The sequence below is a fragment of the Larus michahellis genome, chromosome 5 (assembly GCF_964199755.1).
Source record: "Larus michahellis chromosome 5, bLarMic1.1, whole genome shotgun sequence".
In the NCBI taxonomy this organism is placed as follows: Eukaryota; Metazoa; Chordata; class Aves; order Charadriiformes; family Laridae; genus Larus; species Larus michahellis.
In genome coordinates this window covers 69633477-69921834 of record NC_133900.1, presented here as the reverse complement: position 1 = coordinate 69921834, position 288358 = coordinate 69633477, and the positions used below count along the sequence as shown (strand labels likewise).

General features: G+C 37.3%; 2 protein-coding genes across 5 annotated transcripts; one reads left to right on the top strand and one right to left on the bottom strand.

The window, feature by feature from the left end:
* Positions 1 to 98839: 98839 nt before the first annotated feature.
* On the bottom strand, positions 98840 to 118526 carry DTHD1 (death domain containing 1). Its single transcript, XM_074587779.1, has 10 exons — positions 118256 to 118526; positions 113679 to 114501; positions 112055 to 112385; positions 111205 to 111384; positions 110138 to 110382; positions 108712 to 108876; positions 107819 to 108108; positions 106278 to 106522; positions 99790 to 99847; positions 98840 to 99196 (listed from the first exon to the last, which is right to left on the bottom strand). Exons 1-10 carry the CDS (start codon positions 118524 to 118526, stop codon positions 98907 to 98909), a joined length of 2898 nt encoding a protein of 965 aa, XP_074443880.1. The 3' UTR covers positions 98840 to 98906.
* A 12986-nt stretch (positions 118527 to 131512) lies between these two features.
* ARAP2 (ArfGAP with RhoGAP domain, ankyrin repeat and PH domain 2) lies at positions 131513 to 270504 on the top strand. Of its 4 annotated transcripts, XM_074587776.1 has the most exons (34): positions 131819 to 131951; positions 133103 to 133185; positions 137677 to 138741; positions 145995 to 146065; positions 147021 to 147100; positions 152024 to 152109; positions 152908 to 153249; positions 156698 to 156767; positions 162316 to 162436; positions 165288 to 165466; positions 192253 to 192368; positions 193514 to 193713; positions 194486 to 194571; positions 195227 to 195409; positions 198049 to 198223; positions 199734 to 199868; positions 204749 to 204893; positions 207120 to 207222; positions 207868 to 208066; positions 210134 to 210197; positions 218591 to 218754; positions 220794 to 221006; positions 223259 to 223364; positions 225237 to 225384; positions 226251 to 226319; positions 236155 to 236229; positions 237133 to 237250; positions 241891 to 242019; positions 246690 to 246829; positions 251599 to 251681; positions 253045 to 253080; positions 253561 to 253624; positions 258945 to 259076; positions 265605 to 270504. In XM_074587776.1, the coding sequence occupies exons 3-34, from the start codon at positions 137834 to 137836 to the stop codon at positions 265956 to 265958; spliced, it is 5094 nt and encodes a 1697-aa protein (XP_074443877.1). In that variant the 5' UTR covers positions 131819 to 131951; positions 133103 to 133185; positions 137677 to 137833; the 3' UTR covers positions 265959 to 270504. The 4 variants fall into 4 exon arrangements, with proteins under 4 accessions (XP_074443878.1, XP_074443876.1, XP_074443879.1 ...); XM_074587777.1 differs by lacking the exons at positions 131819 to 131951; positions 133103 to 133185 and adding an exon at positions 131513 to 131730; XM_074587775.1 differs by lacking the exon at positions 133103 to 133185 and having other exon boundaries at positions 131694 to 131951.
* Positions 270505 to 288358: the final 17854 nt, after the last annotated feature.

Below are 288358 nucleotides of genomic sequence, written 5' to 3'. Positions count from 1 at the left end.
AAAGCAGCTTGTGATTGCCTAGTCTTTTTTGGTATCCTGTGGAAGAATATATTTTCACTCTTGGGTCATTTATTTAGTTCTGTTCATAGCTTGTTAGGTAATACTCTTACCTCACACCTTATAAACCTTTATAAAATTATTTAGAAAATCTTACCTTTTTAACATGGATTTTCCTATCTTCCTCTTGAAGCCTTTGCCATGCCTTATTCCAGAATAGGTAACGTAAGAAGCCTTTCTCATTCACATGAGTCTGTGACTTGTATTCCAGATGTCTGCCTTCTCTACTTTTGCGCTGTTCAAACCATGTCTAAATTTTTTTTAACGTGCTTCTGCTGATCACTTGGTTCTTGCCATCATGATTAGTGTGAACACTTATTTCTCCCTGAATTCAGTTCTCTCTCTCTGACTTAATTTCCCCTCAGAACCCAAAGTCAAAACTTTCCGATTCCATGTGAATTCTGCTAACATAGGAAACAGAATCACAGTTGTCTCCCCACTTTTGCCCATCCTAGAATAACCTTTATGCTGGAAAGTAGGACATTGTCCTTGGGGGGGAAAGGTGAGTTGAATGTTTCATGTGAAGGACTGTTGTTTTTGCAGATTGTACTCAAATTGATAGGCATTTATTCACACTAATATTTGTGGATCCTCTCCCCATGCCACCCGAATGACTATTTTTTTCCTGAAACTTCCTTTTCCCTTTGTCATACTGCAGAAAATGCTGTCCTTTGTTAATCTTTCTTCCCAACAGGCTTGCATAACTTCGCACCTCTGATTTTCTACCTAGGTCTTTTCCTTCATATTACTTTGAGAAAGATGTCCTTCTCATTGATTCATTCTTCGGTCCTGATAACAGTCGTCTCCCTGCATTCTTCTGTCTCCATGTTTCAAAACCTTTTTCTGAGTTAATTCATAGGGCCACTCCCTATTCAGGAATTTTACAACACATCCATGGTTCTCAGAAATAGAGATCAACTCTCGTACTTTTTGATCAACTTGTACTCTTTTCTCCAGCTCTCTTATTCAGGATACATGCTGTTTAGAGACAGAATCTGGTATTGCTTCAATATTTGGAAAGTACACCCTAAACATGTATAACATAGTCTTAAATAGCCATTACATTCTGTCCCATAGAAAGCAGCATTTTATTTATGATATGTAATTCCTTGCATGTCAGTTATTCATGGAAATATTTGTTAGAAAAAAAATATAGTGTCTCACGCAAAGAAAACTAAATTAAAAGGAATAATTAAATTAAAGGAAATAAGCAAAAAAAATAATAGATTAAGCTCAGATTTCAGTTGACCTCAGCTCAGCAACTTCAGGGTGTGAAAGAACGAGTCATCTGAGATTTAGCCAGGACACAGGGCTCATAACTGCTTCCTTGCAGAAAGGTCCTTTGAGCATTTGACCATTTACTTAGGGCTAGGAAGTGATTGACCTGTTTAAGGAATGATGGGTTCAGTCAGGCAAATTACTCCTCTGGGTCTCTTTGTCGTACCACCTTTTATTTGTGTTGTTCATGCCTTTTTAATGTCTTTTGGATGGCATTTGTCTCGTAGTATGGGCATGCTCAGGGCTTTGCCAATACTGTTTCTACCTCAGCTGTGATTTTGTCATAGGAGATATCATGAGCTGTAAGAACTATATGTACCCTTGCAAGTCGCTCATGTTCGCAAGATCCTGAAACCTCTTGACCTATTGTGCTGGTTTGGGGTGGAGCAGAGACAACTCTCTGTTCAGTGAGTCTCTTGCTTATATTGTTGCTGTGGCAGCCAGGGTCAGCTGAGTTGGTTGTTTACCTGGTGGAGGCATCGTACCCGTGGGGAGGATTGGACAGGACAGGTGACCCAAACTGACCAATAGGGTGTTCCATCCGATCTCCATGCTTAGTAAAAATCTGAGGGACCAAAACATCTGGGCTCCTTCTTCAATGGCTTGCCTTCTTCATTGTCTCTCTTCTTCAATGACTGATGCCCAAGGAGAACCCTGTCTGTTTGTCTGCCTTTGAACCCAATCCATGCGTTCCTGAATGTAGATCCAGAATCCAGTTCCCATCTGTTGCTGAGTCCAGTCTGGAGTGGGAAATGAGTCCAATGCTTGCCAGTTTAGTTTTTTCTAAACTCATAAATCTCTATCTGTCTCCTTCCTCTCCTTAGAGCGAGAGGTGGGGGAGAGCATCTGTTGTCTTGTCATTGGCCGATCCAGCCCAAAACATGACACCTATGCAAGCTAGAAAATGATAAGATTTTGAGCGAAATCCAAGAACGGTGTATGCTAACAGTTGTCAATTTAACTGTGGCTAGTAGTAAACTAAGAAACAATCAGGGCATATTAAAAACCTAGAAGTACTGGTTATCAGCATGAAAATAAACTTGTAATGTGTTTTATCCATTATCCAATTACTTTATAAGTCTTGGGATAGATTCTAGGAAATTAGCTTATTGTTGTTTTATTTATCATTTGCTACAAATCTGTCTCCTGTGTTACTGACAAGAGATCTGGTATATGACTCATTTATTTCTGGAAATGTTTCTTCAGTGTACACAGATGGTGTTTATAGATCCAGTGTAAGGGGTGAGCTATTCAAGAACAGGAGATCGGCAATGTCAAAGACTTTGTCATAGCTATTGTTCTCTTTTCTGAACAGAAGAAATATCCTTTCTAGACTGGTTCTGAGGTGTTTGTATTCATGAAGCTCAGAAGACAGAGGCCATTTACTACTCTTTTGTCTGTTCTAACACATAACTCATCCTTTATGTGGAATGCAGAATTCTCTTTTGTCGATACCTCTTGCTTCAGCTGTTGTCATGGCAACAAGTGGCATCTTTACTGAAATTCAACTAAAGTATAATTTGGACATGGAGTGAAGCAATATATTGCTGAAATTTTAACTGGCCCTACCATCCTTTTTGGTCAAGTTTTGTCTTAAAAATAAATATGTTTTGTTCGTACATCTAAGCACCCCATGGAAACTACTAAGGTGTACATTGCTTCTAAAAGCAGCAAAGGTCATTACAGGTGTTAATTAAAGGAGACCCATTATTCCAAATGCACAACAGTTTTTCCAAAGCTTGATATCCGTATTTGACTGCATTCAGCGGATGTGATTCAGTGCATAAGAGTTACCAAGCCTTTTCTGTGTCATGCATTATTCTGCTTTTTAGCCATGGTACAATCAATCTGTTCTTTTGTTTCATATATATATATAATGCTGATATACTTAACGTCCAGGTTACAAGAAAATGATGTAGGGTTTTAAGAGTGAAAATGTGCAATATAACATGCTTTCCTCAGACTCTAGAAATTAAAATGTGTTGTTTAATTCATGATTCTTTGCTGCTTGTGCATTTTTTACTGTGCAGGCTTTTTGACAGAGCTTGTTTACAAGGAGAAATAAATTCCAGATAAACATTTATCATCCTGGAAATCAATCTCAGAGAACACTAATAGTGTGACTGGTGAATTTGGGTTGGTTTTTTTTGATTGTTTGAGAGATTATAGAATGATTTTGCAGTTTCAAGTTTCACTCCATTTGATTTAGAATTGTGAAAATGCAGCTATAGTTTGCGATATACATTGCCTTTATCACTGCAAACATAAATTTCTGAAAATTTAAAGTGAAATGGAAGGAAAAAGTTACATGTTTATGAAGTTTTTGTGGCTTTTGCTAGTGTTCTTTTTCTGATATGTGGGGCCTATAACGTGATCAGGTGGTGAGTTCATGCCATTTTACGGTCTTCTCTACTGCCTTTCTAAATGGAATTATGTGAAAGCTAGGACAGATTAATTCAGAATTTCTGGAAAAAGAGCAGCAACTGCCCACTGTGCACCTTCAATATGGTCCAAGTAAAGTAACTTTTGCTGTTTTAGGACTAAGTTACACAACATAACTTCATGTCATAGGCTGAGTTAACAGCTCAAGAGAATTTTCAGTCTTCTTTCCCTTGGTGTCTCCTCTTCCCCTCTCACTTCCAGGCGCCGATTCCCCTGTTTCTCTTGTGCTGGTGGCATGGTAAATCAGCTAAGCTATTCAATTTCTGTTTTTAACTACCAGGTTAGTTTGGCAGTTTTCTACCATTTTCCTGAAACTGATCTAGAAGCATGTAAGGAGGGTAAAGGGAGAGGAGCAGAACCTCCTCTTTCAGAGGCAGCAGGCTGTTATCTTCGCTAACCTGAAATGTCTGATGTCATCTCTAATAAGCCCAGTTACCTCTTAGCACATAGGAAGTGAAAGAAACATGTTTAGAAGATGCCTTGGAGGAGTGTTTAATTGCTGCTGAGAACAACTTACTGATTTAGAGATTATTCCTGGGTGTAAGATAATAAAAATTAACTACTCCTTAAATACAGACAGCTACTGTCTTCCTGGACCAAATTGTGCAGAACTTCCTGCTGTAGACTATGCAGCTCAGGCCTGTACCTAACAGAGCTAAAACCATTAGTGACATTTAGTTGAACAGCAGCCAAAGAGGGAGATGTCCAGGATGTTATTAAGATGCAGAAGACAGAGTTGGATGTGACCTCGAGCAAGTTTATTAAAAAACTTGCCCAGGAATCAATGATACAGAATGTGCAGAGAAATGGAATAGATGGAGAGAAAACATCCAAGCGAGAGCAGGAAGGGAATAAGGGAACGGGTCGACTCTGCTTTGCCTAGTTAGTATTGCGGTGAAACTATGGCCAAATCACCACAGATTTCAGAGGAAGATTTGCGCAAATGGGATGATATCAAATATCTACTTACTGAAGACAAAGAGTTCCCTTAAGAATGTGGAGGACATTCGGGTCTAATGGACAAGATGATAGAAGTCCCAGTTGCCCAGCTGGAAAAACTGATCAGATATCCTCGAGCTACAGAATGCAGATGTGAGAGTGAAGTTGCTTTCATGTTTTAGGATTTTTCTTCAATAAGGATAATCTTATACTTGGCCATAAAAGGTCTTTGAAACACTGCTTTTTTGTTTATGTTGTACAGTTGCTGGTTACAACAGTAGTGGTTAACATTGAAACAGCAATTATTTCTCAGTTATGACTGGGGATGTTTCGTAGTCTATTTTGAGCAGTTGTAAGCGTTTGGTGAGAATGCAGTAACAATGATATTTTTCTCTAACACTACTGTAATTGCACATTTCCAACCACAGAAGCAATGCTTGAAATGATCATCTCCGGCAGGAAGAAAATACTAATCTTTCATTCTTTTAATTTCTTTTCTATGTTTCCTGTTCTGAAGTTTTCTACTGCAATTAAACTTGAGTTTTCATGTTAAAAGCCAATGTTTTACTCTTGACGTTTGCGACGAGCGAGGAAAACAAGCAGTTGACTCAATATGAGTGATAAAGCAAGCTTCAGCTTTATTGCAGCTTCATCAGACTTTTATACTCTTATACTTAGATATGCCTATTTGTCTTACAACTAATTGGCTGTGCGCTAAAGATTACATTATTCATACTCCTCCTACATGCGGTTTCTTGGGTCCAGGTTTGTTCCTGTTCTCTCACAGTCTACTTTCTCAAAGTTGTTTATCTGACTTAAGGAAGGTCAGCACGGCCTTCAGCATCTTTCTTATCATCGTGACTCGGAATTCTCCATGCAGGCAGGCATAGCTTACTTCTGACAATCCTGCATGGTGCCGTGCCCGTTCTCATATAGCCATTCCTCAACAGACGTTCTTTACAGTAAGCAGCTGAATTTCTTCTTGGAGAAGGTTTGTGACTGGAAAGTATTGAATCATACCAAAAGGCACTCTGTGCAAGTATGACTTGTAGGTTTTGCCCTTTAGCATCATTTATATTTCTATTACTCAAAGCAAGTGGTGACAGGTGGATGGGAAGGGGAAGGAAAGACACATATTCCTCATAGCCCTTAAAATGATGTTGCTAGAAAGAATGTGCATTTTTAAAAAAAATGTTTACTCTTTTTTTTTTTTTTTTTTTTTTTTTTTTTTTTTTTAGAAAAATGAGCTGTTGTCCTGGTAAGCTAGCTATAGTTTCAGAATTTTGCATTTTCTGAACTGATGATGTAGATAGTACATTAGAAACCTGGTTCTCTGCATTCTTGCTACAAGAAGTAGGCATTGGAAGACCTTATCTGTCATATCTCCTGTTCTTTCTGCCCACGCATCTGGGCAGAGAAAGCAGATCTGATATTTTTTCAGCCTGCTTTCACTAACTGGTACATCAGCCCAATGCTATGTCCAGACTGAGAAACCCAACCAAGAAACCTGCTCCACTGACTATGGAATTCTCCCAGAAATCCTAGTGAGCCAGATAACCCTGTCTCCCATCAATCCTCCTCAGCTCAGGAACTACAGAGGTTGTGCTAATGATGTAACATTTGATACCTATGCTTTAGTGGGGTGGGGAAGAGGGAGAAAGAGAGGGAAACCAGTCATGCAGTCATGTTTTCGTGTCTGCTTGTGTCTTCATCAGCAATGGAACAAAGGAGGTGTAGTTTGCTACAGATGTATGTCTTGCAGTCAGACTCAGCAGTCTGTTAGAGTTGATCAAAACTCTGCTTGTGTTTGGGACACTCAGAATGTCTCCCCTGTACAGATGCGATGTGATGTAAGAGAAGGTGATTTCGTGCTGTGCTTATCTCCTCTGAGGCTCGCTCTCTTCCACCGCATTGCTGATAGTAAAATTCCAATAACCATTTGGTCTACTACTGTTTGTCCAGTTTGGTTAAGGTCTCCAATGGGTTTGAGAGTTTGAGGAGACCAACAGACAAACAGATTAATATTCCCACTTGCTTGTGCGTACACATAGGGATGAAATAGAAACCTTGCTTCCTTAGGAAGATGGTGAAAAAATGCAAATATTTCAATTATTTGCGAAATGGCAACCATGGTAACTCTTTAGTTACTACTTTGAACAAAGTTGGTTTTTTTCTTGATTAAAATTATTAGATTTGCTTTTTCAATTAACCTAGAAGCTATGTAGAAAGCAAGGCTATTACCATTGTTTAGCAATGGGACTTCAGCCAAGATATTTTTACAGTGACTGATTAGTAAGCTTGACTGTAATATATCCCTTCATTTCTTTAATTAAATGGAAAGGTAACATCTTCTAATGGAATATGGAATAGTGCTGCCTACCACTAGATGGTCTGATTGTGCCTTGAGCTTACACAAAAGGGTAAAAGGTGAAGAAAAGACGCACTAGCTTTGAGTCCAGCTCTGCTGAAACCTTTCGGTGATTGATCTGGGTCCCAATTCAGCCTTAGTAATGCGAACATAGCACAGCACTGGAAGAACGCAGCTTTGCTGAATCGAGCAATGTCTGAGGAGGTCAGGGGGCAGCCAAAGTTTCCTTGCCTCCACCCATGTAGGCAGATTCTCAGGCTTCTCGTAATGGGACCAGGTGGAGTTAGGACTAGGATGGGTAGCAATCATGAGTAGCTGGTGAGACAGGCAAATTATTCTGATAGGTCTCAGATCTTGCTTTTGTTCTCAGATAGGCTACTCAGGATTGCATTTTTCAAAAACTGACCGAAGCTGACTTTTTGCTTTTAGCCCCATAATTGCCACAGGTGTGGAAGATGAATTTTCAGTGTCTTCTCTGACTGAGGTAAACCTCACATTTTGTCTTTCAGGATAGTAACCTAACCCAGAAAATTGAGCTATCCTGGTTGGACTGAGCCTTTTGCAATAAAAAATTTGGTGTTTCAGGGAACATGACACTGAAGCCTAGCGATCGGCCCAGTTTCTAGTGAGAAAGACAGACCCAGTTTCTGATCCTTGCTCCAACTCACATGAGGGAAACTGATGTCTGCTATGACCATGTGCTGAGTATCGGTAACATTCATGAACAGGGTCTTTCAAGACCACAGCTTCTGCTTAAGAGCCTTCTGCTGAAACTGTGCTTCAAGCAGCTAAACTTTTTAGATATCTAGATGTGATGGGTGACGTTCCAGTATCCCTGATGCAAAAGCCAGCTTTTGTGCAGTTTCTGCACTGACCGCAGCTGACTCTGGCAAGGGAGAAGCTGACGACGTCTGATGAACTGGCACCACCTCCCTTGCTGTAAGTGGCATTGAGCCCTTCTAGAAAGGCCTTTCAAAATAAAGCGGTCTGTTTACTAAAGCAGATCTTAAGGAACTGCAATTTGAGAAATGTTGGATTGTTCTTCATTTTTAATTGCTTTCTAGGTGTTCTTTTGTGAATTATTGTAGTAAAGACTAGATGTCTTCCACTGTAATTTGGAGTGTGATTTCTAATTAACACAACGCATTCCTTAGCAACGAAAACATTGCTAGACACAGTGGAGACCAACACTTACGGCACCATCCAAAAAGACAATGATTCAGAGTCCTCACTGAAGATGACTACTGCAACTGATTTTATTTACGATTGCATAAAATGAAAAGAATTACACGGCTATCAGACATGAATATTATTAAGAAGATGAAAAGAGTAGTCAAATATGTCTAGTGTCTGATCTTTCTTATTCTCTCACCCCCCAAGGATATTTTAGCTTGCCTAACTTTCCTATGGTTTTTATGTTGTCTTATAGGTAGCATGCTATTAAAGACTTCAGAATTCAATACGGTATCCCCTGGGGTTTCATTTGACACGTTCACCCTGTGCTATTTGAAGGCTTGCTATTTGCTGTTTCACATTCTTTGCTCTGCAGTATCTGATACTTCCCGCTGTCTCCAGTAATGGCATATCAGCCTTTCCTCAGTGAGAAGTGAAATTGTAAAATTGTATGTTCTAGAACAATTTGAAACATATTATTGATTTTAACAGTATTCTTAGCTACTGTAATATGATACTCTTAATTTTATATTTTTAAAATTCTGATACGGTTTAAACTTTAGCTTGTTTTTTTTCCAAAGAGAAGAGCTGTGCTAGAACATTTATTTACAGGTCAACCAAACAATGGTATCATGAGGAAAAGAAATATGGAGTTGCTAAACGCAGTATCTTGATCTAGTTTGGCTAGTACACATACAATTTGTGAAATGGATAAAGGTATCCCTTGGGCCATGGGAGAAAGCTCACAAAAATATTTTTTTTATTGGGAAAATGAAATCTCTGATGTAGTACAGTTAATTAAGACACAACATCATCAAATTAATAGCTAGCAGTATGATAAGTAAGTCTGTTGGGCTTTGCTGAGTTTGGGGTTGCGTACCTCAGTGCACCATTAACTGCATACCATGGCTCAGTCTAAATAGCAAAATGTGGAATAAAAGCAGTGATGTATTATGCCCATCTTGGGATTTTCGGCATAAAAGCTGAGGCATGTCCACAAATAAACTGTGTTTTAGAAAAGTAAGGACTTTAGAGAATTTTTTCTAACAGAAAATAAGTATGGAAATAAACTCACAGCCACAGAATGGTAGGGGTTGGAAGGGACCTCTGGAGATCATCTAGTCCAACACCCCTGCCAGAGCAGGGTCACCTAGAGCAGGTTGCACAGGAACGTGTCCAGGTGGGTTTTGAATGTCTCCAGAGAAGGAGATTCCACAGCTTCTTTGTGCAGCCTGTTCCAATGCTCTGCCACCCTCAAAGTAAAGAATTTTTTCCTCATTTTGAGGTGAAATTTCCTGTGTTCCACATTGTGCCCTTTACCCCTTGTCCTGTCACTGGGACCACTGAAAAGAGCCTGGCCCCATCCTTTTGACACCTGCCCTTTAGATATTTATAAGCATTGATGAGATCCCCTCTCAGTCTTGTCTTCTCCAGGTTAAACAGACTTTTTTCAGCCTTTCCTCATAAGAGAGATGCTCCAGTCCTCTGATCGTCTTCGTAGCCCTGACTTTGCAGCCCAACTTGTGCTGCTTGTATTTTGCACTAGCAAATAGTGTTAGGAGATGTCACCTGGGTACGCTATATGGTTTTCCACACAGCTAAATTTTTAGAAATTTAATGTTTTCCTGGCCTTAGCATGGTCTCAGCCAACTAGGTTGTAGGGTTGGATGGATGGGAAGATGGCTAGAAGGAGATGCTGTGTTTTATGTATCCCAACGATATTTCCTCTGCTGTGTTTAATTTACAGGACCAAGGTGAATGACACATGGCTCTAGATGACCTTTGCTGTTATTGATAAGGATGTCTTCTTCCTTTTCCTCATTGTGAAAACAGGTTGTTTATTTTGTAAAACAAAACTTACTAATAGTTTATATTTATACCTTCACCTAAGGGGTGAGGGAGTGGCTGGCTGGTGTAACAAGGGATGTAGCCAGATTTCTTTAAGTTCCAGATGAGTGCGGAAGCCGCAGTAGTATGTAGGTGCGTGCAGAGTAAACAGCCTCAGTAGCATAGGTGGCTTGACCACGGGGCAGCTGTGTCAGTCCTCCATGGTCTAGTCCTCCAGGTACGGCACATATGTTATGTTTCCATACCTGTTTCGACTGACAAAGTACCCTGGTGTTAAGTAAGTTATCCTGTGTCCTCACTTATATATCTTTTTCTCCATCTGTAAAACAAGGGCGACAATTTTGATATTTAGTGATGATACTCACTATCTCAGTGAAGCATCTTGAGATTGATAGATGCTATGGAAGAATGATATTAATAACAAGAGGGAGTTACTGCCACAGCTGTAAATCTGGATGAAAAGTATCACACTGAACAATTTTGACAAAAGTGCATTTTTCTGAAGAAAACTGAACCGTCTTGTGGGACTGTATCAAGTCTAACACTGTTTTTGACAGGAATGTGTCAAAATGAATTGTTTTACCTTTTTATGTCATATCAGTGGTGTCAAAATATTTCATGTCAAATCATTCATTTTTCACTCTTCTTACTGTGACTGCTCATGGGTAAATTGTACCTGTGAGCTCTCTCCTAGACTCTGTCCTTTGGGTTCTCTTACCAGGGTCTCTAACCCGGGTAGATGACCCGATGATAATACTGCTTGTCCTCACAGTTTGATTAGGGGTGAAAAGGGCTTTGTACTCTTTCTTTGTGGTTTGTTAAAAGAAGTAACAATCTGTAGATATCTATCTTTACTGTAGTCAGATCTTTCTATGTGGATCCTCACAAATCTTTCAGTCTTAATATGGAGCTCTTTCATGCGTTTGAAATATTCTTATTGCAAGAGAGTGCAATGTAGTTAATGTTAGAAGACATTTTCTGCAAGAGCTCTGGGCATGTGACTAATTACAGAGGCATAAAATAACATCTTTTAAATTGATGTACTGTTTATTCATCCAAAACTACATAGGATGCATACAGCCTGGGGCTCATCCATTGCAACACTTAGTTGAGATCCGAAGTCTTGGGAAATGCCCTTAGCTCCATACCACAGCATTGCAACAGCTTCTCTCTAACTTGGCACAGAGAGACTTTCCTCCTCCTGAACACTGCGACTCCTTCAGCTGCACATTCTCCTCTATTTTCCTCCAGGCCAAGGTCCTTAACAGTTTAGTCATCTTTCCAACCTTGAGAAATGGGCTGGTGAAAGATATTTCTTACTGATTGGCTCACCAGTTATTTCCTCTGAGGACTTTTAGCATTCTGACTGAAGAGATCCTAATGATGACGTTGCTTTGTTTTCTGCTTGTTACAGCTAGCAGCTCTCTGACTTAACTTTACACAGCCAATTAAAATAATGTCAAACAGGTAAAAAGAGATACATCAAATCCTCGGACATAAAATAAGGAGCAAAAAACAATTCCAAAAAACAATTGCATGCCATATTGATGAGGGTTGTAAGAACATATTTTCACACCTCAAATTTATTAATGAGATCGCATTTAAGCTAGACTAAGTAAAATGAGAGTTTCATATGCAAGGAATAATTTGTGTTAGGTGTTTATTTTTGGTTTTATACTATCTTTGGTTAGTTTTTATTATCTTCCCTCTCCATTTGTGTCCAATGAAGTCCTTCAAGGCTACATCAGAAATAGGAATTGTACAATGGCAAAAGGCAGAGGTACAGAAGACCACCTGCTCTGTTAGGACAGTCGAGAACCACAGCATAATTCTAGTCACTTAGCAGTATCCTCACTCTACTGTTGCGATAGCCTTAACTGGGAATGCAGGAAAATGACGAAAGCACAAGGACGAGTTTTAAAATAATCACTTCTTTCTGTAGTTCATTGATCTGTTGTGTTGGAAGGAGCTATTCCCAAGTATTTTTGGGGAGTTTGAAACGTCAGCTTGCCAGGTGGTATAACTAACTTTAAAAGAAAAATACTTAAAGAAACGGGGAACTGGAAAATGGCATATGATAGAATACCTAGCATCATTGCTTTCTTTGGTAAGGACAGCTAGGCAGAGTTTATGTGGTAGGCAGTACTATGAGTAGTAAAATATATCCTGGAATGACACATGAGGAAATTACTCTGAAACTAGAGAAAGTGGGAACTATCTCAAAAATGATTAAATGAGTAAGGAGATGAATAAAGAATAGATGGTGATAGATAAAAGAAGTGTTGAGATAGGGAAAATGGTTGTATAGTTTTCCTAAAGGTATAGTTTTCCTAAAGGTATAGTTGTTTTGGATAGATAATTTTTAATATTTTAATTAATGGTGTAGATATGAAAACAGGGGAAAGGAGCTTTAAAACCCTCGTGTGTGCTGTTTCCAAAGCATCCTTCTTTATTGGCTTCTGCTCCAGCTCCATTCCTTTCCTGTTTCAAGTAAAATGCCTGTAAAGTCCTTTGTATGTTACAGTAAGAAATAAACTCCCCTGTATTCACAGTTCTGTAAGCCTCTTGGAGATTTCTTGCACAAAATATTTCTTTTTGTCATGTCTTGGACTCTCCATCTTGTCATAAATCGATGAAACCACCTCTCTCCATTATCAATCAACTCTGTGTTTGTTTAGCTAAACTACGTCTTTTCTGTTCCTATCACCCACTGGAGGCCAAATGATGAATCCGGGCTACTAAGGAGCAGTCTTTGTAAAAGTTGTGTAATGTTGTTAAAGCTATGATTTATTTGGTTAAGCAGGTGTTTCATTGCTGGGATTTCTTTGATATTCATGTCTCTTTTCCCTGTGGAAAAGCCTGCGGTAAAGTAGTATGTAGAAACACTTTATAGCTAGGAAGAGTTACAAATCCCTTCTGCTTGACTTCAGATTGTAAGGCAAATAAAACAGCATGATAGTCTTCTGAAAAGACAAGCATATCCTAATTCTTAGATATAGTTGTATTTTCTTGATTTTCTGGGAAGAAAGGGAAATTCTTTCCAGTGTTTTATAACAGAATTTAGTAACTAAAGAAGAATCTGCTGCTGAAATGAATTGTCTGCCTACCATGACTGATTAATTTTTCCCCTATACCTTTCAAATGTAATGCAATTTGGGCCTATGGATAGCCAAACCACGATTTGGTAACCAACACATCTTGCTTTTCCTTCAAACACAATTAGTGAACTGCCCAAATAGGATTCTTACCAGGCTAATACATATTTTTGATGCCATAATTCAGGAAGGAAATATTTTCACATGTTTGTGTTTCTGAATTAGAGTGTAAAAACTAAATAAATAAAAGGAATTTAATTTTTAGTATTAATTGCACTGAAGAATGACAAATTTCCATGAAAATAGTATTAAAAATTTTCATTAAATTTCATTAAGAATCCACACAATTATCTGTGATATATTTTTCCAATAATATGCTAGATACTGCTTCTTCCAGTCTGTACTTATTGTCAGTCAAGAATTTTCAAATTACTACAACCACAATTGACTTGACACCTCTATTTTATTTTGTGATTTCCAATTTCATATATCAGCGTCTTGTTATGACCGGTGGTGCTGAGTCTGTAAGTACTGGTATATGAAGTGGGACCGCAAATTGTCTTATGCTTGGTAGGTAAATGAGTCTTAATCTGCTGATGGTATATGCAAGCTTTTACATTAATTGAAAAGGCATCTTACTGTTGAAGGATATATGATTCAGGTTCAGTGTATTCACTATATAGGTTGATTCTGGAAGATAAAGAAAGCATCCCAGACATCATGTTTGCCAGGAAGGCAAAATGGCCACAGATTTTCCAAGACTGAGATCATCTTTTATCACTGTTAATTCTGTAATGGGCATTCAAACTAGTCTTTCACAATAAAGAAAAATTTTAAAAGGCTGAAAACCTAAGAATAACCTTCATGTTTGATAATTTACATATCCCTCAGAATTAAACTCATTTAAATTTAGATATTGCTGAGAGGAAGCACTCTCAAGTTTTGGGAACTCTGAACCTGGGGGGAAATCAGATTTAGTACAATGACTCATTTTTTTCAGGCATGTGTATATCTGTATTTCAAGCTACATGGAATAGCCTAAAGCTGAAAATTTAGCATTTCCATTTTAACAGTTGCTAGACAAAGGGAACTAAAAATTATGGCTAGATGAAGATTATTAGAAAACGTCAGTGTTTTTTAAGTTTCCTTTAAAAAAGTAAATGTTGGGTGGGAATACCACTGCATAATTTTCTAAATTGCTCCACAGATTGTCTGTTAGTAGGTGTTGCATTGTACAGTACAAACAGTTGTTTCTGTTTAATATTGTGGCAGCATCTGCTGGACCTGAACATGTCTGTGTTTTGTTAGATGCCCTATAAGCATTAAAATTTACCAACTTTCTGTTATTGATTCCCAAAGACTAGACAAAATAACTTACAATTCCATGGTAAAGTTGTAATTACATGAGTTATTCTTTGTGCACTTGATATCATTCATAGACTAGATCATTCTGATTTTATAACTTAATTTTTGTAATAACCATAAGCTAACACTCCCTACTTGAAGACAGCAAGGAGATAGTTTTCTGCTTATGACTGCTCGTGATTTTTTATGAATCAAGACTAGGCTAAATAATGTTCTCTAGGTTATAAAAGCAAAGTAGGAGCTACCGTGTTGGTTGAACTGTAACTTGATTGGTTTCAAAAAGTGGACTGCTTTTCTCCTCTATTCAACAAGGTCTTGGGAGGGAAGTAATCCAGTAAATATATAAAATAATCCAGTAAACCTGTCAGACAGCGTCCTTCAGGCTCCGTCAATAGTGCAGATTTTAAAGAGATTTTAAAGCTGCCATCTTTTCAACACCTGTTGAAAAAACACAAGAGCATATGAAGTTGGGGGTAGGGGGATTTTGCCTATGTACAAGCAGATAATACAAATCAACTTTAATAACTAAATGAGTATATCAGGGTGGTATTCATGTATCACATTACGTATCATGTTACTTCAGGCAAATGAAAAAAGACTGGAACTTCAAGGGCTGCTCTCAAAGGGACAGTCAGTGTCTAAATATGCTTAGGCCCAGAAGGAAGAATGGAACTGTGGCAGCCCGCTTAAATTTAGGCTTTCAAGTTTAAACTTCAGGTGCAGCAGCCAATCTCACAGGGAGCCTTCTTTTTCTCTGCCTGTGTGATATTCACGCGAACACAGCATAATCGGGAGGCACTGCAGTTTTGGTGTCACATCCTGGGTCTTGTTTGAATTCACGCAACGCAATTGCTTGCGTTAGGCTAGAGCTAAAGCACTGGAATAACATTGTTAGGGACCCAGAAACACTTATGTATGTACCGAGCCATTTTACAGACACTTTTAGATTTCAGTCAAGTTGTCTGTGTAGCCATAAGCAATTCCAAAGAAATAAGAGTAAATGGAAACAGGAAAAAATGACGCCTGAAGCCTGTACTATCTTGAGAGAAGCTATAACCTCAATCCAGGTATAGGATCCCGATGCAATATTTTACAGAAATCTGAAAAAGGTGAGATCAGTCACAAGAGCGCTGCAATCCTCATTCTTTGTCTGGATTCTTTCCGAGATGTCCGACAACTGCAATGACACTGCAAATTAGTGATGATTTACTATTCCATTGAAGCCTAAGCTACAGATAAGTCTTTGTTTTACTTATGTATGTTTAAATAAATTAAACATCCAACAAGAAGATGCAGGAGGCAGCTCTAGTGAAATTCTGCTAACTCCATGTAAATACTTCCACAGAAGGCTTATAAATAATGCAAACTGTACTCACTGGAAATCATGAATAGCTCTAAGATCAGTGTGGGTTTTCTGTCATTTTTTTTTTCTGAGACCTGCAAATAAATGATGGATAGAATGAAGAAATAAAAAAAAGAAATATATATCTAAGATTAAAACTATGTAGAGTTTAGATGATTAGGCTCAAAACATCAGAGCTTCCAAGTGCTTATCCCAGGAGCGGGTCCTGAGCTCAGAATGTCTTCTGGTCATATCTTTAGTTTACAGCTCTTGTCAGACACGTACGCAAGGATGGAGCCCAGGAGCAGCCCTGTGCATTTTGTGCTGGCCAGGTGTAGATGGGTCCTGGTCCTTGTGGTCTGTGTGTGTGTTTTAGAGGGAGGCTTTGTAACTCTCTCCAAGGACCAGAGATGAAGGATTTACATCCCTGGGCTTGGAGGCAATTGAGTCCTTCCTGGAAGGCAGCCCTGACTGCTGGATGGTATTGTGGAGTTTAATACAAACATGGTGTTTATGACAGAGAGCATCGCTTTCCTTCTCGTCTGCTCTAAAGGGGGAGACAACATTGCACATGTCCTCCTTAATGTAGAGAGAACTGTGGAGCATTTTTAGCTTGAAAACGGCACAGACCTTTGGTTGATAGAAGAAATATATATATGTGCACGTACCTTTGTGTTGTGTGTTTAATCTATTATGAAAACATACTCAAAAAACAGCCCATAAGTTTTATAATTTCAGAGCAATTAAATTGTTTTGATAATAGCTTTTTTTTAGACGGTGATCGCTATAGTTTTCACATGTGTACAGTGGATTTGATTAACAATTTTGTATATTAATTATAACTGGTATTAGATATGCTCTTGCCCTGTTGTTTCTGTAATAACAGTAGCAGTTAAATTATTATGATGAGGAAAGCAATTCATAAATATTGCAGTAGCAGATGTGACTGAGGAAACGGTTTGCAGTTCCAAGGCTATCACTTTCATTGATTGTAGTGACAGTAGAGTTGCTGGAGGTTATATTTTTTAAATTAGACTTGAATTTAAAAATAGAATACTAGCTCCCTGGTTTGCGTCAGATTCTGTTATTTATCTCTGATATAAAAGAGATCATGATCTGGAAAAGCAGACATTAGTTCATGTGAGACTTAAATCCGTGATTTTTAAGAGCAGTCTACCTAGAAATAGTTCCCATTAATTGACTTTATTGAATTTATAATGCTCCAGATAATATGTCCTGAGGAACAGGGTGAAGCATTTATAGAACCATGACGTAAAACAGTGTGTATAGTGGTTTCTATTTGTGCATCCGAGTTGCTCTGCTCCTCCCGTTGTATCAGCAGGCCACGCCAAAGTGTCGTCCTGCATCGTGAACCGATTTCCAAAGACCCTTTTCCTGAGGCAGAACCCTCTTGCTCTGGTGCTGGGGCATGAAAGCAATAAGCATCTATCTCATTAGCACTTGTCCTGTTACTGTGGGTAACTTCCCAGAACTCAGTAACCTCTGCTCATTAGAAACACTATAAAGCATTTGTTGTTGTAATCCCTTTTGGATTTCATGGGGCCTTTGAAAGTAGTAAGCAAAAAGTGATGATCTGATGTATAATTTTTGTTAATATCAAATCATACCAATTGCCTTTATATTTCTTTTTTTTTAATCTTTCAGTCTGCACAAAAATATTTTTCCAGATACACACTTATCTGCATAAGCGGAATTTCTTTCAAGGTTATAGCTAATTTGATGCAGCTTTATCATGTGATATTTGTAATGTTCATCCCATGTTTCTTTTGTTTTATTTCAATTTCCAGTGGGTAAGGCAACTTAGCAGTAAAATAAATGAGTCACCAAAGTGGTGTACAAAACTGTGAATCCTGCATACTGAGCATGAAAAGTATATACTTCAATTTCATAATAACAACTCCATAATGAATGGAAAAATACATACCAATTTTGGAAGTGACTCTAAGGCATGTTAGAATAGTACTGCGAAAACGTATTCTTAGCAAAATCCTAACTCTTCCACTATTTTCTCTCACCCTCAAGAATGCTTCTCAAAGCTAACTGTAGGCATCTTCAATAATCATAATCATTACAATAAACTACAATAAACATTTTGTGGATGCTAATCTGTTAGGAATGGATGTTGTAATTTCTGTTCACCTGCACGTAGTAGTAGGTATTTTTAATCACTAGTGGCCACTCCTGAAAGTCTAGTTTGTATAGCAAATGTCAGAAACCGTACCTTCCTAACACGTGTGACATAAATGATAAGAAACCTTCTGCAGATCAAAATAAAATTCTGACAGTTCTTACTGAAACTGTTGCCTCATCATACTAAATTCATGCTCATTTTGTGTCCTTTTATTATAACGAATGAGCAATGATCTTTTGCAGCTGAAACAAAATGGGATGGAGTAGCTGATACACCACAGGGCCATGCTGCCATCCGGAGGGATGCCAACAGGCTGGAGAAATGGGCTGACAAGAAACTCATGAATTTCAACAAGGGAAAGTGCAAAGTTCTGCACCTGGGGAAGAACAACCCCAGCTCCCCCTACACACTGGCCGGTGGCAAGCTGGGAAGCAGCTTTGTAGAAAAGGACCTGGGAGTCCTGGTGGACACCAAGTTGAGCATGAGTCAGCAATGTGCCCTTGTGACAAGGCAGGCTAATGGTATCCTGGCCTGCATTAGGAGGAGTGTTGCAAGCAGGTCAAGGGAGGTGATCTTTCCCCTCTACTCAGCACTGGTGAGGCCAAACCTGGAGTACTGCATCCAGTTCTGGGCTCCCCAGTACAAGAGAGTCATGGACATACTGGAGAGAATGCAGCGAAGGGCCATGAAGATGATGAATGGCCTGGTGCATCTCTCATATGAGGAAGGGCTAAGACATCTGGGACTGTTTAGCCTAGAGAAGGCTTGGGGTGAGTCTCATCAATATGTACAAATATCTGAAAGGCGGGTGGAAAGAAGACAGAGCCAGGCTCTATTCAGTGGCATCCAGTGACAGGACCAGAGGCAATGAACACCAACTGTAACCCAGGATGTTCCATCTGAACATCAGGAAACAATTTTTTACTGTGATGGTGACTGACCACTGGCACAGGTTGCCCATAGAGGTTGTGGAGTCTCCATGCTTGGAGATATTCAAGAGCTGTCTGGATGTGGTCCTGATCAACCTGTTCCAAATGGCCCCACTTGGGCAGGGGTTTTGGGCAAGGTGACCTCCAGAGGTCTTTTCCAACCTCAACCATTCTGTGATTCTATGACCTCTGATGTGTTGTGTATGTTGTTGTTTTAACTTTATATCACCTTACATGCTTTGGTAGGCAAGGAGCAAAAACAGCCAGAGACGCTATTGCAGGACTATATGCACAGTAATCTCAAACATCAGAATTAATTTTTTCTAGGTTTGGCACTTTATAGTCGAAAAAAAAATGCTGTTATAGAGGCAAAGTCTCAGAAAGGTAGAGTTTAATACGTACTCTAACTTTATCAGTGGAATTTAGCCTGTCATTTTGTTCTTCTTGCACTTTGAACATTGCGTGTATTTTCACACTGCTTTCCTTCAACAAGCTGTTCCTAGTAGGCACATACTGATGTAATCAAATCTTACAGCGGTAGGTGAGAAGTGTTCTGAATAACAATAAGGCTTTTATACTGAATATGACTTAATTTAGAAAATACTGCTGATGCAAGGTGGCAGATTCATTAAACTGCATAATTGGTCAATGTGCTTATACTTCAGAAAATACTATTTTTTTAAGTTAGATCACTTAATCTTTTATGTACCTTGTTTTGTTTTACAGTGCAGTTTGAAGAACAGCTCCTGGGAACCAAAAATTAAGCCAATGATCCGGAATTAGCTTCAATAGACAGGTGAGACTTCCCAGTTTGGTGCCTTACTGTGTGGGGAAGGTCACGGAGCTTTTGCATGAAAACACAATATTTTTTTCCTTAGGTAAGTTTGCCCTCTTTGTAAGTTGAAAAGCATCACGAGTGCTTAGTTTTTAGTATGTTGACAAGAAAAGACCTTTTGTTTGTACTATGACCATCCAGCTTGCTTGCTAGCATCCCTACTTCATCAGAGCAAATGGGTGCAATAGAAATAGTTCTCTCTTTCTTCCTTCAATAACTAGAAAAGGAGAGAAAAAGGCACAGCTAGGCATTAAAGTACATTTGATCCCTTTCCTATACATTGAATTTACTTTAGTTTATTGGTACTTTTTGATGTTTAAATACCCATATTTTCGAAAAGACTGTAGCCCATTGAGACACAAGAACAACTTTTTCAGTCTTCCTTGTCAGTAAAACCACAGTGCAACCTTGATACATAGGTTGTGGTGATTACACTTCTCGTTTGAAAGTAAAACATAAAGACGACCTCTTTTTATCAGCTTCTTTTAAATTTTTACTTTAGCCATTACTATTAGCTGTTGAAGAAGGAAATAGGCAATAATAAATTGAAAATTTTTGCAGCCTGTGCATCCCTGCTTATTTAGAAGACAGTGGGATAGAATTTGTCTTAAGGAAACAGTCACAAGAACATTGTAGCTTAGCTTGGTGGCATTTGGAGGTTATTCTGTATAAATATACATAAGACTTCAGTCTGGACCCTTTACTTGCACTAAGGAAAAATGTCCTAACTGCTATGATTAGGTAATAGAATGGTGATAGCATCCAGGATCATATCTGGTCCTGCTTCTAGGGAAAATACACTTGGAAAACCTATTAATTGCAAAAGCACCCATTTCTGATAAATAAAAGCAGCTACAGGAGAAGTGAGCGCTATCGTTTCTCCTGGGAAAGGGGCAGAAGAAAACTATGTCACTGCGTGTTGTACATGATATCCCTGGGTGTTGTACCTGCTCCAGCATTAAGTATCTAGTACAGGACGTATGATGACAGGGCTTCTAGGCTGTGCGGCAGCACATGTAAATGAAACTCACCCTGGCAGAACACAAAGGTAAAAGTTGAACTGGATGAAAAAGTGCTTTGATTTGCATTAACAAGACGTTATCAGATTGGTTTTAATTTTTCCTAAATGGTTTTATTTTTTTCTCCTGATAGAAATTCTGAGTTTTTTTGGGACTAATGGAAATGTCACAGTATTAACCCATACATCTCCTTTGGGAAAAATTCTTATTGATGGTTTAGTCATAGACAACTATGACTCAAGAGGGGAACGTGTCAGAATTTCATTGTTCTTCATTCAGCTATACATCTCTTCATGGTTTATAGGAAATTGTCATTACTTACGTTTAGAAGAAAGAGGGAAGAAATTTTAAGATTTTGCTTTAGTTGTTTTTTTTCCTGTAATTTAGTAACAGAAATCTTTAAGCAGATTTTTATTTTATCCTGTATTATCTAACTAAAAAAACATTATGAGACTCAGAGTAGTTGTCTGAAGTATTCTTCTGGTGTTTGAGCTCTCTTGTCCCTTTTTCCCTAATATCATTTCATTATATCTTACATCATTATTGGCTTTCCACACTCCAATATTGATAACAAATTTTGCAGGTTCTCCAAGTTCAATAAGTTATTATTTTTGTAATAAAGGGGCTTCCAGCATTACTAAATTAAAAAAAAAAAATAGCAAAGGCATGTATGTCATATAGTGATATCAAAGGTTAAGGAAATTTTAGGCATTCAACATTTGTTGAAGAAATGAATTTATGAGGATTGTTTAATTCTGAAAATGTGTGTTTTCAATAATTTGTATTTCTAGAACGTGTTGGGACGTTATTGAGCTGCAAGTTTTACTCATGCAAAATACGCTACCATGGGACCAACAAATCAAAACCTGTCATTGACAGATATTACTTTGCAGTGCATCCCAATACAATAGTTACACTAGTTAATTAGTTGCCACTTATCCCAAACCCCTCAAAATTTGATCTGCAGTCATTGTAACAAAGAATATTGAAGTTTAAGATTTGTATGCACAACTTGCTCAAATTCCATTTAGTGTATCACAGAACAAAATCCAGTCTAAAGAAAATGAGGTGTTTTGTGCCCAGGTGTAAAAATGATTTATACACAAACCCTTACAAAGACAAAGAAGAATAAAACCAATAAAATCAAGGGTATTGTTTAATTAGTTTAAATTAATTTAATTAATTTAATTAATTTAAATTAATTAGTAGGCTTCTTTAGGAAATTTTCCAGGCAATGTCTGGAGTTTATTAGTGATTGTATGACTAAGCTTGCCTCATATTTTGAATATCACTCTTTAGTGTCTGAATAATTCTATAGTGTTAAGACTGAACTTAAATAGTTTAAGACATACACCAGTGGAATCATCAGATATGGCCACTAAGGAAAACAACGCAAGTAATCTATTTAGATAAAAATCTCCCCTGCTATTGTTTAGCGCTTTGTGGCTACAAGGCTTTGTGGTATACAGTACCCCTGAAATATTTCCGTATACTACTTTTTAATGAAAAGTAAAGGTGCCACATTGTCACTATAGAAATCATCTTCATTATTCAGCATTTGCAAAGCTCTAATAGGATTGTGAATCAGCTGTTCCAGTCAGTATTTTCAGTCTTCTTTCGTCTCTGTCATTAAATCTGTGCAAGATGGCAGGCACTTTCTTTACCCATACTCTTGGGTTTTGACTAATTCCTCTTTTCTAGTCTTTTAAATTTCTAAGAGGTGCTGCAGTGTAAGTTACAGGTAGCTGAGAGGTCAGATCCATGGGTTCATTAGTTTCAATATCTCTTCTCAAAACTGCAATACCCTAATCTTTCTTACGTTTCATCTGTAGTTATCGGTAAGTTATTTGATAAACAATAATTTATATCTATAATATAGTACATTGCTTTGAAAAGTATAGGGTAGCTGCGCACTTCTTTCTGCTTTTCAGATTCTAAAAGTCATACCACTTTTTACATCTATTTGGCCAGTTGCACATTAGCTTAAACAGTTGCCTTGTTGGAGGTATGTATGTGCTCACCGTCCTTACATCGGAGGCCTGAAACCTTCTGAATAAAGGCAGTGTTGATGGTTCTTTTCATAGTGATACACTATTTTGTACATAAATTCAGGAAAGCTAAAAAAGCAAAGCTTTTAAGTCAAAAGTTTATGTGAATCCTGATTTTTATTTATTTACTTGAAGACATGTAAATTTTGTGAATATGATCTACCCACCCCTTGAAGGCAGATGCCACTTGTCTTTTCAGAGATTTCCCTCACGTAAACATGTCTCTGTGCTATTTTTGTCTATGTTGATATTATGCAGTACAAAAGGGTACATTAATCCTGTTACATGGTAAATTAGGCAATGAGCTACGAACATTTCCATTCCTCAATAAAACAGCAAGTATTTCTGGTTTGCTCTCCTTAAATTGGAAGTTTTCAGAACATGGAGATGAGATGAGGGTGGGATTCCAGAGATTTCGACACTTTATTTGGGTGAACTGTTTGGGTTTATTTTTGATTTCATGTATTTCACTTAGAGAGCTCAGGGCTGTCCATCTTGTCAGCTTTAAAAATAAGGCCCTGTTTCAAAGGCGAGTGGTTGCTTTTGACAAGTGGATGCCAGTTACCAAACTTTCTGCGTCAGAAGAATGATTAGCTGCCTGCTACTTACGTAAGTAGATTGCTCAGACCAAATTAATTAGCCTAGAAAAAAAAAATCTAAAATTCTCCCTACCAATTTCCCATGAAAACATTAATATATACTCTATTCCCCAAAATTACTTACTGTTTTGTGGATAGCAGAATGCAAAATAATTGACCGCAGGTACTCTGATGATTTAGTCCATTGTGCAAATATTTAGAAAGAAAATTGCCAATTAGTTCACGATTGTTTTAAAAAGAGGCCATTAAAATCTAACACACCTCCTCAAATTTGATGAGGTCATTTTTCAGCATACTCAACAAACTGTGAACAGTGGAAAATGTAGACGGAATCCCCTCATTACCTCCTGCCTCTAGAGAGATGTTTTCTTTGAACATGTCTCATGTATCCTGTATTTTGAATTAGATTTAGGAAAGAGACTTACTGAGATAAAAAATGCAGGATTCATATTTTTCTACTTGTGTAGTCTTAGAAAAAAAGCTTTCACTTTTTGAAATTGTTAAAATTAAGCCTTCAAGATAATACTGTGCTAGATAAAACAGAGATTATCGTATCCTCTGAAGCATTATTTTTTAAAAATAGATCCCTATACATAAACATCCCATTATAAACCATGGTTAAAATGGGCCAGCATCTGAACTTATTCTACACTAGCATATCTCCTAACATTATGTATGTATCCTGGCACTTATCAAAATAGTTCTGTGGAGTTAATTTAGCTACAATTACATTTAAAATGTTACCCACATTGAATAAACTGAATTTCACACAAAGTCAAGAAAGTTTAAAAATGCCCATGTCCCATACCGAATCTTAAGGAGAACAGATTTAGTATTCCAATGAGTTTGTTTTAAAAGTGCTTGTTTAAGTTCCTTTGAAAAAGCTTAAGCCAATGAGAATGAGAATTTGGAGTCTTCCAAATTCGCTGCAACACAACTAGACAAACTACACCCCCACTGAGACAGACATTTGTCTTTTTGATATATAAATAATGAGAAAGGTTTCTTTGGAAGAGATATATTGTTCTGAATTAATTTCTTGTGCCATTTATGACATGAATAGCATAAACTCCCGTTGTACAAGATTTCCTGTGTATCTGAATTGAAGCCAAGTGAAGAGTGAAATGAGAGGAATGAGAGAAACATGCTGCTGGAGGATTTCTGAAGCCGAGTTGCACCTTTACATTAGGAAACAAGACATCAACATTGTAGATAAAACGGACTGAACATCTCGGTTTCTCTCCCAAGAACTTACTAACCCACAACTAGATTTCATTCTCTATGAAGTGATCAGAGACTGCCTTTTTTTTTTTTTCTTGTTGCTGTATTGCATCAGAGTGGCCCAGATTTTTTTCTGCAAAATTTGGCCATTTAAATGTAGGCATCTAATCTAGCCGTCTAAATTACCCCAAGAGCTTAGAAAGGTCTCTGAAGGCCTGTACCACACGCTCATGTGAAGGAAGGTAGCTGGGAAGGACACACTGTATAGTAACAAATACTGTAAAAGTGATTTTTGTTAAATCAGGAATAACTTTTCCTGAACAAAGAAGTGCCCTCTATGGTTCAGTTTATCTTGCTCTTCTCCAAGACTGTGCAAAGTGGACACTGCTGGAGTCAGGGCATTGGTACTCCCTCTGGTGTGGGTTTTTTTCTGGTGCCCAGTTAACGTGTCCTTATATGCTTAGAATTAGAATGGTTTATGAATTCACTAGAGCTTCTCCCTGAAAGTGTATCACACTTGCATATATTCACACCCACAAACCAATTTACGCTTGATTGGATGTAGACCCATTGGCTTAACCACATACTGCCATAAGCTTTTTCAAAGGAACTTAAACAAACACTTTTAAAACAAACTCATTTGAATACTAAATCTGTTCTCCTTAAGATTCGGTGTGGGAGATGGGCATTTTTAAACTTTCTTGACTTTGTGTGAAATTCAGTTTATTCAATGTGGGTAACGTTTTAAATGTAATTGTAGCTATCAGGTAAGTTATAGTTACAGTTATAACTATAAAAAAATGTTATAGATAATAGTGAAATAGGTGGTTTTCAAGTGACCAAAAGCTGATGTTTTTGTTGAAACTTGCTTTGCCAAGCTATGCAGTCCTTTATTCAAGGAAATAACTGTTCTTAGTTCAGCAGCTAATGCAACTACCAGCCACAATATGAATATTATGCCTTTGCTACAGGATCGATGTTCATGTTTAAAGTTTTCAATCAGTTACTGCAATAACATTTTTTAAGATGGCAAAAAAATAGAGAAGTATTGCTAAATACTTTCATCTACAAAATTTCCAACACAGCAACAGCAAAAAATATTTATTTCCTTACTGATTTTGATTCCCAACTAAAATAATAATTAAAAAAACATGCAAAAAAACCTTAGAAGAAACAAGTATGAGTTCACTTCAACAAACTGTGACTCCACAAGAAGGACACTGCAATAACGAGATGATAAGTAGGATACATGCTGAAAGTGAAATTATCTGTCTATGCATTCTGTTAATTAGGTCTTCTAATTAGTAATTGCTATAGTACAAGAACTAAAGCACTTCGGCTTGGAGAGAGATGATTGAGAGGAGATATAAGAAAGGATTCTGAAATAAAAGATGTCATGGAGAAGGGTTTACACAGAATATTTATTTATTGCTTCTTAAAATGGAAGAGTTAGTTGTGACCAAGGATAGTGCCAGGCAGAAGATTCTAAATAAACAATAGAAATTATTTTGGTGAAATGTATACTTATACTGTGGAATTCATTTGTAAAACTGTGGTGGCTGAAAGAATAAATGGGAATAGTAGAGGGATTAAGCAACTTAATTAACTAGGGTGGGCCAGGCACAGCCATAGTCTTATTTCTGGAACCTGGAAGGACACAGAGGTGAAAAAATCTTTCCATATTTTTCCTATTTCCTATACTCTTCTTGCAATTATTCGCTACTGGTTTCCTTCAGAAAAAAGACATGGGAGTGCTTGGACCCGTCATGACAGTTGTTGGGCTACCTGGGAAATAAGATACTAGAAGTGTCTGTCCAAACTTAATCAGTTTTCATACAAACATTATAGGACTCGGTTCCTTCAGCTTGGAAGGGAGATGATGGGAGTGAAAGTCATACGTGTGTAATGCCATCCATGATATAGGAGAAATATGTTTTTCACCTGCTACTGTAAAAGCTGGCACAATGAGTAAATCAGACCTTAGTTTTGATCCCCTATGACAGATATTAGATAACAGCTAATCCTAAAAGAAATACAAATGTTAAATCAGGTTTTCAGAAATGTACCAAAACAATCTTGAAACCCCTGCTAGGCATTTGTCTATCTATTTTAGGATGATTGTTATTTTTTTTATGCAAACCCACTCTGGGCATTATGAGAATAGACTGGCATAAAATAGTAATTTTTATTGAGAACATTTCAGTAATAAAATGATGTGGTAGAAAATAAATCTTTAAAGCAACTTTCTGGAAAAAGTAATCTGGATCACATCAAAAAAGCCTTTAGGAAAAAAAAACCACAAAAAATAAAGTAATTGAAGTTTTTTTAAGGAAATAAAGCTTATTTTAAAAAAACAGTTATCTGTGTGTAAAAGTATATGAATTATATAATTTATCAAATATGGTCGCTAGTCATATTAGGATTTAGGTTTAGCATAATGAATGTTTTCTTACGGTGAGAACAGCCAAGCACCGAAATAGGATTGCACAGAAATGTTGTGGAATTTCAGCAACACATGCACTTCAAAATCACACATGACCAATGTTTGGGATGTTGTATTTAGACTTGGTCCTGGTTTGAAAGAATGGGATGGACTGTATGATCTTTCCCATTCCCTTTCAACTCTATTATTAGAAATTTCTATTATTCTATGATTTACTGAGAGTATCTGACGTTTACTCAGCTTCTGTTTTACACAGAGGCAGATCCCCAAAAAGGACTTTGCTAAAGGTTAGATAACAGAACTGAGATCTCTCAATCCCAAGTGGAGAGCCTGAAAATCCTGATTAATAGCTGCCAAGTCCTGCAGACATGTAAACAGCGTGGGGCTCTTGAGGATGGCACAGGAGAGCTTCTGAAGAACCATAAGATCCTCATCCGCATGTGCCGCAAAGTCGTGCAGCTGTGCAGGCATCAGCAGTACAGGCAGAGGAGTAGCTGCAGTGTGATAGAGCGATACAGTGTGAGCAAGCTGTGAGTTAAAGCTGGTCTTAATCACCATCGGCAAAGTAGTTGCAGAATAAGGGATTTTGTGCAGGCAGTTTACCTTGCTTCTCAGACAGCGCGCAGCTATGGCAGGAACATAGATGCTGTGACAACGTTGTCAGACTCAACTGAATATTGTTTTCCTCCACGTAAGACAAATCTAAATCTAAAAATGGAGTAGTTCTCAGTCTCTCGAAGGACTCACACAAGCAAATGTGCTCTGAAAATATCTATTCTACAATCTCTGACCTGGGCTCATGGTGCACTGCAGGCATCTGACTTCAACTCCAGGTGGACAAAGTGCCTCTTGCCTATTCATACACCCTTCAAATATCTGTAAAAGCTAGGAAAAGCAAGCAAACTCAGTAAGTCTATATAGGCATTTCGCTTGTTCTTAAAAATGTGGAAATTGCAAACTATTATCCTTTTACTCCAAATAGGCCTTTAGGTTGCAGGAGACCTGGGTAGAATACTGTTTGCCCCTGAATGGCATCAAAACCATATCTCTGCCTCCCTAGATGACGCTGTAACTTCTGGATCATTCACTACTCTTAAGCAGTACTTATTCTCAAGCCTTCCTTTTGAAGTAGTTCCATTCTTCGGTAGAATGGGGAAGTGAAAAAAAGTCTGACTTTATTGAGTGGTTCGGGGAATTCTGTGTTCCTGTGTGTATTTCAAGGGCAGGGTACATTGATCAGGGAAGAACTGAGGACAGAAACAGGTTTTAAATACCATTTCTCTGCAGAAGTGCCTGGCCCAGTGCTACAAGTGTTGCCCAATACAATAAGCTGATGCTTATTTTTATTCTCAAGCACTAAGTCAGAAAGTTTTCCAATCAGTCAGACTTAAAATATAATACTTCTGCTCAGATTGTTTTTCTGTTCTATGTCTGAATCTTGGCAAGTCGTCACCGAACATACTTGTTGTGTTTCCCCCTCTGAGACTCCTAGCTACATAAACAAAGTAGGGAGCCAATGCGCTTGGCCCAGAGATCTGGAGTCTGCTGTGAAGGCCAGGCATCTAAGAGCTTAGACAAAATGTAGTCAACACTGCCAGTGTCACTAAGTTTTAAGGATACGGCTCACAGTCCACAGATGGTGGGATTGTTTTAAATGCTTTATTTTCACTGTAATACCTTGCTTCTATGTGTAGATTTTGGGTGGGACTTCTCAGCTCCCTACAGGTGAGCATTTACCATGGCTATAGACTGATTCTGGAAATAATTGCACCTCGAAATGGACCTCATCCTACCGTTCCAGTATGTTCCTCAGAGCTAGCTAATGAGATTGCTCTCCTCTGGGAAAAAATATAGAGGAAGTAAACATCAAACAATGCTATGCTTATTTCATATGCATATTATTAAAGCTTCACAAGCTTTCCTTTCTAATTTTCCTCAAACTACCTCTGCTTCCTTGAGAAGTAAGTTAATGTTTCACTGCTTGCCATTCCGATACTGCTACCTGATTATTTCAATGATGTAACTTCTGAGATGGGCAGAAACTATTTGAATTTAACTTGGCACCAGGGAGAAAATTCCTTACAGTCAGATCAAGCAGGTTAGAATAGGCTTTTAACGGAGGCAAAATAATCTCTATACCTTCAGTCACTTAAAACAATACCAGGCAAAACATTCTGGTATTGCACTGACAGTTTGTGTAACAATTTTGCGTAATTTGTTTGTTCTTCCTATTGACCCAGTGGTTTTCTGAGAAACTTTTCTGTAATAGATTTCAGGGCATGACTGTTTTTCAGATTAAAGAGAGTCTTGAATGTCTCTGCTATGTTTCTAATAATAGAAGCATATATTCAGTATGCAACATTTCACAAGCATTTTTTGATAAATTAATTGTGGAAATCTGTCTAACAGATTCTCGCTTTTCTTTTTTTGTTCCAATGACTTTAAGAGAAAGATTTTATCTGTGCATCTGTGGACACAACGTATTTACAGAAAAGGTTGCAGTATACCAGTATAATATAGTTTGTAAAGGTTTGGGTGGGATTTTTTGCAACATTATTCTGTTAAAAAGATTGAGTCTGTCCTTTCAGTGGTAGGGACTGTAACCTGGGTTTGTAGTTGTTATGAGATCCTCACTGATAGAGGCAGGTGGGAGGAGGTGGTAGGCATCAGCCATGGTCCCACAAGCAGAGTCCCGTGCTCTTCACATCCATTAAAAAGCTTCCACATACCAAATGCATAGTGCCTATGAGTTTATTTACACTACAATTTGTTGTGCTATATTCATGCTATCAATGCAAATACAAACCTTCCCCTCAAAGGTCATAGGACTATAGAATAAGTTAGGCTGGAAGGGACCTTTGGAGATCCTCTAGTCTTTGCTCCAAGGCAGGACGAACTACAAAGTTAGTCAGCAGGTGGCTCAGGACCTAATGTTGCACTGATTCTAATGCGACAAAAAGGTGAGACACTTGCCACCTGTGTCTTTTCTAGGGCAGCATTTTCTTCATCTGTTTCTTTCAAGTCAAATTTTAAAAAGCTTTCCTAGCTGCACAAACTTCACATGGTCTTACTGGGATCCCTTTGAAAGTCATCTTTTATATCACTTCTGCAGCCTGGTTTTGGATCCGCACCTTGTGGTAAACAAGCTCCCCACCATTGCAACCTGTCCTCCTATAGGTTACTGCTCATTATTTTTTCCCCTGTCTAACCAGACCATATTCTTCTCCCTGCTCAGCTTTTGTCCGTCCTCTCCAAACGTATTGTATTATTGAATTTGATCCCAACAAGCATGCGTGCTTTCTTCCAGGAAGAGAAACTGTTCTTCTAGAGATTCTCATCTGACCCAGGGCAAAACAAGCAAGACAAAGGACCTCACCTACACCTTTTTAAACAAAGCATGCAGTTTATGATACACTGAAAACAAGGAAATGTAATGGAACCACCACAGCGTTCTTAAGGAATATTTTCAAAGTGACTTAGGGATATTAGTTTTCTAGGGAACCCAGCCACAGAGGAATTGTACCCAAACCGACAGGTTAAGCTAGATTTTGAAACAGAAGGTGAAAGCACATATTTGTTCTTTTCTAAATGTCTGTAGAACTTCTGAGTCCCGGCCCTTCCCAGCACCTGTTTTGGCAGCTACTTCTGACAACAAATAGCATTTAGTTTCTCACACGTAAATTGCCTGTTAGTTACTTTGTGTAATTGACTCTGGTTAATCTCATTTAGGTAAATGTTCTGGAGCATATTAATTACTTAGAACCTTAGCTATAAAATAATCATATTCACCATGAACATGATGTGAATTACTAAGTTTCTTCAGGCTCTAATGAGATTTTTTTAATGTTTTAATAAACATTTTGTACCCTTTTCATAAATGAAAACATGAGGAATACTAGCTATCTCTCTTATACGATCCAGTCTATTTAGACAAAATTACTGTTGGGAGAGGGCCAAATCCTTGCAATTTTTCACATATAAAATTCATAACAATTTCCATTTCCTTAACAAGAGGAAGGCCAGCCAGATGGATTAAAAAATAATTCTATCTAAACCAGAATGCATTTAAAATATTTTAAGCATTTCTTGACTTGCATAAATTCTTTACGTTTTCCGCTCCTAAAAAAATAGCATTTTGTAATCTGAGGTGAATACAGAAAACTGTCTCTGAAATTAGGCATTCTGGGACTTATAAGGTAACTCACTTAGATAAGAAAGCTATATATTCATTTTAATTTTCTTTAAATTGAGTTTTTGAATATTTTCTCCTATTAACTGAAACTTTTCGTGGGGCTTCATATCACCTAGATGAGGGGTTACATTCTTTAAATCTAAACATTTATCCAGCCATATGATGGAGAGAGATTAAATATGCTTTTTTCCTCAAGCAAAGATCATGGCTGATTCTCCCCACCCTCCATTTAAGAACTGTCATTTTCAAGTAGTGAATATCTTAATATTCACCTAGAAGCATAAATTCCCAGGGATTTAGATTTTTTTTTCTGGCACTGATGATCACACTCTGTCATGAACCCGGTAATAAGTCTTCCAGTGACTTCTGATAGATGATTCCAGCCTGATATTTTCCCTGCAAAGGTTTCTTTATGTATATTTTCATGCTAGTTTTTATTTAAAGTCACGGCATGTATGTAAGTTTTACCTTGATTTTTTTTTTCTACCTGATATGTAATCTGACAATAGATTCTATTTCCATGGTTTCACGACTGTTCCTCTAATATTCCATATAACTGATTTTATTTTATTTCTTTTGGTTGCTGCAGTATATGTATAATATACTGTCTTGTGCAAAAATACACATATGTATGTATAAATATATATATATATAAAATATATAAAAGTATAGTGTCATGGATATCTTCTGTGCATCTCCTATGGTGCCCTGGAACCATGTGTGGTGGTGCAAGACATAAAATTGAAAGTGTTAATTAATGTTGGATGAAAACAATGACACGGTGATATTCATGTGTGGGTCATCAAAGAAAACAGTTACTTTTTCTAGTACAACCATGTTAATTGATATTGCCTTTCTTTTAATAGCAAAGTGTTTGGTTGCTGTCTTAATTTCTCAAGGTGCATGGAAAATTATCTCCCCAAATAGGTATATTAAAATGTAAATTCTGTAGTTGATTGATGCTATGATATTGTTTTTGAATGCTTCAAGAGTCATTAGAAGTGATTAATAACTGGTTGGCATTTGCATATGTGAATATGCTTTCACCTGCTCAAGCGATAAGAGAGGGACTGGCTGATCGGAGGACGTACCAGTAGGGACTGTCTGCGGTGCCAGTTTCCAGGGTTGGTTAACTCCCACCCAGGCGATGTACTCGGGTTCAGACCTTCCATGAAGCAATGCAACAGCTCTATCCAGAGTGTATTTGGTGCCTTGCACTATATCAGGAACCTTTCCACCTCAGCAAATCAAGCCTTTTTCCATCGAAAGGGGGAGAGTGCCTTAGGCACCCACCGCCTTCTATAAAAGGGGCACCCTTTGCTCACAACCTCCAATTCTGAGTGTACACAGCGTTTGTGCTGCTATGGCTTTTGGCAATGATTCAGATGAGATCTGTGACCAGGAGGCCTGCTACAGGCCGTTTTCAACTTGTACCTAAACAAAATGTATTGTCACCTGATCTGCCCTGTGGGAAAAGCACGTAGTTTCTGCTGCTTGTTCCTGCTCTCTCCTTGTTGTCATAGACAAATGGGTTACATACTTGTAGGATGGGTTGGACTCAAGTGTATAGGGCAACACCTTCAAGGAATCACACCCCTGAGGTAAGAAAGAGCCATCATCTTATGAAACCTGGCTATGCCAAATGGTGTCAGTAGAAAGCGTGCATGAGGGGGAGGAATAAAATTTGTCATGAGGATATGAAGGAGAGAAGATACTAAGTAAAATAGGTAGACTCAGTTCTTCCCTTCATCTCTTCCCAACATGAATGCCCCAAGAACTAGCGGAGCTTCTAGTCACATACCTCTTCCAGTCTTTTCTTCTTCTGTCATACTATGATGTGATGTCCAGAGCCTGTGACTTCAGGCAGTCAGGGGAGGACGGGAGAATCAGAGGAGAGAAGTCCCTCAGTAAACCACATCCATAATCTATTTGCTATCGACACAAAGCCACAGAAAGCAGCAGTCCTGACAGAAAAATTACTTACAAGATTTCAGTTTGTTTTCCATGTAGAGTAAACCAAGGTAATTTTTAAACCGATGCCATGACACAGGATCTGTGGCTATTTACATGAGTCACCTATGGATGCTTAGGCATGTCTGCTGGAGGGCTGTGCTGTGCTGGGCACCTGAAGTTTTAGTGCTGGAGTAGTCTTCTTTTTGTTTGCTGAACAGCGAAATAGTCCAGCTAGGCTACAGAGAGTGTCCATATTCCTCCTTCCCTTTCCAGTTTCTGAATTGAAAACTGCTAAGCTTAATGGAAACACTATCTACCCCCTTATCTTTGGAGAGATATGCTATCTGCTCTTTAACCATCTGTTCCATTTATGTTTCACAGTTTTTCCATTTTCACTACTTAGTATAAAGGAGTTAAGTGCAGATTTCTAAGATTTGCCTTCAAATTCTCCGTTTTCTCACAGGAATGGCTTTCAGATGTGATTCGCTTGCATTTGTGTAGTTCCACTGTGAAGGAGCAGTCTGTCTGTAAGGTTGTGCTATTCCTTTCTACATGTTTGCTGTTTACCTCCGTAGTCTGATTTGATATTCGTTCCTGCAGTCCTGAAGGCTACTGAGGGGTAACTTAAGCAGAGCTCTATGGGGAACACATGTTTCCTCTGGATGGCCAGGGACAATGAATGACAATGAAAGATTATGCTCTTTTCCAGAGGATTAATCAATCATGATACAAAATGAATTTTTAAATTTTTTTCAATTAGATTCTAAATAGTTGATAATTGAGCAATTTTGTTCTTGATGTGGGAGAGCTCCTTGAAGAGTAGAAAGTCTTTGAAAATTTAATTCTCTCTGGGGTGGTCTAACACACCATGAACCTTACAAGCTTCCAGGCTTAATGGGCTTTCCTTCCAGCTTGCCAGCTCTAATTAAAGGCAAACTCTGTTTCAGTATGTTATTCTATTAGCTTGCATAAAATCACTCACATTTGCATGAGCCTGTCAAACCTCATATTCAAACCTGCCTAGTCTCCTAAATGAAGCAGGAGATTTCTTTTCTTTTTCTTCTGGCCATCATGGTCTTCTGAATTAATTGTTCAAACTCTTTGCTTCCGCAACCGTCAACCTGACAGGTAGTGCATTTCTCATTAACAAGGTATTTTGCTTGGTCTGGTGTCCCACTGCTACTTTTCTTCATGCTTTGACTCCTTCCTAGTCAAAGAAAAAAGTAAGTCAAAGGGTCTGGGAGGTTATTTCTATAGAAATGACTGGCACTACATAATGGCACAGATGCATCCTAGAGAAAGAAAATTGACAGAATATTCAGTTTTATATATTCTCTCATTCACAGAAAAAAAAAATCATTGAATTTACATTATTGTCTTACTTCATTTACAGCTTAATAGGCATTAGTATCTTTAGTTTTGATTATGACATATAATCCATAAAAAAGATACGAGTGATAGGAAGCCAACAAAACTCGTCCTACAGACTCTTTGTAAAGATGTTGCCCTTTACTTTGAAAAATTGGGTAATAACAATGTAAAACAATTGACTATCATTTTCTTGTTATATATATTTGTTTTATTTTCTTCCACAATTAAAACATTAATTAGAAAGAAAAAGAGCAGAATCTGTCATGACCCTAGTTCTTTCCATCCAGAAAATCTACAAATTACTTTACAAATCTTACAGTTTTACTCCAATGATACGTAGCTGTAGTGAAATAGGATGCTTATCATCCTATAGAACAACTCTGTAAACATGTTTGAGGCAGATACTGTAGCACATTGTATCAAATGCAAATTCTGATGTGATTTTTCGGGTAGATATAGTGTAATTATCCACTTTAAGGTTTAGCTAGGGCCATTCAGCCATATGCTTAATTTGTTCCTACTGCTTTGTAATATCTGAGTGCTTCACTGGACATTAATGGATTTAACTTCACAATACCATTGAGATATTGTAGTATGATTAACTTTATTATGCAGAAGTGGAACCGAGACACTGAGAAACATAGGATCCAAATTAAAATCCATTGAGAAAAGAAAATATTTGGTCAGCTTCAGCTGGCCTTGGATCATGCCCAAGCTTATATATGAGACCTGGTAAGACTTTATTGTTGGCAAACAGTCTCTTAAGCAAAAAATTATTCTATTATGAAAGGGTAATGGGATCTTTAATCAGTGCAAGTGATATGAGCTGTAGTTTGAAATGCCAAGAACACTGAAATGTCAGTATTTGTACTAAACGGTCACCAAGAAAAAAAAAATATCATCTGTAGTTCTCTCCTGAAGGAAAAACAATTACACTGGGACAGTTTTTCTTACTATTTTGTAATTGAATAGTAAAGTATTTGAGTTGTGATTACAACAGAATTACTATCCCTGAAGCCTTCAGGTGCATATCTATTAAGAGCACTTTCTTGCTGCAGGCTTTTTCATAAAATGATACCAGCAAAGAAATCCTGTAGTGAATGCATCCATACAGCTGTTGGTACAGCTGGTTTCACTCAGGAACACCATCTCCTCACACCAAGGATCTCTGATAGAAGGTCTGCAGGATTGGTCTAATGTTAGTACACAAAATACTGTATACACAGATCGATGTAAATGTTAAATTGGCAATGTATTATAAAAATACTGGTAGATCTTAGCTATGATTTAGCTGTTAGAGAATTTACTATGGATTTATATATTGAGGGTGACACTAAGAAAATTCTAACATTTTAGTAATCTTTAAGGATCTTTTTAACCTCTTTAATATTTGTAACTGTAGTGAGCTTTAGTATACCCAGCTCCAGCTTCTGTCAGGATTAAAAAGCTCCCCAAAGCTCACTACAATTATATGTATCAGTGAAGACTACAGCAAGATCCGTGCTAGAAAACAAGTTAAAAATTCCCTAATGAGAGAGGTCAAACAAACTGAAACCTCCAGCTCAAGGTCTCGTTATGTGTTATTACTCAAATAAGCTCATCTGTTGGGATGCTCAGTAAATAAAAACATTTTAATAATTTTTACTCTTAAGAAGGGGGGGAAAATGCAGAGAAACCTTGACGTTGACCATATGGTACTTCATGATTCTAATGGATGGATCTGGGCCGTTGTAATGACCCAGCAATACTTCACAGCACTTTGGTATGTCAGCTTTTGCAGAATAACTCTTCCAGACTTGTTCTTTATGCTATTAACTACTTGATTTTTGGAATGAAAGTTGACTCCTGGACCTAAGGTGCTTCCAAGGCAGTTGGATCTAACAAGCAGCTGGTTGCTGTCTGTCTCTGGCCATCACAGCATGCTTTATGGTGCCGTTGTTCCTGTTTGGCCTTGTTCTTTAGATGTAGGATTATTTAGGTGTAGTAACCAAAACATCCTGCAGACAAAGTTCTTGCCCTCCGAGTCACCTCAGTAGTTTATTTATTCCTTTCTCTTAAATTTTCTATTCTCTTCTGAGAGTCATTTGACACATCCTTTGCATCATAATTATAGGAAATTTGAAACAGTAGTTTCCCTTTTATTTTGATTATTTGTGCGTTTGTTAAGCAATCAAAATCATTCTGGGAGTCAGACACAAAAAAGACACAAACGGTTCCTTGGGATAATCAGTGTGAGAGACCTGGAGAAAGAACTGTTGGTGGAGCAAGAACAGACCATTTATGTTCTAATACAAAGCAAATCATATTTTTTCCCACCTATAAACTGACCCTTCTTAGAAAAAGACTTTTCACTTCTGTCTGTTCCAAATGAAGCACGCACTTACACAAGTGTTGGGTTGTGAACACGAATGTTGCCGTATATAAACAGAATTTCAGCTACATCTCATAAGTTATCCTGATATCTCTTCTTATAGTTTTTCAATTCATGTACTCATTTCCTGATTTTTTTGGGCAAAGTCATAGTGCATTTTCTTTTCTTCTTCCCCTATGAAATTAACATTGCGTACGCTGCCAGCACGCTTGAAGAATTCTTGTGTAGCCTTTCCTCACCTGTGCATATCTTACCTGCATAGATTAAAACTCCCTGAAGCAATGCTAAAGAATAGTATCAGTCTGTTGCTCCTTTTCTTGAAGCAGTCTAAATCATCAATAACTTTTTATATTTAATATATAACCATAAATATCAATTATCCATTCCAATTTTGGTAAAAGACTACCAATAATGATCAAGGATTAAATGACTGCTTTATTCTTACAAATACCCAGAAGCTTCAAGCCATCTGAAGTCTAAAATTGTTGTGTACACAAAACGTACATTAATATAAATTCCAGCACTCTGAAGAATGGCATTCTGCCTTTTTTTCCATCACAGAAGAGACCGTCTGAAATGAATGATAAGTGCAGTTAAGATGACCGAGGTCTGAAGTGGCTTGACTTAAGTGTCTCTGGTGAATAAGTTGACCAAGGCTTCTGCCTGCACTGTGATAAGCAGGTGAATACAGAATTATCTCATTTCTGCATGCAGGTGTGCCGAGGCAGTCTGTTAAATGACTACATTACCTAAGCTATTAATACATTGCTAGATAACAGGAATTGAAAAGACATAGGTTCTTACTGATCTCCTGCATAATTTCAGGTTTAAACAAATCACAAAATTGGGGGTGGAGTGTGGTGGGGGGAGAATTCTTCGGCAAAAGCAAAGAAACAGTGACATGAAGGCCAAAATTTAATATGGCCCTTAGTGTGTGGTGAACCAGGAGAATCTGTTAGTCTTGGTTGCGTAGATACCAGCCTGTTTTCAAGTGGAAGTAGCAGTTCAAGTGGCCTCCAGGAATAGGACTGCAGTATTTCCCTTATGAGCCACTAAGAAAGGGCAATGGGTCTACACAAACTAATTACTAACAAACAAAATCAACCCACTGACTTCACACTGGACGTCCCAAACATGAAGGACATAAGTTTAAGAAAGATGTATGTACAATGAGTGTTACTGCTTGTCTGTGAGAACTTTTTATAATACTTTTGCCATCAAACTTGCAAATAATGAACACTGATGGAAAACTTAGATATTTTACGGGGTTGTTTTTAACTGGCCTTGGGTGAAGCATCCGTTCAGCCTCAGCGCTGTGCTGGAGACATGCTATGCCAGGAAAGCTATGGTAGAAAGACCTGTGTCAAGCCCAGCTTTCATCCATTGATGGTGGATTTTGGAGCTGTGTGGATGAGGTTATTGCTCTCTGGATACAGGCACCTTTCCTCTCTGAATCCTGCGGTTCTGCCCTGTGCTGCCAGGACTCAGGATGGAACCTATGTGATACTTGCACTTTTCTTTTATAGGTTTTATCTTTTGGTGAGACTTATTTATTCCTTCCAATCAGTGATTAAGATGAAGTGTGACAAGGGAGGAAAACACTGCGTAGAGAAGAGGTCTTCCAGTCCAAAAAAGGAAGGAAGACTGTCCTTTCTCTCTGCCTTTGCCTAACTTAAGTTTGTCCCTGCTGGGAGCACCTCTAAGTGGATTACCTTAGGCCTTACTGATTGAAAAATAAAACGCAGGATCCAGCCTAAGGGCATTTCTGTCTTTGAATGTGTTTTTTGTTATAGTTCATGGGCAAAACTCCTCTGAATACACAGCTCCCAGGTTGCCCTGTCTTACATTAGTCCCGGAGCTTTTCCTGTTCTGAACATTAATCTCTCCTTACCCATAACTCCAAATGTCCTCTAACATTTATAATGGCAGATGTGCCACTACTTCAGCAGCTTCCATATGTCCTTCCTCTCTCCTGGCAGGGCTCCCTTACGTCCCCCCTGTCTCCTGGCACAGCTCTACTTTCGAGAGTTAGTATTCCTTTCACTTTTCTGTTTGGCATTTCCATTTCTCTCATCATTAATAACTGTCTGTTGTTGAAGTTCTGTGATGTCCTATTAATCATCCAACTAAAGTTACCAGGTACCGTTTTTTTAACTTAGATCAATTTTTTCTCCACTTGCTCTTGCACTGTCACCTGTCACTGTTTGAAAAATACCTGTTAGCTGTAGATTATTTTAACCAAAGATTTTCTGCACTTTCATCAAATTGGAAAGTGTGCAAGTATTAACAAAATATGTTACAAAGTTCTACCAAACTTCAGCTTTGTGACTTGAAGAAAATTACATTGGAAACCAAAGGATGCAGATTTAAAAGCTTTTAGAAATATCCTTCCAGGTGAAAAGTCAAAATATAATGAACGATAATAGTTTAATTTGTTTCTCTATTCTCAGGTTTTGGTCTGAAAGGAGTTCTTTCATTGAATTACAGACAGATCTTTGTCCCTTCAGAAAATACTAGTTGTAGGTTTTCCATATTATCAAAATTTAACAAATCAGTTCCAAAGAGGTGAATGATCTAACTAATTCATCTAAATATCCATAGTCTAATTTATTATTTTTCTAGTCCATAGCTTGGTCCCGAAGTGGAATTTCCTGTGTCTGCCTGAATTTGTTTTTACTTCAACGGTGGAATTTGAGAATCTGCCTCGTTTTCATTAAAATTGTTGAAAGTGTAAATCATTATAAGTAGACAAGTATAAAAAATGCTAAGAATCATGTATTTGTTTTGTGTAATTTTATTTATCTACATCTGTTGGTGCCTTCCAGAGTTGGAGATACACAACTGCTTTTAGTAAAGCATGTTAAAAATGCTTATAATAAAACGTATTTTTATCCCAAAACTGTTGAAGTCAAACCCAAAAGATAATGGTAACCACTTCTTAAATTGTAGGAAAAGTTAAGCTGTAGCCATTTTGAGAATACAAAGGATTACAGTTCTCCTCTGTCCGTTTCTGAATACTAGTACTCAGCTGGTATTCCTGGTAAGAAACAGTAAAATACTTGAGACTTTCTCTCATAAATTTCCATTCTTCAGTTGAACTGGAAGCCAAAACAATGCACAAACATAATACATTTTGTACCCTTTTGAATTCAGCTACAGAAAGAATAATAAAGGGTAATCCTTCCTATCCATTTATTGACTTACTATTAAAAGAATATGTAGACGAATTATGAGCTAAATTGAATTCGGATCATTTTTATGCTGAATGAGACTAAAGCGTTATGCTTTCCCCAGGAGTATAATCCACTCATGTGTGCCTGAATGTCCTTCCCATTTTGCATGAGCTCTTACCACTTGCAGCACCAACAAATTAATAGTCTGCACTGCCTTTTCAAAGAGGAAGTCGAGACGCATGAGTCACTTTACTATTGATTCAGGGATTGGGACTGCCAAATTGCTACCAATAAAGTAATTTCCTAAAATCCTAGCAATGACTGTCTAAAATTAATCACTGTCTTTATGTAGCAAAACATCACTTTTAAAAGACAGAGGAAAATTAATTAGAAATCCAGTGATGTTCAGATGGCAGTAGCAAAGTTCTTTGAAATAGCGCAATATATAATAAGAAGAAATGTTGATAGTGGGGAAAATAAATGTATTGTTTTATATGTTTTTATCTAAAATCACTAGGGAGAAAAGTTTTAAAATGGTGATTCATCTGCAGTATTACAAATCATATTATGGTTCAAGAAAAAACTTAAATTGGATCAATCCCAATCAGAGTGTACTATTTAGTTCAGATAAAATAGTCTCTTCATTGACAAAATCTGTGGTTACCTAAAGAGTTTCTCATTTCTCAGAAATGGTTGTAGATTAATGAGGTGACGTTCAGATCCACTGTGTTGTGTTCACCACTCCCACTCAACCACGGAGGAAGGCCATGTAATTTCTCCTTCCTTTAAATATATCCCCCAAGTATTTTACTGCCAGGGGTAGCACAATAAGCCTGCAGGATCCTGCCACGATGTGACTACAAAATGGCTCTTTCTTTCAGGCCACTATATTAACAAGGTGTTCTTCAGTTATTGATGTTATTTTGTTGCTTTGTTTTCTTGCTTCCCAATCTTACTGTATTTCAATAGAAGCAGAATTTGAAGGCCCCAAAACACCTGCTGGAGACTTGACAGTCCAACAGTTTAACCAGGAAAGAAGCACCAATTATATATATGAGCTTTTTCTGTTAATGTTAACTTTATTATCAACCTGAATAGCATTCTCCTAAAGTTATTAAATGCAAAATCTGAATCCTCAATTTAATCTCTGATCTCAGTAGGACCTACATCATCTGCTATTATGAAAGTTTTGAGATATTTGTGGCAGTCCCTTATCCCAGTGGCACAGCATCAATATATCCTAGATACTTTATCTAGAGAAGATATAGTCACAAAATAATATGCGAATCAACCCTTAGTTTACATTTTAAATCACTCTACAACACCACAGCAAATGTAACTGGGCTTATACATTCCTTCAACACAAATGCTATGCTGCGTCTGGGGCAAGGTACCTTTGCCCTTCCTAAGGCTAAAAATTCCTCAGGGATATTTATTCTGGCAGCTTTCTGTCTCCTCTGGCAGGCCCTTTCCAGAGTCCCTTCAGCCATAGCTCTGTGCTCTCTTGCTCTGAACCATCTCATATGGTCATATGTAGGTTATCATACCCCAGGGGATCCCTCTCCCTCCAGGAACCAAATGCCCTCCACCAGAGAGTTCTAGCATCAGCCCTTGGCTGTTTGTACATAATTCTTTGCGGTCCCCAGCCATGTATGTAACTCCAAGCATTCCCTCTCTTTAATCTTCATCCTCACCCTAGGCTGAGCTGTAGGGAGCCAGGATCCTTTGATTCATCCAGAAACAAAATGCTAGTTATTTAAAAATCCCCAATTTCCTTTGACAGCTCTTCTCTGTTATTTCCTTCGTGGCTCTGGGCTTCCCCTTTCTCTCAGTTGAGGACAAGACACCCTTTGTCTTCTGCACAGAGGAGGGTGCTTCATTTTCCTCTCATAGCCCCTCTCTGGCTATATTACATCCGTAGCTGGAGAATTTTTCTTTCTTTCACCACCTAACTATAAGCTGAGCCATTGCTCAAATTCCCTGTTCCATCCAGGGGCTAAACCAGTAGCAACTCTGTTGCTCCTTAGTTTCTGGGATTCTCCATGGAGTATTTTGCAGTAAACTTGTGTTTACGTATGCCTGTGCGTAGTGCACCAGGTATTTATTTGCTATCAAGATAGTACTAAGAAGCCAAAAAAATGTTGCTATACTTTGGAAAACTGAAAGTCCTTGTAAATTTTCCTATATTTCCCCCTGCCTTTTTTTGTTGTTGTTGTTTAGCCTGTATTGTCAGAGAAATTCCCATTGAGATTTACTCTGCACAAGAGCTCTGTAACGCATTAGTGAAAGCTGTATTAATGCAAGCATTAATGTAAAAAGGGGTATGGAAACCTGTTACGTGTGACAGGTTGCACGCTGTTCCCACTTCTACAACTTATGTTCATATTAAAAGTTACCTTTGCTGTATTGTTCACGACACTAGTAGCACAAAATGACAAAAATGTCATTGAGGCTTGAACAGTTTTGTCAGGTTGGCCCCAAGGTAAAGAGCTGCCCCAACCTTGGGTAGAGAGGCTGGATTTTACTTTTTGTGTCAGCTGCTATTTATGCAGATCGTGTTTAAATGTGCCTCCCGCTTCAGCCCCAAAATCTGCATTTTGCCATTGAGATTGAACCAAGATACTTAGAAAACCTTACAGGAAGGCTGGAAATATGTTTCATTCTCTGAAACAATTTCTTGTAAGGAGTTGAAGTTGGACAGTCTTCATCTTAGGTGAATGCTCTAGACTGTATTCTGAAAAATCTGGCCATTACTTTTTATTTAGCTGGGAAAAAGGGCTTTAAGACCTGCACAGAGATAGGCATAACCAAGACATGCCCAGAAAATGGCAAGATTTAAGACGTATCTCCTCAGCATCAGTAGTGGCTTCCTCAGCGGATGTATTTTAAAGTATACGCATACGGTGCTTAGGGTTATGGAGTGCACTGGAGGAGCCAGAAACCAAACTCACTCCACTAAATTAGGATTCAAAGTCAAGAGCACAAACACTTTAGGTTCCATAAATTCTGGACCACCAAATGATGGTGATCCAGAAATGCTTTTCTCTTTCCATTGTCAGACTGGAAAACTGTAATGATTATGCTTAGAACTCAGAGGTGTTTTAGGTGTTTGAGTCTAGAAGCCTGTCTCTTTGCAGGAAGTCCTATACAAAGTAGTCAATAATTCCATTTTTTTAACAGGCAAAATTATTTTTTTATTTTTTTTAAAGCAAAATTTGACAATTATAAGGAATTGCTTCAGGGTATAACTGTTCTGAACTTACTCGTGCTTTAAAAATCATTAACTGGGCTACTATGAATGTAAAGAATGAGTTTTGAGGATGAAGCATAACTTTTAGAGAAAATTCCAAGAAGTGGAATATATATAATACCTCCTGCAATGGGGCATTATATAGTGCTGAAATACTGTATATTCACTCAAGAAGGCTTCTTCCAGGGAATGTGGAATTTCTTCTGGGCGATGAAATGCCTATACTGACTAAAAGTTAAATGCACAGTTCTTTCTCTAGAAAGGTGCATCTAAAACCAGGTTTATAAAAGCAGTTTAAAATGAGCTCATTCGAGCTATTAAAACAGGTCTGTTATTTAGGCACCAAAAATAAATGGTCAGATTTTTTCAATGCCTTTTCTGTCAACTACAGAAGAATGACAGACCATTACCCTTGCACTTTTTTGAGATGTGAGAGCTGTGGGTTGGTTCCAGGCAGGAAGGAAATTCTATCTGACTTATTAAAATCTTGATAGGAGACTACCATATAAAGGGAGCTGCACTGTTACCATTTAATTAAAATTAAATACCTGGTGCTATTTTCGTAGGATTCATGTTCAGAAAATTTATTGGATTGGCCTAAGAGAGCTTTGTTCATCTAAATGCCTGTGATGTGTGACATGTCTACACATGTAGACACGGGCATGTACAGAAGTATAACTTTGGAGTCCTGGGGGACTTTAATGTAAAAAAAAATAATAAACAGAGTTCTTTTGCTTGGGTATTCTGTTTAGGTCACTGATCACAGAAAAGCTGTATTTTAAACCTGAAGGGTACCAAGTACCTCTGAGGGTATTTTCTTGGAATTCTTTTGTGAAATGACAAAGTGTTAAATACCAAAAACCTGAATTGTCTTCAGTCCTCCAGAGAGGTAACCAGTTAAAAACTGGCTGGATGGCCATGCCCAGAGAGTTGTGATTAATGGGGTGAAATCCTCTTGGCGGCCGGTCACCAGTGGTGTCCCTCAGGGCTCAGTTTTGGGGCCAGTTTTGTTTAATATCTTTATCGATGATCTGGATGAGGGGATTGAGTGCACCCTCAGTAAGTTTGAAGATGACACCAAACTAGGTGGGAGTGTTGATCTGCTTGAGGGTAGGAAGGCTCTACAGAGGGACCTGGACAGGCTGGATCGATGGGCCAAGGCCAACTGTATGAGGTTTAATAAGGCCAAGTGCCGGGTCCTGCATTTCAGTCACAACAACCCCAAGCAACGCTACAGGCTTGGGGAAGAGTGGCTGGAAAGCTGCCCGGCAGAAAAGGACCTGGGGGTGCTGGTGGATGGCCAGCTTAACATGAGCCAGCAGTGTGCCCAGGTGGCCAAGAAGGCCAACAGCATTCTGGCTTGCATCAGGAATGGCGTGGCCAGCAGGAGCAGGGAAGTGATGGTGCCTCTGTACTCGGCACTGGTGAGGCCTCACCTCGAGTACTGTGTTCAGTTCTGGGCCCCTCTGTACAGGAGGGACCTTGAAGTGCTGGAGCATGTCCAGAGGAGAGCTACCAGGCTGGTGAGGGGTCTGGAGACCAGGTCATATGAGGAGAGGCTGAGGGAGCTGGGCACGTTTAGCTTGGAGAAGAGGAGGCTGAGGGGAGACCTCATTGCCCTCTACAACTACCTGGAAGGAGGTTGTAGAGAGGTGGGTGTTGGCCTCTTCTCCCAGGTGAATAATGACAGGACCAGAAGAAATGGTCTGAAGCTGAGGCAGGGGAGGTTTAGATTGGATCTTAGGAAGAATTACTTTCCTGAAAGAGTGGTCAGGCACTGGAACAGCCTGCCCAGGGAGGTGGTTGAGTCACCATCCCTAGAGGTTTTTAATAAACGTCTAGATGTGGCACTTCAGGGCATGCTCTAGTGGCAGAGATTGTAGGTTGTTTGGTTGGACTCGATGATCTTAAGGGTCCTTTCCAACCATGAAGATTCTATGATTCTGTACTGCTTGTTACTCTTCAGTGAGCTATGCGAAAATTATGTAACAGTTTATATGTAGCTGGTTTCATTTAATCAGTGTAGCTGATTTTCATCCTTTTTTTGATTTTGGTTGGAGAAACACACTGAAACACATACACACAAGAAGAGGTTCCCTTAAATTTTAAAATCCTGGTCACTTGTTTCCAGATTTAACTGATATAACTGAATAACACCTGGAAGAAGCAAATAGAATAGGACACGTCTGTGTTTGTACAATAAATTTCACGAATGAATCCCAGCAGAATCCTCATAGGGAACTCAAACCATCATCCCATGGAGTGGGAAGGAGGATTTCTCTCCAGTAGTTAGAGGAACTGGTAACTCTATTAAATCACGATCATTTCCATCAGAATCTTTCTCCACTGGCACAGGCACATGTGCATGTTTACACTCTTCTCATATACATGCATTGAACTCTAAAATCAAGTTGACAGATGCCACAATTACAGGGAATGTGATGAGTTAGAGAATACCACTGATGATTTTTAAGAGTCTTTGTATAGTTATTTCTCTTTGGGGCACACTTTACGATGCCCTAAGGTCTTTTCTAGCCCTGTTTTCTACAATTCTACATTTAAAAGCTATTCAAAATATGTTCTAAAAAAAATATAGAAGATTTGTATGTGCTTATATTGGTAGTATCTGACAGGTAGAAAAATCTGTGGATAATAGTGCTAAATTGTGTCTGAATTGCTCTAGTACTTAACGTAGTAACTATGACTATACACACATAAGTATACACAACAATAATCAATAATGCACAAATATACACAAATTTATACTTAAGCTGTTTGTGGCTGACTGATTTGTATAACTTGATACTGTAAATAAGATTAATGAAAAGGTTGAGGTTTTTTAGCATGTATGTATTTCTAATGGAGTATTTTCATATGTTAGATATTATGGTATGAAATCAGGAGTGCAGAGCACTGTGGTTTTGGCACAGTAGATGATAGACTAGACTGATACCACATACTTTTTATTTTAAACAGTTAGTGACCTAAGCTGTAACTTTAAAGGAAATGTTAAAAGACCAAGAAGAATCAAGGAGACCTGATCTTAGTGCAAACCAGATGTACTTCAGAGAGGTAACTTCATTCATTACATCTGTTTCACACTATCTAAAAAGCAAGTTATAAATCAAATTTGTGAATGAATTAAATTTAAGTACTGTGAAGTGAGGTTCTTATGCTGAACAAAATATGTGTCTCTAACATCTGTCTTATGCTGTACCTAGTGCTGCTGTTGAGATTTTATTTCTCTCTGTTTCAGTATGAAAAAGATCATTTTCTTTTCTAATATCATCTTGTAATTGGTCCGGCTTCATTAAGCCAATGTCAGTGTATTAAGCTAGAAAATATATGTCCAGTTTATCATCACTATAATGACGAAAATAATATTAACAGACTAACAGAAGTCTCTTTTCTCTACTTCTGAACTTCATTTTGTGCTGTTGAAGGTCTTATATCCTGTGACTCTAGGGAATTTTAACCAAACAGGTTTTCTCTTCTAATAATTTCTGAGAAAAATATGAAGAAGTGACTCATATGAAATGTTGATACTCCAGCATCATACTAGCAGATCTTATAACGCAGCATGTTCAAATAAATCTGTAAATTAGTGAATAGATATTTATATAAACAATCTTTTAGCGCAGACAAAAAATGTTATATTTTGTGAAAAGTCTGGCATAGCTTCTGAATGCTAGTGGAGACAATGGATCAGTAACTTGTGGTACCTCATTGCCTTGGGTAATTTTTATTTCATCTCTGACACCAACTGTAAGTGAAACGAGCTTGTTTACATGTGAAGCCATAATGCCAGTTTTTCTGTATTTTACAAAAAGAGAGTAAATTCCCAGTGGGTAATTGCTATTTGAAATCCTTTTGTCATCATTTCGACACATAAAGGAGAACGGAAAATGTACCTGGTCTGATTCCTGAAAATCCTGAAGGAAAGCCTTAGCTAGAATTTGTACATTACAAGGTATACCTTTCAGGCTCTTGACCTCTAGAATTGTTTATTCCCTCTGTTGACTGATGAGGCTTTCAAATGTGGTGAACGAGGTACCTAGGGATGGGCTCTGAGAAGAAAAGAAAACCTGCATGCCAAGTCTCTTATAGCTAGTTGAAACAAAAAGCACAAAAGGTGCTTTTGAAACCCTGCCATTCCCTGCAGGGTTATATCCCCAAATCGCTCCTCAGAGTAGGAATCTGTGACCATTCTTACAAAACAGGTGAACAGGGCTTACTGTTCTGTTTTAAAACGCGGTGGTGCTCTTATATTTTGTGGGTAAAGCACTTGTCAGACGGGAGGTAAAATTAGTTCCTGTTTGCCTTTCTTCCCTCTTGGATGACAGTGCTTCGCATGCAGCTCTGAGGGCGAGACATCTACTTGGTAATGGATGGGTGTTATTCTCCTCGGGCTGTGGGGAACCTAAGACCAACACTTTCTGGATGGCATCTCAATTATTCGGAGGAGATCTTTTGGAAAGTTAGTGACTGCAGCTGGTTTTTACGTTGTTGGGTGCTGAGGGAGAGCAAAACATTAAAGGTCAGGACTTTGAAGGAGAACAAAAAGAAGATGCTTTCTGCATATTTGTATTTCTCCTCTCTGATAACTGTTGAATGCTAACTAAAAGCAGTGTATATTGGGACTTGATCTGTATGCTAAAATACATTTCAGTGGAATTTAACTGTTGAAATTATAACTAGCAAGAATTACCTAACAGTGCTGGAAAACATCAGAAATAAAAGATTTTCTAGAATGTAAAAGCTAGCAGCAGAGACCACGATACTAAATGAAGGAAGTAAAGTTCAACAATTCAAACAGTAGGTGCTTAATTGACTGAACACTGTGAAAAGAATCTGGATTTATATTTGCATGTTAAACCTCAGACTGAACTTGTGTTCAAGCTTTAGGCTGTTGCTTTCTCAGGGCTTATATAGGAGCATATAAGCCCTGAAAACCACCAACCCATCCAAATTCAGATGGGCCCTGAAGATGGGTCCTACGGCAACACAAATGTCCACGAACAGGCTTGTCCAAGGGCTATTTAATCTAGATGCTTTTGTTCTCAGACAGTTACTAGCTATTTTTGCTGTGAATTGTCTCTTATTTCCTACCAAACTTATTTACAGTGTAACAAAGATTTTTCAATCTTCTGGTACTTGTCCATCTCTTCACATACTTTCAAATGTCTATAAAAGCACTAAAAAAGCAGTCTCCTTAAACTTGAAATATCCTTTATATAAAATTGATAGTAAAGTGCTGGCTATGTAGCAAAAGGCAAGGAGAATCACTTTTCTTTTTAACAAACAAGGCTGCTTGAAAAGCTCACAAGTCAGTTTTCTCTCCTTCCTCCATGGAGATGACTCAACCATAACCAATTGTGCTGACCCCTCGTACTCATTAAGAAGTCTATTAACCTGGCATTAAATTGAAGAGCAGAGAGGGAGGCTGGTAGTACATTAAAGGCATTCATCAGGTACTTGTGGATATTGCTACTTCTTCTCCTGGATCTGGAGACTTGACTACATCTGTTTGATTGAATGCTGATAACCAAAGCTAAAACTGTAGTTTAGGAAACAAAATGCTTCGCCACCTTCCCTGATGGGCTAAAGCTTTAAAGTTGTCAGGGGAAGACAAGGAGTGAGGGGAAAGCTCTTCTGAACTTGTTTTGAAAAGAAGACCAAAATATCAACTCATACCTCCAAGCTGGAGCTAATACTTTTGCTGTACCTCCAGACTGGTTCAGAAATAAATGACTCTGTGAAATTGTCTTAAACCAGTTCACTCGACACAGATTTCTCAGTGGGTACAGAGGATCATCTACTATTTATCCTGCGGAAATGACTGCAACATAACATGAAGGCAATATTTCCTAGACTTGGGGTATCTCAGTATTAGATTAATAGTAACACATTCTTTCTGGTAGGATTACTTTGACGGTGTTTTTGAAGGCTTACAACTATTGTTGTAAGGTTTATAATGTTCGAAATTTCCGTATCAGGAAGCCATCTATAGAAATTCATAAAAGAGTAAAAAAAAATTTCATAAAACAGAATTACATAACAAAATTGTAGGAAATTTTTGCTATTTCTTCTGCAGTCACATTTCTGTGGAGATAAAGAATGTACTTGCCAACTCTACTGTCCTTGAAGGCTGACTTCAAAATGGTTGTTTCTTACTGCCTTTTTTTTCCTGTATCTCTACTGACTCAAGAGTTAGAAGGTTTGTTTTCACATGGTATTACTGATGAACTGATGGATGGTATCTTGTCTCTGATACTCTGCCTCTGATACAGAGATTGCAGTGCCTCACAGTTTATCAGAATTCAAATGCTACAATAAATTATTCCTGCAGGGGCCTGGAGAGAACCTCAATTCTGGTGAATAACTTGTGTTTGAAATTAAACATAGACAAGCAAAGACTTCATTGTCATACCTATATCTTCTGTAGTTGACTTCAAAAAAGGGTAATTTATCAGTTGGTAAATAATTTTCTGTGCTTTTTCTTGTGTATTTTGATACCTAAGACACATTTTTCCTAGTTATTGCTTTGAATTCTACAAGTTCTTTCTTTCCAGACCAAAACCTAAGTGTACGAGCAGTTCAAGTACCTCAGGGTTAGTATCTTTTTATTATGATCATGTGTTTGCTTGGGGGAGCCCTGAGCATAGAAGAAATTGATTTTACAGGTTAGAGTCAAGGCTGAACATCACAGTATTTGGTTAAGTGTATGTAAAAAATGTTATTAGAAAGTAGTTTCAAATGCAAGCTCAGGAATTCAATTTTGTTTTCTTTATAACATTAATTCAGATACAAAAGTAGCTGCAATTATGGAAATGGAGTGGATGCCTTCTAGAAAGATTCTTGTTTCTTTGAATGAAAGATCTGAACAGGAAAAATCAGGAACTTCTGCAATGGATTGAAATAACTATGAACTATTTGAATGCCATGGAATGAATAGCTAAAATAGAGTTCCACATACTTAAATACAAAATGCTTGCAAAAAGAAAATTAATGATTTTTTTTCCTGTTTTTGAAAAGAATGTTAAGGGTATATCATAAGGATGATATGACCTTCATATAATCCTTTGTGATCAAATATCAGTTGTGCTGCAATGCAGTAAAATACAAGGGAATAGCTGACTTGCTTTTAGCCAATAAGCTGGTGTAGAGGAAAAATAGCTTCTGTGAATGTGGATGGGAAGGATCCAAGTACTCCTTCAGGTGTGCTGAGCCTCAATTACATTTAGCCCGGATGCCATGCTTACTCCCAGGAGCTCTAATAGTGAGAAAATGATGTTCACTTTCCCAGATTCCTGATGCTTCTCCTTTCTTTTCTTATAGAAGGTTTTCAAGCTGTTCTCCCTCATCACCTAGATTGCTCCTCTCTTCTGGGCACTCTCTGTAGACACACCTGTTCCTCAGTACTCTCAGTGAGGAGGGGATACAACAGTTTTTTCTCTGTTGTGTGGTTTGAGCTCCCATGTTACAGATCCTTTGTTACATGATGTCATACCTTTTCTTTGCCAGGACCCCTTTTTCAATGTACAGGGGAGACGGTGCTCTCTTATGGAGGTGCTTTTCAGCCTTCTGTTTTACTACTTTGTTAGTATGAGTCCCTGTTCCTGACTTACCATCTGCTGCTCAAAGCAGGTTTAAAGGCAGGAAGAAATGGTCCTGGGGAGTGGTAAAGGAGGAAGTCCGTCCTATCATGTTACTAACTATAGATCCTGAAAGATATTTAGAAAACTTGGAAAGGTAAGAAGAGGAAGAAGCATGTCAGGATGAAGAAGCTTATGAGTTGCTCACAGAACCGGAATCTGTCTTTGTCTCTGCTATAAAATTCTTTTCATACGTAGCTATTGACTTTCTGTTTATTATTTGCCATTCTGAATTTTTCAAACAAACAGCTGAGCCAAAGGAAGCTCTCTGAAGATTGCTTAGAGAATGGGACTTATCTATATAGTAATTCCTGAAGTGTCACTTGTTTTTCTCCTTGTACATCACCTTTATTCAGTCTTAAAGCTTGGGTAGACAGTCTAACTTGGGTAGAATTTGAGGAATTTGTGTGCTAGCATGAATTACATTTTTTGGGAGGTTAATGGCAAGGAAACAGGAAAATGCCCAAGGTGTGAATGTCACACAACTGTGCAGTGTATGGTCTCTAGGGCAGATGCTCCCTGAAAAATCATCCTCCTTAACAAATGACTTTTTCTGTTGCTGTGCACAGTGTCATTTGATCTAATCCTTTCTGGATTTGTTTGTGCACCCAACATACAAGAGTGGTCTATTGTGTATGACTAGGTTACAAAAAGAAATGTCATAGCCCGTCTTGCCTTGAGTATTGCTGACTGCTCATGCTACACTCCTATATTTAGTCAGTACTTTATGGCACAATTTAGGAAATGGGCATATTATGCATTTTTAGGTTCGCTTTTAGTGGGGGAAATGAACTTTTAGCATGGGTCTTTTTATCGTGGGTCATTATTTCTAGGTAAACCACCATTAACCTGTGCTCTGAATAGGAATTTTCAACATTATTTGAAATGTTAAAATACCTATTCACTGACTGAAGGATACATTCAGGTATGTGTAATCACCTCACTTTTTCTCAGAGCAAATCTTTCTTCATTTGATACCCTCCTAGCTGAAGTCATGAGGGCATCAAGTTTGGAGTTACAGGTGAATGAAACATTTTTTTATTGTAGCATAGCAGTTGCTGCTCTCATGCATTCTTATTTTCAGGAATCTGCTAACAATTCTCTAGGATAGAATACAGTACATTTAAATATTTACTCTGCAAAGACATGATTTCGAACAGGGCAAAATCTGTCCAGAGGGAATATTTTGACCGGACTTTGTGGATCTTTTCAGGCTATAATAATTTTCTCATTCCTTCCCCCTTCAAAACTTCTTCACTACTTGGAACAGAAGCTAATATTTTGGATCTATATTAAACTAGTCTGAATCAAACTTCTTAAAACAAGCCCAATGTCTCTGGGGGCTGCAAAACTGAGAGCTCTACTTGTGCTTTGCTCCCTTCCTGGAGTATTAAAATATGACTATGTCATGATACAGAGTGGTCTTTTTTCTAATTTTTGGAGGTCTGTATGTGTGTTTGAGGCAGAATATCTATTACATCTTTCTGCCTTTTGTATGTGGAGGAGAAATGTGTTTGCCTTATTAATCTGAGACAGTATGTTTTGCATACCAGAGATTCAATTCTCTAATGTTGCGGTAAAACCACCTACAACTTTTTCCTTGTCTATACAAGTGGGAGTTGTAAGAAGTAGGTTAATTCTCAGCTCAGCCATAGAAATGCCTGTACAATATTAATGAGCCAGTTAACTTACTGAGGTCCGGTTTCCAAATTTTTAATATGGAATATTATTAATTGCCCATCTCAGATTCAATAACAATTTTAAAATGCCATGAGATTTGGAATTGCTTTTTCCAAAAGTAACTAATAAAGCTTTTTGGAGAATTTGTTGTTCGGTTGAGCTAACCTTTCTCACCTTAGTTATGTCTGCATTAGCAATAATTCTGCCTACCAGAGAAGATTTGCAGAGTGGAACACTTGGTACTGAGGGCCTCATATTCAGACAAAAGGGTTTATTTTGGACCACCTTTAGTCTGATCTCATGGACTGAATGGTTGGGACACAGTAAGTAAGCTCCTCAATCATATCTTTTTGTCCAGTTTCACCAGTTTCATTTTATTTCCTCCAAGACCACTCCATAATGTAAATTAAAAACACAGTAAGTGCAGGTGGTTAGTAGATTCAAAAGTACATTGCTCATGCAAACTCAAACACTAATGTAATTGCACCCCTGGACTCTTGTGGGAAAATCAAATTTGAATACAGCAATTTTATTTCTGTGTTCTCACAGAAGTCAGATAATATAAACTCCACCCTATAATAAAAAGGCTTGATTTCGGGGTATTTGGTTTGCTTGGACCAGTCAGACCAGTCATCTGTGATGGCTCCCAACAGTCCCTCTCCCTCAAATTCCCAACCTTGTTCTGGCAACAGATTCCTTCTCCAAATCTTTTTAATGCCAGTTTTGAAAGAATTTTTTCTAAGGATTTCCATTTTTCCAGACACTGCTTTTCCTCTCTCTTCACTCCCTTACTTAGGTCATTATGATATAAGTAAAAATCTTGTGTAGGACAGAAATTGTAGTTCCTTTATAGCTCTGTGTCACAGGTGAAACTGCCACTCCTTTGGAGAAGACTATAATGAATAAGGAATAAAAATCACTGCAGCTGCTTGTTTTGAACACAGGGAAAGCAATAGATTTGTAGGCTCCAAGCTGGTAAAAAACAGAGAAAAGCCTCAGAACTCTCACGATCATAATAAAGGCTGCAAGTGAGGCAGGGAAGAAGACCTGTGATAAGATCCAAAATATGTCATTTGTAGACAATGATTCCCCCTTAACTGTGAGATCATTTTGTGTATACTTTCATGAGGATAGTGAGGTGGGAATATGGTATTTCATAGAAACTTTATGAAAGAGTTCTTGTGACACACACAGACAAAGGAAATGAAAAGTATATTCACATATTTCAGTCTGTCTGTCTTGGAATGCTGACTGGAGTAAAACAACAAGCATTCATCAGCTTGTACTCGGTGTTTCAAAGTAGTCCAAATCTTACATTTGAAACAGTCAAAATGCGTATGTGAAACTATGCAGAAAATTACACTAGTAAATTTACATGTAAACTTCAAATAAAATGTTCTGACTGAGTAACCTCTAAACTTCAAACAATTCTACCTCAGTCTGGGCAGAGTGCCACGTCGGTTTTCATGGGATTCATTCTAGTACCGTAATGCGGAACAAACTAAATCTGTTCATTTTTAAGTAAAAAGCCACCAGATTGTTCATGCAGGTTGATACCTGACTAAAAAAGTAAATTTTTAAAAGTACTATTAATACGTTTTCCAGTAGACCAAATAATAATAATAAAAGGCTTAAAGGCAGATATTTGTACATATATTCTATTAATAGCCCTGAGCCTGGTTTACGAAACACAGTTATAAGCAGTTATTCTGTCACTAATGCAAAAAATTCCCCGAGTTATTGCACGTCAACTCTTCAATTTAGCGTATTGGGTGGTACATCTGTGGATGGCACATATATGGGTGGCTTTCTAACCAGTTCTATAAACCACAGCCTAACATATCAGAAAATGAGCAGTTGATAGTGTGTTTATGAATAACATTAATTCAGTAAAGGTCCTGAAATGCAAAGTTGTTCAGATGTTTGAGCATTCTAGTTCATAGAATCATGGAATTGTGCAGGTTGGAAGGGACCTTTCAGATCATCAAGTCCAACCATTAACCTAACACTGACAAAACCACCACTAAACCGTGTGTCTAAACACCACATCTACCCATCTTTCAACTACCTCCAGGGATGGCGATTTCACCACTTCCCTGGGCAGCCTGGTCCAATGCTTAATAACCCTTTCAGTGAAGAAATTTTTGTCCTAATATCCAATCTAAACCTCCCCTGGTGCAACTTGAGGCCACTTCCTCTTGTCCTATCGCCTGTTACTTGGGAGAAGAGGCCGACCCCCACCTGGCTACACCCTCCTTTCAGAGAGCTGTAGAGAGCGATAAGGTCTCCCCTCAGCCTCCTTTTCTCCAGGCTGAACACCCCCAGCTTCCTCAGCCGCTCCTCATAAGACTTGTGCTCCAGGCCCCTCACCAGCTTCATTGCCCTTCTCTGGACACACTCCAGAATGAAGATGAAGTTGAAGAGGTTAGTTATTGCTTTGCATAAAGTTATATGCATATAGCTAAAAATATAAGGTACTCTTGAAACATTATCTGTTAGTGCCACAGTGATGTCTGGAAACAGCCTAGAATATGGTTCTTTGAGTTCAAACACTGTAATTTACACACTTTTACAAAGAAACTGGATTCCACACCTTGTTTCCCTTCCTGGCTGGGAAAATTTTGGCTACACTTGTATAGAATGGGTAACATGAAAGTCATAATTTAGGTTGAGCTTGAGAAAGCTACAGGTATGAGAAGAAATTCCTGTAACTAAAATTTAAAAGTAGAATATCTTTGCGATATAGATGTCACTGGATGAAATAATGTACTTGCATTTCTTTGCTGATAAGAAGCAGAAAATATTTTAATTCCTGATATCATTGGGGTTACAAGCAAAGTGCAAGTTGTGGTTTGTATTAATTTTTTTAAAATTAATATCGTTGTTGCTGGTTGTGCATTCATATTCATTATCTCAACCAATAGGTTGAGATAGTGTTTCTCTTACGTATTCCATACAAATACTCTTTGTCTTGGGTAGCAGCTGTGTTATTGTGACAGGCTAGAGGGAAGAAAGACAACAGCTCAGGATTGTAAACCAAAGCGTACATTAAGGAGAAAGAGGAAAGCAGAGTGAACGAAGTTAAATTTCCCATTACTCAGCCAAAATGAGATCACTTATATGGGTAGTTAAAATTGCAAGAGTCTAAGATCATGTATTATCGGTAACCTTTACAGTTTAGGTTCATCCATTGCATTGTTATAAATTATTTTGCTCTTATCCTTGTGTATGCAAAACCTTGATTTTGCCTTTCCAGCAAATAGCTTGCTTCTGTGACTCCTAGAAGAAGGAATTACCATTAGATGGTACCTTAAATGATTTTCCGTTATTATCTGACCCTCTGCTATCTTATCACTGGCTTCTATTACTGTTACAGGTTCTGTCAGTTCATGGTTTTTGACTTCAGAGTGTCATCTGGAGATCAAACATTTTGCTAGGGAGCTGTGCCAGTGAAGAGCAATGATCAAAGATTCACAGTAAAGAAAACAAATTGCTCAGTGTCTATGTAGTTAAGCTGACGAAGTGTTGTTATTACAACTCCCTTTTTTTTTTCTGATGTGGATGCATCAGCGCAAAAATTTCAATTTTCCATTGTGAATACACATAGGAGAAGCTGAATTTGTGTAGAGGACCAATCTCTTTTGAGTGTGAGATCCAGGCAACTTAAAACCGCATGACCCTGTGTAATTTATAGGAGTATTTTCATGTCTGGCATCTGCCCCACTTCATCTCGGTCTAAACCTGTCCCTTTGACAGATTTTCGTAGTTATTGTGAAGACCTTTTCATTTTCTGTTCTATTACAGCACGGTGTAATTCATGAGCAGCATTCATACAATTGTCAAATTGTGTTGATCCATCTGTGTATCTCTCTATCTTCAGTCTGTCTTCAATGTGTAGTAGGAAAATAAGCGTATGACCTCTTATACAGAGCAAACATCTCATGAAGTACAGATGCAGTCACATACAGAGTTCAGAAAAAAAGTGGCATAAACAAAAACACCTGCTGATCAAAATCAATTGTTATGAAAATAAAATACTTCATACTAGAAGAGCAGTCACAGGAAGAAAAAAAGGGTATAGAAAGTTTTGATAAACAGCTGGCTATAATGGGAACACGTAGGAGAATAACCTGTAAAGGAGGTGTTGAACCAAGCATGCAAAAGAGAATTTGTTTTATTCAAGCCTGTAGGGTATTTCTATCAAACTGAAATGGCCTATGCCTTTGACAACAGTGTTATTTCAGTCCCAGAAGGAACAAATCTTTTACTGATATCCATTATAAATGAGCGTTTAAGAAGCAAGACTACAAAGCCATTATAATTTTTTCCAGAGTAAAATGAAATAATGACTTCTAGGGGTAGGACTTCTGAGAATTAAAATTTAGGAGTAAAAAGAAACAGAGGTGGACTGGGTTGGCAAGAAAAGTGTGTAGGATGATGTGGGCAAGACAGACCTTGTAATCAACAAACTGGATCCTATCAATGTGAATAAATACCTGATGGGAAGGTGTAAACTCTCACAGGTGCCCGGTGCCAGGACAAGAGACAATGGGCACAGACTGAAATTTATGACCCAAGGAGAAGACGAAAAACAACTCTTGTTTTCTTCCTGTGAGTAATTAAGATTGGCCAAACTGATCTAAGAGTTCACTGACACCAAAACAGCAAGCTCACACTAATCTCCTCCCATCCCACTGTCAGCTGCCTGGACCTACTTCTTTGTGCTGGAGGCACTTTTCAGGCACCCGGATAAACTAGTAGGTAACAGCATCAAGTCAGCTAAGGGGTGGATGAGCACCAGGGCAGCGTGCCTGAAAAAGAGGAGGGAGTACAATGTCCTTTTGGCTAGCAGTAAGCTATTAGGTCGGTTCAGCATCTTACTTTGTATGTAAGCATAGAAAATTGCAGAGCCTTTTGTCTTTATGAGCAATACAGCCTATGTGTAGTTTCTCTAGAGACCCAGTTATACATCAGGAAACGTAAGTTTAATGGAATACATTTGTGATATTTAACAGCTTTATATTGAGTACATTTGAATTGATAAGAAGCAGGCCCAACAAAGAAAAAGAGGAGTAAGAATACAAGATATGTCCATCAGAGGCACTCATCAAAGTTATTTGGTGATCACTGGTTGGATGTGAAACAGGATGATAAATGAATGGCCTTGAAGCACAAATAGAACCTCAATTCAGAAAAAGACGTCAAGGATATCTGCATGGTGGTCCCAGCACCGAAAACAAAGAAGTGGGATTAGGAAGAAATGAAAGTCACTTAGGAACAGGTAGCGTGTATGGCAGAACTGATCATGGGATCTGAAAGCTGAAACATGCCTTGGGAAGAAATACCAGATTCAGAACTTGCAGCATAGCTGAGGGCTCTATCTGTCCTGAAATGCTGAATCCCTGATGCTGACCTCTGGGACACGTCTCCAGTGAAAGGCTCTGCTTGAGTTAAATCATACTGTCTTTTTCGATTTGGAAAACCTATCAGAAAAAAAACAGTGCTTAGCCTGAATACTAGCCTTTGAATGCCACTAAACGCATCTTTTCTATGGTCAGCTGCTAATCTTAGCTGTAGCTGAAGGAAAGGTAAATCTTGAATTGGTCCACTGAAGGTTTCTCCATAGGTTACTCCAGCTCAGGCAGCCCATGGGACCTGTGTCTTCTAGATTAAAATGCTGGTCTTCTATAAGGAGTGAAGTATGAGGGCTGATATAGCCATGTGGTAAACGTTGTGAAAATGTTGCTTCTGGGAGGTGCTAATGCTTTCTACAAGGAAAAAGTACTGAAAAACTTCTAAAAGTAACCCTGGACAAATCCCTAAATGTTACATTTTGCCTTTGACTTCAGTTAGGTTTCAGTCAGGTCCCAGCAAACGCAGCATTAGAATAATTTTCAAATGCCTCACACACCCGAAACACACAGTTACTGGTCTCTATTGGGGGTTTTAAGCAACTCATACATGACATTATATTTAATCACTAATACTGGTACTGCCTCAGTGTTTTCAGTAGAATGATACAGTTTAGTTCCAAGTATGTTATCTCTTCAAACGAGAGATATCGCTGAAACTCTAGCTCTGTGTCAGTACAGCATAAATCTATTGTCTTTAATAAATTTACACTGATACAAGCAGATTGTGGCATGGAATGTATAATGCCTTTCAAAGTTGTCTTGCGCATTTAGGCACCCCCTCCTCCTGCTTTTGGAAGCTTTGCTAGTCTAAAGCTGGACAAATTGTGTTCATGTCCAGTTCCACCTGCAGAGGGTATTAGCACAGAATCTGTTAAATTTGGTATTATAGTTCATAAACAAGCATTGATGTACGCTGAAATAATGGTAAAGTAGGTTTCCAATGCTGATTGCAAGTTTTGATCAACTTCAGAAATTAGTTTCTGTTTTAGTAATTTGAATAGATGAAAGGTGTAAGTTACTTAAGAAATTGATCAGTAGAGAAAGTTTTCCAACCATAACAGTAATTAATCCTTCTTGGTCAAAGGCTATTTGGCTAATCATTAATCTGCCTACTAATAGGTAGACATTCTCTGGCTTACTTTATGTAAAATGAGATTAGATGTTCATAATGGTCCCATCTAATCTTCCGTAAATCAGCGGGTAGAACTGTTCGTTTAATCAGTCTTGTCAGAAATAATTTCAATGTAGTTACAAATAAAATATCTTTTAATCAGAAAGCAACATTTTCCGATGCAATTTTCATTTTTAATTATGTGAATTTCAGTTATTTGTGAAAACAATCTAATACAAGATAATTTACTGTCCCTTTCTCTAAGCCTTTTTCTCTGCGTCTACATGGTGCTCAATGCATTTTTGGTTTTGCTTCAAATGGGTTTGGAGTCTTCTTTTCAATACATATTGAGGACTCCACACAGAAGAAGATGTTCTGAATTCTTTGAACTATTTGCCAACTATTTCAGTCAGGGATCAGAAGCGTCTATGCTGATTGATACCTACGAAACAAACTTTCATTTTCTCTGGAAGACTTTCTCTTGCTTTCTCTTCTCCATGTCATTTTGCTGCTTTATCACACATATTTTCAAGTTCCTCTCTCCCCCCCGCCTGAACTCTCAAGTAGACATTTGTCTAGACTCTCACTAGACATTTTCTTCTTTTCATCCAGAATGTTTCAGTTTATATATCTGAGCAAAAAATGAAAGAATTATAGATCCTATAAATTGACTTCAGACACATTCATTGCTGTCCTACATCACTTACAGAGGGTTGGAAGTGTGGGCATGGTTGACATCCTACTCCAGCCACAGTAAATGATTTCAATTTAAAATAACTAACATTAGTTCCCTACTGCCAAATCCAGCTAAATGATCAGGAAGAAAATGAATTGAAGAAACCATGACAAAAGATAGAGTGATGGAAGAGATAAAAAAAGTATTTTGGAAAATTCTAACTCTTTTGTAGAATCAGAGACAGAAGAGAACATTGGCTTAAACACACAGTGACGAAGCATTTCAAATATACAATAAGAATGCTATCTGTAGAGGATTAAACCAAACACATCTATACTACTAAGTTAAACGTAAAAGACACGTAGTTACTTTAAAACATGAAGTTACTTTAAAAGAGAAATGCAAAGCTGTTTTTAGGAGCTCTAGCTTAGGATATCTTTATGTTTTTTTAATTTACTTTGTTCATTTTACTTTTCATTCCTCCTTTGAAATTTGGAACAGTCCATTTCTCTTCTTTCCCCTGCACCCCCACCCCCCCACCTCCATGTCTAAAACTTTGGGAAACATTGGTATGGAAAAAGAATAGTGGAGGCTCCAGCTAGAAATGGAGAACAAGTTATACTTTTACCCTTTTTCTGTTGTTAAATATTCTGTCCGTGTTGAAATTGCAAATAGCGGACTTGTTTCTCACTTGATGTATGTTGGTGACAGGCCTGTGGTAGTCCATACAACATGGTGCAGCAAAGAAATGGGCCCAAAATATGAGCTTGAACAAAGGAGGAGCTCCAGCTGGTAGCCTAGTTGGTAGGTCACTCCTAACCTCAAGTCCATGATTTGAAATCTGTCTCCGAAGGACTGTTTCTACATCTTATCTAAATATTGCTTACTGTAAAAAGCACTCAATTACCTATCTTGCAGTTATTCATCTTATTCAGTGGAAATAATTGGTCATCAGTTTGTAAATATTTTCTTCTTTTCGAAGAGACCAGACAATTTAAGACCTAAAAGACTAAATATCAAAGTGAAATAACTTCTGTGAGTCTGGGGTTTGGGGTATGAATGCTGAGGGATATAATTCCAGTAATTAGTTGCTATTTGAGACTTGAATGTGAAATGTAGGACATCAAAGTTTATGGATGAATTCAGTGGTCATAAAAAACAGCAGACTGTGAGGAGTCTGAATTTATGCACAGATTTTAATAGATGCTACAGGAAAAATCTTCAGCTATTATAAAACAGCCATGCTTATTTTGGAATAAAACAGACACCAAAGCTACAAGAAAAAGGGTTAATTTGATCTTGCTATCGAGGATCTACAAGCTACTCCGAGTTCAATAATGTGGTTTGAACACCTGTGAACTAGATGATTCAGATGATCAGCTGGCCAAAAAGGGTACCAGATGAATAATCCCTGAGTGTGATTAGTTTATCAGATGGATCAAAGCTGGAAAATATCAACAGTCTCAACAAGATTGGGGGACCAAACCCACGTTCTAAGCTGGACAGGAGCCTTGAAGTAGCATCACCACTGGTGATAGGATGCTTAGCTGGAAATTAAACACTGGTGGAGGAGTCTGTATCTTTCTAAGCTAATGAGAGATTTGAAGACTCTTTATATGAAGTCATAAAGATGCAGAATTCCAGGATTTAAGATGCAAATTGCATTACTTCTTGACCATCTGTGGAAAAAAGATGTTTTTTTCTGTTGCTTCTAGAATGAGGCAGATGGAAATGTTACCTTCAGGAGTGAAGCAGAAGACGAACAGAAATATTTATCATGAAAACTTCACAAGTTTAATTTTGCTGGTAGCAGAATCACAACACAAGCAAGCAAGATAGCAGTCACATTCAAAGATACTATGAGTTACAAATGAACATCTAAGTGTTGCTGTTGACTTCAGTGAATGCAACAGACACACTTCATGGGGTTTGAAATGGAACAAGAGGCATTATACTCTGTGTCCTTCTTATTGCTGCTATTTCATTCACTTACCACTGAATGCCACATTACACAATATAAGGGCATATTTTACATTATGAATACATCGTCAGTGAATTTAATCTCATAATGCTATGAAGAAATGTTTTTTGTATTCAAACATACAAAAGAATTCTGGGATGGTATAAAATAGTTTTGCCTAAATTGTTTTTAAAAGATGAGGTGGGAGGCTGGAAAAATCTATTGCTTGCTCTTTAGGATTAAATAGATATAATTTACCCCATAATATATATTTTGACCTATTTTATATTTTTCAAGATAGGGTTTCCTGCCTGCATATTCATATACTCTATTCTTATAATAGATTTTTATTGTATTTCAAAAGAGCCTTTTCTTATCTTGTGATGCTAAAGGCCTTTTTGCAATACAAATACCTAGATGCCTCTAAAATGCTTTAAGGGATTTACTAACTGTGAAAGCCTTATCTTTCCCTTTAAAGCTCGTGTTTATTTTTTCATGCTGCCTACGTAAGATTAAACACATATAGGTCTGCCTTTGTAGAATTTAATGGAGTAAAACCAGCATTTACATTTTGACATTTTATTTTTAGTGTACACTAAAATTATTTCTACATTTTATAGAATCAACAGATTTGTTATATAAAACTGTTTTGCTTGCTCAAGTTCAGATGTCCCAGTTTGCTCGTAACCAGGAGTCTGTCTCTACGCTGTGAGACACAACAAGCCTGAAAGGAAAGCACCTGCTACGGTCCTAATTTCAGGAAAAATGTTCATCCTATGAGAACCCATTTTAAAATAAGAACTACTGAGAAAAGAAGACTCATGAAAAAACCGTTCTCAGATCTTTCTAATTTAAGCATTTTTCATTCAGCTGATCCTTGTTTGCAGTGTTTACATGACAGTACAAAAACTTCTAGAAGTGCATTATTTCAGCAGTGCCGATAAAGCCACAGACTAGCGTGTAAAACCCTGTGTAAATCATTTGTTGGATGAGCAAGGAGAGACCTTGTGGCTGAATTCATCATTTAGTTGGAAGAGTTTATGTCCTACAGATGAGCATTCGTTATAATTTAGTGGGTAATATTTTATAATCGCAGCACTCTTGTAAAACCTATTTGATGCTTGCTGCAAGAGACAAATTGTGGGAGGGGATGAGGACCTAAGTTTACATTTGAAGGGAAAAAAGGTAATCTGACGCCATAGTAACTAAGTCATCTTGATATAGTATCAAGCATTATGCCTCCTTCTACGTGCTTCCCTGTGTAGGGTCTGAATGTACAGCTTTTTTGCCTGAATGTAAGGGAACCTTATCCTTATAGAGGGGAGCCAAATATGAGTGACTGTTCCGTGTGTTAGAAATGCTGACATGCTTTGACTGTGCTAACACAGGTTCATTGGAGTTGTAACCCCAGTTTCAAGAATTATTTAAGAACAAATGCAGCTAAATTCACAAATGGATTTTAAAGAGGCTATTTTAATTTCTAGGTATTACAATGAAAAAAAGGATTTACTCCATCCTTCATCCCTGAAGCACAACAAACCTTGACTAATTTCTGTGCATGAAGGGAGGAAGAGAAGCAGCGGATGATAACATTGCGTTGCTGTTTAGGCAAAGTAGAAGAGTGAACCACCAGCCTATGCTTGGCTTCTGTCTAATTCCACTGTTTGACAGGAGTACAGATGCAGAGAGCTTTATTGGATGAACACATTTACTTGAGAAGGTAAGAAGCCACTACGGACTCCTTTTAATCTTTGTTGGCAATAGCGTGCATGGAACTTATCCTAAGAAAGGAAAAACGATAGACTTAAATATTACAAGTGCTAAAGAGAGCTGGCAACCAGTTCATCCTTCGAAGTGCAAAAGATTGCCCTAAAGTATAGCTCCCAGTGTCAGAAGCAAATCATGGTTTAAAAATCTCTGAGATAATGAATATGGTGTTCGCTGGGAAATATAAGCAAGTCTTAGCTGACGGTCTTCCAACTGACAATGTGAGTGGATACTTGGGCTTAAAAAGTAATTTATTGTATGTTTTATTGACAGGTTATTTTTACATATCTAGTAAATCAAAACTTAGCTCTGAAGATTTGAGCTATTGTATCTAAACCAAGTGATATATCCCAAGTAATAATAAAACTTCTTGAGGTCCTGAGATATTAAAAGCAGTCTGTCCTAGCTTCTCCTTTGTAATTGCTAAACAGACACACATGCTTATTGTTTGTTCCTAAATATCCAAATCAAATCCTCCAGCCCTTTAACAATTTTCCTCTTTATCTGAATTCCCTCCACAGTTCAGAGTTAGGGAGATGCCCTGTCTCCTTTTTCCCCACACATACGCACTTGATGTAAAGCTACAGAAAACTTCAGTGTTCAAATACAGTCTGTCTTTTCTTCACGCTTGAAAGAATTAAAGAATTGATATGTGTTTTGTGATCCAATATCCTTCCAAGATATTTTAATTTTATTCTGTTTGCTATCGAAAGTTAAAAATGGCAATCTGAGTGATATAGTTCTGTTTATGTTTGCAGTTAATAAACCATACAGAACAAATTAATCCAAAATCTTTCAAGAAATTTTTTTTATACAAATAGCAATTTCCACTGCTACCTTTTGAGGAAGGAGGTTGTTGCTTTTTTTTTTCCTTTCATTTAAAGAAAAAGAATTCCCTGGGCAGTTCTACTCCCAAAGGTAAAACACAATAATGAAAATTTCCTTTGGGAAATTTAATACACAAATATTTTTCATGAGAGTATTCGATTATCTCTTTCTTGCTGACAACTGTCGTTATTGATAGTGTAAATGGGCCTGAATTACAACTAAGGATCTGAACAGTTTCAGCCTGTGAAAAGTTGACAAGCATGCTTGAATTTTAAGGCATATGTCCTATGTTTCTCCAGTGAGCTTCATCAAAGCTAAGACACAACTGGCACTTTTCCAAAATTTAATAAGCTAAGAAAATATGTGATAATTTCATAGGTGCCTGGTACCTTAATGCTGAGTGGCCTCATAGTTCTAGAATTACACATTATGTGTCGTCTTCAAAGGTAACAGGACCTGATTTTGTCAATGTGTGAAAACAAAAATATTCCTTGCTTAACAGTGAAGATTTTTTTTTTTAATACTTTAACAGTTGACACTGTTAATATACTGCATGGAAAATCTAACTATTTCATTTGTGTTTTCTCTATAACGTTTTTTTTCAAAGATCAGATAATGAAGGGGACAGTAAAAAGCTTTTCTCCAATCAATTTAATTTCACCTATCATTTAAATAAGTATACCAGCTATCTAGATTAAGCTCTTTCTGTGCTCAGTGGCCAGAACTCAATGATCCCAAAGAACAATCAACCATCTCCCAGAGGCCAACATAATTGTCACAAAACTTCTTCTGAGCGTGCCTGGATCTTTCCATTGATTTCAGAGTATCCAGGTGATGAATTTAGACTAGATGCTTAATTTTCAGGAGTCTGATTTTGAGAGATGAATTTCATCGTCACCCTAATAAAAGGAATCTCCTACAGTCAGATGACCAAATCGGTACAAAAATCTATTTTAACAATATCACTGAAATTAGCGGAAATAATACAATGAAACAATTTAAAAAATAATTAAAAAAAAAAGGCTTTTGAATGTTGACAGACATGGCATGACCACAACCATTGAATTCAGTCCTTCTGTCTCTCCTCCCATCCCTCTCCCTTCCCTACTGCCGCAGAGAAGATAATTTTTTTTTGCGGAAGGAAAGCCCCATGGGATAGAACAAAATAAATGCAAACATGCACACACGTTTTCAGAGCAAAGGTACTCATTACAATCAGTAACGCATAGGCAACAGAAAGCACACTCTAGAGTTGAGTACATGCAGACACTATCTGGTGTTCTAGTTGCCCATCATATTTCTGTTTTCCTGTCTACATCCATATTAGCCTCATGAGAGCATAGCATTCAAAAATCTGTTTTTATCTATTACTGTCTCAAGGTAGATTGGATTTAATAACTAGCATCAGGCAACCATATTTTCACTCTTTAAATAGGAATTATTTTTCCAGAGGCTCTTCTAATGTGTTTATCGTCATTCTATATGAATTCCTCACAAACAGCAGCAAGTCTATGCTCATTATATCTCTGTGAAATACAAATAAAAATGTTGCTAGCGGGAGCAGATGTTGGCAAAGTCTAATTGGCATCAGTACAGAGACTTCTATGTATTTCAAGGGGACAGTGAACCTGGTAGCCTGGATCAAGTAGGCACTTGCAATTGCATGCTGGAGTCCCATCGACTGTAGTGGGATTTGAGAATATACTTATACATGTATATAAGAACTTTGCTGAATACGGATGAGTATCACAGAGGACTGGAAAAGATGTAAGATGCCTGAATGAGTATCTGTCACAGTCATTCCTCTGCTCTGTCTGTTCGCTCTCCAATACAAAGCTTAAGATTAAATAAATCAACAGCAAGTACTCTGTATGCTGGCAGATCTGTGAATTCATCAGTCTCTACTACGATTACTTGTAGTATGAATTGATATTAATCATCCACAGCGTAATGAAAAAAAAGAAACCGAACATTTCTACCTTGTCAGTCAATGCACGATGTGAAAAAAAAAAAATATTTTCTCTTAATTCAAAGAAGTGTTTCTGAATAGCGAACTTTTATTTACATCTTCCCTTAGTTAACCCATAAACAAACTTAATCATTGGTTTGTAACCGAGTACCACGTTCAGTTGTGCAGACAGGGAGAGGAGGAGCCCTAAGAAGGCATCAATGCAATGCGTTGACCTGTGATTAAAATATATCAGCTACTGGAAATGAAATCGCTGTATGACAGTCTTCACATGGGAGGCCTCATATGAGCCATGGGGGATGCAGAGATGTGGACAATAATGCGTGAGCTGGAGGAAAGGGCAGGGAATCTCCACCCCCAGTGGCCTGCAGTCACAAAATCGAGGTCTGTGGCTTTTGAAATATTCAGACTGCGAATGTGGTAGAGACGTTTGGTCCAAGAACCAGACTGCATCTATTCCAAAATAGCCCTGTGAAACATGTCTAATGCAGATGTGAGGAACTTCAGCACACACTGTTTTAGCCCACCAGTTTGCTCTTTTTGCATTGACTGGTAAGGTATAACATGTTAAAAGTGTATGTTGAAGCCTACAGGAACATGGTGCATATGTGTTGGGGGAAAATGAAAAGGTTGTGTCCTTTTAAAGACAGCGTTTCACACCGTGCAGTCTGAGACTTGCTAGCAGTTTCTCACCAGCAGCACCCCCGTACAAACCATCGTGCTTTAAAAAAAAAGGTCTTCCTGTGCACTGCATTTTTAACTCTTCCATCAAACAGCAGAGAAAGAACAATATCTGGATATGAGCAGTTATTTTTCTTCTAGAAGGCACAGTTTTATCAATTAGAAACAGTTACTTCGTCAGCCAACTTTTGAAACTGGGTACTAATCTGTGAATTAGCTGCCTGTTGTCTGAGGCTATGTGTCACTATGCAAATATGCATATTGCTAAATGACCTTTGTGGTTAAATTTAGATGATCACTTAAGGAAAAACTGTCAGCTTCATTTAATTTCCCCAAAGTCTTTGTCAGTGCATTTAAGGATCTCAGTCACCCTGGAGTGTTACCCAAGGTAAACAAATAATTAAGGAGAGCTTATAATTGAATATTTTGAAGTAGTTCTTTAAAAAAATGCTAAAATGCATTGATGATGTGATTAACAAACATACTTGACCAGTTTCCTCTTTCATGCTCTCTATTGCCTCTTTTTGTTTGAGTGTTGTTCCTTGACTTGTTTTACTTAACAAAATGCACTATTAATGCATAATTATTATTAATGCATAACTATTTTATGCTAGGTGCTGGTTTAATCTGCATTTTTTCCCAGAGACTTGAATCAAATTTGGGGGCAAATTTTTATATAGTGTCAGCTCCTGAGACAAGTGATGGTGGGATTTTTTAAAGCTTAATGTTGTATTGTAATGAGCTGGTTTTTCTTCTATCTATGTGAAAGGACAACCCTTTCTCGTTTAGAAAAGAGGAAGTCATAGTAAATGTTTTTGTAAGTAATCGAACTTCATTTACCAGGTAGAAATGCACTGCAGCAGTGATATTTACCACATCAGTGATTACAAGGCAATTATAAAATCACACCAGCTTATTAAAATTGATGAGAAATGGTATACCTATATAAGATTTGTTAAATGTGTCACCGTAGCTGATAATTTTACAAAGTATGCAGTGAGAAAATTAGCAAGTTATGCTTATAGTAAACCCAGTACCCTTTAAATTCTTCTAAATGTTTCTTATTTGCATTTTTTTCTGAGTGAGAAATCACAGGAAAGAAATTTCAAGTAAACTGTTTTTTTTCCGCTAAAGTTATAGTAATGAGACCGCTTAAGATCAAGGCCTTCCCTGAAAATAGTTCTGCATATTTTACATCCCCCTTAACAGTTTTAGAGCAACAACAACAATAGCTGATATAGTTACACTCATGTTTCATGTTCAGACTAAAATTTCAACTTTTAAAGTATGCATCTATGTAGATAGATTTTCTTAAGAAATTACTTAGGCTCTTCCATGAACTTAAATAAACTAAAATTATTTTTTACTTCCGGTACAATTTATTTAAAGTCTATTGAAGCTCACAGGAATGTTTCTATGGACCTGCACTGGCTTAGGACTTCAGTTAGCAAAGTTGTTGTGGTATTGTGATTGTAACAACTGCTGAATTCAGTAGCCTGTGTTCTGTGTTCCCTGGTCCAGCTTACAGTAAGCCTGACTGCGTGAGTTTGTGAATTTGTATAGGGAGTGTATTGAAAAAAAGGATTACTGCTGAAATTTTAATTAAAAAGACAGCATTCAAAGCTACGTCTAAAAGTATTCTGAGTTACGTTTCTATAAATGCACAGGTGCCCAGCCAAAGAGCAAAACATTAGCAATATTACCTAGCCAATATCCGGTGTGCAATATTTAAATTTTGTTTCATTGTAATTATTCAAAATTTTTACATGACATCTATTACACAAATTTAAATAACTAGCTAATTGAAGGAAATTGTAGTTTGCTCCTGAAATTTCAAAAGCAGAAACAGCATCTAAACTAAACGGATTATTCTTTATGAGGTGTCTGCTCAGATCTAATATGTTGCTAATTCAGTTTTCATACCAAATTAGGTAAATTAACTAGAGAAATTAACATGGAAAGTTCAGGAAAAAGTAGGGAATGGTACTATCCAATAGTTTCCCTTTAAACTTACTGTTCAATTCGTTGTTTATTGAAGAGTTATAAAGGTGACACCGTGTGGTAATAAAGAATATTGCTCAAGTATTCACTAGCCACCAAAAGGGTGTTTTAAATAGCCTTTTCTATTTATACAAATAGAAGACATTATAATTGAATCACATATTTGGCCAGTAATCTTTATCTGTGAAAGATACTCATTGCGCATCGTGATAATACTATTTTAGATTCAAAGTGTCTTAATTTTAAAAAATTAAGCAATCTTCACTTTGACTATTTTTTTTTTTTTTGGTAATAACTTTACACCTTTACAGGACTAAGTGGATTTAAGCACTGCTGCTGAATGTTACGCTTGCTGCTGATTTGGATGTGGATGAACACAGAAAGCACAGAAAACCTGAGAATCGGATTAATTGCATCTTTTCTGTATAGGTGCTGTGTGCACAAATATGCCCCTCAAAAGCAATACAGAGCACAGATCATGTAACTGCATCTGCAACATAGCCAAGGGCTACACAGTCGTATCTGTGTGGCTGCCACATTCCCTTTTTGTCTAAGCACAGGCTAAAAAGATCATTCGGGGGTCATAAATAATGTTGGGAAAAAGGGTAGCCGAACTATTTCATGTTTAAAGCCGCTCTCCCTGCAGCTTGATCATCACAGCTGCACAGGGCTGACCCTGAACTGATGAGGTCTCTAACCCCGATATGAGTGGGCAGGAGTGATCATCCAAGTTTGAATTAAAGTTTTTCTTATTTCTTTCAGTCTTAGCAGCGTACTTAAAATGATACGCTGAGATCATGTTTTCCATTGGATGTGTGAGTTCACTGCCCTGCATAAGTTATAAGGGGTATGAACTAAGCAGCACATTCCAACTGCCTTCCCCTCGTTAGGCTCACAGATTAAAAAACTTGAGGGCAAGCGTGACAGAAAAGTTGACAAAAAAAACTTAACAGATGGGTGATGACTTTCCCTGAGTAGGTGGCCAGATATCAGCCAAAAAGGGAATTATATTAGTGAAAGCAGTAGTTAAATGGGTTCCATCTTAGTGAAATTGTTCACCCAGGAAACAACATGGAAGAATTTGAAATATTGCGTGACATCAAGCAATTTATTAAAGGAGCCACTAAAATGTGACAGAATGACAATCCTGGTTCTTACTTTTAAAGCCTTTAATCCACTGGGAGGAAAGATGAAAAATAAAAGTGATAGTGAGTTAAGAACACTGTAACAACCTACTGAAGAAATGAGACAGAAAGGAATAAAGAAATGTCTTTTAAGATGAATATAATTTTAGGAAAGGATCAATAAGAATTTTACTTAAACCTGGGGGAGTTTTTTTTGCATTCCAGTGCCACATTTGGTTATAATAAGCGATTCTGTAGTTCTACTTGAGAAATATAATCAGGAAATTTTATGTTGCACCGTTGCATAGACAGTAGACTTGGTAATGCTATAGCAGGCGTGGATACTGATGACCGTTCTAGAAAAATTCAATGTTAAATGTCACTTAATCCAACGAGCATAAAACATCACAGGATGATAGGAATACGATTATGAGTTGATACAAAATAATTATAGTGGAACAGTAAATGAAAGAAGTTCTTTAAACCTGTGGCATACAAATTATGGTGGAATGAAGTGAAAAGTTGCGAAGTGGTCAGTTGTACGTATGGTCGCAGTGTTTGTAAAGTCAGATCAGATTACTCTTCTTTCAGTGAGGGATTAGGCAGGTATGAGGGACTGTACAGGTGGTTACCGTGGAGCAGCTGACGTGCTGGATTTCAGTGCATAATTTATAATTATTCATATACCCATTCCCCGAGTTCTCAATTTCAAAAGGCAATCCTTCATTCGTCAAGGGAACTAATTAATAGAATCAACTGGTTAAAGAAGCTGTACAAAACTATAAAAACTGCTAAAACTACAAGGAGTCAGCATCTCAAGCATAAGCGGTGTGGAGAGTGCTGATATAATTGGGGTCTAACCTGATGAATTACCATCTGTGAAGTGCCAAACAAGCTGATAACCTATATGGAACAGAAAAATCATGTGATCGGAGTAAAAATACTAACTCTTAGAGGTCGTATGTAAGGGTAATATGAAAATTGCCAAGATTCAATGAGCATTACATCTTGCCAAGATACTAAAATAAAGTAAAAAAGGCTTTTCTATTTTATATTAAAATAAATATAAGCTGTTCACACCCAGTGCCGGAGTCCTATTCCTGCTACTCAAGGAGTGACAAAGCTGGCAGGTGTTGTGTAGGACAAAACTGAGTAAGTCAAGTCAACTTCATAACAGCTAGGCGTAGTGCAGCATCAACCTCACCGTGAAGCTGTAAAATCTGGGATAGGAAGCAGGGTTCAAGGCTGTTGCCATCTTCTCTTTCTCCAGTGAACAGACTTACTGCCTCAAAGCTACTTTTCAAAGAAAAAAAAGAATCCAGGCACACATTTATAGGAGAAGTCAGTACGTCCACAAAAGGAATAGTCTTCACGCCTGCTACCAACCTTTGCTTATATGAACTCCCTGTCCATTTCAGAAGGACGTCTCTGATCCAATACAATGAAGAAATTGAGTACATGGCATAATTTACAAGAATCCCTAGTGGCCGTGGCCATGGAAGCAGAGGAGCAAGCCGCGTCAAATCTTGACCGCTTTGAAGGCCAGTAAGTAAATAGTGATATAGCGCTGGCATAAGGCAGGTCTTAAGGCACATTTTGTGTCGACTTTAAGCATTTGACCGCCTGATTCAGCGACTGCCTCACATCAAGCCTGGCCACTGTGCCCCTGGCAGGCAGGAAACCGAATAAACTGGTTGTGCTGCGGACAGTAGCAAAAGCTAACACACACACGCACACGCTTGCACACAAATCAAACAAATGTAGACTCCTGAGAACGCAGGCATTTCTTACACTCTTCTGTCACCATCACAAGAGCAGTCACCAGTGTCCGTTCTGAATAATGATCTTAACGTTTCTACTGATAGCTCCAGAATAGAGCAGCAAAATTAGAGGTGGACTTATGACAAATACCACTAATAAAACAGGACTGTCGAGAAGAACTGGAGGAGGCAGAAATAATACCATTGAGGAAACGAGCATAAGAGTTTCAAAGTACAAGGTGGTGCACTAGCAGATCAGTGAGGAGCAGCCTTGCTGTCAAAACCTCCCAACTAAGCACAGCAGCTGGAAGCATCTCAGTGCACTAATTAGTCATGGAGTGACTACTGCTGAGATGCAGCTGCAAAAAAGAAAGCCTAGATATTTCAAAGAGGTGAAGTATTTAGCAGTGCCAGGAAAAATCTGATTAAAGTCAGACAGTTTTAAATAGTCCAGGCCGGGTGAAATTTATGGCAGGGTGCTTATAAAATGGGTGAAGTGCTTTTAATGCAGTTAGAGGATGTCCATGAGAGTCTTTGCAGGTTGGGAAAGGTATGAAAGACTGGAGAAAATCATGCCCTCGTTAAAAACTGAGTGTAGTTGGGTAGAAGAAAGAGGGATGGTGTTTGGATTCTAGCTCTTGTAATATAACAAAATAGCCAAAGTTTATAAGTTTCAAGAATTCAATAGGTAACAGATCTATGTAACTTTTCAGGTACAAATTATGACAATTTAGCTACTTTTTGCATTAGGCTAACAGGTTTCCTGGCCAACTGAATCAGGTATCTTTTGGTTATTTTCTAGTCCAGGTAAATGTGTGGCTTTGGCAATAATTAAATAGTTTGTCAGAGAAACTATATTTTCTCTTCTTGAACAGAAGTAGCCAGATATTCCATTTTAAAGACACTGATAATCTCGAATTAGGCATCAGTGCTCTTTGGGGCTCAGAAAACAAACCCTTTTCACTGTAGTTTCTAAGAGGTTTCTATGGAAAAAGCACACTTTTCTATTTTTCCCTGTGGGATGATTTCTATTTTAGTTTATCAACTGTGAATCACGCCTCCCAGATGATTTCCAGCATCTGTGTACTGTCTGTTCATAGAGCATAGCGGATGCTTGTTTAGACCCTTAGAGGTGTGCTGTTATATGTTGTTCTGCTACAAGATTGGAGTTAGAATGAGTCTTCAAGTATCACATTTGTACTTGCTCCTGGGGAAAATTCTCCATCTATGTATGTGGTCCAGGCAGCTGGTACACATGCAGGTTTGAAGCTCAAGATACCAGTAGATCAGTCTGGGGTTCATCTTCTGTATGATTTCCAGCAGCTTCAAAGGAACATGGTTAGTCACTTGAGAGAAAAGAACATTGGAAAGTTTTGATTAAACGTATTTAACTTCTTTTGTTGCAAGGCACTTTCTGCTTCTTTATGCTTTTGCTCTTGGAGGTTTTGGCTGCTATATAAAGCAGCGTGCACACTGCTGTAAAAGCTCTTCCCCAGGGTGCTTTTCAGAGCATATGTAAACAATTATTTTTCAAATCTGATTTTTAGACAAGAGAATCGTAAAGACCTTAATAAATAAATAAATTTGAAAATTCTTAGCAAATGTGCATGCGTGGGTAGTTTAATTGTAATCCCTGTAAAATGGGGTAGGGAGGAGGAAAGAGTACAGTGAAACTCAAAATCCAGCCATAAATCACTGGTAATATCCAGCTAAACAGAGAAGGAATTTGCCTGGTGCTTGGTAGTACCTTCTCTTTATCCTAATCTTTTAGTTCCTTGTAGTTTCCTTATTGTTGTACTTGAGCATACCCTGTTTGGCATCAGTCTGGCTCAACAGTGAGACCTGCTGCCTTAAGTAACACTGGACTATTTGAGCCTGAGTCAACAAAGCTGTCAACAGCTGAGCTGTCTGTCAAAACAAACAGAAACATGATAAAAATCCACTGATTGCTTCATTTCCTCCTCCCCTGGTTTATTAACTTAATTAAAATAATCACAACAGCCAGAATAAAGCTGTAAGTGTGCTGCATCTTGTTCAAATAGCATTTGCATTAAACAAGCTGTTAGAAGAGGAGGCTGCAAAGTAAAGCCCTGCAAAAATTGGCAAGTTCCAGCATTAAGACCTTAGCACAAGCCAACATTGAAAGTGTGCATTACAATAGTGTTTTAAAATAATGCTTTCTATTTTTGCAACGTACTTGTTCATAGTTCAATTGTCTCTTAACAAGCAGCTATTCTACAGTTCAGCTTATTCATTCTAGGACCCATGATCCCGTGCTTTATTTATCATACATTATTCAATATCTGCCTCTAACACGGCTATTGTTATCTTCCTTTTCTATGAATGACTTCACTAGAAAATGTGCATTTCTTGAATGATCCCATACAATGGAAAAGGAAGAAGGTATTTTACGGCTGTGGATCAAAGATACAAAGGCATTGGTGTCAAACCTACTTGGTGAATGAATATGTAACTTGAGATGTCTAGAATGCAATTTTTTTCAGAGTACATTTTTTTCTGTAAATCTAAAATGGAAATCTCTTTGGTTTCAGGTGGATTTCTGGCTTTTGAGCTATCCTGCAAAATTAACTACGGGTGTTATTCAGGTAACAGAATGAACACAACCTAGAACAGTCTAGTCTAAATACACTGCCTAGTATTATGTGAGAGCCACTCTCAGATGCAAAAAGATTCCAAAACTTACAGTAAAACATTTTAACCAGCGGGTTTATTGTTCTTTTCCAGCAAACTCCCATCTCATAGGGGATCCCTTATACTTAACATTGCAACAAAAAAGATATACTTCACTGCCAGAAAAGCTCCAGTCTATTCCTTCTCCAAAACAACTTTGACAACTTGTCTCACTGTGTTGATGTTCACGATTCCACTCTCGAAGTTTTGATGTGCTATTACTATATCAGCTAAGAACAACTGAGCATCAGTAGACTGTATCTTCCTCACAGATAAGCACCCTCAGCTAAACTGGGTGATTTGGCCCTGGTCTTGGGCTCCCCATGGCTTTAAACATTGAGTCCAGCTGCCAGTTAACGCATGCATTTCCTTTTGTGATTTCATGGAATTTCATACCACATTACCATTTTTGTTGGAACAGAATTTACTTTTTTTGGTCCAAGACGGAACCCCAAACATTTGAGTTCCCTCCTCCAAAGCACAGTGATTCCAGACTTCAAGAAAAAGGTCATCAGAGTTTGTTTTATTCTCTACATTCTTCAAAATTACAGTTATTTTTGCAATTTTTGCAGCCCCTCTCAGGTAACTTGGCCAGACAACATAGAATAACTTCAAATAGTTCTTGTCAGTGGCAGAAATCTAACAAGCAAAATCTTATCTCACACTGATATTTGAAGCTTGGCAACTGAGATGATGAGCTCTTATAATGAAGAGACCTAAGACAATCTTAATGACAAACGGTGGTATCGGTCCCAAATGTAACCATTCAATGTTCCATCTGGTATTCAGATCCCACCTGCTAATGGAAACACTTTCCAAACTAGGACCTTTGTTGACAAGCAAATGACAGCTGATAAATGAACTCAGCCTCCTGTGCGTGGCCCTAAACTTTCAAAATCTTACTGCTGCCATCACTCTCACAACCTCAGGAAAATACTATTGACCAGAAAATAAGATAAAAAGTAAGAGTTAAGAAATTAATGAAAATCGTATACAGGAGACAGGTACAGCTGCATGCTGCAATTCCCACACAATCCTTACTCAGGCAAGTTGCTTAGGGTAAACATTGCAAAATGGTGGTAGAGCTGCCCACCCTTTCCCAAAGCCTAAGACAACATCTGTACCGAGTCATGAGTCACTTTAGGAGATCGGTGTCAGGGCCCTGAGTGATTTTCCCCTGACCTTCCTGGCTGTTTGGCTCAGGGACAACTTAGAAACAGTCCAGCTGAGGGCCTTGAAAGAAAGAGCAGATGCATCCTTGGATCTTGCTCTGAGCAGCATTGCCAGGAAGACCGAAGTGGGGCTCCTCCTCCATTGCCTGGGGCTGCTGAGGCTCTTGTGGTTGATCCACGCCTGAGCTGTGCTGCAGCCACGTTGTGCCTGTGCCCTGTTGATCCAGATCCTGACCCACTGACTCGATGTCCCAGCTGGAGCTTGGCCCTCCTCTGTCACCACAAGCCCCCCTGATGACATCTCCGCCACACTGAGGGTGGTGGGACAGGCCCTGGTTGGCAAGCTCCTGCCCTGCCAGTGCTGCACTGTGTGTGGTTGTGCACCTATGGGGGAAAGTGTAGGGTGAGAGGGGTGTTTGTCATTTTCTTGAAAAGCTTTTAATACTGTGGACGCTCAGAATCTCAGTGATTATGAAACTCTTTGCAGTTCCTACTTTTCTTCACAGTTCTGAAATCACGTTATAGTATCTTGCGCTAAGCAAGCTGTGCTTTCCAAGCATACATGAAAAAAAATGGGGTTTCGCTCCAGTTCCTTTAGGTATTTCTGTTGCATCAATTTCAATAACAATGGATTAACTCACTGCTGCAAAATAATTGGTGGACCTCTCCCGGAGTTGTTGTTATTGCTGAATAGCAGGTGACTTGTTATTATCTCTGAATATTGCTATTATTGCCACTACTGCTGAACCTCTCCCAAAGCTGCAAAAGCTGTACAACCATTTTTATCAGCTCATGGCTCAGCCTTAGCCTGGTGATAGGTTCGCTTCCTAGCGTGTTTCCATGCTCTTGATGAAGTTGTTTCTGTAGTATTCATAGGGCTGGAAAATTACACAATTCCTATGCTAGTACATCCATCTTTCTAATGATGTTGTCTTCCACTCCATATTTTACCTTGTACTTGATTATATTTCCTAATTCACAGATAATAATTCTAATGGTTTAAGAAAAGCCAAAGTGTTTGTAGAAAAGAGCGTATTCGCCTACTTCCCCTTAAAAATAGATCCAGATTGTATTCGTGGGCACAGCTTGTGGATATCCTCAAGGATATCTCCCACAGGAGGAGGAATGTCTGGGAAGTGCCATTCTATAGAAAAATAAACTGTTAGCTCAGCTCTGTTCTACAGACTGAGCTGTGGTGAAACAGAAAAGGGAAGTAAAATTCAATCATACAGAGAAAATTATCTGTGAAACTACTGTTTCATTTTTTAAAAAGGAAACAGTAGTTTCACAGATAATTTTAAAGCTGTCGCTTCTCTTCCTTGAAGAAGAGAATTTCCACCCTATGTTTCCATCTCCAGTTCCTCCATAATTCAGATGTGGATGTAGAATTGCAAATTATCTCTTTTCTGCTGAGATGTTTCAGCCCTTTAGAACTGCTTGCAGGCAACAGGATGTATGTCACGCTTTCAGAAGGTCTCTTCCAGTCCTATTTCGTTCAGGAAGCTTTACTCCCTTTTAAAGTAAATGGAAGATAACTATATAAAACTCATATAAAACTCAATATAAAAATATGGAAAGAGTTCTTTTAAAACTCTATTTTTACTTAATAGTGAGACATTTGCCTCCTTGGGTCCGGCACTACCTTGTAACATGGAAATACTCTACAAACCTGTAAGTTTCTCCAAGTTGTTTGTTATTTCTGTGACAAGTAGCTCTACGATAGACATAGAAAAATAAGAGAAAAAATCTTTTTATATCTGACTGTTCTCAAGAACTTGGAAAGTCTGGAGTCCTGTTGAGTCCAGATTATATGCTGAAGCAAACATGCTTTATATAGTTATGTAGCAATAAATTCAGATTGTGTTGCAGTAATTTACAATGAAACAGTTAAAAAAATGTTTTCATGGACATAAATATTATTTTCTTAATTCTCATGCCTAAAGGTTAAAGTAGGTTCTAAAAATTTAGGATGGGATCACCTCACATACACGAGCTGGGCTAGACTGGGGAGGATAAGATATTTTCTGATCTAGAATATGACAAATAGATGGGTCATGGTTTAACCCCAGCCAGCAACGAGGACCATGCAGCCTCTCACTCACACACACACCCTTTTCCCCTCCCTGAGAAGGGTAGGGAGAAGAGGGAGAAAAGGAGGGGAAAGGGGGAAAAAAACCCCAAAACTCATGGATTGAGATAAAGAGAGTTTAATAGGACAATAATGGAAAAGGAAAATAACAGAATTAGATTGATGGTTGGACTAGATGATCTGAAAGGTCCCTTCCCACCTTGGCAATTCTATGATTCTATGGTTCTATAATAATGGTAAAAGAATATGCAAAACACAAGTCACTCTCACCACCCAGTGAATTGGTCACCCATCCCAACCCGAGCAGAGATAGCAGATTATCACCCTCCCCCCAGCCAACTCTCATTTACATACCAAGCATGACATCTATGGTATGGAATATTCCATTGGCCATTTGGTTGTTCTGTCAATGCTCCTTCCCAGCTTCTATGGGAAGCAGAAAAAAGTGATAAACATCATTTACCAACAACCAAAACAATAGGCATTGTTGGCATTCCTTTCATATCAAATCTGAAAACACGGCAATCACTAGAAAAAAAAGTATCTCAGCTGAAACCAGGACAATACCTAAAATTTGCATATAAAGCAAGATATTTCTGAGGCTGACAAAAAGGATCTTTTGGCTGAAAAAGGTTTCTAGTCAGAAGAGACTGTGGCTTCATGACTTTCTATGTAATGTTGGATTTAGGATTCTAGAACATATTCCTTCAGGTACGCCACTTGGAGCTCAATCACGGTTTTCTGTGTATAGGCGACATTCAGAACCCATTATGATACTCCTCTGCAGTTTTCTCCCAATAGTGGTTCCCGTGGTTAACCATCCTCACTTGCAATGACATTTGGTTTTTTCTCTGAGTTTCGCTGTGTTCATCTGTAGTGAATTAAACTGAAGAGTCGTATAAGCATTCTTCTAGCTGCTCAACTCATCTCCATCCTTCAAGATAAACAGACAGAACTTCTTGAGGTTTTTTTTCTATAACATATTTTGTGTCTTCTACTGCTAACGAGTAATTCTTTTAGTGCTTCTTTCATTCGTCATCCTTGTAACTGTAGCTTACTCAGAATCAGGGCTTTGAGCTCAGCAGCTTCTCCCACTGGTTATGGGAGCATTTCAATTGCATGTTTCCAGCCTCTCAGCCCCACAGAACTGCCCCATAGCACTGGTGGCTCAGCTCTTTTCCTTGGCACTCACCATTGCACTCCTTCTGTTGTCACTGGTGTCATGACCCACTCTCAGGAAAGAGGGGGGGTAAGGGACTTCAGATTCATAAATTCCCAACGGCGCGGACTAAGGCGAGATAAATCTCAAGGTCCATATAGAAACATTTATTCGCTTCCCAAAATGGTTACTATAGGTCTTAACAAGTCCACGATAATTGGTTAGGTATATAACAAATTATGGCAAATGGTGAGGTATGTGTTGTGTTACTTAACAACAGGTATAGGACAACTTATGGCAAGCGGTACTTAAGGTCGTACTCAAGGTAGTTATTTAACAACTCTAACCATTACTTAACAATTCTAAGAGAAAAGAGAAACTGAGGGATAGAGAAAGGAAAAGATGGAGAAAAAAGACCGAAATAAAGAGATCACCAGTCCTGGTTCCAGCATCTTTTTCAGGGAATCTTCCCAGGCATAATCTTCTTCTCTCTTGGAAAAATCTTCCCAGGTATGGTCCTCTTTCTTGGGAAGAATCTTCCCAGGCACTATCTGCTTCTTTTGTTTTTCCTTTGTTCCCCGCTAGGGGCACTTATTTTCCCCTTTTATGTTTGCTGAATTAGCATGGTCCAACCCCCTTGCTGAGGACAGCCTCCTCTCAGGTTTCTCCCCCTCCCAGGTGACGTGTAGCATGATCTGGGGGGAGAGACGAGTGCCACAGTCATACATGTTTAGCATGATCTCTATAATCTTCATTAGCATATGCAGGAGTGTGCGCTTTCATATGCATTTTGCGGATAATGAAGCAAAGGTCACTCATCGGACACAATGGCCTTGAGAACTGAGAACTAGCAAGCTCACCACACGAGTGGCAGAATGATCTTGTCTTCACAAGACAGTTCCCCCACACTTTCAGGCACCAGAAGTGTGAGCCTTATCAGTTCTTTGAAGGCCAGGCCTGCATTATTTCTTTCCTTGCGAGTGTTTGAGGCCTTCCATTGAAGACTTGGAGGGCCTTCTGCCCCTCGTCAGGGAATTTACGGCCCATCTCTTACAACTGGGACTATGGTCCAGGTGTGTTTCTGCAAAGGGCTCTTATACACCAAGCGTCAAGATCTCTGGGGAAATATTCAGATGTTCAGGCTGATGGCAAAGGATAAGAGACAGAGTTGTGTCTCCTTTATCTGAGTCCTGCCTGGGGAATCTCAAACTCTTTCTTTCATACTGTAAGAATGACCTCCATCCTCTGCTCCCAAATGCACATATTACCATATCAAATTTTTCCTTCATTGATTGAACCTGTCTTCCTTGATCACTCATTGAGTCAACAACAAAATTTTTCAGCATCGACTGAATAATTTTTGTCCTCAGCTCTGTAAAAATATAAATAAATGTAAGATCAGTCCTGGAAAAGCATGATGAAAGAAAAAGAGCCACTTGGTGATACTCCCTATTTACTTTGCACATTGAGATCTATTTGTTGCTGAGCTTTTAATCCCGTTAGTATGTGCCTTGATGATTTTTATCAACTGAATTTATAATTTCATAAAAATGATACCAACTTAATTTGACAAGATCTATTTTCCGTGTACCCATGTTGATTAGCAGTAATTATATTATCCTCCTTTAGTTGCTTATTACTTGAATCCCATATCAGGCATTACATAATTACAACAATCTCTTAATACTGGCAGCATGAGACCTTTCGCTGATGACACTTAGATTATCTTCCCCATGATAATGCAAGGTGTTTGTTTTTTTCCTCTAAATATTCCAGATAGATGCTTTAATGTCTATTTATAGCATTCACTAAAACATTATGATAGTGTGAACATAATAATGAACTGAATAATACCCTGTCTCATGTTTTATTTGGTGAAAGATTTGACCAGAAGGTTCAGAATTACTTTAGCCTGAGTTGTCACTTCCCTGGAAACTTGTGGCTTCTCATATTCAAAAACCTTTCTACAAGATTTTAGTACGTTAAACATTTTTTTCCTAACAAAGGAACATGTTGCAGGCCTTATTCTTTATTCCTGAGGATTCTTACATTGTTGTGTTGGAAGTTACAATCTGAAAGAGCTGATGACTAGATTTTCTGTAGCCTTTATGTGAGCACATATTATATAAGGAACCAAAGGGCCCCACTTACTGCAAGGACTAGAAATCAAACTGCCCCTTCATGAAGATTTTTCAGATGCACCTCCCAGGAAAACCAACTGGCCTTAAAGCAGGGCAGTAAAGGGAGGATGGGGGATGGAGGGAATCTTGGTTACCTATCATATCCTTCTATATTTTTTTCTAATTTAAAGTTTATTATACTTTCACCATTGGACTTCATACACAGTTTAATATCTTCATGCATTCAGTAGCTAGAACGTACTTTGAAAATTTGATTTTATTTGTCTAAAAAGTGTCAGGCCCCTGGTATGTTTTGCCTATAAAATACAATTCAGTGAACACAGTTGCATCAGGTATATGTTTAAAATAAGAATTACCTATATTTACACACCTGCAGTAGACAGGAAAATATTTTTTGTGTCTTTTTGTAAGCAGAAATCCATTTCTAGCATTCAAAATACCAAAGGCACACCTGTGTAAATAACACAAGAACAAATTCATAAATTAAAGAACAAAGTCAACTGGACATTTATATCCTCCATGTGCTTACTGGGATTAAGTTGGTCCAATGATTGTATTGGTTTTTTTTCTGATTAATAAAATAGTTTGCAGTAGCATAGGTCCTCAGATGACTGAAGAACTGATATTCAAGTGAATTTATGCTTCATTTGACACATGATTTATAAGATCCGAAAAGCTAAAATAAATTTAAAACATTTAATACTGAGATCGATGTCCCCTGACTTTTTGAAAAGAGTATCTGAATTTACTTGAATGTACGTTAGCTCATCAGGAACTTTGCTGCTGTTTCTGGAATACTTGTTTCTTTTTCTGAAGAGCAGCTTTGTTTAAACTTTTGTTTAAAGATCAGTGAATATTTAATATCCTTTTCTAAGTAGTTTCTCTCCTTTGGAAGATTCTCTTGAAAACCAATCTTTTTTTCTGAGATAGGTCTTAAGTATGTGATTAAAGGAACGAAGGACATCCATACTTCTGTCATGTGGTTGTCACTGGCCAAGCCGCTACTGTTTTAATGATAATGATTTTCTTAAATGAAGATTTTCTTAAATGAAGAAAATAAGTGGTTTTTTGAGGTACTACTATCTGGGGAGTGATTTGCTGGATTTTTATCTGGAAGAAATAAATGTAATATTTTATATCACCTTTGTACTCACTGAGTAAGAAATTTTTTTAGCATTCTGTATGTCAGTGAAATCTTTGAGAAATACATATGAACAGGAGCTTGGGGTGAAGGTGAGAAATACATGAGTGCTCTAAGATAATGGTGCTTAATGATTTTGAACTGAGAATGTCATATGTGCATGTTTTAATGGTTAATCTTCCTTGATCTTTAGTGGTTTGGTGTCATAGGAAATTAAGTGGATAGCTAAGTTTCTCACATGCAATGGCAGAATTCCTCTCTGGTGGTAGATGCAAAAGCCCTACAATTATAGGCAGGAAACAAAATGGTAGAGCATATTACAATGAAAAAGAGCCTTGGGTTAGACCCTTAGCTACTGGTGGAGCCCAGTGATTGGTATATGCTAGTGTCATGGTCCCAGATAAAAAACCCTATATATCAATCTTATAACTGAGTAGTTTTACATTCATCCAAATATTACTTGGAAAGTTTTTATTTTTCGTGTACTAGTTTTTGGAAGATGGTGGGGAGAGGTGTTAATCTTTCTAAATTCTGAATCTAGAGTAGCACATCTATCTGACGTTCTTCCAAAAGGGAAAATAAAAATGTCTATGCCTGCTAGAATGTTTTCTATAGAAAAAGAGCTATGTAGTGCTTAACACATTATTTTTCTTATTTTTTCCCTGCAAAACTTCTCAAGGGTAAATGACCAGTAGGAAGAAACAAAAGATTTATTGAACTTTTGCAAAGGCTGCTAAAATCCAGTACTTCAGTTCAAGCTGAATTGTATGTCATTGAGTAACCCATGAAGCATCTTGAATCATCCTTCCGATGTACCTTGAACATCCCTTTAGTAGGGTGGCAGAATTTGGTGTACAGGGAGGATTCATTCCCATACCGAGTGTTTTAACACTGTGTAAAGATGCTCGGGCCACTGCTGCTGAGTCATATGCGCCATATTAAATTCAACCAGAGTATAAAGCAGGTTGAACTGGCCAAGTGGTAGTAGCACGCCTTGGAAAAACATCTGTATGTCAACGATCATGTTGTCTGTGTAGAAGCAGGACTTCCAGGGTGGATCACTTACTCTTAAGAAGTAGCAGAACGTTGAGCTGCTCAGTGAACGTTTTCCAATGCCAATCTTGGCATCCAGGGTAATTGGGAGAGTGCTGGGAGATTAAGAGTGTTCAAAATGGAAATATTCCGTGTTTATACTGCAGAATAGCGGGTAATCAGTTCTCCAGACACAGGCTTTAGTTTGTACCCTATTTAAATAGCAATGGTAGGAAGTTAAGAGCAACACTGTAGGAAGAGATATTGTACATGGATGGCACTGCCATCTGGGGAGGCCTTTTTCACTGCGTTTTTCAGTAAAGATGCTGAGAATTTAAAAAGAAAATTCTGGGAAGGAGGAATTTATTTCAGAAGCACAACATTTGTGATCTACAGTAGTGTCATATGATGACCTGCTTACAGTTGTCTGCCATGCAAACATATATGTTTAAATGAAGCTTTCAGCTGGTTTTTGAGACTGGCTTGAACAAGAGCATTTGAAGATATGCAAAATAAGGCTGAAGTGATTGTTACCATCAGAAAGAGGCAGAATTAGACTTGCTCACGGAATTTTCCATAAAGCAAGTTCTTTTCTGCATGAACAAGGAAACTTATTACCTTAACTGCTTTGTACATTTCTCTCAAAAGAGAAGACTTTTTTCAGTTGTTCAGAATAAAAATGCAATAGAATTGCTCACCCCAGAAAAGATTTGAAATTTAAAAGGCTTCCTTTCAACATTCAAAAATTAAAATATCAATCAAAAAAAAAATTTAAATTCTTATGCCTAATCACCTCTTCCCCCCATTCTTAAAGTTTTGCATTTTATTTCTTTTTTCCCAAATGTAATACTTGCGCATTGAATTTCATCATACTTTTTGTAAGGTAATTTTTTTATTCTGATGCTGCGCTTATAACCTTTCCTGTCTTGGTGTCATGCACTATTTTTAGAGTGTATTCTTTATTACGTATTTTACAACATTAGTGGAAGTGTTTAATGTAATTTGATCCTTGATTGTTTTCTTCTCTTGCTCCCTGTCACATTCCATTTGCTTCATCATCTTAATTTGTATTTATGCTCCTTTAGTTTCCTTCTTGCCTTAGGAATATTTTCCAAGTTGATTATTACCCCTTAGGCAGTTTCTTTTCTCCTGGGGACTCTCCTCCTCTTTTTCTGAGCCCTCCTAAACATTAACCGACTGGCTAGCTTTACGTTAACACTCTACAGTGGATGCTCCTTGCTCCACTTTCTTTAATTACCATTATTTTTTTGTATGGTGTATGACAAAGTTAAGGTTTTACTGTCAGCCTTTACTCTGTTTTAAAGCGTATGCAGCATTATGCAATCCTGATGTGCAAAACGATGCTGCTGTTTTTATACTGGTTCTGTGGAGCGCAATGTGGGCAAAATGTTCAGCAAAGGAAAAAAACACTGTTCAGTGCAGATGTTACAGACCAAATGCCAAACGACAGACCTGATGGCATGGCAGATACTGTACATCAGTTGATTCCGTGAGTAGCGTCCCACTTCCCTGAGGGAAATGTTGAATTGAATGATCGTATTTGTCTGGTTATGTAAGAGGATGTAAAAAACCACAGTGTAGTTCAGCTTTGGTTTTAGAGTGTTTGAACCTCCAGGTTCACTAAGGAATTTTTGGAACTCAGGAACGTCAGACACACAACACAGGATCAATGTCCCTCTGGTCTTATCTGACAGTGGCCATAATCTGTTGGTCCAGGGGAGAATTGCTATGGCATGCTGTGAGGACATGTTTTCCTAATGCAAAGCTGTTAGTGATGTGATTTATGCCCTGAAGCATGGCCTGGCCATGTTCTAGGCTATTTCGTTTTACCCTGATATAACCCTTGATGATGTTCTCATTCATGTGGACATCTTAGGCCTGTAGAGCTTCACTGTTGTCTTTGGAAGAGTCTTACAATGCCAATTGTAGTTTAGGGTTTTTTTTAAAATTCTTTTCCCCCATCATCCCCTTAACAAAAAATATGTCCTAAAATGCTCTCTTCTTACTATCACTAGTGCCATGAAAGAAATAAAAACGCCTGTTTACTTCTTGCAGACATCAAATTTTCAAGCTTATAAGCAACGTCATGGGAGTGCAAACAAAAATGATTCCAGTTGGCACACACACATGGAGCTTGCCCAGACTCCCACTTATTGTTACGGATTGAGATAATCCCCCAGCATTACTACTCTCCTGTTAACATGAGGCTTGGATGGACAAAGGGTGAGCAGAAATGAGCACTTGGTCTCTAAGTACCAACTGCCTTCAGTGCACTGGAAAACCAAATTCCAGAATCTCTAAATCTCAATTTTCTCAGATGATAGTGATTTTTTTGTTTTGTTTTATTTTAAGGCAAGTCACAAAACTGCTTTCTTGTTTTACAGCTTCAGAGTGGCTGTAATTCTAGCTATCTAGAATGACTTAAAGAGGTTTTGTAGTAATTGAGGTCGATCAAATGCTCATGGTTAAGTTGCATATGTAACTTACAAAGAGAAACCCATTGCAGAACATAAAGTTGACTGCAATCCCATCGTAATTTTGAGTATAGTAAAAGAAGGAAGTCTGCAACAGATCTTGAAGCTGTGACAGCATCAATTATGAGCACAAAAAATAAGTCAGAATTGTACATTAGCAGACTATAAAAAAATTGCAAGCGTAAAAATTGCCAGAATAGGCCTTCTGCTGTGGTTTACAAGCTCATTTGAAAGATTTCTCTTGACCTTTTTTTGTCTTAGAGTTGGCATGCTAAGTCATAAATTAGAATTTTCAGAGAAAACAGGAGAACTGTATGCTTTAATTTATTTTCTTTTTTTCTTCATTCAAAGTTTAAGATTTTTGTGGAGGATAGATTCACCTTCTTTCATATCATACAGACTTTTATGTCAAGTTATTGTACATCTGTTTTTTCCTCTCCTACTTAATTTTATAATAAGAAACCCTCCTGTAGCCCAGGGTTAGACTTAGAGGCCTGTGGAGACACAATTTTTTTTTAATTCCTTATTGCAGTGTAACAGTATGGTGGCAAAGAGTAAAGAATAAATACTTGCCATCCCATTGCATGCTTTCATACTTTTTAAATTTTAAAATCATTATAACAACATATGTATATTTGAAGCATCTTATGAAAACTTGTTCTCAAGGTATTTTTGTCTCTTACTTGTAATCTCTGCTCTCCCTGACTAAAGCATCTAGAAGACCGTAAAAATTATCAGTCAATGAATCAGCATTTTATTTGGTGTCACTGGGAGATTCTGTACTGTTTCACAGCTCACAGTAGCAGAACCTTAGCACAAGTGGAAGCAGATTCTGAGAGCTATTCCCACCAGTACATAAATTTTAAAAAATTAAAAAAATCACATGCTTATGGCTTGTACTATAACAACAACCACCATCCTCATGGCTACCGGGGATTGCAGGGGTATGGTAGCATGACCACATCCTGTCCTCCCTCTACCATAGATATTTCTAGGTTATTTTCTCTGACCACGGGTGATAGAATGTCTTTTCTTCCTCTTAAGAATCTTCCCTTACTGAACACATTCCACGGCTGAGCAACACATTAGACCACTAATGTAAGAAACATCTGGAGGGTTTTTTCCACATCTGATATTTGAGCCTGTACCAAGCTGTTACCAAACCTGTTAAAACTGAAGTAGCATTAATCAATTACGCAATCACTTTCCAACGTTAATTAATCTAAAAATGTACTTGTTCCTTGTGCTTAATTTGATTTTCTTACCTTTTTTTAATCTTTAAAAATTTCAAACTAATATTCTATATAATATAATTTATGAATAGAGGTCCTGCTTGCCTGTCTGTTTTTAGGTAACAGAATGTCCATTTGCTGAATGAGTCTTCGTATCTCAGACATATTTGTTTATCATCGTCATGGACTAACAGAATAAATTTATGTGTTGAGTTTAAAAAATATATTTAAGGCTATCAGTAGAAGAATAAACTAAACGTGGACAGTGCCTACAAAACCTGGCCTCAGACTTTAAGACTGCAGTTCTGAGGCTACTACAGATGGAGAATTTGGAATTAATTTCTTATATATAAAATAGGAAATAACAGAAATTAGTTCCTTGTCCTTTTTCAAGGGCAATAGATATGGACATTTAGCTTAGCCAAGCCATATAGAAACATCTATTGAGTTTTGTAGGCTTTCGAGGAAGATTGTTTCCATTCATGACCAGAATGATGAATATAAAAATAAGTTGTTGAAATGTTTCTGTAGTTCAGAAATAGTTGTCAGAAATGGATCAGTTCTCACGGAAATTAACTGAGTCATCTAATCCAAACTGGATCATGTTTCAGCCAACGGATGCAGGTTCCTGTCCCTTTGGACACACCAGTAATAATAGTTTTGTTTTCTACTCTGTACATTTCTAGCCAAAACCGCTATGGTTAGTTTTTAAATGGAGTTTTGGTGGTTTTTATACCAGAGTTTGGTCCTGGCACAGCCAGCCCAGGTAACTAGAGATAACAAAAGGTTTGCAGCTAAATACTGATGTTCCAAGAGGCCCAGCATGAATGAGTGAAGAAGGCATTCAAGGAAAAGATGAAAATGTTTAGCTACCTTGACTTTCAGCTATGGAAAAACGTTAATGTAAATGAAAATACTACCTCCAGAAACGTGCAATAGAAATACTTTCCCCTCCCCCCCAAGACAGCTTACTAAAAACCTACCTTTTTCCCAGGTTCCTATTTATTTTTTTCTCTGGAGGAAAACTTTAAATGGATATGGAAATATGAAATATACTGTAGAGCATCATAATATTACTAATATTTGAATGAACTCTAGATGGTAATCTATAAATTAAAAAAATGAAAAAGATATTTTAAAGCTATTTTGTATCCAAAAGATTTTTATGTAATTTAAAAGAAGGAAGGGGTTAAAATATTACCCCAGCTAAATCTGTTAAACACAAAACGGCTAGAATGGCTTTGACAAGCTCATTAAAATTAATACGAACATTTCAATGGGACAGACTGGCTGTCATAAATTATTCAGGAAAAGAAATTATGCCATTCAACAAAGCATGCATTTTTTATTAAAATACAAGCAAAATTTTAACTAGTAGCCAATTTCCATTTCACCCTGAATTACTAGTTTTATCTTCTTGGGGTTTCATAACAAAATCCATTACAATAAACACTCCCCGTATTACATTGTGGATCACTTAACTTTATTACATTGTGTAGCCATGGTTACCAGTCAGTGAAAAAGAGACGAGACAAAGGTTTGACAGCAGTTTATTGTCAGCCAGGAAACCATAAATCAGATAAATTTTATACCTTTTTAGACATGAGCTGAGGCTATTAGTTGCGTGTCAGGTTTAGGGGTGTGCCTGTGTGCCCCTGCATGTACACAGTGTGTAATGTGACAAGGATGGCAGGACCCTGCTTGCAAGATGAGGTGAATTGAGCAAATGGTATAAAGGATATGTTGATAATTCCTGTCCAGTCTGTGTCTGTCTGTGTAATCTAGGAACACAAAAATGGACAGAGAATTCATCTCCTTGTGACTTCAGTTCTCCACTGTTGAAGACTGCCGTTATGAACTTTAAAAACTGCATTTTAAAATACTTCAGGTATTTTCTCCTATTAATCCTGCTGGAAGGTTGTGGTGGTTAGGAAAGTACTTCTAATTCACAATCTATATTTATGTTTATGCTGAGGAACCAGTACTGTGTTTATCTAACTGAAAATAATTTTTCCAGTTTTCCTTTTTTTCTGGCTAGACTTTCAAGATCCCTTCTCCTTTGCCATGATCTTTTAACTATTCCTTCTCTGCAGAAAAGCTCAGCAAAGAGATTCAGCACTTTAAGTTCATTCTTTTTGAACATACATTAGCAGAACTATGCACCATGCTGCAGAGGAGGTCTCCTCAACCTCTTCTAGACTGGCATTGAGAGTTTACTGCCCCTCTGAGAAATATTTTCTCAGTCTATACTGGGATTGTATTTACATTTGGCAATGGCAATGATGAGAAAAATGTGAAGCTCTCAATTAAAACTCAAGTACTTAGATGGTATGTAATGAATGAATCAAAAAGACTGCCGAGCAAAGGCTAAGGGCAGAGTAAATTGAGAAGAAATGTTTCAGTAAACCAACAATATCTTCGCTGACTTTGCTGAGTCAATGTAGTTTTACCTTGTGTCCCTCCTTGTTTTGTTGTAAACCATTGAGCTCTATGCACAGCTCTGGCAGCATTTGTTTTGGGAAGATTTCGGAAGATGTCCACGTAGTTAAAAAAAAAAATAGCAGAAGGATTTTACTTGCAGACTGATAAAAATCTAAGACTTTTAGGAGTTTCTGTGTGTGTAAACAGAGAGGTGAGCTAAAATATTCTTGAAACCATTTGGATATAGTTTTCAAAGTACTGTAAAAGTCTGTTATTGTATCAGTTTAATTTAATGTTTGACAGACGATCTCAGAAAATCTTCCATATTTTTTGTAGTATCTTATTTTCTCTGAGGAATGACAGTTCATCAAAGCTCCATAAGAAAAAAAAAGGAGAACATAAATTGGCTGTCACCAGTAGTAATTATTCATTCACCCTGGAAAGTTTGCTAGTTTTTTAAAATGTTTGGAGATAGATGAAAGAGTAAGCTCTTCCGAGCTTGTTACGAGTTTCTTCAATATAGAATAATTTCCTCTTTTTTTCTAGAAAGAAAATATTCCAAAATATTTTTACGCATTTGATTCTATACAACTTCAACATTTTTTTATTCCTTTCCTTAATTCCTCAGTCATGGAATGGATCAAAACAAAGTATTACTGTTAACACTTAGAAAGAAAGCATTCCTATTTCTGATTGCATAATATCTGCATCTTAAATGATTTGCATCCCTTCATCCCAAAAGACTCATTAAGAGACAAGTGAATAATGCAAAATCTTTCATGAATTTCTCTTCCATTATTTTACTGAAGTGACTTTACATATTGAGTTCAGGTTTGAAAATACTAGAAATAGTATCTTTGTAGAGGCTCTTCTGCGACATCTGCTGGCTAAATCGCGGAATCACGGAATCTTCAGAGTTGGAAGGGACCTCTGGAGATCATCTAGTCCAACTCCCCTGCAAAAGCAGGATTGCCTAAAGCACATCCCTCAGGGCTGCATCCAGGCGAGTTCGAAAGTCTCCAGAGAAGGGGACTCCACAACCTCCCTGGGCAGCCTGTTCCAGTGCTCTGTCACCCTCATCGTAAAGAAGTTTTTCCTCATATTTGATTGGAACTTCCTATGTTCCAACTTGTGCCCGTTACCCCTCATCTTGTTACTGGGAACCACTGAAAAGACTCTGGCTCCATCCGCCTTAAACCCACCCTTTAGATACTTGTAAACATTAATCAGGTCTCCCCTCAGCCTTCTTTTCTCCAGGCTAAAGAGTCCCAGCTCTCTCAGCCTTTCCTCATAAGGGAGATGCTCCAATCCCTCAATCATCTTTGTTGCCCTGTGCTGGACTCTCTCCAGCAGTTCCCTGTCTCTCTTGAACCGGGGAGCCCAAAACTGGACACAGTACTCCAGTTGTGGCCTCACCAGTGCAGAGTAGAGGGGCAGAATGACCTCCCTTGACCTGCTGGCCACACTCTTCCCTATGCAGCCCAGAATTCCGTTGGCCTTCTTGGCAACAATTGCTTGCTCATGGATAGTTTACTGTCTACCAAGACCCCCAGATCCTTCTCCTCAGAACTACTTCCCAGCAGGTCCACCCCTAACCTATACCGGTGCCTGACATTCTTCCTCCCCCGGTGCAGGACCCTACCTTTGTCCTTGTTGAACCTCATTAGGTCCTTCTCTGCCCAGCTCTCCAGCCTGTCTAGGTCGTGCTGGATGGCAGCACGGCCCTCTGGGGTGTCAGCCACCCCACCCACTTTGGTATCATCAGCGAACTTGCTGAGGATACACTCTGTCCCCTCGTCCAGGTCATTGATGAATACATGAAACAATACTGGTCCAAGTATTGACCCCCGGGGGACACCACTGGTTACAGGCCTCCAACTCGACCCTCCTCCATTAATCACAACCCTCTGAGTCCTGTCACACAGCCAGCTCTCAGTCCACCTCACTGTCCCCTTGTCTAGTCCACACTTCCTCAGTTTCCTAAGGAGGATGTTATGAGAGACAGTGTCAGAAGCCTTGCTGAAGTCAAGGTAGATGACATCTGCTGCTCTGCCCTCATCCAGCCAACCAGTTATAACATCATAGAAGGCTATGAGATTGGCCAAGCATGATTTACCCTTCGTAAATCCATGTTGACCACCTCCAATAACTTCCTGCTCCTGAACGTGCTTGGATATGACATCCAGAATGAGTCGCTCCATTACCTTCCCAGGGACGGAGGTGAGACTAACCGGTCTGTACTTCCCTGGGTCCTCCTTCCTGCCCTTTTTGAAGACTGGAGTGATACTGGCCTTCCTCCAGTCCTCAGGCACCTCTCCTGTTCTCCATGACCTTTCAAAGATGATGGAGAGTGGCCAAACAATAACATCTGCCAGCTCTCTCAGCACTCACGGGTGCATCTCATCAGGGCCCATGGACTTATGGATGTCCAGTTTGGCCAAGTGGTCTCTAACCTGATCTTCCTCTACTGGGGAAAACGCTTTCTCTCTCCAGACCTTCCCCCTTGCTTCCAGGGCCTGGGATTCATGAGGGACAGCTTTAGCAGCGAAGACTGAAGCAAAGAAGGCATTCAGTAGCTCTGCCTTCTCTGTGTCTTCCACCACTAGGGCGCCCATCTCATTCGTTAGTGGGCCTACATTTTCCTTAGCCTTCCTTTTTCTATTGATATACTGAAAGAACCTCTTCTTGTTATCTTTAACCGTGGTGGCCAAGATGAGTTCTGCCTGAGCTTTGGCCCTTCTAATTTTTGCCCTGCATAGCTTGACTACATCTTGGTATTTTTCAAAAGTAGCCAACCCCCTTTTCCAAAGATCATAAACTTTCCTTTTTTTCCTGAGATACAGCCAAAGCTCTCTATTTAGCCAGACTGGTCTACTTTCCTGTCTGCTCATTTTTCGGGACATGGGGATGGCCTTCTCCTGAGCTTCTAAGAGTTCCTCCTTGAAGTAAGACACCCGGGCACCTTTGCCCTTGAGGACTGTCCCCCAAGGGACACTCTAAACCATGCTCCTAAGCAGGCCAAGGTTCATCCTTCGGAAATCTAAGGTGGCAGTTCTGCTGGCTTCCCGCCTTGCTTTACCAAGAATCAAAAATTCTATCATTTCATGATGACTCTGCCCAAGACGACCTCCAGTCTTTACATCCCCTAGAAGACCTTGTCTGTTAACAAGCAGCAGTCACTTGCAGTATAAAACTGGCATGTGAGAATAATAATACAGGCTGGAATCCTTTCAGTTCTATTAAGCTCTTTCAACTTTTGTTATGCAGTTAGTCTACTCTGGCCATAATCTGACCAAAGGCCAAAATTAAAATGGGTAATAAAATCTCTGGAAGTCATACTCTCAAAATTGGAGTCCTAAATGTTAGAGAATAATGATAACAAAGATTATGTATGGATTGTAAAGTATTTTAACAAGTTGAAGAGCAACCATTTTTTCATTTGGGAAGCTACATCACAAAATTTCTTGTTGGGAACAATGATGTGGTAGGTTTTCAATGGATAAAAATGGTCAGTGACAACTATACATGTAAGATCCCATATACAGCTTTGGAAAAATCTTCCATCAAGGGGATACACCCACTGTGACATAAAGAATTTATATATGCAATGGGGAGTTCAAAAGCATATAAGTTTTTTTGAAAGACTAAGAATAGGCTTACAGTAGTAATGATGAAGGACTGTGTTTCATATAAACTATAGATAAGGACAGTCTTACACTTGCATACTGTATTATAGAATAATTTTTCTTATATTTATGATACTTTCATTGTTCATGGAGAAAGGATGAAACATGGACTCTGCTTTTCTCTTCTTGCGAGCTTAACTATAATTTATTACAATATTACAGTAGATTACTAATTCATTACAAGCCTTTTGTTAAGCTCTAATAGTTTATGAGAAAAATTTTTTCACATCAGGCTGTGTTAAGAATGGGAGCTCTTCAAATTGCCAGATTATAAATGATTTTTTATTAAAATAAGACATTAATAAAATAATGAAAGTGCAAAGGCAATGTTTGTCAGTTTATCGGAAACTTGTAATGATGTTTCTCTGGTTGACAACTTTTCTGAGACGTGTCAGAGATGCTCAAGGACTTTTTGTTGTATCTTAGAGTAAGGATTATATGGAAATAAAGAAGTGGTTTCCACTGGGCTATTTTATGCCAGGTTCCTGAGTGCCCCTGCCCTGTCAGGGGTTTAGCTCAGTGCACTTAAGATCAGCTCACTGAAATGAGTTATCGAAAAGAGCACACACACACACGGCAAACAGCTCTGCATGTGAGCTCCCTCCCACTTCACTTGGGAGCAGCTTTTAAGCTGAGAGTCTCGTGCCTGAAGATGGCTTTGGTACAGATAGTTATTTCTACGAAAACAGTACTTCTCCCATGACTATTGAAAGGATAAAATAAGTCATTTTTGCAAGGGGCTTGGATGGGATATTGATTAAATGCCATCTTATTTCTTCTTAATTAAACCCATCTGTTGTATTCAACAGCTTACTGATTCTGCTTATTGAGCCCTGTTTCACTAAGTAAAGAGAACTTGTATTTTAAATGTTGAATATGCAAAGTCTGCTTCATACCTTTGCACTTGGCCAGTCTCAGATGCAGTTGGCAACCCATCGTGTAACAATGCTGCAAAAGGAGTACACGCATTCCTTCCTTTCTTTTGTGATTAACTGTTCAGTATTTAAATAGTTAGCTTCTGTATTCAGTCAGCTAAATGATAGTTGTCTAGGTTGTTTCTTTATAAGCAACTGGCTTCCTATCTTGGTTCATGTTCTGTTCAGTTGCCTTCACTGTTGAGCAGAAATATACAGCATCACCTTTTATTTAGGGGGAGAAAGCATGCCCATTCTAAGCAATAGGGCTCAGATTTTGCTCTCAGTCCTGGCTGGTTTTTGCAGCCAATAAAAACACATAGCACAGAGCACACATCCCGTATAGACCACATTCTTTACTACATTTTGATTACAGTTCAGTGAGTCTAAATCTCACTGAGGGAACCCTTTCATTTAGGAGACAATATTTGATTGAATGAAAAGCAAATGACAGCTTTGACGCTAGACAAGAAATTGGATTTTCCACAGCAACAGTCCAGCTATATTAGCCTGTGACTGGCCTTTGCTATTTGGAAAGAAGCAGAACAGTCAGATATTCATCCTTCCATAAGGACTGAGAACTTTCTTAGTTGACATTCCATTGTGCCTCCTCTTTGGATTCTGCTACAGCTTGATTTTAATTTACTTCAGCCAGAAAGAGCTACGTTTTGGGGCCTGATTGCTGCTGATGTCATTGTTCTGTTGCACAGAAGGCCACATTTTGTTCTGAGACCTGTTTTGTTTGGAGATTTTGTTTGCAGACTATGAATTTTAGAGAGGGAAGAATCACTTCTCTAACAAAAAAAATTGGAATAAAAAAAGTTTCTGTATATAAACCTGCTGGTTGAGACCTAACGTGAAGGGAAATCCCCCGTATTGCCTCCTCCTGCCAAGAGTCCCTGGAGTCAGGGAGACCTAGAGAAGGAGGGTGCTTCTGTGGACATCTGGTAGAGCAAAGGAAACAAAGTGGGCAGGCATAAGCATGTTCACTTTGCATTAATTTTTCATATAATTTTTTTTTTCAAAATGTGCATTTTAAATATGCTTTTCTGTTAAAATGTTTTTGTGAGCTGTAAGCGTGTGCTCAGTGCTACGCGTGCTCTTCCAGGAGCTGAAATAACAAAAGCTATGATGGTTACCAAGAACAGGTAACAGGGAAAGCCCCAGCACAAGGCAGAGCCGGTGGCAGAGATGAGGAGGGAGAAGAACAGAGGAAAAACACAGCACCAGCCAGCTCAGCTTTGCAAGACTAGTTACTAGTTTTAGACTGTGAATATCACTGCAAAAGAGGAAAAATAACTAGGGGCCTAATGGTTACCTCCTTAGACAAGAAGATCAAGAATCGTTATAGTTATATTAAATTTTTTTAATTATTTTAATCTATCTTATTAGGATTTTGACCACTCTTTAGTAAAATATATGGTTTGTTTAGTCACTTGATTAGTGTTTGCCACTAATAAAAATGAGCTTTTAACATAAGCAAATTTAATAAAATTTTACCATTCAATCAATGTAAAAAAAAAAATATCTCAAATTCCTAGGACGAGGAGGCTGAATGCGGTTGTTCCCGTTGTATAGATGCTATGAAAAGCCCACAATTCTTGCTGCTTTGCACTAATGTTAAAGGTACTGTACAATGGAGTATCCAGGGCTTTATAAATGACTTTTAGTTTTTAGCAGTATTTTATTCACATATTTTTCAGCATGTGAAATACAGACACTCTGTTTTTTCTTGGACACAGAGGCCATCTTGTGGCAGAATGTTGGTAGTTGTATTAAAATACTAATTTAGATGGAAAAATGAAGTACAATTTGTTGCAGTATTTCCAGTACTATTTGCAGTACCATCATGCATTGGAGCATGATCATGATATACGTACATTCTGACAGTATCTGCTGAGCCTGTAGCAGAACATTCGCTCCTAAAGAGAAGGCACTGAAGACAAAAGATCTGATGACAAAATGTGTTAGGGCACTGAGAAAAGCGTGATAATGTGTTCCGCTAAGAAGCAGCCAGTTTACATTTTAAAAACATCTTTATTTATAGAAAAAAATTAAAAAAGGAAAGGGTGGTTATGTCACAGTGAAGGCGTTAAGTTCCTCTTATATTATGTCTTACAATTAAAAATTGATAATCCTGCAGGATGAGACATTAGTGAATAGATAAACTAATTAATACTATTCCTATTTATCTTTTCTTTGCACTGCAATTTTCTCTTTTACAGTAGTGATTTGGAAGTGTTGCAAAGAGGAAAATAATTTGTGCATTGAATCCAGAAGAATAACAATAACTACAAAATAATTATGCGGGGGGGGGAGGGACTTGAAGAAAGAGCTGCATCTACTGTACATTGCCGGAGCAGTAGGGAAACTGCACAGATGTGACAGCCTGTGTAGAGACAAATTTATGTTTGTATGTGTAAATACCAAGCAGTCAACTTTCCCCCAGGACTGTGTGATTCACTGGCACTCGCCAGCTACGTTGAGCCTTTAAAAGAAATGTCAAAGTTCAGCTTTTAATTTGTGGTGTGTTGTATGACGTGGATTGCAATATAGCAGCAACTAACAGAAGACTGTCAATTAGAATATTGCTTTAGTAGAAACACAGTTATAAAAGTTCAACCCTGCTATTGCTCTGACTTTTAAAAATCAGGTTATTCTTCCTCTGCTTGGCAGAGTACCATGGGTTAAAGCCCTGGAGGGAAGAGGGGCCCAAGGAAGCTGGTTAATATTCAAGGATCACCTCCGCCAAGCTCAGGAGCGATGCATTCCAACAAATAGGAAGTCAGGCAAAAATGCCAGGAGGCCTGCAGGGATGAGCAAGGAGCTCCTGGACAAACTCAAACACAAAAAGGAAGTTTACGGAGGGTAAAAGCAAGGACGGGCAGCCTGGGAAGAATACAGAGAAATTGTCTCAGCAGCCAGGGATCGGGGTAGGAAAGCTAACGCCCAGACAGAGTTACATCTGTCCAGGCATGTCAAGGGCAACAAGAAAAGCTTCTACAGGGTTGATAAAAGGAAGACTAGGGAAAATGTGGGCCCTCTCCAGAAGGAAACAGGAGACATGGCTACTTGGGTTATGGACAAGGCTGAGGTACTCAATGACTTTTTTGCCTCAGTCTTCACTGGCAAGTGCTCTAGTCACACCGCCCAAGTCACAGAAGGCAAAGGCAGGGACTGGGAGAATAAGGTACCACCCACTGTAGGAGAAGGTCAGGTTCAAGACCATCTGAGGAACCTGAAGGCACACAAATCCATGGAACCTGATGAGATACCTATGCAGGTCCTAAGGGAACTGGCAGATAAAGTTGCTAAGCCACTATCCATCATATTTGAAAAGTTGTGGCAGTCTGGTGAAGATCCCACTGACTGGAAAAGGGGAAAGATAACCCCCATTTTTAAAAATGGAAAAAAGGAAGACCCGGGGAACTACTGGCTGGTCAGATTTGGTGGCCTTCTATGACGGAGTTACAGCATTGGTGGATAAGGGAAGAGCAACTGATATCATCTACCTGAACTTGTGCATAGCATTTGACACTGTCCCGCACAATATCTTTGTCTCTCAATTGGAGAGACACGGATTTGATGGATGGACCACTCAGTGGATAAGGAATTGGCTGGATGGTCACAGTCAAAGAGTTGCAGTCAACGGCTCGATGTCCAAGTGGCGACCAGTGACGAGTCACGTCCCTCAGGTGTCAGTACTGGGACCAGTGGTGTCCCTGCCCATGGCAGGGGAGTTGGCACTAGAGGATCTCTAAGGTCCCTTCCAACCCAAACCATTCTGTGATTCTATGATACTTAGCGTTCTGGAAAGAAACGAGTCTTTAGAGATTAACATACATGGCTAAAGGAATGGCACAAATACTCCTGGTTTACTGTACCTTAAATACAAGAACTGAGTATAATGAATGAAATTTCTAAGCACTACATTTTAAAACTTATATGAAGAAATACCCCTTTTCCCAAATTTGACAGTGATCTGAAAAAAAATACATTAACATGATTGATAAAATTGAGGCAACAAATCTGGTAAATTCTGGGAACAGATTAAATATTCACATGTAGTAACAGTGGAACCCACAATGACATTCACAAGGATAAAAAAAATTTACTGAGAATATAAGTCAGGATTAATTACTAACAAACCTGAAAGTAAGAAGACATTTCCTCTGTGCATTATAATGATCTATTATGCTTTTCTCTGAAGAACCTCGTAGCTATTATTACTGGATGTAGAGTAATATATCATTCATATATCATGGAATGATTCATAAGATTTTGATAAAGTATAGTGAATAATTCCTAGTGTTTAAAGCATATAGAAGTATGATTCTATGTCAATTTAGTATGGTATGTGCAAACAATTGAATTCCTTAGAAACATATGCAGACCAGCCTATAATCCTTCATACGTTTATTTTCAATATCTCACTTTTCCACAGCACAAACGTTCAATTTTAGCAAGCAAGGACGTTGCTATTATACTTTGCTTTAGTAAAGAGGTTGCAAAGTAACAAATAAATAAGCAGTCTGGTCCCTGACTAGTATCCCTGTCACTTGTTCATCCAAAGATATCTCGGAAATATTCACACCTTTCAACAAGAAAGAAGAAAAATGGGGCTGTTAGTTGCCAGTGATTTTGTCAAGTGAACACTTTATTTTGCCACTTAAAACGAAGTTCTTCTGAAAGATCACTTCTGCCACTCTTCCGCAAATAGCGAGACAGGAGCCGCTGTTTATCAGCCGACCTTGGAAGGGTCTTTTTCCAGCAGCAAAGCAGTTCATAGATCTGGTGTGTTAAATTATCAGGGCACTTCAGCCTAACAAGCTGAAGTATGCTTCGCCGAACAGGTAAGCATAAAGCAAGCAATGATGTATTATCTTCTGCAAGCTCTTCTGCAAGCCAATATAGCAAGTTATCCCATAGGGCCTCTGAAGGACAAAAATTAGTAAATGAAGGGCATTATTCTTCTGCTATGTAAATATTTCTTTCTTTGGAAAAGTTTTCTAAAGTTGGAGGCTCAGTGGGTGAACTCCCCAACTAAAAATTGTTTGTTTTTTACTTTAATGGAAACATCATCATTGCTTATTTCTAATGCAATTTTTGATAACTCCACTGTGACATGAGTGAATTTAGTCAAGAGCAGATTCAGCAATAATCTATAACTTTTGGAACTGTATGGAGAAAGCTAGCAATAAAATAAAAGGGTTTGGGCATTTCCTATAACATCAGTTATACTGGAGCTTTCCTATACAAACTGAAGCTCCTTATATAGAAAATTACATGCTGTTCAAGCACCCTACCACAACATTATTTTAGAAGAGCTTTTGCATTGTCTGGTAAACAGATGGCCTTTTTTTTTTTTTTCCCCTTCGAATATCTTTTAATACATTAACTATTTTGGTTCCTGAATACAGCATTTTAAAACATCAATTACAGATGAAACAAATCTTGGCTTTTAAAAAAAACAGCAAATATCACTATTATTTATATTGATATCAATATATTAAGTATGTGCTCTTACCTGATGAATCAGAAGAAATTCTTTTTGTGCTTTGTGGACGCTTGATCAGCTTTTCATGCTATCAAAGATAATATGTTGAGGAAAGAGAAATGACTAAATGAGTAAGGGATGAGGTGTAGGATGTGGAAGTGGATTGCAGTAAATCAGCATTTAAGATAGGTTCTAACTACATAGAGGATTTGTGTCATTATTGAAAACCAGTTAACACCATCGGCAGGTATAAATCAGTATACAGCCACTAAAATTAAACTATGTTTACATCAAATGGATGTTTATTGCATCTTATTAAAAATTTTATAAGCTATGCAATTTTACAAATGTTTGATCAGTAGCATTATGTCATGACTGGTGTACAGAAACTGGGTGTATGGAAAATCTGTATGGGACATGGTACGTGAAATGGATTCTAATTTTGAACACTGCATTAACTTTGCCTTGCTGTCTCTGCTTTCTTATTACAACTGTGTGCATACCATTCTGTTTCAAGGAAAATGACAGTTTCTAGGTGTGCAGTATCTGTTGTTAGGTCTAGAAATCATACTATATTTGTAGCTGTAGTTATTCATTTTGCATAGTTCAACTTTTAATTAGAAATCACTAAAAATCATCATAATTGAAAATACAAGTTCCATAAGAAAGCACAGAGTTCTTCCTATTTTTTCCTCTGAACACAGGGAAGAAAGAAAAAATACTTTGTCCTTTTTCCCTATGACTGAGAAAGAAGAAAGTCTTGTGGGCTTTACTGTTGTTTCCTACTCCATATAGAACAAGAAATTACATAAGCACTGAGCACAAGAGATTAATTTGTATTAAGTGAAGTTCAGCTCTATTTTTTGTTAAAAGCTGTAATTTTAATGTCCTCTTTTAGTGCCCGTGTTACTTTCATCACACACATTCAGTTGTATTACCTGGCTGTTTATGCACAGCTTTCCATGTGAGACTTGCTCCAGGTTTATTCACTGAGCTTCTTTTTTCCATTTGTGAATTAAAAGCATGAAATTCTGACTGGGTAAATTACTCTCCTTCTCCTGCTAGGCATACTGAGCCAGAGTCTTGCTGAGCTTATCTTAAATACTTTTGTAATACAGACTTTTATATATTGTTCAATATTTGGAGTGTTTCATATGTACTGAGCTACATATCCAAAAGGTCAATATAATCATAACTGTTACCTATTCACCTGTGAATTAAACAACTTTTCATCAGGCCTGTACTCAGTCATCTTGGTAGGGGCTTTCAGCGTCCACAGGATGCAGACGGTATGCACTGCTTGGCAGCGCAAAAGTGTCCTGTGCTGTTCTCCTCTTGAGATCTGAATCTGCCTCTCTTGCCTGCTTCTACAGCAATTCTGTCACTGCACGTGTCCCAGTGTGAAGACAGCATAACACAGCTAAAAAAAGCCCTCAAAATAAAGAGAATATAAAGCTCTTCCAGAAGGGGGCATTGTTTTTCTTCCAAGACAGCTTTTTTTGCCTTCGTTTAATTATGCATTTATATTTAAACTTATTTTCATTCATTAATGAGAATTTAGCACCTCAAAGGTCTGTATGAGATTTTCAAAGTTATTGTAGATGAACTCAATTACCCATGCATTGACTTTAATCTGAACCACTTTATGCTACTTAATGTTAAAATAGTAGTAAAAATTATAAGAATTGAAAATGAGTATTGTCTAGGAATAGTGTAATAATATACAATGCATTAGATCTAAAACATTAAATCTGCCTTTAAATATTAAGTATCTGTGGTGAAGCGCTAAATTCACCCACGGTTCAACTGCACGGGCATGTGGTCCCACTGTGCTGGTTGACAGAGTAAGGAAAATACTTTTAGCGGTCAAAGCAGTTTTCTAGTCTGGAAGACCCTTCAATTAGCTAAGCAACTGCCTTTCTGAAGCAGAGGATCACATGCTATTTTGCTGTTATACAGTCATTAGACTTAAAACTTCAGCAGAATAGTAATTTGATAATGATTGTATGTATTACAACAATCTCTTTTTGCAAAGCATTCTGATTTCAGCCAGTATTACTGAAGTGCTCTGTCAAATAGACCTCTCAGACATGACCAGACTCTAGTAGCATATCAAACAGGACAGGCAGAAAAGGAGAAATTAACCTTTTAAATTCTTTAGCCCAGTTTCACATAAATACAACTGCTTTGAAATCAGAAGAAATATTACTGATATGCACGCACATACTTGACATCAGAACTTAATCCACTATGTTTAACTTGTGTTGAAAATAACAGGTTTGACCAACCAGTGTTTTCTAATGCTGAGGAAATGAAAGCTGCATAAATAGGAATTGTTAGTGAAGATCAGCTTACTCAGAAGTAAACATGCTACAACTGTAGCATGCTTAAACTAAAAACTGATGTGAATGGTTGCATACAAAGGAAACAACCACTGCTTTGACCACCGTCAGAAATATATTTGTAGAAGTGTGGATAATGTGGGCACATACATACAAAAATGGCTTATAGTCTATATAGTTACTCTCTTCTCTCCACAATTCAAGAGAAATTAGGTGGAAATTTTACAGAAATGAGTGCAAATGTAGTCAGAATGTTTGCCTTAAAAAGATTCCATCTGTCTTTGTCACAACTGAAACCAGGCATTGTGGATGGTTCTAACTTTACAAGCTGCCAAAAAAAAAGAAAAAGCCAAAACTTTATTTCATTTTGCTGAGAAGATTTCTATTGTTACTGGCAACACTGAGTGTTTGTGATCTCATATAATGTGTTAACATGGTTAAACTAAACATAAGACATTTATTAACTCAACAAAGTAGTAGAAATATAAATAAACTTTGCTGTTCTTGCCTTGCATTTACTGCTATTTTGGGGATTTTATTCCCAACCCATGAAAGCCTCCCCTAGCATACTGGGAGCAAGTGAGAAGTCCATCAACAACACTACAATTTAGAGTGAACTAGTTCACAATTAAGGCTTGAGAGCCTTACTGTGACAACTGGAATTCTGAAAGCAGCTGTGTTAGTGTGAGCAATACTATAAACAACCCACCATTATCGATAGGTCAGATATGTACACAGAGCATTATGTTTTGATATCCTTAAGAGATTTGGGGCAGCATAACTGCTGTACTGTAGTGGCATGCATGTGGTAGAAACCAGCAAAACTGAAGGATCATTGCTTAAGTGTATGTCTCTGTGCACAAATGTTGTCAGGTAGTTCTAGCTGCTTTGGTAATATATATTTAGAGCATCAGCATAAGACTAATTACAGACAGTGCCAGTCTTGGTTCATATCATATGAGAATTAACACAAGACTTGTATTTTAATGAAATGGTAAATAGCGATTGCATTTGACAGATGGCTGGTGTAGTTGTTTGTATAATTAGTACATTATATTTCTCCCTAACTGTTTTCTCAACCAATTTTAGCTATTTCCTTCTATTTCTTTTATTCATTAGAAAGCCCATGTAAATGTGAAGATATATCTGATTCAAATAGGTTGATCAGATCATGGATAGTAAAAACAGGATAAAAGATGATACAGGTTCTTATGTTAATTTTTACTGTCAGTGTTTTCATCACTGTTAATAATTTAAAAACATATAATAAGATATGGTAAGTAAGTAGAATTTCCTTTTCATTGCTCTGGCATTTAATTGCATCTGGATCATTATGTTTAATATATGGTTCTGTCTGTCTCTCTTCCAATCTATTCCTTTTTGAACTCAAACACATTTTTAACTGCTGCAAATACTCTGTGAAAATGAGTTCAGTTCACCTTCTGTATGTAAAAAGTATGTTCTTTTATATTGCTGGTCACACCTGCCACTTACCAATATCACTGTTCTTATATCCTGTGAAAGGGGATATAATAATTCCTTTTTCAGTTCCTCCATAATATTCATAAGTTTATACAATATTTCAACGTCTGTTGAAACTGCCTGAAGTGTTGTCGTCAATGTATTGTCTCTCTACCTAGAACCACTCCATGTTTCTGATCGCCTTCTTTCTTTCCTCTTCTTCCAAATCCTTTTTCTGAGTTCTGTGACCAGAATTGCAGAGTACAGTCATGATGTGGATGCCTCATAGATATATGGCATAATCTTGTTCTCAGCTTTGTTGTTCTAATAATTTAGAACATTCTGCTTACCTTTTATTTGCTGCTGAATATATATTATATATTGCTCTGGAAGTTTTCAGGGAGCAAAATGACCAAAGACTTTTTTGGGTTTTGAGTGGTAATAGGTAATTTAGAGTCTAGCAGTATAAAATTAGGTATGTACTTCCACCCCAACAAAACACTTATTGACATCTAAATTATCTGGTTTATTTTCTAGCTGCTCACTATCATAATATGCTGTGATTTTTCACAGACAACTTTAGTACTCTGAATATTTTGTACTGTCATCAGACTTTTCACTTAATTATTGAAAAGTTCTCCTGAATATGTTATCATGGATCTGGGTGGAACTTTACTACTAATCATCTTCCCTTAAGAAAATGAACCACTTTTCCCTACTCTTTTTTTTCCAATCTTTCAGGCAGCAAACCAGCCAAAAGAGAATATTTTTTATTCTTAAAATTTCTGTGAGTCTATTCACTATGGAATTCAAGATTTACTTGGCTGGAAGAAGGTATGAAGAGCAAAAGAGTACACAACAATATAACTTTGTATTAATGAATGTTACATATCACTAGCCAGTGGTGTTGGTGAAATTCCCATTTGCCTTGTGTATTTATATACCAATAGTAAGGTATGTTGTATTTCATTTACTAATTATTCACTAAAGTCAAATAAATTCATTGATGTTTTATAATTCTTCAAAATTTAATACATTTAATGAAGATTCTAACTCTTTTGAAGTGCACCTCTTTAAATATATTTACAAGAAGCAAAAGAAAAATTATTTGCAAGGTGCTGCAACATTGATTTTCTGAAATATGTAATAACCTTTTCTCTGTAAGCAGACTTTTTATGCATCGAACTTGGGTCCTCTGTGCTTGAACTTTTCAGTTGAAAGTAGAGCCACTACTCAGAGATGTAGAGAAACTGTTCCCAGAAGCTGTCACCATTCCTGAGCTTTGACTTCATTTCTAATTTACCAACAATGATCATTTTATACAGTCCTCTAGGGTTTTTTTTCCATTTAAATGAGTAGGTTGCCTGGGTGCTACTGTGTACCCACATATATTATATATTGTCACACACTTACGCAGACCGACCAGACTTCAAGGTCTCAACCAGATTGGGAAAGAGGAAACACGGCCTTAAATTTAGTATGAGAAAAGGGGTAGTCAGAAATACTTGTTTTGAAAACTCTGAATAGAACGCTTAGGGACTAATATGTATAGGAGTAGACCATAGATGCCAACCCAAATCTAAGACATTTGATCATTACCTTTGGGGTTTAATACAAATGCAGTTCAACCCTTTAAATCTTATTCTTATTACGCAGTAAGATTAAATAAAGTGTAACAACAGGATGGAAGCTAGACAGATGGATGGAAGAAAACTAACTGATGCCTAGGGTGTGCCACAGATTTATTTATTTATTTATTTTAATCATCCCACTGAACCTTAAGAGTTTGTATTTCCCTCTCTGTGAATAATGCACATGGAATGCTAGCCTTATGGAAAAGCAAAGTGCTTGAAAGCATGTGGTTCTCAAAATAAAACTTATATTTTTTATGGAGTTGGTCACTGAAAGATAACTCTTAAAATCTTCTGCAGCTAACTGTTCTTAATTTATACTTGGGAGAATGGAGATGAGAGAAATCAAGAGCTATGCTTATGAAATAAAAGATACATTTGCAGGTGATAGCTTAAGGAAGAGTGAATTACATTCAAGAAGAGGGAGATGTTACTGCTACTGCTTGTCACCAGAGATTTAGACCAAGTGTTACTGTACGTATTTTGATATTTAAATGTATGCAAATTTGATAGCAGTAGTCTAGTGGCAGCATTTTGTACAATATAGGGTGCTGATATCTAGGCTCTTTGAAAAGATTACAATGAGATTTCACTGTAGGTATATTAAAGATTAATTTATGTAGCAAAAGCTTTCACCAGAGATAGAGATAATTGCCCACATGTCTGTATTGCAGAGGCTAATCAGGCATAATATGAGAATCAGGTGATAGGAGAAAGATAGGTTACATGAACTGTTTAATGCTCCTACAGTTTGCAATTCTGCACTCCCAAGACAAGGATGCAAGAAGTATATAACTGAAATTTAACTAATGCTTTCTCAGGGCCATACCGTTTGGGGAGAGCAAATGGGTGAAAAACTTCTGCTAAACAATTTTTCCCAAGCTCATGCTTGGATGAGGGTCCCTCCCACCTGCTAAGAGAAACTCTGAGGGTGTTTGTATATTGCTGATGGATCAGAACTTCTCCATCAGTGACTCCTGTGTGTATCTGTAAAGCAAAAGTCATACCAAGATCCTTTTGCCTAACAAATATGTGGCAAGGGAAAAAAGGAAAGATCTCTAACATTATGAAGTGAGAAACCCACCTTTGGTAATGTTAGTGCTAATTTACACAGTGGAGACTGGTGTTCATATTCACCATATGGCAAGGGTTGTTCCCATTTCTTGGTTATCATCTCTCTGGTAATTTTATAAAACACCGCTGTTCCTTTGTAATGAGGTGAACTGTGGTTGCCAAATTCATCCACTTCTTTAGTCTGGAGCTCCAGCCTGGGTTTTCTTTGTGAATGAAAAATCAGCCTGTAGACTTTTCTAAAATCTTTTCCGTTCTCTGCAGCCCATACAAAAAAAAAAAAATAATTTTTTTTACATTGCATTTAGAGGTGTGGCATCTAAAAGAATTCATTAGGGTGAGTCAGAGCTAATCATATAACATTTGGTTGTTCTATATCATATTTGTTACTTTTTATTGAACATCTGAGGTTCAAATGTTCCTGCCAGCCTGCTTCAGTAATTGAAATGTCTTCATAGTTATCTGTCTTAGCCCTTGAATTGTTGGCATAAGGAGTAAGTGGTGAAGGCTGTGCTACAAGTTGAAAAGTAAGGAACATGGAACAGGATAAAATACATAACATAGAAATAAAAATAAAATGGTTTTGTGAATGGAATGCAAATTATATGCTTTCTAGTTGTTTAGGTGGATATTTCTCTATCTGTAACACCAAAATGAATGGAGTTAGGGAGGTAGGAGCATTTTTAGGATTTGTAATTCCATTTTAATTGATATGTCTATAACACTGTCCTTTGCAGAGACAGGCAGGCATTCCCTGGGGGCCGCAGACTTCCGTTTTTGAAGAACAATCCTTCCTTTAGGGTAAACAGAGATTTCAATGGGAGAGTTTATGTACAAAATGTTCAGAGAGCCAAATATATATTTATATGTTCTTTCCAAAACTGACCAAAGAGATAATATGTAATTTTGTGTGAAAATTTTTCTGAGGCTTCTTATGTCTTCTCCCTTTAAGCACATCTCTGAATGGTGGCAGCTAGTGCATGGAATTTTTGAGGCTGCTAATGGAAACAGCATAACAACTCTCTCTCATCACCTCAATTCATAGTGCTACTCACAAAAAGCAACATTTTGCCCTGCATTTCAGTGTTTAATCTTGCCTACTTTAAGTGACTTTACACACATAAAATAGCAGCCTGTTTCTTTTTGTTTGGAATCTGTTTCACTCCTATCAAATATTCTTTATATTAAAAAGCCATTGATGGAATCTTGCCCTTTTGAAATAAAAGATAAAATACTAGCTGCTTCTGGGGGACCAGTTTTGACAGCACAGCAGAGGTTGGAAGAGATCTCTGAAGATCATCTTGTCCAACCTCCCTCCTCAAAGCAGGGTCATCTAAGCAGGTTGCTGGGGATTTTGTTCAGCTAGTACCTTTTATTTTACAGTCACAACAGTGTCCTATGTAGTTCATGCAGCTATCATTTCCAAGAAATAAAACACTGAAATAACTACATGCGCTGTGACTAACCCCAATCTACTAATGTTCACAAACAGTATTTCTGAACACCTGAGGTGATTGGTACTGTTCATCCAGATGCATGAATTAATTACCTTACCTGAAGCAAAAATATTGCCTCTAAATCTAAAATGAATCTGCTCTCCTTCTCTTAATGGGAACTGCTGCGTAGGTTCTGGGGGACCAAAGTAGCCGTCCTCATGGAGCTTTTGAAGTTCCCAGGTCAATTCTTTGGATGCAGATAACAAAACTACTATTTTATATGGGTTTTCTCTTTTCCGGTACAGTATCACATTAGCCATTGTGCTATAAACAGCTTCTTCCAGAGCTTGAGCAAAGAGGAGAAGATACGTGTTTTCCAAGAGGAACGAAAGGCGAATGACCACAAAGCTGTATTTTAAAAAAAAAAAAAAAGGCAAAAAAAAAAAAACCAAACAAGAAAATAAAGAACTCTATCTTAAATCATTTTATCAACTGCTAACAATTTATTACTCAAAATAATACAGGGCTCAGTCTCCAATGGATCTTTTGCTACCTCCTTTTCATTCTTGTTTCCGACATATGAAAGGGTAGAAATTTGCCTGCTTCTGTAGTGTAGAGTATATTGACTCTGTATCTATGAATTCAAATACATACAAATTTTAGATGAAAGTAAGATAATATTTCCTAGTAAGAAATTCCAAAAAATGTTATGGTTTTGTAGTTAGAGACCTAAATCACATTTTCATATTAAGATTAATATCTGCATTTCCTGTTTCAAATTTTGTATATATTATATTGTGCACAGTCTGCAGATGAAAAAATATTTAAGCATATTTGTATTTTCTGTAATTACAAGTAACAAATCTAAATGATCTTATACTGCAAAGTGGAATAAAGAGATGCTGGAAAGTTAATTATTAATAGTGGATGATTTCTTAACTCTACTAATTTCAATTACTTGGAAGTAAATATTTTAGTAAATAAAATTTTATTAAATTATTCATACATTACCTTTCTAAATGCTCATTTAGTTCAAATGATACAAGCCCATTCCGTGCATTCTGGATAATAACATCATCGAACACCTTCCACCCCTCTGCTTTGTTTCTGTGACCTAATAATTTCAAAGTATCACTGAGATTCTCCCCATTTTTTCTCACAGATGCACTCACAGCCCTGGAAAGTCAAATTATAGGAAAAAATATAATGAAAAATAGATCCTGTAGCTCTACTTTTCCTTCTGCTTTCCTTGATGACTACCTGTGTTTTTCCCACCTTGCTGAAAATTTACATCTGGAACTGTACTCTAGAGTACATAAGTGATATAATTGTTAAAAGACCAACGTGAGTGTAAGCTCTTTAAAACATGATCTGAGAAGTTTTTCAGAAATGGAAAGCTAGAACATTGTCTGCCTTCTCCATTGTGCCTTTCTTCTTTTCAAGATAATCATAATCCTGGTATATAAATGAATTTTGAAAAAGGTAATGTTTAGTACAGTAGGAATAAGCTAACCCTTTAACGATGTAAAGTAGAAGTACTTCAAAGCTGACTGTTGTCCCAACCTAGTCCCTATCAAGAAATCCCAGTAAGCCTTTCTGAATCTGGAGTTGCCCATGGTAGCAGAACGGAAAGGACAACTATCAAATGGTAAGTTCAGATTTATTTTTTTCCTGCATGGGATGGTAAAAACAACATCTATTTTGCTGACTGTCAAAATAGATGAGATCAGCTTTGGCCTTTTTTTCACCCAAAAGTTTTATCCATATCCTTTTTGCATGATGGATAAATTTTATTGAACTGAAAATTTATTGAAATTTAGAGATTTTTTTTACGAGTCCCCACATTTTAATGATTTTTTAAGACATTCCAAAAAGTCTAAGTTTTAGGAATTTTGTAGTGAGTGCTTTGGAAAAATATGGGCCTTTACCAAGTGCAGCAGTTACCACAAAATTGACCTACTCCCAACTGTTGTGTCATAACTTTTGACTCAGGCAGCCATTGGAATGTGTAGAAGTAGAGATCAGAAAATTCAAAGGCCAGGGTAGCCAAACCACCAACTGGTAAAATAATGAACACAGCAGCTTTGAGACATAGTTATTCTCTATGTTCAATGTTTGGCTTTGGTGAAAATGGCTGAACATTTCTTGCTGAAAAAAAACTCACTCACTTTTCATCCTGACTCCTGTTAGAAATACAGTGGTTAGCCGTGGTCAGCATACCTAAAGATTATACATCAAATGCTATATGAATTTTCATGGTGAAGCTATAGCATGAGAATTGTGGGGATTTGCTTTAGTGTTTCTAACAGTGTTTCTAAGTATAGCAGAGTGTATTAAAGAACTAATACATTTTTAATACAAAAAAAATATTAATCAGCAACTGTTAAAAATAATTCATGTTTTGAAAATGCTGAATTTGTAGTGAAGTTGTTCTTACCGAGAATGGTATGCCATAGCAACCCTCTTTACTGTAGCAGTAATGGCTCTTGCATGTTCTGTCTCATCTCCTTGACTTTTTTTTTCTGGGTTTGGAGGACAGGGTAGAGTAATAGTGACTGCGCTGTTAAATGGTTGGGCTGAAGGATGCTGGACATAAACCAGTGCGCTAGTAGATACCACCGAGTGGTACATATCGTGTCTTGCTTTCAAGGTGGAAACCAATGATGGTTCAATTGGCTGAACCTGAATATGGAAAGCAATTGTACAATTAATTTGCAAATGAATAAATCTTCTCTGACATCCCTGGCTTTTTAAAAACAGGTTTATCTTTTGGAACTGGATTACATTACAGAAGCTTTAGGCTCCTCTCTATAACCAGGAACAACTCTAACAACATATCAGCACTTTATACAATACACAACCAAATGCTTGAGAGTCATCAAAAACTGGAGCCTTTACGGACTAAAATATTTTGATTGTTTTGTTCCTGCTTTGAGTTAAAGTTTTGAAACACCTGAGCTCCCTCAGAGTTTGATAGTTTTCTAAGATTTTTCAAATCTGTATTTTTTTCACTGATAATTTTATCTGCTTTGTACTTCCAAATCAATGCTTTTATGGGGGAAGGGAGAAACACATTATAACTGATGCAAATTTTAAGATTATTCTCAGAAGAGGTGACAAACCCTTCTGTTGCACTGCCTGGTACAAATGATGAAGGTCAGATGAGAAAAATTGTTCCATTAACTTAAATGCTGTGCCAAGCAGTTGAGATTTGGAGTTGATGCTTATGTCATTGTTGAAAACACCAATATTTTCTGAAGTATATTAGACAAAGTAGATGGTTCTTCCTTTTTGCTACAGATATCATTGACTACTGACGATATTATGTGGCTTTAACAAAATTGGCAGGAAACCATTTGCTGTGTATACAGGATGTGGAGCTGCAACCACTTTTCACTTTTTCTAATAATGGAACAGGTTGCCCTTTAACGTGATTGGCATCCTTCCTTCAGAACGGATCAGCTAACAGACTTGCGGGACGAGTATTATGTATTTCAAGCTCACCTTTAATTGCATGGGTGCTGGAGAACTGAATGTTTCTGGAGGGTAATAGAAAGAGATTCTAGAATCCACGCTCAGCTTTTGTAAGAGTCCTATATTTGGAACAGTAAATGTTTCTTTCTTTAAGCATGACACCACAGAAAAAACACCCAGCTGATAAATTTTCACTTCTGCAAAGTTTTCCTGCGTAAAGAGAATGTGGGGTTAGAGCACATGGGAAGCAAAGGACTCTGTGTTCTACAGCGCATTAGCATTTTGAGAAGGCAACATTATTTATAGAGTAAGGTGTGAAATGAAAATAAATTAAATATTATTGCCATCTGGATGCCCAGTTATCTGGTGAGCTCTAGTCCTCATGTGCTGTCGTTCATATTGCAGTGTATGATTGGGGTGAAATGAAATAAGCTTGTAAACTGGTTGATGAATCTGTCCCAATGAAACTCTTCTGTAGTTAAAAAAGAAACTATCCTGTGTTTCTTTGAGATGCAGTTTGGAGTCATACACGTAGAATTGTGTTACTTCTCTGTGATCTGAATACCAAATAATTCCCCTTAAGTTTTTACTTTTATCAAAAAATGTAACGTATTACACTTATTTACAAAAGTCACGAACCATTACTCAACCATTAGTATATTGGGATCAAGCACTTGCGTTAACATTATGAGTAAAAAAAGGGACTCTGTTAAATACTACGTTTCAAATAGAATTAGTTCTTGAAAAAGTAGGAAGAAAAGTTCAAATTAACCCCACATAGTGGGCAATACAGATTAATAAGGACGTCTTTACTAGTATAATTCCACAGAGGCTTAACTGGAGTTAAGCCTCTACAATGCTTAGATGAGAGGTTACTAACCTTATGGTTTCCTTGGTATCTCTCCAAAGAAATAGGAGTTAAGTATTTTGATTGAAAGTTCACATCAGTCACCTTCACCATAATCTCCCGATAATTTCCTCTGAAGCATGAAGTAAATGGGATTGCAATGTTGATAGGGAAAGGGATTGCTTTCTCATAATCAGAGCATTCAATACTGATGACGTTGCTGATGAGCTCCTCAGAATCATCCACCACCAAGGAACTAGTGTCATTGGCTATCTTGCACTTCAGATTCTCCAGAGCAGTGGCAGGGGCTTTAATAAAACAAGCTACTGTACGTTCATTCTTACCACTCTCTTCCACTAGGAATCTGGAGCAAAAAGAGTAGAAAATGTTATTCTTATTGTCGTGGTTTTGGCCGGATTGGCCAATCAGAACGACAGATGACCCTCCCCCCTCCTCTCTCCTCAGAGAGGAGAGGAAGAGATAAGGAGATTTATAAGTTTAGAAAAAGAACTAAACTACTTTAATGAAAATAATAATAAATAAGAAAATAGTAAATAATAATAGAATAATAAAAATTAAAGGAGAAAAAAAAAGTATACAATATATACAAAACCGTATCCAGCTCCCAGGACGACGATCACATCACCAGCAGACACAGGGAAAGTCCCAGACTGCAGTCAGCGACGGACAGGAGCTGAATTCCAGAACTAGAGTCAGGAATGCTCGGATCGGGATCAAAGACAGACAAACAGACAGGGTCCTCCTCCAATGTCGGCCATTGAAGAAAGAGCAAACCAGAGCAGCCTTGCCCCTTTGATCCCTCAGCTTTTATACTGAGCATGATGCAGATGGCATGGAATACCCTGTTGGTCAGTTTTGGGTCACCTGTCCCGTCTGCTCCTCCCTGCAGGTGGGACCCCTCTACGCTTCTCCGCTTCCGACCCTCTAACGGGGCAAGCAGCGAAGTTACCTGACCTTGGTTGTTATAGCAATAAGTATAAGCAAGAGCCTCTGTGCATACCGTTCCCTGGTATAATCAGGTCTTATCACTCTGAGAGTGAACAGTTTCTGAACAATATGCTGTTAATTTCAGGCTTTAGTCAGTTAGAAGAGGCCCAGCTAAAAAGTAAAATTACAAATCAGAAAATTAGTTCTGTTTTACGTCAAACCAGGACATTTATATTTTGGGTGGAGTGGTGTCTTTTATTTTTAATTAGTACTTTACTATGATGATGTGCTGCATTGTAGCATAAGCAGATAATTTATAAAAATATATCTTTATGAATAGATGGGAAAATCATGAAAATTTTTATGTTTAGGTTTTTTCAGAACAGCTTACAAATTATTATAAAACTGATTATTTGGGGTCCTTTCCTACTGGTTTCCAACAATTTGGGAATTATTGACTTTACTGGCTGTGACTCAGTCCCCCTCTGGCATAAAAAAAAATATGCAATCAAACAGAAAGTTAAGAGTTTACTTTAGACCAAACGGAAGATCTTCATTGTGCATGCTTAAGTTGTAAACTGCTATTACGTGCACGACCAGTAGCTGTTCAATAAAGCAACATATTGAGTTTCTGGGCCCACAGATGTTTGTATGTGTGCTAATAAGCAATATTTATGTATATCTGTTCCTAAAAAGGATATGTGCTTACTCTTTGTACATCCAGCGCCTAGATTTTTGTACTTCTTCTGAATCATTCATAGAAGGATTCATAGCAGTAAGATCACATGTTTGTACTGAGGAAGTGAAGGTAATCAGGTCATTCCTACAAATCTCATGATTTGTTTCCGTTTTACTGCCTTTCATTTGCTCTGTCAGTCTATGTTCTTCACTTTCTACCCCTTTTGAAGATTCGACTACTGCCTTTTTTTCCTGTTCAAAAAGATTCATGACAGTTTCGTCATAAATGTCTTTCAATGTCCCAGATAAAATGTCTTCCCCACTGCTCATAAGAGCATGTTGAAAAGCCAGTTCTGGAGACTTTCCAGTAACAGAGCTAGGTCCATGAAGTTTATCTTTTCCATTGCAATCTTTTTTCTCTGTAACAGAGTTCATTAGTAGTCTCTGTTCACCATCTTCCTTTTTTATTGGAGGTTCTCTGCTAATGTTCTGTTCTCGAGCAGCTAAATTTTCAGCTAATGATGCAACAATGTCTTTTTCCACAGTTTTAGTTTCACTTGGCTGGATTTGATTAACATTCTGACTTTCTGCCTTGTTCAGGGAAGGATTTCTTTGGGATTGCTGACTGGGACTAGAAGATGCTTGCACAGACTCAGTTGCTTCTCCTTCAGAATAAATGTTCAGAAACACATCTGTTTCTCTAGAAGCATTTTGAGCAGTCTGGATCTGAGAATCATTGTCATCTTGTCTGCAGCTAGCAGCATAAAGTTTATTTTCTGCGTCTTGAAGGTGTGAGACTGTGTTTATCAAATAATCCTTCACTTTCTGCAGACAATCAGTAATTCCATTGTACTCTGAGGAAAAAAAAAATAGGTAATCAATCAAATTTTGCTATGAAATCTAGCAAAAAATTTGAAAACTATTATACACATACCTAATGAATTCCACCTAATTCCATAGTGACATTCAATACATGAAGTACAATGTATTTTTTGGCTTCCATTTAATATTTTTGCATTTATTGCTATTCAATTTGAGTGAATTTCTGAAGAATTGAATACGGACAAGTACATTTGTGTACTTGTCCAAGTACAACTGTGTATTTGTCAAAGTACTACTGTGGCACCTCTAATGAACACCTTTCTAGTGTTAGCTAAATTCTTAATGACAATCAATCTAAAGGATGGAATTGGTAAATAATAGTCAAATTAATTTGGGAAGAGCTTTACAACTAAACATTAATTATATAGATTTCCTAAAATTGAATCCTGCAAGATTCTAATGCATGGGTCTCTAATAAAGTTGTTATACATAGGCTCCATATTAAACATGTTTAGCAGCTTTGAATTTTTGCTATGGAGAAGAGAGGATAACACAAAAACACCAGCACGTATACAATACTGAATTTCAACAGTTTGTAGCATCCGGTTACAGGAATGGTGGAGGATAATCTTGCTTTTAACTAAAAACACTTGGTGAAGAAAGATGCACAAAAAGCACACAATCACTAGGTGCTGTTCATGTAAGATTTTTATCTTTGGTGTATTTGTTTTGTGATCCTTTAATTTATGACATTTTTGTTATCTTACACCTTTTCTTAGAAATCCTTCCAGATATTCTCTCCAAGGATTTCAGGTGTATTACTTTCAGCTCTCTCCTCACCTAATGCTGTCAATCTCTATAACTGGAACTGTGTCTTCATCACTTAGGCATATTGCAAACCTCTCTGAAAATTTCTTGCTTATTTCTGTTTGCTGCATGAGATCCTGCTTTGTTTTGCAAATTAAACTCAGTGAAAGTCAACACAAATAAGAAAATTTACAGAATGAAACACAGTATGGTGTGCTTTTTGCTTATAATGGACAAAGACACGCAAAGGAAGGAAAATAGAAAGGGCTGACACAAGTCTTACAGGAAACCACTGGCTCACATTCACTTTTTTCAATAATGTCGTATAAGGTAAATCAACATCTCAAGGTTTTCAACTAGGAAAATAATTTTATTGAGTAATAATATCATCACACATCGATGTGTGGTGTTACATGATCTAGTTAGGCCTTTATCTGCATTTACATCTTACTGATTTAAACGTACAAAGCGTCTAGTTCAGATTAGAGATTTTTCCTTGCTGAACTCAGACTAAAAATTATTCCTTTGCAATACTTCCTCGGTTCCCAAATGACTTGTTATTGGATTTTGACTATGTTTGGGGAAAAAAAACAACCAAACAAACACATTTTTAATATATTTTTTCTACTAGTAGTTCAAAGAACAAAAAGAAGTTTATTCTAAAGTACTGCTGTTTCTCCAGGAGCACTTTTACAATCGCGATAAAGGACTTATAAGTAGTTTAACAGAGCTGAGAAGTAAAAAAAAAAAGATTGGAAATAGCATAGCTTGCACAGCCTCATTTGCATAAGAGGTTGTAAAAAAACATTTCTCAGTCTTACTATAAGGCAAAGTTCAAGCTTTGAACTTTGGCTTCAGCTGCCAAAATTAACCTGTTTCCTCCCTGAATTTTGCGTTTTGTAAACAAAACAAAAAAACTCAAAGCAAATCGTACAGCTCTTTAAAATTCCCCTAAAATCAAATTTGAAGATAACAGCTTAATTTGAAATAACTGCATTTTCCTATGCCGTGAATGTGACTTTTCTAACACTGCAGTGCTTAAAGCCAAGCAAAGACACAGCCTTGTAACTTTACACTACCCAACTGTGGTACAGGAAAAGACACTTTTTGCATTCTGTTACAAGGCTAACCTCGAAATAAGCCTTCTTTTGTGTTACCCCCCACCACCATCGCTTTTCTAACACTTTGCTTTCTGTGTTTTTCTGATGTTTGATAACATAGCTTTGGAATACACTGGCAGTTTATACGCAACTCTCTTCAAACCTTTTTGCTGACTGTTTTATGGGAAAGTGTTAGATGAGGAAAAGTAGCTTTTTGGAAGGAGAATGATACTGAATTCTTAGACATCGAAAAAAAAAATTAATTACCTAGGCCATGAGGCCAATATGGCAAAGCTAGCTTGATCTTGAAGCCTGGAAGCAGGTCCTTTTTTTACAAAAATATTCTTTTATTATTGTGGACAGTTTATAGACCTGTAGAACAAAGGCTCATAAACCGGGCTAAAGATTTCTGCCTGGAGTCTTTCCCTCTGACTATGTATCATGCTGTTAGACCATTATTAAATGCAGAAGTGTTAGTTTTCTTTCTAATTTGATGTCTGTTTGTTAAGATGTTGTTTCTGAGTAAAGAGAATTGTTTCACCGTGACAAAATGATCCTGCTGTTCTTTTTTTTTTTCCAGGAAAAGAAGTATCTGGATTTGCTCCTCACAATAAATAACACCGTTCTTATAACCACACTGTTATCAATGCAAGAAATTAAATTTTATGTGTTTACCTGTACGCTAAGATGGCAGAACTCTTTCTTATTTTTGTTGTTATCTTTTTGACTACGTTCGTACTTCTAGAGGGCTGTAAACTACATATATTGGGTTTACTCGGTGAGGCGCTGGCAGTGAGGGGGCTGCAGAGTGGCCTCTGTGAGGAGAGGCCGGGGCTGCTCCAGGCCGGACACAGCCGCTTCCAGCCAGTTCCAACCAGCAGTCCCGCCGCAGGACTGATTTGGGCCTGTCAGCGAAGCTGGTGCTTCCTCTGTGAAAAGATACTTAAGAAAGGGCAAGAACACCGGAGAACAGTGAGGAAAAAAAAGTGTGAGAAACGGCCCTGGGAACAGCAAGGCCAGAGAAGAAGGAGGGGGAGACGGTGCTCCAGGCCTGCAGTGGAGATCCCCTTGCGGACCACGGGAGACCATGGTGGAGCAGATATCCACTCTGCAGCCCGTGGAGGACCCCACACCAGAGCAGGTAGATATTCTGTAAAGGTACTGCAGCCCGTGGAGAGCCCAATTTTTCCTGACAGGAACTGTGGGCTGTGGGGAGGACTCACGCTGGATCTGGGAAAAACGTGAGGAGGAAGGAGTGGCAATGGGCAGCTGCTATGGACTAACTGCCACCCCCATTCCCCACCCTTGGGAGGAGTTGGGAATAAAGGGCTGATGGTGAGCCTGGAAAAAAGGAGGGATGGGGGAAAGGTGTTGTTTTAATTTTTCACCTTTGTTTCTCACTATCCAGATGTATTTCAATTGGTAAGAAATTAAATTAATTTTTTCCCTAGGTCGAGTCTGTTTTGCCTACTTCACCAGCAGTTTCCCTGTCTTTATATCGACCCATGAGCATTTCCATCTTATTTTCTCCCCCTGTCACATTGAGGGAGGGGGAGTAAGTTGTTGTGTGGGCATGTGGTGTCTGGTCAAGATAAACCCACCAAAGTAGAATATACACGAAACTTTGAAACAATTCTGTTTAGATAACATTTTTTTTCTTACATAATGAGAATTACAAGTCTCATATTGAATCTCACATAATAGACTTGAGAAAACAGTGATACAACCATTGAAATATGAATTAATTTGGTCTAGTGAATGATCAAATACTGAAATACTAACAAACAAAAAGTAAGGCCCCCAGCATCATCACATGGCAAAACTTAGCATCCAATATACCCAGTCCATTCTGTTTACAGGTAAGTCCCTCCATACTTGCCTGGATTTGCAGTCGATTCCTTGTGTTTGTTATGGAAAGCACTCAACAAAGAACAAGTGTCTTGAAGACTCTCTGTAACATTCTCCAGCTGCTGGCTGAGAGATCTGCTCAGCTCTTTTGTTAAAGAGATCACTCTATGCACATACTCCGCTATACCTTCATTATCCAGATCACTTTTCAGAAGCACATCTCTCGCTAGCAAGTTCAGGTGCCACATTTTTTCCAGGAGTTGGCCTGATTTGCCTGCAGGTGTAATCTTGCCTTCAGCCATTTCCATTTTATGTTCAGAATATACTACTACAATTTTTTTTCTGCTCAAACACTTCCACAAGGTGTTGTCCTTGGTTCAGACTTCTACACTGTTTAGTGTTTGAAGCCTAAACTGCGTTGAAAAAAAGTACCGTATTCCACACACACTGAAAAATCAAACTCTAGCTCAGAAATTCTGAGTTAATGTTGATTATTAAAAAGTTACTAGGTGACAGAAAGGAGTGGCTCTCCTATAACTACGGGCAAGGATTGCCAAGAGATGCCAATGTACACAATGCACTTTTAAGGGAGGTTATGTAACTCGGTTATGCAGCAGTGACTTAAATTTCGGGAGCTCTGAGCAATTCTCACTTCAGTGGCTGTAAACGATCAGTACCTATGAAATAAAGCTTAATTGTGAATTCATAATTGTATAGTCACCAACAACGAGGAAGTGTTTGTACTGCAAGCTAACCTAAAATGCTGTAGGTCACTATACAGCATTTTCTGTCAACCGTGTTTCATTTGTTTTTCAGACACATCAAATGGGTGGGACAGGTCCATGCTGCTCTGCAGTCTTGATGATGCATTTGAATTATTCATAGGTTTCAGCAATACAAGAGCCCACAAATCTAGTTTTGTGATTAGCAAAAATATTTATTAGGAATAGACATTGAAAGAAACTTGCAATGTTTTCTGTGGTGTGTTTGTATAACAGGGGAAGAAACAAAGAAAATGCAGTAGCAGCTAAAAGTTTGAATAACTAATGATTGAAATTTTGTTTGATACTTTGTAAGTTGAGAAGCAAACTTATGGGAAAACATGAGCTCACTAAACTTAACTGTGGCATCAAGAATTGACTACATGGGCTTCATGAGGAAAAAACACTGTCCCAGGAGTAGCCCCATGAAAGTGGGCAGCACTGCTTTCGCAGGGGCTCACAACCATGTGCTCCTGCGGGCAACCTGGAAGGGAGGAGGGCCAGTGCCTGGTAGGGCTCCTGTGATGTTCATTGTCTTCAGTGGATGAAATCTGAGCACTGATACCTCAGCGTTTGCAATGATTTCCATTTTACCCAGGAAGTTCAGGAAAAGATGTTTTACCAGGACAGCAATGAAAACAAGTGGAGGAACAGCACTGACAGTTTCTTACTAATGCTAGTTTGCATCTTGCTCTGCTAGGGGAGGACAGGCCTGAAACCCTCATTAGCAGAGTTCAGTGCTGGGCTAAATCTGAAGTATCCCATACACCAAAATATTTTGGAGTTTAAGAAAGGTACTACACAAATTGTTGGTACTGTGGCTTTTCTACTAAACATTCCTTTTTATGGCCCATTATAAAAATATAATTAATACAGCTTTAAATAGCAATTAAAATGGGACTATGATATAAAAGCACACTGAAAATTGCATCTGAGCATTGCAAGAACTAATAAGGTAATGTCAGCACAGTGCTTTGAAGATGTAAAGCACTGTATAAATGGTAAAATAACAATGAAAGATATAAAATGTCTTTAATCAAACGTATAAGCTGAAACCAGCTGTAATTATTAAATTCAAAAGGAAAACTCCTTTTGACTCATTATAGTTTGCTTGATCATACTGAAAGTGTACTGTAGAGCTAACACAAAAAAGTAAGTGAATCATTAACCTATTTACCATTTCTGATGGTCCAGCATCTCCACATTTTCACAAATTATTACTAGTAAAAAGAGAACTCTGAAAAGAACATATACTTTCATGTACAGGTAGTGAAAAATGTCATCTTCCTACCCAAAATTTTTGGGATGTGCAAGTGGAAAAAGAAGATGGGCAAAAATGCATTATTTTCTATTTACTGTATAGACCAACTTCTTGGCATGAATCCGTATTGTTCCCCTAACCATAGTATAGCTGGATTCATCAGCTCTGGATTTTTTCCAATAGATGTATTTGCTTAGATTACTTCAGACTAAATCAATTGGTGATGTGCAGATGTAAGTTGTGAAAAAAGACATTAGTTTGAATAAAGGTAAAAAGATCTGGGTTTTAAAATGTTAACCTTTGTATGTGAAATAGATAATAAATGGGCCTGTTATCAGAATATGCTATTTATTGAATGTTGTAGAGCTTATGAGAAGCTACTACAACACACTGTTTTAAAGACAGTTTTAGAAGAAGTGTTCTATATTCACTATATATAGCCGTAAGCAAACTATTTTGTTTTGGTTATTTTTGTCAAAAAATGATATATCTAACATCTGATTCACTTAATACATGCTATCTGTATAAATTGTCTATGCATATTCGAAAGAAGACATTAATTAGTTTAGAAAATACATTTGTCCAAAACATAATCAATAGGAGAAAGGAAACTATTCTGATTTTTTAATGGGTAGTTGAAACAATTTCACACCTTAGAGAAAAAATTTATATTGGTTTTCTCTGTAAGCATGAATAATATATACAAAAAAACAACCATTTAAAAAATATGAAGTACTACATGGCATAAGGGTCTGCAATTATAGAGTGGTCTTTATAAGAATTTATTGTACAGGCAGTTAAGTAAGATAATTTCTTACTGAAACAGTTACTACACAATCACTACTGTTGGGAGACATTTGAATTTTAAACATATGATTATGTATCAGATCTCATGACAGAAAATGAGGCAGTAATGGCCACAAATTACAGTTGACTTTTCCAGCTATTTCACTCTTCAGCAGTAGTAAAGAGCATGTATACTTAGGTCGTCTGATGACCAATATTTAAATTCAGCTATTCATATAGCGAAAACATAGTTTTAGTTAAACAAAAATAGGTCCCACACACAATTTTAATTTCAGTCCCAGTGTTGGACAATGAAAACCTGTTATTTGTGATATTTTGCTATTAATGCACCATTTCTCCTTACTTGAAGAACGGTGATAAATTATGTAAGTGGAATTTCTTAATTTTTTATGCTAGTTAGTGGATAGTCTTATGATTTAAGGCTTGTGTTTATGTACCATACTGGCAGCTATTAGACAATATAACTATAAAGTCTTTGGGAACATTCAGATATTTTTCACTTGACACAAGCTCTTGAGATTGATCTACTGCTAAAATTGGATCTACAAAGAGATCCAATTTTAGCAGTAGCTTTCAAGGCCCTGCCCACACCCACAGGCCTTTATGGCCCAGACCAGCCTCACCTGGTGAGAGCAGGTGATTAGCTGGCCCATGTCTGAAGCTTTCTGAACACTGCAGATTGTAAAAGTAAATGTTGACGAAATGAGTAAAATATAACTGGAAAACATGAAGGGTAAAGAAAGTAGAGAACAGGAGTCATTCGGAAACATTACCAAAAAATGAATATATATATAGTCTCTGAAAATATATGACTTCCTGCATTAATATATAGCATGGAGCACGCTGAAAAAAATAAGATACTGTAATAGAAGATATATGTGAAAGAGGAAGTCCTTTCAAAGCAATATGACAAAGAATCTAGTGCAAAGGTTATTTAAATAGAATTTATATCCTACAGTTAATGCTGGAGTTTTACAATCACTTTAAGTTCATAGTTTTCTGAAGTTAAATTCAGCCTAGATTAGTTATCTGAGATGGCTTATTATGCAGCACACCAGCTGCAAAGAGGAGATTGAGACAGTAGGAATAAGCAGACTTGATAAGGATAATATTATTCCATTCTCCATCACATTCAACTTTAACAGTGAAACTATAGTTTTATCTTTCAGCTTTTACTACAAAATCCTGAGCAGAAGAAAAAAAGGCACACACACGAGAAAAGAGACACAAAGAAAACAGGTTCTGGGATATTATATCCCAGAAGAAACTCATAGATTGGGCCACTGTGGATCCCCAGCTTCACTAGAAATCTCTGCCTAAACTATATCTTTTAACTGAGAAGGAATCAGGTCCATAGGGATAGGATGAAGACATGAACTATCATGTCCATTACATAAGGACACCAGCTGATTAGACTTGCAGGAAAAAAGACATGGATTCCTGCAACCCAATTGTCAAAATAGGGCAATCCCACTCTTCAGCAAAACTACATCAGCAAAAAACAAAGAAGTAGACAATTGGCTCCATGCTTGATTTTGTTTTAAAACAATACTTTCACTTTTAACTATAATCTCTAAGTATTCAAAGAGTCCTTAAAAAAGGGAGCTTTCACATCCATATTAAATAGTGGCCTTAGGTGTGGGAGAAACAAACTATCAAATTTAGAAAAATAGGGATCAAAGTATACATTTAAATAAAGTTACCATTTAGCAGATGTACATGTTATTTTCAGAATACCTTAACACTGCTGCGTAGCTGATAACAAAGGGAGTGGACTTTGCTCTGCTAGGAAAAGAGATTACACTATGTGATGCAGACTCAGTAAGTTTGATGTTCATACTCTATGTATAATGCAAAGTTCAGCATGTCACAATAAATGCATTTTGGTGTATTTATTGATCTGTTCATATTTGAAAATAAGTGCAATGGCTTTTCTTCCTGTCTCTGGTATTCTAAGGCCCAAGTAAGAAAACAATAATAGTGTAAGAAAAACAAAGAAACTACTATAGATGTACCACACTGTAGAAATTATATTAAATGCTCATGTGAATGGTTCACTTATCACTATACCATACTGACAAGCTCTGGATGCTTTGTCAAAAGTCATAACCCCTTGAAATACATAATTATGAAATAACATGGTTAGAAGAGGTATATTTCTCCCAGCACAGTCAAAGTACTCTACATTAAGCCATCTTAACTACGAATCACTGTGCATGAGCCTCACATTAGGAAAGGCAAAGTTCCAGAGCATAAGAGGGAAGAAAGTCTGAGCCTATGCTAAGCCCCAGTGTGGGGCCACTTACATACCTATGTTCACTTAAATGCAGTATGGTGATGTTGACCTGTATCCTGGTCCGGGGTGGAGCAGAACCAACTTTCTGTTCAACGGTTTTACTTCTTGGCTAAACCTCTTCTAACTCTCTGAAACTGACAGCATGTTGTACAGAAAACTGCTCCTTCCCAGAGCGATGTGACCTATGTTTACAGCTAATGCCAGGAAGTAGTGGATAGAGAGGCTCTTGCTTATATTTGTGTCTGTGGCAATGAGGGACAGCTGACTCAGTTGTTTACCCCATGGAGGGGTCGCACCTGTGGGGAGGAGTGGACAGGACAGGTGACCCAAACTGACCAATAGGATGTTCCATCCCATCTGCCATGCTCAGTATAAAAGCTGAGGGAGCAGAGGGTGACTTTTCTTCTTCAGTGGCTGATGTGTGAGGGTGGTTTTGTCTGTTTGTCTGCCTTGGATCCCAATCTGGGATCCAGTTCCTATCCATTGCTGAGTCCAGCCTGGAACTTCCCCAGTGTCTGCTGGTGATGTCTTCCTGGGAACTTGATATGGTTTTGTATATATTGTATCTATTTAATTATTTCATTTTTATTTTATTAAAGTAGTTTAGTTCCTTTCAAACTCATAAATCTCTTTTCTCCTTCCTCTCCTTGGAGTGAGAGGTGGTGGGAGACCATCTGTTGTCTTGTTAATGGCCAGTCCAGCCCCAAACTGTGACAGCCTGAATTTGCCATTATATTTAAGTTAGCTTCTGTGGAGGTTTCAGGTAACCACTGTTGAGAAAGCAAGCTATGCTCAGCTGTGCTGGAGTAGTGCTAACACACAGAACATGGGATCAGGGTGCTAATTATGTTTTTCTCATTATGGAGCCTGATCTGCATAGGTATAGATTTTGCTTAACTTTGAGATCTAGAGCAACTTACAGTCTTTGTGTGCTCTCTTTTCATTTAATTGTTGACAACTATTTGTAAGTAGTTTGAATAATGTTCTATGGGAACAAATAATCATCTATGTATTGATCAAAGACATTACAGACTGGGGCTTTGAGTCCTCATCTTTGGTGGGCAAGGTCCTCATCTTTAGAATGGCAAGAGGAACTTCTAGCCCACCTAATCTGTCCTTTACTACTTGAGCATAGACCTACAACATATAGCAAGAATGTAGGGGAAGATAAAAATATCAATATATACTTTCAAATCCATATACTATATTATTCTATTTACATTATTCTACAGGAGATAATATTGATTTAGATTAAAACCTACTCTGCCTGAAATCCAGCTTGAACTGTAATATGCATTTCCTATACCTCCCTTGTGTGAAAGAAATGCAAACCACTTTTATTAATGCTTCTCTTAGAATGGGCAATTCCTTGCAGGCACTGAAGAAGTGAGCTTTAATGACAGATACAACGAAAAAGCCACTGAAATACCCCAATCAGTTTTCATTACATTTTTTTATGTTCATTTAGACCCTTGGTGCACTGTAGAAATGGAAATGAATGGTTTTAGTGCATTAACTTAAACTAGAATTTCCTTTATTTTTAAATTAATTTCTTTTTAATTTTGTTCTGTATGCAAGAACTGTGAAGACCTCCAGGATTTTGAACATTCATAAACAAGTAATAAGTTTTGTATTGCAGTAGCTGAACAGAGGATGTAACTTGAATTCTATACCAGTGTACATAAAGCAAAAGGATTTAGTCAAGGTTTTGGTCTTGCATAGGTCTTTTTCTTTGTGCATACAAAATTGAATTATCTTGAATCAAGCCTTTGTGTGATACATTTGCTTTTGAATTATTTTGTAAGGAAAGGACAAGATTACCACAGTGTCTCTGAAGAGCCAGAAGCTTGGTTAACTGTTTACCTGGAGAAGATCATAATTTCCACAGTCTCTCTGCTGTTTTGTCTCATTTTATGAGATTAAGTAATAACCTAATTATAACCTTTGGGGAAAACTAATTCTTGAAAGAAAAATGTCTTTTGATGTGATCAGAAATAATATTTTGTAGTTATTAAATATGATTGATGTTATTTTAATGTTAGTGTTTAATTATATAAGAAAAACTGTAGGCTTTTCTATCCAATATTGAAGTGACACTTATTTAATTGCAATTTTAATTAAATTTTAGAAAGGGAGAGGCTGTAGAAACATGAAATGAAAGTGTTGTTTTCACTTGATGGTATTTCTTTTCCTAATGACTAAGTCCTAGTCTCAGTTATGCTGCTGTCCTCAATAATGGAGTTAAACCTTCATCGCTCTCAAGAGATACCCTTAGTACAAAGCAATCCTTGAAGGAAGTATGAAATTTTCTGAGTAGAAGGTGAAAAAGATAGCAAGAACTGTAACTATCTGGATATTGAATGGTGTGGTGTGACCAATTTCAGCAGAGCTTGTAACATAAGCTGAGTATTTGAATGAGATGCCTTAAATGGCAATCAAATTCATAATTGTAGGCACCATACTTATGGAATCCTTTGTTTACCTAAAATAAGTAAGATTACTGGTACTTCCAGTACCATGTGGTACTTCCCAGGTGGCTTGTCTAATTTTAACTTTTCTTTTAGCATTTTACGTTTGGGGCTGTTTCTCAATTTGTTATTTAGAAAAGTGAGAAAACTGAGGGAACCATATGTGAAATGGGATGTATGCAGTAAAACCTCAAAGACTTGATATTTCTCAGCTTCTAACTTAACCTAGTAGCTTCACAAGAAGTTATTCATGGACAGATGGCATATCTTCTTTATGAGTTTTCTATTGAAGTAGTATTTGCATATACAGTAAGCTTCCAGTTTAGTCCCTTTAATAGCATCAGAATCCTGGGGAGTAAGCCAACTACCATGAGTTGGTTTCTTTGGTTGGGCAGAAAGCAATGAGGAGAAGAGAAAACAGAAGAGAGATAATGTACTTCACCAGACCTAAATAATAGTGTGAAATTATATTGTACCACATGCAATTTTAGCTGCAATTGTACTTTGGAAATTTTTTCCTCTAAAAATAGTTCCATGATGTCTATTATGTTTCAGTACTTTCCATGCCAAGTTTGCTAAAGCAACAAGTGAAATAAAAGAGAGGAAAGTGTCTGAGATGGTGACCTTTAAAACTAATAGCATCTTTAAATGTGTCATATGTGGTTTCTGTAGAATGCGAGCAAGCCAATGCTGTGTAGATAAAACCTTAATGATGTGTGATTCATTACAATTCAATGAACTGTGCAAAAGATGAATATGGGAAAAATTTAGCACTTTGATGTGTAGGAAAATTCCTCAGAGGGTTTTATTTTCAAATAAGTTTAAGAATGCTCCGTTAGACTTGTCAAAGATAACAGGAAGTTATGCCAAGGTAACTAGGTCCCCTAAATGAGAGCAATAGTGAAGAAATAAAAAGGAACTTACCACATGCTTTGAAGCTGCATTTGTATTCAAAAGCAACTTGAAAACCTTTAAATATGAGAGACAGAAGTGTTGGGCTAAGGTGCCAAACTACTGAGCACAGGTACCCTGAAAAGAAATTATTGAAGCCACCTGTCTAGGTTTTCTAGTGACAAATTTCTTGGAGAAACCCAAGCAGCAGGTAGATTGATGCCAGGTATTTTTTAAATTTTTTTTTTCTTGGTTCGATGCCTTTCACTTGAAGCAAGAGCTTAACCTGCCTGCCTTGCTAGAATAAATTTGCTCTTTTCATTTCTAGGCTTGTGAACTCAGGTAAAACTTATACATAGGACATGCTTTTACTTCCCCATAAGCAATGAATTCAAATAAAGCAGTACTGTAGCCAAAATTCTCAGGTTGTCTGCAGGTTGAAACCCATATCAGTGTATATGAAAGTGGGGCATCACCAGCCCATAGGGCTGTATCAACAGGTTTGGCTGCTGACTCAAGAAAGGACATGGAGCAGCTTAATCCAGAGAAGTACTTTGTTGTGTGCTTTGGCAAAAGGCAGTAGGTAGACCCTCCTTAACTTCCAGAAACCTCACCTTGTCCCAGAGATGTATTTTGAATTGCCACTTGCAATTGCGGTCTTCCATTGGGAATGAGGTAACGTTCATTGTTTCTGACTCGCCTATCACAATATGAGAGGTGCTCTTACAGCAAACATTACTATTGATTTATGAGTGTTTTTATTCTCAGAGTATTTCAGTTAATCAGAGTAATTCCTGCCTTTAGAGGATTTTGCATGTGCAGTTTAGTGCAATTTATATTACAGAAAAACTTACCCTGACTTAACTGTCACTAGAATTGGTAAGGTAAAGGAAAACAATCAGTATATTGTAAGAGTAATCAGTATATCACCCTGTTATACCAGCTTGTCACTTGTTTCAAAAGTCATATCAATACCAAAGTAGCTTAAAGGGACTACCTCAAGAGTTATCAGTAGTTTTAAGAAAACAGACTGCATTAAGGTCAAACATATAGCCATTAAAGGAAATAAGAAGGCAGAAACCACAATTGTGTTGTCAAATCTGTAAAGAAAGTTAACTAGTTTATAAATTGATAGTCTCAAAACAAAAATCTATCATATGGTACAGGGAACTATCTTATCGTGCTTCTTGGAAATCAGACTGATGATTACACAATTACATTAAAATATGGGATATGGGTCAGACTGGTTTACTTGTCTGAGTAAAAGTGTACGTTGGGTTCCAGTAAGACATACAAAAGTATCTGAGTTGTAATGCACTGAATAACTGGCTGAGAGGAATTTCAAGGTCACATAAACAGCTGATAGCAAATGCAAAAGCTGAACCTGGATATCTCAACTCTTGTGTTTATTGTTAACTGAAGTCCCATAATTTTTCTGAAGCTTTGCAGTGTTTTTGTCTTACCCTCAGTGAAACACGTTACCTCATGCTAGAACTCTGCTTATGAAAATTGTAATGCATGATTTCTTTTCCAAGGTTAGTTTTCCTGATATTTTATTAACAATAATATTGGTGCTATGCTATAACAATAGTAGTGAAGCTTGAATCATAAAAGGCCTAAATATTCAACTAATGGTTGTTTGAGATGTAGCTAACATTTCATTTCTTATAATGCTTCATAAACTCTAAAAACTAAATATGTTTAACATTTTCAATGTCTTGAGGAGACTGGGGGATGAATTTACTACCTCTGCTTTGAAGAGGAGCAAATGAGACTGAAAAGCTTGGAGAAGACCAAGTTTAGAACTTGGATCTTACCACCTAGCTTGGGACCACGTTCAATGGGAATATGTGCTATTTTGACAGCAGAAAGAGAAATAATCTCATTAAAAGTAACAAAGTTGGTTCTTCTGTGTATTTTTAGAAAGCTGACAGACTTCATATAAATATCAGAACTCCTTGTGGGACATCCATAAAGGAAGGAGTAGCAGTTGTTTCCCCCAGTTTATCTTATCAATTTGGTGTTTGTGCAGCTAGTTTCACAGTTCTTAAATACAATAAATATGCAGCAAGTAGAACTGAAGTGATCCATAGTTTTAAAGATGTACACATCCAAAAATTACAATATTTGAAAATTGGAAAATGGCTGACTAGTTTGAATCAGTTACATTACTAGATTAATGAACAATAAAATATGTGTCAAGCATCTACTTTGACTTATGACAAACCACACAGAGTGTGGAAAGCTAGGCTAGATTCCTATTCTAAGGATCGGTTCCTACACAGTTTAGATGGTATTATTCCATCTTCAGTTAAACATAGACTTACGCGATTATCCTTATGGACAGATAATGTTAAAATAAGCAGGCCAATCTCAATTACTGGAAAACAAGGTTATTTTAAAGGTTTTTAAATCTGAGCTGGAAGGCAATCTTAGCATGTTCATGATGAATGACCTTCTTGTATGGTCAAATGTATTTTAGGACACAAAAGGCCTTAATGTCTTTCAGAGGATATGGCAGAAGTCTTGCAACCTCTTTTTATAATTAATTTCTAAACTGAAATTTTACCTTCACCTACTCAAAAAGTATTACCTACCTAACATTTTCTGATGATAGCAAGATATAAAGTTAAGAGGAAATTATCAGGTAATAAAATCTTTGCAGTTTTCCAGCCTGTCAGCAGATTTTCAAAACTCAAGAATATCAAGAAATCATAGAATAGTACTGTGCCCTATGTCATATCTGAATTACATCAGAATTAGTAAAATGCAATTTCCTTTTAGATTTTTGAGATTTTCTTACCATAGTGGCAGAAAGCTGCCATTCCATGCTCTGACAGAGAACTGTATGATGTAGATAAACCAGAGACTTGAGACCTTACTTTATTTCTAACAAGCATATAGGTTTGTCTGATGCTGATAATCTGATAATGTCATTTAGACATACACAAAAAGACAAGAAACCCCCCCTAAACCCCCAAAAGAACAACATGGCATAAAATGAACTTGTACATACTGAAATTTTTCTGGACCTAATGCAAACTGAAATATGTAAACACAACTGAGCAGGTGTTTCAGATATTTGACATGTATTTCTTCCATTCCTTGTTGTGTCTGTGTGTCTGTGTCGCCCCCCCCCCCCGCCTCCACCAGCCACCAAAAAAACCCCCAAATATCTTGGATCTTGTGGTCTCATAGTGTGGTCAAGAAAAGTAGATAAGCATAATTCTGGTTGAGACATACTGTGTAAGGGTGCAGTGTCATGTTACGCTCTGAGGGGAGATGTTAATACTGCACAAGTATGAATGTGCTGAAGGCCATCTCTTTAGCGACTTCCATGTGAGTCTCTGACATCTGTTTTGAAGACAAACACTGAGGGGACCATTATCTGGGGTCTCTGTTGCTGGCCCACTTCCATGGGCAAATCACATGGGGCTCCTGGAAGAGAAGGAAAGGTGGACTATATAGAAGGACTTGAGGATTTCTTGACAGAGGAGAGCTCAAGGGTATTGGGTATGAGGGTATAATAACCATACCTTAAGACTTGCAGGAAAAAGAAATTCAGCCCAGCATAAACTGATCATTACTTGGGGTTTTACACGGCAAGGTAAGCCTCATAAAGGGGGCAGGTCTTTTGTTGTTTACAAGACCTGAATCTTTCAAATATTTTAAGTTACTGTGGTTAAAATTCCATTTCTAAGTCAGCATGCATTGGCAACATTCTTACTGTTCTGAAAGGAAGCTAGGCTTAGCTGGAAATCTTAGGCAATTCTGTGATCGGATGACTGTGAGTCATTGGGTTGCAATCCAGAAAAGCTATGACCAAAAAGGGTGTTAGTATACTTACCTGAATCACATCTGTGCCCTAACCTGGTTTGGAAACATATGGGTCCCTTTACAAATAATTGGGAATGACACTGAGCCAGACACAGCAAAGTGTTAAAGAAATTAATTATTTTCTTGCTTGACTTTTCATTAGGTTATCTAAAAAGGCAAAACCAAAAGTTTGCACTGGAGTGTGACTGCCTTGCCACAAAACTTGCTTGCATAATGCAAGTTTAGGAGGTAAAATTAACTGCATTTTTTTGGTACGTTGGTATTTAGGCATGTAATAATTGGGACTTGCAGCAGGATTTTCAGAAGTGCTGGGGCACTGGTGGAGTTGGTTCTGTAATGCCAAACTTCTAATTCTTTTGTCTGGGTGTTGGGGAGTGAAAAAGTCTTTTACATTCAAAACTGTGATCCTGAAACCTCATTTTACTGCCATGGCACCAGCTATTAGTAAGGCTGTGTTTAGCATGTAGTAAGCAGTCTTTGAAGCCGGAAAAATAACCCAGGTTTACTTGCTCCTAAATGAGCGCTTTAGTTACTGGCCTCATTTTCTCAGTAAGTCTTTGCTGCTTTTCTGCTTCAACAGTGTCAGACCTCAGGGTTCACCTACAACAGCATGAACCTTCTGGTATGTCCTTGGATTTAATTAAACAAAATCAGAACTGATACATCAAGAGGAAGATGTATATGTACACTGATGGAGTGTATGGAAGTACTTTTCAGTCTCATTTTGTGAAACAAAAAAGCTAGTTCCAGCTGAGTGACAGTAATTCACACATGTGGGCGAGTTCCTAGAAGTGGGGAAGTGACATGCATCACTGGAAGCTTAGTAATTTTTAAAAATGTATTTATTTATTTAAAAGAAAGTGATCGCTCAACGGCTGCGCCACTCCTGTGAGGCGATACTGCTTCCTCGCACCTGCAGCGCCCGCCCTGAGCGCGGCCCCCTGTGGTGGCCACCAGGGATCCAGAGTAGCCCCGCGCTGCGAGGGGAGGGGGGCCCGGCCGCCAGCCAAGCGATGCCCTGGGGCAGCGAGCGCTCCCAGAGCCCGAGCCTGCGGCTGCAGGCGGGCTTCCTCCCGACTCCTCCAGAAATATGCTGCCCGGCGAGCACGCCCGGAGCCCCCGCCCCGCCGGCCCACGGGCGGCGCGGAGGGGCGCGGAGCGGCAGCGCTCCCCGCCCGCGCCCAGGTGCGGCCGCCTCCTGCGGGAGCGGAGGGAGGGAGCTGCGCGGCGCGGGCGCGGCTTGTCGGGGAGCAGCGCGGGGGTGGGGTGGGGTGTGGAGGCAGGAAGGAAGGAAAGAGACAGAAAGCAAGAAAGCGAGCGAGCGGAGAGCCGGAGGGAGAACAGAAAGCTGAAGCGATCTAAAGTCCTGCTCTTCCTTCCTCTCTCCCTCCTCCCCCCGCTTAGAGGTAAGCCAGCCTCCGCGGGGCGCGGAGTTTGCGGGGCAGAAGGCAGGGACTGCCCGCCTGCTGCCCTGTGCGCGGTGCGGCGGCCTGCACGGGCGGCTCCCCGGGCCGGGCCGGGCCGGGCCGCTGCGGGCGCGGAGCTTTTCTGTGGGCCGCTGCGGTGATGCTGGAGGTCCCGGTCGCGCCCGCAGCGCGGCGGCCCGGCGGAACCGCGCTGCTGGAGAAGGACTTTGAAGTTACCGGCGAGTTCAGGGGCGAGTCTGAGCGGTTTGGTACAGGGCATGTCTCAGATGAGCGACAGATACCAAAGTTGGAATCTGACAAGAAATAGCTCGTAGGCAGGTAGAAAATAAGGCGTGTATTATTTTTTTTTCCTCCTGTTTTCTTTTTAGTTTAAATTATTTTAATGGTATGTAAATGTCATACTAAGGAACAATGCTTTATTACTGTGTATTTCTTTACTCTGTGAGTTGTTTTTTGTAAAGTTAGACACAAACAGACTTCTTGTTAGCTGCCAGTATATCTCTGGAAATTTTATGAGAAAATGCATGAAATTCACTTTGAGAAAGTCACGGAACCACTAGGACATCCTAGATAGAAAAGAGAGTGAGCAATACAGCATCCAAGTGTTGCCACAGCAACTTGCTAAAGTGTACTCGGCCAATTCCACCTTTAGTTTGCTTATTCGTACCATGCAGTGCCTTACTCCGGAGACTGTCTGCAAGTTGTTCCACTGGAATTTCTTGCAGTATGCGGTTTGACTCCGAGGTAGCGAAGGTGACTGAACTTTTCTCTGGAAGAGAAGTGTCCTAGAATTTATAAAAAAAAAAAAAAAAAAAAAAAAAAGAGAGAAGCCAACCCAAAACAAACCCGCCAAAAAACCCCAAACCAGAAACATTTTGACAGGATGAGCTTAAGGATATTTCGTAACTGTGCACTGCATTGAACTACACTTAGTAACTTCCTTGCATTTGGAAGGGGAATTGTTGCAATCGGTTATCTTGCTCTGAATTGACCCAAATGTTAATTCATTAGGTAACCACTTTAAAAAAGGTCATTTGAGAGATTTTTTTTTCTTTGAGCTTGCAGTCAGTATACTGATTGCATTATGTAGATTTTTGGAAAGATCATTAAAGATCTACAATGTTTTCTAGGCCTGTTAATTTTGTCAGTTTGTATGCAGTCAAGTACAATGGGAAATGAAATTCACTACTGGCAGATTTCATTCTGCTCCATGGTAAGTCCTGTTTTAGTGTTTTTTTTATTTTGTTTTGGGTTTTTACCTGTTTCTTTGGATCTTAATCTAGTATGTCATTTAGGAGAAGTTGAGAGCAAGCCTGAACTTGCTCATATTTGTTGAACCGATTGCTTAAAGTGTGATTATCTTTCCCATGCACTTCTAAAGGTTTGACACTGTCTTCAGGCTAATATCTGTAGTGATCTCAAAGAGGGGAAAAAAGAGTCTCACTTGAGTGTTTCTATGTTCAGCTATATCCTACTGCACATTTCAATACTGAAAGTTGGATCGCTTGCTTCAATATAGATTCATTTGTCTGTCTTGCAATCAATATTACCTTGAAAACATTTCCACTAGAAACTCATAGACTGGAAGACTCATAGAATCAACTGATACAGCTTTTCAGAATATTAGATGAAGGAATTTATCCTCCATGAGAGGAAAGGTCCTGAAAGTTATGTATATTTTCCTGTGCCAGTGTTGTAATTTTTCTTTGGTGCTGTTTAGCTGTCCCTTTTAGTAAAACAAAAAGAACTGTTAGGCCACTTTGAGTTGTTGCACCTCCTTGTCTAAGCCCCTTCCATAAGACGGGAAAAGGACGGATGTGAAAATCAGTTTGAAAAGAAGTGTGAGAAACATCATCTTCTATGGAAGAAAGTTGGATGATCCCATATAATGCTTGGGATGTGCAACACAAACTGCAATTCATCCTCTGCCAAAACATATTTTCTTGGAAGAAAAGCCTAGATTGTTTTGCTTGCATTGTTTTTTCCACATAGCAATTTAGATATTTTACCCTTGTTTCTATAAAATTGAATGGTCAAGCGTCTTCCAAGAATCTTGATTTTTGTATAACCGCAATAGCATTTTTTCCATTTTTAGTAACCGTGTTGAATGACGACTGTTGTCTGTTACTCCATATTGGAGAATGTGGTAGTACAACAAGAATCGGTTTTATTTAAGCAAGACCAAGTTCCCCTTGGTTTTATTTTCTTTTTTTTTTTGATATTTATTTCTATCAAATACTGTGGGAAAAATCTAATTACACTGAAATAGATTTATATATTGGGTAAGGTAGTCCTTGAGTTCTGCTTTTCTGTATAAAGCTTAAGCCTTAAGTGAGGACAAAACTTTGTAACATAAGAAATGATTCAGTATTTATCTTCTAGTCTGCAATACAAACATTCACCAATGTGTGTAGATTTGTTTAGCTGTTTGTTAGCTGAATCTTTGTCTGAGTAGTCAAACCAAAACAAGTGTCAGTATAACACTTTGCTCGGACCGACAAACTATGTGTGATTCTGAACTTACTGGTGTCTAACCAGTTGTATAGGTAGGCCAAATCTATAGCATGTCTTTATAAATCCTGATGGATGCATTGACTGCTTCTGCCGTAGATAGCTACAGAAACATGAAATGGCTTGGACTTCAGCTTCTAGCAGTGCTGGCGTTTTGTGGTTAAAATGTCTTCTCAGCAAGAAGTTTCTTCCTTTCTCAGTCTGCTACATATTTCATTTATAAAGTACGCTGCAGAAAGTAATGGTTCTTGCAAAATTGGAAACAAAATTTGTTCTGTGCTTGGTAATCCTCTGCATTGTTATGTGGTTTATACAGATTATTAGGATCCAAATAACTGATAATGTATGGCTATTTGAGTTCCTGAAGTAACAACACTGGAGGTGTTCCAGAATAAGGTGTGGGCAAAGTTATTGCATGTAGAAAAAACAGTAATTAGACACTGAAAAGAGTGTGTGTGGGTATAAATATATATGTTTATATAAAATATATATATTTATTTATAAACATATATCTAAAAGCTACTTTCCTAAGTGTCTTTTTTGTTACCGCTGAAGATGGAGTGATTGAGGGAATCATACTTTCTGAAATAAACACTAACGCCTCAGGGGAAAAAATACCCGAACACCACCATGAAACCTAGAACTGCCGAGGAAGGTGGAAATAGCTGAGATAACCAATTGAAATTCCAACTTTAAAACAGTTAGACTGATATGCTAACATTGCAGGGGTTTTATATGCTTGAACATTTGTGGGGATTTGGGGGTTGTTGGTTTTTTTTTTGTGTTGGTTTTTTTTTTTTCATTAATGGGTACATAAAAGGCTCTGTTCTCTGGCACAGACAGTGCCTGGCTGATACTTTTTGCCCACTTCAGTAATTTCTGCACTAATTATTTCTCATTCTGTACTCAGAATATATATTCAGCTTCTTAAGAGACTATTTATATTTTTCAGGTTTTGGAGATGGGTGGAGGCCATACTGTTGAATTTTATCTTTTATGGCTAGAGGCTTACATGGAAAGCTTGAGGAAATGCTGATGTCTGAAATTTTTAAAGGGATGATGAGTATTTAGATAAGTACTCAGGTTGGGAAAGGACAAAGCTAAATCTAAAAGCTGATTGTTAATCAGTTTATCTCAATCCAAGGCTTTTTGAATTTAAATGACTTGGGAATCTTTTAGTGAGGGTTGCCTCCCTAACAAACTTCATCTCTCTTGAGAGGTTGATATCTGATTGGCCTATAGAGTTCTCTCTCTAAAAAGTTTTAATTGTATGAATTTCATATTCAAGATAATAAGTCATTTCTCAGACTTGTGGACAGTGATCAAAGCTGATAAAAATATTGCACTAAAAATGAAGCTAAAGAGATTAGCAAGAATCCAAAGACTTATTGTAAATAATTGAACATTTATAGTAAGTGTGCTGTGTTGATTTTTACTTCTTCCAGAGAAATGTAGGTTGGTTTGTTGTCTTTTTTCTTTCCCCTCTCATTATGAGATATATATATATATATATATATATATGGTGTAACATAAAGAGTTTTATTTTTTCCCTGGTTTTGATTACCACTTTTTGAAAGTATGGGAGTAATAAAGATATTTACAAAATTTTTGCAAGAAAAGACTTCTAGTGATTGAGTTAGATATTTAATCATTAGTTTCATAATCATAATAAAGTACAATCACCAATAGCAGTGAGAATAGTTGTGCTCCATTCAGTACATGATTTTAAATTTATATTTATTTGTATGTGGCTTTGGGGAATGAGGAGGGGCATAAAGATTTATTTATGATTGTCTTTCTCAATAACAACAAAGTTATTCAAAAGATGTTGGGGAAATCTCAGAGGAAGAGGTTATATCCTTTATTGCAGGAACTGATACAGTACAAAAGTAAGTGGTCTTTTAAGCTTCAATTCCAGATCACAGACTCCTTTTTGTCAGGAAATATTTTGAAGAATAAGGTATCAATACCTACTACCATGATTTCTTTTCTTTCTAATTGCTACTTAAGTCTTATGCTGTTCTACCCAAGCTGTTCTTTCTTTTCCAGGCTGCTTAAGGCTAGTACCTGCGTGCCAGGACAGCTGCTAGTCAGCAGGTTTCCCTAAGGCCAAATTAGTCTTTATACAGGAAGAGGGAGGTGAAAAAACCTGTTGACTGCTGCTGATCTCAACCTCTTTAAAGAGATGTGATTTCAGGCTGTCTCAGACACCTTCAGAATGGCAGCTTCTCTCTCTGCTTTGCATTCTGTAAATAGTGAGTTTGGATATGGCCCTGAAAGAAAGAAGACCTCAGATAGGTGGAATCTGGAGAGTGCCAGAGCTGAGTTGGAAAAAATGCCATGGGCACTTGAGATACCAAATGTCCCTAGTGTGAAGGCCAGAACCTGCCTATGGGTTTATACCTCTGATACAGTTTGTGGCCAAGTGAAAACTGCTTCCTTGAGAGTTCAAAAGCTAGCAGTTACTTGTTTCTTGTTTTCCCTTGTGACAGTTCTTTGAAGGGCCTGCTCTGCAAGAGGTATTTTGATGACTTCCATAGCTTTCTGGCTGTAGTTATTTGAACAATTATGACACTTACCCTACCACCCCATCCAATATGCTCAAGTGATTCTATTTTGTAAACTATTTTGTTGGTTATGGTACTTGTTCAGTTGGATTCTCAGTTGAAGAGGGCTTGAACCCACAGTTCACATAGAATGCTCTAGGCAGTCATTTTTCCTTTTCCCCATTAAAAGTGTGTTTCTGTGCTAAAAAGAGTTTAAGGCTCAGAAGACAAGGAAGTAGAAGCCTGATGCTGTAGTTAATTGGTGCTTGTGTGGGTATGGGAAAGCTTTGGGTTCCAGCTCTGCTCTTAGATCACTTTTTCTCCCCCTTATATCCAAGTACTGTGCAATAAGAGTGTGTGTGTAGATAAGTGGTTCATCTTTTAACTGATCATCTTAATGTTAACTACTAGGATTATATGTTTTAAGACTGTAATACTTGTGCTAAGACTTTGATTTCTCTATTCTCTTTATACAGGCCAAGATAAAAGGATGGAGGGGTTATGCTGTTTACCCTCCTTGAAATTTTCATATATAAGCAATTTAAAAATATTGCTGTACAAATGACAGGGAGCCTTTCAGAATTTTATCCAAGATTAATGTGAATTCAGGTGGGAATTTTTTTAATTGCACTTTTTCTTTTCCATAGGATTGCAGTCTTTAAAAAGAAAAAACCACAGCAGTTTGATCTGAAGAAATTTGAAGACGTGTCTTGAAGAAACTGATATTCTTCACTGGCTGGCTGACAACAAATTTAGAGAGCTTTGTTGCTAGTGAATATGCATGCATCCTGAATATATTTCTACATGACTGTGTGGGGCAATATTCGGAATGAAGCTGCCATCATGTCATCCACAGGCAAAGGCACCGATATTGAAGAATTCTTGGTCAACATTAACTTGGGACAGTATCTTCCTAACTTTAAAGAATATGGCTATAACATTGTGACAGATTGTGTAGGAATAAATAACAGTGTGCTTCAGCAAATGGGAGTGTTGCCTACAGGGCACCGCAGAAGGATACTTAAGCAATTAGATACCACTCTTTCAAAAATACACGGAGACTCTCTATTATGTGAAAATCTAAAACTCAAAGACTTGAAAGGTTTAGAAGAAAAGCAATATTCATCCTCGGATCAGGAGTCTCCAGTAAGCAATTCAAGTGTAGATGGGACCAGCTTGATACCTGCAACATTGTCAGAGCAACTTCTTAATAAAGCTTACACTGATAAAGAAAGATTCGAATTTGCAGAGCAAAACTTATCTGAGGCAAATGATGACAGCTTTACAAATGTGGATTTTTCTAGTTTATACCAGAATTCAGACAGTGTACTAAAAGCTATCAATCTAAGTGGAAGTATTAAAATGAATACTCAGCCGGATACATCACTGGAAGAAGCTGCTGCATACCAAGCTGATGAGCACTTGGCTGGCTGTTTGGCATTTCATGATCCTCCTTTTTCATTTGCTCATTCATGTGAGACAAAATACAGTGAAAACAAACATCAGATGTTTGCAGATGAGGATGATTTATCTGATAGTGAGCCAAATTCTCCATTCTTTAAGTTTAAAGGAGAAATGATAGACAATGACTTATATGATTCTTATACACAAAATTGCATGAAAGTATTTCCAAGAGCAAGCCGGTCTTTTATATTAAGGCATCGACCTGTACCAGAAATTCCTGAATCAAGTAAAGTTCAAACTTCATCAAGGTAACTGCTGTTTCTTTCTAATGAGGAATCACTATCATTGTAGAAATTATGATTTGGGGTTTCTTGCGGGGTTTTTTTATGTCATTTTTTGGTGAATTTTTTAATGTGTGCTTTAAATACACGGGATCTGGAATGAATGTTGCCAAATTAACTGAAGGAGGATTAAGCTCCGGTGCAAGTTAAAAGCTCAAATGAGAGTATAAAGGGAAATTTCAGAAATAACCTCCCCAATCATCTCTCTGCTTATTTTTAAAGAAATCTTTATTGCTTTAGATATAACCCTATTGAAAAGAACTGTGTCAAGTATTTTTAATCTGTATGCTGTTAAAATTGGGAAGAATGGAAATACACAAGTGTTACAAAACCAAGATTGAAAAAACCAGAAAAAGCTGTTAAATCTATTCCAACCCAAAAGAGTGCTAATAATAATTAGACTTTAGCTCTGATGTATCTGATGAAATTATGATCCATCACACAAAAATGCTGACAAAATGGTCATTTCAAGAGGGCTTGATATTCACCCTTAAGTATAAAAATCTATTTTTATGATGAGACAACAGTTAGTGTGAAACGCAAGTATTCAGGTTGTATCTTAGTAATTTTTAAGGTCGTACCTTTCAAGAGATACTATTATTGGAAAATATAACGTTATTATTTTTATCCGTGTAGCTTATGAGAAAGATCTCTGAAGTCTTACACAACTACACTTATTAATGTAGTTTTATCTAAGAAGTTGGGCAAAATTTAGGAAAACCTTGTCTGTTTTGTGCATTGTATGGTGTAGCCACCCTGTAAAAAAAGCTGGATGTGTCTGATATGATTGCATACATGGGCATTACAAGATGATTACATGACAATCTCATGTCTTAGCCTTAAAGCACATAAAATTTACATGTAAATATAAATACGTAATTTTTTTTGGTTTAAATTGGAATAGGATATTTTGTGGAGGAGGGAATTACTTTATACCGTGGGTCTAAAGCAAGGACTTTCTTCAAGATGTCTCTTAGATTAATTTCTAAACTGGTTGTCATTTAACTGTTAATTCAGAGAATGAATGCAACCCACTTGTCGTACTAGGTATTGGCTTTTCCTGGTGTTCTGGTAACAGCTTTTGCTGGTAACAAAACCTTAGCTTTTAATGATGCTTATAGCATGAAAATAGTTTTTGAGGCATTCCAGCAGGAAAAAAGAAGTGGATAAAGGAAAAGAAAAAAAAAAAAAAAAAAAAAGAAAAAGAAAATGATAGATATGGGAGGCTTTCAGAGTTTATGGAATCTTTTTAAGGGTAGTTCTGTTCAGCACTGGTGAGATTAGTACTGGATAGAATCCAATAAAGTTTGTTATAATAATTGCATAGGAGAGTTTGAATTGGTTTCAAAATATTCATGTGTCATGGGTGTGGATTTTTATTCCTTCAAAAAGGTTGAGTTCATAATTTGAATCCACAAATTAGGGAGCAGCACTTATTGTCTTGAATAAGCATTAGTTATTGTAGCTTGTCTTGCAAAAATACGATGGAATGTAGAGGAAAATGTCTAATATTAGAACTTAACTTCAGGCCTCTTTTAATAAAAGTAATATTGTTTGAATGTTAAAAATAATAGGCACTGAATGTGCAGTTGATCACATTATTACAGGCTGTGCAAGCGAAGAATATCATCCTGCAGATTAATTTGTGATATTTTTGGTTCTGTTGACTATACGGTTCTACTTGTCATTCTGGTTAAGTGTCTTAAACAGAGAAGAAATATTCACGCAAAGACCTATGCAAAGTTTTGTCGGTGTAGCCAAATCCAAATCATTAGGTTGCACTTTTTTTAAGTTGGTTTTTGTTTTTGTTTTTTAAACCACTGGCTATGCCTGGAAGGGACATGTCTGAGAATGTTTTGTATTTATCTTGTCTTTTTCATCTGCGTATCTCAGCAGTTAGAAACATCATTAGCGAGTTTATACATGCCCTAAATGCAGAGTTTTCCCAGCATTTTTAAGTTTCTTTTAGATTATTGAAAGAAGTTAGTATTAAATGTTGTACTATAATTGTTTGATTGAACAGATGGAGAGGCAAAGATTATTTGCAACAATTAAGAGATTTTTATGTGCCTTAAAAAAATGTTTTCTCAGTGCCTTCTAAATCACCAAAAAATTGTGATTATTGAAACTTAAGCAGAAACCTCTTTTGCTGGGGAGTAGCTTTAAGTTAACTTTTGTAGAGTGATTATCCATACTTCATACAATAAAGCTATTCCTGCAGAGTTGAAATGGGAATCTCATCCTAAAAGATAACAGTAACTAGCTACTAAAAGAGTACTCTTCATGTCTTTTGAGAAACAAACCGTCCAATTTGTAGTCTTCCTACCATTGAAGTAAATCCTCTAAATCCCAGTCTATTAGTGATTGGTATGTGACTGGGTCACTAACTTCATTACCCACCATTTTGATTCGTGAGCTCCAGCTTATTTTCTTCATCTTTATGTTCCAGTTATAACAATATGGAAATCCTGAAGGACAAGTAGCAGTCTGTCTGAGGAAGATCAAGGCTAAACCAGAACTTCAAAACAGAACTTAAATTTCACAGAAACATTCTTGATAACCTTGCTGGTTTTTTTTTTTTTAGAGGCAAAGAATTAATACAGAACTTTAAAATGGCAGCTTGCAGCATTTTTAACCTCAGGAAAGGTTGTGTTTGTCTTACAGAATTGCATAGAAAAACATTCTCAAATGGCTTTTATTGATAGGTGCTGGTTTCATCCTTATTGCACTGTGTGAAGGCTTTTCCAAAGAAAAGGAATGTGTGAAGGATTTCCAGAGAAATCCTGCTGAAATCTTCTGAGAAACTTAACATTTCCTTCCAGTCGTGTAGGGATATTAGTCATCAAATTTTTATGCAAGGAAATGCTTTTCTCATGATCTCCTATGTGCCTTCTGGCACAAAAAGTTCATATGGTGGGTCTCCTTGTGCCCCTTAGTAGTGCTGTGACCATGTCACTTTTTATTAATAATAATGTGCTTGCCTCTCTTGCAATTGTATCTGCTTCCCTGTGCCCCACTTGTGCTTCTGGCTCTTGCCTGTAAGAAAACACGCTGTCAGCTGGTAAGACAGTATAGCATTTTAGAAGTTGGAAATATATTATGGTTTTCTTTCTTCTTTGAATTACATGTGGCATCACTGTAGAACTGAAGGACTGTGGAATTAAAAAAAAAAAAAAGGATTATTACACAGTGTTCTTGATAGTGAGGTTATTGTGCAGATTTTAGTAGTGGTTTTGATTGACCAGTATTGAAGTGATGTGTAATTATGCTAGATTCTTGTCAGCTAGATTTTAAAACATTGAGCTCTCTGTTGTTACAGAATTAGTAAAAATCGCTTCTAAGGGTGTTTAAAAGCACTGGAATGGTTAAGGGGATTGCAAATAATCTTCTGAAATTGAAATAATCTGCATCCAAAACGTCTTTATTAGACAAAGTAGTCACCCTTTCTGAGACCCTGCATTCTGTGTTTAAGTGAGCAGTCTTAGATTTTTAATATGGTTTGCCATGTTACAGAACAGAGCAAAGGGCTAAACAGAGTGGATTGGAAGTTTTGTGGTCTCTCTTGGTACGTTTCGTCTAAGTGACTTCTTCCATACAGACATGAGTGAAAAACTGAGGCTTTTGTAAGACAAAATACTGGAAGTAATGCAATGGATTGAGCTAACCACCAACGTGCTTTAACGCAAGATTAAAGATAGTAAGTGTAGAGAGTTTTAGAGGCTTTGGATGCTTTGGATCATGTCACTTAGCAGTCGCTCTTAGGTGAAATAGCTGCTGTTGCATCATTCAGAGCAGCGATTTGTTGAAAGAAAAAGCTTAAGCAGATTTACAACATGGTAGACCCATTTGTTATACAAAATGCTACACAGACAAAATTTCAGGCTGATGAACTCTATATTCTTCTAGATATTTTTTATAGCCCCCAACTTTGTTACTTATATTGTTCAGTAGTGGGATTGCTATGATTCTTTATTAAGAGAAATAAGAAGTAGTAGACGAAAAGTAATTCTAGAAAATATGCTGCATTTGGGGGAAAATACAAATAAAATAGATAATGGTGCTTGGCCTGAGCAAGCACTGTTTGTTTTCTGCAACTGGCAGATCCTATGGTTGAAACTTCTTGCTTGGTGCTGATATTCTTTAGATCCACTTCTTAACATGTAAGTGGTCAAGATTGCTAATGAGGTTCCGAAGCTGGTGCTGCTGTGTCTCTCTACCTTGTATTTGATCACAAAAAGCAACGTTTTTAGGAGAGCAGCTACTCTCTCTCTTTTCCTGTGGTCAAGCAACACCCTTAATTTATCTCTGCAAGCAGTCGATGAACCCCAAAGCTCTAACAGAGCATGCTAAAGCACTTTTTACATGTTTGCATTGTGGGAGGGTTAGGTCTTGAGATAGATAGAAAAGAAAACATGATTTGAATGAGTTTGAATACAAAAGCTTCATTCATTTAAAAAGCTCAGTAGATGAATGCCAGTAAAGACTTTGAAGCAGTGACTGCTTGCACTGACCGCTCTCCCTCACTTTATTTGCAAGGTGATGGGAGAATATTGAATAAAACAGCTCAGCTCATCCCAGTGCAAAGTTCTCACCTTTCCAGTCTCTCAGCCTATAGCTAGACCAGTCGCTGCCTCATCATACCCTTTCATCCTGTTTATGTGTAAGGAAAGGGCGGTGGGGAAGAGTATGCAGCCTGAGCCGCATCCGGTACCTCTTAATATATGAAAATAGTGGGTCTTAATCTTCACGGTTTAAACAAAGTGATAATTTAATTGAAATTATTATATCTTTGTAAAATTGGCACACCTCATGATTGGCAGACTGCTTGCACTAACCCTCCTACAAAGAGCAAAATAAAGAAGATCGTTAATCTGAAGAGGTATTACATTTTGGAAACGGTTAAAGAAAGTCAGAGATTTGTATAGATATACGATTTTTTTCGATCTTATCTGCACCCGAAGAAGTCTTCAGTATTTTTGTGTCTTTTAATCCAGGTACTCAGTTTGTACAATGACTATCTAAATATGCTATTAGCACTGACAAATTATTATAATTTTATATCTTGCACTGTATGTTGTTTCTAATACATAATCTTCCAATTCAAAGTAAATTTAAACAATTCTTCAAAGTAAACTTATTCCATTTGTTTTATATCTTGAGATAGTTTTTACGTGATGTAAGTTATAACTTTGCTTTCTAAACATGACAAAAAGGTTTTATTTTTGATTGCTGGAAAAAAAGACTACACTTTGCTTCTTAATAGGTCTTCTTGCCATGTATACGTACATGTAGGTACATAATCAAAAGGGAATATACAAGTCCTGAAAAATATATGAATTTAAAAAAAATGCAAGTATTTAAGCTGATTTCTTGTTTTTCATTTCCTGTTGAATTTATCTTCAGTTGTTGCTATTACCATTACCCAATTTTAAATCCATCCATCCTGAAACTAAGCTAATGACTCACTGTTTTACATAAGGAAGAAAACCATCATTTTATAAGCTTTTTGATTCAAAACTGCTTATCTGTATCTCTGATTTATTTTAATTCTATTAATATTCTTAAGAAAACACAACCTAACCACAAAAAGTCTGGTTTGTCTTGGAAAAGTTAGGGTGGGGATTTTTTGTAAACATACCTTTTTTTTTTTTTTAAATTAGGTTAGTACAAATGCATGAAGTTAGATTGCTAATACAGCTTCAAAAGTTGTAACTACATGAATTTTAGTAAAATGTATGAAGAATACAGACTTTTAAAAGTATTTGCTGTGTATTTTTTGTAATTATAACTCCAGAGGGTAAGTGGTTATGCATGGGAGCTAGGCCATGATCCACCTTAAGTGGCAAAACTCACCCTGTGTTTTCTAAAACCAGGATTTTACAAAATATCATTGAGGAACTTAATTGATATTATCTCGATAACATTTGAAATGTCAAGTAACTTTAGAAGGTGTGGTTTCTGTCTTGAATTTAATAATTTGTTTGGGGCAGATTTAGGCATGGATTAAAAATGATATGAAATAGTAGTTCATAAATGTATGCCTTCTGTCATAGACAAACATCAGCCTGTTATATGGAGTAATTGAACTTGAACTTCATGTGAGTGTTTCTAAAGTTTCGAATATAGCTAATCTTAAAAGAATAAAAATTCTCAATAAGTCTAGTGAGGAAACAAAAATTATTGATAATTTTAGTAAAACATACTTATCTTTGGCTTTGAAGGATGGAGGACATGCAAACTGTTAAGAAAAACTTCAAGGATCTTGTATGGCATTTATCAATCAATGAATATTCTGTAAGGATGCATGAGCATCTGTATCACTGTTACTTCAAGCAGAGAAAATGAAATTAAGAGGAAAAATTACTAATTGTTCATGTTAACAGGGGAAATCAGAGCTTGGCTAAAAACAGATCTAATACAGACTGATAGAATAATCAAGATGGGTTAGAAATGTACTAATTCAGGTATATGTGTTCCTGTGTTGTTATTCTAAAGCTGTTATCTTAGTCTGAAGTCTCAATAATAATAATAATTAAAAAAACGTGATTTTTAGCAGCATGGCAAGTGCCACTATACACGAAATTGATGAAATACTAAGGGGCCAGCACACCAGCAATAAGAAAAATAATTTTTCTGTTGTGTATGGGGATACGTTCTTACCTGTCTACAAAATGTGCAGTGGTATCACAGGCAGTTGCAGTGCAATGTTGTTTATGTCTCAGATTGAAAACGTTCTGGGAAAAAATTCACCTTAGGAAAGCAAAACTTTACAGCAAATTTCACAGTGGTTGAGAGCTTTTTTTGTTTAGATTTCCATGCCCAGGCTCCCTTTGAGTTTAATGTTAGATTAGACTTTCATAGTACATCCTTCTTTAAATACAGTTATTGGTAACCAGAGTGAAGGAGAAGGGAGGGTAAAGGGTAGGGGAAGAGTGGGGGATCTCCATGCATTGCAGAGATCTAAATGGATCATAAGGTCAATTAAAAAAAAAAAAACGAACAAAACCAACCCTAAACTGTGTGCTAGGATCAGAGAAGTATTCAGTGTCATAAACGGAGGAGAACACATCGTTGAGTGACTTTTAAATTATCCCAAGACTTAAAATTGACTATTTCTACATTTGTATATAATTTTAATAGTTTAACTGCATAAGACGTTTTTGCTCCGTTTCTAGGAAATTTCACTTAATGTTTCCCTTTTGTGCTTTGTTTTGTTCAAGTTCCCTGCAGAAAAGAAGAAATGTGGATCTTGTAAATATTTCTTGCACTGGGAGGCAAATTTCACAAAACAGTGAGTTAAGCATGCTGAGATTTACATCTTGAATATTGACGAAAAAGAAACCTCAGACCAGAAGTTGTCTAAAATGAGTATTGACTTGCTTATTTTAAGAAATATTGAGTTATCTGGAAGGACTGGAAAAAGTGATGTATGTAATAGCAGAACACTTAACCACTTCTGCATTTTTACTTAGCTTTTGTTTATGAGCTAATAGAATAAGAATTAGAAATTCCAGTCTTTAAACCTCATTTATTTTAATATGCTTTTTAAGAATATAGTATTTTGCGTTTCTAAGATTAGATCCAGATTTTTTAAGCATAGTTAACTTTTTCTTGAAAGATATTAGGAGCGTATTCCTGACTAATGCTGCTTAATTTGTTAGTTAGTGTTCATAGCTCCAGGAAATAACAGGAAATTAATTGTATTAAATAATTTACTGGAAGAGTTTAGAAGTCTTATGCAGTCAGTTGTAAACAAAAGTTCTTTCATACTCTAGAGGTATGTCTTGTTTGAAGTTATGCATATTATTTTCAAGCAAATACTTGGTCTCAAAATGAAGATTGTGCACAAATGAGTTTTTGTGGTTTTTGTTGTTGATTTTTTTTTTTTTTTTTGGAAGTCATAATAAAGGGTGCTTTGGAGCTATTGCTCCTAAAAGTATGCAACAAAAGAGGGGGGTTTTTAACTTAATGCAGGGTAGGAAAGAAGAAAAAACCTGTATGCAAGTTATATCCAAATTATATAGTAATAGTAGTAGTGTCTGAGTAGATAGTATCTGAGGGGGGAAAAAAAGGTGTTTGGAGTTCAGTTAGGAATGGGAAATTGTTTCTTGTTCTTCAGATTTTTTTTTTCTGAGAAGGACAGAGAAAGCACAAATAGACAAATCTGTGTCCCTTGTTGATTTTATTAGTACTTTAGTAGAGCGTCGCACTGTATGACTCTGTATTTATTTATTTTTTTGCTTAAGAAACTTTCACAGAAGAAAAGCCACCCATCATCTCTCCATATGGGGAAGCCTTTATTTGTGACAACCCTAGAGATGCTAAAGTAAGTTGAGAAGTATGGATATAAATGGTCTATCTTCACTTTAATCTTCATGTTATGTATTTTTCTATTGCCCTTAAATTTATTTTTTTTCCTCTTCTTTTTCAGTTACAAGTAACTTTTCTGTCTTTTTAGGTATATGTAAAAGGTATAGTATAAGTATTTGTGGACTAGTAACTTTTCTTAATCTTGAGATACACTTTGTACTTTCCAATGGTAATAGGAAGCTGTGCTGTGTGTTGGTTGGGGGTTTTTTGGTTTTATTATTATTTTTTTTAAAAAAAACGTAAGACTGATAACTAATTTGCGGGTTCTTGTTTGGTTTTTTTGGGGTTGTTTTTTTTTTTATGTCCAGAGCTGCCGTATCAAATGCAAAACAGTCAGTTACAGGCAATTGCAGACTACCTTGATGCCTTCCTTTTACACTCTTAGGGACAGGGGTACATTGTAATACTTTGTGCCTAAGTGAGGTTGTGGCTGATAACCGTTAATTCTGGTTAGTAAAGGTAAAAGTGGCTTTCCTGTCTTCTGATAGCTGCAAGTCAAGACTGGGCATCTCTACACAGGCTTGTGTATATCCTATGAAAGCAGCATATATGTTAGCTTAGATGATCTAATGGTCACTTTTGGCCACACGCTTTTTTAATTCCTGTATGTGAAAGTTCTCAGTACTTCTGATATTTTTCTGCATCCCCTAAACTTGCTGTATAACCAGAAAGTCACTTTTGTTGTAGGATTCTCTGAAGTGAACGTTTTTGTTGGGGTCAGTAATTGGTGGTGTGAATGCCATAGAGGCATGTGGATAGATTTCTGAATCCTGTGGAGATCTGGGAGGTAAATTGGCTTAGTGAGGCACCTGCCAAAGGCCGTGAATCCCAGCTCCTGCTTCTGTCTCAGCAGGATGCAGACCAGAAACTGTTGATTCTCTGATTGCTTATACTTGTTCCATCTGATCTCAAGCCACTGAGTTAAAGAAAACAGTAAATTATTCTTAGTTTCCATCCTGGTCTTCACTCTAATGTTTCACTTTTTAAACTGTTGAGTAAAATGAAAGCTACTGAAATGGATGCCTAGGATTCTTTTAACCCAACTTTAATTTTTTAAGAATAGATCAGTGACTATAAATGGTTCAAATTCCATCTTCTAATGGCATGGGTTTTAGAAGCATAAAAATTATCTCTATTTTTGGTGTGTACTCTTTTTTCTTTGGAAATATGTTGTGGGGTTTTTTTTTTGTTGACTTTTTAAGGAGGTATGCATAAATTCATGTCTTGTTTCTCCTTGTAGTTCTTATCTGCAGACAAAAGTGACTTAAACTTTCTTTTTCTTTCCTGTGTACAGTGTGTTGTCTGTGCCAGTTATTGTTGTTTGTGCCAATGTCTTTAAAAATTCAAAATTTAACTTCTTTGTAATTAGTTCAGTGGTTTAAGCAGGTTTTCTAGAAAAAGTTCCCTAGCTTTCTTGTTAATTCTTAGGACTATTCTGTATGTTTCATTGAAACAGATATAAAAAAGCATATCCTGGAAAGGTTGTCAGCAATCTTTCTTATCTTACAAAGACAGCAAATACAGAAATACCATGCTGTTAAACTGGATTAACTGCTTGAAATAAAATGACTATTTCTCCTAGTTACAGAATCAGGATTAATGTAGTGTATTTTAACATGCTTTCCCTGATCTGAAGATTTGAATTTTAATTATCATTTCCATGTAAGTGAACAGTTTTTTGAGTTATATATCACATGCCTGTTGGAAACTTCAGAGTTAATTTTGGTTCCACTAGAACTTAATTGCAGACAAAGGTCATAAAGAAGAACCATAAACCAAAGGTCCTAAGATACATTTCACTTTAAGATTTTTTTTTCAGTAGGCATCAAGTATACTAGAAACAAAGAAGAAAGTTTAGAGAACGCTGTGAAGTATATGAGATTTTAGGGTTTGTAACTGCTGCTTCATTTTAAAAGATGACGTCACATGAGAATATAGTTTGTCTATATACAAGAAAACGCAGTGAATTGTTACTCTGACTGGAATTTGTTCTAAGGGCTTCTAAATTGGCCATTACCCTTTGTCCTGTTCCGTTGGTGTAAAGAAGGAGAGGCTTCCATAGGCTTTTATAAAGGGAGTGTCTGTAGACATAAGTAATGAGTCACGACAGACTGGAGGTAAGTGAGCATGAGAGACCAGGAAATTAAGGTTATAAAGAAAACATGCCTTTGACTTAGGTCAGGAAGAAAGACAGCTAGAAGCAGAAATCTCTAAAAGGCAACATGAAGAAAGAACTTTCTTTTTTTTAATACTGATTTAAAAACAACAAATAAAAATCCAAATGTTTTAGAGCTGATTTATTATTGTGTCCAACTGGAGAGTCAAGTATGTTGGAATTTCTTCACAGAAAAACTGAGTTCTAACGAGTTCAGGCCTCTAGAGAGTGAAGTATTGGCTTTATTTCTTGCTGTAGACTGTCAGACTAAATTGAACATGCATATTGAGTTCAGTAAACTATGTGAGCTCCGAAGCATTGTGATACTCTGGAATGCTGTCCAGATTGCAAATTTTACCGCTTTAAAATAAGAACCCTTGATATTTTAAAAGGAGGAATTTATCTTTATGGACCTGTCATAAAATTGTATTGCCAAATCACGATTCAATAATCAACCTGAGGAGAACTGTGTGACATTAATAGCAGACTAAGGCAGCATCTCCTAAGGAAGACGCTGGTCCTGAATGGCATTGAGTCTTTGTTTCATGTAGCCTCAGTCACGATACTATTCATGCAGTCCCTATTTTAGCATTCAGCTTTCCTGACTTGCTGTTGTGATCAAGACTACCTGTTAGAAAAAAGCTAAAACCAAAAATGTGTCCGAATTACTTCCTGATGGAAAGTAGAGGACTTTTGTACAGGGCTGCAAGTAGGCAGTTCCATTTGTCTGGGATCCAGAAGCCCGATTTCTTCCTTAAGGGTGGGTGCTTCCTGTGCACAAGAACAGTACCTGTTTAGAGACAGTTTCTGTGTAACATTTATACCTATCTCTTAAGAAATACTTCTCTTATAAAGGTGTCTGCAGGAGAAAAGGCTGCTGCCAACTACCTTTGTATAATACCCTGGAGATTTGCAGGAGGTGGGAGATGGGAGTTTTGTCTCGAGTCTAAACGTCTTGCAGAGTAATTCTGTAACACATTGGAACTGCTTGGGATTTAATTTGGGTCTTTGAGTAAATAGAACTCACTGTCCCCACAACCTATAGTAATTTGTGGATTTCTGCATTTTTAAAATCTACTAGCAATAGAAACGCATTTCTTGATTATTGCTTGGAAGTTCTCAGGTTCCCTGAATTCACTCGCATGAGTGCTGTAGGTTGCAGAGTGGGCCCAAGCAGGACAAAAAATTGTTAAAGTAATGGTTCATGAGAGGGAGGAACTACCACATAGCTTCATTGGGTGTGGTTTGCAGTTGCATCCTAATAAGAAAATGAAGATAAAAGATACTGACCATTTTTACTCTGAAGACAGTTCCTGGGCAATGATATTAGCCTCTTGACTATCGCTGCCATTTCGCCTCTTTTTGTGAGATTCCAGTCAATCCAAGCATCTGATAAGCAGTAGACAGGTTGCTTTTGAGTTTTCTGTTTAGTTTGTTTGCACGGCGTATGGATGTTTTGTGGTGTTGTTTTGGGGTTTTTTTGCTAATCCTTGGTGCATAGATAATAGTGTGTGTTGTGGGTGGTGTTGGTTGTTGTTTTTTGGTGTTTTGTTATTTGTTTATTTTTTGTAATGGATCTGGCTGGCAGAGGAAGGCAGACTGTTCACCTAGGTTTATCCTAGCAGCAGCCTGTGATTTCCACGATTTTTGCTGCCGTGTACATGTACTCAGCTTTGGGCGATGTGCTTTTTTAAGCTTGCCTTCACCTAGGTTTATCCTAGTAGCAGCCTGTGATTTCCACAATTTTTGCTGCCGTGTACATGTACTCAGCTTTGGGCGATGTGCTTTTTTAAGTTTGCCTTTTCATGATGCCATGTTACAGCCCTCAAGTACAAGATGAGGTACTGCCATGCAGAAAACAAATGGCAACTGTTGTGAAAGCTTACCCACTTTTTTCTGCCACCCTTCAGCTTCATGACACGCCCATCAAAGCTTAAATAAGTAAATTAAAATGTTTCCATCAGAAAGCACAAAGATGTTCATTTTAGTGTTTGGGTTTTTTAAAAGGAAGAAAGATAAGTATTGAGAAGCGTGGTAATGCAATATGATTGTCAGAACAAGTTTAGGAAGTGTGAAATGTAATGTTCTTGAACAGTGTTAACTTTGACATTTTGCACACTGCAAGCAGTTTGTGATAAAGATTTCTAAACAAACATTAATAAATTTGCCTTTTAGGAAGAAGAGCTTGGCAAGAAATTGTAAGGTATATTCAATACGACTGAGTTCAGTCTTACTGTAGGAATTTGAATTTACCATAGTTTTATCTCTATCGTACCATGAAGGCTGTACATTTAATTTGGAGAAGTATTGATTTGAATAGGCTAGCAGTGGCAAATCATAAATAGTATACTTAATATGCATGCAATACGTGTCTCTTGAGCTTAGAAAATTTTAGGATAAAAATAATGTTCAGTTGTGCCTTAAGAAAAATCAGAGCACTGTTATTTCTATGCACTGAATTTCTTTATCTAATTTGTTTGCATCAGGTATTTTGGACTATGCTTAAATGCTTTATCTGAATATTATTATTTAAAAAGGAAATATTGAAAATAACATTTCTTGAAATACTTTAAAAACATGATCTTTCAAATGCGTATTTGAAAATGTGCCAAAGAATAGCTTTGCTGGTTAGGCTGTTGTTTTTGTGTGATTTATGTCTATGGTAATTTAAACATCACTTACTACTTCAGTACTAATGTTGATTACAATATATTTCTTTTCTAGGAACTTCATGGAAATGAATTCCTGGCTTGTGAAAATAAATTGGATCTAGGAATGAATGAAGAGCATTCTTCTTACAAGAATCAATGGTATTAAATAAGAATTATAGAGAAATTCAAAACATAAAGAGGGAAAAGTTATTTACTGATATCACAAGTATCTCTAACCCTGAAGGCACAACCATGAATGTATTTTTTTTTTTCCTATTTGAGCCATTACTCCATGCTATAGGAGGTGAAGTTTGGTTCTGTGGCTGTCTTGAGACTTTCTAATCCAGATTTCAGTGTCTTTTGTGCATTTGGGAAATGTCCCTCTTTTCCCCAGTCAGAACAAGGAAGACACAAGTTTTATTTTTGTGTGTGGAAGCTAACCATGCCTGAGTACTCTGATACTCTGTCTCGTCCTTAGGAAAAAAAGCAAACAAAAAAAAAAAACCCACAAAACTAAACCATTCTCTACTCCTGTCATGAGGCAGTGGCCAGTGGTTTGACAAAATGGGAGCTAGTGTACTTCTTACGTCTCAGTCTGTGCCTGCCTTCTATTGAGGTGGGAGAGGGAATGGACAGGTGATACTGCAAGTCCTCTGAAGTATTAAAATGAATGAAGCTTGTTTTCTGAGGAAAAATAATTCATTTTGAATTTTTGTTCAGGCTTCTAAAGGAACTAGCAAGTGTTACCTTGCTACCAGTCCTGTTGGATGGAGAAATTAGGATTCAGTATGGTCACAGTTATAAGATGTATCGTGTTTAGCATGGCTGTGGTTATTACAATGATTAAACAAGTTACAAACATATTTATGCCTTAGCAGTATTTGTTCTAATTAATAATTTTATGTACTTGTGCATTGTAGCAATACATTAAGAATAAAATGCATTTTTTCTTTCTAGTTCCTTTAATAATCAGGGAGAGAAGACAAAGGAATCTGCAAAAAATGAATCCTTGTCCCAGGAAAACAAATCATTAGCACCAGAAGAAGCTGAAAGTGAATCTGTATATTCTGTTGTGGAACAGCATTCTTTGCCTTTAAAGAAGAAAAATAAAGCCAAAACACACTCAGCCTCTTGTAGTAAGATACAAAGCAAAGATTCAGATCGCTTGGTCAGTGAACGGCAATTTGATGGAGATCAAACTTCAACTGGAAATGAATCCATAACACCGTATGCTTGTTTTTACGGACCATCAGTAAAGAAGGTTAAAGCAGGATGGCTGGATAAATTATCTCCTCAAGGGTATGGTATTTGCAGTCATTACTATGTAATTGTGAAGGTGTATGTTTGCATGCGAGATCTTAAGTTTGTATTTGGTCACTGCTTACTATTTGTGGTGGAAAAGGAAAGGGAAGCGTTTCTGTTGCAAGAACATAGGACTCTTCTGAATTCTTAGGTTTTAATTACATTACCTATTCTAAAGTTTATTTAGAAAGTGCACTCAAGAAAAATATTTTTTATTAAAAATGTTGATCACTACTCATGAACTGTAGCAGAAAAATGCAGAATTAATTTGTAGAAGTATTTCCAATATGTACATTTTTTCTGATTTTCTGTGCCCACAAAGTAAATGAAAACAAACTCTGATTCTGAAACACTGCTTTACCAGTTTGGCCATGGATGTATGATTTAATAATTATTGTGACTGGAGAACCTCCTGGTTTCAGAATTGTCCATATAAGTTGAATTTTGAGTTTAGAAATGCCTCTAGGATGAATTGTCTCCTAGTTTATTTTATTGAGGTGCTTAAAGTTTGATGTCAGGAATCTGAGCCCAAGTCTTGCTTTCAAGACTTTCAAATAATGAAGAGGAGAGAGGGACACAATAGAAAGATAATAGACTCTTTGACGCATATTTAGGTAAGAAAAAATTTAAAAATATTATGTTTAATTTCTGTTACTTTTTGAAGTTTTTCTTAATTGTTTTATTTTAACCTACTTTAAATTCCAGCTCTTAGATTGTTTTACACTAAAGAGCACTCTACTATCAGATCTCCCCTTCATAAATACTTGCAAACTCTGCTGAAATTCTTCTAACCTCCTCCTTAGTAAATTGAATAGACTAGCCTTCATTTTAAATTGTAGTTTCTAGATCTCCAGTTGTTCTTATAACTTTCTTCTGAATTCCTTTTTTTGTATTGAAAGTGGCACAATTTTACTTTTTAAGTCTATTTCTCATCTTCACTAGCACTTAGTATCTCGAAATTAAACTAAAGCATCCATTATCTTTGTAAATGCTGTAATCCATCTATTTTACTGTACTTCTACTCAAGCCTTAGTAGTTCTGCATTCTTTGGTTTTAGGACTGTATTTTTAGCTACACTGAGAGGTGATACTAAACTGTTAGGACTTTCCTGTCATTATTTGTGGATATGGTAATCATCACTACTCATTGACTAGTATAGCAACTGGAGTTTTTTTCACTTTAGTGACAAAGTTATTGAATTAAATTGGTTGAGAATACAATCCGGCTTGAGCCCACTGGAATTAGCTCTATTGCATAGCAATATCCTTTATTTTGTTGTTCTTTTTTAAGAGTTCTCATTTAGCAGGTTTTAATTTCTTGTGATTTTTGGCTTTGTTTGTGTTGATACAGCAATACAATGTTCAAGGTGAATAACAAGAAGGAATAAATCTGGCTTAATAAACCTATTTTACCATTATGGAATTTCAATCCGCTCAAACTTTTTTTAATTGTTTCAAAAGTTTCATTATCATTTATGGATTGTCATTGTTTACTTTTGCTAAAGAACAAAAGAATAATAATACACAGAGTCAAAAGACTTTTTCCCAGCATAATGTGCATTTGGGCATCTCTTTTTCAGAATTGTTAGTGTATTGACTTCTCAGAGAGCTGCAGTTAGCTATAACTTTTGTTTTATTTAATTTACAGGACTTTTTTTTTTTTTTAAATAACACTTTTGGCAGTTAGCTAGTAGAGTGATAAAAAGTATAATTCTTGATTCCTGTTGACTCATTTTGTGCTATTTGAAGGAATAGAGTTGCAAACAAAGCGTGAAGGCTTTAGATAAAGTACCACATGAGAACATACTATTTGAAAAAGATAATGGGTTAACCACAAAATTAGTACTGGTTATGACTGAGTAGAAAATTGCAGAATCAGTAGCCTTGGGCCAGTGATATTCCTTGGCTGAATTTCAAGGACTTTTTCTTAAGCATGGTTTAATGAATGCTACATTTTTTTGGTTCTCTTTCTTACAATACTCTTTCTCAAGTATCTGAAGACTTAAAGAAACTAACCAAAGAAAAGAAACCAAAGCAATGATTTATTTTTTTTTTTTCATCCCTTACAGCACTGTCATATTTTATTTCAGGCCCTACCAACTGGAAGCTTCTTTCTGTTCTCCTCCCCCCCCGCCCCACCTGCCTCCCTTCTTTTTATAGAGCTCTCATTTACACCTGGCACTTTGTGTCTTCTCAGGGGGATGAATATATACTGTTTTCTTAAATTTCTAGAAGTCACGCATTTAGAATACAGCTTCTCTTTTTGGTTAACTCACTATAAATTGTAAAGCCATTCAGTTTACTCACATTGTATGTGGTACTTGGGTTCACTTTTTCTTCCCTGCATCATCTTGAAGTTTATTGACATTTTAATGGAAAATAGATTTTACATTGGCCTTTCCAGGTTATGAATAATGATGATTTATTGCAGTCGTATAATACAAGTTAATTAAGCCAGAGCTGCTGTTTGATTAAAGTTTTGATAAACTATCACAGTCTACTAATCCTAAAGCAGAGCACTCATTTAGCAGTAAAGGAAATAACGTTGGGGAAAGAGATGTTAGAGTGGGGTCTTGTTCTTGCTTAATTAACTTGTTTAATAGATTTTAGAATTGAAACTTTTATAGATGGTAACTAATAGGCTGTCAACATTTTTGATGAGCATAACAGACTGCTTCAGGTTCATGTAAAAATAATTTTTTTAAGAGGTCCTTATAGAGCTTGAGTTAACAGCAACAGATTGAAATAATCAAATGAGCTTCTCATTAATGATGTCCAGTTGATAACATTGATTGAAAATGAGATTTTTATGTTGTACTTGTTGAGTGATTTGTTGTGACGTCTATTTATTCATCGGCCAGGGAAAAGAGTGTTCAGGAGATGTTAATGACTGAAGATACCATAGCCTGTAAACAGAGATGTACTTCTCATAAACCTGGCAATGAGATGGTCACTTTAGGTTCTCAGCTCTCCTTTTTGGAAAGTATCTTACAGGGCGTACCATTAAGTGTTACAAGCTCTGTATTCAGAATATTCCTTTGCCTCCAATAAAAATGGTCAGTTCCCACCCTTGTTAGTTTCAAGCAAACTTACATTATTGAAAGTTCTTTTTCCTCTGTCACTTCAGATGTGATGTAGAACACATGGGGAAGAAACAGAGAGAAAGGAAACTGAATTGATTAAAAACAGGAAGACACTGATTTATAAAAGAAGTCCAGTAATACTGCACTTCTTGTTTCCAGATATTTTTATTATATTTGAAATAAGCATTCTCCTTTGAAAAGATATGATAGGGCTAAGATTTATTTTTATTTTCAAAATGTTTAGGCTGAAAGACAGGAAGCTAGACATGATTTGACTTTCTTATTATACGTGCTTGAGACATTCTTAAAAGCCAGTGTTAACTTGTGTTTATAATTTTAAATGTATTAATTTTTGATTCACAGCAAACGTATGTTTCAGAAGCGCTGGGTTAAGTTTGATGGAGACAGCATTTCTTATTACAATAATGAAAAGGTAAGTGACATGTTGGTGTTGGTCATGTTTGGGACAAAATGCATCTCCGTAATACACACATTACCATGAAGAAATTCAGAAATAATTGCAAATGAATATTCACCTGAAATTAATTTAAATTGCGAAGTACTGGGATGAGATATTATTAAATATTTTAAGGTGTCCTTGAGATCTTCATGTATTGTTCATCTTCTTGTTTTCTACAAGGGCTTGTATTCCTGACCTTTACAGGTAGATATCATCAGAATTTATTACTTTATTGAAAGAGTGATACCTGCGCATTCTGCAAAACAGAACAGGATGATGCAAAACACATTTAAGAGATCCAGTGTTATTTTGATGGTGGTCACAAAACGTCTTGTCATAGAAACCCAGTATGCTGGGGATTTTGAGAGAGAAATTAAATTTGGCGTGGAAGACCTTTTAAAAACCAAAAAACCCATTCACTTGCTTACTCTTTAATTAAGAATGTCTCTTTCCTGTTTGTCTTCTAGTAATAATCACATATCATTGGACAAGGTTATGTTTGAATGGGTCTTGTTAAAATCAGCATCGTACTGTGATCTCAGTGACTGTTCTTTTTTTCTGTACCTAAGGATTGAATCTTACTGAAACATTTGCAGACTCGTGAGTTGATTTGATTAAAGTAGTTCACTTCTGATATGGGATACAAAAATGGATTTGTAAATCATGGCTTGAAAGAAAATGTGTATTGCCTCTGTGAAACTGAAATTTACAGAAGGCTTATTTGACCTTTTGATACTTTTTCACAATAGAAACTCCTTTTTTTTTTTTTGACCTGTCTTTAAACATGGCTTTCTTTTTTGTGAAAGGTTTCTTTTTTATTTTTCTTTTATTTAATGCACTTTAGACCACTATAAAATTCTTTTTCTTTTGCTCTGTGATTAATTAATTTCTCTTCCTGGAAAAAATTAAGAACTTAAACTCAAGTGATAGATGGTTATATAATATTTGTGTTTGGTAGAGGTAAGATTATACGCATGTATGTTATCTGAAATGTGGGAAAGCATTTCCTGATAAAGATGCATGTTATATTAGGAACAAAATACACTTTCAAGTAAAAGTCCCCAAGCAGTATGCTGGGTGGTAGTAATCAATAAAAGTCCCATAGTTGCTTTATAATATGCACACTCTTGGACCTATTTTAGCAGATTATGAGAGGGATAGAACCGAAGTACGAAAAGACTGCTTATTTCCTGAGGGGTCATAGAAATTAAGAACAAGCTCAAAAAATTATTTACATTGATCTTTATGCCTACTGATTAGGAACCTGAAACAATCTGTGCTTACTTGCTTGCTTTGCTTCACTCACAGTAGAAGACATTTTGTAGATAAAGGGAACAATAGAATAACATTTTAGATTGTAGTGACAAAAAATGCTACCCATTTGTGGTATTCATCCCAGGGCTTCAGAGGAGCAGAAAAGCAGGGTTAGTCATTAAGAAAGACTTGAAAAATACAGTGTTGGGATTTGCTTAACACCATCTGTAGCATAATTAGGGAAAGAAATGCTAATACAGAATTTTAAATCTCGTATCTGCACTGGGGATTTTTTTTTTTTGAAGGTCACTGAGAAAGTTACTTCTTGGAGGTCAATTACTCTAGAACAGTACTTGTTATATTTGTCTGTCATAGGAGATTCCAGAAATCTTCCTTTTTGCTCAGGGGAATATTTAGTGTGTCACATGATCCATAGAAAGCTACTAACTCTGTATCCTCTATTTAAAAGGTCTCTGTGATAGGTTAGACTATCAGGAGCTTGCAAAAGGCTTGGTCTGAACCTCTGTGCTCACTTTTCCTGGAATCTGAGTACAAAACCTCACTCCTAGGATGGAAAGAGATGGTGGTTGGTCTGTGTGTGTATACGGTTTCACCAAATCTGGGTGTCTGACATGTTAACTTAATGAGTCACATGCTATGAACTTCGTATGTCTGAGAACTGTGAGGCCTGAAGCAAATTCTGGGAACTGGTGATTTGGTGAAACTCGTGGACTAGCTTGCAGACAGGAGGAAAACACAGTTGGCTACCAATAGTTCTCAGTCAAGAGTGGATTCTGTTGGGTGAGCAGTAGTGTCAGTGGGGAACGTGAGTTTTTGGTACGGTTTTTGATCTCTGCTGGATCACTACTCCCACACTCAGAGTTTTCGTGTTGCCTGGTAGACGCATACCAGCATGTTCCTGCTGCTGCTTGTGTATTGTTACCTTGACATCATAAGCAACTATTTGCAGACCCATCAAGACCTGCGTGCAGCTCAGGAGCTGGTTCTGGTAAAAGACAGGGATAGTTACACAGCTGCAAGGCAGCGGGTCCCTCCTTCTGGCTATGTGGATAGCTATATATATATATTTAAATGGGGAAGTTGCTTTAACTTTAGATCTTAATTTCAAGATCAGTCTATTCTAATGTGTGTTTGTCCAAGGATGTTCCTACACAGACAAGCACGTTATAAAAGAATTGCTATGCTTTTGGTTTCATATATCAATTAAAAGTAGTTCTCAAAAGGAAACCAATCCATACTTGGATATTTTTTTGACTATTGCAAGCAGAGAAGGGTAGACTCAGTGGAATGAAACTGTTTATTTTCCCCAGAAACACTAACAATATTAAATAGCTCTATTTGTCATTCAAATTAGGAACTTGAGAAAAGTGAACTTCTCAAGAAGGGGAAGTGTGCTACATGGCTAATGAAGAGTGAAACAAGTGGAGGATGGGGAGGGAAGACACAGAGGGTAGTATTCCTGAAAAAGTGTACTTAGCCACTCTAAATGCTTCTCTGAATGATTTAAACCTTAATTTTCTAAATATTTCTGTAACCTCGATCTAGTTGTGCATCAGCTTCTAATTGATAGAGATCTCTTCTTCACTTTATATCCGCCTATATGAAAAAAATATTTAGTTTTCTACAAACAGCGTCTGACTTAGGAACGGTTTTTGTTTGAATCTGTGACGTTGCTCATTTCTTCTACGTTCATGATACTCAGCAAGTTGGTGTGGTCAGAGCAACATCCCGTGTGGTTTTGTCTTAACAGAATGTGGTTAACTGAAGTGAGAGCAAACTGAAGAGGGGAAGGTAAAATTTGAGAATTCTTTTCAGCTGCCCAATATACACAGTTTTTGTTTCAAATTTCTTTCTAATTTTGGCAGGAGATCTCTTGTGCTTTAACATGCACTTTATAGTATGGCAAGAACTGTGGATTATGTTGAAAGTTTTTATTTAAAAACACCTTAGGGTCCCTGACAAATATATGAATGATTTAGGAAAAAGTCTTGCCTTTTCATATGGAGAGCTTCAATATTTCGTTGTGTTATGTTGCATGTGAGCATAACAAAGAACAAAACTGGCTGTGAAACAGGTGAATCATTATCACTCTTCAAATAGATCATGTTTGATCTGTTGTGGAAGGAAAGCCAAAGCAGTGCAAAATGGTGCTTTCCAGTATCTTTTAGCCCAGCTCTGGAACTGTCAAGGAGGACTCCATTGGGCTGTATTTGAAAAGAAAAAATTTCATCAAAGCAGTTGATATCAAAAAAACTTTTTTTCCCCACTAGAAAATTGTTCTGTCAGAAAATTTTTATAGCAGCCCTAAAACTAAAACTAGTGTACACCTCTCAGTAACAGAAAAAAATCTCTGTGAGGTTCTTGGCTGTGATTATTTGTTTTTGTTTTCTGTATTCTTAAATAATTCACCTAATTTCTAGTCTGGAGTATTTCAAAGAGAAATTGTATCTCAATTAACAAGAGCTTTTTAACAGAAGGCATTATTTCTTGCATGTGAAAGAGAAGCTGCTGCAGAAAAATGATTGAGAAATTATTATGGTTTAAACTGTATTTGCAAATTTGTATACCTTGGTGAACAAAGCTTTAAAAAGGATGATTATTCAAATAGCAAAACCAAAACTATGCTCAGCTTAAAAGGAAACTGAAGTTTGTTGGTTTTTTTAAGCAAATAAAATAAAATAGCTGTGACTTTCAGCCGTCTGAACTATTCTTTTACAGTACCAAATACAGCCAGTAGATGCCTGCAAACACCATAGTATAATTGTAGCTGAACACCTTTAGAAATAACATGTGTAATAAGTTTGCTTTGCCATTGTGAAGGATCAGTAGTTAACATAATAACCAACCTTATTAACAAATACGTTAAAATCTCTCTTCTAACAAATATAGCCATAATGGAAATGGATGTGCGATGCTAAGATCATTCTGAGTGACAGAGTAGTTCTTGTGTGTAATGGTAGTAACATGCTCACTTCAGCTGTATTTCAATATTCCTATTTATTTATTTGCTAAACTGCATTCACTGACTCATATTAGGACGTAGAAGTGAAACGACGTAAGAGTGTGACTTTGGTGAAAATCAGTAGTATATTACACTCAGTAAACAAAAAAAATGATCCTGTGTATCCTTCATGCTTAGCATTCACAGTGGTTCCTTAAGTCCTTGTATAGTCTATTATAATAATTTATACTTTGGGAGGAAAGTTATTGCAGTACAAATTCCTTATGGGGAACTGACTCTTGGCATGTTCCTGCATCTGGATCATAAATCTTAGCAGTATATCTGAATTGTCTTAGTCAGAAAACCAATTGATCAAAGCATAGTGGGGGCAGGAGCAGCAGCGTTAACTGTGGAAGCCAGGAATCTTGCAGTATTTCTGAAGTGTTGCATGTCTGCTTGAGCTCCCTCCCCAGATATATAGAATACTTAGGTTAATTAGGTTAAAAGCTGAGCCACGTGGAGAAAGTACTTGTAGTAATTCCTTTTTCCTATCGTGCTATTGTGTTCGGTTATCCTGATTCCTAGTTAGAAATCAGCAGATTTTGGTAAAATTTGCTCTGGCGCCAAATAATGTTTTTTAGGGATCATCTGTCTCCTGCCTCATATGGCAGAAAAGCACAAACCTCATCTAAGATAGAGGATTATTGTTAGTAATGACAGGTCAATGAATTTTTCCAGAGAGTGACAACCCCCATTGAGTTAAAAATTAGGGATAAAATCGGTAAATTTACTTTTCATATTGGCTAGCCACTGAAGGAGTGGGTAAGGAACAGAAAAATTCTTTGGAATTTTCTCCCTGGAGAAGGCACAATTTTTTCCCTTCTCTGATTCTATTCTACAACTATAATAATATTTATTTTTTTTTTTTTAATTATGGTTCTGTGAGATAGTCAATGTAATTTAGTTTGGCATAAAATTGTAAATTTAAGAGCATGACATTTTGCACTATTAGTGTCATGAGACAATTTATGAAGTGGTATCTCAAATATATACATTCTGTCTCACCGTGGGATTTTACTCTATTTTAGAAGGCAATAGGTGTGCACAGACCCAGAACAGTGAAGTTGGTGGTGTGTAGGTAGTGAAGTGGTTTACCTATTGATGCAGTTTTATTAACAGTGTGGTGAACTTTTAGGAGCACAGACTCTATATGTGAACTTCCTAAACATCATGGGAAGTCGTATTACCTGAGAGACACTTAACATTCCATGACAGTTAACTATTTCTATTGCATTTTTATTATAGGAAGTGTTCTCAAAGGGAATAATACTGCTCTCTGCTATAGCAACAGTAACAGTTCACGGGGAGAATAAATTTGAAGTTGTCACATCCCATAGGACTTTTGTCTTCCGTGTGGATAAAGAAGGTAAGTAGAACATGTGTATCTCTAATGATTACCAAAATGCCATGTAACCACTGCTGATAAATTATGTCTGTGAAATATAACTTGTTATATTAGCAGAAATATTTCTGAAATCCGGCCATTTTGGGCTCATAAAGTGAAACCGGAGATAACTGTAAGCTTTGTAAGAACAACTGAAATTGTTGGGGAATGGCTTGTAAAAATATCAAAATGAGAACACTATTTTCCCACTTTTCTGCCTCCTCCCCCATCCTTCCCGAGGATGAATTTTTCTGGTCGTTCCTCCGGTCTCACTAGCAGCTCTTGCAGCCTGTGTGCTCTCAGCCATCTGCTCCGAGTCACCACTTGATATAAAATTGACAAAGAGCAACAATGAAGTTGATGGCCTGAATGTGATGCTGTGATCAAAGGAAATCTGGGGTTTTCTGTGTGTCTTTATTTACTGCCTTTATACTGTATTTTCAGCCATCTATTGATAAAGAATACAAATGTAAATTGTAGTCAGAAAGTTAGCATGCCTTCTAATTTAATGTTTTATCAACCTACAGCTCTCATATGCGGAATCATTATCAGTGCATGTATGACTTATTTATGGAAACAATCAAATAAAATGGAATACCTAGGAAAAAAAAGATATGCAATATGTATTTACAGCAGCACATGCCAGATCCATTATAGCTAAGGGTCTCTCAGCATTTCCATTATCAAATCCCATTTTTATGGGTTATAGCTTGGTTGTAAACATTTGCTGCAGGCTGTAACAAGAGTGCAGCATCAGTGAACAAATCCTTCTTATCAGGTTTGGCTCAAATCATTTCAGGCATTTTTATGCTCTTATCTGAGTTTATAAGTATGTCTATTTTTACTATTTTTGCCTTTCTCTTCTAAATTTATTTTTTTTACTTTTTTTATAAATTGGAACGTAACCATGTTAGTGCAGTACATTTTGTAGGGCTGTAATTTGCTTTATGGACCATTGCCTTTGAATACTATAAAAATGTTAACAACTTATACTGACTTATAATATATTCAGAGCAACTACTTGTTATACACGAAATTGCGTTTTCATTGAGTATATAACCATCATTGGACATAGTAGCCTGTCTGTAAAGCTGTTCACTTAAGGTTAGAAATGTGTGTTGAACAGGTAGTTTGGTCCTTACTGTATCCAGAGTTGGATGATGTATTCATAGTAAATTATGTAAATAACTCTGCTTTCTGTTGTGTGCACAAACTGTTACTTGATGGTATTCCTGTGGATTTGTGGTTGGGAATTGTTCTGTGACGATTCAAAGGGTACTTAACTTCTTTTCAAAGATTTTTGAAATTGAGACTTTTATATATATTTCATCATGTGTGCTGTATTTATTAACTTTTTTTTTTCTGATGGAGTATCAAAATAAAGAATGCTATCATTGTCTTCATTGACCTATGTCCTTGGTACCAACGTTGGTCCGCAATCAGTGGATCACAGTGCTCATTTTGTTTGCTTTCAGTGCTCTGATTTATTATTTTTTGGTATATCAAAAATACACTATTTTTCAATCCATTTAAATATCTAGAGAGAAAAACTCTATATAATGTTTTGGAAAGTTTACGGGCATTTGGGCGCAAAAATTAATAGTTAGGTGACAGCAATGAATTAGAGCATAATCTGCTCAGATGCAGTTTAATTGGAATTAAATCCCATTTTAAAAAATACTTTTAGAGTAATTTGGTGCCCTCAACTATACTGAGATATTCCAGTGATCTTTTCAAAGTACTTTAAAAGAGCATCTATTAAAACAAAACTTCTAAGAGAAGCACTTGGATCGCCTTCCCTGTCCTAGTCTGTTGGGCTGCTATCTTCCTCTTCAAACTATTTTCTGATGCTTAAATTAGTGTATTTGTTCCTTCTTATTGCACACATGACATTTATGTAGTTAGCATGTTACTGTTTTAATGGTGCTCTTTGCAGTGTTTGGCACTGGTTGTGTCAACTTTATATATAGCATGGATAGAATTTTCCTTCCCTCCCACCTCCCCCCCCCAGTATAATTTATGACCTGAATCTTTCAGAGCAAAGAGTAGAAACATACATGATATTCCAATCGCATGGGTAAAGTCTAATTCATTCAGAATATTCATCATTGAAGAATATTGATCTTAATCTGGTGAAATATCCGAACATAGTGAATCAGACTGAGTGGAACTTCATTACTTCACCTACTTGTGTTCATGTATTTGTAAGATGTTAAATTAATAATGCGTGCAAAGATATTCAAACATGCATTTTCTTGATTACTCAGTACCCTTGACAATATCAAGCTTAACCACTACACCTTAATGGAATAGATTGTAAATTGCCAAATGTTTTTGCTTGAAAGCATGGCCAAACACAGAGTAGCACTGGTGATGGCTTACCTCTTTAGTGACAGATGATATTTGGGCTCCCTGGTTTTTGCTTACATGACTTCTGTAGTTCTTTCCCATTGATCTGGTTTCCATGAGGTGAATGTGCCACCTGTCTACCACCTCAGTCTTTAAGCTGTCTGGAGCTGTCTGGAGCTAAGCATCTTGGAACTAGTAGTCGTGATTTTAAGAATCTTGATGATCAGTTTGTATAACTATCAATTTACGTGTTGATTGTTGGGAGTTAATTGAATGGCTGTCTTTGCTAACATCTCCAATGATACAGAATCTTGTGTTATTTTTATTTACGCCTCCTCTTCAAGGTGGATGTTCTCTCTGATGTGGTATAGCTGTACCATCAACTAGCATAGCGTAGTAGGAAGGACAGGAAAACTGATGTGTAGAGAAGAGTGGAGCTGCTGCTTAAGCATATGTCTTTGCCTATTTTTTTTTTCTTGTTTAGAAGAAAGGAATGACTGGGTTAATACGATAATCAGTGCCTTGAAATTGCAGTCTGATAACTCTCAGTCTCGAACTTCTGTCGCCCCTGAGAAAAGCGGATACCTGGAGCTGAAAGGATACAAAGCCAAAATCTTTATTCTACTTCAGGGGAGTACTGTGTGGATCTGCAAAAATGAACAGGTAATTTTTTCATATGCTTTTTGTGAATGAATGCTTATAAAGATGATTTAACTAGTGAGTTGGAAATTGAGGGCTCTTTGTGAGTAGGTGCATTTCAATATAAATGCATATCTCTTTTTATGTAGTACTTTATTGCTGCAATTCTCAGAAGGCTTCAAAAAGCAGGCAAAGTATCATTATGTCTATTGTACAATGGAAAAAACGAATATATAGTGAGGTGAAGTGAAAAGCCCTGAGTGTCACAACAGGTTAGTGGCAGGGCTGGGATTAATTCACTCTTAAAATGTGTGCCGTAAGCACTCTACTAGATCAGAAAGCTTATTTTGTGCACTGGTTTCATTGTCCTATAATGCAGTGCTCTGGAAAGTGTGCTATACAGAAGTAGATTGTGGTATTTAAGTGATACTTCAGCTAAATGTTCAAAACCGATGTTCTTTGTGTTTAAAAACCTAGATTGGCCAGTTGTTTAAGAACCTAGATTGGCCAGTTTCTGTTGTGCAGTGTAATACTTTAAACAAATCCAATATTAAAAATCATGAAGTAGGCCTATCATTTCAGCTCCCAAGATCTCAGGCGTTTTGTTTTGGGCATGAATGTATATGATATAAAGTAGTTAGCTGTGGAACTCTAGGATGCTGTAGATAGAGGATAATTGGGTTCAATGAATGACTGTGTGAACTAGTGGAAGAAAAATCTATTGCAGGACATTAAATGGAAGAAATTATTTCTGTGTAACGAAATTGATGACCCACAAGTAGCTGGAACCTGGAGGGCATTTGGGGGGAGGTGGTGTTAACATGCTTGCCTTGTTCTCATTTTCTCTCAAATTTCTGTACAGGCAAACTCCTGTTTCAAACATGAATGGTCTCTCAGTAAGACTTGTAATTTTGGAGTTGATCTCACTTCCTCTCCTGTTATCCTCTTAAGTTTGAAATTTTTCAGATGGGCTTGAAGGGACCACATAATGTTCAATATTAGATCTTACTATTCTTTCCCAGATTTGAGACTGAACAATTCTTTTTTTTTTTTTTTTCTCCTTACTGTGCTCCAAGGAAGTTTTATTTGTCAGGTACCTTCTTTGAGGTCAGTCAACAACCAACTAATCAAAAACATGATGCAATTTATGGATTTATACTGTTCTGTAGCTCTAACAAAACTTCACGAATGATTTAGATGTAATATTTTGTTATATTTTGTTCAATATATTCATTAATGACCTAGATGAGGGGACAGAGTGTATCCTCAGCAAGTTTGCTGATGATACCAAGCTGGGAGGGGTGGCCGACACTCCAGAGGGCCGTGCTGCCATCCAGCGTGACCTGGACAGGCTGGAGAGCTGGGCAGAGAAGAACCTAATGAGGTTCAACAAAAGCAAGTGTAGGGTCCTGCACCTGGGAAGGAAGAATGCCAAACACCAGTATATGTTAGGGGCGGACATGCTGGGAAGCAGCTCTGAGGAGAAGGACCTGGGGGTCCTGGTAGGGAGCAAATTATCCATGAGCCAGCAGTGTGCCCTTGTCGCCAAGAAGGCCAATGGCATCCTGGGCTGCATAGGGAAGACTGTGGCCAGTAGGTCGAGGGAGGTCATTCTACCCCTCTACTCTGCACTGGTGAGGCCACAACTGGAGTACTGTGTCCAGTTTTGGGCTCCCCAGTTCAAGAGGGACAGGGAACTACTGGAGCGAGTCCAGCGTAGGACAACCAAGATGATTATGGGACTGGAGCACCTCCCTTATGAGGAAAGGCTGAAAGAGCTGGGACTCTTTAGCCTGGAGAAGAGAAGGCTGAGGGGGGACCTGATTAATGTTTACAAGTATCTAAAGGGTGGGTTTAAGGAGGACGGAGCCGGGCTCTTTTCAATGGTTCCCAGTGACAGGACAAGGGGCAATGGGCACAAGCTGGAACATAGGAAGTTCCGTTCAAATACATGGAAAAACTTCTTTACGATGAGGGTGACAGAGCACTGGAACAGGCTGCCCAGGGAGGCTGTGGAGTCCCCTTCTCTGGAGATTTTCAAGACCCGCCTGGATGCAGCCCTGAGGGATGTGCTTTAGGTAATCCTGCTCTAGCAGGGGAGTTGGACTAGGTGATCTCTAGAGGTCCCTTCCAACTCTGAAGATTCCGTGATTCCGTGATTTTACCAAAACTGTGTTGGCTACATGTTATTTGAATTTAAGCCTGCAGCATGTGTTTTGCTGAATGAGCACCACGGAGAGGAACTGGTCAACATAGTTGAGCACAGTACTTTCTAGCTATACTGAAATCCTCCGTCTTAATTATTGTAATGAATAGCTGACCTGCCAGTTAGTTTGTGTATTTAAGTAAAGTTTACAGCTAGATGTCTTAAAGGAGGAATAAAACCAAAATGCAAATGCCACCGTCCCACCATGAAATCCTGTACTTCACTGATGTTCTCTTACATCATTCCAGTAGAAAGAATGAAGTTAACCAACTTACTTTACAGTCTCTGCCTGTGGGATGACCCACACTGTGCTGCAATGCTCAATGTTACTGTCCCATCATGGGATTTCCAGGTATTCCGTCAGTGAGAATCCCTGGAATGCTTTCCCATGAATGAGAGTCCTCTCGTTTTGGATGTTCATTGTAATCAGCCACTTTTACCTTCAGCATCAATACTATATTCATCTTATGCCCCTCAATACTTTTATGTTCTCCCTTATGGATGTTCTGAGCTTCTTGATTAAGGGAAAAATGTGGTATTTCAATGAGGTATACAGACTTGTGGAGGAATTTCTCTTCCAGAGCAATAGGTCATTGAAAACTAGTTATGTCCTTCTTGAGAGTCTCCATATCAGGCATCCAATTTTTGCTTTCTTCCTTCTTTCTTACTCTACCTGCATATAACCATTGGGAGCATCTTTCTTTTCTCAAGTAGTCCTTTGATCTTTCTCTGTTGATATGGGGCACTCACAGCCCTGCCCAGTGTGCTGAGTCAGTTTTTCTGACTGTATGTTGATACAGAACTGTTCCAGAGCCGTTCACTGTTGAAGGGTTCTTGATTGCTCTGTTATATGTTTTCAGGGTGCAGATTATGACTACCTAAAATAATTTTAGACTGCTTGCTCCCCCTTCCCCATCAATTTCCTTCTTTACAGATTTTTAAAAATTATTATATTGTGTGTGCAAGTGTATGTCAGTTCTGTTGCTTGTGCTGCTATATCAGCTCTGCCCGTTCAACATCCTTGATTTCAGATTTGCTTTAGCTGATCATAAAAGCACACCCTTATACTTTCTCTCTACTAGATGTTTATTCCCTTCTACTACATGGATGCTCTGCAAAGATCACTGACTGCAGTGCAGCAGAAGGCAAACCAAAATCCAGCCCCGAAACAGAATGAAGGTTAGACATGCTGCTAGGCTGTCAGCTTCTTCTGCATGTATGAATATTACAAACAATAGTGCAAAACCGGCTTCTTCCCAAAGCTTATTTACTTAAAACCAAAAATATCAAATGGTCCTAAGAGGTTTCTTTTTACATCCTCCATTTGAACAATGTCTCTTTCTGTATGCAATTTCTGGCTATTTGGCAACCAGAAGAAATAGCTTTTGTCTTTAAGCTTTCATAGTCTGTAATTCTTCTCTCGGTACCTCTTGTGTTTTATTTTCTAGTTGAAAACCAAATTATTTTTACTGCAGCGCTGAAGAAAAACCCAGTAATATAGCATTAATCCATTAGAGGGCTCTGTTGTTCTAAAAATCTTTCCCTATCTCAAGTTTGCACTTTAGCCAGTAATTACTAGGCAAATATGTCCAGGGATGTCCTCAAATCCTGTTCATATTGGAATTCACTTCCATACTACAATGACTCCCAGAGATACTTAGAGGGGTTTATTATAACTGCAGTGCTAAAAGACACCTATTTAGACTTCTTACAATGTTGAAATGAGATCGGATCAAGCCGATTCATTGATTTCTGTTAAACTTGATAGAGGAGAGTCCACTGTTACTTTAAAAGATTTTTCTTCATTGTTAAAAGTGGAGAAGATCCTAAGCCAAATGCCAAATCCTAACATAACCACCATGAACTTTGTGAAGTTCAGATTGAGATCAGAACATCATGTCTCAGGCCCATTTCTAGTTAAAAAGTGATTGGTTTAGCTTGAGCTTCTGGCAGTGATATAGTGCTAGTATGAAACCATCAATTTCTTTGACTTTCCATGTAGTGCGAATTCCTTAAACTTCCTCTCTGGAGCAAAAGTGAAAAATAGATTGTACAGAATCAATTTGTTCAACCTGCAACTTGCTGAAATTCCCATTTCTATTTCAAAATCATTCGTGCTTAAATAAAAACATGTCATCTGATCCTTCATGACAGCTCAAACATTGGCTTGAAATGTCAGTCTGCTGTGGTGGTGCCAGTGATAACCTCCCCTCTGTGACCATCAGAAGGACTCTGACAGATGCTTGTGTGATCTGCTAGAATATGCTCTCTTTGTTAGGATGTATTTAAGATTCACTGGTATCTAAAGTCAGGGAGGGCCTAGGTGTCACAGTGTTTACACTAGAGTTTGGCTTTGATAAAGAGAATTCAGGATCCTCTGTTACTGCTTTGGATGTTTCTGAAATAGATATATTTACCTGGGATATTTGAGGGAACTTCGCCAAATACGAAGACTGGGAAATGGTATGTATGGCTGTGTGCCATAATTATTTGTGACTTCTTTTCTCCATGCATGACTCCAAGTTAAAATGTGAATAGTGATGAGTATTCTCTCTGTTATGGGCAAGCAATGGTATCCATTTCTTATCAAAAACCTCTTGTTTCATTTTGGCTCAGTGCTCTTATTGATTTCAGAGGTTTTTTTGTTTTGTTGAAGATTGAAAAGATTTGTACTGTGGCAGATGGAAATGTTTATTCATGTTGAGAGAACCAGTAAGAGAGCGCCTAGTAATTTTCATTTCCTCTTCACTGTTAATGGTGCATTTAAAGCAAAACTGGACAACATCAAAAGATGTGTTACAGGAAGTTACATTAAACAAGTAGAAGATGGCAAAAGGTATGATAATCATCACCTACCTGGACTTGTGCAAAGCATTTGATACTGTCCTGCATGATATCATTGTCTCTAAATTGAAGAGGCATGGATTTGATGGATGGACCACTCAGTGGATAAGGAATTGCCTGGATGGCCACACTCAAAGAGTTGCGGTCAACGGCTTGATATCCAAGTGACGACCAGTGATGAGTGGCATTCCTCAGGAGTCGGTTCTGGGACCAGTAGTGATTAACATTTTTGTTGGTGACACGGACAGTGGGGTTGAGTGCACCCTCAGCAAGTTTGCTGATGACACCAAGCTGTGTGGTGTGATCGGCCCACTGGAGGGAAGGGATGGTATGCAGAGGGACCTGGACAGGCTTGAGAGGTGGGCCCATGCAAACCTCATGAAGTTCAACCAGGCTATGTGCAAGGTCCTGCACCTGGGTCGGGGCAATCCCAAGCATAAATACAAACTGGGTGGAGAATGGATTGAGAACAGCCCTGTGGAGAAAGACTTGGAGATGTTGGTTGATGATAAGCTGGACATGAACAGGCAATGTGTGCTCACAGCTCAGAAAGCCAACTGCATCCAGGGCTGCATTGAAAGAAGCGTGGCCAGCAGGTTGAGGGAGGTGATTCTTCCCCTTTACTCCACTCTTATGAGACCCCACCTGGAGTACTGCGTCCAGCTCTGGGGCCCCCAACAGAAGAAGGACATGGACCTGGTGAGGTGAGTCCAGAGAAGGGCCAAGAAGATGTCTCCTGTGAAGACAGGCTGGGAGGGCTGGAATTGTTCAGCCTGGAGAAGGGAAGGCTCTGGGGAGACCTTATAGCAGCCTTCCAGTACCTAGAGGTGGCCTACAGGAAAGATGGGGAGGGACTCTTTATGAGGGAGTGTGATGATAGGATGAGGGGTAACGGTTTTAGACTGAAAAAGGGTAGATTTAGATTAGATCTTAGGAAGAAATTCTTTACTGTGAGAGTGGTGAGACTCTGGAACAGATTGCCTAGGGAAGTTGTGGATGCCCCATCCCTGGAAGTGTTCAAGGCCAAGTTGGATGGGGCTTTGAGCAGCCTGGTCTAGTGGGAGGTGTCCCTGCCCATGGCAGGGGGGCTGGAACTAGATAATCTTTTAAGGTCCCTTCCACCTCAAATCATTCTATGGTAATATTGAAAACCAATAAGGGGACAGGTTGAAGGACAAATCAAAGATGGTGCTTGAGACTGGCATTGTGAAAGAGAGGAAGTGATGGTAATGTCGGTGGAGGGAAGTGGAATGGATGGATGCATGTATCTGTGTGTGTAAGAAGAGAGATGGGTGCTTACCTGTCTTAGAAACACAGGCTTAAAGGGGAGTGCTTTGAGCAACCTGATCTAGTGAAAGATGTCCCTGTCCTTGTTAGGGGGGTTGGACTATATGATCTTTAATGGTCCCTTCAACCCCAAAGCATTCTATGATTCTGTGAAATACAGTGCAAGATACGATACGGTTGGTATTCAGGGGCAGACTTAGAAGTCTGTGACTTTCTGGTGTATAGTGATGGGAATTTATAATGATCCTGTGCTAGGGGATTGCTCATTAGGAAATGGTCTGTTTTTCCCTAGAGAAAATGTAATCCTGATTAATAATCATGAACATGATGGATAAGAAAGAGAAACCCTTAAAAAAGAATAAGTAAAGGATCTATTAAGTACAGTAGGAAGTGTCTAACAATGGAAGGTGAACAGAGAAGAGTAGTTAAATGAAGTCCTGAAGATGAGTGGTAATGATCATCTGTCATGCTAAAGCAGCATGAGAAAGCCTTTTAAACGTATTTAGATATTTCGTTGTATCATCATGATAATATTTGTGAATATGGAATGAGTCCAACATGATGGCAACAGCAATATGAAAGAAGAGTTGGGGAGAGGAGGTGAATGTAAGTTGAGCAGAAAGCAAAATAGTTACTAAAAAGATTTTGAGATCTAACGAGGAACTCTAGCAAAGCAACTGACAGTTTTGGAAATGAAGCTAGGGAAAGAGGTAGGGGATTAAAGGCCATGAAATAAAGTGGGAGGAGGAATGGGAAGACCTTTCAGATAGTTGATAGACGGTAAGTGAGAAGAGAGATAAGTGCCTGATACGTACTGTGATGGGGCAGTGGAAGGTGTAAGTATTGACAACGAGAAAACCTGAGACAGTGTCATCTGTGTCATTGTGTTCCCCGTCCCCTGTCCTCATTGCCCCTGCCCCAGGAACATGTGTCTTTTTGGAGATTTTGTGGTGATAAGCTGTTATTTGTAGTAATAACTGGGAAGCTCTCTAGACAAAGAATTCTCTACTTGATTGCTGGTGTGGACTATGATCAAACATGTTTATAAACATATGAATGATTGTCGCCTGGAATGCTTTAAATAGGTGGAAGTGACAGAAAAAGTTTTTGTTTTAAAATATATTGGTGACTTAAAGTGAAAGCAAGTGACCCAGCCTCTTTTAAATACAGTTGTTTGCATCAAGCTGTAACTGGGATGATAGATTAAGGTCGTATTCCTAATTTTCCAGCAGTTCCTTGGCAAGAAATTAATTCCAGTCATCTTCCATACTCAAAACCATAGCAAAGATCAATTGCTGTGCATGACATCAGAAACAACTAAACAGGAAATAACTCAAATTCTGTAAAAAGGTTTGTTCTAGCTTGTTGAGCATATTAAAGAACATGGAGAAGGGCATAAACAGGAATTCTATCAAAGAAAAGTTAAAAAGTTAATGCTAAGCTCTTCTATGTGCAGTTAAACATTGCCTCTGTGAGGACTTTATTTTTCTTGTTCATTTGTTTTTATGCTATTAAGATCTCATTGAGATGTAAGTAGACCTAAAGCAATCATGAAACATGGGAGAAAGCCTAACACTTCCGCAGCAAAGAAAAGCTTCATGATTAATTTGATTTGGGGTGGAGGGCAGGGAAGAAAGAAGGAAATGACAAAGTTATCAGCTTCTCAGAATGCTCACTTAAGCTTTCTGGATGACTACTATGTATACAGCCGGCAACCTTGATCATGTAAAAATTAACAGTGAAGAAAAGTAGGATTTGTTTGAATTTTATGAAGAAAAAAGATTTTTACAGACTTTTACACAGCACATGTGTAAAGAATTGAAGAAGGTTTTCAATCTACTTGTCATAAGGTTATTTCCCTATTAATGCAGTATTGGGGAAATCGTTTCCCTCTAAGAGTACTGGAATTATCTGGGAGCAGTATCCATCACTATACATGTTACTTGCGTTTAAGAACTACTAGCTTGGCTTCAAATCCCACGGTAAAATAATCTATTGGATCAAAAGCCTTAAATATAAAAAGCAGAGCATCATTATGTGTACTTTCATTTCTAATGGTAGACCGGGTCTGCATTTATTCATTTATTTTAAATCAATGAACGGGTAATTTCTGCGTTCACTGAGCCTGCAAGATTGTACAATCAGTGTGTGTGCATGTATGTGTATATACACCCTTAAATAATGGAGTGTTTTCTTTTTTTATATGCGCAACAAGAAGGTTTGAAAAAAGTGGAAGTATTTTTTTCAAGAATAGTTAGATCTTTCTTCTTTCAATAGCTCAATATACCGTGGAATTAAATGCAGCTAGAACATTGTTTTGCACCTAGCTGATTCCTGTTTAATTGTAAACATATCAGTCAGTTTTCATAAGTAGGCATGCTGAAAAGCTACTCAGTAGCTTTGGTTTGCTTTTTCTCCTTTAAATTTGGGGAAAACACATTTTTTTTTTCTGTCCATCTGTTACTTCTATGCATTTGCCATGCTTGTGACTGAAGTAACTTTAAACATACCAGTGGCAACACTGATTACTTTTTTTTTTTTCCTCAGCCTGGGTCCTTTACTTCAGGTATTAAACTAATAAGGAAAGCTGAAATATTAATAATTATGTAAAGTTACAAAGCTGTTACAACAGGGAAGAGCTCAGCATTTCTGAGGCAATGTAGACAACACATCCTCACTGAAGTGTTCATTCCACAAACTTAAAGATAGGTGCAAACGTGTTATGTGAATTCCATTTCCTAATTAGTTAAAAATGCTATGATATGTCATTGCAAATTTTTAATTATTTAGCATGTATCTTCTGTTATCGACTTGCCAATTTTGAAATGTTACAACTCAATTAACTAAATGCAGTTTATAAATTTAATCTTTAGTTGGTGTGGCAGAGCTCGGACAAGTAATGTCACAAAAGGATTTATTTTTTTTTTTTAGTACATGGCCTGTATGATAAAGAGGTAAGTTGTATGGATATCCTTCTGTGAAAGCTGAACTTTACAGAGAGGTGAGACTATTCTTTTGTCCAGTCTGAAGTGGAAAAGCAGTATTCTTGAAGCCTTTAGGATTTGTCTAATCTATGAGGAGTATGATCAGATGAGCACTGGCAGTCACATTATGATGATTAAAATGTACTTCTTGGTTGCAATACTAACTAAAATGGATTAGCATGCACTAGCAGGAGACCAAAGAGTATGCCTGCAATTCATTAATGTGCCTTGTAACTGACACTATAATGTCTAGAACCCCAAGCACTTAAAAGCAGGTGATTGATCATAATGCATTTAACTTGCAGTAGGTGAACAAGCAAGAAAAGCACAATGTTCATAAAGAAAACTGTTTTGACGTTCACGGATTTCTGTTGTTAGTTCATGATGGCTTTTCAAGATCGGGTGGTCTCACTTCAATCTCTGTTGGAGTTTGTCAGGGTAAGGACCACTGGGATTCGTTTAATAAGCCCAGAATTTGTAGTCATCCCCCCGCCTTTTTTTTTTCCTTCATACTCTTTCACCACCCACCTTTTTTCATTACAAACACTTAATCAAACAGTGGACACTTGCTCCAGAACTGTTGTTTTCTGCACAGTGTGCCCTGGAACTGTAAACGGCAGTTGAGAGACAGCAGACTGGAGTGGATACTGGACTACTAAATTATTAGGCCGTTTGAGTTGTCATCAGTTATGCAAAGTGGATGGTTTAAAATATGCATTATAAAGATGATTCTTAAAACACTGAGAACTTTAATATCATTGTTGCTTAAGTGACATTTTAATCTTGTGGACTTTAGATAAATTGCTTTTCATTTGTGCTGGTTTCTTTATGTTGTTTGGAGCAGTATGGCATTGTTCAGATAATAATAAAGCATTATGTTCTTTACTCCACTATCTTATATCTACAAGCTTTATTCTAAATAAATGCACCATTCTTACAGCATAAGGAAGGGAATTTATGATTTACAGCATAGTAAGAATGTGGGGAATACCCCAGTGTGCTTTCACAGCAATAATTTCTGTCCCTGGTTAATAAATTGCTAGGCCAACAAATTTGAACTTAATCAACTCAAACTGAATTATTGCCTCATGAAACACTTCAATGCCATTGTTATTAAATGAAATTCTCCTCTTAAATATTTTGCATGCAAAATAATACCTTCTTAGAGATGGCATGTTTTAAAATTCATTCATTAAAAATCAATATCTTCCTGATACTTCCAGGAAACTTCACTCAAAATTTGATTCTGTCTCAGTATGTGGGTCAGAACCCCCCCAGAGATCCATCAGAATGGTTGATGGATATCTAACACTTTTAAAGGAACGTTTGAAAAATGTTACATGCACTGAATTGTAGCAAAAATCAAACTTTGTTATCTTCAGTTAAGGTGGAAGGCTGCCAAAACAATTGGCATTGGGCAGCTGGAGGACCATGTGAACAGGCCTGGACAGTGGTTGAGAGGGAAAATATATTGAGGTTTAATAAGAGAGAAGATGGAAAGCAATGATTCAGGAAATAAAAGGTGGAAATGCTCTTGTTTGTATTTTAGATGATGCTTAGTGATATTAGTGTGTTTTGAGCTTTTCAAACAACTTTAATTTGCAATGACAGACAAGTGTATTTTACTCATGAAGATAAACACTTTAATTATTGACTTTGACAATTCTTTTGGGCATTCTGATATCTAATATTTAATTGAGTATTACAGCTCCTGTCCATTTCTTTGTTTAAGGTGAGTTAGTCAATTAAATAAAAAATAAAAGTACTGCTGTCCGTTGGATATGACTCCATTTTGACTATGGCAAAATTATTTTCTCTGTCTTGTACCGTCCAGCCTTTTCAAGTAGCACAGGTTTCTATACTCCGCATCTAGGCAGAGAGGAGTCTATATCCCCTATCCTGCATTTGTCCATGTTTATACATGTCTACAGTCTTAAGTCCGCTATGCAGAGCTGTGTTAGAGGTATGTGAGCGAGATTTAAAAATGGTTCTTGAAGTAGGGTGGCTGCATCAGTGTAGTTACTCTGGGTTCGTATGCTGCTTCCTGTTCCACAGTCAGCCTGTCTGGCACTTGTTCGAGAGGCTCTGCAGGACATTGTGTGATGATGAGAGGTGTGATGTTTTTTCCAGCCGAGGGCTGTAATTCCTTGCCATGGGGTCATAAAGAAGTTCAAAGACAGATAAAATGACAGCAGTCAGCAGCTCAGTTCCTGCAACACAGGAGTAATTGCAGCCCATTATTACAATTGACTCTCGCTTCTCTCCCCTGAAGGAACTGAGCAGCTGCCAATTTACTGGGCTGCAAGAAAACTGATGAGCCAGGAGATGGGGGTCATAACGAAAGTTGAGAAACTGATCAAGGGAAAATTCATTAGTCATGAGTAACCATAAGAGAAGAGAAGGAGACAGTGCTAACTGGTCATCACTGATGCCCGGGTAGGAGATGGATTCTGACTTCCAGGTTGGTTGGTTTGTTTCACCTTGCACTTCTATTTTTCACAAAGAGGAGCGAGGGGGGTTCTAGCATCTTTTGTCTGATTTTGTTTAAATCAAACCAACCACACAGCAGAGGTACCTGCCGTTTCTATGTGACTTACCTAGTAAGGGCTTATTTCACACTGAATAAATACATCAGCTGTTTCTCTGTGTGTTTTCTGTGAGCTCTGTAATCATTCCTGTGCATTAGGTATTTACAGGTGTCTCACTTTCCTTCTACCACTAAAAAAGGATGATACATAACTTGCTTTGTCTCTGCTGTTTTATTTAATGCCAATGTGCAGTTGGTAAAACTTAGAAGCCTGATTTCAGGATGATCTTAGGTACTTGCACTTGGTTATGGTAAATGTGTACAACTAGCTGTTTAGATGTGAAACCTGTGTGTCTTTATTGGTGTTCTCAGCAATATATGCTAATGCAGAAATTAAAGGGTTACATCTACACAAAGCTCTGTTTTGGAGGCTTTGTTTCTTCATCTTTCTCTCACTGAGGAGGTATGTAATATCAGAAACATATCTCAATATATGCAGATGTAGCTGTACTGGAATTTTACAGGGAGAATTAAAAATAAAGGTTAATAGAGTGCACCGTAGGTACAAAACCAGAAGATGTTATCTCATCACAGTTCTGCATGATTCTGTGGTGCTGGTTGTTCAGGTCTTCTAATTGTGCAGGTCTTTCATCCGCAGACCTAAATTTCATTCTCCCACACTGCAGGGAGATGTATTTTAAAATTAACCTTAAGAGGTCTGTGAAGATTTTGTTCTAGCTGCATGTCCTTCTAAATGGAAAAGTTAAAAGATTCATTGTTAGTATATACAGGGCAGTTTAGGGCTTACAAACAACAACTTTCCTTAAACACAGATACCTGAGGTGAATCTCTAGCTCTCTGAATGTCAGTTGGAGCTTTGCCATTAATGTCAGAGTGGCCAGTTTTTCATTTTTAGTCCAGTATTTTGTTTCATTCCTGAATTCCTGTTCATCCTAGTTTCTTAAATGGCGTGGTCGTGCTGGGAAAATATACCTTCTCCGAACTTCAGTGTGTTTGCAGATTGCAGCTGCCCATTCTTGCTAAAATAGAAGAATTTTTTTGGAAGATTTTCTGTTCTTGAACATCATTGTAGAATGCTACAAGTCTCCTCACCTGCAATTGGTACAAGATGGCGCTGCTGGGTTTATGAATATCCCAAAATGGAGTGATTTTATTATTCTAATTCTGGTTCTATTTTACTGTTTGTGAGATTTTCTTTTACAGTGTTACCTTGATCAAACGTTTTCAATTTTGATGTGACTTTTGTGTGATGAAATGTGCCTGCATAGCTTCAGTTATGAGCTTTTTCATAGCTGTGCTTCACCATGACATGAAACGGGTTCAGTTTGCTGGTGTCTGGGTCAGGATGTTGCTGTTAGATCAGCCTGTAAATCAATGCTTCACTTTTTTTGTCTCTTTCTATGAACAAAATGCCACTGTAGGTGCTAGTCTTTACTTTACTAATCTCTGATTTGTAAGACATCTTGATTTATCTGAACATAAAAAAATATTTTGAAACATACACATATTACTGTTATTTAGTATTGCATGGTTTTGAAGGTTGTTCTAATAGAACACTGAGGAAATAAATTCATAAACTTGCAAAATGTGAAAGTTAAGCTTCTATTGCTACATTACTCAGTTTATTAATGGTGTTAGAATAACAGTTTAAGTAGGGATTGAGGCCTGTTGCTTCACCCCAAGAATGTGCTCTGAAACAGAGTTAACATTGCTGTTGGCAAGTTTTGCTTTTTCAGGGTCTCATTAAATTCAGATGAGCAAGATTTATTTCTTCCTTGAGTAAAGAGATGGATGGGAGTGAAAGACCTGAGAGGTGAAAAGAACGCAGGAGACAGGTGGAATCATTATGCTACAAGGGAGCCGCGTGTCTGTAGTTTATTCTGGGACCTACAAGACCTTCCTGTATTGTTCATTGTGTGACAACAGGAAGCTCAGTGAAACAAACAGAAGATAAATGTAGAAAAGGTAAACGGAGATAATTTGTTAAAGATCATGTACTTTTTAGTGCCCTTTCTACCAATCAGATCTCTAGTTAGTAACACGGAATATGACGGTTATTCTAGAGAAGTATGTTGTGGGGTTTTTTGAAGGATTGGTGTCCAGTCTTTTAACTTTTAATTTGTCATAGTTTTTTCTTTGGAGTGTGGCAGCTCCATATTTTTACTGACCGTTTGTATTTTTCTGTTGGATGTTAGCCTTGGCTTCTCGTTAGCAGAAAATAATTTTATTGCAAGCTTGAATTCACTTGATTTTTACATAAGGTGCTTCTAGTTCATAATTTTTGAGTTTTGCAAGACTGATATAAAAATTTAGACTGTTTTGTTAATTAAGACAAAGTCATTTTGGTTTTGTAAGGCTATATTAATTCTAGAATCAGTCCTGAAACCTGACTATAGTGCAGATGATTTAGAGCTGGGCCCTTGTTTAATTTTTGACTTATCATAAAAATAATTGAATAGCTTCTCTGTGACTGTATGGGGTTTTTCTTTGAGTTGTGAATGCCTTTAGTTAAATTGTGTAGCTGTCATGGTTGCCCTTCTTAGCTTTAATCATTGTACAATCAAATTTTTTTTTAAAATCACTAAAAACAAATGACAATGGCTTTTATATGAACTTATAATAAAAATTATTTACGATGGGTTTACTAGGAGCTCAGTAAACACTTCAAGTATTTAATACTCAAGCTATTTCAGTATTTAAGTAGTGAGAAGTAGATTGCTTATTTGTAAACTGCATTGATGTGTGAAGCTCTTATATATCTACATTTTTACTAACAGTGTTTTCTTTATGTGGAATCATACCTCATGACAAAAAGCGTAGGCAAATGTGAAAGCAGTAGCTATTAAGCAGTAGCTGTATGTGTGTCCATTAGTGATTTTTCTTTATGAAAAATCAAAATACTTTCTGTGTATTCTTCAGCTATTTCCATCTTTTTTTTGTCTCATAAAGACAATTTAGTATGTGTGAATGTAAGGCCAGCAAAGAAAATATTTTCTTTAAAAACAAAACTAAACGAGTAAAAAAAAAAACCGGAACAAAAAAAATGCAACTCTATGCCTCCTCTAAATGTGAGGATGTCTTCTCAAGAGAGGAAATGCTGAAATGACTGACTGATTTAGGAAAGATTCTTGCTTATCAAAAGCTTACCAAAAAACATTGCTGTTGTCATGGCATCAGCCCTCTCTTGGTCCAGGCACAGAAGAATGTGTGGCAAAAACGTTGGTGCTGCTGTCTCTTCACTGTTTTGGAATAATTATTGCAGAAGTGGGAAGAATTCACAAATCATAGCTTGGTCTCCTTAGGTTTCTCATTCTAGGTGATACTGGGAAGCTGCGGCTTTATACTGGCTTCTAGAAAATGTCTGTACCTCCATGGAGTCTAAGGCAAATTGTTCAAAATTATTGTGCATGCATGCACACATTGAAAATACAGTTCTACTAAATATGTGTTTATGTCTTTCACAAGGAGAAAATTTATTTTGCTATTTTGGTTCTGATATTTCAAAAGATTCTGCATTTAAAATTTTAAGCAAATCTGAAATTTGATGGAGTTTAGTGTCTCCTTTCTGCTAGGGTGAACATTTATTTAACAGATGAGAATTTATACCATCTGACCAAAAAGTTTTGTGTGGGTGTATACTTTCCTTAGCTTATTATTTGTTTTTTCTCTTAAATTGAAGATCATAATGTCACTTGTTAAAGTGCAGCTTTTCATGGCTCTGCATCTAAAATCTCCTTAGCTAGAAAAAGTACTGTTAGCACAATTCAGAGCTCTCCATATTTCATTAAAAAACTCCAAATAAGAATTTTTTTTGGTGTCTTTTGTTGCAACTTGCCTCATCTCAGAAGGGCCATTCAGTTTGATAGGATTAGAAATCTGAAATGTTAGTTTTATTAACATCAGCAGGGAAATCCCATAGTGATCCACCTATGATAAAATGGGGTATGTTCAAAATTTAGGGTATTTGGAAAAACCGTAGATGCTCCCACCCCCCCTTTTTTTTTTTTTTAAAGCCTTTTTTTTTTTTTTAAGATGTGAAAATGTCCATCATAATTAATTCTATTTGCTTAGGCACTTTAAAAAAGTGTTGAAACATTTTCTTTTTTCTTTTTCTTTTTTTTTTTTTTGACATTAATTATCCTTTGTAAACACCTTGAATTTTGCAGGTTACTTGGAGATTAATGAGTAAAAAAAACCTTTGGAAAACTTTCTCCATCAGGAAATGTTACTTTTGCTAATAGTTATTGAAGGAGAAATTTTGGATTACTTGTGAAATATGATGTCACAGAAGTAAACTCTATTTTACCAAAGTGGGAGGTAGTAAATTAAATAAGTTTCTATACAGACCGTGAGGACTAATTGTCTTAGCACCTTACTGTTTGCAGTCAGTAAGTAAAAGCATTGTGCTTGGTCAATGATACTTTTTACTGGTCAATGTCATATTTGTTTATCTTCACAGGTAAATGTGAAGGAAAGCAGGAACTCTGTTACTTGGAGATTTTCTTGGTTCGTTAGGGCATCTATGCCAGTGGGGGTATCGTACCAGTTTTTTCTATTGTACAGTGATAACTGTACAAAAAGGTCTATAAAGACATTCATCAATACTGCATGACCACTGCTCTTGATTTTAAAATATCATGAAAACATCCACAATCTGCCCTTCCTCTAGGAGTTCAAGCACACTGGTAGCAGTTTGTCTGGACTATGAATACATAACAAGGTCTTCGGTGTGTATGTAAAGCTTCAGCAAGAAAATTATAAAGATGTGAATCCAGAAAACCATAACTGGACGTGGTACTTCTAAATTACACAGATACTTCTGGTCTCCAGAGAACGGTCTTGATAAATCTTCCAAGAAGGCTTCCAGTTGTGAAGCAATTCCAAAAAGAAGTCCAGATGGCTACTTAAAATTTCAGTAGTTATAGCTATGTTTAAAAATGTCCTTGTATCAACAAGAGGTGCCCACGGTGCTCATTACAGGGGAAGTGTTTAAAAGTATTTGTGAGTTTGAGATGGTTGCTATAGGGATACCTGTTCAGCAAAATGGGGGGGGGGGGGAAATCATAGGCAGGTGGAAGGAGTCAAACAATAAAAGTGAGGAAGACTGAGGAATTTCCAAGTAAATAGGTTTCATACATGTTAAACTGGCATCCATTTAGGATGAAAAATGCGTGAAGCAAGTAGCAACAAATGAACTCTGAAATGGAAGGAATTTCCACATGCTATGAGTTGGGTATCTTAAGGAACGCTATTGTCTCTCTTAATATGAGGCAATGTTCTAAATAGCCATTGGAATAAGAATAAAAGTGAAGGCCTTGAATATAGGCTGTACTTGCTCATGACAGGCTTTGAATTTTACTTACATGTTTATTTAGCTGCACTATCTGTATGCCATCTCATGATGTTTCATGAAGCGGGAAAATTACAGATCATAGCCCAGGCAGACTGCAGTTGTTTCAGCCTCTCTAGCTAATAAGATGCTGATTTCTAAATGAGCTCCATGCTGCAGAGGAGCCCTGCTGGAAGCGAGTTACCATAATTGTTCAAATTGGAGCTGTGTCTGCGCTTGTCTTTTACGTGGCGGTGTGGGGTTGGTAACAAAGTGAGCAGTTTTGTCTCTCTTACTTGGTATCTGCCAGGGTATTTGGGAAGATGTCAAGGCAGGTTTTGTATGCAGTGCTACCAGCTTGTTTTGGATGCTTGGTTCTGCCTCGTGGGCCTCAGGTGTGAGATTGTTGCTTTCCTAGAATATGTTGAGTGACAAGAAAAAGAAAGCACGTGCACGCAGAATGGAGTTTGGTCTGAAACATGCTTTCTGTACCTCAGCTGAACTCTGATTTGTAGAATAGTTGAAGAATTCAGACCTTTCAGTATTATTCTAAAGCAGCAATGCAAATGACTGTGGTACCTTTAAGTCATGAACTCTGCTTTGCAGTAATAGCTTTAAATTGCTTTATGTTAAAAAGTACAACTTTATGTAGAATTCAGTTCCCTGCATTGATGCATCAGCTCACACAAATTGTTTCAGAAATAACGAAAATGTTATTGGACCATCACTAAATGGCATGTGTACAAATTATTTGTAATGGCAAGGCATGGTTGCAGCGTGGATTTTTTTTCCCTCCTTTCAGCATGTTTCTGCACAAGCGAGAAACTCGTGAATATTTGGAATTACAACTTTTCCTCTCTGTTGTTATCTTCTTGCTTTGTTTTTGAGGACTAAGAAATGGAAGCTTTTAATTTATGTATGTGTGTATCTACATATTTGTTTGTAGCTGTCGTCTTTGAACATCTCTTTCCAGATTGTATCATCTTGTCTTAATTCACTGTGACCATACACTAGAGCCTTTCCTTCTGGGACTGGAGAGGAGGGGAGTGGGGAAACTTAGAGTCCATGTCCTCTGCTCTGACTCACATTCCTTAAATCTGCCTAAGACCTGAGGTATTCTGTGGCTGGCTGCTATTATGTTGAATTTGATTGAAGCCAGGCATCTATATAGAGTAAAACCTTACTTGGACTTACGTAGGGAGGCAGATGCTCCTGTGATTATATAAACCAGTTTTGGGGAGAACTTAGCTAAAAACCTGTGACAATTCAAAAAAGGTCTGTGTGAAATAACATTACCACAATTATAGATTTGTGCACCCACTGTAAACATGGGAAAATGGGGCTTATTTCTAAAACCTTATTTTCATCCAATTAAGTCTATACAATTTAATATCGTGCAGTAGATACTACAATGTGCTATTTTCTTCCACGGGATTACTACCTTATTCAGTGCATTGTTTACTTAGTACCTATTTGATAATTTTAATTTCTTTTCATGGATTAACCTGTGCCTTTTTTATTGCATACTGTTGAAAAGTGCCTTACAGAAAGAATCCTTCACCAGTAAAGGAATGTTCTGTGAGGAAACGATCAGTAATTGCTGTGGTTGGCTATTTGAGGAACAATGATTAATTTATTTTTCATCAGTCCCTGTTAGGTAAAGGAACACGATTGCCTCCTCCATATAACCACACAGTTCTGAGAAACAGAATGGATGATTCAAATATCCATATATTTTTCATTCTCTGTTTTCGCGGTCATTTATGGGGGGTTGGGAGGGAATAGTTTTGAGTCAAACTATACCTGCTCAAAATACTGCTTTCATTGGTTTCAGCTGAAGTTCCAGTTGCTCAGCAGTTCTGCAAATCAAACCCTAGAGCATAAAGTCAGGTACTAGAAAATGAAAAATGTACAGTGAAATGACTGTATGCTAAGGCTTTTGATTTATACTGAGTAGAAATTGGCAAAGGCAAAGATAAGAGCTAACTCTCCAGGATAGTAATCAGTCACTTAAATTATGTGATCCTGCTTTTTTTGTATTTTGCAGCCTATACAGGAAGGGGGCTTTCATCTTTGTGTGTCCTAGATCCATCCCATACAACAAGCAAGGCATGGGCCTGGTGGTGCATAATCAAGTGACTTAAAATTGTATTTTGCAGTATCAATACACACACATAGTCGCTGAAGTGAGGATTATGAATTAATTTTGTAGTAAGTGAAGAGAGAGGTTTGTAACTTACATGAGAAGTAACATCTAAGGTTGTAACTACCTTAGAGTGTTGGTCGGGAATGCATTTTTGAAACAAATCTCTTAGTTGCCCCCATTCTTCTGTGTTGGCTTTCATCATAGAGCCATCTCAAAGTATATGTACTAGATTTCTTTATAATGCAATGATGTGGAGTGATGTCGCCCTTCTCGCTTTTTGCTCTCGTGCTTCTTTTTAACCTCCAAGATTATGGATCTCAGGTTCTCATTACAAAATGTTTTGCAATAATGATAGAACCAGAATCATAGAATGGTTTGAAGTGGAAGGGATCTTAAAGATCATCCAGTTCCAGCGCCCCTGCCATGGGCAGGGACACCTCCCACTAGACCAGGCTGCTCAAAGCCTCATCCAGCCTGGCCTTGAACACTTCCAGGGATGGGGCATCCACAACCTCTTTGGGCAACCTGTTCCAGTGTCTCACCACTCTCACAGTAAAGAATTTCTTCCTAATATCTAATCTAAATCTACCCTTTTTCAGTCTAAAACCGTTACCCCTCATCCTATCATCACACTCCCTCATAAAGTGTCCCTCCCCGTCTCTCCTATAGGCCCCCTTCAGGTACTGCAAAGCTGCTATAAGGTCTCCTTGGAGCTTTCTCTTCTCCAGGCTGAACAACCCCAACTCTCCCAGCTTGTCATCATAGGAGAGGTGCTCCAGCCCTCTGATCATCTTTGTGGCCCTTCTCTGGACTCGCTCCAACAGGTCCATGTCCTTCTTACGTTGAGGGCCCCAGAGCTGGATGCAGTACTCCAGATGGGGTCTCATGAGAGCGGAGTAAAGGGCGACAATCACCTCCTTCAACCTGCTGGCCACGCTTCTTTCAATGCAGCCCTGGATGTGGTTGGCTTTTTGGGCTGTGAATGCACATTTTCAAGTGATTCTATTACAGGATGCAGGAATTTTGCTTAGCTAAGTAAAGAACCTAAAACTGATGATGTCCCTACCTCACATATCATAACAGATGAGCATGAAGGTACGGAGTTAACATGCACAGACAACTTGAATTCTAGCATCTCCTTGCTCATCATGGCTTGAGTCAGCAAACTGCATGTTCTTTTAACATGATTTTTTTTGTGTGTGCGTAATTATATACTATATGCTTCACCGCGGTTTCATTTTCAGAGCTCATTAGGAAAACTGTAAGAGAAAGTACATAAGTTTCTGCTCGTTGTGGTTTTTATTCCAGTCCGTGATACGTTAACTATCGCCTAAAATCTATATTAAAAGACTTTAGGCTGTGATGAGGGATGTAAGTCTCTAAAGATTTGAAAAGCCTGATGAAAGGTAACCGGGGAGGCTAAGCCTAAGTATAGTTTAAAAGGAGAGGAAATCAATATAAACTTGTGGAGAAGAATTAGTCTCATCAAAGCAATATCTGCATTACTAGTCACTGTTTCTCAAACTCTGATACATAAATATGTCTTAATTTTTCATTAACACGGAAACAAATTTTCCCCACCTTTCTGTTGCAGAAATTAGCCTTCCTTCATAGCTGGAAAGGCTGAAATGCATACATCCAATTAAGGAGGAGAGGAGAGAAACTACGATTGCTTTATCTGAAGAATTCTAGTTGCTGGCTTTTAATCTCTCTAGAATAATTTGCTTGTTTGAAGGGAATCAAATGCCATGGGGCTAGAATGAAGGAAAAGTCTAAATCATGTTAAATTGTTAAGGGAATTCTCAGATCTTTCAGAAATAAGTCTTAGTCTAATTGTCACAAACTTTGTGGTAGCTTCCCCAAAGTAAACCTAAAGAGCTATTGTAAATAGCAAAGGTAAATTCAAGGAAACATGTAAGGTCGTATTTTGGAACTCTGATTAGAGATACTGCGATTAAAGGTCAAGAACCTTTTGTGTATGGGCAATAGGACAAGAGTAGTGTCACAAATATGTAAATTAGTGGTAGAATGGTAAAAAGGTTGGATGTTAAAAAAAAAGTATGTGTGCATATATAAATGCACACATACTTATACATACGCGTATGTATATATATGCTTATATGTAGTATATTCTTCTTGTTGTTTATCTGGTACCTGTTAATTATTGGAGCCTTATTTTATATATATATACATGCATGTGTGTGTGCGTGCACACACCCTTAAATATTGCATGATCTCAAGATTAGACAGCCAAAGACAAAAAAAGCAGAGGAACCGTGATCTCTTAATTCACAGGATGGAAACTGGTGTGCAGTGAGAATACTCAGTTGACGTAGCAATTTCCAAAAGCACTGTGCTCCCGGCGTACACCAGTGCTACTTCTGTACTTCAGAGTTCTGTACTTTCTGTACTTCAAAATATGCTACAAATATATATTTACATATGTATGTATATGCGTGTGTGTGTGTCTGTGTAGGAACATATTCTCTTGAAATCATGGCAGCAATTTTCTTTTTTCTCTGCTGTTGCTGTTATCCTCTTAGTCCTCCAGCAAAAAACTGAGATAAAAATATGGACTGATATTTCTAATGTGAATAGAGTCAGTTAATCTTTAAAATAACACTTGGGATTTATTTCCAAGAATTTTTACGTGAGGGATAAGGATAAACTTATAATTGCAGTTGGGTTTTTCCAAGATGTTTTCTGAGTCTTTTTTTTTTTTTTCTCATCAACTTTATATAGTGTGGAAGCTATGTTAGATTCATAAAAGGCAGCGCATCCAAAGACATGATTATAACTGCTAAAACAGTAGAAGCTAAGGAAGGCAAGCAGCAGCTCTAGAACTCCTGTGTTCAGATGAATTTTGGTTTGTCTAAACCAACAGGAATGCCAGCCCAAGTGTTACTAGTGCAAAACTGAGTGGAGGGAAAACTAAAAAAAGAAAGAAAAAGTATTATACTTTCCAGGGAGAAGAAGAGTAGTTTTGTAGAGAAGTTCTTTTAATTAACTGAGAGCCACAAGCTTCAGCCTCTAATTACAGATTTGTTTAAGAATTCCATAAAGAAAGATGCCTAGGACTGTATTTATTTTTAAGAAAACCTACCAAAAGTTGTGTGTTCAGCAAGTCTGAAAATTACACTTGTTTAGAGGTAGCCGCATGATTTTATTCATACGTATTCTTAAGTTTTCCTTAACCTTAGTGTTTATTTCTGTGTCTGTAAAAGAATGGTGATATATTAGAAAAAGTATGAGACTAATTTTGAAGCTCCTTGATTTTGATCCAGAATAGAATCAAAGGTTAGTAAAGCCTGTCTCAGGGTAGCTTTTGCCTATGAAAAGTTAATACATAACAGAGAAAGCAATTCAGTACGCTGATACGCGCTTTATAGATACGCGTTAAAGATACGTTTTAAAAAAAGAAGTTCTATAATTTCACAGTTTATATACAGATGACAGGTTTTCATGGGTTTTGTCTTTTTCAGACAGGGGTGATAATGAGAGCAGGACTCACACGTTATAATCATTCCTCCTTCAGGAAGGAGCAACAGCTTACCAGAAAGCCAGTACTCATCTCAGAGTTAACTACTTTCCCATATTAGTATTTTTAGCCTTCAGTTAACTGTGCTGTTTAGTGAGTACTATTGATCTGTTATTATATCTGTAAAGAATTTGTGGTTTGGTTTTTTTTTCTTTTTTTTTTTAAAAAGCTTTTATTGTCAACCCATTTTTCAACCTTTCTTCAAATTCATTAAGCTAGTATAAATACAGACATTTAGGACGTATCTATATTTAAAAAAAAAAAACAACAAACCCTCAGCTTTCTCTGTGCATTTTTGAATGATCTTAAACTGTCCTTTGTTTTTCAGAAAGTCTAACACAGTTTTATCTATCTGAAACAATGAGCTTTCAGTCCGTAGAAGCAAGAAAATTCTTATTCTGAAAAGATACTGCTTGGTCTTGCTGTCAGTACATTTTGTATAGTGCTTGAATGGCCCTATTGTACTCTTGTGCACTCAAATGAATTTATCTTTCGAAGTGGAGCATTTCTTTCTTCCCTGTACCAATTCCCACTTTGGTTTCTGAAGGAGAGAACAAGACTGCACTCCTGAAAGCATATAATTCTGAACCTTGAAAATCAGATTCCCATGTACCTGTCACTCGCAAAACCTAGTTTATGCCAAGTGTTGCACAGTTACCATAAAGAGTTTGTTTGAACCGTTATGGAAATAAATGTACTCTAATGTACTAATGAAATTGGTTAATTTGCCACCATCTACAGCTCTGAAAAGTATATTCCTCACTTCTAATTTCTTACCCTTTCTGACATCCCTCACGCTGAAATTCAGTACTGCAAGGTCTTAACAGGCTTGCTGAATTTAAAACATGATAGTAGTTATTCTCCCTTCAGTGGGATTGTTCATACACTGGGTACGTGTGCAAATTTTGGAGGGATGGTGCTCCAAATAAAGGTAAAGACTTTCAAATTAATACATTTCCTTTCTAGAATGCTCTATTTGTTCTGCATTGTTAAGTTCAGTACAACAAAATTTGGCGACTGTCTTCGCAGACATAAATGTGTGCCATCTTCGGCCTGCAGGGTGCTTCCATGCAGCCTGCTCCCTTTTTGCTCGGAGGAAGGTGAGCACAGCTAGCTCCTTGAAGGTATGAAAAAGAAAAGACTGAAGGAAATATAGGATAGAGATTTTCAAGAAGGAGTAGTATGGAATAGATAGATGAATAAAGTTTAGTTATCGATGCTTTTCTCTAATGTCATGTAAGGAAATTCTCGGTTATCAGGCAAAAAAACCCCCAGCATACATGCACAAAAGGAACTACTTTTTTGTACAATTAATATTTGGTAAATTTATGAAGTAGGATGCTGGGGAGGCCTCAAAGAATTCATTTGTTTAAATTCCTTGAGGATGTGGCTGTCAATGGCTAGTAAGTATGATGGCTTTGCTGTAGCTGTTTGCTCAGGGACTTCCTGAGCTGGAAGCCCTTAGATTGCTGGAGGCTTGTTTGGGAAAATGAGGAAAATTTTCCTCATCTTGGGAGGAAATGTTTGGGAAAAACTGGGAAAATAAGAAAACCTTTTCTTATTTACATTCTTTTTATGACAGTTGCCAGTAGCAAGTGCTTAAAGGGCAGTGTACTAGGTGAACTTCTGATCTGGCTCAGTATGGTAATTATTTCAGTCATCCTCATTATTAATCATTTACCTTCAGTAAACTCTAACCTGGACCTAAGTGTATATTGAACTCCTATTAACCATGACTTCTGGCAATCATTCAGCTGTTATTTAAATAACAAAGAATGCACTGCACTGTTTTTCAGGTACAAGAATAGTCTTGTTATGGGTCCTTTAAAAATCAGGACTTCTTAAGTCCAAATATTTGAAATAATTGAAACCAACAAATGAAACCTGCGTCCAATTTACATCTCAGAAATACAAACCACTTAATTCCAGAAAGTTAAAGTTTGTGGGTTGTTTTTTTTTTTTTCATTTTCCTCATTTGATTTAAGACACTGCTGCTAATAGAAATAAAAATCTGGTATTTTTGTATCCTCAATCTTTTTTTACTCATGCTTCTGTTTCTTTTTCACTGTTTTTCTCACTGGTTATGTCTGACTTTAAGAATGCTTCACTGCTACAGAGTATGCTGTCAGGTTCATACTGAAAGAGATTATTCTGCCCACTCTTTTCCCATAGAACTGATCTTTGAGGATGAATTAGGGGCTGTGTAGGCTTCACATCACTCTCTGCTCTCTTGTAAGGCAGATGTGTCAGTATGAAAACCTTTGATTTATAGGAAAATGAGGTGAGGGCTGAAGATGAGGGGGGAGAATAAAAATGTCTATGTTAAGGGATATGAGGGGAGAAAAAGGGTAACAATATTAAAAAAATATATTATATGAGGAGTGGCTAAGCCAGGGTCCTTGTTGAAAAGTTACTACTTTTTATAAAGGTTTGTGCTGAAATCCACACCTGGGTTCCACACCATTACTTCCAAAGGTAACGAAGGTAAAAAAAATAAAAATTCTTAATAAGCAGTCTGGGAAGGAAGCATTAGCTGACTTATCCCACACTACGTTTAGTCAGTGGAAATGATGGCATTTTAAAAATCTCATCTTAAAATAAATGCTATAATGCCTTTTGGGGCATAATTCTCTTCAATGCCTGATATGATATAATTAGTATTTCCACTTGTGCATAGACCCAAATGTGTGTTTTATGTTGGATTTAGCCTTATCAGTCATGATTAAAATAATACTTTTATTTGGTCATATCTGAAATAAGGGAATGAAGTGAAAAGCGTTTTGTGAAGTATCTTCTCCAGGTGAGCTTCAACACTCAGAAAATTTGAAAATCTTACGACGAGAAACTTGTCAGTGGTGCAGGTTTAAATATGTATTTACTAGAAGAACAGTCCCCTCTGCACAGGCAGGTAACTCTGGAGCTTTTCGCCTCCAGTGCTCATACTTTTATCAGCCTATACCCAACTACTCGTTATGTGAGAGTTAACTTGTGAACATCTTGCAGATGGCAAGATCAGTGGACTTGGCTGTTTGCTTGGGTGATGTAGTTTGTTTTTGTTTCTGATGCAGTTACTGTTTCCAAGAAGTATGCTAATGTTTCCAGAAATTAACTTGTGGAACTGACTACCACTAGATGAACATCTAAAGCAGTTTAAGAAGGAGATTCTGATGGTGTTCCGAATAGATCAGAATCTGTACACATATGTGCCTGTTTCCAAAATGCGTGCATTTGAGAGAGCCTCACAAGAGCTCACTGAACATTTTATTTCCCAACTGTGTTAATGTAAAATTGATCCATGCAGGGGAGGGGGAAAAAGATAATTTCTCTTGTTTTAAGGCAAAAATACTTAGCATTTTTAATAATTGTGTAACGGATAACCCTTTGTCTATTTTAGCTGCTGCATAGGACTTTTTTCAGATGTGTTTGACATGTTTAGTTCATCTAATACATCAGAAACATGACCAACCAAAAGTTTAAGAAAGAATTTTATACATAATATATTCTATTTGTTAAAACAGTCTGTTTAAAAGCAGGCAAAACTGCTGTCAATGAGAAAGATTTAGATGTATAAACATTATTTAGTCACTAAAGCATGACTTAAGCTAGATAATTCTGTAGTTTTGGATCCACATTTTAATGCAATCTGTTATTTAACCTTTTTTTCCTTTATTAATAGTTACAGTGTGCATTTTTTCTCCTACTAACAATCAAGTAAGGTCATTTCAGCAATTAGAAGCATAGTGTTTTAGTATAGTTTAGTATATTTAGTATAGGTTTATTTATCCGTTAATGAATTAGAAGGAGCTTGCGTGTTGTGCCCAAAATGTGTATTACTGACCTTGTCTTTTTGGACCATGCTGATTTAATTATTCTATACATGTTTGATTCTTGAATGATAAAACCCTGAACTTATTGTCTTTTCTTATAGGATTTTAAGACAGGATTTGGTATCACTTTAATCCCTATGAACGTGGCAAATGTAAAACAAGTGGATCGGACAGCAAAGCAATCTTTTGAAATAATTACTCCTTATAAAAGCTTTAGGTGAGAACTTTAATATTTACGTTACAAAAAATGCACTCAAGAAATACTTGCTTCACACTACAAAGACTTATCTAGTTTAGATGAAAAGGCAATATTTTTATTAAGAATGCTCAGCATGTTCTTTTAAAAAAAACAGAAGGATTTTCTCTCCTTTGTTTAGCTGTGTACTTCATCTGTTACCTCCTATGCCCACAGATTTGTATTTTTATTTAGCCTTCTTTGTTCATTCTGTGCAAAGGCAAAAGAAAAAAAAAGTCACTTTAACAACCTGACTCCATCTTAAAGAATAATAAACTGTAGTAGTGAAATAATGTTGCAGCCATTTAATAGTAAACATTTCATTCTAAAAGAAATGAATCAATCATGTGCCATCCCTTGTAGAAATCCTCCATTGAAATCAGTAGAATGTTTCACTTTGGCTGATGCTGGGACTTGTAATGATGTTTAAGAAAATAAGAATATATGCTAATAAAAGCCTTTTCTTAAGTGTTGCAGCGTTTCTTAAATGAAATCTCAGTAATGCAGGAGAAGAAGAAATCACTTGGTTCTCGTGGGTTTGCTAAATGTTAGCAAAGAATTTCCTTTCATTCTCAGTCCACTAGAGTAGCAGGTAAATTAGCTTTGATCAGTGATTTGAATCTGTGGCTAGATGGTAGGTAGCTAATTCTTTGAGCTTCTCTCAGCCATCACCATGTTGGTGTTTGCTTATTATTATTTATATTTTTCAAAAAGCTCAATTTAAATGAAAAGCATTTTTTGGCTGTTGTAGTTAGCAAGTTTGTTACTCCTCAGGAAGTCTCCGTGTTTCCTTAGATCATTCTATGCTTTTGTTAAAGTTCAGGCTTTAAGTTTGGTATGTAGTAACGTAGAAAGATTGAAAGTAACTCAGGAACGTAACTTGAACGTTACAAAAGCTATGTAGCTCATGCTAGTAATGATTTTCTTGAAAACTGAACACAAAAACAAAGGGAGTCTTCATTGACTAAAAATACAAAATAATACATTTCATCTTGGTATTTGTATCTGTGTAAAGGAAGATTTTTGGACTGTGATTTTGGGTGTAAATGTAATAAGAGACACTACAGGCTATGTTTAATTGGGCTTTAAAATAAAGATCAATAACACAGAAAAGTCAATTGTTTCAGCTTTACAGCAGAGTCGGAAAGAGAGAAACAAGACTGGATTGAAGCACTGCAGCAATCAATAGCAGAAACTCTGTCTGATTATGAAGTAGCTGAGAAGATTTGGTTCAATGAGTCCAACAGGAGCTGTGCTGACTGTAAAGCTCCGAGTCCTGACTGGGCATCCATCAATCTCTGTGTTGTCATTTGTAAGAAGTGCGCAGGTAGAGTAATTAATGACAGACCGTGTGGGTTCTACAAAATGTCATATTTGCATATCTCTGTGTGTCCTTGAATTGTTTTTTTTCTTTTTTACACTGCCATCCTTGTGAAAGTTTTGACAAACAAAAAGTGAACATTACTTTTTTCTTTCTCTTTTTTTTTTTTTTTTTAATAGCAAGGTCATCCTTATTCTAAAGCACTTCCATGCATAAATGACAGGTCTGTAAGGTGATTGGTTTCCCTCAGATGAATAATCCTTCACAATTAGTGGAAATTAAGACACACTAGCATTTCATGGTAAATGGCTGGCTTTTGCAAGGCTGGATGCCAAAGGATAACAATTTTTAGTGTATAAATTTGAGGTATTAATTCTATTACATCAGGGCATATTTTACTGACAATAGCTTTTTCAGATACTACCAAAAATCCAGTTCTACCATGTTTTATATTTAAATATGTGCTTAAGCAGTAGATTCAGGGAAATTGTTTATAACTCTAGGCTTTCTTTCAAAACAAACCCTCCCAAATGTATTCTGCACCAGGCAGCCTACTTTATTTATTCATTACTATCAAATGCAAGCCATTTTTTATTTATTTTTTTTAACTGGGGGGAGGGGTGTGTTGGTGCTTTTATTTTATATTGAAATGTCAAACCCAGCCTTTTTTAGAAATAGCAACTAGAATAAATCTGTCTTCATTAATTTATTTTTTTTTAACAGAAGAGAAACCTAGCTTAAGTGCTTTAGTTAAGTAAAAATACTCTTGGATTTTCAGGACAGCACAGATCTTTGGGACCAAGAGATTCAAAGGTCCGGAGTTTAAAGATGGATGCCAGCATTTGGAGCAATGAACTTATTGAGGTATGTTGTGATACTCTAACTCTTTGTTCCATCTTGAAAACTAGTGTATGCGTAGGAGTTATTTATTGCTTTATTCACAAGAAAACTGAACGTATAGCTGCTAAATAACATGCTGCTGTTACAGTAAACTTAAGGTTTCCTGGAATAATATACCTTTGTGTCATTCAAAATATTCATTTGTTTTGATAACGATCTGCAGAATTTTTCTTAGTATTTCTCCAAGCATCTAGGTTTTTTGCGGAAAAAGAAATAAAATGCTTTTGAGAGCAATCTTGATGGGCACTATTGAGAAGGGGAAAAGAAAGGAAACTTCTCGCCACCAGTTTAGTTGCTTGGGGTGTTAAAAAATGGTGTGATAGAGAGGGTCGAGTCAGCAGTGTTTTCTTTGAAACATATGCTAGTTTTCTCTGACGTTTTACTGGTATGTTCTAATATGTATTGAAATACTATAACTGGTTAGCCTTGTAAAGCTTATTTGCTGTTGATGATAAATGATGACTACAGATTTGTAGATGACCATAGGCAGTGACTGAGAGAGGCTTCCGTCTCCTGCAGGGAATTTTCCTTTGTTTTTAGCAGCTGAAAACTATTTAGAGGCTACCTTCATATCCTTCATGGTCTTTCGCTTTTTCTTTCTTCCTTGCACCTCATCCAGCTCTTTATCATCATTGGAAATAAGAGGGCAAACAGTTTTTGGGCAGGAAATCTTCCTCCAGAAGAACAGCTGCATATGGATGCCCCTGCAGAAAAAAGGATAGAATTCATTACACAAAAATACAAAGAGGGAAAATTTAGGAAAGCACCTTTTCACTACAAAACCAAGGAACAGTTGAATAAGGTAATATTAGAATGGGTAAGCCCATACCAGACTATTTATATTGTATTGTATCTGTGTTTGGTCATCTTGTTAAACTGGTAAGAACTAAACTCAGAATCCTGAGTGACATTCTCACAGAACTGAATAAGGGTTGTCTTGGAGCCTTTACAGGATTCATTTTATGACTTCTTAGTTCCTAGTTTTTCCAGTTTGTTTGTAAAAGGTTATGGTAACTATATGGTGCCTGTAATACATCTTCCAGAGGGATCAATGAATATCGATCTTTATTTTTCTTCAAATACGCACTCTAGGGATGCAAATTCCCACTTCACTTCTTTAGATTCCTTCTTGGTGTGTTTTTGATATCTTCTATGTCTGACATCTAACATTCCAGTACATTAGATGATTCAGTGCTATCAATGGTGAAAGAAGCTCATGCACATTCATATAGTAGCTTGTAGCTAATTGGAAATGAAACAAACTAGAATTAATGATGAAAAATGTGTGTTCTCACTGTTTCCTTTTACAGTAATAACACAAATTCTTTACAGTTATAAAGTAGAAAAAGCTAATTATAATTATCAATTTGTGTGTAATTTTTGATGTCCATTTGACTGACTTCTAAAATTTGTTGATTTCAGAGTCATGATTGTTTAGGGTTTATGAATATAGAAGAAGCATATATATTACAATGATAATGCATTCAATTACATGAGTCAAATCATCTCAAAGGGTATGCGGAGGTTGTGGGGAGGCAGTAACATTTAAAAGTTATTGTGGTCTCATCTAGAGAAGTCTCATTTGTTCAGTGGTTATTGTGTCACAAAGGAAGTGTTATTTTCTGTACAATTTATTAGTTGTATGTTAGTTATACACGTAAGTTGAAATAAGGGCATGTAAGAATAGTTGTCATTAAAACACCTCTTGCCAAAGTATAGAACCATCGTACTGTATAGCTTGAATATAGGTTTTTTTGCATTTCATTGGAATTGGGAAACACTTTGGGGCTTCATGGGGAACTCTATGTCTTAGCAAAATAAAGCATTTGGTATTGGTAGCAGCTGTGCAAGAGACTTTATTTAGTATTGTAAATGCAGACCATAGAAAATAGCTCTGTGTTTTACAGGCTTGATTTTTCTGAAATCAGTTTTTTGTTCATGGTGGGGAAGAGTGTCTGTCAATTACTCATTTAACTACTGAGCAAAATATCAGATAATGGTCAAATGTTCTATAGAGATATGAAATTACCATGTAATAAGGTTGTAATTGCCAAGTAATTCTAGAACTTTTACTGGACTGTCTGACTTGTCATCTCATGCCTGGTGGATATGTATCTCAGAATCACAGAATGGTCAGGGTTGGAAGGGACCTCTGGAGATCATCTAGTCCAACCCCCTGCCAGAGCAGGGTCACCCAGAGCAGGTTGCACAGGAACGCGTCCAGGTGGGTTTTGAATGTCTCCAGAGACGGAGACTCCACCACCTCTCTGGGCAGCCTGTTCCAGTGCTCTGCCACCCTCAGAGTAAAGATTTTCCTTCTCGTGTTTAGATGGAACATCCTATGCTCAAGTTTGTGCCCATTACCTCTTGTCCTGTCCCCGGGCACCACTGAAAAGAGCCTGGCCCCATCCTCCTGATACCCACCCTTCAAGTATTTATAAGTGTTGATGAGGTCCCCCCTCAGCCGTCTTTTTTCCAGACTGAAGAGACCAAAATCCATCAACCTTTCTTTATAAGAGAGGTATTCCAATCCTGTAATCATCTTCATAGCCCTTTGCTGCACCCTCTCCAGCAGTTCCCTGTCCCTCTTGAACCGGGGAGCCCAGAACTGGACACAGTCTATTTTTATTAGAGTAGCTGAATTTTGGAGTAGTCCTTTTCTTGTGTTGAGTGACTTCTGCCTTAATCATTTCAGAAAAACTAATTCATTAACTGAGTTATTTAAATACCTATTAAACCATATAAATTGTTATGGAATAGATTGCTGTAATTGTGTAGCTAGTCCTGGTTTTAAGATTTTCGATCAAGATTTTGGGGAAAAAAAAAAATTGTTATGTTTATCTGTCTTTGCATATACAGAAATGAATGGGACTGATGTTTTAGCATGTGGTGAGATCTTTAAATCTCAAGGAAGATGGTCAAGTATGAAGATACCCTAAAGAATAGTTGCTTTATTGACTGTGACAATAGTTTTGAAAAACTATGTATGAATTTCAGTCTGTTTCCTAGTAATAGAATTTAAGGATCAAATCTTGTCTCTTTGATTGAATTTTTGAGGTCTGAAATAATAAGTTGGGGTTTTTTTTCTTTAGTAGTTTGGTGTGTGAAGGAAAATGAGGGGGAATTTTTAATGTAAATAAACAACAAGCTTCCCCTCCAGTTCTATTAGTTCATGTTATCCTTCCCACGTGAAACTTGTGGCAGCAACACCTTGCAGGGTTTGGGTTCATGATGTTTTTGGGTTTTCTTTTTTTGTTGTTGCTGCTTTTTTCTAGATTCAGACCATACTTCATGACTCCTGCTACTTCTCAGAGTTTATGGTCTTTGAAAATGCTGGGGAGCTATATTGGAGGTGAAATGATTTCCATCTAAATTACATGTACTTGTTGCCAATAACTTCCTAATTTAAACAGAATTCTTGTTTTTCCGCTCCATGATAAGGCTCTGTGTGCTGCCGTAGTTAAACAAGATGTGCTAGAAACTCTGATGTTGCTGTTTAGTGGGGCTGATGCTATGTGTGCCACTGGAGACCCTGTTTACAGCACTCCATACTTATTAGCCAAGAAAGCTGGACAAAGACTGCAAATGGAATTCCTGTACCATAATAAGTTCTCAGGTAGGATATTTTATCTTTGTCTTGGTCTTCTAATTTTATATTGAGCAAAAGGGAAGGAAGGAATTTAGAAGAAAAACTGGCATTTGAACAACAGTGGTGCAGTGGAGGGGGAGTTGTGGTAGCATTAACTGTTTCTAGCAGACAGCATATATAATTGTGTACAAGTTACTTTTATTTTGCTCAGGCATCAAGTTTAGAATAAAAAAGCCAATGATAAGTAATAGACCTCATACCCTTATTTATAACACAAAAGAAAAACATCATCTGCTTTGCCAATATTATCAGGCTTTTGGCCGAAAAAAATGGGTATGTACAATTAAGATGTATCTACAGTATTTGTCTGGGGCTTTGTTTTTTCTTAAAAATTGTTTAAATTGATATCTATACCTACTGAACACAGACCTAGCTGTTTTTTACCAAACTCTCCTCCCAAAATAAAACTCACCTCTTGAACCCATAATAAGATCTGTCCCAGCAAACTATCTTTTTTGCAGATCACAACTTCTGTTACAGGTTGGAGAACATGATAAACTTTGGCCTTGAAAGTCAACAGTTCTGGTTGCAGTGCGTGACTGTTATGAGGCTCTTGAAAACAGAAACCTACTTTTAAAAGTAAATAAATAAGCTGCAGAGTATGGATGTGCCTGAGCTTACCTTTTAAAAGGTCTGTACAGTATCTGAAGCAGTCTGGGAATGAAGGGTCACATCCAGATTTACACTGGAAAAAAAGAGCTATGTTATACTGCAACCAGCATTGTGGACATACTCCTGGACCAGCTTTCCATTGTCTCATGCCACTCTGCAAAATAACCCTGCATAGACTGAACAACAAAAGTTTTTGTGGGAAACACAGGGATGATTTTAGGGCATCCTAGAGGAAACGCGGTGCCTTAAGTTCTGCCTGAGCATTGCTCTGTCACAAGTGCCAGGCACTGGATTGCAGGATGTTGAGCTCAGTCACTGTGCAAACATGCAGCTATGGGGATTTTTGCTTGCTAGAGAGAAGTCTGCTTGTCTTGGCTCTGTCTTTTCTACTGTTAGCCTTCCAGCCAAGGCAGCATTGCCATGTGCTGGTGCTAGTGTTTGTTCTTCTCTTCAGAGAAAGGGAGGTCATTGCAGGTTGACAGCGATTCTCTGAATCGTCTGTCTGCTGCCAGAGTTGGTGGTAAACTCCTAGGTAAGCCCTCAAGAGAAACAATTCCCTTCTGTTGAAGTATGTTATGTAAGGGATGAGAATAAAAGCTTGGTACAGCAGAAAACCATATTTTAGATTACATTGACAAGCAGTGGCAGACAATGGCAATGTTGTAACAAATGTGAACCAATGTTTTCTTTAATGAATACGTAGGAGTTTTACTCCAATTATAAAAATAAATCAATAAGATGAATCTGTGTCGTAGTGAAGATATTACAGAGCAATTACATATCTACGGATACACAGCTAGAAAGACCTGTGGAGAAATAGTTGACGCAAGTTCTATATGTTACTTACTCCTTTGTCTTTTAATAGATTTCCCAAACTATGATACTTGTTTTGAAAGTGGCTTCTCTGAAGATTCTTCACATTCCACCTTTCTTTGTGAATTCTTGTACAAAGTTTCTTCTAATACAGCTAAGCTTCTTACGGAGAAGAAATTAAAAGAAGGTATTTTACTTTTACGTTATGCATTTGAATAATACATGAATATGTATGGCTTGGATAAATTTGATTCTTTTTAACTTCTTGCATTACTTTTTAACAGATAAAATGTCTTTGATATGATATACCCTGTTTTGATTTGGTAGGCCTCTTTTAGATAAAGAAATTACTGATTGTCTTGATCTCTTTATTCAGTGGTTGGCAGAGGAAGAAAACTGAACTACTGAAAAATTATTCAGTTAACAACAGTTTTTGTTAAATAAAAAACACTTTAAAACACTTCCTACTTTAATTATATTTAGATGGATGCTACTAATTGCCAAAAAGTAGTTTCCATCTAAAATTATAGTATTCCAGAAATCATTTAAAATTATCACTGGCTTTTTAGTAAGAGTCCAAATGCCTGACACCTAGGACATTTCTCAAGCTCACAAATTTTAAAAGTATTCCAAGTAGAAATGAGAACTTTTAACAATTTTACAACAATTTGAGCCTTGTGGGGTGAAAATATGTGTATATTACAGTAGATATACATGGTCTTCTGTGTATATCAGTCTTCTCTGATTTCTTTTGGTTTTTTTGGGAGAGAAGCTATCAGATAAATTTCTTCGCTTCCCCCCCCCCCCCCCCTTTTTCTCCCCAGTGGCGTTCCTCTATTTTTCTTCCATCTAAACAAACAAATGGTGTCAATTTTTAAAATCTGGGCTGATTTATGGTTGATTTTATTGATTCTAAAATCTTGACACGGCATCCTGTGTTGCTATGTATGTATTTTTTGTATGAAAATGTTTATATTCTTGTCATGTGTGCCTTTAAGATCCTTAGTGGAGTTTAAGCATGTTAAAGCACATAGCTCCTTTTTAAATATGTTTTAGAAGAAGCTATATGTTAGTGTGGGTCCAAATTCTTGAAAGCATTGGGTGATCAAGAGAACTAAAGTGTGATCATGGGCATTTCCCAGCAACTTTGCACTTGTTAACAAACATGCAAAGAAAGGAATAACTGCAAACCTGACTACTACTTGCTCTAAGTGCAGACCTTGTCTTCTGTGCTGTGGGTATCTATATCTGTATTCATTAAAAAACTTAAAAAAAAAAAAAAAAAAGACATACCCCACTAAAAGAAGTAGAGATCAGATACAAGGCAATATTACTGGTCTCTTCTAACACAATGATATGTTAGAAGTGCAGTATAAGTTTGTAAATATCTGTATAGATTGAATATTTTTGCTATAAATGCTCACAGAATGTCTTCTGTAGTACTTTTGGGGGAGATGCAGTGGGAGGGAGCATCATTAGTAGGTTGCCTTAAAAATACTTATGAAGAAAGTCCTCAGACAAGAAACAACTGAATTTTGACTGTCTTCCATCATAAATTTTTACTGGTCAGAAATGATGCTGCTTTGAAAGCTTGTAGTCTATTGCTTAGCATTGCACTTACTACTTCAAGACACGTACAGTAAATGGAAAGGAACCAGATTTCCCTCAGCTCAGGTTTTGGCCTCTAAAACTGTGATAGTGTCCTGTAGATGTTCTACTGTTTATTTTTTGAGGGATTTTTTTTGTGGATGTTTGTTTGCTTCGTTTTTACATTCATGTTGAATTACCCATGTGTTTATCAGGACTGATGTTTCTGGGGTGGGTGCTTTACAGATACATAGGAAGATAGGTTTCCCTGACCATTTGCAGTTCAAGAAGACAAATGACAAACGGGACAAGGGAGGAAGATGTAATAATAACATCCTTTCACCAACAGCAAAAAAACCCTGCAATTTTGAATTAGAAACTGCTCTTGCCTGAGGGCTCTAATATATCTCAGCCATGTGTAAGAAGTATTATGACAAAAGTTTGGTGTTTTTTTCGCTATTTGAAACATAAAGCACGTAATTTTTTTTCCCTTCTGTATTGACTTTTTTCCCCTACATCAAGAACTGTTTCTACCTTTATAAAGCCTTATTAACATGAAGTAATACGAGATACGCATATCACAGATTTTTGGGAATAGGTGGTAATTATTTTTTTTTCCTTCTTACTGTCTTTAGAAAATAATTTGATGGTTAGAGAACTAATGTGTGGGAGATACAGTTTCAATTCCCTCCTCTGCCTGTAAAGATTCAAATAAGAAAGTCACGTTATCCAAAAACATGACCTAGCTGTTTAGTTCTAGAGAAAATTAGTAAGCTCTCCTGTTGAAGCAGTTCTGAATTGCCATGAACTAATTGAGTTCTCACTGGGCCAGAGAGGGAGCACCATTCTCTCACCGAGGGTTACAGCACTTGTCTAAATTTTGGGCCCTGTCCAAAAGTGCATTGGGCTTTTGATCTACTGATTTATTTTTATTTTTTTTAATGCTGTTGGTGGAGAGGACTGCAAGCCAGAATCCTGTTGAGCTGTCAAACCATTAAACTGGAGTTAAGTTCTTCCTCAGGGCTATGAATCTCTGAGGCAGTTGTCAGGGTTGCCTGTAGTGCTAAGGGCTAAAAATTTAAGTGCTGTGTGTGTTGTCACAGAAAACTGTTATCCCTTTGTGGGCTGATCCCTAACGGTAAAAGGACACTCAAGAAATCGTTCAGTGCTGTGAACTGAACCCAGGTTTTATAACAACCAGGTGGAACACCTGGAAATACGGTCCAGTTTTTCATTATGTGGGTTTAAGCTAGTGCAGGAGAGAGTAAACCAACTTTGTGTGTACTTTTCATTATAGCAGCATCAGTGGTTTCAGCAGGGGTGCGTAACTCTTGAGGAAGGTGGTTGTTAAAGCTGTTGATGATCAGCAGGAAGGGAGCTCAAACATCGGTGCTATTCTGTTGCGGTGGATCAAAAAGTAAAGGTTAGAGGTTTAGTGGCTCAGGTTTGATTTTCTTTTTGCTTCTGTTTTTAGTGTGAAAGGTTTCATGGAGCCCTGTTAAACGCCTTGACGTTCCAAAATTGTCCTTGAGAGTTGGAACAGTTTAATGAGTATTGAAGCAGTGAGCAATTTTGTAGAATAGGCTTTGATGGATGGGGGGGGGAAGCTGGGGGACAAAAAAAACCTAAACAATCAAACTCAACTCCTGCTCAAACCCTTTATCTTATGTTTGGTTTAGTACTTAAAATGTGTATTTAGACAGAAGACAGATAGAACTAGATAGCAAGTAGTATGATACAAATAAATACGAATAAAATAGTACCAAGGTATTTATAAAAGATGTATAAATCATATAGCAAATAACAGAAAAACTAATTGGATGAAATATCAGATAACATACTAAGAAGATATTGGTTAACTGCAACTGCAGTTTGGTTTCTTGTTTGATTTTTTGGTGTGTTTTTTTCCAGAGCTGTTTTACCAAATTCTCACAAATACTTTACCAGAATACTTGCAGCTGTATAGGAATGTTAAGACTGTAGAAATAGACTGTTTTCTCTTACAACCTGCTTCTCTGCAGTGGTGGGAATAGATGCACCTCAGATGATATTCTAAGAACTAGCTATAAGCTAGAATGAATGTATGAATATTTGGAGTAGCAAATAGTCATTTATATGCTATGTCATGTGCTGTATTCATATTTTAAGTTCTTAATTAAATGTGACAACTAATACTTTTAAGTTGCTCTGCAGATTTTTTTTTTCCCTGCACCTTGTTTTTCGTGGTGGTCATGTGGTGTTTTTGTTTTTGTTTTTTTTTTTTTTTTTTAAAGTATAGATGGCAATTACTAGATATTCCAATATATATAATTCAAAGTTATTTGAAGATAGAATTCTTAGTAGGTAGTTTAACCATCCTCAGCAACTGTAAATTGTTACAAGCTGAAAGCACTCCAACAACGCTAGCATCCGGTAAACTATAGTGTGTTGCTAAATGAGTTTAGCCTTGCCAGGTATATATGTGAACAGCAACAGGAGAGATCTCCAATTCATTCTGATGTGAACATGCCATCCTGAAATGGCTATAGCTACCGCCTGTCTACGATGTATCCATTTATCTCCCCCAGTATACAGGAATAAATTCTGTACAATTTCATTACTATCTGACACTTGGGCTTGCAGTAGGAGAGAATCGAGCTCAATCACTGAGGTACCTAGAAAGGGTTGTTCTGTTAGTTTTTTGTTCTTCAGTTTGGTGTCCTCTACTCTTTTGATAGCATATTTATTTTTTTTTTTAAATTAATCTTGTTAAAACCACAACTTCTGATAGTGTTTTCCATGTGTATTCTAGTAGTGTGCAATGGATACCAGTTCTGGCATGTATGACCGTGTTTTTTCTGGAGTATATGAAAGGCTTAAATTGTTTTCCTTGATCTTGTGATAGTGAGTGGACACCCAAGCATTACCGAATGACGGAAGACAGATTGACTTGGTTTTGGCCTCTAGTTCCAGTAACGTGAAAGAGTAGCCCTTTTTTGCTACAACATACCGTGATTCACTCACTCATTTTGCTATCAGCTTTTGTCAGAAGATATTGTTATTGTAGCTTTCAGTGTTTATAACTTTGTAGTATGTTTTCCTTTTGCTTCCTCCACTCTCTTCTGCTAAACATGTAACATGGCATTGTGTACTAGCTCTTCCCCCATCAAGTTCCACAGCAAGTGAAGTAAAAGCCCTATACAATGGTAAGGTTGATAAGGTTAACTTATGAAGTGATTTAATATACTCATAAAGCAAAAATAAGTGTGTTATATTTGAAATACTCTTTTCTTAAAGTACCATGTGATAGAATTTCTGTAGATTAAGTAGTATCAACACAGACACTGCATTCCTGGCCCACTGAAGTCACTGAGACTGAGATTTCATCGTAAATGTATTACTGTTAGAACAGAGCTGTGCATCCTGTGGGGCAATTTCTATAGGAGGAGATAATTTTTATTGTTACGCCAACTGACTTTTCTATTATTTCTTTAATCGCAGATTGCAACAAAAGATGGTGCACTTTGGAAAGTGGCTTTCTGAGCTACTATGAAAATGATAAAACTACCACTCCTAATGGTATGATTGACATCAATGAAGTTATCTGTCTTGCAGTACACAAGTCAGGCTTCTTTTTAAATAGAGGGTAGGTTCCCAAATTAATATATCAATAAATAAACTCAAGTATTTCAAATATTTTATTCTGGGTTTTCAGAGCTGTTCATTTGTTCATGAATTTTGAACGTGCAATTTAGAAAAAGAAGCTGAATTGTTTTATGTTGACTTCAAGAAATAAGTGGTATTTGGGGATTATTTTTTTTTATAGTGATATAATGAAAATGTTAGGGTAATTTAAAAGGGCAGCATAAATTAGATACATCTGTTTCTTATTAAAACTCTAATGCATATTCTCAGTGCTTAAAAGGTTACATGATGATAAATTGAACAATTAATACTCATTTTTCTTTCTCGGATTGACCTCTGCCTCAAGCCAAAACTCTTGCTTTGTTTCTTCCTGATAATAATGCAGCAAAGTTCTTGATAATGCTTTTGGTTTTGGTCACAGATCTATCAGTCTTTGAAACCCATTCTTTGTTCTGCAGCTGAGGACAACAGTATAACTGTTGAACATTGCGTTAGTTTGAAGATGATAACTTTTTTGTGGTCTTGTTTTTTGTGGTCTTTATGTATGTGTGTATGTAAAATAACGAGATCTTTCTACGGTATAATGCTGTAATGCTTGTAGTTACAAAGCAAAAGTGTCTGCAAAGAAAATGGAGTCTATTCAGTAAGCTTCTGGAGAAGACAACTGCAAAAAAGGACTTTAGCTACTATAGAGACAATGGGTGTTCAGAAGGGAGAAGTCCAGAAGCATGGTGATGCCTCAACATGCTGTAAAATACAGTGGAGATGGCCTTCACTATTCTGCAGTAGCATAGCTTTGTGGTATCCAGAAAAAAGAAAAATATCATTTTTTTTCTTCTGTCATCAGATCCAACCTATTGCTTGCTACATCTCCAAATGGTTCCACTTCAGGATAACAGCTAATTTAAAAATGCGTTGGCTGAATACTTCGCTTATAGGGGATGACTAACCTTCGGCTACGCTTTACCTTCAATTGGGTAGTTTTATAAGAAACTTCCCAAAATTTGATATTTCATGTAGTGAAATAATCGGTCCTTAAAATGCCTATTCTATTAGTCAGAATTAAGTATTTACAAGTAATTTTCAAATTGGTTATTGAAAATGACAGAACTGACTCATGTTCAGTTCTCCAGATTTATACAAATCTCAGTCTTCAGCATTGAAAGGAAAAAGCATTCATCTGTTTGGATTCTAGGGAGAGGTCACAGACAAAATCATACTATAAATTGGTGAACCATAATTTATAAGTTAAAGACTGACCTGAAGTCCCAACAAGATATTTGCTTTCCAAATTCCACCCCAATTTCAACTAGTTCACTTTTTTGTCTTTTAATATCTTTATTATTTGTCAGTTAAAAATGGAAAAACAGGGTCCATCTGTTTAAATAATTATATACTTTTTAAGGAAAAAAAAAAAAAGTGAGAACCCCCCCCCCCCCCCCCCAAAAAAAAAAAACCAAACCCAAAACTTTTAAGAACTTCTTGAGCTACAGCAACTTCAAAGAGTAGTCATAAACATGACAGAACCAAACTCTTCTTGGTGGTGGCAGGTGATCCAAGGAGTGGCACTGACCATGCATTTCACCCTAGGAATTTCAGGCTGGATGATGGGAAAAGCCTTTTCATTAGAAGGATGGTGGAGAACAGGAACAGGTTGCTGAGAGAAACGATAGTCTCCGTCCTCAAAGATTTTCAAGGCTTTTTGTTGCTGTTCTGATCCATGGTTAGTGATAGTCCTGCTTTGAGCAGGAGATTAGACCAAGTGACATCTAAAAGTCCCTTTGAACGAACATTTCTATGATTCTGTGGTAACTTGCTTACAACTTCCCCTTCAATGAGTTTGTCTGCTTATATTAAATCTAAACATAATGTTTTGAATGCGCCCAAAAAATATACTTGCTGAAATCACATGAACTTGCAAAAGCAAAATATTCCCTGTGAATTTTAATGACTATATGTAAATATTTTTATTAATTTCAGAATTGCTGAACAAACTATTATGCAGTAGCCTCTAAACATGTATTATTGACCTGAAAATCAGTTTGATCATGTTATGTTATAAAATACTGTGTTATTAGCTGGGTTGTAAATGTAAGATTGGAGGAGAAATGCAGATGGATTCCATTCCATAGGTATGAAATAATGAAAAAATAGAGAAGTGGGACTCTTGTCTGTCTGCTGTTATGAAGACTACATACAGCTGCCTGTTTCCTCTTGCTTGCTTTAGGGACATCTTCACCTTTGAAATCTACTTAATGTCAGACCGTGTTTTTCTATTTGGAGCTGAAACTGCATATTCACAAAGAAAATGGACTTGGGCAATAGCTAAGGTAATACTGATAATTATCTTTTCCAGTTAGGCCAGGAGCCTTTGCACAAAGAGTAAAGTGTCATTGTTAGCTTAAAATCCTCTGAGAAGCCATTCTCGATGAATACTGATCTATCGTGTGTGTAAAGGTTTCTTGTGCAGCAGGAAGAAATAACTTCAGTGATTTAATGTTTGAAACAAGATGATAAAATAAAATGGAAAAGGAACTGAAGCAACATTTTAATGCTGACCTTAAGAATATATTAAAGGCCCTCTAGGATAAAGACGTATACTATATGAATTTATTTCGGTTAAGTTGTTTATGGTTGCAATTCTGTTCTTTTATTTGCTGAAACAGAAGTCATAAAGAAGCACCATATTTTATATAGTACCAAATGCTAATAGCTACATCACTAATTAAATAACTGTGGTTTTAAAAGCAAAAATGTTTGAATTGTAGAGTATGAATAGGAAAAATATGTTATACTTGATTTTATAATTTAAATATAGTGTATACCTGGGTTTATGAATGACAAATCTGAAAGTCTTATTTTTTTACTGTGGATTTCGTCCTTGAATCTTATAGTTTTGCAATATCTTGATTTGTTTTTTTTTAGGGGAAGAGGGTTTTTTTTCTTCATCTGACTCACCCCATTTTCTTTGGTAGCATTTTGTTCCCCCTGTGGCTGAATGCTTATTAGAGAGAGACTGTGACCTGATTGGCCAGCTGTACTACAAAGACTGCCATAACCTGGATCAGTGGAGAAAAGGCTGGTTTGCTTTAGAGAAGTCGAGCCTTTATTTTTGTCTTGAAATGGAGAACGCTGAAGAAGATTCCATATATCTGAGGAGGCTGCAAGAACTAAGTAAGAATTTTGCTTAACATCTAGAATTCATGAAATACTCTATGGAATTAATTCACTGTTAAGGACACTTCTGTTACATTTTAAAGTTATAAACATTAGGGAGCTCAGTAACTCTTCCTTTGCATGAGCCAGATGCTCTTCCAACTCTCGTCTAAATATGGAGTTGGTGAAGTTCTGTCTTGGAATTTTTTTCCCTTCTTAGTGGCACACGCTGGAGAGATTTTTCACAGCTTCATAATGAATGAAGACAATTTTTGTTCCAGGTGCAGCAGTATCTTTCTTATAAGAGTACAGAATTGAATAATAATATATGACCTTTTGGGATTATTGTCTCATATTTTTGACAGGGCAGAAATACTCACTGCAGAACGTATTTTCTTGAGATGATTGACAGGCCTAGTTTTAAAATACTCAAATGTACTGGAAAATTTATAATTCTCTTGGAAAACTATTTCACAGACTAATAGACTTTTTTTCTGGTACTAAAAATATTCTTTGCTCAATATCATGACGTGGAAAGATAATAATATTTATACAAATGGTCTTCTATGACCAATTTTATATCATTGTCTGTAATTATGCTCTGAATCCTCTTTAAGCATATCTGCCCCAGTTGTTTTTATATAGAACAAGGCAATATGTTATGTAGGAAAGTAAAAATCATTTGAGATTTTATATTAAAGTAACAAAGAGAAGATAATTTAGCTCTTTATTGATGATCCTCTTTGTAAATGTTGTCAGATTGTGGTCTGTTTTGCAGCAACTTGCCCAAATGCCATTGGGCTTTCTACTGTTTATTTACTGCCACCTTACATTTGCTGTGAATAACACCGTGAAGGTGGTTTTTAATCAGGAATATTTTTATGCCTCTAGCTATCTTTTAACTTGTGAGTACTCTTTGATCTTGATTCAGAATTAAAACGTTAGGCAGAAGGAGAACTGTTTCTGATATTAGTTTTGATAGTGCAACTGTAATTGCTCCTACCCTAGTCATATAAGCGTCCAAAATATGTGTATATCTCAAGTATAGAAATGAAACACGCATTTAGCTTGTGGTTGAAAATCAGTTTTGCTTGGATTTTGATTTTTAAATATTGGTTGTACAACAGAATTTCTTAGAAATATCATGTATCCATAGTTCTATTTTTAATTTGATTTCTGGTTTTCCCCAAAATAACTTTGCTCCACTATTAAGACTGAATTGTGTAACAAACTTGCCAATTAATGAATTGTTAGTGGGAGTATAGTCACTTACTTCCTTGATATTTGACTCAGTAAATGTAAACGAGGCGCGGAGTATGTGTGATACAAAACCATCATATAACATGCATCAGAATATGTTTCTTGAGCTTCATTGGTATTCAGGACTTTACTGTCACTGGGAATTAGTTGAGATAAGATGTGGATTATATATAAGACCTAAACTTTGAAAGAATTAACTTTTCAGAATTTTGAGTTAGTAAACAGGTTACATTTAACTGTACCGTTTTTAGTATAGTGCACAGTATAGTTTTATAAGCACTGTTACTGGAAATTATCCAGATGTATTTTCTGTATTATGTATAATGTAGGTGTTTTGCAGGGTGCTTTTTTTTAGCAGGAATAGCTTAAGGCAACATAAAGAAGGGTGGCAGTGGTCTTTACAGCATAACATTCAACTCACGTTATGTTATTGTAGATACCTGTAGCCATTAGGGTGCAAGTAAATTAACGGTTTCAAAATCCAGCTTATTTCTGATTGTTATGTGTTCTAAAACTTGTATTCACAAGTTTAATTTTAATATAATAAACACTGTAACATGTTTTCACGTCAAAAAGTACCTGTTTAACCTTTCTTTATAATTCTCTGTATTTTTCTTGTAAATGTGAGTGTATTGTGGTATTTTGTGGAGTGCTTTTTCTATTATCAGCAGCATTCTTTATTTGAAATATTTAAGAATTCCACGCTCCTTTTGTCACTGAGGATAATTTTGAAAAAAAGATGTCTCTGTGTGCATGGATGTCTGTGTGTGCCTGTATATACGTGTCTGTATAGATCGTATGACTGTGTATGTGTTTTGTTTTCAGCCATCAGTAGTGTGATGCAAAATGGAGAGAAAATAGACGTCCTGCTGCTCGTTGAAAAAGGAAGGTAAGGTTCCCATCTGAATAAAGCTTTGATCTGCTTTTATATTGATGTCTTAGAATTCTTCCTGATCAGTCATGGAGCTTTTTCACTTGTGGTGGCTAGAGAGAGTAAATTTGCAGGCTTTTTAAAGGAGGGAAAGTCTTTGTGTATTAATTACGTTTTATGTCTGTGTCAGGAAATGCTAACAAGTACTGTTTAATGAAAAGCAGTTTTCCCATTGAGAAAATTATTCCCAGTCAGATTAGTCTGCCAATAACAGTTTCTTCAAAAGGACTTAACTTCTTTTACCCTGTAAAGAAAGAGTACCTCTTTGGAGCATTTACCACTTCTCAGTTTTTTTATCACTCCTATATCCCACAATTCTGTGTTTCAGTCTGTGTAGGTCAGGATTGAGAGGGTAGGTATGAGTTCCCTGGTTAGTCTTACTGTCATTTCTGATCTCAGTTAACAACATACTAGCTAGAAAAAAAACATACCTGTGAAGCAAACGTGATCCGTATCTGCTTCCAAGTAGGTACTATTCTGCTGAGATGACTCTGACAAATATAATGATAGGGGAGGTTGAAACTTGAAGTGAGATAGGGTATTTCTGCCTCATATATGGGTAAAAATTTAAAGATGACAGTAAAATTATTGAAAATAATTCTTTTGTAATAGAGTTGGTCTGGGGCTTTTTTCAGTGATAGATTATTGGACAAATGTCTGTGTACGAAGTAGTGCAGTGTTTACACAGTATACTGAATAGTCAATAATAGGTTAATAAAGGAAGATTGTTTTTCCCTTTGTTGGGTAAACAAAACCAAACAAAACTTGCAGATACTTTTCACATCCATTCAGAATTGGAGAAACTTGGTGGAGAAACTCATTATAACTTGTGTGTTATGAATTTTAACTCTTCCTAAGATGCTGTTTAAGTTCCAGAATTCAGTAAGGTGACGAACATCAGAAACAAACACTTTTTCCTGTTGTGTGCAGGTTTTTTTGTTTGTTTGTGGTTTTTGGTTTGGGTTTTTTTTTTTTTGGTTTGGTTGGTTGGGTTGTTTTGAAGAAGCATATTGAAGGACTCAGCACTAAGTAAGCGGCACAGACCAACCAGGGAGCCAGAGGTGTCCCATTCAAAGTGCAGTCCAACAGATGAATACAAACTGTGCATCTAATTTCATAGATACTAGTGCTGAGCAGAATTTCTAGCTGCAAGTCAGATTTTATTATTTCTTTCATTATAATATTTCTTTCAAGTGAGGGTAGGTTTTCCCTGAACTGCTTTAATAGTTTAATGGAAATTCTGAACTATTTGAAAATAATTTCAACAGGGGCACTGTCTGATTTATGCGGGCCATGAATACGTTTCATTTTTCTTCATTGAAGTCTGCCATAAAGAATTTACATGCATAGTGTTCACAGTATCTTAACCGTTAAAAGCTGTATGGGTACATAAGCTTTGGCATAGTGGTTCTTGTTTAGGATATTACTCCAGAAGTGTCCAGGCGTTCAGCGCAGTTGCAAGGTATTGCATCTTGCAGTGATAAGAAACTTAACGTGTGCGTGGGAAAAATGGTTAAGTATGAAATCACCTTTATATTTAGACTCGGTTATTATAAATGGAAACAAAACTAGCAATCCTCCTTCTGCCCCTCCAAACCCTAAGTAAATTAATTAATACCTTTGAGACATCATCAGCATCTACTAAATGATATATCATAGTTTCTAGTTTTTCCTATTTTGTCTGTAATTTTGCAGCAGTGCTTGTCTAATGCCAACTTTGGCATAGATTGATCACTTGGAAGAGACCCTATACACTGATCTATTGACAGCTTTCATGATAATTTGTTAGTTACTTAAACATCTCATAAATAATAAAATCCCCCAAAACAGTATTGCAAGAATGAAACAAAACAAGTAAGACTTTTTCTTGAATTAAGAAAAGTTTAAAAATAACAAAACCAAAAACCACACCAAAACAAAAACAACCCCACCCTTTTTTGTATAAAGAAATAAATTTGGTCTGTGTCTTACAACGTGTTGCTCAATTGTATTAGAATTGATGAAAATACCCTGAGTATTTTCCTATTGAAGGTCATACCATTCTGTTGTTTTTGTTACTGACTTAAAACTAATTTCTCATTATTTTCAAATACTTAGGCCTTTTTTTCCTCAGTCATTGGGTTGATAAATTAGCAAAAATCATACATTATGTGTATCATATACCTTTTTTTTGACGCTTTTTCCATTGGCTACTGTAGGCAAAAGAATGACTTAAGTTGTTACAAACAGACTTCTCACAAGAGTGATTGCATATGCAAGTAAACAGTTTCAGACCTATAAAACCCTCAAGTGTTACTACTGAAATAATTATAACGTAATAAATCTCTGAATTCTGGACGTTTAAAAAATACTTAGTAAATTTATGTGTATGTTAAATTCAGGGGATACATAAATTTAATGTTCATCTGATACATAAATACTCAGAGGAAGAGTTTACAATTGATTTTGGGCTGCAAGGTGCATAATGCTTTACAGCTTGTACAAAATACAAGAATTCAGAGAGGATACTACCAAAAGGCACGTGAGATTTTTCTGAAGTATCTTAGGTATGAATACAATCCACTCCCACCCTCCTTCCCCCAGCGTTTTTCCCCTCTTCCTCTACCCTGTTTTCTACTTAGCACCTTGCTGTTCATTTATGCTCTATCTGACACGTTCAGTGAAAGAAGACTACCAGGTCAGAAATAAGAGGTGGCAATCATACTGTACATTGCAAAGTAATAGCATATCATGAGAGATTGAACCGGGCTAAAACATTTTCAAAGCAACAAGACTGTTTCTCTTTTGAAGATCGTTGTTTTTGAAGCTCAGTGTACTTCCTAAATTTTCACGGTAAGCCTAGACTTTTTCTAATTGTAGATACTATTTTTTTCAGATCTCAAAGATGTTTCGTGTTTGTCTTCAGGTATCTTTGCTAAAGTAAATTAGAGAGGAACAGGCTCCCTTTTGTAGCACCTGTTGAAATTTTGTTGCACTCTGATCTCTACTGGAACATCTTGTCCAACCTGTTAGAACTATCTCCAGCCCAGCTGGAAATCCTGACTTCTCACAAGAATGTTTTCCTATGCCATAATCAGATGGTCATTCATCTCCTCTTATGGTCTGCTTTCATAGTTAAAATGCTTCTGGACTTCGTGCTAGATGTGGAAACCATTTTCCGGATTTATGCGTCTGGCACTTCCCTCTGTCACAGATGCATGTCCTCTTGTTCACTCCATATTCAGTTTGGGTTTTTTCCGCCTTGATCTCTCCTATCTATTTGTAAAAATTCATGAAGTGACTGGTGATAATCTCTTGTCGCTGTCCAAACAGAAGTTGCATAGTAGATAGGTGAAGAAGCTACTCCTGTGTATTTTTACAGAGGTCAAGGAGGGATCTGTACTCTGAAGAATGGAAAGGTGCCTGAAAACAACTATATACAGTAGTTTTAAAATATATCTTCTATGTATAAAAATTAGTGCAAAATCTCTAATGCCATACTTTAAGGAAAAACAGTTGTGCAGACAATTCAGTGTCAAATGTTTATTCTTTTTTCCTGTAATCATTTAAGCTCTCTTAGGTGTCAGTGAATGTTTTCAGACCATAATGTAATCCAGATGGTGTTTGTTGTTTTTTTTTCCCCTGTTACACTTCTCTTATAGTTAGCTCTTTCTTATTATAGATAATAAACCTTCACTGCATACTGGCATAATTTCTTTATGCTGATGGTTCATTAATTACAGTGCTTTCTTCTTAACTCTTTGATGATAGCAGGAAGATATCTTGTAAAATGCAGCTATGAGTACAAAATTCTACAATCCAGAAATAATCTAAACGTAAGACTCTGATGAGTGAAAGGACTTGTGCTTCCAGTATGATGTGCTGGATACAAGTCCCTTAACATCCTTTGAAGAAATATTGCTGACCTTTGTTGTATATCTGTAATTATTAGTGGAATTTCCATGCTTTAGTTGCAATTTGATTATTCTGATACAGTTTCATAGCAATGCATACCTTCTTAGGATTTCTGTTTTCAGATATGTAGATTATTATGATCACTTGAAAATCACTGTAGGGCACTGAGCTGATGTCTGTTTCTGACCCTGTCTCCCACAACCCTTACCCAGAATCACTTGGCATCGCTGCTTTCCCAATGCAGACTTGTGCAACAAAGCGCACAGATGTAGCTAAAGCTAGTGGACTTCGCAAGATGGGTTAAAGATAAGCCTTTGCAATGTCGTGGAAAAATGTGCTCACATATGTTGTTTGTTTGACTGCTGGTGCAGAAGGGTGTGATGGTAGTCCATGATAAAGTTGAACAGCTAACAGTGGCTTCCTTGATGTTGAGACCAGGTGATCCTCGTGCAGTCATTTGTGCCAATTCAATTGCCTCAGTTCACTAAGGCAGTAATCCACATTGGTGTGCCGTCTTGTTTGAGTACTTAAATTATTAATTTCCTGGGTATGGACTGTATGTGCTTCACACTTAACAGAGCAAAAACGCTGCCATTATTCACCATGTAGTCACTATTGCTAACTATTTGTTGTGAAATGTGAACTCTATCAACTTTTTTAAGCTGGAAGAAGTAGCACATATGTAAGCATACTGTAGAAGGCACTGAATTTATATTGTAGGAATGTGTTTCGGTTCAGAGTCTGTGCAAGGTAGCTGTTAGTCTGCATAATAGGTAGATCTATGTAACCATTACAGTAAAAATTCTTTCAAATGTGATTAATTCTGTAAGCTTAGAAGTATTCTTGACAGTTTTGTGGTACAAGGAACATTAGTATACTTCAGCCTTTGTTTATATGCTTAGTCTTAAGCCTTGCATGTAATATAACTTTATATTTTGATAATAGCAATTAGTGCAGTGAGAAATACATGTATTTGTTGTTACTACTGTCTCTGAAAACTGTGTGGAAGAGATGATGACATTGACGTGAAAAGCAGAAGCTAGATCTGCAAAGCTGTCTATTACTTCATGAGGTTCTGTAGAAGACTTCTACCGTGTTTTGAGGAGAGTTCTGCTTTTCTGCTGGTAACTATTTCCCCTTTTGTTTTCATATTACCTTCCACGTTCATGGAGATAAATAAATGGTTGCCAAGTAGGAAAAAAATGTTGTTAAGTTTGCCTGAAAGCGTTAAAATTAGAAGGAATGCTTAAACTTCTTATTTGTACATTGCCGTATGGTTTTATGATTTAAGTCTATCCTAGGCGTGTTCTCTCTCTGCCAAAAATACTGTGGTTTGAGATGAGCTTTCTAAGCCACTTCCACAGTAAATTGAATTCTGAATTGCGTCTGGTACTGGTTTCATTTCCTCTTCTCCCTTCTTCTCTTTTATAGCGTTGTAGTAAATGCTGAAATTGTTTCTCTGACTTTCTTAGGTGACTGCTCTGGAGATTTTTGACTGGGCAAAGTTAATTTTTTGGAAAAGGATTAGTTGCCTTCCATGAGCAATCCAAGTTCCACAATAGCAGCAAGCTTTTCACATTTACATTTTTTATCAGCAACTTCTCTTTCATGACTGTGTTGGTGCTATAGGACTGCTACTTAAACATAAACCCATTTTCTTTGTTAATTAAGTAACCTTTTCCTCTGTAATTTGGAATTTATCTGAACAGCTTTTCAAATTTCAGAAAACTATGGGAGCACCATCTCTTGGTAGTTCTGATATATGATGCATTGAGGGGAAGATGGGAAGATCCACAGAATATAAGACGGTCTTTTTCACATAGTTTAGGTAATTCATATATCACAACAGTTGTTTGACAGGCACATGATTTAGACTTTCATATCTCTGTGAAAAAATGCAGATAAGTTTGAATTACCTTTGAAGTTCAATACACTACTATATTTCCTCTCTCCTCCTCTGGTACTGATTCATTGATATACAGCAGAGTTGCCCTTTTCTTATTTGGAAGTAATAATATTTTCACTTTACAGTATGCTGCTTCCTGTACATATCATAATTCTTTAGATAACAAAAAATAATCTGTTGAGACTTCCATTTACCCTTTTGCATAATACCATAATGCAAATCCTGCTGTTCTTCAGGGAAAATAAAAACACGGTAATATGCATATGTGTGCATCTCTTGTGTTGGGAAGGACCATAGATCTTTTATAAATCATAGTCCTAACCTCTGCTGCTCTGTGAATAGTAGTACTAAAGGAATAGCGTAACATGCACTGTCAGAATTTTTCTCTCAGTTCAAACTTTTTCACTTCCTTTTGTATATGGCTACAGCAATACCGGAGGATGTCAGGATGATGTGTTCCTTGGAAGCCATTGGTTGAGAACCGCCCATGTTGGATATACATTCTGAAAGGTCTTCAGAAAATATTTGAAAGGATTGAATTAGGCACGCTCACTTTGCTGTAAAAATTTGATGCAAATGCAAATTGTTGTTTTTTCTTAATGGAAGAGAGAGGCTGAGTGTTTGTACTAGCCAGGCGTGTGTGGCGGTTAATATCACTTTCAAAGTCATGAAATAGACTTTTTAAAAAGGGTCTATACTCAGATGGAATATTTTAGTGGCTGCTGAATGGCTAAGTCTGTATGGTGAGAAGGAACTTCTTTACCCTGAGGGTGGCAGAGCCCTGGAACAGGCTGCCCAGGGAGGTGGTGGAGTCTCCGTCTCTGGAGACATTCCAAACCCACCTGGACACGTTCCTGTGCAACCTGCTCTGGGTGACCCTGCTCTGGCAGGGGTGTTGGACTAGATGTCTCCAGAGGTCCCTTCCAACCCTATGATTCTATGGTGGATCCTGAGAATACTTCAGATCATGGGTCTGTGTGTGTACATTGGCTGCATCTTCACTTCCTATCAAGATAGCAATGCTAGATTGGAAATGTTCATAAAAGCAAAATTGAAAGATGCTAATAAAAAAAATGAAATTAAATATTCCATCATTATATAAAATGTTTTGGGTTTTTCCCTAAATAAAATAATCAAAATGAATGTTTCTTGATATTTTGATAAAAGTATTTTTGTAGAAGATTTTAACTTTTCCTAATTAGCAAACAAATTTTCATTAAAGAAAATGAATCCATTACATTTCTCTACTGGGAGACGAAGAATATGTATGTAGAAGAGTTTGCTTGCTTTTTTAACACCTAAACCAGTTGTTTATTACATACGTGCATATGGGTGGACATATGCCACGGAACCTCGCAAAACCAACCTAGACTGACTAACGAACTGAAAATGGGATTTATTTTATAATATGGTGACAAAATCAAACTAAGTTTTACTTTAACCGACGCCACTTGGAGACTCCAAACATTAACAATCCAACAGGTTCAGAATGTCATTCAAGAGTTAATACTACACAACCAACTTAAGAATTCTTAAGGTTTATGGCTGATGACTCACAGTCACTCACCTAGTGAGGGAGGTTCCTTGGGTGGCATCCTAACCCAAGGGGAGAGTCCCTCACTGCAGACCTGCTGCTCCAAGGAGGACCATCTCAAAATGGCTCTCCGGTGGGGCTCCTTTTATACCCTGTTTGAATCTGATCTGTGGTAAAATTTGGTCAGGTAGCTCCCCCCATTGGATGAGGACCCCAGCTTCCTCACCTTTTGACCAAAGTGATTACCTGCTGACCACCAGCATGTGGGCATGACAAGAGCTGTGTCAGGAAGATTTTGTGGGCTTTTGTTGTGTCTTTGTCAAGGCAGGTGCATCTGCCACAACGTATGCCCTTAAAGTTTTCAATTTTGGAATTGTCTCTTAGGAGCTAGCCTGTCAGGGGTAAAAAGAGGATGTTATTGTAGCAAGTTTAAATAATAAAATCAGAACAGGGCCATGCTTTGAGATAATGCAACACTTTAATTACCTGTTTGACTTATTCTACCTCAATTCTTAGTTTTTTCATACATGTTCCTTATCTCTGTGATTTCCTGAGGGTGATACGTGTGCGTAAAGGAGGGAAGTTCGGTATGTCTCAGCTCCTCTACAGAAGTATGAGGGGGTGGGGAATGAAAAGAAGGAAAGCCTTTTCCAGTGTTGAAAGTTGTCTCTCAATCTCTGTTTCCTGCTTAACTGTGACTTGGACTTAGGAATGCACAGTGTCGGACAAAGACTGAAGAAGAGTAATTAGAATGTTGGTCAGGTCCTTTCAAAGGCCTGTGACAGTGTTTGTGGATCTTCTTTCATTTGTTGTCACGCTGCTAGTACAAATGTAGCTGGGAAGAAAAAAAGATGCTGTAACAATAGGTCGCTGCCACAGCTTTATGTGGTGGAAAGTGCCTTGGTGTCTTATTCTAAGTAATTCTTATTTTTTCTGAACATCTGGTATGTTGCCCTCGTACAATAACATCAGTTTTCCTTTTCTTTCCTGCATTCAAAATATTTTTATACTTTTCAGAACGCTCTACATCCATGGCCATACAAAGCTGGATTTCATGGTCTGGTATACTGCAATTGAAAAAGCAGCAGGTACAGATGGTAATGCATTACAAGATCAGCAGCTCAGCAAAAATGATGTTCCTATTATAGTGAACAGCTGTATAGCATTTGTTACGCAGTATGGTAAGTATAGTTGATTTCATTCAACCTAAGATCATTTGTATAATACCGATGCCCCCCACACCATCAGATCTTATTGAATGAGTTTATAGATTACCTAAAGTAAATCCATACCCCTTGTTAGCCTTGCTGCTCTTTGTTGTGGTGGTGAAGTACACTGCTAAGCATCTGAGAATGGGCAGTATGGGGAAATGCAACTTGGTAGGTGCCCTTTATAGACACCTTCCTATTTTAAAAATTGACTTGTTTGCCTGATGTAGCTCACCCTTGGGGTCCAGTGCCTCAGTGCAGAACACGTCAGCCCTGACAATAAGCTATGTGAACTAGGAAAGGCTATGGCCTGCACTGGTCAACACATCTTCTGGGAAACTATTAACTGTGGAGATGAGTTCAGTCTTAAGGCTGCCGTTTTTTAGCATAATAGCCTAACGACCTCTAGTCAGTTACTGTTTGTTTAAGTAAATTTGGCAGCATAACTTTCCATAGCATTAGATCATATGCAGATGATGTCTGTGTCCTTTTTATTACTGCAAATTAATCAGGTTTTGTGTGAAATGCTAAAGACATATCAACCCTGTACAAATCTGTCTTCAGGATAAATGTGTCTGTAACCTCGGTCAATTTGACAGACCCTAATTTATATTTCAGTGATTGAAGTTTAACTAAACTTGAATATGGCAACACTGCATTATGGTAAATAGTTGTGTCTGGGTTACAACTATTGCCTAAAACCAAAGAAAAAAAATGGCTTTGCTAAATTATTTTTTAATCATTAGTGATATTCTAAGTATAGTTTACACTGTTTTGTGCACTAAAAAGTTGTTAAAGCAGGGTAATTCTATCCACCACTCAGAACAATCGCTCATGAGCATTCTAAATTAAAATTCAATATCCTAATGTCTTTTTAAAAAGTTGCATCTTTATTGAAAAATATGGTTTTTTTCAGGATCAACATTAATGGGTGTTAAAATACTCATTTGAAAGCTGAAGGAATTATTTTGTATGCATTATTTGTATGCATACATGTTTTTGTGTCATCATAAAGGTTCTGTCTTTAGTTGTGGTCTGCAGGTGACAGACAGTATCGGGTCCCACAGCTGTTCTTGACAGTAACAAATGGTAGTGCTTGTGGGCATTATAGGAAAGGTGAATTGCAAGTACATAAGAAACGATTTCATAGGTTTTTGACGGAGTACTTACCTTGACAGGCACATAAGAAAAGCAGGGTTTTGTATAAAATACGATTCTCCTTCAAGAAATGTGGGGAACACAGGAAACACCTCTACAAAGAGAAACAATGGGACTGCACAACAATGCCAGACTTACAGAAGATAAAAAAATAGTAAAAAAAAAAAATTAATATTTTTGGCTACTCTCATATGCAGTAATTAAAGGTAGTCTTGACTGTGTTTTAGACTATGAATTTTCTTTTAAGTCGTCTTTGGGCTTTGCTGGGGTTAGTTGTTAAATAAAAGAACGTTGGCTGCCTGCTATCTTCCTGTGAGATGGAAGATGTGAGAAAAACCAGAAAAAAAAGAATACTTTTTACTAATCTTGAGGCTTTTAAGAGTGAAATTTTTCAGGTAGGATGAATGCAATAATACTTTACTGAGTCCTAAGTTGAGTTGATCAGTAGGGTAATAAAGTAGTGCAAGTTTTGCTCATGAAAGCACCTGTTTTATGTGCAATACAATACCTGTCATCAAAACTTCTTTCCTTTACTGTGCCTTTTGAAACTATTGTTTTAGGAAGTCCTGAAGAGATATGGGGATTTAAATTGCCTGTAAAGTATTCCAGAAATTGTGATCCCAGGCTTGCTTAATATTATGATGTGTATTTTTGCAAAGAGGTCTGGTTGAGTATAAGCAGACTTGGCAGTGTTTTTACTGACAAAGTGAATATGTGCAAAGGGTCAGAGAGATTTTAGTAGGAAATATGATATGTTGACAACCAGATATGCTTTTCATATAATAATGTTTGGAATTTTTAACAGAATATTTGATGTTACATTTATTTTTCTGTCCTGTATTTCTGTAACTTAGGTTTAGGTAGCAAGCAGATCTACCTTAAGAGTGGCGATTCTTCCAACGTGGCTGAACTGCTGGAAAGCTTCAAAAAAGATGCAAGGAGTGTTAAACTAAGAGCAGGAAAACATCAGCTTGAAGATGTAACTGATGTATTGAAAAGCTTTCTTTCTCAAATAGATGACGCGCTTCTCACTAAAGAACTTTATCCATTCTGGATCTCTGCTTTAGGTAATGTATTCAATAACACTCAATACAAAAAAGGTTGTATGTACATTTTCAGTATCTAATTTGAAGAGGCTGTCAATTACTTTCCCAGTGTTGACCTATGTTATTTGATAATCAGCAAAGAATTGTAGCGAGGAAAAAAAAAAATGTTTAGAGCTTGGCTGCAGTAGACTTAACATTAATCAGAGATGATTTTATTGCCTTTAAGTGAACCGGAATAATAATAACAAATAGCGGTGTTTCCTTGACAATATATCTGTAAACAGTAGACCAATATTGTGCTGGGTCGTAGTTGGATCAGCCAAGGTAAGAAGTGATGATTAATATTTTATGGAAGCATCGATGGTAGAATTCAAGAACTAGCCAAACATTAATATAGGAAAAAAGCATGTGCTCTGTCTTCTGACCATGTGTAGAAGTTTAGTTCAAAGGTGGCAAAATGTTGATGCTGTCATCTGCATGGTAGTTAAATGACAGTCTTGCTTCTGAAATTGTTCAAATATCTTTTATGAACATTCACACAAAATTATGTATATTAACAACGTAGCCATGTTAACAACTGTTACTTGGGTTTTGTTTCCTTAAAAATATTAATTTAATTTGAAAGAAAATTTAAGTGACTTCAACCCAAACTGTAACTCATGATGTATTTAAAGCATGAGGATGTGTGTCTCTGTATGGTTGAAAACAGAGTTATGAGACTACTGATACATTAATTAGTTATTCATTACATGAATTTTGATGATTTTTATAGTGTCCTTACAAAACAGCTACATTTCTATTTGTTTGTATATTGCAGTGTTTACAGACTGCAAGAAGCAAACTCTTTTCCTCCCAAACTGTGCTATAAAATTGCAGATGATGCAAAGCCATAAGAGATACATAGGAAAAGCTAAGATAGAACATTAATTTCCTCCTTAATGCATTGAAATCATATAGTTCTCTTCACTGTGTGGCAAGTTTTGCCTTTAAAAAAATATTAAAAGCATATTCCTCTCTGATTTTGCTTAAGTTCAAACATATGAAAGTTTCTTTAGTATGAACCAATAAAAGTTTGGGAAATTCAAGTATGAATATTATATGTGTTTGACCTTTAACCTCTATTTGAACAAACTAGAGGAAAGAATATTAAGCATTTATTTACTTGCCACAAGATTGCTCATCTTATCAGAAATCAGAAAAAGCTGTACTTGTGGCGGTCTAAATTTGTTAGCTATTTTATGCATAATGGTGTTACAGTGATTTAACTTCCTGATTTGTACATGGGGCTAAAATTCTGCTTCAGTTTTACAGCAGAGAATCCTCTAGTGTTATATTTAAGTGATTCCGAAAGTACTCGTGGGAAGACTAAAACACTTAGAAAGATAGAGCAGACAACGTTTAAACTGTTTTTTTGTTGTCTGTGTGTTTATTTTTCTTCCAGTTACTGAAGAAATCAAAACATAGTGCAGTAGTTAGCGCGAGTGCTAGCAGTCAGCTGGAAGAGATGAGAGTTCTTCTGTGCTTTTACTTTTCAGAAGCTTGAGAGAACCAAGGGACTGAGAGGGGAAAAGCTAAATAAATAAATTAATTAAATTTACATTAACTTTGCTCATGCCCCAAGCAGGATTATGCTCTGTAGTATCTATACAGCACAGGGAGGTGGACTTAACATGAAGGTAGAGAGCTGTGGCTGTGTCTCAGGTACTGTAATTCCCAAGACTGGAATTCCTGTCACTGGCTCTACCACTGTTCAGCTACGTAACTTTGTACAATTTATTCACCACCCCTTCCACTTTGTTCTCCTCTTATCAGTCTAATATATTTGGATCTCTAAACTACTTTGGGTATTGAGGCACTTTTCCAATAAAAATAAAAAAGATGAAAAGGTCTTTTCCTTTCTGATCTCTGGGAACTCTTAGAAGTACTTTTGCACTTGTGCATACATAGATGCACTCACACATGTACACACACAAACGATAGGTTAAACATCCTTTGAGAGGAAAAGCTATCCTGGGATTTAGTCTTAAACGGTAGCAAATGGTGCTTGAATATAGAACTGTCCCTCTCTATTGCTGATACTGTTTCCCTGAACTACTCTACGCTAACAGACTTTGTAAATAGTAGATTGTCAGTATTGCCTTTATGAAGTAAGAGGTTGATTGGATAAACTGTAATTTTAAATGACTAGATGATGCCAATATAGTTAATGAGAACTACAGTTGGGTTTTAGTGTGCATTGTTATTAATGCTCAATGATTATTGTTTTCTGGCAGATACACAGAATGAAAAGGAACGTGTGAGGAAGTATGGAGCTTTTATTCGGACGCTTCCACCAGTCAATAGGGCAACTTTGGCTGCTTTAATTGAACATCTTTACAGGTCAATGCAATTGATGCACTGTAGCAGGGAAATTCTTGTTCTTGTGTTCTCGGTATAACTCGGCATAACCATAAATGAAATGTGGCTTGTTTTGTTAACTGTAAGCATCAAAAGCTTACTTAGTTGTGATGATTAGTTATATTTGATTCCTTTTAATTTATAATGTGTTTTTACTTTGGTTGTAGTTTCAGCAGTAAGTATCTATAAATATCAATGGGATGAAACAGCCTTACAGTGAGAGAGGGCTGCAAGTCCAAGGAGGGTAATTTTTGATGTAGCTTCTTTATACAAACTCATTTTACCCCAGTCTGCTAATCTTCCAGAGGATTGTTGCAAATGGTTCTTGAAAGATTTTTTTTCAGGGAAAATGCCTTTCTTCTCTATTTGTATTGCACATAACTTTGAGACATAGGTACCCTTTCTGTTTGTCATTAGTGCTTTGTTTTGCAACTGAGGTAGCAGTAGACAATATCCAAAATATAAACCTGTTTAAAGCAACAAAGGTCCTGTCTTTTTCCTAGATTAAATAAGCAATAGCCAATATATAAAAAAGTGATGATTCTGCAGTGTCGTGGTTAAATAGTAACGGTTTATATTATGTTATCTATTGAACAAGTCAAATTACATTCCTGTCAAATTGTAGTGGGTAGAGAATGTGTAGAATCGTTTCGTTGCAGGATTTTGTGCTCGGAAATTACATCGCATAACCAGGTACCTAGCAGAGGTCCTTTAAAAACTATTCATATGATTATTAAATTGATTGGTGCTGTTATTGGGATAAAGATTATAGCAAGTATTGCACTTAATGATGTTTCTAAGCATATCCAGTTCAGATTTATTAATATGCTTTTTTTATTTGTTCTGCAAGTAGTTTGAATTCATGTGTGTAACAGCCAAAATTCCGAGATACTTTAAAGTGTTTACTTCTAAAAGAGGACACATTATGTAAACAACAGAACTGATATGGAAACTTTACCATGAGTATAAAACTAAGTAGGATCTCGTTTCTTTCCACGTTTTCTTTGATCGTAGATCATAAGTTTGTAGGATATACTTGTATAACGTAATATAGCAAAGCTGTACGTAGCGGTGGTGTGGCCTCACCTTGAGTGCTGCATGCAGTTCTGGGCCCCACAATTTAAGAAGGATGTAAAGGTCCTTGAATGCATCCAGAGGAGGGCAATAAAGCTGGTGACAGGGCTGGAAGGCATGTCCTGTGAGGAGCAGCTAAGGACTTTGGGCTTGTCTAGTTTGGAGAAAAGGCGGCTGAAGGGTAACCTCATTGCTCTCTACAGCTTCCTGAGGAGGTCAGGTGGAGAAGGGAGGTGCTGAGCTCTTCTCCCTGCTATCGGGGGATAGGACATATGGGAACGGTTCAAAGCCGCATCCGGGGAGGTTCAGACTTGATATTAGGAATCATTTCTTTACTGAGAGGGTGGCCAAACACTGGAACAGGCTTACTAGAGGGGTGGTCGATGCCCCAGGCCTGCCAGTGTTTAAGAGGCATTTGGACAATGCCCTTAATAGCATGCTTTAACTTTTGGTCAGCCCTTAAGTGATCAGGCAGTCAGACTAGATGATTGTTGTAAGTCCCTTCCAAACTGAACTATTTTATTCTATTTTTATTCTATTCTATTCTAAATAATTTTGATATCACATAAGATGGAGACAGAAAGTTTTCATTTCTGTAATGAGATGTGAGATAAAGAATATAAAGAAATAAATACAAAAAAGAATAAATAATAATAGATATTTTTATTGCATTTAATGTAATTATTCTTTTTGAAATGCACTCCATATTCTGTTGAGGAGCCTCAGGCAATTAAAGGAACAACGAAACCTTCTAAATGTGTGGTTTTTTTCCTTCAACAGGGTGCAGAAGTGTTCTGAAATTAATCATATGAACCCTCACAATCTAGCCATGGTGTTTTCCTCATGCTTATTTCAAACTAAAGGCCAAACTAGTGAAGAAGTCAATGTAATTGAAGATCTAATTAAAAATTACGTGCAACTTTTTGATGTAGGTATCTTTATATAAAAGTGTCCTAATTGCTCAGCTGTTAGCCACGCTAAAATATAGAAATGTTTTTAAAGATGATCTTGCTATTAGTTACACTGTCTGAGAATCTGCAGGGCTTTTGAATTCAGTGGACATTGTTCTTTGTCTGCTTTTAAAGCCTGTGTAGGAAAGACTATATTTATAGGATTACTGTGACATACTGTTTTTGAAAGTGGTGCACGTTCTTGTTGACAACAGCATACCAATTGTAAGAAAATTTTAAGATTATGTCTATTAATACTAAATTACTAAATACTAAATAATAAAATAATACTTCTATTCAAATTTTATGGGCCTGATCAGTACTGAAGCATGGAAGAATTCTATGTTCTTAGTTTCTGAGCTGTGGTTACAATAAAGACTAGCGAAAGTGTTTGATTCCTTAGGCCTAGAAAAGAACATTAAATCCAGTGTGATAGAAAAAGTACGACTAGCAGCAATTCGTATTAGACATTTTGGTTTAGAGTTTACTGTGCCATTGTAATGTTGTTTGGCAGTTTTTCATGGAGTCCTCTCTCTTCTAATACGTATTTGGTAAAGGTTATACTAATGAGTCCCATCGATGAACAGTCACCTGTTTCTGACTGACAGAATATTTTGCGTAGCTGCTTCTACAAGAACATGATTAACAATATTGTTAATTGTAACAATATTTATTATTGTTATATTATTATTAATTATTTACTATTGTTAGATGCAAGCATTCCTCTATATTTATATTCATATTTATCTTAGTTTATTATATTAAATAAGTCTTTGCTACTTTATGTTGTAATTTTTATACTAGCTCTCTTATTAACTGATCACAAATGATCCATTTTAAACAGATAAATGAAGACCAGGTCAAACAAATGGATATAGAGAACAGCTTTATTACTAGGTGGAAAGACACTCAGGTAAGTGGCAAATCTCAAGTGGTATGAAAATAATTTTAACAAAGACTATTTTGTTGTTTATGGGGTTTTATACCTAGATTTCTAAACGTAAATTTCTAAGTTTGTATAGTGACCGGTGTTAACTACAGAGCTGAGCGAAATAAAATTAAATAAAAGAGGAGGCATAAAGTGATAATGCAAAACAGTTCTGTGTAAAGCATACTGTGGAATTATGTTCTGGCCTAAGCACTGGGATAGTTTACAGGTTGCTACGTATTTTTACTAAGCTTCATAAATTGTACTAGAAGGAAATGGTCAACATTTGCAAGTGTGAAAGCGATGACACGTCTTTTTTTAATTTTAAACATGCTTATTAAATACCTTCAAGTGTATATTAATAGTTTTATTATTTCATGAGCTTTGAGTATACATGGTCTCTCTTCATTAGAGTTTCACCATCCCTTTGAGTTTAAAGCATCTGAATCTTTAGCTGCATCCTATTTCTAAAACCCCAAAGCACAAATATTATTTGGGGAAACTTCAGACACATACTAATAGTCAAACTGAACTTTGGGATACAATATAAGAAGATCTTATGCCACTTATTATCATTTTGAGTTCCAGTCTTACCTGTAACAGCTTTAGAGTAACTTCAGAGTGGTAAGAAACAGCCAAATGATAACATGTTTCACTGTCTGAATGGTATTTGTGTACAGTCCTAATTAAAGCAAAAATTGGTAAATTTCATACTACTACTAAGGTGGTTGGATTAAGAGAGGTAAAAGGAAATGTAGGGAGCTTAAAAGCTTCTCCAGAAATCTGAAGTAGTGGAGGAGAAGCTTTTAGTGATTTTGGAGCTTATAGGGCTTTAGAAACTAATAGAAAGCTAGGAAAAAAAAATCTATAATGCTTTGTCTGCTGGCTGCCTTCCCCCTTCCAGCAACAGTTTAGTGGTACATTGTAAGCCATCATTAAGAAGAACGGGTCTTGCAAATAAATGTTGAAATTGCATGTTCTGTGAATTGCTGTCTGGAGTCTTATTTTTATCTCATATTGCCTTATTGCTGGGTCAGAGTGGCATGAAGATTTCTGAGCATCATGACCTACTGTGAGTGTACATATACAAGGTATAATGCTTTTGGTGCCTGTAGGGGAGTGACCAAGTCACTGGGAAACAGTTTAAAGTTTATTTCTAGTGTCTGTCTTGCAGAGTGGAAACATCTGCCTTGGTAATCATAAAAAAAAAAAACCAACCACACACAACCCAAATTTGATATCCCTAAGAGCATTCTGCAAGGCAGGTGTTGGACTATCTTTATGGAACTTATTAATTTTGGGGTCCAGGAGAAGGACCTTACTGAGATTACAGTATAAAATTTTGAAGCCTAAGATAGTGAAAATGCATAGACTTCTAAATAAATAATTTCTGTGGTTTTGGAACCAAAAAAAATGTTGTTACAGCTTGTTACACTATTAACATTTCCCAAGCAGCTCTGGGAAGCTGTAATAGTTAAATATCCGTAATACCATCTGGAAAAATGAGGGAAATATGAGAGGAGTTTCATGAGCGGAGAAAGAGATAGTGGAGAGATTTTGATTAGGTAGGGAGAAAAAGGTAGAAAGGAAACTTAAAGGCTGTTGATAGATTGAATAATATAGTAGCAATTGCTGGCAAGTTGGGTTTGTCTAAAACTGAAGCTGTGAGGAATATAGAGAAGACCCAAATAAACTGGTTTTGTTCTGTATTTTTTCCAGCCTAGATAAGACTAAAAAATCACCTTTATGAGGTGTATTGTATTTGGAAGGATGCCTATTGAAGAAAAAGACAGAGACTTGCTTTTGTGTTGCTTTTTTTTTTTTTTTAATTAAAAATCTAGGCTTTCTAAAATTGGTAAATTTTTTTGCCAAAAATCTTCTAGCACATGAAAAGCTAGTCCTCCTAAATTTTAAACTTTATAATCAGATTGGAACCTTCATGAATAATTGGGTCTGTTTGGGCTGGTTTCCCTGGGATTCTCCAGGTTGTTGGAAGGAGAAGTTATAGAAAGATCGAACCAGGATTTTAACTGTTCTTCTTTTGCTCTCAGCAAGGTCTCTAGCATTAATAATCAACTTTCTGAATTGATGGTTACACCTACTGTGCTAATAGACTCTGACTTGATTCTCATAACACACATGGTTAAGCTTTAAATTCTTTACAAAAACAGTAATATCACTTTAACCTTAAAAATGAAACAAAATCTGCTACCTCATCACAGAATTGTCGTAGAATCATAGAATATCTCAAGTTGGAAGGCACCCAGAAGGATCACCCAGTCCCAACTCCCTGCTCCTCACAGGACTACCTAGAACTTAACCATATGACTAAGAGCAACATCCAGATGCTTCTTGAAGGTGCCAGATGCCATAGTTTGGTGCCATGACCTGGGGAGCCTGTTTCAGTGACCGACCACCCTCTTAGTGAAGAATCTTTTCCTGCTGTCCAATCTGAACTTCCCCTGGCACAGCTTTATTCCAGTTGTCTAGGATGGAAGGAGTCTGTTGAGTTCATCTAGTCCAGTTAACGCTGCTGCTCAAGTACGGCCTCTTAAAGTAGGTTACCTAGGACTGTGTCCTGTCAGATTTTGAGTATCTCCGAGGATGGAGTCTCTCTGGGCAACCTCTTCCAGTGTTTGCCTACCCTCACAGTATAATTATTTTCTTGTGTTTAGATTGAATGTTGTGTGTTTTTAATTTGTGCCCATTGCCTCTTGTCCTGTCACTGGATGTCACTGAGAAGAGTATCTCAGTTTTCGTCATTCCCTCCCATCAGATATTTGTACACGTTGGTGAGATTCCCCCCAAGCTTTCTCTTCTCCAGGCTGAGCAGTCTCAACTCTTTCAGCCTCTTCTTATATGAAAGATGCCTTCATCATCTTGTTGATTCTTTACTGGACTCTCTGCAGTAGTTCCAGGACACTTGTACTGAGGAGCCTGGCACTGGACACAGTACTCCAGGTATGGCCTCAGCAGGGCTGAATAGAAGGGAAGAATCACCTCTTTCGACCTGCCGACAGTGCTTTGCCTAATGTAGCCCAGGAGGCTGTTGGCATTCTTTTCTGTGAGGGCACTCATGATCAGCTTGTTTTATACTAGGACATCAAGGTCCTTGTTGGCAAAGCTCCATTCCAGCTCATTGTCCCCCAGTGTGTACTAATACCTGGGATTATTCCTCCCAAAGTGCAAGGCTTGGATTTCCCCTTGTTGAGCTTTATGAGGTTCCTCTCTGCCCAGTCTGAGGTCCTTCTAAATCTATCAGCCACTCCTCCCAGTTTAGTACCATCTGCAAACTTCTTGAGGATGTGCTCTGTACCATTATCCACGTCGTTGATGAAGATTAATGGTCTCCTGGCTGTTCAGCCAGTTTTCATTCCACATTACTGTCTACTTATCTAACCTGCACTTTGTCAATGATGATGATATGGGGGACACTGTCAAAGACCTTACTAAACCGGAGGTAAACAACATCTGCTGGTATCCTTTCACCCACTAATATCTTCACTGTAGAGGACTATCAGTTTCATTAAGCCTGACTTTCCCTTCATATTTCCAGTTCATAAGTCCATGCTGATGAATCCAAATCACCTTGTTCTCATTTGTGTGTTTGGAAACGCTTTCCAGGAGGATTTTCTCCACCACTTTCCCAGGGACTGAGGTGAAGTTGACCAGCCTGTAGTTCCCCACATCTTCCTTCTTGCTCTTCTTGAAGACGGGATCAATGCTTGTGCCTCTCTTGTGAGAGTGACTTTACAGTGATACCAGTGAGATTCCTTGGCACTCGTGGGTCCTACTTGTCAGGCTCCAAAGACTTATGTACATCTAGTTTCTTTAAGTGCCCTTTAACCTGGTCCTCCACTACAGAGGGAAATTTCATTGCTCCAGACCTTCCCTCTAATTTCAGGGGCCTGGGGTTCCTGAAGGTCCATCTTACCAGTAAAGACTGAGGCAAAGAATGCATTGAGTACCTTAGCCTTTTCTGTGTGATTTGTCACCTGGTCCCCCACCCTATTCAGCAGCGGGCCCGTGTTTTCCCTAGTCTCCCTTTTGCTGTTCACATGCTTGTAAAATCCTTTCCTGATTCCTTTGCATCCCTTGCAAGCTTCAACTCAAGGTCAGCCTTGGTTTTTCTAACCTCATTCCTGCCCAACGGGACAGTAGCTCTGCACTTTTCTTGGGTTACCTGCCTCTGCTTCCATCTCTTATACATTTGTTTGTATGTCTGAGTTCAATCAGGAGCTCTTCACTTATCCTTTGAGGCCTCTTAAATAGGAAGGGATTATTTGCAGTGCTTTACAGTACTTAAAATTTCGAAGGTAGCAGTGAAAAGGCTTCTTATTTTTAGGTGGTATGCAACTGTCAAATTTGTTCTCATTCATTCTTAACACATTGCTAGAAATGACTACTTTTAGTTTCAGAGAGAATGCTTGTACAAGTAGAACAGAAAATTGAAGAAAATGGCACTTCCTACTTCAGTTTTAAGGGATAGATTGGACTAAAAAGAAATGTATTAGGAATTGTACTTAAATGCCTACATTTGAAAATCTATTTTTTTCATCCCGTGGGAAAAAAGTTCTCCAAAGAATGTGGTAAATAAGTGCTAAATACTTAGATACGATGCATAAGAGTCTCAGATGGATATGGAGTCTGCGTACTCCTAGATATGACATGTCACTGATATTAAATTTCACTAAATTGTGTTAGCACCTGGGTGTATCTGTAAATTTTTGCTGTATTCATTAAATGCTTTCTCAGATAATTTCTAGAATAAGTTATTACACCGCAGCTATGATTTCCGTCTCAGCATTGCTGCTTTTTTTTTTTTTTTCCTGGCAAAAGGTCTCGTGTTTGCCAGGTTCAGGCAAAAGGTCTTAGGTTCACGAGGGCTAGCCTTACCTGAGGTGCAGAAGCAATCCTTGGCTCGCTCTGTGATTTTGGGACCCCAGTTTCTCAGGGCAGAGACCTGACCAGAGTGTGTCCCGGTTCTTTCCAGTGCCATGCTGTTAGGTTGCTAGTGGCATGAACTCAGGCATTGTGTCATGTGAGAAGCAATATTTCCATTTTAAGAATTTAGATCATGGCTCCTGGATCCCTGTTGTACTGTTCTGTCCCAGATTAAGCGCTTAAATTACTTGTGAAATGGACAGGGAAAGGAGACTGGGGTCTTAACAGTCAGCATGTTGCACAGGAAGCTTTCTGACCTGATTGTTTTGAGAATTCATATTGTGAAATCAAACACAGAAAAATCTGTTTAGTCTCTTTTTGCATTGCTCAACGTCTACTGTGAGAAAACACTTTGGATTTCCATATGAACTGTTACGTAAACAAATATCTGCATGCTAGATAATCTCAACGTGAAAAGGAGACAGAAAATAATTTTTCAAATGAAAAATTATTGTAGTAAATTACAACCTTTTTCACCCTTCTAGAAATATTTTACGATTAAGACATAATCAAATATTTTATGCTATATTGTTTGTATTGTATGGGCAAAATGGACTTGCACTATACATTGTGTACATTGTTTTATGGCTTTATTCTTTAAAATATTTTTTTTTATGACTTGAATGTCATAAAATGGAAAATAGTATACAGCGTGATTGACTTCCCTGTTTCCCAAATAGGACAATGATCTCAACTTAAAGCTGTCGTTGATGTTCTTCTCCCTATGAAGAAAATAAGTAATGCAAAATTCCTAGAACAAACTTGGTCACTTGGGCATTTTAAAATTATGTGTCTGAAGTGATTCCAGATTCCTACTTGGAAAACATGAATTCTTAATATTCAGTACACTTTTTCACCACCTGTTATGAGCAAAATAGTAACTGAGCTGCTGGATTTTATTAATTAATCTCTGTCAACATCGTATCTGAAGACCTCATGAAATGCTGAGTTTGAGTTAGAAAATGTTTTGGGGTCTTAGCAAATCCTCGGTATCTTTATTCTGTATGGCATTTTGTGGAAAAAGAGCCACCAGAAGTCAAGACAGCAAATATGAACTCAGGAGACCTTAGCTGTTTGAGAGCACTTGCCCCAGAGATAACGGCTTTTCTTTTTAGCTTTCTAAACAAGCAATGGACATTGGAACAAAACATCTACCTTTTAATGGTTGATAAATTGAAGTTCGAACTGCTTTTAAGGCTAGGGACTGCATTCTCTCTGTTATGTCAGCCTATTACCCCTTGAATATAACGACTGAGGAATGCAGTCCTCAAGAGCCTGACTGTCTGACTGTCATTTGTGGCAATTTGATTCTGACCATGAACTGAATTAAGCTGTGAAACATTTTTTGCCAGTTGCCAATTTTTCTGTAGTAAACATGATTAATGTAACGAGTGTTTCAATTTATAAATGCATTTTTCTGAAACTCCATGTGCACATAACCTGTGAAACGCATGGATATCTAATGCCTGGGACCACTTGAGTGCAGAAGGGGGTAATCCTGATCAAAGGTGATACACTTGCTATTATTTCAGAGTATTTCCTGCCTGAAGCCCACTGGTTAAAGAAGCTTCTTCTAGGTGGTTACAAGTATGTTTTGAGATTTTGTATATAACTTTTTCTCTAGAATAATTCAACATTTCCCTCACTCTGCATGGTGTTGTCCGTAGGTTTTGCTGGGGAAATACATTAGAGCCAGACCTGGACTAACACTAAGTGCTTTTGAAAAAGACTGACCTTCCTCTTTGTTATATTTTACATTTATAACTTCTGTCATGAGTATAACGTGCATATTACTCATAACTTCAAAAGACTAGATTGTACGGATGCCTACACTTTATATTTTATCAGGCTTGGCCATATAAACTTCTTTTTAACTGCTGTTGTTAAGTCTGACTTAGCATTTGATGCTTTCATTAACACCACATGAAGAGTAGCCAGACCCCAGTCAATTGTCATGAGTTGTATTTGCCAGTACAGACCTGAAATATGATAAACATTTTCAGAATAGAAACAATGGTTAGTTGGAATGGTGTAGCTTTAACTTTAACTGAAACAGGTCCAGAGGAGAGCCACAAAGATGATCAGAGGGCTGGAGCACCTCTGCTATGAGGACAGGCTGAGAGAGCTGGGGTTGTTCAGCCTGGAGAAGAAAAGGCTCTGGGGAGACCTTATAGCCCCTTCCAGTACCTAAAGGGGGCCTACAGGAAGGATGGGGAGGGACTCTTTATCAGGGACTGTAAGGATAAGACAAGGGGTAACCATTTCAAAATGAAGGAGGGTAGATTTAGATTGGATACTAGGAAGAAATTCTTTACTGTGGGGGTGGTGAAACACTGGAACAGGTTGCCCAGAGAAGCTGTGGATGCCCCATCCCTGGAGGTGTTCAAGGCCAGGCTGGATGAGGCTTTGGGCAGCCTGGTCTGGTGGGAGGTGTCCCTGCCCATGGCAGGGGGGCTGGAACTAGATGATCTTTAAGGTCTCTTCCAACCTGAACCGTTCTATGATAGCTTTCATTATTTCAATGAAAGAAAAGGGGTATGATGTAATATAGTCTTTTTCAGCTGCTCTGCTTCCTCTGTCAGTAGCTACCATCATTCAGCCTGTAAGCAGTTTGCAAGACTATACATTTGGAAGACTTGCACAGGCAGACCATGTAGCAGGTGGACCTGCTGGTTGGACTTCAGGCTTATGCAGGAGAGGTAGCACTTTGGGAACTTTTTCAGATAGGCTTCCAGTACTGCTAAAACTGATGACATGGTGCAAACTGAGTGATGTAATAGTGTGGATGATTGCCAACTTAGGCCTCAAGCAGCTACAATTAAGAATTTTGTTTAAGAATCTTCTCCATTTAACATCCGACAATCTGACATTATTGCATCCAAATGTGTGCATGTTTGTGGGAAAATTAGTGATGCAGATACTTAATACATTTGGGTATATAGGTTGCTCTTTTATCTCCGGGTTAGTGATGCAGAGTGTTCAGAGAACAACAGAACCAAATTTCTGCTGAAGGCCTGGAAGTTCTCATATCTGAAATGTCACTGAAGTTCCGTTCCAGGTGGCACTTCATTAGCCGCTCTTCATTTTCTGTCCACCATATACTTATGCCAGCTGTTCCTGTTTGCTGCTGTAATTTATATCACATTTTCTCTCCATACGGTTGTTTACATGAGCCCAGTGGAAATCAAATGTCAGCTTCATTCTTATTTCCAACCTTTTTCTGTAATATCATCTGAAAAGCAAATTTTACAACTAAATGAGCTTTTTTGAGTCTGTGCCACTATAATTAAGCAGCTTTCTTCAAAGTAGCTTTGTAATGTTTTTCCTCACAAATGTTTCCATTAGTTTTCTATTCTCAGAGGCTAAATTAACTTTAAAGTCACCGTTTTTCAGAATGTTAACATTCTTTAAAATTGAGTGCTGCCATTTATTTTTCTATAGAAATGTAGTTTTAGCTTCTGTAAATTAGTCAAAATGTATCCCAAAGCTCACCTGTTTCTATAATTTTCTCCATACCTTATTCTGTATGATGGTGTTTTACTTTTCTTAACCTCTTCCTGTTTGTAGTAATATGTAAATAAGTAGCATCACTATGAATACTATTCTCAAAATTAAGACACAAGTTTTTATTCTTAATATTAATTTGTTTATTAATTCTTCATATTGGCTTATTAATAAAAGGGTACACCTCCTGAAAGGTCCAGTTTTCTGTCTTATTTATCTTCCTGTGCTCTGATCGTCACCATGTATTTAGTTTTAGAAGATATTTTTTGTACTGGGATTAATTACAATCTTCTGAAGATGCTTATGACTATAATGCAAGGGAAGTAGAGCAGGCAAAACCTGAAACATTTTTAACTGTAGAAAAGCAAATTTATTTTTCATCCACGAAGGTAATTTTATTGCCATAGATGAGCAAACCTATTAGTGATGGAAAATACTAAATTCCTTTTCATGAGTCACGTTTTTCTTGTTGATCATAAAATGTAGTATTTACTGACTTTCCAATTTCTTTGTAAGTTTCATATTGTTCGACATTCTTAAATTGTTTGTTGGTATTGGGTATGTTAAAGTACTATATATCATGTAATACATTTGCTTTATCACCTAATTATTCCACATGTGAGCATTGTAAATAAAATTTAGATATCTCTCCAACAAATTTGAAGAGCTGTATTTAAGAGGTTGATATCAAGAGCATTTGTTTTGATTCCTTTTTTATGTAATGACAAGTTTTCATTGTTAGTCTTTGTAGTAGCAAATTTTGATTATCTGGGTATGTACATATAGCTATATGACCATATGTTCTGTTATTTGTAAATTTTCCTCTCATTTTTAACAGACTCATTTTAGTCTGGGGCTCCTGTCCCATCCTTTTTTGTGGTTTTAAATTCTGTTGATCTGTTTTGTCTCTGAAGTGAGCCTGGCTAACCTCTAAATCAAAGTTATGGTTCTGACAGTTTAAGATACTAACGTACACGCATGTCTTAGACTTTGCAGTCTTAAATAAAAGTTTAAAATTTCCATTCGATTCATGTCCCTCTAGTTTTCCTGCTCTTGAACGTATATTTGTAAAGTGTGTTCATTTTGTTTGATATCATTCTGTTGGATTTAGTCAGGGTTTGGATTTTCCTCCTGAATCTGTGAATAGGGCTTCTTTTTCCTTATATTGGTCAAATAAAAGTGAACATAGAGCAGGTTTTCCTGTTAGAGTCAACATATGGACTATTTTTTGTAGATAAGTGGGTGGAAAAAAAAAAGGTTTGAGTTCAGTAGGTTCTAGCACATGTACTAGATAATGTACTTTTCCTGTTTAAATGGATACTTAAAATGTTTTTAAGACAGTCTAATTTTTTTATGTATTGTCTTGTTTTAGGTTTCCCAGGCTGGAGATTTGCTTATTGAAGTTTACGTGGAAAGAAAGGAGCCAGACTGTAGTATTATAATCAGGGTTAGTGTACAAAAGTGATACAGTGTTTTTACTAAGCACTTTCTCATGAAGTATGCTAAATTTACTTTGGTACATGTTTTTATATAATTACATAATGAAAGTATGAATTTATGTCTATCATTATTCTTTTAATTTTTTTTTTAATTTGCTGAGTCGCCTAAATTTTGTAAAGACTGATTATTATGTATTTTTAAGGAGAATTTTATGATGCTCTTTTAAAGGGGAGATGTCCTCGTTTAGTTTTACTACAGTATACAGTGGTATAAATTCTTGCAGCTCTATAGGTGCAACACAAAGGAACATTAACAAGTGCTCAGTGAATGCTGGTTTAATTCAATAGTACAAGGCCGTTTAAGTGACCGTCCTCCTGATTTTTCTTTTTGCTAGTGACTATCTGCTTTCCTTGAGTTCTAAGAAACCAAAGGTTGTTACTTACTGTAATTGAGACTTTTTGGCCTTGTATCCTACAGTGTATTTTAAACACAGTTGTCTCCATGTAGTAGTCCTCTATTGTTTGGATGCTGAGGAAAAAAAAAAAAAATCATTCTGTAATGACAAAAGACAGATATTGTTAAAAAGGAAGTAGAAAAAAATAGGACTTCTGTAATATTTACCTTCCCATACCCGAGAAAACATATCAAGGCTCTTTTTCGCTAATTTTTCAAGGGTAGAGAAAAGGAATTTCAAGTTACCACATTATGTCAGCTAAAAATTATAGCTTTGATTTCATGGAACAAAATAAGGAAAGCATGCTGGAGTCTGACAAATAATTTATGTGTTTCCAACTCAGTAAATGTGTTGCTTTTTTTTTTTTAAGTCAATTGCAGGGAGGAAAATTTGGAAAAAATAAATCAGAAATCGGTAATTGTAATCTATTATAAACTGACTTAAATTGTATTACAGGTATCACCTTTGATGGAAGCAGAAGAGTTAACTAATGATGTTTTAGGAATCAAAAACATTATTCCCAACAAAGATGATATCTGGGCTGCTTTTGAAGTACTTGAAAATGGAGAACTAGGTTAGTGACATTTAAATTAAGCATGTTCATCAAATGTTATTATTTTTATTTTTCAATACTTAACATAATCAAAAGCTTAAGTTAAAGAGTTACTAAAAAGTTTACAGAAACAAAACAAAAACTAGCCTTCAGTTTTATATTTGGTTACTGGAGCATCTGCATTAGTTCTTGCTACACTTTGCCAGAAATAATGTGATGAATTGTTTTAAAACGCTTATAAATTGGGGTCTGAAAAAAATGTCCTTTATATTACTCTGCTTCTCAGTTCATTACTCATCGGCTATAGAAAAGTACGTCTTACCAATAAGTCTTAAAGAAGAAACATATTTTCATTAGAATGTCAGCAGTTGATTTTTATAAGGAATAATGTTTTGCAGAAAATACTTGTAATACTATGGGGAAAGGATCTTTTTTATTATTTAGTCAATTATTTTCTCTGTCCAAATGAAAAAGGAGGCATAAAGTGTGTAATCCTGCATTTATGGCAAGTGGCATTATGGTATATCTCGCAGAATCTTGAAACATTTGTTTTAAATATGGTTCTGCTGCCAACAAGAGCAAATGTCACATGGTCACAATGTTCATGAACTGTGAAGAGGTTTTAGCACTGGGAGTGCTTTATGCATGCTGGAGCTTGTACTTTGTTGTTAGAGATACTTAATATAAAGTAATAGAGGTTTGTTTTTTTTAATTAAAACATTGTATTTTGATGAATATTCACTAACATCATCTGATTTTTGAATAATACATGGGGGACAGAAATATGCTTTTAGTAAAAAGCAATGTCTATTTGCCCTTCACAGTAAGTTGCTGCTCTTACTATTTTCATGTTACAGAAGTGGACTGTGGACGAGTTTATTTCTGTATCTTCGCTATTTCTGTAGTGATGGTATCTGTTTTCAAGTTAAGAAAAAAAAAACATTAAAAAATGGAGAAAATGAAGATTAATAAATGTTTCAGGATTATTTGAGTAGTTTTGTTGTAACTTGATTTTCAGACGTGCTTGCAATAATCTCTTCAGATTTACTAACATTCCTGATGTATTCAGTCTTGACCTTGGCAGTATCCATAGTGAGAATGGAAGTGCGTTCTCTGTTTTGACTAAAATAAATGATCCTGATCCCTCTTTCCCTCTTTGCATCTTGCAGTCTTGTGGTGATGCTGTGTAGAGATGTAACACAGAATTCAGTTCCAGATTCATAGATGCAAGTGTCAACTGACAAAGAATACCAGCATCTATTATCTTTAGAAGAGTCCTGGTAACTCCTACAAGTACTCTAGAAATCCTGTTTCTTTTGACTGAGTAATGGAAGAATTTGAAGAGGGAATTTTATTTTCTTAAACTTAATATATAACACTTACTGGCAAATGAAAACTAAACAAGATATGGCCCAGAGAACATAAGAGTAAATACAAAAGATAGACCACACAGCAGCTTCTTGAGGTATTTGGGTGCAACAACTAGTATTTTAGTGTGGGCTAGAAATGTTTTCTGAGCTAATGACTATAGAATATTGGCAAAATTAAGTTTAAAGTGAGACGCTACAGGCCCTATATAGGAGAATAAATATTGGCAAGGGATTAGAGTGTAACCCATTGAAAGAAGAGTTCACAACACAAAGTAGAAATGGCATACCAGTGTTTTAAAACCAAAACAAACAAGTAAAAAGCAAACCAAATAAAGTTCTGAATTCAGCACCCAGCTCAAATCAGTAGAGATTGTGTTGATGAAATACCTGCTTCATGGAGCCCTTTCTGGAAGAATCTGTGCATCAGAACAGGCGAACTGAATTATAATGTTGAAAAATAAAAATAATACATCTAGTAAGAGGCACTTACTCAGAAAGACTCCTGTGGTGCTGTTGCTGAATCTAGTAGATTATCAAAAAGGCTGAAACACAGAGAAAATAACAGAGAAAAACAATCCTGTGTAGTCTTCGGTCCAAATGTGTCAAAACTAAAAAATTACTTGAGTCTTTGCTGCTGTAAGTTGATCTTACTAGCATCATTTAACAAACATCATTGAACATTACGTAATCTAAGGCATTTAAAAATAAGTAAAGATTCTGATGTGTCATGACAGAAACAAAATGTGCTTATTTGTTTCAAACATACATTAATGATCACAGTGTCTTTCTGACAGAAATGAGTTTTCTGCCTGTCTTCTTGCCATGGTCTGGTACCTGTCCAGTGCATAGGTGGTGTTCAGTTGGTTACACTCAGTCCTAAAGTTTTATGAGAGTTATTTTACTTTTTAAGATATACTGCCCTGAAAACGAACCCTGAGAAGGCAAGAAAATTAGAATCTTATATTTTCTAAGAAGTAATTTTCTCCTGATAGTTAATGTTGTTTAAGGTGAAAATAACTGGGTTTGGATATTTACCAGCATATGATGACCTAAGTAAAAGGGTAATTGGACGTACGTGTTGACTGCTTGCAGTTCAAAATAGTAAAATTTCAATATTAAAATCAACTAAATTATTTGCATATAGAAAAGTTTAAATAATTGATAATTTTATCTAACCTAATGCTGAACATTCAATACCATACGCTTTTACAAAATAGGGTGTATATTTTTTTTAGTAATTTGTTCTTGATGGATAGTTTGTAAATGAGGTGTGTTGCCAGTAAAATAGCTAATGCATTTCAGCATCGTGATTTATGTACCATGTAATCCATGATGACAGATGGTCTTAAATGTAACTATAAATAAAACAGTAGGTGTTTACTCTGGGAGTGCTGGTGTTCTAGGAAGATGCGGTGGTTTGCCAGTGTTTCCTGCCTTTGATTTGTAAAGTTTTTCTCCTTAAAATGGATTTTTCTCTTGTACAAAGGCAAGAAGTTGTTTTAACTTTATCACATCAGAGTCCACAGTTTCCCAAAAGTTCAGAAGAAATTTTAAAAGTGTGACCGTTTAAAACAAAATGGCCAGAAGAAATGGTGTTATAAAGTAGGGATTGAGTTGCTGTCTGCAGAGTGGTATCATTTTTTAGGCTGCTTTGTTGTTATGTCTGAATAACAAAACCTTTATATAAGTGGTATAACAAGTCTACAGGTAAGGTAGTATTTTTGCATCTCAAAACAGCGGTAGTTTTTTCGGTCACTTAAGTGTGTTATTTGTGGCTGCTGCTTTCTGAAGCTCCGGTGTTCAGGTGTTCAGGAAAATATGTTCTGCTAGAGTGTAGTGCTGGACGGTCCCAAAGCAGCTGTTGACATTTCATATTCATCTACCCTAGCAGAAATGAAAAATGAGGTTATGGCAGCATACTTTTCCCTCCAGTACTCAAGAGACACGGGGCTAGACTGCCTGACCCAACATGACAGTGTGACACAGGTGTGACATTCCAGGAGCTGTACCCAGGTCTTCTCAAGGCCTGACCCACATAAGTTGGTATGCAAATGGAAACTCAGAACTTTTGGAAAAAATCTCTCTTTGGAGATGAAATGACGCTTGGATCCTCTGCTCTAAGTTGAAGCCCACAAAGTCATTAAGGTTTCTGTGCTTTCATGACTTACAGTAGGTGCTTCCTGATGAGCACTTGAAAGCCTTCTGGGGTCTGGTGTGGATGTGTGTGTGCATGTGGAGGAAGGATTAATAGAGAGGGGAACTGTACAGTCTCCCTCCATCCATGTCATTGTTGCCTTGGATGATACCTCAGGCTGTGTTGCAGTACACGTAACACTCACATTTCTGCTGGATCTGATAATGCAGATTTAGGGACTATTTGCAAGATCTTTCCTACTTTCTTTTAGTGTGTGAACTGGGGTTTGTACGGAGTACTGGCTGGACTTTCTTATCGCTGACATTTTTCCATCCTGTGAAAGGGTCTCAGAGTTTCTCTTTTAGGATGGATGATACCTGTCAACAAATGTATGTTTGAGCAACAGAGGTGTTGAAGTGCATCCATACAGTCTATTCATGCCTTCATCTACTGGTATTTTAATGTTGCTGTACTCTTTGTATGAGGTTGGAATATAAAAGAGCAAGTCTGGAAATTCCCCGACCACAGCAACAGGGAGAAGACCTAGTAAGACCACATATTTTTCCCTTTAGTAAAAAGAACGTAATGAAACCAAGAGTCTGTCTCAATCTGCTTTGATCATTAACAGACAATACAATCTATATCAGTTGGGTTGTTTTCACTGTAACTGCTCCAGATTCTTTGGGTTTTGATTGCAGAGTACTGGTAGCCGTGATTCATTCATTTTTTGTATTGAGCCCAGCCCAATGAGGCCCAGTATAGCTGCAGGTCTCAATTCTGTTTGATCATATGTAAGTATACCCTGTGATAGTCCCTGTTTTGTATTTAGTTTGAAAGCAATGTTTTGGTGTCTTCATATGAGAAAATATTCATAGTACAAAAGCGTCACTGAACATTTGACTACTGCTTGTTTAATTTATCATTCATTACCTGTGCAGACCCTGCCAGCAGAAGTGTTGCTGCAGAAAGTCAACGAAGTACCTAATTGTCGTATTTTGAAAGCAGTGTTTTTCTTCTATAGCTCAAAGTGAATGAGACAGTGTTGTGTATAGGCATGCGTGACTTCTAAGGGCCTCCAGTCTTGCTGGTTTTGTGTTGGTTTTGTTTTTTTTTTTATTTCAACATTGTTGTATCTTTTTTCCTCTGGTGTTTTTCAGAACGTCCTCTGCATTATACAGAGAATGTACTAGAACAAGTTCTTCACTGGAGTTCACTACCAGAGCCTGGCACCGCATATCTGATAATAAAGAGATTTCTAACAGCAGACATGATAAAACTCTACAGTGGTACGTATCTTTTTAAAACATAGGTATTTCAGGTGGGAATATGAGGACGACAATTATGTCAAAATGTCCCAGAATGTCTGAATTACTACTGCTTTATAAGAGTTACTTAATTTACTGAGGGTTGTGCTGACTTCCTTTTAAAACATAGAAATTACGGATGTTTCTGTTTCTACAAACTTAAGCTCTCTCATTTGAACATAAAAGCATACAGAAACTCTGCATTCAGGTTAGTTTGTGAATTTCGGCTGTGAAGGTTGAGACTGCTCTTTTATCCATAGTGCAGTTCTGCACAGTCCGTCCACATGTATACTGCGCTATACTCCCTCTCTGTGGACTATATATATGTATACCTTGTATATATAATGATTACATTATATATAAAACATACAGTTTATACATAATTATGTTAGTATGTCATATCATAATAATAATTTCTATTATATAATCCAATGCCTCCAAACTACAAAGCTAATTTGAATGACATACTCAAGTAACTGAATGACTTAGAGAGTATGGGGCTTTTAAAAAGAATGAGGAATTTAGATCTGACACTTGAAAGGAAATATAGGTCAAATATATACCGGAAAAATATGGTTTACAAGCTGCCCCCGTCCTTTTTTTTTTTTTTTAAACGTAATACCTGGATTTAAGTTTCCCATGTAATAATATGTAGTATTTGCTTTGAGAGAGGCAGGAGTTTAGAATGTAAATGTGCCCCAAAATTACTACCCTGTTCTCAAGCAGTTGAAATCCTGTATGCTGTCACTGTAAAACATGCAATGGTGACACATGATGCTTGGTTTAATGCCCACCTGATTTTATCTAGTGACTTATTTAAATATGTCATCTTTTCTTTTCCTATCTTCCCCATATACAGAGGTATTAATCTCTCCATCTACATATCTCTTCTGTCTTGATTTCAAGAAATAAAAATTACACTATTACGCTTATTCTTCTGAAAGTAATAGCCTTCTCTCATCATCCTTTATTCCTGTAAAAGCATATTGCACAAATACGGACCAACCTTAACAAGCGCGCTATTCATGACTTTTAGGTTTGAGTTTCACTATCTCTAAATGTGTCATAGCGGATAGTGAATAGCGAGAAATGGCCTACTTCATTAAAAGCTTGATATATGAAATCCCATCACCTCACTCAGTATGTGTTGAGGTATAATCAGAAAAGGAAATGGGTCATAAGGACTGTGTGAACCGCTGCTCTGAGAAACACATAAGGATTAGGCTAATGTCAATTTACAAAAAAATTGACAAAAAAATTGTCCTAACCCATCAGAGTAATTGTTTGCATCAGTTCTTTTCAGTTTGACCTTAATCTAAACGCACTGACATCTGACCGAATTATTATATTTACTGGCCCTTCTTTTTGTGTGTGTTAAAATAATTAAAAACTTATTAAATAAGTTATATTGGTTTTCTTAGTGGCTTGAAGGGAAAAAATCTCTGCTATATTGCAGACTTACAGTATTGATCTCTGCACACTACACGGCAGAGTGATATTTTTTTCTTGAGAGTGGAAGTGCCATTTTAAGGAACCTTTATATAGCGAAGATACTTTAATTCCTAAAACATTACCTTTTCTAACTGGATCTCGTTATAATGTTTAAAATAAACAGAGTTCTGTAGTAATTTCATCTTGTTAGATTTTTTGAGTCCACTTTTAGCTTGTAAATTTACTCTGAAACATTAGCAATACTGGAGGAGCAAGTTCACCAGCTTCAGTAAACTAGTGTATATATTAAGTGTAGCCTAAGATGCACGGAAAGTCTGTACCATTCATCCACATCTTGTAGTTGCAGGAATCTACACGTTTATTGTTTCTGTTTCTTGCATCTGCGCACACTGTTAAAATAAATAAGCAGCTATTTCAGGACAAAAATATATGTTTTTTTTTTTTAGATAAACATTGTACTTCCATCACTAGATAGTGTCAGAGTGAAAAAAGACACAGGATGAGGTCATTGGGGGAGGGATGCCTCTAGGAGGAGGCAGTTGTGATTATGTTGGGGCTCTCCATTTCAAAGAGCACAAGAAATAACTGCTGGCTTGAAGGAAGATGGGAAGACCTTAATTTTTTTTAGTCTTTTACGCTCTTTATGTGGATAATTCCTCCCCGCTGAGTAGTAGGGCTGAGGCCAGACATGCAAGCACTACTGTTTCAAGTATGTTTTTTAACAGTGGATTCAGCCCATACAAATGGACAACCAGGTAGATGGATGTCCTCCTCCTTTGCACTAAAATTAATAGGGCTGTGATCATGTTATGTATACTATGTTTATAACTGAATTCCATGAATTTCCCTTGGTTCTGTGATTTATGTTAGAATCTTACAGACTAAATTACGATATTCCTGACCTTATTTTCTGTTAATGTTACCTCAGAGCTTTGCGTCATCAGCACTTTTCTCCTTTTTCTTCCAGAGACTTTCATGGTGTTTGAAATAATGTTGGTTCAATAGTGAGCCTAAAGGAACAACTCTATTAGCCTCATTTCATCTTGGCAACTTATCATTGTCTTCCCTGTCAGTGCAACTTTTCCCACGTTCCTTATACATAGCACATTCTCCTTTTTGATAATTATTGCACTCATTCTCATTTTGTCGATTTTAAACTAATTTCTCATGTTGTGCAATATCAAACATTGTACTGAGGTCTAGATGTATATTTTCTCTTGTTTAGAAATCAACTTTCTTTTTCAAGGAAAGTGTTAGTTTATTTGTATTGATATATTTCAATAAATACACGGTAAGTTTTCCACTTTCTTCCAGATCTTTATTTATTCCCTCTTGACAAGATACTCCATAGCTTTTCATGCTTGTTGCAGGAGCACTCTTTCAAGTGCTGTTCAGAAGGGCAAGGTGTGCGTTATATTTTGTATAAGAGATACTCGGTACAGCTTACTTCTATTTCAAGATCCTTTTCCCGAAAATTTCCCACCTTAAAGTTTGATTTTTTAGAAAAATATGAGAGAATAGCTTCACTATAAAGTGTGTGTATATAGGTCCTTGAAATTTTACCAACAGACAGTTGTGTAATTTGAGTGGGAAGTATTGATTTCTGAGAACAGGGGCTATTATTCAGAGATATTCTTTGAAACGCAAACTTCTAAACCATAGGTGGATCAATCGTGAATGGATTGAGTGCATCTAGTGCCTGGTAGTTGCAAAGTTCTAGAAAGTTTTGCATGTTTTGTAAAGTTTGTATCTGAAAAAGCATTCTGATTAGGACACATCACGATTATTTTAGATTTACTTTATGAAAGAATGATTCTAAAGAATATAGAATATCATCAATTTAGAGGATTATTTTTCCTCCTTCAGGCTTTTCTAAGATCTCTGTAAGTATCAAGTGTTTCATAGATTTGCTATGGTGGGAATGCTGTGAAGTTTAGAACAAGCTTTTGTCATGTCCAGAGCTATGTGCAGAAATCTAAAATCTTCCAATTTGGTACAGACATGGAAGCATCCTGCTACTCTCATTTGGTATGGTTAAAAAAAAAAAAGTGATTGCCTGGATAAGGAATCATTTTCTATTCTGAACATGAAACAAATATTCTTATTGGCAAAGAGGGAATATGTTAGTGCTTTTATTTTTAACTGTGTGTGCATACTTGCACTTACAAGTGAGGCAATACAACTAACTTCCGATTTTAATTGCTCAAATGTATTGATTCTGGCTTTAGACTCTATCTTAAACTCTAATGAAAATACTGGGAAATATTCTTTTGAGATTGTTCTTTCACGGCAAGCACGCTGATTACAATGTAGTTGGTTTTGTTTGATGAAATCAAAGTAGTTTATTATCTTTTTCATTTCCATTATATTTTCAAATGTTTTTCATAACTTCAGTTTGTACTAAGCTATAAAGCAAGAGGGAATTAGAATCACAATTTTTAATTATCATCTTTTTGCAAATAATTAGGGTTAGGAGGAGGAAAAATTTAGTTCTGACTCTCTAAGCAGCTGGGTTTTAGCCATTATGAAAGATGGAATTGAGATACTTTTTAAGTTAGTCCCAAAGTCTACACTCTCTACACCATGCAAATGATAGTAGAATCTGACTCTGAGTTTTGAAATATAACCTAACTGGGTTTTTTGTATGCACTTTAAAGTGTATTTGCATAATTGGACATTTGATATATACCAAATATATGTGTGCTTCTGTGTATATTTTGACTGAAATAGAAAAATGTAGACAGACTCATGACAAGATCAGACCTTTACGGAAAAAATTTTGCCTCTCTGAAGTACAGAGATTAAAAGTCTCCATGCCATACTTTTGGATTTAACTGCACATTATGTTCTGAAAAGATTCTTTTAATTAAAGTGTGTTGGTGGATTCTTTCCATGTTATCTTAAAAGTGAAACAGATAGTACTTTTTTTTTCCCCCCAGTAATCAAAATCATAGTGGTGCCAATATTTAAGAGTACCTTTCTTATTAATATATATAATATTTTAATGTAATACGTAATTAAATGTCATATATAATTATATATAATTAATTTTATTAATTTTGCGTATATAAAATAATAACAGATGAGTGAAATTGCAATTTTAGGCTTTGGATAAACAGTAATACTAGGGGCATTTACAAACTAGCTGCTTCCAGCATTGTAAAATCTTCTAACAGAATGCTTTTTTATTTTCTTGATAGAGAAAAATGAGAAAGGTAGCGTGAAAGCAGGCAATCTGAAGTACAAAGAAGAACCATCAAAACTACTGTCCGGAAATAAATTTCAAGAGCGTTATTTCGTGTTACAGGAAGGAAACTTGCTTCTTTATAAGGATATGAAGGTACAACAGATAAACTCTTCAGCAAATTCTTAAACACTCACTTAAGCTTTCTTTTACGTATCAAAAAGAAAAGAAACACAAACAGATCAACATTTCTGATATTAAATGGCAAGTTCTAGAGTCTGGGGTTGAAGTACAAGATTTTTATCTTACTATTTCACACAGATGCTTTAGTAAAAGTAGTTTGGCTCAGTTGCTCATTTAGCTATTGGAATTTTGCATTACTATAAGCTTTAAAAAATAAAAATAAACCAGTGTTTAGGAACGCCTATAGCTTGTGCTGTGCCTAGGTTTTTTGAAAACTTACAATATGGACCACCAGTAGAAGTAATATGGAACTTAACTGAGCTGCATGCCATTTTTTCTTGGTATCTCACACAAAGGTTTGGGAAATTAACAAGCAACAGGATTCTTATACCTACAAATGTCATGACAGAAGAGATTATAGGAAACAATACACTAGCAAGATCTTCTGCTTCCCAACAACAGTCCTCCAAAAACTAGTATTGGTAGATATACCTCAGAATTCCACAGAAGCAAATTTAAGTATACTTAATCGCATGGTGGGCTTAGTTTTAAATATTTCATGGGAGTTTTCTTTAAAAGAGTATTTTTGTGTGTATGCAGCTTGTGTTAAAGTCTAAAACTAATATACATTGTGAACTATGTATAAAAAATATGTTAAAGTGCTTTTATTTTTGCTAACTGCTGTGTTTGCCCTTCCGGCAAATACAGCTGTACACTTGCCGACCTTCATAAAGTACTTTTTTTTTAAAGACAGATCCATTGCTCAAGTAAGCTAATGCAAAAGAAATATTGTTACTTCTTGTGATACTGTGGATATAATCTTAATTAGAATGACCCCAGAATGTCAAAAATAGTGTCTCATAATTTAGTGCTAAAACTCAAATTGGCACATATGTGAGCATAAATTAATATGCCCGTAAAACCTTAATTAGTATCTTGGAAAGAGTTTATGATAGGATTGTTGTACTACTTTACAACCTGCTTTTTTAAGCCATTCTGTTTTATAAAACATTAAATTCCCAACTCAGGTGGAGTTTTGAACAGCATTACTTTTAAATGGCCTTATATTTGTTTTCTAAAAAACCAAATGGAAATACTGTTCTGACAGAACGGTGTAGACCAGTTTGGTTTGGTATTCGTTTGTGGGTTTTTGAGGTGTTAATCTGCCACAAATAATCTTGGTTTAATTTTAGTCATTTTTAGTAGGAAACCTTGACATTGCAGATGGAAAATTGTATTTAATAAGACTGGATGTACTAATTAATTTATAAATTCTCATTAACAGCAAATTAAATTTGTATATGCAGGTGGAGATACATTCTGTTAAGTTTTTCTATTGTTCAAGAGCAATTATCAAAAAAGTGATAAGTTTCCATGATACTATATGTTAAATTACAATATTGTGCTAATGGACTGAAATAGCATACCACTTTAATGTACTGTCATTAAGAGATAAACTCACACACAGACAAATGGCTTCCTTAAGGTACGCTTTTGTGAGAAATATACTGTTGTTTAACTAAATAGTATGTTTTGTAGGGTTGTTTTTTCTTCCTGACGGTACCATTGGTTTGAGTGAGAAGTTACACAAGAAGACCAACTGTAAAACTGTTGTGTCGCTTTCTGTTTTGTTTTCTTAAATGTTTATGCCATCTCAGATTCTGTCTCTTTTTCCCCCGCACTGGAGTGTTAGAGATTGAAAACTGTAGAGGGAGAAACTGAGAATACAGAACAGTAAACACCGTGGAGTAGGTTTATGTATTGGGATTATAAGATTTGTTAAGTGTTTGGTTTGTTTTTTTTTTTTTGTAAATAGAAAGCTAAAGCACTTGACCTAAAAGTATTGAAGAGGTGTTACTGTGTTCTGTAGTATTATAGTGTAAGTGAGAATTTTATTATTGCCTTTCATCATTCATCCTACAGGCACGTTCAGTTCGCATAGCTAGTGTGGGTATATGTCTGTTGTAGGTTGGCTGAAGGTAGTTTGTTCAAGAAGGAACAAGGAAGGAAGTAACCTCAGATCTCTAGTCCAGCTTCCTGTTCACAGCAGGGCTAGCAACAGAGGTCAGAACAGGTTGCTCAGGGATTGATGCAGTTAAGTCTTTAAAATCCCTGAGGATGGAGATTGCACAACCTCTCTGGGCAGCCTTTTGCAATACCTGAATGTCCTCATGGGAAAAAGTTTCTCCTTCTATCTAGTCATCCTCTCACGATGTGAAGAGCCTCACTCGGTCTTCTTGATAACTTTCCTGTAGTGGCTGGGGGGCAGCTGTTAGGTCAGCAAGTGCTTCAGCCCCCCCAGCCAGTTTGATGGGCTTGTGCTGAATTCAGTCCTGATTATTGATTGTTTTTTCTACTGGGGACACAAAACTGGATACAGGACTGCAGATGCAGTTTCACAAGTGCTGAGGAGAAGGGGAAAATCATTCTCTTGAACCTACCAGCTGTGCTTCTGCTAGGAGACCACCTTTGCTGACAGGACACACTGCTGGCTCATGCCCAGCTTGCCATCTACCAGCATCCCCAGGTCCTTCTCAGCAGAACTGCTCCCCAGTCTGTGTCATTGCAGGGTTTTTTTCCTTCCCTGGTGCAGGACTTGGTATTTATCACTGTTGAGTTTACTAAGGTTCCTGTTTGCCCATTTCTTTGTCCTATATACGCCCCTCTGGAAGTCATCCCTGCCCCCAAACATATTGACTGGTCCTCTGGGTTGTTGTGCAACTTGATGATTGACTCCTCCAGGTCATTGATGAAGATGTTAAAAAGGACAGGTCCCAGGATAGACCCTTGCAGCACTCCCCTTGTCATAGGTCTGCAGTTAGAGTATGTCTGATTAACTGTCATGCTCTGGGTGTGATCGTGCAACTAGCTTTTTACTGATACAGATGTCCACCCATACAGACTGTACCATCCCAGCTTGGGTAGAAGCATATTGTGGGAGACAGTGTGAGAAGCCTTGTAAAGCAGGTGTAAATGACACCCACTACTCTCCCCTCTGCCGCAAATCCCGTCATTTTATTGTAGAAATCAATCATGTTGGTCATGCTGCATGTTTCCAGTAGTACCTTCTCTTCCACATGTTCAGAAACGTGCTCCAAGAAAACTCACTCCAGGATTTCCCAGGGACTGAAATGAGGCTGGCAGGCAACTAGTTCTTCAAGTCATCTTTTCAGCCTTTCTTGAGGATGGATGCAATGTTTTCCTTTTACCAGTTACCAGCAGTTGCCCCTAATCTCTGACACTTCCAAGATGACACAGAGCAGCCTTTCAAGGATGTCAGCCAGTACAGTCAGAACCCTTGGATGAAGCCTGTCTGATCCAATGGACTTGCATGACTTAAATTCTTTCAGGTCCTTCCTGGCTTATTTCAGTGCTCCTCTGGTGCAGTTGTTATTCTCCTCCTTGAACCCTGTCAGTGTAGAGGCCTAGGAGACCTTGCTGGTGTGAAGGATGACACAAAGGAGATACTGAGTTACCTTAGCCTCACTTGTGTCTGCTGTTGCTAACTCACCCGCCATGTTCAGCATTGGGTCTACGTTTTCCCTTGTTCACCCTTTTATTACTAAGGTACCAGTGTAGAAGCTCTTCCTGTTGCCCTTAAAGTTCATAGCAGGTCTCAATTCCAAATGAGCTTTGGCTTTCCTGACACAGTATCTGCATGTCCTGGGCAGGGTTTCTAAATTTTTTCCTTCATCACCTCTCCCCGCTTCCACCTCCTGTATACTGCCTTTGTCTGCATTGGAACTTCATCATGAGCTACGTGTTTGCCTGGGCTTGTCTCCTGATAAATCTACTCATTTTCCTAAGAATTGGGATGAACTGTTCTTGTTCTTGGAGAATGTTGTCCTTAAAGACCTACCAACTTTCCTGAGTTCCCTTATCCTTCAGACTTGCCTTTTCCCATGGACACCCACCTATCAGTTCCTTAAATAAGTCAAATGTTGGTCTTCTAATCTCTGTGATCTGTCCTCTAACTTGTCACCTTTTGTACCCTCATGATCTTGAGCTCTGCTATTTCGTGGTAACTATGACCAATGCTACGATTGATTATCACATCCCTGACCGGTTCTTCCTTGTCTGTGAATAGCAGATCTAGCTGTGCATCACTCCTTGTTGGCCCATCCAGTACTGGTATCAGGAAGTTATCCCTGACACTCTCCAAAAATCAGCTGGATTGCTTGTGTACCACTGTGTTGCCCTCCCAGAAGACACCAGGGAGAGCAAAGCCCTGCCTTCCCCATCCCCTGCCCCATAAGAGTCAGGATCTGTTATCCAGAGACTTCCTTGGGTTTTTAAAAGGCTTAATCTGCTTTTTTTTCATTCTGATTGGGTGATCTGAAGCCAATGCTCACCATATTGTCCATCCCATAGAATAGGTTCTTTAACAGAATTCTTAACCTATTCTTAACCTCGATCCTTATCTTCCCTGACCATCTCTCTTGAAGAGCTTATGTCCATACATTACAGCACTCCAGTTTTGTGAATTTTACCACCACATCTTCATTATTCCAGTTGTGTTACAGTTTTGTAACTTCATGATGACCTCAAGTTCTTAATTAGTCTGCTTCCAGTAATTGTGATTGTCACACTTTGTTAATGGGAAAGAAAGAGAAAAAGCCTAATGATTTGTGAGAGAAGAGGGGTGCAGCCCATGGAAGAAGCCTAACTGTGAAGATAGACATGTGACATTTCATATTTTGCACATTCCTGATATAATAATTAAAATATTATTTTATTTGCAGGCTAGCAAACCTGAAAAAGTGTTGCCTGTCAATTCCCTGAAGCTTTATCTTGGAGTGAAAAAGAAAATGAAGCCACCAACAAAGTAAGAGTAGAAAAGAAAATAAGTTTAAACACTTTGTAGCAAAGTACTTGTAATGTCGTCAGGAAAGGGGAACGTAAAACATTGTGGAACAAGGAAAAGTCAAGAAGCCAATTGAAGTATCCTGAATTAAATTACCCTCTATAATATTATTTGTTCTGTTTCTGTCTCTGGTTTTGTGTTCCGTGTTAACTCTTCTGTGCTAGGAAATTACTTTATTGATTGGCTTTTCTTAATCTTAAGTGTATTATCTCTTGTGGATACGTTTGCTGCTAGCTCACTTAGTTTTGTAGTATGCGTCCTACATTTCATTGGTGGGCACACCTTCTTTGGACCAAGAAAAAAGAGAGAAGAGAAAACCTTGTCATGACCTTTAGTGACGGTCCTGTTGTTCAGTAGAGGATTTTCCTTTTTCAGGATCCTTGTTGTCTTGATGTTTCTTCTTCTAGCAGAAGACTACAGTGCCCTTTACAAACATCAGTGACTATGTCCCTGGAAAAGAGCAGCAAAAAATGACACCTTTTTTTCTCAGATGTTTCTTGTTTGGTCAAAGCTTTGAGACACTGAGACAATGTACATAGGATCCTATCCCAAGGTGATTCTAGGTTGGCTGTAGCCTTTAAACAGATCTGCTTGAACTTTTCCTTTTCAGTTGGCACATCAAAACACCCCCAAAAGATCTGTAAATTTCAAAGCTTAGTTCTGTTAGAGAAAAAGTTGGTGGGTTGGTTTTGGTTTTTTTTTTTTAAGTGCAGAATGAGTAGAAGATTAGTCCAAAATAGGAATAAAAAAGATTATGTAAATGAGTCTTTGCAGGTAAGTTCTTTCCTAGAGGTTTATTTTCAGTCTACTTTCAAAAGCTCTCCTGGATCTCCAGGAGCATCTGTGTTTTTTTCACCTCAGAGTTTTCATTGTGCACCTACTCCCTCTTCCCCCCCCCAGCAATTTTTAAATCTCTGTAGACTTGTGTGATTCCTTCGGTTTATAGCGCAAGCCTACCTCTCTTCCCTCTGTGACTTCCACAGGGTAGTGGACTCTTTGCTGGGCGCCATCTTAGCAGTTTGACTTCCAGCAGCTTTCATAAAGTACAGCCACAGCCAAAGTAGTTAGCAATCATCTGCCGGGCTTGGCTATAACCCTCTGTCCAGAACAGAATGTTCATTACCTGTGAATCAGCTGTGAGGAAATGAGCAAAATCCATCATCAAACCCACCATTTCATTCTAGATTTGCAGTACACAATTAAACTTTGTGAATATTTTTCCATTTAAAAGCACTATATAAAGATAATGGATCTCAGCACTTTGAGGAATATGTCCCTGTCTTGAGTTTCTGGAACTAAATTTTGAAAATTTTATTTGTTTCAGCTGGGGACTTGCAGTATTTTCTGAAAAGCACCAGTGGTAGGTAAACACGAGACACATGACTAGTTTAACTTCCGTGTTTAATATTTGTTGAAATGTTCAATTTCAAAGTAAGAGTGTTTGAAAACAAATGGGCATTATTTTGCTTGAATGCTGACTTTTTGCTGTGTTTTTCTTAGTTAACTAAACAGTCTTAATTCATATGTTTTGGTAATTTTGGGGGTTAGGTGTTTGTCTCCCTTCCGTGGCCATAAAGGAAATTATTTTTATACATTTAGAATGATAGATTTTAAACCTATGCAGATGCTTTAAGTGAAGCACATGCATTATCTTCAGAGTAGGGTAAAGTGATAATTTGAAGTATTTATATTTCCTTACTTTTTATGGGAGCATTAATAACAAATATAGAGAGCATTCATAAATGAATGTAAGCACTGTTTGAAGTTCTTTAGAAGCCTATTCTTTAATATATTAAACTGCAACAGGAGTTTTTCTTGTTAATTATATATTGCATTCTAGGTATATATGTTGTGATGGACAAGATGTGCAGATGGAGTGGATGATCAGCATTTTTACTGCACAGGTACTAATCTGATCAAAGAAATGTAACTTTTACTGCTGTTACGAAAATCCCATTAAACAAAGATACGTATGTGTTATGGATATGTTACCGATAAAGTTGCAATGCCATTAAAGTTCCTGGAATACTCAATGTAATAAAACTGCAAAAAGATGGATCTTAGTCTATGAAGACTATTATTTATAATGTCATTTTCATATGAAAGCTGAGTGCTTTGAGAGTAAGGGAGAAGAACAGTACATTCTGGCATCGTTTTTTTTTTTTTCTTCGTGTGTTGTAGAGAAGCTGGTTGAGGAAAGACAACTCATTTCCTACGCAGTAATAAACCTCTTCTGGGTGAAATTCTGGGCAAAAGGTGTGTCTGTGTGCCACAATGCCTGAGTGCTGTTTCTCTGCCTGCTAGTTTGGGTGCTGGATGCAAAGTAGTCATGAAAGAAGGGTGTCCTGTTTAAAAACGTAGTGGTGTGAACTAGCCCTGTTGAACAGCTGTGCCAGTACAGCTCCAAGGCTTTCGATAGGGCTCCCCACAGCCTGCTTTTGGAGAAACTGATGTGTCATGGTCCAGACAAGTGGTCTGTGCAGTGGGGGGGAACTGGCTGACCGGCCGCACCCCGAGGGTGGTGGTAAATAGCTCCTGTTCAAACTGTCAGCCTGGCACAGGTCGGGTCCCCCAGGGATCAATATTGGGCCCAACCCTGTTTAATATCTTCATAAGTGATCTGGATGATGGGATCAAGCATACTCTGGTGAAGTTTGCTGATGACACCAAACTGAGCGGGGAAGCAGACACTTTGGAAGGGAGAGCCATCCTGCAGGAAGACCTGGATAGGCTGGAAGAGTGGGCTAACAAGGAACTTTATGAAGTTCAACAAGGACAAGTGTAAGGTCTTGCACCTGGGAAAACATAACCCAGGAGTGCAGCACAGATGGAGATCTACCTGACTGGGGAGCAGCTCTGTGGAAATGGACCTGGAGGTTGTGGTGGACAACAAGCTCGATCTGAGTGAAGAGTGTGCTGCTGTGGCAAAGAAAGCCCACAGGATGCTGGGTTGCCTCAACAAGGGCATCACCAGCAGAGATAAAGAAGTCGTTATTCCACTCTACTCAGTGCTCGTCAGACCACACCTGGAACACTGTGTTCAGTTTTGGTCCCCACTATACAAAAAAGATGTGGACAGGATCCAGAGGAAGGCCAGCAAGATGATGAAAGGACTAGGAAGCCTTCGGTATGGGGAAAGGCTGATAGAATTGGGTTTGTTCAGCCTTGAGAAAAGAAGGTTTAGGGACACCTAATCACCATGTTCCAGTATTTAAAGGGTGGCTACAAAGAAGATGGAGACTCCCTTTTTACAAGGAGTCACAAGGAAAAGACAAGGGGTAATGAGTACAGGTTACTCCTGGGGAGATTCCGATTGGACACAAAAGGAAAAATTTTCCCCATGAGAACTATCAGCCATGGGAATAATCTCCCCTGGGAAGTGGTGGATTTCCCATCATTGTACACTTTTAAGATTCAGCTGGTCAGGGTGCTGGGCCATCTTGTCTAGACCATGCATTTGCCGAGAAAGGTTTCACCAGATGATCCTTGATGTCCCTTCCAACCTGCTATTCTATGATTCAATACAGCTGTATTTCTCTGATATCCAGGTTAACTCAATTAACACTGGCAATTCATTATGTTGGATAGGCATTATCCTGAATTAAGTAATCTAGTAGCAAGCAGAAGATTGTAAGGAGGGCGTATATTTGAGTGCCATATAACACATCCTTGCAAATGAAGTTTAATATTTACATAGGAGGAAGTGGGAGTAAGAGAGATGGGAAGAATTTAACCTGACAGGAGACTGGAACATAGTTTAAGGTTTTAAAAAGGTTTTGTATTTGTGTCAGATTTTTCTTGTCTTTCCCTTGACGTTCAAGGAACTTTGGGGAATATCACTGTGAATAAACATCACCAGATTTATGATTACCTGTGAGCTTTACATATTACATAAAGCAGACTAGGCACAAGACTGTTGCAATACATACTTCTTAGAGGCTTTCTAAAACAGAATCTGACCTTCATAGATAGTAGTGCTAGAAGTACAATGCATGCCTTGTAAGTAAGACTTCCAAATTTTTGTCTTTTTCAGCTCCCTTAACTGAAGTAACTATTGTAGTTTCTATGGAAACAGCCACTGGTCCTGGCATACATCTCATGGGCATAACATAAGTGGTGTCACAACAAATAGGCTCAGAGGTTATTGATATAGGCTACTTAGAAATAACTCATACAAGCTTGGTAACTGTTGAAGTCCGTTTGACATAAAATCAAAAGAAGGGCAGTCTATTAGGATTCTGATCAGGTAGCGTGGTATGTAGAACGTTCCTCTGAAAATATGGATAAAAAACTGCGAGACATTGCTCAATGTTCAGGATATTTTTTCTAAAAAAAAATGTTAATCACGTGCATTTTTTTAAAAAATTGCTATGAATTAATACTATTGTTTTTTTAAAACTTCATTCCAATGAATGTACAGAACAATGAATTAGCAGTACGAATGAGCTACATTGGGAGGGGGGTTTGGTTTGGTTTTTTGGTCTTTTGGGGGGTTTTTTTGTGGTTTGGAGGGTATTTTTACATTTTTACATTATATTTTTACGTATATTTACATCCAGGACATTCTGGACATCAGTAAATTTGTCAGTCTTTGAATTATATCAGAAATTAAGTGCTAACGATGCAGATTTGCTGGATTGTTCTTATTACAATCTATTGCTTTAAATGTAATTTACAGTGAAAATCCCCTTGAGAATGCAACAGCTCACATTACTAAAGCTTACTATAAGATCTCCAGATGTATTGTATCATGCAGCAACAGACAATTATTATCACATTATTCCTTTTCTAAACCAGAAAACTGTAAATGTTAACTGCGGTTATTTCTAGTCAGAATTTTCAAATCGAGGCCATCTTTAGGGAAGATAGCTTGTCTTTTACCTTATCTGTTATCACAGTATTTGAATACCTTTATGTTAGAGAGACTGCAGGCAGCGCATATTATTTGACAGCTTGGATTACAAATAGAAAAATACTGTAAAGTAGGTCTTGAAGTGTTAAGACGTTGACATTTAATGATCCAGTGCAATTAGGAGGGAGATAAATCTATGTTACTGTGCTCCTCAGTGCTTGAACAGAATAAGACTTTATCGGTAATTAATATCAGTAAGATAGTTGTACTATTGATATTTCCCCCCGCCCTGTTTTCTGTTAATGTTTATTCCTGTAGTACCAATAATGCAGAGAATATAAATGGCAAAGTGTAGGTATCACTGTAATCTCGTAACAGGAATACTTTTCATACAGAAAGTCAAGTTAACCCAGAGGTTATTAATCTCGTACTTCAGGCTGGTAAATACTAAGAGGCTTTGAAGGAGGACCATTGTTTCTTTCAGTTCGGTGCAAAATCATCCTGAAAAGTATGGCTGAAACTTGATTCTTGAATTCTGTAACAGTTTTATACAAAATCACTTAATAGCATACAGTTGGAAGTGATTAATTGATATGCAGATGGACACAATAATATTCTTCCAGTTCCATTGCCTTTGATCAACTAGAGAGAGGCACATTATATTACCATGAGGTGCAGTTGAGCAGATAGGTCAAAACTATGAATAAATACATTTATTATGTGGCCTAATATGTTGCTAGTATTTCTGATGTACTTTCCCAGAGTTCTATTTTAAGAAATGTTAGAGACACAAAAGGGAAATCAGGCTGCTTAACTGGCAGGGATAGTTTCCTTAAGCTTGCTGAGAATTAAGGGAGGCAGTTTCCTTCAGAAACTGACTTAAAGTTTCTCAGTCACTTTCTGAATTGCACCTGTTTCTTGTATCTTGGTCCACAATAACCTGATTTTGGTTGGCAAGACCTGCTCTTTCAGATACCTTCTCAGTGTTTCATTGGAAGAAAATGTTCTTAATGCTCACTGGGGAGAACTCTTACAACAGGCTTTACATCACCCTGGTCAGCACCACGAGGGAGAATTTTTTACTCCATAAAGAGTATGTGAATCTATAAAATACTCTTTTCTAAATTTGGAATTGGGGCTTCTGATTTCTAGACTGCTATTCTAACTCAATAATCACTGATTCTGATGGCTGTTTAACAGTAACACTGGTTTTACTTGCAGACCATCTGCAAGTATGATCACAGCTCCACAACTGGATTTTTGTATACCGTCCTGAAGAGAGTTCTTACTTCAAGGATTTAGAAGATTGAATACCATTTAAAAAAAATTAAGGACACTGAAGATCCTGACGCCTGTGAAAAGAAAACTATTACAGATGTGAACTGTGTCACAGAATTGTTTAGGTTCTAGATCCCCTCTAAGGATATAGCCAAATCCCCTGTTCAAAGCAGGGTCAGCTAGAGCAAGTTGCTCAGGGCTGTGTCCGGTCAGGTTTGAATAACTGGAGACTCCACAGCCTTTCTGGGCAATTTGTTCCAGTGTTTAATTAGTCCCACAGTAAAAAAAGATCTGTTTTTTGTTTGGGTTTTTTTTTTTTCTGAAGTTCAGGCAGAATTTCTTATTTCCCATTTATTATAACTCATGCCTTGGATTAGTATTTTGCCAATATTTACATGAAGCATTCTCAGCTCTCATTAGAGTCTCTCTGCAGCTCTGCCAATTTCCCATGGAGTTGTACTGATTAACTTCATGCACTCATCTCCAAGCTTTAGAAACTATTCTTCTGTAGGCCTTGTACATTCTGTTTCAGTAGAGCTAAAGCAAATACTATTATCGAAACCAAATCTGTTTATTTGTAGATTGTGTTTTTGGAGCATTCAGAATGTCAAGCCATTTCCTTTTGGATAACGCATGTTGTTATTGTAGGTTAAGCAATGATTTTCATCTAAATTATTAATACACATTTCGAAACACTTGTTGCAAATTGGGGTCATTTTATTTTGTTTCAGAAAAAATTGTTGGGACTCCTGAAAACATGTGGAATTTTGAAATTACAAATCAAGTAAACGTGCGTGTCTTGTTAGATGATATTTTCTATTCTTAGAAGATAATTGGAATAATAATAATAAGGGAAGATATATGATACATGAAAATTGTATAGAGACATTTTGGTTCTGTTCACTCAATATTGTGAAGCACTTAGAAAATATTAACATAATTTCAAGCACCATAGTGTTTTCCCCCTCATCCCACAAGAGGAGGGCATGATCTTGTGCAGTAGATCGCTTTTTCCGAGAGTGTTTTACGTACAAAAGAATGTTGTGTTTTTATGAAATTCTGCACTAAAAATAAGGAATCATTTTGTTCTTCAGCATGCAGATATATGGCCACCTGCTGGAAAGGCAAGAAAACAGTCTATAACTAAAAGTCCAAAGGTCGGAGGCTTACCACTAATTCCCATTCAACAAGAGAAGAACACTTGTAAAACCAGAGGGAGTACAGAAGTAAGTGGGGTTTAAACTTGGTGTAGAACTTCTAGCCACAACGCTGTACTTCTAAATAGCCCAGCAATACTGAACTCTCTAGATCTGGATAACTATAAGATGTAGATGCTCTTATTACCAATGTCCTTCTAATTGTTTTGTCATTACAGGAACAGTTAGGACAAATTAATGTAAAAAACTGTTGTGATCTAAACTTGTGTCACCTCTTTGGCTGTTCAGTAAATCAATAGTGGATTTTTATTTGTGTTTGGTGTTTTTTTGAGCAATGACTTTTTGGTACAAGTAAATAGGACTTTTACCTGGAAATATAATGCACATTATTACAGTGCACTTTATTACAGTTTTATTTTAATTAAGGTCCTTGAAAACTGTCTTGCATGCAGTTTTATTTTACTGTGTCTTTTACCATATCTTTTTTTCTGTCTAAAATAACTGCACTGTTTTAGTTAGGTCTGTGAAAGTAATGCAAAAGCTCAGATGGAACTAAGTATGATGCATTTAAGCTGTAATATTATTAGTCTCAACGAAGAACAAGACGGTTTAGTTGCAACTCTGCAGAGACTGAGCTGTGTTGCTACATTACGTGCACTAATGATATGCCTCAGCCTCATCATAGTAGCTTGAGATGAATTTCTGTTGTCCTCATAGAAATACTGATGCCTGTGGGAAGGACTTGTTTGCCTTACTTCTATCTGAGAAGAAGCAGTGGTAATGGGGCCACTATTCTGCTTGGGAAAAATAGTGGTAACTAATCTAAATGCAACAGAGAATAAGTGCTAAAACAAAACAGCTTGGTCCTTTGGCTCAATGCAGTATTATTTCTTGCTTGTTTTAGAAGATTTTGAAGGGAGGTAGGTAATGGGTATGTGTTATCGTCACTTAGAGAGACAGTGGTTCAGGCACAGATTGACGAAGCTTGACTCTCTTCCATAGCAAACCAAAAGCAAATGTAGAGGTAGTGCTTTATCTAAAAGGCAACTCCATCTTTCTTTTGTTATACTTTCTTCAGGCATTTCTTCTCTACCTTACCGAATGAGTGTAATACAGTGTGAATGCAATTATGGTTTTCCTGGTTTGTTTAATTTGTCTTTTTGTTTCGGTCTTCTCTCAGAGAGTATTTTTGCAAATCTTTAATAAGTTCCTTCTAATGTTTGCATTTTTAAAGTTTTTTGATGAAAGTAAATCATAGGTCTTGTCATTCAAAAAACTTCATAACCCTTAAGTATGTCTCCTACCTGTCCTTTATGCAGGTACAGTTGAGATCTCTAATACTTTGAGACGGCTACAAATTCAGATATTCTAGGATAAAGGTTGTATTGGATTTTGAGACTCATGATTTGAAATCCCTAATACCTTATAGTACTGGAATTATATTTTTTTTTTTTATTTTTGTTGATAATGTGCTTCATCAGAAAGTACTCTAATGTTTTGTACACTGCAACTTTGAGGAAGTCCACATTTAAACTTAAAAGTAGAAGATTTTGGTCTTCACTGTTTATGCCGTGGCTACATCTAGAGAAGCTTTATGCCAACGATATTTGCATACTTTAGGAAAGTCCACACAAAATTATATGATGTAAAATAAAAACTAACTTTTTTTTACCTGGAAAGCCAAAACTGGAATGAACAATAAAATAGCAGTAGAAAGTAAGTGTGTGATACAGCTTGTTAAGGAGAAGTATTGTACAGCAGTGTAGTCAGTAAAGCAATAGATACCCAATTGGAGACCACGCCTTGAGTCTTTCCATGGATTTTTAATACTTCTCCAACAAGCAAAAATATCTCCATTTTAAAGCATTAGAGAGTAATAACAGGAGCAAGCATTTTCTGAAAAATGTTGGCCTATGAAAAATGGAGGTCTGTTTACAGATCAATGCATCACCTTGTAATAGAAATGTGATCAAAGTTATCTTCATACAGGCAGGAAAAGAGACTGAAAGCTTTCCAAACAGTGGAAAAAGTGAGATCTTTGTGCTGTGAAGATAAGTGGGGGAAGAAAAAAAGAAAAAAAAAAAACAAAAAAAAACCAAAAAACCCCAAACAAACAAATAAAAAAAACAACTCAAAGATGCCCAGAAACCAACAAGTTTAATATTAATGTTCCATGCTAAAAAGTCTATATTGAATGTCTTCTTTTTTTCCCATTATTGGAAGGAATTTCATTGTGTGCTGACAAGATAAATATATAATACAGAAAGCTTGAAAACGCTGTATAACTAAGAATCCTTCTAATAACAAATAGAATCAAAAGATTTCCATTATTTCTGCACCACTTGTTGCATATGTGGAATATGTATTTAAAATACGCACATTTCTCATATAGAATCATTTAGCTGAAATAGAAACACATTGCTGCATATCTGCGGTAAGCCTGTAATTTTATTTCAAAATACATGAAGATAGAGGAATGAGGAAAAACTTTACCTTTGTTTCAAGCCATGGTCAAATACCTTACTGACTTATAATAGGTTATACCTGTGTAGCATTTTGAAAGGAACGGTATGTCACAGGGATAATGGAGAATACAAATAGAGTTGCTCCATATTTTTTTTGCTGGCAATGTGCAGAAAAAGGAAAAATGTAGTTAAATGCATATCATATTATCAATTTATTCATTAATTACTTGATGAAGGGGCTGAAATTTAGAGGCAAACAGCTGCTTCTAACATGAAATAGTTGCTTTACACTAGGGGTTACTAGGAGAAAAGCAGAGTAATTTATAGCATGTGACTAACGGGGTAGTGGATCAAATACTAAGAAATAACATTAAGAAATTTGATGTTGCAGTTTTGTTCACACATCATTTTGATATTTATAAGGGAAGCTGTTTGTAACTGTTAGTGCTGCAATTTGAACAACAGTACTTGGCTCTATCAATTGAATATTCTTACAATTCAAATGTCTGGGAACTAGGATTCCTATATATATATATGTACTGAATCTACTTTAAAAGTTCAAAATGTTGAGTAGTACTTTGTGTTAAGGGGCTGTTCCAGAGAAGTAAGCAACCTTTAAATTTGAGTGCTGTATTCGATCTGTTCCTACTTTCATTATATAAAGGGCTCCTGCTATAGCCAGTTTCGCAGAACTATATTGATTTAAGAAATATAGTTGGTATTTTTCTTCTCAAAATATGCAAAATCGATATGTAATGTAAAAAAATCTGTAAACAGAAGATTGTTGCTTCTGACTGAATTTCACGAGTAATTCATATCTTAGTTTGCTGAGTAACACTGAGTAGCTTGGAGTGTGTTACTGTGTTTTCTGAAAGGTACTGCATGACAATTTACATTTCACATATTGTATGTATATTATCACAGATGGTCCTTTTATTATTATTTTATTAATTGAATATGAATCACTGGTGATAATCTCACTGTTTTCGTGTTCATGCAGGAACATTATTTTAAATGGAAAGAAATTATTTTAAAAGGAAATTTATAGCTTTTTCAAATATTTGGCAGAACAGAACTCCCCACACTCAACGAGTCATTCGGACAGTTCCTCAGTTGCCTTGAACTTCTTATCACCGAATATAGCTGTACATGTTGAATATTAGGATGCTTCTTGCTGGCTTAGGTGATAGCAGGAGATTCTAAACTGATAGCAGTTGTTACTGATGGGAGTAGAATTTCAGTCTTCAGGCAAGCTAAAATCTACTCCACAGCACACACCAGTGGTAACCCATGTAGCAGTATGAACTCTTGCCGGCATTGTTGTTCTGGGACTGGATTTTTTTTTTTTTGCATATCATGGCCACTAGTGCTTTGTTATTACTGAGTAGTTTTTATTCTTGGTAAATGCAAATAGAAATACTAGCCTCCTTAATGCTAAAAGTGATATCAATAAAATCACCCCTTTATCTGCCCATTTAAAAATTGTGATTTATATCACCCAAATGTTTCTTTCTTTTATTATTGAACAGATGGTAGCTCAGGTTAAATTTCAAGAGACTGCACAAATTTAGAGTTTATAGCTTAGATGTCTTCAATGTAAACTCATTTAATATATACTGTTTTTCTTCCTACACAGCAACTAATTTGCTGCATCAACATTCATTTTTTGTAATGGGCTTATGTTTGCTGTCCTCATGAAGAAAGAAATGTCACTTTACAACTTATAAGACACATAAGAATGGTAGAGGAATTTACTGTATTCTGTCTGCTCAATTGGTGTGGCAGTAGGCAGATCATTCCTTTTGTGGAAGAGCCTTATAGTTCTCGAAGAAAATGAGATCTTGGAATTCTTCTTTCACGTATGATATCTTTGTTGTCTACTAGAAGATACTCAAAGCTGAGGGAGACTTTGGTTCTTTTGTCTTTCCTGTGTGGCACTTTTTCAGTTTGGATGGATTTTTATGGAGTTATTTGTCCGTAGCATATGAGGAAGTTGTCTCATGGAATCTTGATACTTCATATATGGGCCGGGCCCAGAGAGTGTTGGTGAATGGAGCTAAATCCAGTTGGCGGCCAGTCACGAGTGGTGTTCCCTAGGGCTCGGTATTGGGGCCAGTTCTGTTTAATATCTTTATCAAATGATCTGGACGAGGGGATTGAGTGCACCCTCAGTAAGTTTGCAGACGACACCAAGTTAGGTGGGAGTGTTGACCTGCTTGAGGGTAGGAAGGCTCTACAGAGGGATCTGTACAGGCTGGATCGATGGGCTGAGGCCAATGGTGTGAGGTTCAGCACGGCCAAGTGCCAGGTCCCGCACTTGGGTCACAACAACCCCACGCAGCGCTACAGGCTTGGGGCAGAGTGGCTGGAGAGCTGCCTGGCAGAAAAGGACCTGGGGGTGTTGGTCGACTGCCAGCTGAATATGAGCCAGCAGTGTGCCCAGGTGGCCAAGAAGGCCAACAGCATCCTGGCCTGTATCAGGAACAGTGTGGCGAGTAGGACTAGGGAAGTGATTGTCCCCCTGTACTTGGCACTAGTGAGGCCCCACTGCGAGTGCTGTGTCCAGTTTTGGGCCCCTCACCACAAGAAAGACATTGAGGTGCTGGAGCGTGTCCAGAGAAGGGCAACGAAGCTGGTGAGGGGTCTGGAGCACAAGCCTTATGAGGAGCGGCTGAGGGAGCTGGGGGTGTTCAGCCTGGAGAAGAGGAGTCTGAGGGGAGACCTTATCGCTCTCTACAGGGTGTAGGGAGGCGGGGGTCGGTCTCTTCTCCCAAGTAACAGGTGATGGGACAAGAGGAAACGGTTTCAAGTTGCACCAGGGGAGGTTTAGACTGGATATTAGGAAAATTTTTTTCACTGAAAGGGAACAGGCTGCCCAAGGAAGTAGGTGAGTCATCATCCCTGGAGGTATTTAAAAGACGGGTAGACATAGTGCTTAGGGGTATGGTTTAGTGATGTTTTTTGTCAGTGTCAGGTTGATGGTTGAACTAGATGATCTGAAAGGTCCCTTCCAACCTAGTCAGTTCTATGATTCTATGACATATGTTAAAGCAAGCATGAAAAAATATTCAAACACTAGAGAGAAACTAGTTTAGATACTTCTACATGAGTGCTCTAGTTAGGATCAGGAGTGCACTTCAGGAGCAAATCTCCCAGTTGTTCCCATTTACTGTGTTTTGCTTTGTATTGTGGAGTGGTTCTGGAGCACGTGAACTTGGATTGCTTTCAGATGAAACTGACGGTGAAGATATTCTGCAGGAGCATATCTAATGCTCTGCAGCCAAAAATAGTCCTTCTGCCAGTAGGAGAAAGCTAAAGCTGATCTGAAATGTATTAAAAAAAAAAAAAAAAAAGAAGGCAACAGCCCTGAAATAGTGTTAGTGTGGATGTCAGGTTCTCAGCACTTTTCTTTCACTGTACAGATGTTTTTCTAATGGGCCACACCAATTGCAAATTTAGATGCAGCATTTGATCTACCTTTCATTTCCTACCGCTTAAGAACTTGAAAACAGCCCACCAATATGGAACAGTTCTGTTGCCATCAGTTTGTTGTTTTATCTGAGTTCCCAGTATGTTACTTAACATCTCTAGCCAAAATTTGAGAAGGCAGAGAGTCTTTATAATTTATCAGGTAGTACTGAACAGCTGCTGAAAATGTTTATGTCATCATGTAAAATTATCTTTTGTATATTCCAGTAGCTCAGTCATTAAATTATCAAAATTGCAACATTGTCAGTTATATTCATTTGATTTAAGGATTCTGAGTTTTTAAGAGTACATGGATGTGCTGTAAAACATTAAAATTTAGTCTGCTGTGGTAGAACAAAAAATCAAATTGCGAATATATGAAAATGAATGTCTTCATTGTCGTGGTACATTTAATTGAAAGATTTATGTAATTTTCAGAAGTATCACTAATTGAGAAAATATGCTCAATAAAAATGCTTACTAAATGATAATAGCACAAATTGTGGGAATTTAAAACTATTAACTGCGCTGTCTCAGCTCTTGAGTAAAATTGATTTTTCTTTTAAACTGTTATGTGAAACTAATGAGCAAAAATTGCAATCTAAATATTATTGAATATTGTGTTAATGTGAGTGTTCTTATTTCTTTTTGCTTGTTTGCTCAGAATATAGAACTGCAGTCTGGGAAACCAAAATTGGGTGAGCATCATGAAAATGACTTTCTCGAAGAAAGAAAAAACTTGAAAGAAAAAGCATCTATTGTGGCACAATGTTTGGAACGGAAGGAGGAGAAAGTGCGAAATCGTGCAAAAACACATCGAAGCTTGATCTCTGTTGGGGATGGAGGTGCAGGGGTGACTGACCTACACCAAAGACCACATAAGGCGCTGAAGAAAAACAAGAACAAAACAAACAAAAATACTTTGGAATTAGATAACAAATTGCCATCAAATGTGATTCAGGAACTAAATACAGTGCTGCAGAAGAACAGAGCATTTAATGATGAAACCTCCAGCTGATTTCCCGAGTCTGAAATTTTATATATGTATATATATCCGTGTGTGTGTATTTTCTCGGCAAAAGTAGTCTTTATTGATGTGCGTAGTTTGTACAGTGCAGAGGAAATATAATTTGTTTATATGCAGCTGTTGATTTTGTATATGTGTGGGCCACATGTCGTAATTTAAGATTGAACTGAGAACTGATTATGTAAATCTCCTGAAATTTGGAAGTTTTCCTGTGCAGTGCAATGACACCAGGGGTTTTGTCTATTATTTTTTGTTGCAGATTTTGTTTGATATAGTAATTCTAAGCACTATCAAAAGCTTTTGCTCCGTTTATATCCTGTACCATCCTGTAAGTACTGGAGAGAGATTTTTGGAAGGAAGATGAGATCTACACTGGAATTCACACTGTTGGCCTATAATATTTTTAATTGTCTAACACTATAGAAATGAGTAACTTCTGCTTTCTGCATGGTGGTTGTTTTTAGGGTTTTTTGTATTTAAGAATGAAATCAGTATCTGCTTCCATAGATTTGTCCTCTGACTGAGCAGTATGTGAAAGCATCAAAAGGGAGAGGTATGGAGTAGATAAGACTTCATATTAGTTCTTGTATCTCAAAACTGTGTCTATATGATGTATATCTGATTATGACATCTAAGCAATGAGAGAGAATACTGAAGATGACAAAAAGAAGTCTTCAAAGCAACGTCTAATTTAAAAGGGTATATGAATTGGAAGACTAACAGCATCTCTTTTTTGCTCAGCAGGCTGAAGCAATTTTATAAACAGACCTTGGTCAGCTCGGGGTGACAAAGGCAGACTTTTCTATCACTGTTGGAATAGAGCTTGCTTGGTTCTGACAAAGTTGCTGGCATCTGATGGAATATTTAATAATATTCACATTAAGAAATTAATTTCCTTGAGAAAAAAAATGGTCCCGACACAAAGATATCTATCAGGAGGGTACTAACTCACTCAATTAAGAAGTGCCGGTTACTAAATGGGTGAGGAGGTGAACCCTCCCTTTACCATGAGGACAAAGTGAACAGGACGCTGTTTGCCAGGGACTAGGAAATGCTTGTGCTGCAGTTGTGGCGCAGCCCTTCTGAGTGTGAGGAGAGGTCCCAAGGGTGAGACAGCAGCCTCAGTGACCTCATTTGCTGCATTCTGAGTATGTAGGTAGCAGTGTCTGAAGAAACATGATGTACAACCCTCCAGCTACTTTGGTTTTTTAAGCCCTGAGTTCCTTAAATTTAAAAATCAGAATCTGGCTTCAAAACAAAACCTATGTGAGCAATAAAATTATTTGGGTTTTTTTCAGTACGTTTGTGGATCTTGTCTTCACTTACGCTTGGGATAGCCTCCTCCCTCTCTCATGGCATATCCCAGTTTTCACTTTGTCCCGCAACAGCTGGATGGGCGAAAGGCACTGCTGTGCTGAGGCTGTTTCCAGGTGTTGCAGATGCTGTCTGGATAAGCTGCAGGACTGACAGAACAAAGAGATAATGAGCTGACACTGCACTTTTGCTTCAGGGGAGGCATTAGTAACAGCCTCTGCCTTATTTTGCTGCTGTCCCTTTTGTGGTCTGAATCGCCGCTCTGCCACCAATTTTCACTGGTGCTTTAAGAACTTACTCTGATGCCTTTTAGTGTTCCTCAAGTTTGATTGGAATTGGCCAGACCTCTTAGGGTAGAAGAGAGAATTTTAAACTATTTCTTCTTTATTGGAAATTGTTTCAGTCTCTTAATTCCTTAAAATTTCAGAGAAAAAAATCAATTTAATCAGTATCGATGGCATTTTATTTTTATTAACAGATAGTTTTGAGGATGCTTTATGTTGCTACTGAATTTCTTCCCATGGAGAAGCAGTGTGCTCACTTATCCCCTCTTCTATTTTTGGTAGTCACAGGTGCTGTAACATTTCTCATATCATTTACTTCTATTCTTGATTGCATTGAGCAGCTTAATTGGAAAAATAATTTGTTTGATTGAAGAAATTGGACAAATTACTCAAATAATATATCTGGCAACTCTGCTAGGAAGTACAGGGAACATGAGATCAAACTCAGATATTTTATAGTGTTTTGTATTTATTCTTCTGGAATGTAGCACTGACAAAGCAGGTTTTGTCTTTCAGACTTTGCACTTACCGTATTTGACCAGTTGTTAAATCTGAAACGAGTTTGTAGATTTTAATTTTCCCAGTGCACTATTGACTCTTTTGCTACTTTTAATTTGTAATTGAGCCTCTTCTAATCATTGAGGCCCTGGCTCAAGAAAGCATATAAGCCTGAACTTAAATTGTATCGACTAAAGCCGGTGCTTCATGTTAATAAGCACATTTCTAAATGCTGATTTGAATCGGGGCCTAATGCCATCAGGAGAAATTACTTTACTTTCTTTCTGAGGCTGGACCTGAATGTACTGTTTACAGTTGTACTTTTATTTGCAAATGTTTTTCAGTATTGAGTTATGGTTGCTGTATTGTTTATCTTTTTATCGGGTTCTTTAAAATGACATTCACCTCACTGCTGAAAGCCTCATGCATCATTTAAGCCCCTACACTAATGGAATAAATGGAGCAATGGAAGGGGCTTTGTGCATTGAAGTGAATATGTCCGTGAAGAAAATATTTTGTGCATTTTTATTGGATCTAAGGACTACAGAAACATTTGTTCTGTTTCAGAAGCATATCACAGATAAAATATCTGTATGGGTGCTGTTAAAAGGCCCTAAAAATAAAGAAACAAAGATGTTTATTAAAATATATTTAAATTTGGTTGTGTACGTGTATATATGGACATATGCTATATGTATGTGTATATGTGCATACAGTTATGTACACATCCACAGAGATACACTGAATGGTGACAGTGTTAACTCAAGGGAAATTTATTTGGGAAAATAGAAATTAAATTTGCAATGAATTATTTCAAATAGGTATCAAAGTTTTGGACCAATTATCGGACATGTCATTGTTGCACTACACATTTCAGACTGATTTAAGACCTGCAGAATAAATGTGTCTTGTTGCAATACCTTAATGGCTGCTGATCTTTTATTGTTCCTGTGCTGTGTTGTTGAATGTTAAAGGAAGTGTAATTTTCAGAGAATAAGTGCTAATTATTTGAATAAATGCTATTTCTCTAAAATAGGCGATGATTTCTTTCAGAAAAAAAAAGTTTAGTCAATAAAAATCATGGTTTGTTTTGTTGTTTGGGGTTTTTTTTTAAAGAAAGAGATTTCTGTATGTCTTTCCATACGAAAGCTATGGAATAACCAGGTAAGTGTTTACTTGCTGATCTGCAAAATGAAGTTAAATGAGACTTGGGTATTTTATGTGTGGGCTTATGACAGTGGGAAGACTAGGCTTTAAAGTCTCAGTAAATCTCAGGTTCATCTTTAACTTGTTAGACTTCTGCAGCCATCATAGGTGTAAAGCTGACATGTAAGCATTGTTTATACTATTTGTTTTAAAATAATCCCTGTATTCTGTTTGTGTAGTTTTTTTCACATTTTTTAGGATGGGGGAGAGAAACCCAAAACCTGAAGAAAAATACAAGCTGGAATCTCTTCGGGTTGTTTTTTTTTTCTCCCTTTAGTTGAGCTGACTATTGGCTACTACTTTGGAATTTTTCTTTGAAGCAGATGTTTTTCTGAGATACTATTTTAGGCTAATAGGTTTTGTGCCTCAGCAGAGGCTGCTTTAGTGTGGGGTTGACTCGACCAGCTGAGATGTACAGCGTGTTCATGCAGAGCTTACCTTTACTGTGTGACTCGGGTTGAGACCTTACGGTTTTGCAAATGTTATCCAAGAATCTATCCGGTGGGGGAAGGATACCTCCAAAGATTTCTTCAGGTAACGAGGAGGGCTTGGCCATATCCTTGATTTTTGTTTCTTCGTTGTGAAGAGATCAGGGATGTTGTGTCTAAAGCGAGTTTTTAGGATGCCACTGGCTCTGTCTGCCAGAGGCACTCCTGGGGTGCCTTCTGCTCTCACAACGGGGGTAGTTTTGGATTGCTCTGCAGATACAGGTTTATCAGAGGGTAAATGTTCTGGGTATTTTATCTCACTGCTACGATTCTTCTCTCCCCTGATAAGGTGCTGGCACAGTTCGTGATCCTATGAGTGCTGCTAGCCTACAACCAGCTCCACATCTCAAGTTATGGAGTCTGGGGAAAAAATTTACACGCCCTGCTGGGGATGGTGGTGGTGTGCCTGCAGGAGTCAGGAGGTAAGGGCTACGTCTCTCACCGGCTGAGACACTTTTTTATGAGCCTGCCCTGTCATAATCACCTTTCTGTGTTTTAAATGCTGTTTTCCATTGCAAGCTGTTTCAGTGGTAGAGAATCTGTTATCAGACTGTTGCTGGCATCCGAATTAGAACAACTTCAGTTCTGCCTGAGTCCAAATGGAAAATTATTTAAAAAAAAAAAAAATACTGACTTAAGTCCTTTTTGTGAGTATAGCATGCTCTAAAAAATACATTCAATTTGGCCCACTTAAGGCACATCTGCAGTTTCAATAACTTACATTAGGAAACCTGAACTATGTATGTGGGTTAGAAACAGGTTACTTGGATGGATGGATGGATGTAATGTATTCCATGTTGAATTATTTGAAAAACTATGTACTAACTTGCAAATCTGAGCCTATTGCCGCAAGGTTGATTGGGAGGATTCAGAATACTTTATATGGTCTATAGAGAATTCCTGCTTCTGACCTGTCCAAAATATTCTCTGTGCTGCCAAAAAAGAAGTATTTGTCAAGCCCGGTGGGTTTTGAGGGTAGATTGCTCTCTATAAAAAAGGGAGGAAGCCTTGCAAAGTTTTCTTCATGGTTCACACTAGGTTTGGATGTTGTACTGCTTTACCTGCAACTCCACTGCAAATGGGATCCATCTACAGCTCAGTTAAGGGGAAAAACAGTCCTGCTATTTTAGTTCTTACCACTGCTGTAGCTTAGCTGTCTATTTATTGTCTTTGCTGAAATTTCTTTGATAATATTCCTGTTATGTTTTGCTGCTCATGTTTTACTAGAAAATCATGGCAATCTGTGATAGTAAAGAGGAATAAGGATGTGGATGTTAGTGCCACAGTTACAGTAGGCAATTGCATCTTCCTACATACCTATACTCTTGTACTGCAGTTGAGGTTTTTGGGGTGCTTTAGTACGTACTTAATCTACCTAACCTTACTTGAGCCCTTCCTGCTTTTTATTCTAGACCCCATTCTGTGTCGTAGACTCTGGAACATCTTAATCTTGAGGTTGTCTTCCATATGCACTCCCATTCTGCTCATTGGCTTGATGTGGTTTTGCTCTGCTTTTCCAATTTATGACTCGAAACTTCAGCCGTGCTTTCTGTTTAGATCCCGTGTCATGTGACTATTGACTTTGGCTTGGTTTGCAGATGGTAGGTGCGTTATGGTCAAGCCTATTATATCAAGCTTGCCTTAACCTTTATCTTAAATCCTGGTAGAGATCTTCTCAGTGTTTCCCTATAAAGAAAGGGATTTCACAGAACTGGCCAAGAGGCAGAGAGGTTTAGATGTTGATGACTAGGTGTTACGGAGTTCTGTAACCCATTTCTATAAAAGCCCCTGAAGGTCTTCTACATATTTACATTTGTAGTCCTCAGCAAATCAGAGAGCAAATTAAAGCAAATGTACTCTGTTTGCCTTTTTAAATTATTTTAGTTCAGTGCCTTAATGATCCTATAATATGCGTTGTGCCTGGTACTAAAGAATGCAATTTCTTGCAAATTATATCTTTGGTTACATAAACAGTAAAGCTTTTTCTTTCAAAATTTAATTAGCATTGATTTGTCCAGTACTGCAGACTGCTTAAGAACTAATAGGTCTGAATAAACTGAGGTTTACTGTACGTATGAGTTTTATAACTTGTCATTTTCTCCCCTATCTACATTTCCAATATGTTCCACTTAAAAGCTAATAATGTGTTTGTATGTGACTGGTTTTGCTTTATATGTCTATTTAAATTACAGCATGATTGAAATATAATTTCTTCAAATAGGCTCTAGCCATTAGCCTTTAGTTTATTGTGTATTAGTTTACACTTGTGATTGGTGTCCAGCACTTAAGCTTGTTTTCAGGGTTGGGTTTTTTTCTGCTGTTTAATCAGTTCATCTTATACATTGGAATTGTTCAAGCTCATTGGACGATAAATATCATAAAGTGCATATAACAATCCTAAGGTCTTCCCAGGCTGTTATAAGTAGTTATTATACACTGCTTATACACTTTTCACCTGAGGATCCTTACGGGCTTTCCTTCCAGGGGGTACCAGGTTTCATGGGAGATTACACAACTTTCATGTAGGAGAATGTGTCTTGGAGTCTTGGTTAAATCACCGAGTGAAACAACAGTACATTTTAGCCATATCCTGGAGATTGGTTTAGTTCCCTTTCTGTCACTTTTTGATCTCGTATAGCACAGCTTAGACATGTAAATGAGTTTTGAAAATGTTGGCATAGGATCTGTTCTAAGAACTAGTGTACAGAAAAGAAAATATGAAATACCTGTAAAATGGCAAGAAATCCCACCATTAACTTAAAGTTTCTTTTTTTACTCATTAAATAGCAAAACAGAAGTAAATTCAGATTCATTGTTTTTTCCTCCCAGCTTTTAAAGAAAAATTCTCACTACCTTGAGCTTTCTATGAATTTTCAATATTAGTAACTGAGCTTTGTTTAGAAAGCATCTTCTAAGACTTAAATCTTGATAGAGCAAAGTTACAGAATGTGAAATATTTTTATAAGACCTTTTATAAAGGTTTGGTTTCCTACAAACTAGCTAAATCATAGCAGCATTAACTTTTTTAGTTCTCTCTGAATATTAGTTCCGGGATAAATGCATATCCTGTGATGAGTATTCATCTTTTTTAATGTCAGCCATGAAAAAATTTCCAAAGTTTCCCATATATGACTGAATTCATAAAAAATGCAAATTTAGGATATTTACTGTTTATTATTGGAATTTGTCAAAACAACCTGACAGCATTGGGCAAAATATTGCTATTGAAATTCAACAGCCATGAGTATGTTGCTTACTTGAATAATACAACCTTGATTTGTTATGGCCAATGATGAGGAAGTAGCTACAGGGAATCTGACGTTTCTGCAGTTAGCAGTTAATTTATCTTCAGTTGAGTCTCTTGTGGCCATCTCCTCTTTCTCCAGACTCCTTGGGTTTCAAAAAAAGGCATTAGGTTAGAATTCCGAGTGTACAGTCAGAGATTGATCTTGAAAATTCTATTAAAAACAAACAAACAAACAAAACAACCCCCCAAAAATAACCCTCCTCCTTAATATGTTTGCATTAGCTTCCTATATTAAACGATTTTTCAGAGGTGTATAACAAAACAAAGGGATGACACCCATGCTGAAATACAAATCAGTTCTGCAATAGGTGACAGGTTTTTGCCTTAGAACAGTTCTTTCTCCATCAAGTGTGTGTGTGATCGTTAGTGTGATCAAGACACTTTCTTGCCTCCAAAAGTACAGTATGCTGCCCATTCTTATAAATGTTTTCAACTTCTTAGCTATTGATGTCCACCTTTCTATTGCCTGATGTAACTTTAGTGAGGACACATAAAAGTGTATCCCATCCTCGTGGCCATACAAGACACTATGATAAAATGACAAACTTTTTTTTTTTTATTCTTTCAAGTTATCTCTTCACATTAATGAACTGTGAAAAGAAATTGCACAGTAAAAGGACAGTACCTATGCAGCTGTATTTATGATTATATCCTAAATGAAGGGGCAGTTTATATGCCGCTTGGATTGCAAAAATCACTTACTTTCTCCTATTATTTCTTTTTATTATTAGCAAGATGAAATGTTTTCTAGGCCAACAGGAGGAAAATTCTGAATGCAAACAAAATTATATAGGCTTTACTCTGAGAAAAAAATCCCATTAACATTCCTATTTATATTCTCAGTTTTCAGACAATAACTTCAGTTTTATTTAGAGGCTAGAGCCCGTGTCACTATCCGCTTTTAATAGCAACTTCTGAACTACTATGTACACCAGAAACTGTTGGGTTTTTTTCACAGAGTCAGAACTCTTTGCCATAGAATTCTTGGAACAAACTTCAGTATCTAAACTGATATTTTAAAATTAATTGTTAACTTAAATTCTTTTGCAATCAATTAGCTCAAGTTAATTGACAATTGAGTGAAGCATGAGAAAGCTTTACCATGTGTGTCTAAGATACCTAATGCTTTCTGAGTGCCATACTTCTTATGCTATTGAAGAAAGTGTCATGTTACCACTTCTTATGTTCCTTTTTAAGACCAAATATTTGTTCTTGTGTTCCCTGACAGTTGCACGCACTTTATTTTCAGTTGCAGAACTCCAGATTCCAGTGGAAAAGAAAAATTTGTCATCAACTTATTGGGTGTTGCCCTAAACATTTAGAGGTGAAGGAGGTGTGCCTCTTAGAAGAGATTTCAGAATAAGGTGATCCACTGGTTTGACAGCAATGAAAGTTCCCCAAAAAGTCACATCTGCGTTTCCGTGAAATGAGTAAGGTCATTTTACTCTGATCTACAATTTGGTTCAAGCCCCCAAAGGTTAATGTCCAGTACATTAGGCATGTTATAATTGAACTATTGAGAAACAAATTAAAATGTTAATGAACTGTCTTCCCTTTGGAAGTAAACTCTAGGTTTCTTATTACCAGCACTGCCAGCATTCTTGATCTTATTGTCTAATCGACGCTTAATGGCTCTCTCTTGGTGTCTCTAATTTTACATAATTAATGTGCATGTAAAATGAACCTTGTAAATATTTTGTGCTCATATACCACATGCTGAATAATGTAAGCAAGCTATTATAAGTTGCTTATGTTTGCCCCTTGTAGTTTCTTGATCTCAGAACTTTGCATTAACTGCAAAGCTGCGAGGGAGAAAAGTACCAGGCAGCTCACCTCATTGAAGCATGTAACCCAGAAACAATGAAAACATTCTAAAAAGCAAAAGGATCAACTAGGTTCTTTTTGTTTGTTTTTCCCATACCCAAAGCAGTCTAGTGAAAAATAGATGGCAGAATTTTCAACCCATGTATATTATTAGACTGTTTTACAAACGTGTATCTCTGAACTGATTATGTTTTTAACATCCAAATGTCTTGCAGATGGACTTCAGGGCTACTTATCAAGGCAAAACTTCTCCAGGCTTGTAAGTAATATCTAATGAAATTATGAAGTATAGGATATAAGATTAAAAATAATGAAAGTTTTCTAGCTTGTTGAAATTATACTGAGGGACTCTACCAAGAAGTGATGCTCTCTTCATTTTGAAGTATGGGCTGAGTTTCCAGAAAACGAAACATCGGGTCACTAACCAGAAATTTGTTGCACATTAGCGAATCAAAAATTTCTTTTTTTCATCTTTTCTACCAGTCTTTTCTCTGGAGTGCAGAATGCCAGCTTAGAACTATTGTATTTGATAACTGTGATTAAAGAAATCAAGATTTTCTCACCTTTTTATTTTGCTGTTATTATTTTGTATTTAATCCTGCTCTCCTTGTAAGCTTTAATGAGTTTAAAGAACTTTCAGTGAGACAGGTCAGGATGGCTCAGCCCTCACAGAAAATAGATACCGTAAGAGTGTTGTCTTTTAACAGCTACATTTTTAATAAGGTCTTTTCCAGCTGCTGCTTGTAATATACAGCCTGTTTCATGGAAATCAGATAGAGTCTTCATTTTTCCTCACTGAAGTTAGGAAGGGTTTGCTCATCAGAATTCTGTAACGGTTCTCTCTTTCCATCTCTTCATTTATCACCTGCCACTGGAAATTACATGAAGGTTGAATCTAGGTCCATGCAACAATCTGGCAGCTAGGATGCCTGACATTGATACGTTTTTCCACACTGATTCAAACAAAAAATGATTTTTTTAAAATAAGGAAAAACTCAAATAAATAAATATGGATTCAACTTAATTGAAAGAAAACTTACGGAGTCCTGACTACAACAAAGCTGTCTGTAAGTGTAAATAAATGGCAGTCTGCTGTTATACGTGTATTATAAAATTGAAGAAAATGGTTGTCTGCCAGACTGGTGACACACACTTTTGTGCTTGTTACATGCACATTTGTGAGTGAAAATATTTAGTCATTGCACTTCCCTTTGCAGTTCATCAAGTCTCTCTCTAATGCTAGTGCCTCTTCTGCTGCTGTTAGTTGGTATCTGTGCGTGTACTAAATATGTTTCAAAGCTGCTATTGTGACCTCGTGGTTAACCTGATGGCAAGTTTGCTGTCCAAGCAAGTGGATTGCATTTCTGTGGAATGCCAACCTGATCTTTGGGACTGGCTCCATTTCCCCCGTTCTCCAGGCTCCAACTTTGTAGGACTACGGGGGAGAGGCCCCTCCAGTCCCACTGACCCATTTCTACCGTCGGAGTAAATTAGGACCTCTCTGTTCAGATTGAGAAGTGGTCACGCAGCTGAGTTACCAAAATATTCATGGGAACATTATAGGGGATAAACATTGGCAGTGATATTTTGAAAACAGTAATGCAAGGCTGAGTTACAAGTACCTTCACTGTCCTTTCATCGTATGTTGAATTTCTCCAAAGTCAAGGATATAACTCATGGTTTTAGTCCCGCAGAGATTTTTGTTGGCCTCTGGGTGACAGTGAAATAGAAAGTGTTAACCATCATTAAGGGATTGTTTTGTTATTAAGGACAGGAGAAGAATTAAATATATTTAATCAAATCCTTCTCCCCACCCCACTTCAAATCCCCCAGCCTGGAAAAAGCTGTCTCTGTTTGTGAAACACTTTAGAAGAAATTTTGTTCTACAGAAATTTGGTCTCAAATCTCCATGAGTGTTAAGTCCAGTCTTTAAGCATTATAGATGAATCATTACACAGTTAGTAGTGGAACACAGAATTATTTCAATATTTTCTGAATTATAATTTAATATTTAAGCTTAATGGAAGAAGTATTTAAGTAATTTGCTAAAAATGTGCATTTTCAAGGTGTTTTCTTCAAACAGGTGAATCAGCACAGAGCAGACATTAAATCTAAATGAAAGTCCAGTATTACTCTCATTTACCAAAATGAAATCATTTCTTCATCAATTGACATACAAGAGTTAAATAATTTCATGTTCACCAAAAAACTTTGTACCTTAAATTACAGAAAATTATGCTAGCATCCTATTAAAATCAGTTCAAGAGAAAAGTGAAATGGAATTCCTAGATAAACATTTTTCACTTTATCCCAGCAATGTAATTTGAAAACCTGGTGATAATGTATTTTAAGCTGGAAAGTTAACACTTTTTTTTTTTTTTTTGCATTATAGTTGCCCTAGGGCACATCATCTCTTCTGGTGCCTCACAGTGGCCTAATATGAGTAAGGCCTGAATGTAGAACAATCTAGATAGGAACTAAGACTTCAGCGGGGAAAAATATAATGACTTAGCTTTTGGAAGGCATTATAGTGAAGGACTGAAGCTGATGCATATTGCTATGTGCTGCTTAACGGATTAATATTTTCTTTTTTGTCTGCAACTTCCTAACCTTAAAGGAAGGCTTATGTAAAATTATGAAAGGCTGTTTCCACTGTATGTAGTTACTGCCAAGAATCAATTGATTTTTATGGTGAAGGGTTTTTTTAAAATTAATTTTCTCAACTTGTGCTGCAGAGGTAGAGTTCAGGATAATTGAGACAGTTGGAAATTTAGGCTTTCTAACAGTTCCTTTCTTTTATAGTGAGTGTCCTGTTTTTAACTCCAGCTAAAAAAGATTTTCTAGACTTGGAACAAGGGCAATCTAATCCTATGGAGCAGCAGATAATTTTGTTTTCTAGATTTCTCTGCTGTAATATAAAAAATAACAAATGCGGATAAGTGGAGGTCGCCTGCTGCTAGTATGAACAGTCCATTTTCCACAGCTAATCTGGACACTAAACAGAGTTAATATTTTCTTTCTCTGATATTCTTTGATATTGCACCACTGTTACAAGTAAATACCTTTCCCAACTACTGAATTTCTCTGTCACAAAAAGGGTTAATGCATGAGATGATTCTGGTTTGAACTGGAGGGGATTCATCTGCTACAAAACCAAGTGATATTATCCTCCTTCCCCACTGGCCAAATTAGTAAGTACAGTAAGAATAAAAATAGTTTAATACTCTATAATATTAAAATTGATAGCACAGGTGTTTAAAATATTTTAGGAAAAATATGCCTAGACTTATTCTTTTATATTAACACTGTATTGCTTCACATAGAATCATAGCATCTTCATGGTTGGAAAGGACCCTTAAGATCATCAAGTCCAACCAAACAACCTACAATCTCTGCCACTAGACCATGCCCTGAAGTGCCAAATCTAGACGTTTCTTAAACACCTCTAGGGATGGTGACCCAACCACCTCCCTGGGCAGGCTGTTCCAGTGCCTGACCACTCTTGCGGTAAAGTAATTCTTCCTAATGTCTAATCTAAACCTCCCCTGCCGCAGCTTCAGACCATTTCCTCTGGTCCTGTCATTATTCACCTGGGAGAAGAGGCCAACACCCACCTCTCTACAACCTCCTTCCAGGCAGTTGTAGAGGGCAATGAGGTCTCCCCTCAGCCTCCTCTTCTCCAAGCTAAACATGCCCAGCTCCCTCAGCCTCTCCTCATATGACCTGGTCTCCAGACCCCTCACCAGCCTGGTAGCTCTCCTCTGGACACGCTCCAGCACTTCAATGTCCCTCTTGTACAGAGGGGCCCAGAACTGAACACAGGACTTGAGGTGAGGCCTCACCAGTGCCGAGTACAGAGGCACCATCACTTCCCTGCTCCTGCTGGCCACGCTATTCCTGGTAAATGCCAGAGTGCTGTTGGCCTTCTTGGCCACCTGGGCACACTGCTGGCTCATGTTAAGCTGTCCGTCCACCAGCATCCCCAGGTCCTTTTCTGCCGGGCAGCTCTCCAGCCACTCTTCCCCAAGCCTGTAGCGTTGCTTGGGGTTGTTATGACCGAAATGCAGGACCCGGCACTTGGCCTCATTAAACCTCATACAGTTGGCCTTGGCCCATCGATCCAGCCTGTCCAGGTCCCTCTGTAGAGCCTTCCTACCCTCAAGCAGAGGGTAGGATTATTACATTATGACATGTAATGACATTACATTATGACATGTAATGACATTACATTATGACATGTAATGTCATAATTCCACATGCACTGGCAAATGCTCCTGAAGTGCAGAGAAGGTCGGTAAACCTCTAGAAATAGTGGTGCATAAAGTGTTTTCAGGTAGTTATAGTGCAACTGCTTGCGAATTTCCAGTTACAGATTGCAACGTGCATTCAGACTATGGCCATATTTAATAAATCACAGGCATAAAATTTGTATTTTGCTAGTCTTATATACAAAGAGGTTTTCATCTAGTTTTACTTTATAAATAATGAAAGAAGGTGAGATAATGATGTCCTACCATGATTAGGTGTGCTGGCAAAGGTGACTCATCAATCCTAACCCAACCCCGTGGAAAACAGCATCTTGGATAATTTCACAGTCAAAGAGAAACATTACACTATGTACGGACTTTCAGCACACTTCCATTTTAATATTAGTTTCACTACAAATTTAAAAAGGAGACTCTTTTTGGCAAATGAACAGTTTTGCCTTATTAATGCTGAGTGAAAAAAAGAGGAAAAACAGCTATTGACAAGTGAAGATACGTATCCCACCATATGGATTCTAACGCTTTAATTATATTGTTCTCTTTCTTTTTATGGCAACTTTTAGTGATAATAATTTTTCAACTAATTAAAGACCAGCTGCTACTTAGTGAGCTAGGCACCCAATTAGGATTCCAGAACCTGGTAAACAACCTTTACTGCCAGCCAGCTAGTTGAATCACCTCCTGTCACTGGCATGGAAGTCTTTTTGTAGTTGTTGCTTTATAAATGCACATTTTTAGTCATATTGACTGGCTCTGCTGAATGCTCTTCCTTGAGACTAGCGCAAGAATCCGACATCATGTTCACTTACTTTTTTTCAGGGGAGGCTGCAATATCTTGTGGTTTTCTACATTACTTTTTTTTTTTTTAAAGTTCACTAGCAATTAAAAGACCTTTTTTAGGAAAAAGTTTACTGAGCAGAAAAACAGATCTATTTCCTGCATGCAGAAAGCAGTTTGCCTACAGCAACTTCCTGCTACTTAATGATATTTAAAGAAATTATGTTGTTATTTCAGATTGAAGTCTAGTTTTTCCATGCAGTGTACGCTCCATGTGAATGTGGCCCATGTTTATTCTGCCTGGTGTTGTGGAGTAAATAAATAATCGGTATATGTATAGTCCTGACTTTGTTTATAAAAAGTAATCACTGCAGGACTCTTTAGGACTAGCAGCCATGAAAAAGAAATCTATGAAACTTGTCCTGACTGGTTTTGTTCACTGATCACTCTGAAATACACGTTTAGTTGTGACGTTACTGGCAGAGACAACGGGAAAAGGAAAGGAAATCTGCAGATGACAGAATCCCTGAGGTTCACCAAGGCTAGAAAAAGCTGAGTGTAAGTTCAGGTGCACAGTTCTTGGATAAACGTAAGATGATTCATACTGAAAGGAATAGTTTGAATGCTGCAGCAACCCACCTTCTGGGCCAGTCAGGAAATAGATATGGTGCCGTAATAAGAATAATAAGCTTCTATTTAACATACAACCTTGCTCAAAAAGGCAAAAACGTTAGTGTCTGTTAAAACAAAATTTAAAAAGAAGTAGCTCCAAAATGAAGTTGACAGCTTCTCCATAGGTCTAGTGCTTGCTTAACTAATGCTGAGAGAAAAAATCATCGTGATGAGAAATTAGTCATGTTTTCACAGCAGACTAACAGTTCCAGGTGTCAGAGAAAGTTTCCTATACAAATCACAGCCAGTTCCTGTGGCAGCCACTGCTTTTTTGCCCTTGTTCTGGCTTTCCAGGTCTGTCAGCACAGGAGAAGAAAGGTAAGCTTCGTTCCCACAGAATGAAAAGTAGATCTTTCAATAGAAATACAACACAGTAAGTTTCAAAATTATTTAAAAAAAAAAAATAAAAAATGTATCTAATTCTTAACAACACGAGAACTCTGCCAAAAGGAATGGCTCATATGAAGATTTTAGGAGGAATAGATGCTTTTATGAACTATGAAAACATCCATTTGCTGTCAAAAGAGAGAGAGAATTGAGTTACTTTGGAGAACAATATAAGTGCTCTTCTGTGTTTTTACTGGAAATTGTAGTGGCAGGATTAAGAAATGTCACAAAGTTGCTGTGCCAGTGATGAAAACCACAGTCACAACTGTGAGACCAGGCAAGCTTCCCAGGCTCAGATTTTTCAGCTAAACGTCCTTCTTACCACCGATTACCATCCTCTCACACCACACTCTACCTCCATTCCTTCCTCCCCTGTTTGTTCAAGAAGATTCAAGATCAACTGTGGTAATATTTCCTCCCTGCTCCTGCCACGCCTGAGTGGTTGATTTTGCCCAGCTCTACCCACCTCTCCGCTAGTCTTGACCAAAGTGACAGATTTGCAAGCAGAATAACTCCATTTGTGCTTCTCAGAAACCACCTGGAACCAAGGACCGTCGCTTGCTCTGTATGAGAACAGGTTATCGGCACCCTGCAACAACCAGTTCCCAATTCCTTACGCTGACCGAGCCGGTATGTATTTTAGCCTATGCCTCTGCTGAAAGCCCAAACTTTTATTATGCTGCTGAGTTTTCTTGGAACTGTGTTCAATAACAAAAGAATGAAGAAAGAGAAGAAAAAAAGAAAAAAAAAAATCAAACCACCTGTGGTAGAAAACTGGTATGGGCAGTATAGTTTTCCCTTTGTGCTTTGCTTCCATGAATCTGGGAGAGCAGAGATGGCGATATGAACGATGGAGAATACCCCCAGCATTATACTAGCTTCCTGAAGTTGCGCTGAAAATTAACTGCTAGTTGGAAGGTATATTTCTCAGAGTTAGGATTAGGTTAAAACTGAAATCAAGGTATATTCGTCAGAGCTGCGTTTGATGCTTCTCAAAGGCGTTTCGACAGCGTTCTTTTCTGAACTGCTTTTTGCAGATGGCGTTCTTTTAACCCAAATAAAAGTATTCTGAGCTTTTGAGAGACTTCATAGCACTGGTGGTACTGAGTATGGTGAATGCTAAGCAGCTGTTTTGCAAAGTTAAATAACTTGGCCATTTCCCAATACTTTTTTCGAAGAATTGATGAGCTTAGTATGCTTCATGGATCTTCTGCCAGTAACATTTAATTTTGTTCCTTTTCTTTTCCTTTGGTTAAGCCCAATGAAAATAAGTTTAAAACTATCCAAGTTTTATGCTTTCCCTTTGAATAGGTGGTTAAAAAAACCAAACATATAAGCCCTAGATTTGTCAGTGACTTATTTGATTACAAATAAAATTGATTTATCTTTTATTTTTCCTATCTATCCAAAGTAGCCATATGAGTTTGAAAGTGTGCATTTGTTTGCCTCTGACAGCCAGTGTTTAATTTTGTTATTTTATCTATGGGTAGTCTTTCTACTTAAGAGTAGAATTTATTTTTATTATTAGTTACTTTGTGGCTTTACCCAGAAATGTCACTCTTAGTGTTCTAGAATATGTGCAAATACATTGTGTGGTTGGGGGGGGGGGGATGTGATGGTGGTGGTAGAAAAATCAGCATTAATGTACATTGAAAGGTGAATTCATCATTTCAGAAATGCTAAAGTTGCTCTCTAATAGAAAGAAAACTAGTCAAGTCAAATGGAGTCACTTTACTGCTACTAAAACAGTTAAGTCCTAATGATTTTTAAATACCTCTGTCATGGGACTGTAGAACTGGAAGGGGCCTTCTGCACCACTGTGTCCAGCCCCCGAAAATTACCCTTGGAAAAAAAATAAAACAAAACCAAAAACAATAAAACCCCCCAAAATATGAAACAAAACACCTTCTCCTCCTGCACTCACACTAGAGGTCGCGCGCTTGGCCGCACACTACATGGTAAACCAAAGACTAGCGCTGCTTAACCAAAAGTAGCACTTTAATGGGAACAGGGAAGAGAAAGAAAATTAAATTTGTTACCGACTGATCACATGCTGAGCTGACTGTGGGAGGTATAATATACCACGGCTGGCCACGAGAGATTTAAAGCTTCTTTTTTACTGAGACAGAGGAAAAAGCTTTCCAGACTAAAATTTTAAATGACCAAGAAATTTCAGAAGTGACCTAGAGATCTTAGAACCACGAGTAGCACCGTGCATCTTGACCTGCCTTTAGCTATAGGCAATCTCCAGTGCTTCCTAAGAAGTTTTTCTCTTGGAGCAGAGCAAGAAGAGGAGGGGAATCCTTCCTGCAATGCAAGCAGTTGTCTTCTGGCATTACACAGAAAAGAGATTCATCCTCATGCTGCAAAAACAAATGAGACAGCACAACTTCCCTTGGCTGATTTCAGCCTCCCCCCATCCTTTCAAATATGCGTGTACAGGGATTTATGTCTGTGTGCAGATCAGTGTGGAAACAGGGGTTTGTGGTCAAACTGCAAATACAGCTTGCACAGCTTTGGGTTTGTTTTCCTAGATGAGATAGAAATCATTATATAAATTATAGAGACTGTCTTTCACTTGTGGAATAGAAAAAAAAATAATACAGAACAATATTTGTCCAGAGTCTTGCCTTAATTTCTTGTTCAATGTCTTTCTCATCTTCTTTTGTAGGTGGCAACTGGGATTGCCAGCTCTTTTCTCCTTCTTTTATTTTTTTTTTTTTTCTTCTTTTTCTGGCTGTAAGCAGACAGAAGGCCTGGTTGCCCAGGCTGGCAATGAAGAGGCTACGGTTTCACATGGAGCCCCAAATGCTGATTATTTGTCAACATTATTAGTGTTTGCTTTGTTCTTTGAGACAGATCTTGATGAATACACAAGTACCTTTATGTGTTGTTTTTCCAGAAGAGAGCAGGGATTACCAGCCTGCAACAGGTAAGGAAGACATCCTGTGTAAGATTCTGGAAATGGGTTATTAGTGCTCAATTCTTCCTTGAAGGTAACAGGAGACAAGATTGTCTTTAGACCCTCAGAGAAGATGTTTGAAAATATCAGTCATTTGGACCTAATGCCCACTCCTTCTTGACTTAGTGAGCACTTCACTAGGAAATGCCTTCTTAGGAACTCTTCTTGAAGGACCTCTTAGCCCAAGCTGCAGTTTGGGTATAAGAGCTCCGGGCAGATAAGATCCCTTTCTACCAGGACTCCAAAGAGTGTTTGCAAAATGTACAATCTTGCTCCTTTGCTCAAGTACAAGTATTGTTATTATTTTCAAGACTAAAATATCTTCACGTATTTTAGGCATCGTAGTTTGGATGATGTAATTCTCATTCTTATTGTATTTCAATAGGAACAAAGCTAACTCAGCAGTCAGTACTTTACGGTGCATCTCCCAGTATTAGAATAACCTGCAAATGATTTAAGGTAGAAGAATAGAATACAAAAATCGTACTTTATAGCTAGGAATTCAAGGATGATCCTTGACTATCTTAATGCGTTTATATTGTCGCTTTTTTTTTGTCTTTTATGTTATTTTTCTACAGGAGAAAAGCATATTTGATTTTCTTATGATAATGGTGACTTAATCTATTGATCTTTGATTTTCTAATAATAAGATGTAATGCTTTCTTTTCTATTTCAAAGAGAGTTTTATATTCCACTTTTCCAAAAAAAAAAGCAGCAACAACAACAAAACCTCTAAAGAATTTAAAATCATTAGGAACATAAAAGAAGCATGGTCTGTGAAGAAAATTGTTCTCCTGTTGCAAAGTATGTCTATTCTGGAAAAATTAATGGGAAAGAAGTTCTAACTTAAGGCTCGATGGAAGGTCAACATTTGCATTTTAATAGTAATAATTTACTAAATAGTCTTTTATTATGAGATCATAAACTCTGTGCATTTTGATATAAAGATAGAATAAAGGCATAAAAGGAGCTATGGGTTCCTGGAATTTTAAAAGGTGCAATACGGTTGTGATTCTTCCTCCATATACCAAGGTACTAGAAGTTCATACCTGGTACAAAGCAAACAAAACACCGAAGCGAATTACTAGACAAAAAAAAGAATTCTTCTGCTTTGACATGTATTAGTCAGGAGAAATTATCTCTTTTAAATTGTTGCTCTTCTAACACACGCAAGTGACAAGCGTTTAGTACATCTGTTCAGCTGACAATAGAGCTTTGTCACTGTGATGACAAATGAAAAAGGATTGGATTAATTTAGTTATAGAGATTTACATTTTGCTTCTTCTGACTCGTCTCCACAAGACTGATGAATTAGAAATAATAATTCCTTTGGAGGCCACCATTGTAGAATGCAGTAGAAAAATTCCACTCGCTGAAATATGTATCATATATCTGGCAGGTAAACCCAAAGAAAGTTCCTTCTGTTATTAACTACACTCACAGGAGAGAACAGGGTTTGAAAGATGTATGGCCTTATTATGTTGCTGGAGCACAGGAACTCTACTATGCTGTTGAGTACAATACCTTCACCATTTTTTTCTCTGATATGCTTTGGCACATTTGGTGGTGGAAGGGCTGATGTTGCAATCAGTGTAAGATTCCTCAAGTTTTCGTGTTTTCAGAATGATATAGAGGGATATAACTTGAAGCTTTTTACAAAGTACACTAACCAGTGGCAAAGTGATTCACTTGTTTTCTTAACCGTTGCTTCTCATGCAATATGCATTGACTGGTTTATAGTCTGGATTTTATGGAGTATCATACTTATGCAAAATTAACTGGTATACAAGCTTAGTGGTAACCTGAATGTTTGACGGATCATTTCCTAAACACTCAGATACCACTAAAAGATCAACGTAACAACCGAAAAGTGAATTATAGAACACAGCATCTGAAGAGAAAGGAGGAGGAAAGTATTTCAGAAGCATAAAGTCATCACTGAAACAAAATCACAACAAAGGCTTGTGGAAATAAAACTGACAGTTTTCAAATGTCCTGGTAACTGTGAAACATCTCCTTGTGCTTTCCAAAGATGGCCAGATGTGAAACAGCAATTAACGAGAATCAGAATTTTTCACCTGCTGGCTTTACTCTGTAGTCTACCTGCAATTCTACCTGCAAAACCCCACACACTTACCAGATATTAAGACAGCATACCAGTCTAAAAATGGCACGCTACATTAAAAAAGTTCAGAAACTCAAGAAATTATGCTTTTCATCATTTCTTTAAACCAAAAAAACCCAAAAATCAAACAAAAAAACCCCCTTCCAAAAGTCAATTGACTTCAGCAGTATAACTGATTCCTGTTTCAAGTTCTCCGACATGTTTGCACTTTTATCTATAGTGTGTTTTCGTCAAATAGCAACATTTCTGTCTCTTACTGCAGTGCAGTTGGTCTTTCAACAATACGCAATAATTGGACAGCTGGCTCCCCAAATTATTGTGCTTGGTAAAAATATGCGAGCATCCCAGCCTTGGAGCCTTGGTCGCGAACGAGTTGTGCTGACTGACAGCCTCCACAGCACAGCATGCAATAGGAACCTCTAGAGGGCTCCCGAGATATTTAGAGTTATGACCCTAGTACTTTTCCTTAAAAAGGTTATTTTTCTCTTACAGTGTTTTTCTTCTTAGTTTCTTATTTCCCTTCCTTCATTTTTTTTTAGTTTTGAGTGCCACTATTTTTATCTCTCTTATTAAATATTTCCATGCCTGTTTATGTACTTGTCATTAAAACTTCCTCCTCTATTTTTTTTTACTTCCTTGCTGATTCCTTTTGAATATGCACCTAAATTTCAGTCTCTACTGTCGTTGTCTTAACAGGAAAATCGGAGACCTGTTTGCTCCTGCATGACTAACAGTGGTGGTGTCCTGCTCCAGGACAGAGTTTTAAGCTGTGAATTCAAGGTCTCGCTTGAGCCTTAAATCATCAGCTTCAAGAAAGGAAGTATTTCACGCACAGCCCCATCCTTTGCATGTCTTGTTCTTTACTGGCTTGTTTACTTTCTTTATAATGTTCAGTGAGTTAAATTATAAGCCTTATTGGACGTATTTCCTTAGTTTTCAAAAATCATAGCTTTAGAATCCCGGTTTGCTCTCCCCTGTCTCGCTGTTCTCAGTGTGCAGTGGGAATTGGTACTTCAAACTTAAAGGGAATTGATACCTACTCTGGTATGCAAGTGCGCTAGTGTTTGTGGGAGGGAGGAAGGGTTAAGTGCTGGTGATTTGATGCAAACTAGGAATAGTTTTTTGTTTTCCTGTGAGGTGTAACATTATGTCACTTTGCATGTGTGTAGTAATCAACACATATCGACCACGTAGGCAGAACACCATATGGAGAAAGTATAGGCGTTGTCTGTGTTACTCTCAAGAAACAGTTAAATGAAAAGTCTAGTTTCTTGTGTGTGTACTGGCCAGTTTTCAGAGATGAAAGGCAACTGAAGTCTGAACGTGGTCCTTTGGGATGAAACCCTGGTTCCACTGAAGCTGGTAGAAGTCTATGCATTGACCTAACTGGGGACCCAATTTTGACTTCTACTTTGTGTGTGTCCAGGAAGAGTAAGGTGAAGAGTAAAAAAGTAGTTTCAGAGTAATCTGTGCCATCAGGAAGTGACTGCTATTTTCTGCAGCTGGAATAAACTGCAAATAGAAAGAAGGCGTGAAAGGACTAATCAGTAGGAGAAGTTAATGAATGCAGCATGTGTCATAGCAGCGCAATATGATAATTTACATGGATGTATGGTATGAATAAAGGCCACAGAGAGCTCTTTTTCAGTTGCTCCTTCAGCTACACCATGGGGGAAATACCAAACAACAAAAGAAACGCCTTTGTAGGGCTTTACTGAGGCTCTCCAGTATCCACATGAAGTGCATGGCAAACGAGATGGCCAGCAGTGTTGAACATTGGTAATGAGAAAACTATATCGAACTTAAAGTTCATTAAACACACTTGTACATTTGCAACTTCCTGACGTATCTATATGCACGGACCCCTCAAAAAAAAAAAAAAACAAAAAACAAACAAACAAAAAAAAAAACCCTTATTGTGCCCAAGCCATCTCTTCATCGCAAAGGACATGGTTACGTGATGTTGGCATGGCAAAACCCCTCATGAAAGAACTCTGAAAGTTAAATTGCTTATTTGGACATTCTTAATCTCACATTTGTTTAAGCAGGATGGTCTTAATCTGAAGGAAATATTTTTATTTTTTTTTTATTTTCGGCTTTTTGAAAGCAAGACAATTGTTTTGAGCACATATATTTGATTTAAGAGATGAAAATGCTGATTGAGTCAACCAAGAAGGTAAGGGGAAAGGAATTTACTATTGTTCTTTCAAGCAAGTGTTGCAAATAGTATAGCGACTGTACGTTTCAGTATGTTTTCCCTTTCTACAGGCTGTGACGGTGGT

Excerpts from the sequence above, each read along its gene's own strand:
- DTHD1 (XM_074587779.1), bottom strand. The coding sequence starts at position 118,526 with ATGGCTGAAGGCAAGATTACACCTGCAGGCAAATCAGGCCAACTCCTG. Across the intron at positions 111,385-112,054 it reads GATACCAAGGAAACCATAAG|GAAAACTTTGCAGAAGTGAA; the intron begins GTTAGTAACCTC and ends CTCTTTACGCAG. Across the intron at positions 108,109-108,711 it reads CTAAATGAGCATTTAGAAAG|CTTTGTGGTCATTCGCCTTT; the intron begins GTAATGTATGAA and ends TTTAAAATACAG.
- ARAP2 (XM_074587777.1), top strand. The coding sequence starts at position 137,834 with ATGACTGTGTGGGGCAATATTCGGAATGAAGCTGCCATCATGTCATCC. Across the intron at positions 226,320-236,154 it reads CTAGGTGGAAAGACACTCAG|GTTTCCCAGGCTGGAGATTT; the intron begins GTAAGTGGCAAA and ends GTCTTGTTTTAG. Across the intron at positions 242,020-246,689 it reads CATGATAAAACTCTACAGTG|AGAAAAATGAGAAAGGTAGC; the intron begins GTACGTATCTTT and ends TTTTCTTGATAG.